Source organism: Leptosomus discolor, chromosome 3 (assembly GCF_034619465.1).
Source record: "Leptosomus discolor isolate bLepDis1 chromosome 3, bLepDis1.hap2, whole genome shotgun sequence".
Taxonomy (NCBI): Eukaryota; Metazoa; Chordata; class Aves; order Leptosomiformes; family Leptosomidae; genus Leptosomus; species Leptosomus discolor.
Genome location: NC_141393.1, coordinates 8331005 through 8619362, shown reverse-complemented (window position 1 = coordinate 8619362; position 288358 = coordinate 8331005). Strand labels below are relative to the sequence as shown.

At 42.4% G+C, this 288358-nt stretch overlaps 2 protein-coding genes across 2 annotated transcripts; one reads left to right on the top strand and one right to left on the bottom strand.

The window, feature by feature from the left end:
• Window positions 1–22776: 22776 nt before the first annotated feature.
• Window positions 22777–54248, top strand: ESR2 (estrogen receptor 2). The gene is made up of 8 exons (XM_086463173.1): window positions 22777–23210; window positions 29708–29883; window positions 32679–32795; window positions 42250–42549; window positions 47546–47684; window positions 50025–50158; window positions 51813–51987; window positions 54059–54248. Exons 1-8 carry the CDS (start codon window positions 22777–22779, stop codon window positions 54246–54248), a joined length of 1665 nt encoding a protein of 554 aa, XP_086319299.1.
• A 10723-nt stretch (window positions 54249–64971) lies between these two features.
• SYNE2 (spectrin repeat containing nuclear envelope protein 2) lies at window positions 64972–274054 on the bottom strand. Its single transcript, XM_086462965.1, has 117 exons — window positions 273949–274054; window positions 242325–242386; window positions 241282–241377; window positions 240931–241008; window positions 240747–240839; window positions 239335–239516; window positions 237481–237677; window positions 236904–237004; window positions 236039–236140; window positions 235123–235260; window positions 234079–234243; window positions 232727–232839; window positions 231872–232028; window positions 230490–230586; window positions 230142–230329; window positions 229813–229977; window positions 227704–227877; window positions 225765–225923; window positions 225321–225494; window positions 224253–224387; window positions 223941–224096; window positions 222544–222755; window positions 222190–222265; window positions 220981–221099; window positions 220272–220395; window positions 219235–219392; window positions 218647–218794; window positions 216835–217433; window positions 215771–215950; window positions 214621–214771; window positions 211998–212156; window positions 211137–211298; window positions 208661–208762; window positions 205797–205997; window positions 204615–204780; window positions 203756–203868; window positions 202313–202515; window positions 201818–201937; window positions 201441–201720; window positions 200501–200670; window positions 198167–198479; window positions 197259–197423; window positions 196048–196404; window positions 195403–195537; window positions 194406–194567; window positions 192912–193058; window positions 187769–187924; window positions 187109–187374; window positions 183840–185946; window positions 181963–182282; window positions 180817–180961; window positions 179863–180075; window positions 179214–179479; window positions 178263–178419; window positions 175392–175547; window positions 172446–172586; window positions 171935–172117; window positions 171246–171383; window positions 169706–169891; window positions 168114–168236; window positions 165954–166136; window positions 161921–162046; window positions 159390–159584; window positions 158712–158786; window positions 157201–157320; window positions 156263–156370; window positions 149499–149732; window positions 147494–147661; window positions 146334–146459; window positions 145422–145534; window positions 144645–144786; window positions 143570–143701; window positions 142834–142986; window positions 142371–142580; window positions 141117–141218; window positions 139894–140013; window positions 139524–139724; window positions 138366–138539; window positions 137641–137772; window positions 135494–135690; window positions 134276–134408; window positions 133169–133351; window positions 132570–132716; window positions 130764–130940; window positions 128806–128961; window positions 127016–127165; window positions 124487–124657; window positions 122469–122602; window positions 121951–122155; window positions 119823–120002; window positions 118280–118408; window positions 117563–117717; window positions 117085–117232; window positions 115793–115887; window positions 114232–114466; window positions 112716–112910; window positions 111823–111948; window positions 109657–109812; window positions 105877–106035; window positions 104703–104869; window positions 82746–82908; window positions 79510–79697; window positions 79200–79350; window positions 78550–78732; window positions 77070–77207; window positions 75983–76177; window positions 74849–75131; window positions 74430–74498; window positions 73492–73628; window positions 72477–72606; window positions 71089–71300; window positions 68207–68407; window positions 67710–67838; window positions 67028–67216; window positions 66248–66337; window positions 65981–66027; window positions 64972–65197 (listed from the first exon to the last, which is right to left on the bottom strand). Exons 1-117 carry the CDS (start codon window positions 274052–274054, stop codon window positions 64972–64974), a joined length of 21060 nt encoding a protein of 7019 aa, XP_086319091.1.
• Window positions 274055–288358: the final 14304 nt, after the last annotated feature.

The following is a 288358-nucleotide window of genomic DNA, read 5'->3' as shown; positions in this document are numbered from 1 at the left end:
CATATGTTCTCATTGTTTAAAGCTGGTGAAGAACATGCATAAGCCCTAAAGAGAGGAATTAACATCAGGAACTCTGAATTCTGATTACATTCCAATTAACTTTCTGACACTGTCCTTCACTGACCAGTTGTCTGCAATTCTGCTGCACTCCCATCTTAGAGATATATTTTAGGTAGATTCCATGCTACTTTCAGTTCTGTGGTCTCTGGCTGAAATATTTGGACCAAGTTAGGCATTTCTGAGGCCTCAGGAATATATGCCTTTGATATCTGCAATGGTGGTTAACATAAACCATAGTATAGGAACTATTTGTTAGTTCCACTTGTGTAGTTTTGTGATCGGATTATTTTGATCCAGTACAAGCAACTGAATGTCAGATTTCATGAGACATCGTATGCTTGGTAAGCTTTCCATTGTATTACTGGTGAAGAACTATGTGTATTTTTCTCGTGCTTTAAATTTAATGAACGAATAGCCTTTGGACTTATAGCAGTTCCTGGTAGACTTTAGTCTATCCAATAGCTCAGCTTAATGTATTACCTTCATTAATAATTCCTTCCATGTATGACAAATTAAAAAGTATCCAAAAAAAAAAAAAAAAAAGCATATGACAAAACCAGAATATTTTTTTTCCTTAAGCCATTTAAAGTACAAAATGTGAGAGGGATGGTTGTTTGCTTGATAGTACTTCTAGAATTGCAATGCTAATCTCATCTAGATGTAGATTCAGGATTTATTTTGAAGTGCACTCCTTTTGCTTCCTTATTGCATTTAGTCCCCTAATTGAGTTCTTAACACTGTCATCCTTCCTTTGGGAGGCTGGATGTCAAAAAAGCAAGCAGTATTCAGAAAGAAGCCCTCTTCCTCTTACCTATTTATCTGCACATTTTTATGACTCCCACTCCATTGTGTCTGAACAGGAGGTAGAAGAAGAAGAAATTATCACAAGTGGTCAGCTGCTGATCAAAAAACTCAGAGAAACACCTCGGTGGATGTCTTTTGTTTTGTTCTTGCAGAACTGTATGTGGAATTATATATTGAACTCTACGTAGAAGCAAGTAAAAATTACATCTATATGTGTCTATATATACATGTATATGTATATATGTTAAATTTTATGCTTCAAGAAGCCTTATTGTTAAGTTGGGTGCATCTTCAGGTGCAGCTGGACAATGATGATTGTAAGAGATGCAAAATTGTTCCAAGCGTTCAGGAGCAAAACTTTCTTTCTCATTGTAAGAAATAAAATGTTCGGTATCTTTCTTATCTCTGCCTCACTGCTTTTCTGGGAACATGACCTTTAGGTGAAAAGCATCCAGTTACTGTAATTGTAAATGTACCAAAGAACTTCAAATTTATTACTAGAAGAAAGAAAAACCAGGAAGTATTAGACTATGGGCAGGTTCTCATTGTTGACAGCTATTACCTTCTTATCCACTGGAAATGCATTTGCGTTAAAGAACAAAGGAACATGCCTTAGGCTTTTAATGAGAGAGACCTAGGGATTACAAACTATGTGGTATATTTTAGGATCACTTATAAAGCAGCAGGCAAACACTCATAGTTTAGAAAGTCATTTAAACAAACTTGTATCTAGATTAAACATCTCATATTCCAGAACATGGGAAGTATTTTCAGTGTGCTTTTCCAATTAAGATTGTATAAATTGTCCTAATAGCCTAATCCACTTTTCACAGCATGGGAAATTGGAAGGAACTAAGATGAAGTAAAAACTGAAATAAGTGCAAGTTGGAGTCAGGAGATAATTAGCTCCATTACATGTAGGTCTAATAAATGTATTTTTTCTTCCCAAAAATGCAACTCAGGAAATAGTAGGCAAGTCCAGTCTTACTGCATGCTACGTCATAATAAAACAGCCTGTTTCCCCAAAGCTATGAATTGTGACTCCTGGTGAAAAATATTTTTGCTGCCTTTGGATCACCTTCAAACTGACGTGTTTCTGATTATATACATTAGTAGTGTATTCCAGCTCTGGGAGACATGGTTAATCAAGGTGGTTTCACTAATGAGAGTGGAGTTTGGCATAACAGTGCTCCACTCTTGAGGTACTCACCTTGTGACACAAGTGGGTCTTGGCAAGTGGGTGCAGTCATGGGAAAGAAGATGGTTGGCCCTCTTCGCAGCCCTCTGGCATCCCAGGGGTGGTTTTAATTTCCCTAAGGTACAGAAGTAGTCTACAAGCAGCCTTCAAATCAAAACTTATGGTGATATAAAATCTCATTTGTTTCAGTGAGCTCAGCTAGCTGGCTTCAGGACATATAGACGCTGGGAACCTGAATATGCTGCTTGTGCTTGCTCTCCTTTGGTTATTTTTGGCAAAGAATGCAAATAAAGCCTAGTCAATGAAGTCTTGGGATTATTCTGGATTTTGAGTGCTAATTTTTCTGCTGTTTAATCTCGTGAGGAAGTAGAGATACTAGCCCTGGCAAATTTAATGGCAAGACTTCCACTGACTTCAGCAAGGATAGAACTTCTCAGTGAGAACATACCCTTCCACCAAAGATGGTTTCATGCAGCTAAGAGCTTGGAGACAGGTCATAAAAATATCTAGAAAGGAGGTTCCTTTCCCAGAAAAAAATCAGTTTTGAAATAGTTCTGAAAATGATTTTCTAACACTAATAAAGAAAATGTAATAGACCATTTTATGCTCCTGTGCTTAGGCTGTGCCTTATACCATGATCAATATAAAAGAAAATTATATTTCCTTGATTACTCATTCAAGCAGAAAATGAGTTCTGTTACCTGAAAATTTAGAAGTTTCCTGAGTAATTTGATAGCCTTTGTACATCTTCAATTTTTGATGTTATTGGGTAGTTACTAAGATGTATTTACTAAGATGTTTTAGCCTAATCATTTTTTGACAGGATAAAATATCACTATTACAGTGGGAACATTCTCTTGACAGAGGAAACCATTTAACAAATTAGATGCTGGTCAGTGATGCAGCATATACAATGCATGTGCAAGAAATAGTTTAAATATCCACCAGAAACTATGTAAATTACACAAAAGCATCCTTCATTGTGCTGCCTTTCTCTTTCTTCCAAGACTGCAAAAGGCATTGGCAGAAATAATTTGAACATCTCAAATACGTTGTATAGAAATCTATCCACTTCAGAATTACAGGCTCTTCTTCCAGTGCTGAGCACACTTACAAAAATCTAGTTTAACATTTGGAGGAGAGCAGATTAACCAGCAGTATTCACTCAGTTCCTCCTGGTACTTCTACAATAGTCGTCAGCCTTGAAGGGTGGCTTCCAAAGACAGGCTCCTATCTTTCAAAGCACTCATAGGAAAGGTCTGCTGCCTTGGCCTGCAAGAGCCTCCTTGAGGCACACTAGCCCTGTGGGTTCTTGTTTGGATTTATGAGGAGTTCATTACCCAGCAACAACAGCAATTCATCAAGTGACAAAGAAAGATCTCCTGGTTCTTGCACCTGCTGAAGTTTTGATAGTGAGCACAGAGACAAAATAAAGATGGGATAAAGCGCTCTTGTATTTGTATCTCAGCAACAAGCTAAAGGTCATGATCTTCAAACACATACAGTGTTTAGCTGAAGTAGAAATCAGCACGGTAAAGATGCAACAGGACACAGACTACTGTTATTTTTAGATTTTACTTGCTGTCCCAGGAGATGGGTGACTGTCACTTAGAGATATACAGGTAGCTGCAGCTGCTCTTCAGTTCTATAACATCAGCTGCAGAGTATAAGAAAGATTAGTTTCCCCCCAGCCTCTTCTCTACAAATCTACTTCAGTTGTCCTACATGCTGTCACTGTTAAAGCCTTACAGCTCCTAGGATTCTCTGCTTCGCCATTTTGAGAACATGTGCTTCCAATAGTTAGATTACCTAGTGTGTTCAAGTTAACTTCTCAAAAGAACTAACAAGTGCTTGTAAATATTGATCCTAGTTCAGCTTTGCTAGATGGTACCCCTCTAATGTCATCCTATGACAGATGGGAAACTGAGGTGAAAGTTCATGAAATGCGGATTCTTATATGCCTTTTGCCTCTTGCTGTGAAGATAAAATTTTTCCTTTGCTCTCATCTCACATGGACCACCCTTATGAGACTGGTTGAAACTTTCTTCTACTTGGTAGTGGGCTCTGCAATTGCGTGGAATGACTCTTTGCCACTGAAGTAAGGAAGTGGGGTGGGCCATGCAGAAGCCCAAAGGCATTTTCTGATACAAAACAAGCTGGGACAATATGGTTGTCTACATTTAACCGGTACCCAGGGCTAAACTTAACCATCATCTATCACCTGACAACTCCTCACCAGCCAGGGAGAGAAATCAGGAAAAAGGAGAGCAGATCTGTTAGCAGAAGCGAGAACAGATTTTTAATGAGATAACACCAATACCAACAGATATACAGAGTTATACTCAGCCCAATAACAATCTAGTCCTCAGGAGCAGTGAGAAGCCAGAAGAGGAGCAGAAGGAACCTCAGCAGGAACCTTTCCCCTTTTATAATGCCCATGACATTATGAGATGGGCTACACCTGTAGCTAACTCAGGTCAGCTGCCCTGGCTGGCTTGACCCTGCCTAGCACAGCCTGCCTGTCATTCTATCCCAGCCAAACGAGGACAATGGTAAATTCTAAATATGTTTGGACAACTAATGGCTGTGGGGCTCTTTTAAGTATGTCCAGTGTCCACTAGATTGAAATGTTGCTAGAAACAATTTAAAATCCATATATATAACTAGAATAAATTTGATGATGCAGGTAGGGGCAGGGGAGACAGGAGAAGGAAAGACAGTTTTATTCTCTAGTTCCTTCACAGAATGACAAAAAAAAAAGCAACCTAGTGAATATCTATGCCTTTTATCCCTATATTTCCCCCCTTAATCCATTTCTGACGTTTTACTTCCTTCAGGCAGTTGAGACTGATGTTGTCTTTTTGGCACTTTCCTTGTTAGCCCTAGACTGGATACTTTTTTATATCTTGTTTCTTTTGACTGTGTCTTCATATATACACACTTCTGACTTTTCACTCTAAATCTCTCAAAAGAGATGAACTAGCCAGATGTCTTTAGTTTGCATGTTACAAAGGTTTCATCTGTATGGAATAATTGAATAGAGTCATTATTTTATGGGCCTTTATCGACAGGTCTGTTCTATTCCTTCCTAATACCTACTGTCATTACTTCTACATCTCTTCATAAGCAGCACAGGCAGAGATTGACAAAACAGGAAATTAATTGGTGGAATGTCTCTAATGTTCATTAATTTTCTGGTTATTCGGGATAAAATAGCTTTGAGAGCTAAGTAGGAATTCTGTTTGCACTCAGCTGCAGCCACTGTTGCTAGTCTCTAACACCCTCTTTATTACATCCGTAACTGGTGCAGCAGAAGTAAATGACTGCTGTCTCTGCTGTTTTCAGTGTTCACAATCCTGTGGATTTTGTGAATGTCCTTTCCTATCTTTCTTCCTCCCTCCTGGTTTCATGTGAGGATCTCTCAGAGCTCTGTCCTTCATCTTGTAGATGAGGAATCTGACAGAAAGAGATTAAGGTTAAAATGTCAGGTTTTTCTCAATTTTGGATGCTGATTTTGTGACCAGGCCATGATCCTTTCAAGTGCACTCTGCATTATTGGACTTTTAGATGGAAGCTGCCCTTTGAAAACTAACCATTGTTACTTCTTGCTTTTCACATCCTTCAAGGCTGGGTAAAAATCTCCTTGAAGCTGATGGGTGTGCTAGTTGCTTTCCATTCTGGCTGAAAGTGGGAACAATGTTGTGCCCCTTTGTTTAACAATAACTGGAACATGAGAAGCTAATTCTGAGACCACTCTGAATGCAAGCACAGGCTGGGAAGTTTTGATCTGCTTGTGGGTCTGTGTATTTAAAAGTAAGCAAGAAAAGAGGAAACGAAAGAGAAGTGCTTCTACTATGAGCTTGAGAGAAAAATAAAGATTGCTTGGAGGGTAAGAACTCTTGATTAATTTCTACGCTGATCGGAGAAGCAGTGTTTTCTATGTACTCTGCAAACAAACAGTCAAAAAGAAATGACTCCAGACCCCACATATCATAGAAGCATGGGCTTAGAGCAGAGGTTGACCATAAACACAACAAAACTGTTTAATGAGCACTTAGATTAAAAACATTAGGTGTGCGGTAGTTTGGAAGTCCTGCAGCTGAGCTCACCAGGACAGTCTTCACTTAGGTGCTGTGTATCTGCTGTACTGAGCCACATAGTCCTCTCCCTAAACTGTGCTCCAGGAATGACTACAGGAGGAGTGCTGAAAGATGCAGTTCCCTTGACTGTCTGGCCTCATACCTTGGTGAGTTAACATGCTAAAACACCTGGGAAAAAAAAAAAAAAGAAGGATGAAACAGTTAAGACAAATGACACTGAAGACTGGATTTTATACTGCCAAGGTATTATGTAGTGCTAGGGAATTTCTTAAAATGGAGTGGTCCGGTTGCTTATCTGCTGCTACTCTCTTTCCCAATTGCTATCCCCGCCTCTAGTAGGGAATCTAAGTCTGGTCTTTCCAGCTTTGAGAAAGAAATCAGGCAACAGGCAAGAGTTCAATAGAGGAAGTGTGAAACTGCAGCGAGTCAGGGAGCTGATTATCCTTGTCGGTCCTCTCAACCGGATAGCGAGGCTTCTTTGAGAGTATAGCTTTTTTTTTCTCTTGAATGTTTATTTTTTCAACAGTTCAAGCGAATCAGACTCTGCTACTTCCTTTTCCCTCGTTACATTTGCTTTATCAAGGTAATAGGTGAAAAGAACATGTTCTGTGCTAAAACATTGGCAGCAAATTTTCTCTAAACTTCTATTACATTTAAAGTCTGTTTGCATTTAAGACCTTGCGTAAATTCCTGGTGATTCTGGATGAAGAACAAACCTGATCAGTCTTGGAATATACTAAGACCTCTATCCTTCAAGGGTTATCCTGGTTGAAAATCTGGACCTGCTTTCCTGGGAAAATGCAGAATTCATATCCCCACTATGGGAATTTAACCCCTTCCAAAATGTTCTGTCTCTGCATTAAAGCACCTCAGCTCTAAAGCTTCTCAATGTACATAAGACGCTGTTGTTTCGTGACTCCACTGGATATGATGTTTACATTTCATTACTGAATTATGGAGAACTGTTTTAGGTTAGAATAATTCTATTTGTTGGTTTCCTTGAGAAAATGATGCCTTTTATTTTTGTTTATTAGTTTTGATTTTTTCCCACCATGTAAATTTTAATCTGGATCCCTTCTCTGTGCTATGAGGCAATGGGAATAGAAGGAGGAAGGAAATTCTTTCGGGAGTGTGGATGTTGGTCATGGATCAGCTGGCTAGAAAGGTAGGAAAGGGATGTGGTTTGAGAAGTGGGAGAAGGCTGGTGTAGAGTGAAACTGAAGTGAGTGCACGTGTGTGCTGTGGGAGAACAACACACCAGCACAGTGTGGCAACAGGACCTTCCAACCTCCAGAGAATAGAGTCATAGAATAATTTGGGTTGGAAGGGGCCTTTAAAGGTCATCTAGTCCAGCCACCTGCAATGAACACCCTAATCTTTTTGTGACACCTTATGCTGGCTCCTGCTACCTATCATCCTGCTCTCTTGCTGGATCTTATTTGTAGCTTTACTTCCCTGGGTGGCAAAGGAGGGTTTGCTTGGGGAACAAAGGGAAGAGGGATACATGGTGGTTCTTAATGAGTTTGAGCAGGGGGCTGACTTCTGCACAGTTTGGGATGATGGGGGAAGAGGGGTGCGTACAGGACATGTGACCTGATTTGAATCTAATTTTATCCCCTAATTTTATCCAGTTGGTGTCTCAGCCATAGCTGGAAGTCCTTGTTGCAGGAAGAAAGGAACTGATCTGGTCTAACAGTTTGCAGTCAGGCAAAGGAGCAGTCTTTCCTCCCCAACTCCTGCCTGCACAGCCCTGCCTTTCTCTTGGCTTACTGTTTGTCTGACCTCTTGAGGAGTAGATTCATCTTAATAGCCCAGCAGTAGGATGATAAAAGAAAAAAACCCTCCCTTTCAGCCTCCCTGTCCTTTTGCTGGGATAGCTCTCTGTGAAGTTCCCAGGCTGAAGTGACTTCTCCTGGATCAGGTGAGCTCCAGAGCCAGCACAAGGGAAAGGGAGGGACCACATGGTCCTGAGAAGGCAAGGGAGAGACACTGCTGCTGGTGATGGCAGTGAGCTGTCAGACAAGAGGAGATGACCAAATCTGACCTCAGCCAGTAGCTGCTGCCATTGAAGAGTGATTATTTTTGAAGGGGACGTTGAACTAAACTTGCTGCAAAATGAGGTCTAATTCAGAAAACTGAATTTAAAAGGTATGTGGGAAGAGTCACTGGGTTTTTTTGTATGTACTTCTTTGTAGTGACATTGAAAAGAGAAACAGGAGTTTTCACCACTGTGGTGTTTGTAGTGGTTTGATTTCTTTTTAAACAGACTCCTTAAAGGGCAAGTTGTTTTGAAGTGTCTGCATTGATCAAAGAATAAAGCTCAGTTCCTTCAATTGTTGTAAATACTTTGGGAATCTTTCAGCCACTTCAGGTGTCTTTGTAACTCTCTCTCTTCTCTTGTTCTTCCGCTGGCATTATTTTCTGCATCTTGAACTTTGCTTGCTAGTTAGATTCAGGTTGTCTGCTGAGGAAAGAAAATATATTTCAGGTTGCTTGAGTATATTAGTTGTATTGTAAGAGAGACTCTGAATTAAGGACAGCTCTTCTTGATGTCTGTTGAAAAACTATTGAAGAGCAATGGGTGTGACCAATTACATTTCATCCTCATACCAGAGCCACTTCATTAGTGATTGGTTTGAGCTAGCAGGCTTTCTCTGTCTTGTCCAACTGTTCGTCCACCTCCCATTGCCTACTTTGTTGTAAAATCACAGCAAAAAAACAGGTAGCAATCATTTGCGAGCTTAGGTTGGGTAGATCTAATAAAGAGATATATGACATCAGTCACATCCTTCATAACAGTTGTTATCTTCTGTAATGGCATGGTTCACATTTTATATCACCTGTGCAGTGTATGTAAGGTAGTTAACTCTCTGCTGATTTGTTGTGGCTTTATGGAAAACAGCCTTCTCCAAGGGCTCCTACACTATAATGATTTTATGTCTTTTTGTTTGTTTCTTTCTGAGCTTGTCTAGCAGACTAGATGTAACTGGATTAAGTGAAGAGGTATTGCTAAGACCCTTCTTAAAAGAGAGTTTTGGCTAGTGTAGCTGTAGGGTAGATGGGAAATTAATCCATTGCCTTTAGTCCTGCAGTGCATAGGGAGGAATTCCTTTAGGGAAAAAGTAGCAAGTTGGGGCCCTGGAGAGCATAGGAGGGAGGTGAAGAGGAGGAGAAGGAAATGGCCATTTATCTCCAGGACAGCAAGAAACAAAATCCTCCTCTGTGACCCGACCATGGTCACAATTGGCACGGTGAATCCTATAGTCCCAGGAGCTGCTCAGCCTTGAATAATTTTAAGTGATTATGATGTAAGTAACTCTCTGTGTCTGGGACAAGGCAAAATTTATCCATTCATCAGTGATGGACCTGAGTTGTCAAGCAGGTAAATCTACCCATTTTATTCATTAAAACACCTTTGTCTAAAGGAACTGCTTTTTGCATCTGTTGGCACTAATATATTCTCCTTCATACACTTGTACACACAGGGGAGCATATAATCCTGAGCTACATCTTAAGTGGATTATTTTTGTCTTGTGTATTGTCTCAAGGCTCCTCATAGCTGCCTCACATGTCTGCTGGGCAGGTGCTGCTCCAGTTACAAACTGCTGTGGCTCAGAGTCTAATCATCCCTTTCTGTGCATGGAAGCTCCTGTCTTGATATTCACCCCAAAAAAAAACCTGTGAGGAAAATACATTAATTAAAGGCCTTCTCATTTTGTATTGTTTTAGGAAACATTAATATACTTTGTATATATATATATATATATATATATAAAAAAAAAAGAGAGAGAAGAGAACTTATTTGTCTTTGTCTACTGCCAACCTGTTCCTGATTGTTTATCTAGTTACTTTTTGTTCCATCTGGTTATCTAACACATAAAATCCTTAATACAATCTCAATTTGTCTTGATTAAAGGTTTTTGTTTATATAACCCAAAATAGCTGTGGCTCTTAACTGAGGGAAGATCTGAACAGAGAGGGAAGATACAATTCACAGGTAACTACTTAATGCTGCTCCTAATGCTTATTTGGTATCCATAGTCCTTGTTCCCCTCTAGGTCTGCATTTTGTGGACCCTTCTGCAAAGGTGCACTTGTATTACTCTAATCTTAGTCAGGGCTGTCTGCCGTGCAGAACATGTACATTAGCTCTTAGATATGCCTGTGGCAACACATCTTAAGGCTATTGAAGGTAGTCCAATAGAGAACAGTTTTCCTCTGCAGAAACCTGCTGTGCTGTAATGTGACTGATGCCAGGGACTGCTGTAGTTTCTAGTAGATTCACCCAAAAAAAGGCATGTGTCTGTTTTACTAGTTGACTTCCCCTGGATTTCATGGGGAGAAGAAAGTCATAAGGATTTTGTGACCCCCACCGATGTCCTCACAAGTCTAACTCCTGCTGACAGCTATGCATCGCGTCCCCTCTGTCCTTCTCATTTGAAAGTTTTTGCCATCCATTTGTGGAAAATAAAGGGCCCTTTAGCAGGAGGGTCTCGCTGTCTTGAGAAAGGGGCGGGAGGACCGTCACTAAAAATGGAGGGGAGTTTTGGCAAGGGTCAGGTGTTTAGAGTAAAGGGACTTGCAGGATCAGGGCCTGGTACAGGTGGTATAGGGGCTATGCCAGGATGGGAGGGGAGAGCAGCCCTTACATGTGCGAATAACTGGGGTGCACTTCTGTAGTGTTTAGCAGTAAACCTGTACATTCCTATCCCATTAGTGTTGAGGATGGTAGGGAACACGACCTTGCCCTTAACCAGTGTTTAAGGGTTACCACAGGCATAAAAAGGATTGGGTAGACACAGGTCCAATTCCGTGTAAGAACTAATCACCAAAAAGTGCTGGCAGCAGGGATTTAAATCCTCTGTAGCTTGCAAAAGTCTTTATTTGTTGAAACAAAAGGAATTTTGGATTAAAAGCAGCTGTGTTTGGACCTGCAAAATAGTAATGAGAGGAGATGGGGAGGCTCGAGGAAAAGAATATAGAAACAAGGTAGAAAGGCAAATCTGATGCTGAGAAAAATCGCATTGGCATACAGTAATTATGGGAATGACTGACTGACTGGATAGTGATACTACCTTGGTTTGGTCCTGGCTGTGCTTACAGAGAAGCTGTGGATAGCAAAGGGGGCAGGACTATCTCAGCTACATGTGTTGACAACAGTCAAATCTCCTAAATTAGACAAGAGATTGCAGAAAGTTGTGTGGACTTGGGAGATATTTTGGGGTTTAAAATGCAAGAATGAATAACATGAGGCTTTATCCAAGCAAATTTACAAGCATGTCAGCTTCCCTACAGTAAATAAGGTTAATGCTGTGCAAGTAATCAAGCATTTTGAAAGCAATCCCAATGTATAATTCAGAATTGGGCCTTGTTACATGTCTTTGATTTTTTTTTTTTAAATAAATGTTAACTCAGTAAAATAAGTATATTACCTTAAATCGTTTCCAGTTAATTTGCTTTGTTTGAAAAAGAATGTAGTTACATTTAAAAAAAAAAATTCCTCCTCATCTGTGTTTATGCATCTGATGTTTAAAAACAATCCCACAGTATTTATTAATTATATTGCCAAAAATGTCTAAGATTAGTACATTGATTGTTCAGAGCAAATGTTAATTATGTTTCAGGTTTTCCTGCGACAAAGATGTGAGAAGTTTGATTTAGCTTCTTAAAATCTCAGTATTTGCTTCCAGAATTGCTGGTTAGTTAATCATTCATATTTCTGTGCTAAATATGAGAATGCTTGGCTTATAAAACGATTCAGTCATGTAAGAGCTTTAACTGCAGTGAACGACAAATTCAGAAGCTTGTTATGTCAGAAAGGAGGAGGAGGAACTTCTGTTTAGGTCTTGCCTTCACAGGGAAAGGAAACACTGATAGTATCTGTGTAATCTTGCACTGATGAGCATCATGTTGCTTTGAAAAGATTCATATTTGAGATCTGATGACTAAGTGGTGGTGGGCACAGCTGCTTTAGAATCAGAGATAAAGGAAAGAAGGAAAACAAATCCAGAATTGCTATGTGAAAACCTCGCTGACATGTAATGCTGTCAGAACATTTATAAAGAGCAGAAACCCTATTCAGTGTCAATCAGGTACGTGCTATATTGAATGAAATATTTATTATTTTAAATGTTGCCAAAGCTCTGCAATTGATAGCCTCTGGATTTATGAACAATAATTTCTATAAGTGAAATGGGATAGTTAATTTATTGAGAGTTTTTGTTTTGATTCCAGTGCACATTTGTTCTTAAAGTCTAACAGTGTATGCAGATTAAATGATCTTTCAACAGGTTTGTGTTTTAAAAATTCTTTGAGCATTCAGAGAAAATTGTGGAAGTTTTTGCTATATTTTAGGACTTTGGCTTAAGAATCTAATTAGTATAGGCTTGCTGGACTAAAAGCAGAAGGAGTATTTTTGAACATACATTAGGGGTTTGGGTTTTTTAAGGTTTTTGGAAAACAGCATAAATTAATGTGTTAATAAAAGGTAAAAGCCACTTCTTAGCATCATAATATTTTTTAGCACCTGATCCAAAGCAAATTGGAGTTATTGGAAGTTTCCTCGTTGACTTGACGGGACTTTGGGTCAGGCTTTTCAGATTCCAGGTCTCATACTGATAAACGTCTTGGGTTTTGTTCTTACAGTTGCTGTGTCTACCTAAGTAGTCTTCCCATATTAAAGACAGTGATATAGCGTTACGTTCTTTTAATGAGAACTTCAGTTTTGAAAAGGATCTTCCTAATTAGACAAGAGGATACAAGCCTATTTCTTGAGTTTGCTTTTGGCAATGCTGAAGGTATATTTAACAATAACTAAACATTAGGCAGCACATGCGTAAATCTTCATCAAACCCATCAGAACCTCTGTCTGAATGCTAGTAAAGACTTTTGGCTAGCAGTGACAAGAATATCTGGTCTTTTTATCTTGGAGGTTTTATAAGGGAGCTTTTATTAGAGGAAGTAAATTTCAGTCTGGAGAGTGGATGGGATAAACTGCAAATGATGCACTTTAGACCTTGGAAAGGCTGGTTAATATGCTATTTCTTTTTGGGAAAGGGTTCAGCCTTGTCATATGGAGAATGATGCACAATTACCTTTTATGAGCAGAGAAAGTTTTGATATGGTTATGAGTTGCATGAGAAACCGCTTTTGAACATAAAGTCATTTAGCATTTGATTCTGATGTGCTGAGTATTACTGGCAATCTGTTTCCTCATCTGTATCCTTGAAATTCCTTGCTCATCTGTTTTCCCCCCAAGAGGAGGAGAAATCGAAGACCTAAGTATGGTGCCTTACTGAAGCAAAAAATGCATTTTGTATTTCTAATTTAAAGCTTTAGAACTTTTATTTGCTATTTCAGAACTTTATCAAAATTCCTCTTTATGTTTGTGAACAAAGTTTAAACATAGAATCACCCCTCTGTTGTTATCATTCTTTTTGCTTTCCTTTCTTAACTTTTCTATATCTTTCTGAAGAAAATGTAACTTACATTTTGCAGACACAGTGACTGTAATGTAGTGTTAGAGGAAGACAGCTGTAGCGTCTCCGTTCTCAGACTGGTAGCTGTGTGTGTGTGAGTGAACAGTTCAGCTTCCTCAGACTTTCAAAGGAGAAACAATAAAAATCTTAGACCTGAAAACATGGACTAAATCTGAGACTTCTTTACAGTTGATGTCTTAAGTTCTGTAAATTATGAGAATCAGTTAACGGAGCTTCAAATATTGCTGGAGAAAGTGGAATCACAAAAAATTATTTTATATCCTAGTGAATTTGTCTGTTGATAACCTGATAAACTTAAAATGTCACAGGAAGAAAATACCCATAGTTTCAGAGGTGATCTTAAAATGTGGCAATTGCAGGGTTACCTTCAATAAGAGTCAGTCACTGTGAGCGTCTATGATGATATTCTGATAAAGAATGGATTAAAATGTATTAATTAAAACCACTATGAAGCCATATTAGTATATGATCTCTTTAAATACACTTAGTTTTAGTTCTGGTTCTTGAATATTGACTTAAAGGTGCAAGCAGCAAAGAACTTAACAGTGAGAAGGGATGGTGATCCAGGGGGCTGAATGGATTTTATATCCACTATGTTACTGTGCTCTTCTTCAGTTACTGCAACATGCTTTTGCTAGCAGCAAGCAATATTCACATAGAAGAATTTGCTGGTCCATTCCTCCAGAGATGGGAAATACGAAGCTCAGAGAACAGAAATCCCAGAATAATTTCTCAGATTTCATTTTAATGATACTAGGAGAACATTCAAGTTTTGTCTTAATTAACGTATGAGACAAATGTCCACCTATGTGAATCGACAACAAAATTCTGACTAACTCGGCTGAGACAGGATTTTACTCACAGTAAAAGGTAGGTTTTCATGTCCAGGTTAATGATGAGACAAATCTAGAGCAGCTTTTTTTGTTTAAGGGACTAAAATATATACACAAACTTTTGTTGCCTGTGGATAATGTTAAACATCTGACCTGGCATTTCATGCAGCATTATAACAGTATATCATAGCTTGAAAGGTAAGAATAAGCAATACCTTGGTTTCTGTATTATTTCAGAGAATTAGTGATGATGAGGGTAAAGTTACAGCATAATTACTAATTTGTCAGACAGTTGTAAGTCTTTTAAGTCATCAAAATTTGGTATCAAATAACTACGTTGCAAAATCCTTTTTAAAAAAAAGTTAGAATAAAATTGCGGGGGCAAAAAGATTTAGTCTTGAATTTTCTGTTAATGTGAAGATGCATAGCAAAATGAATCCAAGTAATACAAGAAGTAGTATTTTACATTAATTCCAGTATGGAAACAAATTCACCTGTATCTAAAACCAGAAAAGCAGCTAAAACAGTACTGCATTTCATACATAGATTTCATTTTTATCCAGTTATAGAAAAGGTTGTTTATTCAAATTTTATGACTAAAAAGACAAAAGTTTGCTCTGTGCAGTAAAAGATAGGCAACCATGTATTAGGTAAGGCAGCCACGCATTTATGAAGCATGCTGTTTGGATACTGAGCAGAGAAATACACAAACTGGACACTCCTCGCTGTCGTAGCCACACAAACGAAGCACGTCTCTCAGAGTCTCCCAAAGCACAGCTCAACTCCACAGCTTTAGTGGCTGCCTGAGTGGCAGTGATGGAAAAGGCAGATTGCATGTGGCATGGTTTTCTTGGACAGACACAATAGGCTGTCTTGAAAACAATGCTGACAAGTGCTGTTAGTTGAAGAAGCTTTGGGCTCGTTGTTTAATAAGACCACTAGTGAAATAGACTTTTTCACTATGTAAATTAATCCTACAGCATAAATAATATACATTGTAAAGAGGCTGGCTGGAAAAAACCACAGTAAATAAGATCATTTAGTTTGGGGGAGGAGAGAGTGGCATGAGGGGTATTGCACATTGGTCTGACAGGAAAAAGTCTGCTGCTTTTTCTCCACTCTTAAGTCACTTAGATCTGAAAAAAAATGATTCCCTGACAGCATGTTTGCAAGGAAGGTTTTCTTATACCAAAGACAACTATGGTTATCACCATTGCTTCTCAACCTCATAAAGCAAGAGGTCATTTGAGGAGCCTGAGGCATGGTGTGCTCAAGGAAACAGCATCATGTCTGCTTAGCCAGGAGAAATTAAATCCTGCGTTCACTGACATACACGCTGAACAGAAACTCCCACCCCATGCTTTGGAGCTACGGCAGGTCAGATCCTCAGGTGGCATAGCAAGTGCTGCAGAAATAAATCAGTTCGTGTCATCTGGGGTTATGTCCTGTTTGTCTGCCCACTGTCTAACCTTGTTGCCTATAGATTGCCAGGGGCTCTAGGTTTTAGGGGCAGTTATGACCTTACTCTGTTGTCTGTTGGCCAAAGGGCTCTTAACCTCATCACAGATTTTTATTCCTAGTGATGGACAGCTGCTGCCAGGGAAACTCTCTCCTCTTTGCTTTCCTCAGAAAGCAAGACAGGCAGTCTCTCTCCCTGAGAGAACAGGAAGTTTCAATTCCCGCTCTATTCTTATTGCCTGATTTACTTGTTTTTCTTCACATACTGACTTTTTTTCCTCCTCCGTTTCTCACAAAATATCTGTCTGGCATGAGTGCATTGCTGCTGGCACTGCTCTGTGTGCGCCTGCTGTGTATCCTCACAGATTTGCGTGGAGGAACTGCTGTGGGAACAGGGAATAAATGCAGTCAGTCCTTAATTTATTTATTTCTCATACAGGAGATGCTGAATTGTTATAAGAGTAAACAGAAAGAACTCGACTTGAGTCAAAGAATCTCAGCTCCTGTGCCAGCTCATGTCTACACCATGCCACTAAGAGACAGTTATTCAGTAACCCTCGAAGCTGTATAAAAGTCCTACCAGGCAAAATGAGGGTATTTATCCATTTATGTTTGCCCTTTTTAATGCCAGATGATTAAGCGTGGCATTCTGTTTCTCGGCAGAGTCATACAAATTAAAGATGTCCCTCAATACAGGCTTTTCTAATGCCTTGAAAGTAATAGGGTGGAGGAAGGCTTCTATATGCTTGTTCTAGGACACTGAAGGGAGAAATGGTGGTTGAGGGAATTAATTCCTCCTGGATCCAAGGAACTGCTGTGTCCCCTGCTGTGGGCACAGAGCTGTGTTCTGATCATCAAACCAAGAATTAACTTCTTAAGAGTTAGCTTAGTTAATTAGCATGTGCTGAGAGACCCAAGTGTGCTTCAGAGACACTGGATACAGACACACATCCCAGCTCCATGAAAATCTGGGTCCCAGGTGTAGGCAGCCTGTACCACTCTTCCCTGCCCTTCCTTGCACCAGAGGGAGATGCTTTCTTTTAATAATACAGTTCTTACTGGACAAGGGTGATATTCTGTGTCCTGGCTTCTGCCATGATACTGCTGTGGGTTGAAGTGTGATTACAAAATCATCTGATAGATCCTTGTAATTGCTACTTGTATAATAGTTTTAACAGATGTTTCTTTTCTAATGGAGCATGCTAAAATTTTCATGATGAAATTCAAATATTCTTTTTGATGGAGTATGTGTTGAGTGTCCACACTGTACTTTGAAGTGATGACATGGAGAGTAAAGGAGCTGAAGTCTCTCAGTTTGCATTGGTATTCTTGAGCAGAACAGTGGCTTTGCATTTCTGGTCTCTGGATCCTTAAGTCCATGATATCTATGTAAGAAATGCAAATCATTCTGAGGTCCAATAACATTTTAAGGGTCTACAAATTGAAAGGCTTAAAACTACTACAGTCAGTCTTAACTCTGGGTTGAACTGAAAATCTTTTCCAATTGTCTGCATACCTTCTAGTGAGTTAATCCCATTGCAGTGTATGCAAGACAGCTGTTTTCATGTACCATGATGTGTTAAATGCCGGTTGTCTTTGGACAAAACCCACTGCTCTTACCTTCTTCAATGAAGTTGACAAGGTGACCAGTGTCCGAGGTGATTAATGATCCTTTGATATGCTTCACTCTTTCCAGCGCAGCTAAAATGGAATTTCCTCTGCTATGAATGCTTCCCTGTAGTGGGTGAACATAGTTATGAAAAAATTCCGATGGGAAGGGACATCTGGAGAACAATTAATCCAGCATCCTGCTTAAAGTGAGGTCAGGTTGCTCAGAGCCTTTTTCAATCAAGTTTTTTTTTGTATCTCAAAGATGGAGATTTTACAGCCTTTCTGGGTATCCTGTTCCTGTGCTTAGTTCTCACTGCGGAGATTTTTTTCCTATGTCCATCTGGAATTTCCCTTGCACTGACTTCTGACTATAATCTCTTGTCCTGGCTTGTGGACTTTTTCCGAAGAGACTTTGACTTTGTTGTCTTTGTAACTCCACTTCAGGGAGTAGAAGACTGCAGTGAGACCCTCCGGTAGTCTTGTGTTCCATTGGTGGAACAAACCCAGTTCTCTTGGTGCTTCCGTGTATGTCATGCGCGTTGAGCCCTGAAATACGTTTATGAATGTATAACCTAGAGGTTGTCAGTGTCCTCAGTAACACAAAGGCTAAGACAGGCCAAAGAGCGTGCTCATTTCGCTTAAGCATTTACAAGTATTCTTGCCTGTGTGCTTTCAATCTGCAATATTTTCTTCAGAGGAGGTTTTGATCTCACTGAGAACAGGCTATTAATTTTGCAGGAATGAGTACAACATCTGAGGTCTGGGCAGATAGCTTTATTTTCGTTTAGCTTCCCTATCTGTCCCCTGCTTCTTGTGTCTAGTCCTTTTCAGGTAATAATAAACTTGTTTACTTATATGCCTTCTGTTGGCAGTATCTGGCACTGCTGTGTTTAATGAGTAATAAGTTCTTCACAAAACTTGAAGCACAAGTGCCATTTTATGCATCAGGAATGACTTTGCTTTAATGATCAGTTTTTGAGAAAGTGATTCAGTTCATTGTTGCTGTGAGTTGTGTAAAGTTTAACTTAGCAGAATATTAATAGAAAGCTTTGCAAGATGACTGAGGGGCTTAGACTGTGGGGTAGTAGAATGCATGCTTGCTGAATAACCTCTATTAAAACGAAACGAAGAATGATTGCACTTTAATTTAAGCCTAGCAGAGGAAAAGGTCATCTTAATTCTCTATTGCAAAAAAGTCTTTGCTCAAAATATATGACTTACCTATAAAATTCCAAGCATGTTGTAGTGTATGTTGATGGAATGGTGCCTGAGAACATCCATCACACTATTGCTTTTTGCAGACGGTTGTGTTTTTCTGGGAAAAGCTATTGTATTTTGTTTCCAAGCAGGCTCTAAAACATGGCAGCCTACCCTCTCTACCTCTCTACCTATTCTTTCACCTTTCCAAAACTATAAAAACCCCCTATTTATTTCATACAAGGCTCTTAAAAAGATACTTGGTATAGGTAGTGTAACTGGCTTTTGAGTTTGTTCAAATAGGTCAGATGGCTTAATTATTTACCCATGTATCTGTTTGACTATGACATCTAAACCAGTTCTTGTGCCTGATCTGGTGTGTCTTGCATGGTGACTCTCAAGATACAGTAAGCTCGATATGTAGAGCTGTTTAAAGACCAGAAACATATTTTTTTTTGTGAAGAACACTGATAACATCACATGTTTGTTCCTACATCCTCAATGGATAGCAGTGTCATCCTCTGTGTACTGGAGCCAATGGGACTATTTTCTCTTATGCCAGATGTGAACCCTGCCCTTAGTGACTTAGATTTGTGAATGGTAAGTGTTACTCAAGGAATCGGACAAAATGGCTATTTACTTAATAATGGCATTTCAGTTGTTGAGTATCTTGCTAAGTTGTGCTGATTTAAGTGGACTGAAACATTTGCAGTCTCCCAGAAGACTGTAGTATAAAAATAACGGAGACCTGGTTTGTTTCTGTGTCTAATACAGACCTAGTGCAGTGCTGGTAAATTAGATCTAAATAATGTACTTTAAATTTGAATCTGGCTTTTAAAATCATTCTTCAGAGGAGAAGGAGATGTTGGAATGGGAGTTCACTTTATGTAGGAGTTAATTTCTGTTTAATGAATGGTGCTTAAGATATGAGGACATTATACCAGGACGGAACAAATTTATTACCCTGTTGCACTACTTACCAAAGTCCTCGGCTTAAATGTGGTCGTGCTTCCTTCTCAGGTATTGGTGTTAGTGGAGTTTTTCTCTAGCCTTAGATCTTATGATCTCGTTCCCTGAATCTGCAGTCCTTGTTTAACTTCGCAGTCCTTAGAACTTCACAGTCCAGCAGTCAGTTTTTAGGACCTTCTGAGCAGTACTGGGTAATTTCGGCAGCTTTACTTTATTTGTGAGGCTCTGGGCTTCCTGCTCTAAATTCTCTAGGCATAAGGAAATGTGAACAATGTGATCTCCTGTAGATCCATGGTCTACTGTGAGTAAACTATTTCTATGACCCAGGTTAATTATCTTAAGCCAATGCTGTTATTTTTTCACTGTATTGCGGTCTGCTTGAGACCATGAGTTTTCTCTAACCTGGAACCCAGAGTCCTTTCTCTTGTCAATAAGTCATGAGCAGTCTGGTTTTGAGGAAGGCTGTACTGACTCTTCATCCTTGCGTGGGCTCATCCTTCTACAACAAACTTCACTCTTGCTTCTTGTAACTTCTGTCTATGTTTCTAAATATTGTGTGTTGCCCTTCGGAGAGAATATGTCTTTCTGCTAAACAGGCAGTTATCCTTCATACCACTCTACTGGGTTACCTCTCCAGAAAAACACGACTTAAAGCTCAGTTGATTTCAGTTCATGAAATTGTGTGGTACCAGCTCTGTGTTGTCTCTGCTTCTACAGCATACATGCATGTATTTTTCCAAAGGTCTGAGGGAAACTATGCAATCAGTTGCAAAAAGCATCAAAGTATCATACCAGACTGTCTCTAGCTGACTGGAACAGAGATGTTGTTGTAATGCCTTTCAGGCCCTTCTCTCAGGAGGGTTTGGGATTAGCCTGCACTCTGTGCCCTTTGCAGGGAAGCAGAGGGATGCAGTTCGTGCAGTCAGCTGTTGCTGGACAATTCCAGATGCTCCTGCAGGGTGTCCATGCACACCTTGAATACATGCAGCCTCTGAGATTGCTAGCAGTATACAGCTTTACCTACACAGAAGCTTTAAACATGTTTTGATTTCAGTGTGCTCACTGGGCCCGTTGTGAGTAACCACTGAAAACAGTCTTTAAGATAATTTCTTAGTTCCATCATTTGCTGCTTAATTATTTGGGGTATTCACCCCATAATCTGGGTGTGAAAGTGCCTTTGAGATTTTTAGTGCCTTTTGCAGGGAGAGTTGAATGATGTTTGGTTTCTTTTAGAGGAGACCATGAAGCATCTGGTTGGGGCAAATGGAGCGTGTAGATTGTGCGAGGAGTGAGGTCAGATTCTCCCACTTTGGCTGGATCAGAGTTCCAGTGCAACAACTGCTGGACATAAACAGCTGCTGAGATATCTCGTTTTCCTGTTTCCCACAAAGGAAAAAACAGCAGCTGGGTTTGAAGTGCCTGAGATGATTTAAGTGAGTTCCTGGTTATTTCTACAGATATCTTCAGTTTCATCAACAGAGTGCAAAGTGAGAAGGAAGGACGGACCCTAAACTATCCATTTTATTCAAAAAGACTATTTCTTACCTTTTTTTTGTTAATGCTTCTACCCTTGGCCCTGGCCCTAGAGGAGAAAAATGTTTCAGTGCCCCAAGATGGCATACTAGAAATACCATCTGGCTGAGAATTTTTGGGACAGGGACATTGCTGGTACTTCAGCAAACCTGCCTTTGAATCTTCCTCATCTTGCTTTATGGTCGCATGAGGTGAAAAAAGGTAAGAATATTTAGCATCAATACTTCAGCCACTTCTGTAATAGCAAAACTTTGGGTGACTTCTTAATTATCACGTGATTTTTCATGGTAAGATCTTATTACCATCTGTAAAAGTACACTAGAATATCAGTTCTGGGGGCTGGGACTTGCTATTTGGGAAACAGAGTTTTTTTGGATTGCAAGCTGTAAAAGGGCTGCATGTCTGTCTTCAAAGCTGAAAAGAATTGCAGATGAAATCCATAATGAAGAATAAAATTATTTTTAAACGCTACTGTAAAAGTAATGCTTCCAGGACAGGGGTTATGTCTTAGGAGGATGGTTTTGGTGATTTGGGGTTTTTGGGTTTTTTTTCTAATTTTTTTCTCCTTTAAATAGTTTGGATATACCTTAATCTGGCAAAAAGTATTTAGTGTGGACAGATTAAGGTCTCTGTTTTGACAGTTGATTCAGATGGGAGGAAGGATGGAGAGTGGTTGGGATGGGCGTGGAGTGTGGCAGGGCATTATAAAACTTCCAGACCTTATGAAGTCACTCGAGTTCTGTGTTGTCAGCTTTGGACGTATCTGCATTTTGTGACTTCTGCTTTTATAATGGCTCTGTTCAGAGGTACCATATCCAGGGACCTCTCAGTGATGAAGTTGCGTTGCTCACTGACATCCACTACACATCTTCCTCCTCTGTGGAGAGGGATGCACAGTGGAGTTCTGGTTTTGGAAGGTAAAAGAGATGCGTCTGTGCGTTTGTGTGTTCTCAGAAATATCTGCTGTTACATGTTTGTGTGGATGAAGGGTAAGCTGAGGCAGTTCACTTACAGCAGGAGCAGGAGGTGGTGAGTTTTTATAAAGAGAATTGATTTTTCAGGGCACTCACTCCATAGCTGGGGACTGTAGGCTAATTTTACTTCTGACATTAGAGTAGTTTTACCCTGGCTGTAATGAGTGACTTTTGTTAAGATCCAAGTTGCTACTGGCATCTTTGTTTCAGACTTCAAGTGTTTTGTTTTGGTTTAGGGGTTTTTTTATTATTATTTTTTAAGGGAGTCTGAACTCAGTGTGTGTCTTAGTCTTTATTTTTAAGGAAGTTCTAGAAAGCTTTCTTTTTCTTAAAGGTAGTAAATTTGCACATTGACTGACTAGTGCATTTGGTACGTAAGCTGTTTTCATAGGATATTTTTATATTTTCTGTTTTACTGATTCCTTTTCCCTTTTATAGAAAAGAGTTAATACAGAACTTTCTTACTTTTTAATTCAACTTTTTTTATACCTTACCACCTTAGGATGAATATTTAAAGAACAATCTTCAGTCTTGCTTCAAAATGTCTCTGTGTGCACCTTCTCACAAGGACTTTTCTCAGTTGCTGCCACTTCAGGATATTGGATGCAATAAAACAGAAATTAAAAACTCACCCGCTGGTATCGTCTCTCCAGTTCCCTACAGCTGTAATCAGTCCACGTTGACAACAGAACACAGTCCAGTCTATATTCCCTCATCTTACATGGAAAACAGACATGAATATTCTGCAATGGCATTCTGCAGTCCTGCTATGATGAATTACAACATTACCAGCAATTTTGGTGATTCAGAGAGTGCATCTGTGAGGCAAACAACCAGCCCCAATGCGTTATGGTCTGCTCCTGGCCATCTCTCCCCTCTGACGTTGCACTGTCAGTCATCGCTTCTGTATGCAGAGCAGCCAAAGAGTCCGTGGTGCGAAGCAAGACCGATGGAGCCGGTGCTGCCTGTGACCAGGTCAGTACTGTTTCTTTAAAACTTTGCTGAAAATTCTTTACACTTTCTTTAGTTCTTTTAAATCTTTTCTTTTTACATTTGACTTCTTTGTGTTGGTGTCTCTGAAAAACAAAACAAAACCAAAAATTGTCCACCAAACACCAAATCAGTCTTGGGTTTTGTGGGGTTTTTTAATGTAACTTCTGAAATAGGATTTCTTTTTCATTAGCTTGTTGAGGAACTATATACACTGACACAAAGCACTACAAATGCCTTCAGTGTGGGAACTGTTTGCTGTATAAACAAAAGTTCAAGACTGCTAGGTACTACTTTGTGTAATGAAAATTAATTTTGCACTAGAAAATCAAGTCCTTTGAGTGAAAGAAGTAAAGGTTCATTCATTTTTCTTTTTCATACAACTTTGTTTGAATTCCATTTTATCTGGAGATTTTGGGGTTTTTGTTGGGGTTTTTTTTTGGTTACTGCATCTAACAGATGTGAAGGCTTTTCATGAACTTAGAATTCAAGTGAAATGTTATCTTTGATTTTTGGTTGATTTTTGGTTTTAGTATTGTCGTATAGCAGCATGCATCATGTTCATAAGGGTGCCACTACTGAAAAGTCTGACATTGTTTCTCCTTGCTGCTCTCCACTGACTTTATGAAGGTGTTGTGAACAGCAGATTGATGGGCTAATTTTTCAGTTGTAAAGAAACTGTATTTGCAAAAACATGTTCCCATTCTGCACATTTACTGATACTACAAAGGATAAGCCGTGTGTAGATCATCAGCTGATGAAATTACTCCATTCATGGGCACAACAGCTGTTGGATGGATGAAAGCTCAGAGTGTTGCAGGTGCTGTTCCTGTTTTAGCAGCTGTATGTTTATTCATAGGACTCCTTAAATTTAACCTCAGCAGTCATTGTCAGTATGAGAAATAGTGTGTCCTGGCAACAGTTTTAGTCCAATTGTTAATAAAGGATTTGTGCTATTTTTGAGACTACCCACATTCCTTCTGCAATGGCTGGGCCTTATGTTGACTGCAGAGGGTTAAGGCATGAGATCTACATCTACTTCAGACTTGTAGGCTGCACAGATCTTCAGCCCGGCCCCCTGGCTACTTTCTCTTTGGAGTCAGCAGAGAGTAGCCGGTAGTTCTGGAGTGCAAATCTACTCTAAGTGTAGGTGTGTGGGAGAGGCCGTTTGGGTAGCACTCATATACAGAAGGATTGCCCAAGCAGGTCTAATGTGAATAGGGCTAACATCCAAACTCTTCCTGCTTTGGTCAATGTTTCAAAACTTCAACAGCCCTGGGAAGGCTGCTGTAGATGATGGGACAGCGGCTGGAAGAACCCAAAACCAAGAGCGCCCCATCTGATGCTCTGCAGTGTGCTCTCTACATAGGCAGAAGGGAAGCCAAACCTGCCACAGTGGAGTTTAAGAAAATAAGTTTTCTGCCATTTGAATAGATTCGTACAGACTATTGCTTTTACGGCTGATGATGCCCTAACTTGAAGAGGAGAAATCAATGAAATCTGGAGTCTAAATTTGTGGATGATATTTATAGTTCAGGAGCAAGTAACTACTGTGTTGCTTGGTAGCTGGACCTTCTCACTGGTTCATTTGTCTCAGTATTGAGAGCATTGTAACCCCCCTTTGTGTACAGAAGTTGTAAAACAGAAAAAAAAAATCTTACATGAAAACACAAAAAGCAAGACCTGTAATTCCCTTATCGAGGATATTTGTCCTGAAATAAGGCTGTAAAGAAAAAAAGCCCCATGTTGCCTTTTGCTTTATCCTTTGGTGAGGTCTTAAATTTTTGTCATGAACGTTATATGTATTGCCATGGGAACAATGACTGTGACACTACAGATTCACAGCTTATACCTTGAAGGAAGAGTTCATGGGATTGAAACTTAAAGGAATAGCTCTGGGGGAAGGGAGAGACTAATGCTGTAAAGTGTAAGTAATTTTAAACAGTGTTGTAGTTCGAGAAAAGGGATTTTGTTTGAAAGATGAGTAACAAAGCATTGCTACATATTTAGGGCTGTTACACATTTTATTTTACCTTTCAAAATAAAGCAAGAGTCTCACCTTGAGAGTAGTTTATTTTCCCTGGGTGTAAATTTCTGTTAACATTAGCTAAACTAATGTAGTCCACTTTGCTAAAGTTGGTCACTGTGTCACTTGGATCTCCTTGTATATCAGCTTAAAATAAGGAACCTGAATTCTCAGCATTCCCTTTTCTCACAAATAGATTCATTATATGAATACAGAAAAAAATTATTTATAGAATTATAGAATCATAGAACAGTTTCAGTTGGAAGAGACCTTCAAGATCATCGAGTCCAACCTTTGTCCTGTCATGCAGTGTAGTGTTCCTTTGCACCACTAGTGCAACAGAAATGAACTGTACTCCTTGTAAAAATATATGAGAATTTTTAGAGTTCCATTTTTTGTGCAAAATGGCAATAATTTGTTGATAAAGTCTACTATATTTATTTGCATTATAGATCCTGTACCTAGTGAAGACAATAGAAATATTCTCATAAATTTTGTTGGTGCAGGATTGCTCAATTTATGTTAAAATAACATGAAGAGAAAAGGAATGTGACAGTGTAATTATATCATATTTAAAAGTAGTCTGAAATTGATTTCTGTCTTCATCCCCTAAATAAAAGGATTTTAATTAAAGAAACAAAAGCTTTATTTTCAAGATGAACAGATATATTACTTTCTAAAAAGTATTAGGAAACTTTAATGAAGATGCCAGAGTGATCTTTCTGGAACTTAATTTGTTCTTCTTTTCTGTTATTTTCCTTGTGCTTCTGACAGGTTTGCAGATAGACTGTGTAAGTAAAGGGGTTTGGGTACACAGGCTAGCAATGCTTGCTTAATTAGAAACTACTTAGTAACTTTGTCCTATTCACTGTGAACTAATATCGTATTTATACATTGCTTAAACTCTACTCTGAAGCCATAATTATTTGCATTGTTCTTCTATGCTTTTTTTATTGTGCTCATTCTGTAGAGCATTTAAATGTATCTTGAAGTCTCTCTGAGGATGAGTTGGCATCTCCATTTAGTGACTGAATAGTTACAGAGATTAAGCAAAAATATGTCTCTTATTTTTGAGGTATCTGTGACATGTTTTTCAGCATATTCATCAATGTTTGGAGCATAGCAGAACCTGTGCTTTGGAGATACAAATATTGACAGTTGTGTGGTATTAACAATTCTAGAAGTTATGATGGAGGGAGTGTCTAGAAAATGAGGAAGATTAAAAGTATTCTTCAGCTGATTTTTGCCCATCATCTTGCACACAGTTTGGGAGAGAACGGAAGAGCCTTCTTCATTCTACATCTTAGCCTCATATGGGATTGAATTTTCTCCAGGCACTGAATGAGTCAGTGGCCTGTGGAAGGGAGAGAAGATTTATAAGAAATTATAAATCTGGACTATTAATTTTTGACTTAATGGATTATTTTTTTTTAATTTCTTAGTTGTTTTTTCTCTATTTCTTTTTATAGTATACACTAGTTTAGGTTTTTAAAAAACCTTACAGACAACAAGTGCCATGAGCAAATCTTGCTACTTTCTAGGTCAAATCCTTGCCACCCTTCTTCATTTTTAATAAAAAGTCCGATTTACGTTCGAGTTTTCTGGGTGTGGCCTATGCATCAAACGCTGTGGAAAAGCTAAAGATAACTAGGAAACATGATAGATACTGAATAACCTCAATAGTCCTGCTCATTCCTTCTCCTTCAGGGTAATCATCTTGTCACTGTTGAGGACTAGTAGGAAATCACTGACTTGTTACTTTCAAAAAAATCTTAATTCTTTTTATGGACACATAGTATCTCTATATAGCAACCATGATCATAAAACAGAGAGGAGTGTTGGGAGACGTAAAGCAGTACAACTCTGTCCACGTGTTTCCTCGGTAGCGGCCAGGGAACATCCCCCATTTTCCTGCATCCTTTGGTGCAGGAGCTTTGTGGGCATCCAGCCAGCTACTGCCAGTTCTTCTGGGGCACCTGGCAGCTCATTCATCTGCTGAGCGTGCCAGAGTGCGCCAGTCCCAGGAGCACTGGGAGGTGGTCTCTAACCATGGGTGGTGCTACCCGCTCCAGTTTGCTGTTGGTATGGGTACGTCGTCTGATTGCAGGTTCTCAGGGTAAGGAACGTCTGCCTTAAAGCTTTCAACTTTTTCCTAGTTGTGTAAAGACATCAGTAACAAAATCTTTGGGTTTGAACCTCCTGCTGCACTGCTGCAGCTATGGCAGATGAGAGGATTTGATGCCCCTTCAGTCTGCAGGAGGAATTCGTTCCAGATTGTGGCTCTGTGTGCAAGCTGTTTGCCACAGTCTGCGGAAGCCGCGCAGCTTGCGTGTGTGCAGGGTGACTGTTGTTAAACTTTCAAGCAAGGAAAGAAAAAGTGTTTTTTAAAACACTTGTCATGACTGGAAGGTAAAAAACAACACTCCTCAGTGAGTTGTTACGGTGTGTACTTTTCCTTTATTTTCATCCATAACATCTCAGTGCTTTAACGAGGGCAATAAACATCGCTCTACAGCATGTCAATCAGTCACTGAGATGCTCTCTAGCTGATTTTGATTCTCTTCTGACTCTCACAATTGGATCGTGATTCCCAAGTAGAGCTTATAAATGTACCTCTTCTACTAATGTGAAACACCACATTGCTTTTCCTTCCGAATATAGGGAAAACGGAAGGACTAGCAATGCTTTTTCCTGCTTGTTTTAGCAGCATATTAGGCATGTGTGATGCAGTCCCTTTATTCTAAGGGAGAGTTTCCCCACACTGGTCTTCCCAGCATGGCAGAAGGGGAAATAACTTAGTGATTCAGAAATCCATTAACGGGGTTGTGTATATGTGTGATCAAAGACCGGGCTCGTCAAACGTCCAAACACCCCTATGCCCTGCGGTATCTGAACAAATTAACGTTTTTTCAAAGCTTGTGGTAACTTAGTTGCACAACAAATACCTTATTTTTTCTGTTTTGGCATTTACTGAAAGAACCACCTTTTTTCCTTTCTAAATGTTCTACTAGGAAATCAGAACACGTTCTCCTCAAATACTTGATGATTTTTAGTTGGCATGTGGGTGTGTTTGTCCTTACCTCCTGTCATGACACCAGCAAAAAGTCTACTTTTAATATGTTAGTTAAAATTTCTTTGACAGCACTTTCAGCATGTTTCTGCTGTTCTGTTTAAACTTGCTCTTGTTGGTGAACAGCTTTCTTCTGCCCTGGCAATGTACCATTGTTCTTTAGAAGTTGTAAACTGTGCTACCTGCTGTCTTACCCCAACTGATATTTCTTCTCCTCCCTAATCCTGCTGGAAGGTGGGATGACGAAAATTCTACAGTTTCTAACTCCTGCCTCTGTGTTTAGGTTTACACCTATGAGTTGACTATATAGCTTTCCTTTTGTCAAACTGCTGCTGAGAGTTTGCACATGACAGTATTTTCTCTCTGTCTAGAAGCTGTGTTGACCATGAAGATAAGACATGGTAAAATCACCAGGAAAATGAGGTCCAGGGAAAAAGTACACAATGGATGTGCTTCCTATAACTAAAATCCACTTTACTGATAATCTAAGTTCCTTTCCTCTTGGTGTTTGTTTACAGGATCTTGGTATCACGAATTGGCTGTTATTTCATGTTTTTATCCTGTTCTAATATTAATCCAGCTGCTAAGAATAGTTCCAGTAAGATGGAACTACTTACAACACTTCAGGAATGCCTATGTCATACTAATTTATATGGAGCAATAATTATTTTTATGTATGAAAGTATTCCATTAATTGTGTTTCTCCATTCTACTTGTACTCAGACTTCCTTTTATTTAGCATTAGCATGATCAACATGGGTCGACACCTTGAACAGAAAACTTTGGCTAACATTGTCGGTTGATCTTGTAGGCTGAGATTCACATCTCAAGGTATTTGTCTCCAGCATCCCATTGAATGAACAAAGCCTCATTTAAAGGATTAAATCCTTGAGACTAGATGTGTATTGTTCCAGCTAGAATTTTGCCTTGCTAACAGTGCAAAGCAACTGCAGCTCTGTTCCTGGCAGTGTTTAGCATGTTAGTCCAAGCTGTCTCAATCTGCACTTTCCATGTGAAGCTTCCCAAAGGGAAAGTCCACTTGGTTCACAAATTCCTGGACTTGTACATTTCCAGCAATTCTTCAAGATCTGTCAGCATTCCATATGATTTTCCCAGAGTTCATGTGAATGATGCATCAGCAGTCCAGTTTTTTGCCTTTGAGTGTTTTAAAACTTTATAGTCTGTCAACACTGAAAGCTTTAGCATCAGACTGTGTGCATTAAGTAACCTTATCAGAGAAAGGCTTAACAGTGTTTCACACTATCCTGTGTTCAGTGATAAGAAGACTTTATAGAAAGAATAGAAGACTGTGGAAAATAATGAAACCCTTTGCAATGCAGATTAATTTTTTCCTCTTTTATAACAGATGTTTTTCTTTTCTATCAGAGAAACATTAAAAAGGAAAAGTAATGGCAATGACTGTACAAGCCCAATTGCAAATAATCCTGGCTCAAAAAGGGATGCCCACTTTTGTGCAGTCTGCAGTGACTATGCTTCGGGATACCACTATGGGGTCTGGTCATGTGAAGGCTGCAAAGCATTCTTTAAAAGAAGTATTCAAGGTAGGAGAATCAGCTTTTGATAACTTTACTTAAGTAAGTTGTTTCATATGATCAGGGGCTGCAGAGGCTGACCTAGCAATGAGTTGACCTAAAATCCTCGTGTATGGTGCTGCATGCTGAAAATAGAGCAACACATTATTTGGCTACTTTTGGCTCTTATGTTATCAAGATCTGGAAACATTACAAAGTGAGCAATTGGTTTCTTTAAAGAGGTGGAATACATAGCATGGGAAGGCCCTGCAGCAAAGGCATCGATGGGATGGCACTGCAGACCTGTGAATCTGATTGCAGTTTGTATCCCAGAGTAGACATAGTAATTGTGGCGGATTTGTTATAATACACACAGATAGAGTAGGTAATTGCCTGGAGACTTTGCTTGCCAGGAACTATTCTTGACAAGAGTATATGGCCTGGAGTTGTTGAGTCATAGCATATAGTATCTACACAGTATGTAGGATATAAAAATATGTGTAGCAAGTATTAGGTACAAACCGGATTATTGTTATTTCTCAGCCCTCCACCCCCAAGAGCCTCCATTGCAGTATTTCTTACTCTGCCAGATCTCTCCATCCAAGATTTCCACTTCAGTGTTCAAATTCTTAAATATTTGGTATTTAGTTCAAATTTGCTGAGTGGCTGCAGTACGAAGTAAATGTACGTCTCCAAGCTTGTTACCACAGCCTAGGGGCAGTGACTTACGCACCGTATTGCAGCTTTGGACCACTTCATTGCTATCACATTGGCACATTATCACATTCTTTAGCCTCATCTGGGGCCTCTTGGTGGAAACTTGTTTGGATGGACATTGGATATGACATGCTCATTGGATACTACATGCACGTTGGATACAGCATGCGGTTACTAACACAGAAAACCCCATTGGTTTTCTGTCTGTAATTTCCCTTCCTCTTCTGCACACAAAGCCTTTAGCAATCTTGAGATATTTTCTTTTGGCTCAGTATAGCAGAGTTGGTGTCACCATTAGAATCAAATTTAATTCAAAACTTGTTTGCCTTTTCAATTATTGTGCAAGTTCTGCATGGGTGAATAACAATTTCTACAAACTGGTGCAAGTACTTTTCATTTCTAAAATAATTGAAGAGAACTTTGTCTCCAGTTTGTCACAAATGCAGACTGATTTTGATCTCAAAGTGTTTTCTGTCAGGAAAATTACTTGCCTGCTCCATATTGCTCATGTGTGCTTTGGCCATGAACAAGTTACCGATTGTGGCCTTTTGTACACCTTAATGTACCCTGTCAGGTAACGTTTGTTTGTAATTCAAATAAATGAAAGTAAGTTCTTGGCATAAAACACTACCAAGCACTCAGTTGCAACTGTTGTTATGAAGGATATTGCTTATAAAAATAAAAAACTTCTGGGCCTACCATAGACCAGAATGTTGGGCTAATGTCTAATTAAAATCAGATGGTACGACTGAGCAACTGTGTGTGGTCTCCTCTGCTTGTCCAAGTTTGTAGTGTAGTGTATTCATCCCACAACTCTGAACATCTGCCTGCAAGCTAAATTTTCCCAAGGCCACAGGAGTTTTAAGTCACTTTATACTCCTGTGTGCTTGGGTTATAGCGCAACGGAGAGCTTCCTCCTTTCCCCCCATGTTGTGTGAAGTGATAAACAGTAATTTGTTTTTCAGCCATATCTGCCAGTAGGAAATGGGACAAACTGTAACCTGATCTCTTCCTTTTAAAATTGTCGGTTCAAAAATTCAAGGTTGAAATTATTTTAATTTTGCAAGGAAATAGTCACAATGGTTCAGTTAAATAATTACTTTTGGGGACATGAACTCTTGGACTTGCATCAAGCAAAAAAAAAAATCCAGTAGCTGTATCTTTGCCTGGTCTATTCTTAAAGTTTTAAAAAAATAACTTAAGAAACAACCTGAGAGAAAAAACATTAAGAAATGCAAATAAGTGAATGTTTTTTGCATCCTTTGGTAACTACTGCAAGAGAGATTTCCAGTATTTGGCAGGAGATGGTTCGACTGTGTTTACACCAACAGCTTACTCGAGTCTAGTTTACAGTAATAAACCTTTGGACCAGATTATTGATTAGTGAAATACAATAATGTAAAGGGGTTTGGGTGGAGGTGAGGTGGGGTGAGGTGGGAGAGTAGAAGAAGAGAAAAGAAGAGGCTGTAGCGGACACTGATGAAAATAAGAGAAATACTTGTCCATAATATCTAAAAGTTGTGCTTGTGCTTTTCTGTGTACTATATAGTATGCATTATTTGATGCTAGTCTTCTTTCCCTCTTGGGCTGCTTTTTTGTATTAACTTTGGTACAGGGTCAATCCTCCAAAGGCTTCTTCATTCCTGGAAGTCACCATGTCAGAGTGTTCAGTAAATAGAGCGGTAGCTTACTGAAATCTTTGCAGGACTGAAGCTGTATGTGTGGCTGTTTTCCACTCTGCTGAGGAAAAAACCCCTACTATCTGCCATCTGTAGAGTCCCAATAGACAGTAAGAAGTTGGAGGTTGGGAGCAAATTTCCACAACAGCATATGTCCTGTTTTCAAACATGAGTTGGTGTTAGAAGAGGCTTGGTTATCTAACAGCCATGGCTAAAAGCTGGTCTATGTTGTCTGGTTAGTGTTTGAGGCCACAGGTTGATGTTTTCAATATAGAATAAATATGCATTTTCCCATCAGTTAAATTAATGGGGATTAGATATATGCATATGAAAAAGTTGAGGTGTTTAAAATCAAGAAGGTCCTGATTTGGTAAATGACTAAGGGAGACTGTTGGAGACGTTAAATTTCCTCTTGTTACTTTGCTGCAGGACATAACGATTACATCTGCCCAGCTACCAATCAATGCACGATAGACAAAAACAGGCGCAAGAGCTGCCAGGCATGCCGGCTGCGGAAATGTTATGAAGTGGGAATGATGAAATGTGGTGAGTTATGCATGTTTGCTTGCGTTTTGCTGGCTTTTTTTTTTTTTTTCCCCTTCAGTCAATTCCCTATAGTTTTTTTTTCCTTTTTTTTTTTTTTAAATCCTACCAAGGCACAACAGGCAATTAGAGCAAGGTTTAAGCTGGTTTTATAGGAAGGAATGTACCAGTTCTTAAAGCAGAAGAAGACTTTTCATTTTCAGAAGAAAACCTGTGGGAAGGAATAAGGTGTAGGTTAAGCACATGGAAACCATAGTACCTCTGCAGAGCTCTGTGAAGGCAGTTTACTTGCATGCTGTGTTCTGCAGAATGGGAACCCAAGACCTGCTGCTGCCTGAGCCTCAAACCAAACTGCAATCCCTTCTAATATGGGGTAAGTGAGCCTGTACCGTGCTCTGCTGGTTGGATGTAGTGCAAGAAGAGCAGTGCCACGTCAAAGCAGTGGTTATTTCACCCAGCACCCTGCATCCAACAGTGGCAAGAGTGAATGCCTCTGGAGAATGAGACTAGCATCTAAGTGAAACTACTGCTGACAACCCTCAGCTTGCAAAAAGTAGCACTTGAGGACTTCTGGTCTAGAAGAGTTGTCTTGTGTTTAATAGGTCTTACTGTATTAATAGAATGGCAACTTTTCCGTTGTCCCTCTTTTTAATCCTGTAAAGTCTTAGCATCTACAACATCCCATAGCAGCTTGACCGCCTGTCATGTGAAGAGCCAGCTCTCTGATTGCCAGGCTTTTTTGTGGGGCTTCGGTGGGGCAGCGAGGAGAATCATAGAATCATTTTGGTTGGAAAAGACCTTTAAGATCATCAGGTCCAACCATTGTGGATGGGCTGTTCTTTTTTTGAACAGGCTGTTGTCATATGGTGTCCTGCAGCTCTTCCGTCAAAAGAAGCAGTGAACAACCACTGTCACTGCACCACTCAGAATTATCCAGCCTTTTCTCTTATTCCTACAGTGATGTGACTTCAAGTGTAGTTGTACATTTATAGATGATATTTTAAAGGTTACTTTTAAGATGAAAATAACTTGAAAGATACTTCAACTTCTAAGGTACTTTCACAGTCAAGGTTTGTTGTTATTTCTTACAGATTCCCCAATGTACATGATAGAAATAGGCTGGGAAAACATCACATAGGAATACTGGAGTGGAAAAGAGAAGGTTACTGCGCTTGGTCCTCTGTGATTTGCAGGCATGCGTCTCATTTCATTTCTCATCCCAGGATCCTATTTGCCTTTTTCGTGGTTGCATCACACTGGCAGTTCATAATCATTGTATGAGCTGTTATGATTGCAGCCTCCCTGCTCAATTCTAGCTGATAACTCCCAGCTTAGAGCTACAATTTCAATTATTCCTTGTATTACTTTTGTACTCCTGAAGTAAAATTAGTTTCTGTCGCTCAAGACAACTGGTTCTTTCCATATGAAGCTCCTGTCATCTTCTGCACTGACGATGCATCTCAACTTTATTGGTGTTTTTCATTAGTACGGTCTTAGCTACCTTTGCTGTCTGGCCTCCAGAAAGGAAAGCCTTACACTTAGAATTGAGGCTCCTTTCAAAACCTTACTTTCTGGATGGTGTGACTGGCTCTTGTTCATCTTTATGACTAAGAATTCTATGACTCAACATTTTTCCAAGAGGGGTTTCTATCAAGCCCCAGTTCTGGAGTTGGAGAGTTTTTGTAAAGATTGATTCCAGTGTGATATTATAAGGTGGTCCTCCACAATGCTTTCCTTAAATTAATCCTTTTATTCTAATTGTTCAGGAAGTCCTGGTTTGTGATTAGACCTCATAGGCGCTATGGTATTACAAGTAATAAATAATAATATGTACTTATGTCTTAGCCTGTGTTCTTTTTAATCTTGTCACATATTCATAAACATATTTTTCTACAATAATGAATGTTTATAGGAAATTAATGACTGTGCCAGAGCAAAACTAACACTTTGAAACTATGACAGGAAAATAGCAAGAATGGTATTTTTAAAAAATTAGGTTTTTAAATAGTAGCATTGAAATTTGAGACTCTTGAGAATTTAATTTGAGAGTCTTAACAATTTAAGTTCAGAAAAAGGAATATAAAAATTACTCAGAATTCTCTGAGTTGCCTGATCAGTTAACTGGCACCTGTGAGTAATGCTGATGCGTTGACACATGGTGACAGACATTTAGACCAGACAGATTTTAAGACTATTTCTTGCATGAGATGTAAATGCCATTTCCTGCAGACAAGAGTGATTATCTTTCAAATTCTTTCTTGTTAGACCCATGCTTTAATACCAGTTTTTTATTGTAGAAAGCCATAAAGGAGTACATTTTGTTTTTAATGAAGGTTTTTCCCCATCTCTGCTCCTTTCGTAGGTCACTTAGTGAATGCATTGGTTCACATCTGCTAAAACCCTGGATAGGATAGAATGGTTTAAGTGCATTTTTGCTCGGTGGAGACTTGTCCAGCAGAAGTGATAAAAGAACCTTAATTACCACTTTGTAGTTTATGAAAGCTCTGCACTGTTTGTATCAAATCTTTAAATCCTCGTTCTGTATCTTATCAATAGACACCTTGAGAAAAAATACACGTCTATGTCTGTGTGTGTATATATAGCACACATTTCTATGAGTAAATGCGATTAGGCAGTACATGCTGTCTTTGAGACAGCAGGAGGCAGTAGGAAAGTGTTACTTTGGAGTTTCCTGGTCTGAAATTCTCTTGGATGTCATCGCATTCATGAACGTCGAGAAGTCAACCCAACAAGCTGCAAGTATTTCAGTGGAGGCTAGCTTGGTGGTGCTTTGTATTAAGGTGATAATGGATTTTCTTACAAAATATACCATCATTGCCAAAAGCACAATGAGGGTCTTACACACTGCATCTACAAAGTTATCTGTAGGAAGTCTGTGTTGCCTACTGTTTTGATCAAGGAAGCTACTGCTAAATTTTGGCACTAAGACTAGTAGCAATGGTAGAAGAATAATTGCAAAGCACTGTCACCAGCAGCAAAGAAAAACAGAAATACTGCAGTAAACTCTGCCCAGCAAACTCGAATAAAACAAATTGGGATAAAACTGATCTTCTTTTGAAGCTTTCTGGTGTTTACCTGGGGAGCTGGAATGGACTGGGCTGTTTGCCAAAGGCAGTAGAGAAGAGCGAAGTTGCTTCATCAGTTGGCTACAGCCACTCTGGGGGCAGCTATGCTCATGCTTTTCTTTTTCGCTTCCTGAGGCTCAGATAGACCTTATTCCATAAGGGGTTTTCAGTTTCCCTGTTGGACCAAACTTACCGCTTTATTTGCCCTCCCAGCCTGCTTTTTCCCCATGTGCCAGTTCTGAATGTGTTGAAAATCTTCCAAATAATAAAGCTCCTTTCTGCCCCCTCCCTGCCCCAAATGAGGAGGCTGAGAAGTCGCACTAAAAACTGATGGGGAGATACTGCCCTTGAATACTGGCATCATTCGACAAGTTTGCAGAAAGAAAACCAGACTTCTCTGTGGGCTGATAGGGTTCAGGATTTGGCTCTTTTTTCCTCCTGTGCATGGCTGCTGTCTGCAGGTTCTGGATTGCACTTTGAAATACTGTAATTTACACAGAAAGTAAGTAGGGAACAAATGTTTCATGGCATTCTCTGGACATCAGGTGTATTAATTGTTTTTTACCCGTTACAGAAATTGCTGTAATTTCAGCTAGTGTTCTCATGTGTGTATGGCAGATGACAGCTTCTTTGTCAATAGGTCTGCTCTGTGAATAAGGGCGTACTCACCAGAACATTTGCATTTGCTTTCAAAGGTGACTGGAGAGATAATGATTTACTAATGTATACTTGAGTGAGTTTTAAGCTCAAACACTTACAAAAACTGATTATAATACATTCAGTGGTAGAAATGGCAGTTGCTGCTGAACTGGTTAGTCACATAAGCAGTTGCCAGGGACCAAAATCAACATGAAGAGCCACATGCCATGCAACTGCTCACCATACCAGACAGCAGAGGCACTTTTCAAAGAATTTGTAAAGCAGGAATTGCTTTAAAAATGGTATATTTCATTGCCAATAATACCTGTTGTGGCTTGTTCGTGGAAGAGTGAACAACAGGCTCATTTTAATGACTTTTTTATTCAATGCAGGTTATTTCTTATATTCTTGTGTTCATTTACCCATGTGGTCCGTGCTGCTGTAGCTCAAGGTCTTGCCCTTAGTCCAGGATTCTCAGCTGAATACGGCTATTTTCTGGTGCAAAGAATAGCTCTAAATAAGAGGAGTGCTGTAGGAAGAATGAGGGATTTGATCATCTTGTGCACTTCTCCAATTGCCTGAATTACCTTTATATGAATGGCTATTAGCTATTAGTTAGAAAGTTTGTGGTAAAGCTGGAAATAGTCCCTAATCCGGGGAGCTGTGAGTATTTTATTGCTGTGCCTTCACACAGACTGATCAACAACTCTGTGTCTAGTTAAGCCAAACATTAAGCTGGCCTATAATTATTTCTAATATATAGTTTTATAAGCACTTATACATGCCCGTTGGACGCTAATGGATGTACAGGTAAAATTTCTCAGACCAGCCTAAACTTTGAATTTGAATATAAAGCACAGAAGTTCCTTTACGATGTTGAAATGTTGTTTTAATTGGAAAGGCTGCCACTTTCTGATGTGTCAATTGGCTAGCAAGCTTAAATTTGTTTTCTTAGTTGTGTAATCTTACATTGCACTATTTTTTTATTTTTCTATACAAGTAGAATAAACTTTTATGTGGAAATAAATGGTATCTCTTTTAATTACTGACGAGCTGTGTTTTACGCACACTGCTCAGTGAATCAGCCTTCATCTGCTTTGGCAATACATGATGATTAAAAGACACAAACAATAATTCAGAATCTAGTCTGCTTGGTGGGTTTTTTTTTCCCACTTTTCCTTCATCACCAACTTTTTTTTTTTTTTTTTTTTAGTAAAAGGTCTTTTTTTATGCAGAAATGTCATAACACTCCTAGTTTGTCTTTCTGCACTAGAGCTGTGATTATAGAAACTGTTTTTATGGTTTTAATAAGTACTGGTTATATATGAAACTTGATTTAGTTAAATAACCTAAAGTAACTTAAAGCAGCTTACTATTTCCCAGTAACAAGCCTCCACAAGTATTGAGACCTTTAATACTGTCAATAAGTATCACAACCTGACTGAATTATTTTAAGATGGAGCCTGGAGTGCAGCTAGGCGGGAGAAAATTGTAGAAGATTGTATCAATTAGAAGAGGATGTTGGACTTCATTAAAGTACCTGGTCGCTTACCTGTGTGTTTATATTTTGGATAGGCTACAAAATGTTGTTTAAAAATCTTTACAACAGTGGATTGGAAAGGATAACTCGGGTCTCTGCACCAAAGGCCTGATATTTTCTGTGCCACAGAGGAGTCTGGATGACAGTATGACAGAGCTGAGGGCATCTGATCAGAGGATGTGGAGTCCCACAAGAGCACACTTGGTTCACTTCAGTGCCAGGAACTGAACTAGCGCCAATGAGCTGGTTGCAAGTGCTTGCTTGATCACATGTTTCTTCTGGCAGGTGTGTCCAAACTGCTGGAATTTCTTCCTCCGTGTCATCAGGCATCTCCTCCTCTCCCCAGCTCCCTCTTAAACCGGTAGTTTTTCTGAATTTATCATTTTAGATATGGTCCCTAACTGAACAACTTTTCCATGTGTTTAATTAAAAAACTCCTGTTCATCTGTCTTCTTTTGGGGGGCCTCACAGCTCCACCAGGTACCGGAGACATCTCTGTGTGTCTGGAACAGTTGGTATTTTTTGATAGCCTGAGAAAATTTCTCCTCTGCTGTGCATCTCCCTATGGCTTTTAGTCCCTCTGTGCTGTTTTTCTTGTTCTGTCCTTCAACATGCCAACTTTCAATGTGCTTCAGCTTTCTAAATAGTGGAAACAGTGTGCGGTGTTGCTTCTTGCTTTAGTTCAGGTCTCTCCTGGTGGTTACTATCTCTACCGTGGACATTCATACGGAAATCAGAGCCATGGATCTCTCAGTAGATAGAGCACCCTGATACCTAGGCATTTCCTCATCTGTCTCGAGTTGTACTTTTGTTCCAGTTGCTTAGCTCACTGTCGACCTTTCCTCTTTGTCTTCCCTGATGGAAAAATATTTACATACTTTCTGTGCATGACATGACTTCAGAGCAGTCTACAGCCTACTGTGCCATTCTAATGGTTTTTGAAGCTGACAAAGCACTTTAGGATTTTCCTCTTGACCTTTGTGCATTAGTCCAAAATGAGGCTTAGCACAGAGTTCACTACATCATCCAAGTGTCTTGTAGAATTTAGTCTATGCCTTGCTGTCCTTTGACTCTCTCAGGAAGAAAAGGATTTGCCCAGACAGATGGTTGACGAAATTGCTCTGTGACTTGTGTAGTTCTGCAGGTTACCTTTTTTGGGGGTATCATCATCAAGTCTGATTTCACGAATCTACTGTAAGATAATGTCTCAAGCTCTCATTGTCTCTGATGGTACGTTATCTTTCCCTAACTGCTGTCCAGCTGCTCTGGCAACTTCTAGCTAGATGTCCTTTGGTTAAGCATTTGGTTGTGCAAATCATTGATTGTCTTCCTTCAATCTAAATCCTTTCTGCAAACGTCCTGTCACTACCCAACTTATTTCAACCTACCCATATTCCTTTTAAGGATACAAAACCATCCTTGCCCCAAATGGTGCAGACTTTAAGGCAGACTTCCAGCTGACAATGCTTCTAGTTCCAAATGCCTTGTTCCACTTGGATTCCTCCATGCCTGAGGACTGTTCGTTGAACCAGCTTTGCCTATTTGTCTTCTCCAGTCTCTCGGGTTTTCCAGGTAGAGGGTGTTCTCCAATATTGAGAACTTCTTTAATGGTTATCCTGTTCACTTTTACATCTGAGGTGGTTTACTGAACAGGCAGCAAGTGAGGATGATAGCAATGTGCAGTTGAAAGTTCCACATGCTTGAAGTCCTGGCGGACTTTGTTAGTCTTTATTCAGTCTTTTCAGTGCCTTCGGGTTGTACCCGACTGGCCTTTGCATCTCAGCCTTCTCACAGTTTGACTTGAGTGGTTTTTAATAGCTGCTGAAGACAAGACAGGACTATTATCTGAAAAGCCACCTCCTGAGGAACCTCCACCACTGAGAGTCTGCATTCACCCAACATCTTATTTAGCAAGACAAAGCCTTGTCAACAGCATCTGAAATTATTTTTTTTGTGCCCCCACTGCCTTTATTTTTAATTTGGCTTATGTTTGGACCTCTTTGGCAACTGAAACACAGGACCAGAATTGCATTGCCTGGTTGGAATTTAGACAATTCATAGTGTATATAACTCTGATCTGGATAAGAATGGTAGGAATTGCTGAATCCAGTAGCCTGACAAGGAAAACTGCCACATTGTCATGTCTCCAGGTCCAGAAGGAAGTCTGAGCATGTATTGTTATTAGGCATATACACACCTGTATCCACAGTCAGCCACACAGATCAGCATAGACAGAAAATGCAGCACTCAAGTGAATGCAAGTAGTGGAAAATATAAGCAGTTACGCAATATGGATCCTTCCAGTAGCTGGGTTTAGACAGCCTGTCAAATAGTTGGCCTGCGGATCCCCCTGTCTCCCCAGCTGGTGGCCTCTTGTCTGCAGCCTCAGCTCAGTTGCTGGTACTCAGCCCTTTTCCCCCACAGATGGTCACAGAAACACACTTGTGCTGCAGATCCCTCCAGTAATTTGCTTTAGAAAGTCAATGTTATGCAGTAGCTGGCCCCTGGATCCTCTGTTCTTCCAGGTACCCTGTGCACATACTCTCTTGTGCGCTCGGGCACGCACACACCCTCACACCCCCCCAACAGGTCTCTGACAGCTGGTCCAAACCTTCACCCTACTTGTAGCTGACACCTAGATCCTCTAGTCTTTCTAGCAGGTGGCTTGGAATGCCTCGTCCCTCCAGGGGAACTGAAAAGCCTTTCCTGTTGACTTATCTGCTGGGTGTCATGCCCAGACCACAGGCTGATCATTCTCCTCCGATAGCCCTGAGAGTAGCCTAGTCAGTGTACTTGTCACTGATTTGGTTCTTGGGATTCCTCCATCTTCATCACTCCTTTGCTTCTTTGTCTTCATGAACTTTATGAAGCATTTAATCACATGCCATGATGAAGAAGAACCAGAGTCTGTGACCAGGGCAAGAAGTCTTTAGGCAACATCCAAAAAAGTCTTCATAAACACAGTAATGTCAAGGTAGTAGCAGAAAGGATGATTTTGTCAAATTTGTTGTGGGATTGAGACTAAATGTGACAACTTATGCTTTAAGACTCCATGGTCTCTATGTATGCAATAAAAGTTGGTCTGGTATAGATTTATGTTAGCACAGACATTTTCATATCTGTGAAAATTCGACCTTTGAGTATCGTATGTCCGTAAAAGCGTTGCTGATCGGCACAAAAAATTAACTTTTGAAAGATTTAGAGGACAATTTACCTGTGATATTAGAAATGTTAAGTACTGGAGGATTCCACTCTAAGGGTCTCTTCAGTAACTTAATATTTTTAGAAATCCTGATTTTTAATATGGTACAATCTTGCGCATTAGATACTGCCAAGGATTATTTGTAAATCAGTAAACATAGCCTTTGTTATAGAATATGCTGAAGGGTTGAGGGAAGTAGAAGCCATGGCTGATTAGCAAATCCCCATGCTATGCTTTTGGAGATGCTTTTAGAGTCTTTCCATGGCAACTGTGCAAGAATAGATAACAGTGATCCCACCAGCTGCATTGACTGAGAACTGGAGAATGTTTGGTGTTGTCAAAATGAACAACAAATTAAGTCCAGGAATTTAAAGGACTTGTCTGCCACAGAAATAGCATTCTGCGTGCAGAACTCCAAGCAGGGGACCTGCGCCTTCTAGTTGTCGATACCTGAATTTGCTTTGGGGAAACTCCTGCTGGCTTGACAGGATGTAGGGAGAAAATGAGCTGAACCTCAGTAAGTCCCTAGCTGAACACCCAGCCAGCAGTGAGGCCAGCTGTGCTTCTGCCTGAGGTATTTACTCTGTGTCATGGCCCAGACTTCCAGAAGTATTTTCTTGCTCTAGTTTACATCTAAAACAGAATTTAAAAACAGAATTTACAAACAACTATCTTTATTTGCATTTAAAAAGATGCTTTATCTCTTTTTGATGTCAATGGGAATTTTCCCATGGTCTTCTAAAGCGAGTTAACTGAGGTTCAAAAATAAACATTTTTTAACATTTTTTGCTTAGTAGAATAAACGAACGTCTCAGCTGAATTAAGTGGAAAAAAAGTTAAGCCAATGTTCTAGAAATTCTGAAACTTGATGTTCAATATTAAAACATCCAGTATTAAACGGTTTTCCCCTTTCTCCCCAAACATTTGGATTTACATAATGCAACACTGAGAGAAAAATGCTTCAGTGCAATCCTGTGCCTCTCGTGTCAGGCTCAAGAAGAGAACGTTGCGGCTACCGGATCCTGCGTCGTCACCGTAATTCAGAAGATCAGGTGCACTGCATTGGCAAAGCTAGGAAATACAATGAGACAGCAACCCGTGTAAAAGAGATCCTGCTCAGCACAGTCAGTCCGGAACAGTTTGTTTTAACGCTACTTGAAGCGGAGCCTCCCAATGTGTTGGTGAGTCGTCCCAGCAAACCCTTCACGGAGGCCTCCATGATGATGTCCCTGACAAAACTGGCAGACAAAGAGCTGGTTCACATGATTGGTTGGGCCAAGAAAATTCCTGGTAAGAATTTCAAGCTTGTTTTTGTTTATTTTGGTCAATGCTTTTGCCTTCGCTGTATCATTCTCTACAGTAAATGTGTGCTATGAAAGCCTTAAGCTTTTTATCCTATAAAGTAATGGACAATTTATGGCGCTCAGTAATTCACCTGGATGTATTTTGATTTAGACAACGACCTAGACCATAATTTGCTATCTGTTGTTAGTCAAATACTTGTTCATTTTCCTAAAAGGTATAGTTGGTGTTGCATGTCATTTCTACCTCATCAACTCTAAATACCTGATTAATCTGATTTAGAAGGTTCATTACAAGTAGTATTAACTAGATTGCTATAAAAAAGAATTTAAAACCAAATTCTTTCCTTGAATCCCGATAGAAGGTTTTTAATATGGTTGATGAAACTTGAAGTGTGTCCAAGCACTGAGTGTCTGCGATTGCTCTATTTGACATAGCTGCTACACAAGAGCATCAGTGGCGCATAGTATCGATCTCAGAATTATCGTGCTCTCTCCTTCAAAACAAAAATCAATAAGGATGCTTTTGGTTGCTGGCAACACAAAGGACATGCACTGAAGTACAACTACATGCGTTACTGCCTTGAATGTCTCGAACGCGACCGCAGCATCGTGGCAGTGTACCGTTTCATTTCCTACAATCTAGAAGCGGTGAGCATTTGCAATTCCTACTCCGTGAAGCGCCCACAATTCAAACAGTCACAATAAAGAATAAAAACCAGAATAAAAGCAGCCAGCACACAGAGATGATAGTTGGCAAAGTTGCGCAGAGAAACTTGCTGGCTAGCGTAGACTAAACCGCAGACTGTGTCCCTTTAGTGAGAGCTAAGGTGGCCAACCAGTAATAGCGAGCTGAAAGAAGCACTGAACAGTTGATAGGCGTGTAGCAGCACGGGGCTAATCTTTACCTTCAGACGTAGCGCTCTGCTAGAAGTGATCCCTACGGCTGTGTTTGTGTTGCATGGCTAGGATATTTTTCAGTGCGTCTGGCGGTCCTAACCCCAAGTCCATCTGGACTGAGGAGCCAGCTCACACTCTTGGCTCCTCTCTTGGCTTTTGTGCTGAAGACAACCAGAGCGTGCTGGTGCGTGCCCTGCTCTGGTCACGCTTGTGCACTGTGAACACCACTTGCTGCTGCTTGAATGCGCACGCAGGAAGGCATGACAGTAACCCTCACGCCTAGGAATAAACTGAGGGTGTGTGCAGTACAGGAAACAAGCTTGGTGGAGAATATTTTATGTAATCCTTAAACTAAGAATTTAGAATAAGGGGAGCGTATCCTGTTTCAGACCTAGGTGGAGTAGCTGAAGGTGCTGCCAGCTCCAGCTGCAGGACCACATCTCCTAGCTGCAGAGTACAGTCTCCACGGCTCAGCCACTGTGTTGGAGGGTTGAGGTGTGATGGTTTTAGGGCGTGCAAATTCCAGGTCGGCTGCTGAGCTGCTGGAGAGGAGATGCCTCCACAGCATGAGCATCTTAAACCACTCTTAACCATTTGCAAAGTGATAGTGGTTTTGCTGTTAATGTGGAATGTTTTAAACTGAAAGCCCGAAGCCTTTATCCTTATTTTTCCTGATTTAAGAAATTCTGAAAATAACTGTAAAGTAAGTAACTGTAAAGGGTTAAGTGGTACCTATTGCTGTAATTTCTTGTCTGATGAGAAAAACTTGATTAAAAGATACCATTTCAGAGGATTCTATAGAATGTTAATCTGGTAGGAAATTAATTGTGAAGGAAAATCAGAGAAAGTCCTAGAAAATTACTTCATTTTAAGCAATATTTGAATGAGAACCACCCCACCACCCCCCCCTGCAACAGCCTTTTCCATTTTCTGATTGTTCTTAATTTCTGTTTCAACTATGTCAGCTTTTTTTTTAAAAAAAAAACCACACGACAAACCCAAAACCTCAGCCAGTTGAGATTAATTTTTTGATTTTTTTTAAAGATTGGTTTCCAAACCGATTTTCAACAGCTGTCAGAAATAAAAACTTTTTCTTGGCAATAAGAGAACTGTATGAAGAAAACCCGTTGAAGCAGTCAAACCCCTTCAAAACAGTTCCTGGGAATGTTGACAGTTTATTGTGTATGTTTGGTCTTTTCTGATCACTCCTGTTACGTAGAACAGAAGTAAATGTCATTTTAACAATACCAAAAATAGATGTGATGTTTAACACGTACCTAATTGTAAGTAATCTTGCCATATTACATGGTAGTTAGAGCATTTACTTGAATGTGGATTTGTTTATTTTTCCCCATTAAAATACCTGTGACGACTAAAGCTTAGGACAAAGAATTTCAGTTTGCAAAAATTCTTGCCTGAAGTTAATCGTCTAGATCCATACTCTGCTTCCTGGAGGTAAGGTCTAAGAAAAAAAAAAAAGCAGATTTCTTGACTAGTGTCCCGATGAATAGTAATTTTACTTTCTGTAAAGCTGAGTATTTGCTGTTGTGTAGCTGGATAACAAGGCCACTTATTGGATATTATTTTGTCATTCACTGAAAGTAAAAGAAAATATTTTTATTTTTCCTTACAAATGCTGATATTAACAGCAACTTTTTGCCTAAATGGGAAAGGTAATTTAAAAAAAAAAATTAATATTTAATGACCTTCTTTTGTTATGAGTTTTACTCTGCGGCTGTATTTTTGGCTGTACTTCCAGCTTAATGGACTGTGTTTTTGTTGTTGCTCAGTAAAATAGAAGCTGACATCTGGAATTTTTCCTTCTGAATTCCAAGTATTTTAATTCTAAGTTGTCAGACAGCAGAACATAGCTTCTATAATTGCCTTTTACTTTGCTGACCTAGTCTAAGAGAGTTGAACGTGGTTCATAGCTGAACCTGTATTGCTAATCGATAGGATGTTGTCATAATATTGATATTTGGATTCATTATGCAACCTAGTGTGTTGCCAGCCAGAGCAGTGTGTCTTTTGCTTGTTAGTACACATCCAGCACAAGGTTCTTCTTGTCTGTCTTAATAATTTATATTAAATGATTTGGTATAGAGCACATGATTTAAAGGACATGTACTACATCCAAAGAAAGGTAAGTAGTTTAATGTCCTGTGCAGCAAATGGAGTGGGACTTCGGACACTGCAATAGAAGCTGTGCTGGAGGAAGCCATGTGGTCCTCTATCTTTAAAGCATAAGATTGTTAGGAAAAGGAAAGGTGCAGTTGTTCTAACAGCTGTGCTCAATGATCATAGCTCATACTGCTGGTGCTGACAATGTGAGTGTGGCAGGTGACATCCAGGATAAATCTGGATCTTTAAGTATCTGTAGGTTGAACACTGGGACTTGGTCTGACATTTCTCTCAGCTGAGATAGTTTTTGAACCCAAGAACTTGTTTATGTTAGAGAAATCAGCACACGCCTGTGTAAATGTTTATTTAAATAAACTTCTGAAATATCTTTGGGCTGTTGTTTCCTGGGGAACTGCCACTGTCAGTTTATACTGTTCACATATCCATGATTATTTTCCTAAAAGCACTTTTAAAATTATGAGTATGTGTCTGGCAGATAATCTGTTGTTGGCTGTGCATTCTGTAGTAAATTCTGTGACAGCAAAATCCAGGAGGGAAGGTGCCACTCAATAGGCTCCTGTTTACCCTCTTACAAAATAAGGAGCAAGGCTATGGATTTTGAAAGGCGGCACTTTTAGCAATGATAAGAGTGTGCATTACCTGGTTTGTGTCAACCCGGGGCTGTCACCGACTGTCTTCCAGTCTGCCTAGTAGTTTAATAAGATTAAATTACATGGAGCATTTGTATAAATTACTGACAGCAGATTGTTTGACAGCGCAAACGTACTGTGTGTATTTTAAGACCTCAGATAACTGGCAAGAACTACGGGAAGCCTGTCCCCCATGGCCAGGCTGATTTTTCTCTATGCAGAGTCATAGATACCAGCTTGTCTGAAAATGAAGCACCTTTGCTAAGAGACCTATCTAAAGCAGCTCTGCCTTGAAAATTGTGGCCTGATCTTGGTTTTAACCACTGAGCTGGCCGTCGTTGTATCTGTGGTTTACCCCTTGACAAAGCAGTCTGCTTTCCCACTTGCATTTTTATAATTTACACCTCTGGTCCTTAGGTTTGGGGTGTAAATTCTGTTTCTCTTTATTTGGGTTCTATGTGTCTTTTTTTCTGCAGTCTTTTTTGCAGGGGAAGGGAAAAGGAGGGCAATGGCTGTCTCGCCCTTCTGGCTGTGAGTGCCATCTGACGCCTCGCTAGAAGTTCTGAAGAGAACTAAATGCTGGAATGGGTTTATGCACAATTGCACTAATTCTGTTCTTGCTTCTGGGATGCTGTGTATGTAGGAGCTGGAGACACTACTACCTTCACCAAATACCCTGTCTTTTTTTTTTTTTTAATCTGGTTTATTGCATTTTTGGTGAAGGAAGGAGCAAGAAAGGAATGGGATGGGGTCCACACTTGTTGTTTACAAAAGGGATGATAACACAGAGGCACCAAGATGTGGGTGCTTTCACAGTTACCCAACAAACCCAGAAACATGCTTGTTTTATGAGATTAAAAAAAAGCCTGCAAGCAACAACCATATGTGTTCTGGGGAAAGAACAGATTATTTTCTTAGGAGTCCTCTGCAGTGCAATGCAGTGATGTCTGACAAATGTGAGTTTCCCGAGTGGTTCCCTGGTGCCTCTCAGGAGGCTGTGGGACCGTCATCTAAAGAGGTGGCCAAGCATAAGTCAGATCCCCTGCAGTCACTTGAGTTTCACCAGCTGTATGCGAATAATTGCACTTGAACATCACTCTGCTTTATTTCAAATGTTTTGTGGAAGATTTGACAATGATAATAACAGAAGTTTATGTTCCTATTTGAGATGGCTGCGTGGTCCTTCTGATGTCAGTGCTCCCTTTTCTGGCTTTCTTCACAACCCGTAATTCCTTCTGTTTCTTTTTGTTTCTTGTATACTCAGTCTTCTCAACCAAAACAGCACAATAAGCAGATTGATTTATTTTATGCTAGGCTTCATTGATCTCAGCCTCTATGACCAAGTAAGACTCTTGGAGAGCTGCTGGATGGAAGTTTTAATGGTTGGTTTGATGTGGAGATCAATCGACCATCCTGGGAAACTAATTTTTGCACCAGACCTTGTACTAGACAGGTAAGAGAAATAAACTTCTTGAGAACATTTCGTATTTGCATGTTTGGAGGTGGGATGAACGGTAAGAGGAAGAGAATTAAGTATGGGAGATAGTAATCTAACCATAGCCTTTACTTGTATTTGTAACAATAATTTCTTGAGGTTCCACATCCTTACAGGGGCTTAAGGAATGCTACGCATAAACAGTATTGTTGAACTTGCCAGTTCCTTAATTCCTGTAGTACATGACAATGTGAAGTTTCTCTGTATTTTTCACATCTTCTGTTGGTTTTGTTCCTTTTGGTCCAGGTCTCTAGATACTGAAACTGTGAACACATCAACACCCTGCACTACACTGTCAATCAATTTTTTTCAGCTGATAGATTTTGTCCCCCTACCCCTCAAAAAAAGCAGACATCGTGCCAGGCCATATTTTAATTTAAGAAGTAGCTCGTCTACCTGTTTTTCTTCCTGCTTCTAGTGCAGACTTCATAAACAGGTATAATAGCAAAGATCACAGCACTAGTCAAAAGGGATTTAAAAAAAAAAAAACAACCTAACTTGCTTTTTAATACTGAAAGTATTTTTTCAAGCTAAAGCAGAGTGTTTGCAAGATTAAAAAATGATTTCTCCATAACATCGTGTACCAGCAGGGAAAAATACAGATTAATAAGGGTATTTTTCTACAGGACCTTGGAAGGATTTCACCTGGCCCTCACATTGGTAAAAAGGCATGGGAAAAAAAAATCTATGCTCTTGGATAGGTTTGAAATGTCTCTTCACCTTTTCAACCTGGGGAAATTCAGTTCTGTACCGGTTCTGTGGCTTGAGCTCAATAATAATCATCATCGTAGATACAGAAAGCAAAATGGGTTAGCAAGAGAAATAAATTTAATTTAGAAAAGTTATGAAATAAATTTTTATTTGCTCATATAAAATTCAATGCAAGGGCACACTGTGTTGTTCAATGCAATGATAAGAAATTGCTGAAAATGTATGACACATTTAGTTCCTCGGGAGCTAATATGTGCTGAATAGAGTGAGCTTATTTGATGCATTCTTTCATCTCCACAAGACACAGCAGAGTGGGAGCTAGCAAGCATCTGGGCATGCTGTAATTTTTTTTTTTTTAAGACAAGTGTATATGAAACTGGTCTGTAAGTTGATTGTTTTTATCTTAGCTGAACTTCAGCTACATTTCTTACATTTCTTTGTAGACAAGTACTTCTCTGACGCTCGTGTCTTTGTTGTGAAACTGGCAGCTGCCTGTCCTTCTCCAAAGCTTAAAATTCTCCTTTGCTATGAGGAACAGGGAGAAACTGGACAACATTCAGGCAGCTGCCTTTCTGCAGGCACTCCTTGCTGCACCTGGTTAGTGTTATTTGCCTGTGCCTGCCTCGCAGCCTGAAGGCTCAGCACCTTCCTCTTGGGATCTAGTAAAGTTCTTTAATTCTTCTGCACTGCTGTGCCTAAGTCTGCCTTGTCTTAAGACAATATAGAGAAAAAAAAAACCCTCATATTACAGATAGTACAAGAAGCATCCCTTTGAATCCTGTCTTGTAGAGCTTAATTGCTTTTTTAGTCCAGTACATGTAAAAAAAAAAAACAACCTAACCAAAAAACTGGAGCAGTCACTTCAGTGGTTTGAAATTTGCTGTTGCTTAGTTTTAAACCCATTAGAATGGCTTAGGGTTGTTTGAGTTTTTTTCAGATGAGAACATGGGACCATTTCTAATAGCCAAAATGGAGAAAGTTGGATTCAGTAAACACTTGCAAACATAAAAATAACCAAATCACAAAACCACCAAAAAACCCCAAAATCTATTTACATTTAAACACCTTCAAAGAAAAAAAAGGTGCTGGGGGATGGGAGGAGATGTTTTATTTTTAAAAAATGTCCTATTATTCCAATAAACTTATTTTAGGGGGTCTTTCTTATTCACCAGGTCCTGAGGCTTTTGTCAGGTACAAATAGTAATGTCACCACTTGTGGTATTAACACCTTATGAAACAAATCTGGAAAATGATTCAAGGTGGTACAGTGCCCTGCACTGCAGAGTTTCAAACTGATTATCCAGAATTACACTGGCTGTGAGGTTAAAGCCTCCTACAGAAATATGGTCATACTTACCTGCGGTCAATCCTGCATGCACTTTAAAGAGAAAATCAGCTTCTTAGCGGTGCTGACCTTTCACACCAGCGTAATTTTCAATTTAGATTTCATGACAGAACCTTTTGAATTCTCCCAAAGATGAGATGGACAGGCCTTTTGCAGCTTCCTTTGTGCTTTGATTTTTATCTGGCTGAGTCAGAGTTCCTTAATTCTACTTTTTCGATAACTTTTAAAATGTGTTTCCATAGGGACGAAGGGAAATGCGTAGAGGGAATTTTGGAGATCTTTGATATGCTCCTGGCCATGACCTCGAGGTTCCGAGAGCTGAAACTGCAGCACAAGGAGTATCTGTGTGTCAAGGCAATGATCCTCCTCAATTCCAGTGAGTATGCGGTTGACTCTGACACTCGCCAAATCGTACTTTTTATTTTGAGGGTGGCTGGGAAATCAGCCTCTCAAAAAGACAGAAATATCAAATGTGATAAAGCCATTGAAAGAGAAGGAAAGACTTCTAACTTTCAGATTGCAAGGATTTTTGCTCAAGAAACATCTGAGCTGTATCATTTCCTGGATTTAGGGTCTGTACCCTGTTGTAAGAACTGCAGGAAAGACCCAAAGGCTGAAAGCTTCTCACAAGGTGGGGCTTATGGCCCACGCTGTGGGTATGTCCTTCTCAAAAAGTTCCTATCTCTGTGGAGCCTGGTCATGTGTAAAGTCGCTCTACAGCTCTACAAACCTGTCTTTAATTCTTAATTCTAGTAAAACTAGTTACTCGACTGAGTGATGATTAATTTGGCTTAAATGTTCCTATTACTTAATGGCAAATAATTGGTAGAAATGATTGAAAGTACTCAACAGTTCTGCAAGATGAATTTCAGGATAGGAGCTTTGCTTTGCAGCCTTTTACACAAGGCAAATAGAGCCGTATGTTTGCTAGTTTAGGATAGTCTGCAGTAAAATAATTTTATTCCCCAGAACATTTTGTAATTAATGTTGCCAAAAAAATCCATCTTCAAAATAACAGCTAACTACTTACATCTACTGTTTTCAGGAAGGAGCTGCTGCATAATTCTCAGCCCAGTTCTGAAGGGAAATAGTCCAGCTGTTGTCCCACTTGTTGAGAGATGGATACCCTTATTTCAACAGACAACAAAAGCTGTTCTTCTTTTCTTTAAAAAACCCCGTAACAGCCAAACAACCAAAAAACCCAACAAAAACCCATGTCCATCAGCCATATTTTCTTCAAAGCCTTACCTCTCAAAAAAAATCTCTCCATTCGTTTCTCCCTGCTCTCCTTTCTTGTCAAAGTTAATCTTTTACTCCTAATTTTCAAGGTGTTCTGGAGCTCTGTCCGTCCATTAAATATTTGTGGGAGGATTTTTTTTTTTTTGCCCAGGTCTCTTCTGCTCTATCAATAATGTTATTATGTGTTTCCAGACCTTCCTAATGGTGATTTCTTCTTTTCTCTCTCCATACCCCCAACCTCCTTTTTTTTGCTTTTGCTGACTTCTAAGGTTTCTTACTGTAGGCAAGTGCTGTATTATGGCACCCTCAGTGAGCTGTAGGGAGACCGAGACAGGCTGAGTCTTTGAGCAGCGTCTCTTACCATGTTCTCCTCCCTCCCTAGGATACACTCAGACCAAAAAATTTTTTTTCAGCAAGAAGGAATTAGAGCAAGTATCATTCATAATGGTTACTAAACTACAAGGTACAGAATGATTCAAAGGGAAAAAAAAAGAACAACTGGAGAACAGAGAGCACGTGCATTCTCTGGACTGAAGGGTCTAGGTTCAACATGTTGTCCTGGGAGGATTTGGGAGAATTATGGAGTTTGTGAATGATGTGGCCAACAAATTTTGACACAGGAATGTAAGTCGAAGCCTGGTGTGGCACATGGAGCATCGTTTGTACAGTCTTGAGGCAGGGAAATGTATCTTCTCTAATCCTGTTGAAATATGACATCAGAAAAACCCCTGCAGTCATAGCTTTTTTTCTTCCTCATAAGCAGGGAGTATTTCTTTCTCTTCTCTGGTTAGGCATGTTTCCCCTGTCAGCAGAAGAACCTGAAAGCAACAGGAAACTGCATCACCTGCTTAATGTAGTCACAGATGCTTTGGTGTGGGTTATTGCAAAGAGTGGAATCCCCTCGCAGCAGCAGACAACTCGTCTGGCCAATTTGTTGATGCTCCTCTCTCACGTCAGACACGCAAGGTAAATTTTACAGAATGTGTGTAATGTGTAAGGTGTTAGGGTTTGTTTATTACAGCAACAAAGCAAGGCTTGAACTCTGGAGTGCTCCTGAGGGAATCCTGGTACTGCTTTTCATCTCTGTTCATTGTAAGGCTTTCCTTCCTAGCACAACTAAATAGGCAATATACTCAAGTGCTTGCTGGCACTCAAAAATGTTGTGTTGCTATTAAAAAGCTGTCTTAATTGTACTACATTGAATTGTGCGTTTATTATCTGCCTGAAATGTTTAACAATAATAACACAAATTCAGCCTTTCAAAAAAAACCCCACCAAGCTACCAAAACTCCTCTGTCCAAAATAAGTCTCTTTCAAAACGGATCTGCAATGTGGGCTTTGGTGGAGCAAAGTGTACTTTGGGTGCCATGTTTGCCCCAGGCCAAATTTGTTGTGTGTCCTGGGAGCAACTATTAGATCTTTTATTCAAAACCACAGCATTTTTGCCGAGTGACTCGTGCTACAGCAACGCCACACTCCTGCCTCCTCCATGGGAAGCAGCTCCTCTGCTCCCTGCCAGTTCTTGGCCTCCTGGAGCTGCTCGTCTTTGCTTGCAGCACAGCAGACTCAAACCCAGAGCCCTACAAACAGATGCTTTAATTTTCAGGCTGTTGGTCATTTTAAAGTATGACCCAGAGGGCAGCTATTCACAAAGCTGTCTTATGTCCTGGCTTGGGACTGTGTGTCCAGGGAAAATGGTCCTGGGTCCAGGCTGGAGTATGCAAAAGAGAGATGGGCATATTCGCCTGTGTGTAGGGGCGCTGGAGGAGAGCAGCAACCTTTGCAACAAGCTTCCTGGGAGAGCGGGTGGCAGCAGCAGGGACCTGACTGTGCCGAAAGGCAGCTTTTCACAGCCAGTTTGTGAACTGGGGGTGACTTCGAGAGCTGGCCCTGCAGAAGCTACAGCAGCAGCCAGAGCTGAACCCGACTGACCACTTGGCGCGATGCTGCATCACGGCATCCCAGGAGCTCTCGGTCTGGCGTGGCGTGAATAAATATTGTGAATCTTTGTGAAATGTTTGTATTTTCTTATTAAAACAAGAGTTTTTATGCTGTGCCTGCGTCAGCTGAAGTCTGGAGGCTACTTCTTGTGACCTGTCTCCTTTATGTTGCTTAGCACTGGTCAGTCAATTATACTTTGTTCTGGAAATAATTGATGCTCTCAGCCTTGATTACTGAATGATGCAGGACTCTCAAGGGCTGGGTGTAGGAGGGGGGGCTAAAATTTCTTCTTTGCCATTAACATATTTATAGCTCTTGAATTGTAGCAGAACCTCATTTTTCTGGAAGCATTGTCCCCCTCACAATCCACTCCACCAGGTCAGCTATGTGCTGGCTGGCTGCTGCTGTTTCCACTGTGATAAATTTGGTGTTGAGCAGGAGCACTTAGATTTCAACCCCAAAACCTGGAGTGCACCTCAAGTATGCATACGTGCAACTGCAATGGCAATAACCGTCTCCTGTTAGTCCAAATCGTGATGCAGCCACAGAGCGTTCAAGCTAACAAGGTGTCAGCGTATTTTACTCATAACATAAAAATTAAAGCCTGTAGCCATCTGCCAGATCTGACCCTGGACATGCAGAGAGGAAACAAACTGCTTGAAGTTAGCCAGGGTGGTTTGGTCTTCTTACTGAACCAAGCAGGAGAGGCGGATAGTCTAGCGATAACGACTATCTACCTAGGTAGATAGTGACACATATTCCCCTTTTGTATAAAGTTGCAGCGTGTGTGTCTCTCACATTTAGAGCATCAGAGAGGTTTTCTCTTTGATTTCAATAGGGTCGGTACATCTGCATTATTTTCTGAAGTCAGTTTGTGTGGTGTGAAATAAATCCCGGTTCTCTAAATAGTAAACCACTCAGATTTAAAGCATTGGGATGTTGTTACTGTTGATAGTGGTAAGTGATCTCAGGGACTGCAGCAGTTAAATCCTCTTAACTCCTAATAAAAAAGGACTCTCTTGAAGCCATGAGCGTGTTTTCCTTCTCTGCATTGTCGGACCCAGATGGCTGACTTATTTTCTGCTCTCCTTCACAGTAACAAGGGAATGGAGCATCTCCTCAGCATGAAGTGTAAAAACGTGGTCCCCGTGTATGACTTGCTGCTGGAGATGTTGAACGCGCACACGCTCCGAGGGCAAAGGAAGTCCCCGGTCACACATCCCGAATTTGGCCCGTTAGAACAAATGGAGACTGGAGACAGTCTGCGAAACGGGGCAGCCCAGTAATTCTGTCAAACCTGGAAATGTGAAGTTTGTTCAAAGCTACAGGAGAAAACTGTGATGGGACTGCTGACACGTGACCTGGTGCGAGTCCTCATCGCTTCTAGATTTGCACACGCGTTATCTCGGGAAAGGCTTGTGGGACACACACCTCTGTGTTTCTGACATGATAATAGCTGCACTTTTATAGTGCCTTTTCTGAGACTCTTCAAAAGCACCTTATGAAATGAAGCCTCAGAACAGTACTGCGAGACAGGGAATTACTGCCTCTCCTTTTTTAGAGGCGGGTGAACCGAGACAGGGGGATAAAGGGCCTGGTTTGAGATGACAGAAGAAATCTGTGTCAGGGCTAGGAGTGAGCACCTAGGTCTCCATCTCCCAGACCAAGGCTTTTAAGCTCTGACTAGACAATCTCCTCTTTCAGTGTGAGATTGTGTGAGATGTAGAGCAGCACCATTTGGGCCAGATCCACTTACCTGTGTGTGCTGGTCCCTGGGGAATACCTGCTTTGCAGCTGATCTAGGTAAAGTGCCGAGATATGTATAGGGTAAAGGAGTTTCTTCTATTCTTAAATATGCAATGGCTGCAAGGGCCTTCATTTGAAGGTCATTCAGAACAGCTTCTAGGGCCAGTTCCGACCCTCTTCAGAAATGTTAAACCAAGCTTAAGTTTATATTTTGTGAGCCTGTTCCTAACACATTATTATCTGTGTATAATTCTTCAGTGCTTTAAACAATGACCAGACTGCCTGGATATTTCAGTCAATGCTGACCTTTGAAATGTGTTTTGTCTGTGAGATTAACATGTTGTTTTATATATTTATTAATGATGTTAGATCTATTATAATATTTAGGTACAAGAGGTTGCTCTGTGGATATTAGCTGTTTGCATTTCTATATGATCTGCTAATCAGGACTTGTGAAATCAGCTAGAAACAAACCATCTTCCCTCTCCTTTTGACTCGCGTGTGGAATTATGCCCTGCCTACCCCAAAGCTCTTGCCGGGGAGAGGCGGTGGACGGGCACCTAAGCTGGGACCTGCTTTTGCCTGCTGCCCTCAGGCTTGCTGCTTGCTTGCTTGCGAAGCGCATGGCACCTCACGCTGTGGTTTCCTATCTTGTGTTGGGTCCCACGAAGCGCCAAGGGTGGGTGTGACGGTTCTGGCGCTTCCTTTGCTTGGCAAGTGTGATGACTCGTTCGGGTTTCACTGAAGATGCAGGCTTAAACCCACCCTGTTGTCCTGATTTCTGCATGCGTTTAAGCTGTGCTGTGAGCGAAAAAACCCAGAGGAAATAGCCCGGCCGATGACCTCAGCGAAGAGCAGGATGGCATCATTCACTCTGGCAACTGCCAATAACGCATGTTGATGTGAGCTAGGGTTGCAATCGCTCTAAATGGGTGTTTAAGTAAAATACAGGCATGTTACAGTGAAACTAGATTGGGACCACACCAAAAGTCTATTCTGAGCCAGTGAGTCTTTTGGATTAGGGACTTTGATTAGTATGCCATTTGCATACTTTGAATATTAGTCAAAACTTTGATCTTGGTGGGTTTTTTTAAAGCCAAGGAAAATATTTTTTATAGGAGGAGCATAGTTTTCAGTGAGCTACACGAACCTATTGTCTTGTTTTGATCTTGTACTATACCAGATGCTGCTGATGGTCTAAATTTTTACTAGCTAACTTTTTATTGTTTTTAAGAAACTGTAACATAGCAGTGCCCTTCTAAATACGTGTAATATTTACTACAAAAAGGGGAAAAATATGAGTACAGTCTGGAATTCATTGGTACTTTCATTTTGAGGGAAGTTTGCTGTGAAACAGACGTGTTTCAGTGTTTTTTGCAGTTGATCATGTTCTGGCCTCAGTGCCTGTTGTCTTGTCCTTTCTCTGATTTTCTTTGTCCTGTGTAATCTTTTTGTTTAATACAGGTTTTCAAAGAAGTGTTTAAGTGATTTTTTTTGTTTGTTTTGCTTTAGAAGTGCTGAATTTATGTGCAATCTTGAACAAACCTCTTAAAAGGAAAGTGAGAAAGAGTGGGTATAAATCGTAAAATTGCCTTCTAAATGGAAATTTGCTCTGGATTGACTCTGTAAAAGGGAAATGCTGCCGATTTGTGCCACGTGTTGTGATTCATATATGCTGTTACTAGCACAGTGCAAATAGGAAAATGATGTGATTTTAACAGATACTTTTTGTCTTGTTGAATATAATTTTATTAAAAGTTACTACTAGTGTTTTAAAATGGGCAAATGCCAATAGCTGTCGACTCTTTGGATTAATATTTGCATAAGCAGAAGGTGCACATCTCTAAACAGTTTTTAGACGGAGCTTTGTGACAAAATGACCGAAGAAGAGTGCCTCCATCTCTTGAGTTGGGTTTATCGTGGGTCTGTGTCCCACAGACTCTCGCAGATGCTCCATTCCTGGTGCGGAGCATGTCCATGGCCCTGCCAGGCCTGAGCAGAGCTGCCACCCTGTGTTTCAATTTAGATATTGGGGCGGGGGGTGGGGGGGGGGTGGGGGAGGGGGTGTGTTCCGGTTTCAACATGAGTGAATGAAGTGCTGAGGAATGGTGAGGGCTGGGAGGAGAGCGGGGCTGGTTTATTGCTTCCCTTCACTGCTCCGCTGTACATCAGCTTCTGCTGCTGAGCTGGGACATGGCCAGAGGTGGCTGTTTCTACTTGAAGAAATTATGCTGCAGTTCTGGGATGTTTGCAGAGGTGAGCAAACTTGGTTCATGTAGGAGTGCCAGTTGCCATGGATCTGAGGAAGAAAGGAAGAAAGGAAGAAGCACAAATGTTTCCTTATGTGTGTTGTTAAAAACATGCTGAGGTTCCTCTGCAATCTGGAACTAGAACCAAATGGTAAAACAACCTTGATTTTTTTTTTAAAATAAGTATGTGGTAAGTCTTGGAGCATATCAGGCGGGTGAAATTCTTTGTCTCCAGGAACATGAGACCTTTTCCACACCTCCATCTTCTTGCAAATTGCCCATTTTTAGTGCTGTCACAGTGCCAGTCAGAGAATACAGGGAAAAGATATGTTGGAACCCTGTCCATTGAGGCTGGGTCCTCCTATAAAATGTGTAGCTACCTAAGACAGGTAGCACTTAAAGATTTTTTTTTTTCAATAAGTATACATATTTCCATGATGATGATGATGATGATGATGATGATAATAATAATAATAATAAGAAGAAGAAGAAGAAGAAGAAGAAGAAGAAGAAGTTAATTCCTTATTGAATGAATGATAGATATATACAGGGATCATTGTGATGAAAGGAGAGCATCCTCTTAAGTGCTGGGACTTTTTCTTTTCCTTCTGTATAGTATGGAAGACACTTGCTGTATTTGCATCATTAGAGTGGTTTAACAGAGCCTAAAAATGCAGTGAGCCCCCCAAAGCTGCCTCTTGGTCCTACTCGAGCTGTCACCAGCGATCAGCCTCTTCTGAGGTACGAAATTCTGTCTTGTTTGGACTTTATCATAGAACCATAGAATCACAGAATGGTTTGGGTTGGAAGGGATCTTAAAGATCATCCAGTTCCAACCCCCCTGCCATGGGCAGGGACACCTCCTGGTTGCTCCAAGCCCCATCCAGCCTGGCCTTGAACACTGCCAGGGAGGGGGCAGCCACAGCTTCTGTGGGCAACCTGTGCCAGTGCCTCACCACCCTTACAGTGAAGAATTTCTTCCTGATATCTAATCTAAACCTACCTCCTTTCACTTTGAAACCGTTACCCCTTGTCCTACCACTACACTTCCTGATCAAGAGTCCCTCCCCACCTTTCCTGTAGCCCCCTTGAAGCACTGGAAGGCTGCTATAAGGTGTCACCAGAGCCTTTTCTTCTCCAGGCTAAACAACCCCAACTCTCTCAGCTTGTCCTCACAGGGGAGGTGCTCCAGCCCCCTGATTACCTTCGTGGCCTCCTCTGGACCTGCTCCAACAGGTTCATGTCTTTCCTATGCTGAGGGCCCCAGAGCTGAACAGAGTATTGCAGGTGGGGTCTCACCAGAGCAGAGTAGAGGGGCAGAATCACCTCCCTCGACCTGCTGGCCATGTTGTTTTTGATGCAGCCCAGGATGCCATTGGCTTTCTGGGCCACGAGTGCACATTGCCAGCTCATACTCAGTTTTTCATCCACCTACAGCCCCAAGTCCTTCTCCACACAGTTGCTCTCGATCCACCCATCACCCAGCCCGTGTCTGTGCTTGGGATTGCCCTGACCCATGTCCAGGACCTTGCAATTGGCCTCGTTGAACTTTGTGAGGTTTGCACAGGCCCACCTCTCCAGCCTGTCAAGGACCCTCTGGATGGCCTCCCTTCTCTCTGGAGTATCAACACACTACACAGCCCTGTGTCTTCTGCAAACTTGCTGAGGGTGCACTCAATCCCACCGTCCATGTCACTGCCAAAGATGTTAAACAGCGCTGGGCCCAGTATCAACCCCTGAGGAATGCCACTTATCACTGGTCTCCACTTGGACATTGAGCCATTGACCACGACTTTTTGAGTGCAACCATCCAGCTGATTCCTTATCCCCGGAGTGGTCCATCCCTCAAATTCATGTCTCTCCATTCTAGAGACAGGGATGAGGACAGTGTCAAATGCTTTGCACAAGTCCAGGTAGATGACATCAGTCACTCTTCCCTTATCCACCAATGCTATAACCCCATCGTAGAAGGCCACCAAATTTGTCAGGCACAAATTGCCCTTAGTGAAGCCATGCTGGCTGTCACCAATCACTTCCTTATTTTCCGTGTGCCCTAGAATAGTTTCCAGGAGGATCTGCTCCATGATCTTGTCAGGCACAGAGGCGAGACTGTCTGGCCTGTAGTTCCCCAGGTCTTCCTTTTTTCCCTTCTTAAAAATGAGGGTTATCTTTCCCCTTTTCCAGTCAGTGGGAACTTCACCGGACTGCTATGGCTTTTCAAATATGATGGTTAGTGGCTTAGCCACTTCATCACCAGTTCACTCAGGACAGTTGGCTGCATCTCATCATGGGCTTGTGCACATTCAGGTTCCTTAGCTGGCCTTGAACCTGATCTTCTCCTGGGGTGTGTGCGTGTGTGTGTGTGTGTGTGTGTGTCTTCATTCTGCCAGTCCCTGCGTTTGGGTTCTGTGAATCGGGCGGTGTGGCTGGCACACTTATGGGTGAAAACTGAGGCAAAAAAGCTGTTGTGTACCAGCCTTCTCCATGTTGGCTGTAGCCTGGTCTCTTCTTTCACTTCCTGGGGGAGTGAGATACAGTTTCTTTCATCTGCCTTTGTTGTCCTATGTACCTGAGGAAACCCTTCTTGTTATTTTTCATGTCCCTAGCAAAGTTCTTCTCCAGTTGTGCCTTGGCTTTTCCAATCCCCTCTCTGCACTCATGGGCTGTATCCCTATAATCTCCCCAGGATGTATAGCCCTCCTCTCACTGCCTATGCATGTTGGTTTTGTGTTTTAGTTTGGCTAAGAGGTCTTGACTTAGCCAAGCCGGCCTCCTGCCTCCCCTGCCTGACCTCTTGCACATCAGGATTGAGAGCTCTTTCACCCTAAGAAAAATACCTTTAAATATCTCCCAGCTTTTGTTCACTCCTTTGCCTCTGAGGGCAGTTTCTCAAGAGATCTCATGCACTAGCGCCTAAACAGCTGAAACTTTGCCTTTCTGAGGTTTAGGGTCCTGACTCTAATTTTTACCCATCTTGTACCCCTCAAGACTGAGAATTCCACCAGTATATGATCACTGCAGCCCAGGCTACCCCCAGTCATGAGCTCTCTGATAAGTTCTTCTGCATTAGTGAGCAACAGGTCCAGCAGTGCCTCTCCTCTGGTCAGGCTCTCCATCACCTGTACTAGGAAGTTGTCCTCAGCACACTCCCGTAGTTGCCTGGGCTGCTTGCAGTTCACCGTGCCACTTTTCCAACGGATGTCCGGGTGGTAGAAGTCCCCTATCAGGATCAGGGCCTGCAGATGTAACTTAGAATTGCTTGCAGATGATTCAAAATACCTATGTATAAACTGGTACAAAAGGTTCAGGCAGAAGCCCAGCCTGAGCACGCTGAGCATCGCTAACAGTCATGGCCATGGCTGAGGCCTTGAGTGACACAATGTGGCTCCTGCCGCCAGGTGCTCCGGTGGCTTTGGAGCCCAACTATGCAGAAAGCAAGCCTGAGCTTTTCCCATTAAGCTGGACCCAAATGGTTTTTAAAAGCTGGCCCAGAGAGCCTGCTTTTGTGCATCCAAGGTTGCTCCTTTGTCAGGATAATAGAAAATAGTTGTGTGCTGATGAAATAGCTGCTCTTTCCTAGGATGTGCTTTAGCCCACAGACATTAAAAATGAGGTTGTGATTATGGGTCTATTTCGATCTCAGCACAACGAGCATACGGCAAAGATAGCAGGCCCTCGCTCCCTTCCCTGCCCTTCCCCACCAAAAGTGCCCGTGGGAGACGGGTTGCTCTCACTTTTGAGAAGTGAGAAATGAAGTATGGATTCGCATGGCTTCATTGGAGGTGCCTTAAAGTGAGCACAGTTGAAGGGCCTGTCACAGAAACTACTGTTTCACAGGGTTGAATACTGATCATATGTATATACAATATATCTGGCCAGTTCTTTGGATGGCAGAGCAGCTTATAACCCCTGTTCCTGGCTGCTGTAAGCGAGCACAGCAAAGGGAAGTCACCACCATTACAGCTACTTTTAGTCTCAGCCCAGCTGAGATGGTGCACAGTCCTGTGATCCTTCCATACACTCAGAGCTTGAAGTCATGGAAACGCCTTTGCTGTCGTCACCATTTGCCTCAGAAGAAATCGTTTGACATTTTTTTAATATCCTGCAACATAATGATTCAGCCAAGCACTTAAGGACGGGGTCGTCTGTTGCGCTGACCCAGTGCCTAACCCAATGCTAAAGAGAGCGTTATGAATGGGAATATGAAAAGCAACTGGATCGCTAAAATATGGAAAAGAATTATTATTTTCATTCAGTTTTCACAGTCTTTTACTACTGAACTGAAGTGCGGTGAGTTAAATGGCGCACTGTTTCAGAGCTAAGACTTAATTTTATTTATGATCTGGATATTTTTTAACTCTTTCCATCTTACACATAGGAGTCACCCACACTCCTCATCTATTGTTGAGTGTCAGCAATCTCAATTTAAGTGCATGAAGAAAACAAGATTGTGATGCTATAAAAATGCCAACTTCTGCTGCTACTGCCTCAACAAAGCCTTCTTCACTCATCATAATGTCGTGTACTAAGGGGCCAGCACAGCCACTCAGTGCTTACTCCACATTTCCTACGTCCATTTCCCCCAGAATTTTCTGTTCTGAGCCCTGTTTTGTATGTGGTTTTAGTTTCAAAATTTCACCCTCACTGCAAGTCTGTATGGAAATGGATTTATGACTGAAGTCAGTGGCTTTTGAAGTGCTTAATGTATGTTATATGCGAAAAAACCCCTCAAACTCCCTCCCTTTCTCTCTGCTGCTCTTTAGTTCTATGAACTTACTGTCTAGTGGTGGGTGTTTCATTCAGTTGTAGATGGTTGCGGCTGAATTAAGCAGGTACCATGAAACCTAAATATATGGCTTTTTGTTCATTTCTTTCCTGTAGCTGAGCTCAGCCTGGTTTCATGAGCACAAAAATGTGCACGACCAGGGTGCCTGTGAGTGCCTCGTCCTTACCCTGCAGCCCCAAGGCTGAAGGTTGATTTACTTTGGCAGGTACCAGAGTTCTTTGGACCCTTCTCAGCATCAAGTGACTCCAGAAGATGCAGGTTGTGCCCCAGGGGTTCAGGGACCTGCAAATATAACTGGGGGGGGGGGCAAGTCACACTGAACGAACAGTTCTCTGCTGCCCATGCTAGCAGGATTGCTGCTGACTATTTGGGGGTGGGGGATGTAGGTATAGCTGAAAACAGCTTGGGGCCTCATCTTCCTGACAAAGAAATAAGACTTCAGCTCCAAACTGGTTTTGGCCTGGTTTCACTCCTACATACAAAGCATGGGGAACAGCATGCACAAGCATGCTGGCTCTGGCTATTGCTCTTACCCTCTTTTTTAAAAATCTTTTTTTTTTTTTTTTTTTCCTTCACTGAACACTAACCACCCAGTTCTGAGCAAGAAGACGACACTAAGAAATTGGTGGGTATGTATAATGACTTGTTTGAAGCAGACTTCAGTGTCAGCCTGTGGTGCAGTGGTTATAATCAACTGGAAAGAAAACGATTTAAAATAGATTCTGAGGGAAAAAAAAAATTAAGTTATTTTCCCAGACTTTTTTGGTGACATTTTGAGATAATTTCATGAAAGCTTCTCATTTTATATATTACATCAGCTCAACAATTTGATATAACTGTATATAATGAAAGGAAATTGCAGGCTATGAAATTTTCTTTAGACCTTTTAACATTGTTCAATTTTTTTCCCCTGCATAGGTTCTTTAATGGCAGAAGAACTGAATATCATGTCAGCAACTGACTATTAGATCTTGGCAGAAAGGTTTGCATGGGCATTTGTGACAACCTGGCAATGAAATAATGGTTAGAGTTGGCTGACTTCTACAGAGACAGAAACTTAAATGAGCTCCATTTGAAATTAATTGCTTTCAAAATACAGAATAAGGATGGCAGAAGGAGAGAGGAGAGTGTGTGTGGCGAGGGGCGGGGAGGATCCATCACGCACCTCTGGATACAGCACTACCGTGAGAGCTGTAGCTGTGAGACCAGCAGCTGGAGCACAAGCCTGGCTCCGCAGACAGCGATGCCGAGCGGCGTGCTGGCTCCAGGCCGCGGCCACGGCCAGGTCCGGAAGCGCTGCCAGACCCGGGGGTCTTTAGCAGGCTGGACCCCGCGCACTGCTGCTCGGGACTGAGGCCGAGACACGTCAGCAGGGACCTGGCACATCTTGACCCCTATCTGAGCGCACGGGGTGGATGCAAATTGCTGTGCGGTACCGCTACTAAAAGTGCCAGATTGTAAACTTTGACTTTCCTAAACCACGTTGCTAACTTTGCAAGCTTAACTGCATCACAGTTGAGTATTAGTTTAGTTTAATATCCTAGAAATAAACTGTGCTTTTTTTACCACCATGGTCGGAAGAAGCTGTTGGTTTTGCTACAGGGACTGTCATTCTCTGAACATGAGAGTGCAAAGCCACTTGCTTCACAAATCCCCCTGCCAGAAGATGGGGAACAGGCAACCACCAGTGGTGACAGGTGTTGAAAAGGTGGGAGAATTCTCACCGGCTGATCATAAAACCTATTTTCTAGAGGTTAAGCATTAGGGTTTTTCTTCAATTTCTGTTGGCCAACTCCTGGATTTTTACTGCAAACAAACAGAAAAAGTCCTAGTGTCCAGCCACACCCCTTACTATCGCACTGAGCTCTCCTCGATGTGCGCTTCCCCTCTCCAGCGCTGCCCTAACTCCCAGTTTAGAAAATCAGTTCCAAGCTGGGGAAACAGTTCAGCATTTCACACTAATAATAAGCATTAGTTGGTTTAACTTCGTATTCGTCCTCCAGGAAAGGACAGGCAGGTGCAAAGGAAAGGATCTGTGCCACCGAACGCAGGCTCCGCTTCTGAATTTTTAATCTCCTGCTCCGACAAGCGAGAGCGGGGTTACGCTGCTTCTGGCACCGCATGTAAACAGGCTGACTTACCCGGGAGAGGAAGGGTCAGCACTGCTGGAACACAGGGCTGGGCCCCACGCACTAGACACACCGATAGTCCCTGCAGACATTGGCAAAATTTTAATGACAGTACTCGAACTGTACAACCGAGACGCAATGGCAACGCTGACTGTACACAGTGTTTCCCTAAGCCACTGCCCAAGGGTCAGTTACATTTTAAAGATGAAGCTTATAAAAATGCACAATTCTCTCCCAAGATACTGTACACTATTCAGCAGGTTAAAAACTGAAAAAAATCTTTCATTAAAAAAGTCATTACATTATTTGTATACATCAGGGATAGTCTACATAATCGTGTTCCTCTAGAAAATATGTGCATTATAAATCATTTCCATGCAACACAACAATTTCTTAATTCAAAAGTGGTATAAAAAGACAACACAGCAGTCCTAACCACTACAACACCGTATGTAAAACAAAACAAATGTGTTAGGTGAGTAAAATACAGTAACAAAGATTCAAAAAGATGTAGATTTCTTTGTTTCCACCAAGTGACTACAGTACCAAAAGATACAGGTAACGTGAAGTGTGTGCAGTAATCATTTTAGGCAAAGTGCCTCTTCAACTACTTGTTTGTCATGCCAACCCGAGACAGACTGCTGTGTTTAGGATTACTGTGATGTAGCTTCTGCATCTAGTAACTCAGTATTCAATCACCTTGCAAGCTTAAGAGCACTGCACCTATAAAATAGTGTATCTATTGCATCAAAGTATAAAGTGTGTTGCTTACAGTTTAAAAATCTATAGAAAAAGTTTGGTTTCCGTACAAAAATGCTGAAATTCTGTCAAGATATACATTTTGAGATGTGAAATTTAACACATCCCCCGCGACAGGGAAAGGGGGCTACGACCGCGAGGCATTATTGAGCTGCAGCAGCGACCTACGCAGCGGCGTGCAGGACACGAGGGCGCTGTGGTGGCTGGTTTGGGGAACGAACACAGTCCGAAAGTTTCTGTACTTTACTACGCGACGTCACTGCTTGATTGATGCCAGCAGCATGAAAAAAGCACCGCAAAGAGTGTGTTTTGGTAGAACTGAAGATTCACGGGCTGCTTTCTAAGTTGGCGGAGGCCCGTTGGTGTATCGCAGCATGGGATAGAAAGAACGGGCGAAGTTGTTTGCCTGGGTGCAGCTGTAGTCTTCCTCAGAAGATGGAATCATGCAAGCCAAAAGTAAAAGCAGTAGAAAGAACAACTGAAGAGGTAAAGCTGCTCGTAATACACGGTAGAAGAAGGAGGGAGACCGAGGAATTGCTTGAATAGGTTGTGGATGGCTTTCACCTCTGAAAAGGAGAAAAAAAAAAAAGAGGAGAAAAAAGAGGAAAAGAGAAAAAGAAAAAAAAAAGGCACTTTAGAATTTGAATTAAACAAGCTGTTTTAGCTCCCTCTCCAGGGTTCACACCACCCTTCCAAGATGCAGGGCTGTGTACAGGAAAATGCACTGCACATAGACTTTAACTACGGCTTGAAAGCGTGCAAGACTGCTCCGCGGGAAGCCAGCTGCTGGTTTGGGTTTACTGTCCTTACTCCTGAAGAAGAAACATTTATTTGTGATAACTTAGACCAGTGCGTTTTTACCCTGTTTTTACTTAACATTTCCCAGGAGACAAACCAACCACTCTAAATACGTGTCGAAGTATAAAGGAAAGGCACCATTCGGAGCGATGAGGCTCTTGGCGCTACTGAGATCTATCCTTTGAACAGACCCTAACGTACTGGGGGTGAAGTTCTCCCTTTGCCCTTCATGGCTGCAGTGGCTTTAAGTCACAGGTTGCTTTTTCCAGCTACGCTGGTGGAATTAAACGAAGATTTAAAACTAAAATATTCCCCCATTTGGTACAAAAAGTATTTTCTCAACAGTAAAGACAACATTGGTGCAGGAGGGCTAAAGGAAATCATTCACCAAGGTGCAGCCCAGAGCTGGCAGGTAGAGGTGACACCACAGGTAGGCAGAAGTCACCTCCACCTGCATGTCAGCCCATGAGGAAACAGCTGCCCAGGTTTCTGGTGGCACTCAGCTTGCCTCTGCTGCTCCTTCAAGAGATCAGGCGAATATAAAATAATACCTTGTGCCGCTGCTGTTTCTGCCATCTGCAGTTCTCCTTACGGCGATCTGTTGAGAGAAAGAGCTTTTACAATCCAAGTGTCAGAAATCACAAAGAATTTCTCCTTCTCAAAAAAAAGGCAGTTGTAGACTTTAAAGTTCTGCTGTAAATTCTGTAATAAGGTACATGCATCTTAAAGGTAAAACGATTACATTTGAGGAATTTTCAGGCTAGATATGTCAAAACATGCTGTATGCTGATAGCAAGATATAGAAAAAAACCACTTGCCTTCTTCACAGCAGGGCTGGATTCTGCTGCAACTGGATTATAAACTCCTGAGTCCAAGTCATCCGGAACTAGCAGGAATGTTCTGGTATCCTAAAAGGTAACCACACCTTCCTCTTTAAAATGCATGTCCAAAGCCCAGAACCGAGGAAGTGCAAAGAGCCATCTCTCACTGCCTCTCTGTAGGCACACAGCCCATTGCCTCTTTAGATGTGCATAACCAGTGGTAAACAGATGCTCCAGTTCTCCAGCACAAAGAAATGTTTTACTATGCACAGCCCGAGGGAATTACGATGGAACAAGTGCCTACAGGTATTAACCTGAAAATATCTCTGACAGCTGTCGGGACAAGCAATGTCCTGCTACGAACTACAGCTCCTATGTGTTCGTTGCACGCTCCTAGCCTAATATTTGGTATGGATCATAGGATATTTCAGGTTGGAAGGGATCTCAGGAAGTTCAGCTAGTCCAACCTCCTGCTCAAAGCAAGGGCAGCTACGAGACCCCACCAAAAGCCTTACTCAAAGCTTTATCCTGCCCGCTTTTCAAACTCCTCAAGGATGGAGACTGCACAACCTCCCTGGGCAATTCGTTTCAATACTGTACACTAGCCTCATGGTGCTGAAGTTTTTCCTATAGCCAGACTTAATTGTCCTTTTTTCAGCTTATAAAGATGGAAGCACTTAAGTTTTGAGTCAGTCTTTCATAAATACCTTTACTCTTAGTATGTCAGTACTTTTCAGTAAGAAAGATCCATGAACAAGTATTTAAAGTCTGACTCACCAGATTTCCTTGTATTGTTTTTAAGTCATGTGAAACTTGTTCAATAAGCTGTTTCAGTTTCCTTCCAATCACATGGACCTTCTCATCAGCTTCAATATAATCACCGTCCGATTTAAGCAGCAGGTAAGCAGTGAGTTCTTGAAGTGAGTTTACTTTAAGCTGTTGTTCCAGCAGTTCTTTCTCCAGTTGCTTAGAAAAAAACAAACAAAAAACAGTGCAATAGATTGTTACTCTCAACTTTAAGGATGTTCTCATAAAAGGAGGAACTCTGAAGGCTTTGAAGAACAACTCAACCTGCCTGAGAATCCGCAATACATAGGAATGGCTATTACAGCTACATATGAAACAAAGTTCTCTTCAAGAGACAGGTCATACCTGCTTGAAATAACATTTAGAAATAGTTCTAGCAGTAATTAATCCATATGGAAGAGACATTAAATCTTGGAAACTGGCAGTCTTACTCCAGCACAAAGACTGTTCATAAGGAACTTAATTATGATGTGTAATTGTGGAAAATATGCCTCATATAGGCAATCTCTTAGTCCATTTCAGAAACTAGCCACAGCAGGTTCGAGGACAGGCTGCAGACATCTTGAGAAATAAACACACTGCTCTTCATTTTGTGGTGAGAGCTACTGACTCACAGGAAGAGCTGAGGTGCTGTAGTTAAGACTACACTTACCATTAGCTCCTTTTGGCATTCCAGTATTGTATTGGGGTCAGCATTTGGATCTGTGATTTGTGCTTCATTCCTTCGGCTATCAGCACTGGCTAACCACAGGATCAGTTTCTGGCTCTGATCATGGAAGTCCTAGAGAAGCAACAGATTTGCACGTAAGAGAAGAAACACTTTTGCAGTGCTTTCACCCGGCTCTGCCTACAAACACAACCAGACCAGATTAAACGGAGCCAACAACAAATTCATGATTAGTGATCCTACAACAACCTAATTAAACTATTCCACCTATGTAATAAAAGTGTATTATCCAGTCGAAAGACTATTTTTATTGAACCCCTCAAACCCAATAGAGTCCATTTTATAAGAAAATGAAGCGTCTTGGATTCTGAGCAACCATTCCACTGATGTACAGGAATTACTCCTCTGCCCTCCCCCCTTATCCACCCCTCAGTAGCACCCTAAAGAGGAGTCTTCCCTTAGAAGCTGGCAAGTGTATGCACCTGGCAATGCAGGAGGGCTTGTTGTAAACCTTTCCTCCAGCTGTCCAATGCATGAGTTGCTTTCTCCCAATGCAGGTTCACCTTCCGAAGCCTGTTCTGAAGCTCTTTGAACTCTGTGCTATCTCCTTTCTGGAATTCTTTGCTGCTCAGGTTAACAGAAAGCACCACTGCCTTGTAGTTATCAAATGCTTTAAGCATGTCCTGGTAGAAAAAAGAGGATTAGGAGCTTCTATGAATGATGAAAAACATGTGGTTTATTTACAATAAAACTAAGCCCTCAAAAGAAGCATAGGTGTTGGGAGGAAAGCTGTTTGAGTCTGGTGGCTTTTCAGATACCGCTAAGGAACATATTAAGGTACGTGGCCTTTTTTATGCAATTTTCTTTTTTTTTTAAAGCCAAAACCTTCACTTTGAAGAAACCAAATCTGGCTGGACTCGTGCTTCTCCCGAAGTCACAGGCATTATGGTTTAATCCACATCTGGATTCCTCTGAGCTGTCCCCTTCCCTGACATTTGGACAAATATTCCCATAGGTCATCACATGGTATTTCCTCTTGATTTATAAAAGTTTTGCCACCTTGGAATCCTAAAATAAAGCTGAAAGGGACATCTGCAGGTCTGTACTCCATCCTTCTGCTCCAAGTAGGGCCACCTTCAAACTCAGAGCAGGTTGCTCAGGGCCTCATCCAGTCAAATTTTGAGTATCTTGCAGAATGGAGATTCCCAAGCCCCTCTGGGCCCTTGGCCCCACACCAGGGCACCCTGTTGTAAGAAATGCTTTTTCTTCTCTCCAGTCAAGAGTTTCTGGCAGCCCATTTCTCTGACTTTTCAAGGTCCCCCCGAACAGCAGTGCCGCCTGCTTTCCACCTCTCCTTTAAAACTGCACGGGGAAATAAATAATACGGAATTTGCAAAGTCATGGCTGTATCATCTAACCATCTTATGTTAAGGTAGAGCCCTTATTTTTGAAAGTTTTTTAAAAAAATGAATGCCAAACAACACTTCATACCCTCAAGAAGTTTACAGTTTGAATCAAAGGTACTCAGTCATCTTCAAGTCGTGGGCTTTTGCAGTAGAAAAGTAAGAGCTGCAGGATGAGTCCTGCCATCAACACAGCTCAGATTGCTTTTCTTAGCAGCCTTTGTAACTGAGAGTGTCAATCTATATATTCTCAAGATCTGTGTCCCACTTGTTGAAAACCACTGGTCTAAATTACATTTTGCCCAACAAAAAAAAAAATCCTTCAAGCAACAAAGTTTCTTTCAATATCAGACAATACAAATGGTCCATCACAGACTTCTAAACACCAGTAAGCCAGTCTGCAGCCAAACTGGCTTTATCCTTATTCAGGGCAATTGGGATGTCTTGACATCTCATGAAATTCACGTCCTAAGAGTGTGTTGGCTCTTTTGGACACCCAGAGAAAGCCAAGCTGTCTGAAAAGAGGATTTACAGCCAGCTGGACTCTTAAGAAAATGCAGAAGAGAGAAGGAGAAGCTCTGCCGCTTGAAGAGGTCAGACACCCAACTCCAGCCTGAAGGGAAGCACCCCCATCCACTCGCAAGGCATCAGGAAACCTTTCCTAGCACTGGGTGCCTAAGGCAGACTGGCTGGTGGAATCAGAGTTGTTCTTACTGGAGTGCAGAGTCATTCTCCCTGGCCTAATGACTACTCAAGGACCTGTAGGCTCAACAGGCCTAAGAAATCCCTCATCTGTCCTACAGAGCATCATCCCAAGTGTGACGCCAAACTGACCAGCAGCCTCAGGATTTGGGTGACTCCGTATGAGGGTGCTGGCAGAAGGGTGAGCACACAGGGATTTCGCAATCCTACAAGCGTTAGGAACGCTTGCTCTCTCAGAGTTCAACCTGAGGCATTTTGTTACCCAAACCCTAGGGACCCAGCACTTACATGTACCCTGGTAACCTGCTGGTTCAACTTGCAGACCTGACTTAAGCGCTAATTTATGGTAGTCATAGCAGGCAACGTAACATGACCACACATGCTGACAAATGTTCACATTATTGTCTCTCTAACCGTTCTATTACTTGGCCAAAGATTAGCAGAGACTGAATTTATCTATTTCTTGTTTTGAACTAATACCTTCTATTTGATAAGAAACCTGCATTTGCTAAGCGAAAAAACGCAACTGTGCATTTTGAAAAGATGGACAAACCACTGGACAGAGGTGCTATTCAGAGGTAAGATTTTTTGCAAATAGAATCTTATTGCTAAAACCCACAGCTTTAGAGCAGATCTTTCCCAGTCTCCCTGCTGGAGCTATACCTTCCCCCCACATTAATTCGATTAAAAAAAAAAAAAAATAAAAAAAATCAGCCTAGACCTTGCAGCCTGTAGACCTGATGAACTTTCAATCTGTTTCTGGTTTGCATAGAGGGGAACGGCACAGGACAAGGAAAAAAAGCTGGTATCACTCCTCAGAATACCCAACTCCCCAAGATAAGGCCTGACCTCTGGCACCTGGGGAGCCTAAGCCCTCCTTATTTAGCTTCTTTTGATGTTTGTTTTCTAAAACAAAATGCCTAAAAAGAGAAGTTTGGGGCTGAATGTTTTGTTTGAGAGAGAATAAAGTCTCTCTGCAAGAAAACAGAAAGGGCAAGAAAACAGAAAGGGAGAGGTTTTTATTTCAGCCTGGCTGCCTGTTATACCCAGACATACTGCTTGCAAATGTCTGCAAATGAAGACAGAAGCACCTTGCTTAACTGTCCTCTTTAACCCTCTTAGCTGAGAGCAGCTTAGCTCCTCTGTGGCATATGCACATTGTTATTAGCATTCATGCTGCCACAGATCCTAGGAGCACAAAAACAATGATAAAGAGCATCAGCATCCCGAAATCCCCTTCTCAGTATGCCATAACCTACCTTCAATTTCTTGACCCTTTGTTCCAACGCCTGCATGCTGGTTGGAGGTTTCACTTTTTGCAGCTCTTCCAGCTCTTCCTCAGTTTTATCAAGCCAAGCAGAGACGTCGCTGAGATCTGAGTTCAGCTGCTGCCACTGCTGCAATTTCTGTTTCATCCTAAGTTTATTTCTGAGGTCTTGTGCTTGGATGAGCTCCCACCTATCAATAATGCCTACAAATGATAGAATGACAAACGTTTAAATCTCGTGTAAGGTGAAGAGTGTGTAACACAGATGCAAGAAGTTTTAAGAGTAAATTACTCTCCCATCTACTCAAGGCCAAATAATTGCTACCATATACCGCTGTTATCCACCCGTTCTTTCCTGAGATTCTGCAGTCTGTAAGTTTCATGTTACTGGTCAAGGTATCCACATGGTAATGCTACACAGGATTTTAATCACATCAACTGAAGATGTTTTAACTCACTTGGAAGAATAGAGCAAATCTAAGGAGAAAGAATCCAAATGAGCCCAGTCGTGTTTTGGTAGCCAAAAAAAAAGAAGTACGATCCAGCAGTTAGGACCTGGCTTTATATTTCACTAACTCAGTACTAAAGCAGACGGAGATGCCACTGGTGCAATCACTAACATTACCTCTGGAAGTGCATCTAAGATTTTCTCAGAGGTTTTCCTGTTCACCCCACGTATGGAACTCAATCCTGGTCCATTTGTGAGACCAGAGACATAAACTAAGTAAACTGGTGCATATAGTTGTCTTTTTATCACTTGATTTGCTTCTGTGATTGCAGTACAGATGTGTTATTACAATCTCGAGCACGTGAAACCAGGAATGAGGTCCTAAAAGGTTAAGAGAACCAGCTCGTTGGCCTATTTGGAAGAAAGGACCACAGCAAAGACAATGAAAACCAGAATACATTACCAGCTTTGACAAAACATTTCTGTAAATGGGAGCTGTAGTATCTTGTCATACAGAGTACCAATAACTGAGAAACTACAGCAACCTTACTTTAGACAGAGACACACTTCTTTGGTTTGAAATCTGATTAAAAGTCTCTGAAGTATTCAGTATCACACAAAAGTGAAAATGTTCCCATTCATGCCACCCAGCAAAGAGATAAAAGTATATCATGAGTGATAAAAATCCCAATTCTGGCAGGAAATACAGAAGCTTAGAACAGCAACGAGTTGGACAGTACCAGGCGAGAAGGCAGCTCAGCAAATCTTAGCAAAATACAGTAATTTAGAGGATAGCAAAATACAGTAATTTAGAGGATAGCAATTTACTTCTATTTTGCTCCCAAGGCAAGCGTGCTGCCTTTGTGCCATCTCTGTTTTGTCTCCCCTAGAGTCACAGCGCAAACACCACACCCACTCCTAATGCTCTGTACCTGACTGCTTCTCTGCAGCTGCTATATTCACAAGCTCTTGGTCATCTTGGGGTTCTTCATCGCTCATGTTAGCAGATGTAATTTTCTCCTTGTTGATGCTGCTGCTGCTTGCAGAGCTGAGCTGCTTCACCTGGAATGACATTTTGGTGGCTGAGCCCTGCAGGTTAACAAGTCATCAACGGTCAAACTTCATTTGTGTTACTTTGGGGTGGCTGGGCTGCCACCGAGCTCTTGCATGTTGGATTTAGCACTGGGCTTCTGTATCTTTGCTAACAGTTTATGCTGGCTCTCTGTGCCTTCTCAGTAAACAAACACAGTGATACTAATTATTACAAGACCGGACATGGCAAATCAACTGCTTTTGCGCTACATGTACCAGACAATGTACATTTGCTAATGGTCTTCGTTGGATTCTGGGTCTTGGCAATATCGACTCTAAGACTGGGTTAAAGATGACAAAAGCAGCCAGATACCAGTACCATCTTGTGCCTGGCAGCTGTCGGTGAAGTTGTGGCTGGCAACCAGCCACCAAGGCCAAGGTATCAATGAACAACAGCCATTTTGGCACATTTTTTAGTGCCCAGAAGCAGATTAAATGGTGGGTTGCATGCTAGAAAAGGACCCTTCAGATCAGTCAGGTTAGGAAAGGGAGATACGTTGGTAAACATCAAGGGAGGGTATTCACACCCTCTCCTTGTGGTGGGTTGAATTCTCCTAGACTTGTCCTATGACCACAGAGGAAGTAAGTTCCTCCAGACACTGACTGATCAGGAGCCTAACACGATTGTTTTTAATTGCTTTAAAGAAGCTTTTCGAGCGAGTGAATAGGAACTCTCACTGGTTACCTGAGCCACCAGAAATAATGTCTAAGTTTGCATAAAGTGAACATTCCCTCCCACGACTATCTTTTCCTTGATGCTGGAGGAGGGAAGAGGATGAAGTTGGATGAATTTACACAGGAACAACAAACAGACGGTGCAGTATAGGTTCAGTGTCCACAGAGCCTCCAACTCACATAGTCTGGCTTATAAGGTGTACTTGTCTCTGGACCAGACAACACGTTTCCAACCATCCCTGCCTGGTTGTATCGGTGTTTCCTGCAGACTGGGCTATCTGGAGAATGCCAAGGATGAGCTTCTGAAACAGACTTTCCTGAAACAAATAAAACCAAAACCATATGCCATGAGTGCAAAATCCCAGCTCCACAAGGAAGCTGTTGCTTTGTATTAAGTTAGAAAGCGCTCTGAATAAAATGGCATCAAGTTATGGCATAAAAATGACAGTTTTGCAGCTTTCCTTGCAAAGCATGCACATTTGCAAAACATCAACAGTGTTTCAAAGGTAATGAGATGAGAGCCATGCAGTTATGGGACATTCTGTTTTCTTCTGGAAAATGCTTGAATACAGGAATGAGTATTCAAAAAATAAAAGGCTGCACTGTGGTTTTGGAAAGTTTACATCCCAACAATACCATCACATATCTGCAACGCATTTCAATAGGGACAAGTATAGACATGTCCTGATTTGGAGAATGTTTGTTCTGGATTTAAGAGACAGGACACACATGGTTCTGTCATGTACAAAACACAAAAAGTACTTGCAGAGTTGGAACTATTACCTTCAGTAATTATGCAATCAAAATTAGAAACGACCAAAAAAAAAAGTGATACTACCCAGAGCAAACCACCAAGTAAGTACCAAAAGACTTTGGACCAATACAATGAAATGCACATTAACCACCTTGGCATTTACCAGGCAAAATCTAAATGGTATGTTCTTGACTGCTTTGTAATGTACACGTGAATACTGCAGCGTAAGAACACCATGACAGGATGAGACATGGTGTCCACACAAGGCAGGAAGTCAGACATTACATATGAGAGAGGTTGAGGAATATAGCGTGCAGCACAGGGAGATTGCCATGTTCAGACACATGCATTAGCAGGTGCCTACCAGAAGATGCTTTCAAAGTTTTTGTGGTCATTTTAAGATATGCCTCAGGATTTTCAGTGATTTCTACATCTGAAAAAAGAATAATGTCATTTTCCTCACTATTCAATACTTTCCAACTATTAAAAACAACTGAAACAATGAGGGACAGCAAAGACAGTAAGTTGTTGGTACTATTTTCATCAAACATTCTTAAAAAGTAAGGTTTCTAAAACCCTTATGTTTCTGAAAATATAAGCTTGGTTTAGACAGTACCATTCCTTTCATCGAGACATCTAAGAGCTGAGACTGCTCACATCTATTAACAGTACTTGAAAACCAACCAACAACGTGGGAGCAAGACCTCAATCCCCCTCCCTTCCCACACAGGGACATCCTGCAGTTGTCCATGTCAAAACAAACAGCTGGCAATCGACTCTCACCTGACAGAGCACTGTAGTATGTTGCCTCTTCTTCATCTTCGTGAGAGGAAGAACCTCCCACATCACCTGTGTGATCCCACTCGAGTGGGATGGAGTCAACACTGACAGGGGTTTCACAGCCTGATCTTTCATGACCTTGAGTAGGGGGCATAAGGTGGCAAAGGGACTGCGTTGAAGAGGGCCCCTCGCTGATGGCCTTCTTATGCCAGGGATCATTCTGGATTTCTCTGGAGTCTTCTGGATCTGTCTCATTTTCAGACGTCTCTTTTTCATCGTCCAATCCCTAAAAATAAGTAACAATTATTGCATATTAATAAGATTTACAATAGATCTATGCTGCTTAATGAGCTAATGATTGAGCCACACAGTACTATTGGGGATTGTTTCGCAGTCGGCTGCAATCATCAAAGACCACGTGCCTAAAATTAAAGGGAAGCATCATTTCTGCCTCATTCCTCTTTTGCCAAAACAATCCTCAGATCAGCAGCTACCTCTGCTCTTTCAAGACACTCAACCACCACTGTAACATCTCCCTCTAGTTTGCTGGGAGGGGTACCCACTTCCAAATGGGCTGCACAGGTCAGCAACAAAATGGTGCTCAGGCAGGGGTGAACAGTTACTCATAGATGTTCATGTTACTTCCTCTACCTGGGTTTCTAATAGATGTTCTTTCTTTTTGAGACAAAGCAAACTGAGAATCATCTAAATGTTCCCAGCGAAAAGTAAAGACCATGCTGCTACCCATTCAGGGTTGTCACAAGAAAGTAGACAGATGGAGCCTCACAAACAAATCCATAAAGAGATATTCTAAGCACGTTATTGGAATGAAAAAAAACAAAAGTGGTATTAAAAACATAAAAAAAGTTCTCGAAGCCCTCGAACCACTACTGTCTAAATATTAACCCTGTGAACTACCTCCATGCTATTACAGATTCTGCAGATGGAGCCCCAACAGAAGAGGCGTGAGGAGACAAGACTGGAAACAAAGATTCAGCGAAGCTGGCACAACTACCGAGGAGCTCCTGACTCCTTTGAGCTCAAACCGCTCAGTCAAGCTGCTTGGGATAAGCAATGAGCATTGCAGTTCAAACACCAAAATCTTGCCAAAGCATCAAAATAACTGTTGCTTCTTACAGGATGCCTTGAAGTCAGTCTTTGATGGAACCGGGCAACTCGCCCAAACACTTCCTGACAGTATCGATGAAGTTCTTCCAATTCGTCTTCAATCAGGGTGGCATCCAAAGGCTCACTCTTCTGAATCAACTGCTCCCCAAAAACGATTAGCTGATCAATCTTATTGGTGTTTAGTGTTATTTCCTGCTGGAAACCCTATTTGGAACATACAAGAAAAATAATTACTTCTGCAACGCCTCTTTCTAGCCTAAGGTTTGTCCTTTTCTCACTCATTGCAGTGAAAGAAAAGCAGCAATTGACATTGTCCAATTCCATTTGGCAAATATCTCTTTACTCAGGAGGTCCAGAGGTTTGTTTTATTAGCAGGATTAGGGTTCCAAATGAAGTGGCATTTTTGACCCACGTGTACATCAATGTGATTGCAGTGTCCTGAGCCTGCAGGGGATCACGATATGAGAGTTCACCTAATCAGAGTTTATTTTTCTTTGGGTACACACAATCTTCTTCTCAGCAGCAAAGAAGTTTGTTTGGCTGGTTGGGTCTCCAGCCTACACAACAGTAAATCTACATCCCAAAACAATTAACAGTGCAGGAAGAAAGGAGAAAGGAGCACATGAGCAGGTAGCAATATACTAGTGTGTTCTTTCAAATCATCGCACACGCCTGCTGTCTTATTTCTGTTTGAAAGTCCCAGCTACAAAGAATGTACTCAGAGGAAAGATCCCACCTTACTGACAATTCACAAAAACTCTCACCAGAAAAAGAAGACTGAATTTAGGAATGTAGCTTTTACTGTTAACCTGCATGTGCTCCTTTCCAGGCCAGATACACTGCCACTCCGTGTTAGGAGAAAATGGCAGGAAAGAACTGAGCTTGAACACTGAATCTGAATTTAAATACCGTAGAGTTTAATCTCGATTCAGAGGATAAGTCTTAGCAATTTAATGGTGTCTTAAAACAAATATAGCCCTACAGAGATCTGTTGGCTATTGTGAAGTTCCAGAAAAGCAGATCGTTCTGACAAGAGAGGGCAGCCCAATAAGATCAGATGGATTATATTAAAGAACTGCTTTATAAGGATACGTACATTTAACTGGCGCATTTTGTCATCAAAGTTACTTTTTGAGAAGTGCTCCACATTTGTCAGCTGGAGGTCCATTTCTGTGAGCCAAACAAGGATGCTTTCCCTTGTTCCCTCGAACTCATCTCTCTGATTGGTGAAGTGCTGAATAGGAAGAAGGGAGCCAGCGTTATAAGACTTCAGCTACTAAAAAGAGATGGTCACAGAAGCCCTCTGAAAACAGCATTTTGTTTCAAAACCGCTGTTTGCCTTAAAGGCCTTCAGGACACAAATGGCAGCATGACATGTATAAAAACTGCCCCCTTCCTGTAGTGATGCTGGAACAAAGTGTCCTATCTTAGTACACTGTTCATATAGCAGAGGGAATAAAACTTTAGCAGTGCAAGACGCTTCTATAAAACCATATTCTTGCTTCTACACTGCATACCTTCTCCCACATCATTGTATCAGTGTTAACAGTTATTTGGACTCAGGTTTAGTATCTGATTTGTTCTAAATTTAGAAGACAGACAAACAAAGCAAGCCCCACCTCTAATTAAAATAATTAAAACTATGACTTTAAAAACCAGTAAAACAACAGAGAAGCTGGATCGTGGATGACCACACCAGTGTAATTAATGTATCATTTGGTGTGGAAGCCAGGAGGAGCTCTGTCTGCTGCCATCTCCCACAGAAGCTGCTAACAGACATGCAGCTTGCGCTGCCCCAGTTCTCCTCAGTGGATTTACTGTTCAGGAAGGGGATCACGTAACATCCCAAACACACCTCCTAACTGCGCAGATCAAACCCCATCTGCGCTCTCACAGCCTCCTCCACTGACTTTTGGGATGTAACAGTGTTGCCTGTCAACTGCTTGGAGCACTTCTGTATTTAAAAATCAGGCAGCGACAAGTTTCCCCCAAAGCACAGCACAAAATATCTGCCCAGAGATCAGTTTAACTTGACAAGCAGGACACTTTGAAGCATCACAAATACACTCTTTGACAACATTCTTCCATCAGGCAGAAAGCACAGCAGGAGCTGGTGACAGCAGCGTGCCTCTCCATCACAACTCCATGTTGAAAGCCTTGTAGGTGAATCATAACTTGCCATAAAGTAGAGCTGCATTGTAAACTCCAAACCACATCTGCACTGGGGCCCTTTTGTCTCTCTGCCTCTTACTTATGGAAAGGTGCAAGTTTATGAACACATCCACCTGTGACAAGACTGGATAAGAGGAGAGTGGGATAGGATCACTAAGGCCTGCAACACGCCTTCCAAAATTTGCACCCGTTCTTCCCTTATGCTTCTTCAACTACCAAGAACTGATCTACCAAGGACATGTTTATGCCACGTACTTAGTGACCCTTCCAGAGCTGCTTTCCTACACTGACACTCAAGACACAAACCAACCCAAGACAGTCGCTCCAGCATGTGTTTTGCCCTCGAGTAATTCCTACAGAAACTTGCAAGTGCTCCTCACTCTCCCACCCCACTGTGCAATTACCTTCAGTCTCCTGAGAATGGCAGCGACCCGTTTCTGGAGATTATCCCAGCGCTGGTTGCCTTCGTGTACCATCTGCTTCAACTTGCTGGCCGAGTCGGTGCGGTTCTCGCGGGCCAGGCGCCTGTACTGCTTATTGATCAGCTCCAACTGAGTGAGTCGTTCATGAATTTGCCGTTGGAATGCCTGCAAGGCAAATCAAGGATCTCAGTTCCCTTGCAATAAGAAAGGATCTGGATGATACTATCTATCCATCAAGAGAGATGATGATCTCCCCTGAAAAACAGACCTTCCAACTGCAAAATTAAATCCAGAGAAGGACCCACATTTCTATCATTTCCTCAGACTTAGCTCATTAGGAAAAGGAAGAAACAAAATAATCAACCCACAAAGGTGTCCTGCCTATAAAAACCAAATCTTTAACTTATAAGCAGGATCTTGTCAGTTCAGAGCACTGGATTCTCCACACTAAAAAAAATAAATCAGACAGATACCTAGCAGCCACACACTGGCCGAATGATTTATGTCCTCTATACCACCACTGCCAAACTGGTGTTTCTCAGTGATCCAAGCATTTCACATCCACAAGTATTTAGCAGTCTGACCATTCAGCCTGCTGCTGAGCATAAAAAAAACGAAGCTAAAAAATTCACCTCAAATTTCTTCAGCTCCTCCTTTGCATGTGTATACAAAACCTCTGAAGAATTAGGCTTAGCTGCTGCCCTTTCAGATGTTTTCAGCCAGCTTTCAAAGCGAGAATAGTCTTCCAAAAACCTCTGCCACAGGCGCCAGGTTTCCTCAATTCTGAGAGGGAGATGCAAAAATGGAAAGGTTTTATTATGAGCTAACTATTAATTTTGGATTTTTTTTTCTTTTTCAAAATTCAGCTTGTGAAAAAGCTACAGCATTTCTTCAAAATGCTGCCATGGGCTTCTTTAGGAGGGGTAAGAAAAAGAGACTTACTTCATTCGCCTTTCCATAGACATGGCGCAAATGTTTCTCCACCGTCTGTCCAAACTCCTGGTAGTCTGCTGGATGGAGTCACACTCTGTCTCATTAGCACATGCATCTGAATCGTGTAGCAGGACTTCACAAATATTAAACACGGATTCCACTCCTGCGGTGTGTTGCTCTATGTCTCGTTGCAGATCCTGCCATTGGCAAAAGAATAGCTTGAGCAGAAGGAAAACATGCGCAGCTAGACTTCAGACATACCCTTTCAAAATGCTGCAGAGGATGGGAAGAGCAATCTGTGTGTCAGGAAAACCTTATTTAGCTTTAGAAAAGAGACCTGCAGGATGAGCTGTGCACATGACAGGCTGTCAGGTCAGGACAGAACTGCCACGCAAAAAAGGGATTGCCCAGCTTTGGTTTCTCAGTGAAAGCTAAATGTTCTCATTAACAGTGCGGACAATTTTAATGTGCCTTCAAAATCCAAACCTTAAATATACTGTAAACACATACTTGCTAATTTTCACAGTACAAGATGACAGTGTCTCATATCAGCTTACTACACTCTAAGACTTGATAGAGAACTCGTAGTACAGTTCGTGTACTTTACTGACTGTATGATCACAGGCTGGTATCACAAAACGTAAGCAGCTGTTACACTACTTTTCTTATTCTCTCTTGTACAGCTCCTGTTTTGACAGACTATTTTAAAGGGTCTGGCAAAGACCCTTTGTGTAATCTACACTACAGGTTTCTTCTCCAGAGCTTGCATCTCCCTCGTAGTCTGGTCTCTCATTCTGTACCTATAACTACTCATAAATTCAATGTAACTGAGTAACAGAAAAAGAAAGCCTTATCTAAATATTTCTTATCAAAAAGGCAGCTCTCTACAATGCTACCAACTGTAAATACTAATGAAATTACAGTGTCTACTCAATTTCCATTTTTTCAACCCATTTCTGGCTTTCCTAATGAAGGATCAGGAAATCCAGTTACACTGGATTTACAGCTGTATTAGTGAAAATGAGAATTTGGACCACAGATTACAAAGCCACCCTACTTGCACTATGTTGTTGACATGATTTCATCACTTTTGGTCATGCCTGGGTTCATGGAATAACCCTAGTCAGAATCCTTGCTCTTTTCCAAGCTGTCATTCCGACTGACTTGACCGTATTATTGTGAAACAAAGACAACTAAGTAACTAGGCCAGGAACATACGCCGAGTCCAAAAAGGTACTTTTCCTTCAACTCTGCACAGCATTGCCCAGAGACCTTAAACTAACTACATGCTACTAGACTTCCGCATCACTGAAACAGCTTTGAAATATTAAAATTAGTATTATTCATGTTCTAATCTTCATCCTTTAGTTGAACAAACATGCCATAAAACATCTCTGTGAATGCACAATGCTTTTAAATGTCATTATTCAAGACCGAACAGGTAAAGCTTTTCCAGTCACGGATGTCAAACAAAAGAAGCCTGTAGGGCTTATTTCTCACCATCACTCTGCTCTTGCTGAAATAATTGTTCTGATAAAACCAGGAAAGATCTTTTCACTTGTTGCGTTCAGATAAAGGTTCCTCTAATGTGGAGTGAAAGAGTTTGTGTTTCTTTCACTGTGGTCTTTTTAGTCAGCACAGTCTTCTCACACTCAGCCTGCTAAAAGGTTACAGTACAAGAAGTCTAGAGGTGCCGAGGTCTGTGTTTGAAACAATCCAAACAACAAAGCAGTAAGTAGCTCTGAGCAGCAAATGATGGCTCTTACAGTGCGCTGAGGCTTGATAATAATAATGAAAAAAAAGAGTTTGGACACGATTCCTTTGTGCCCCACATTCTTCTCTGACTGGCAATTTATCACAGCCTTTGAGAATGCAAAGGTTTGGATGGGGAGGAAATACTTCCTTGTTGTTTACAAGAACACTCACAACGCAGATGAAACCATTAGAGGCACTAGGCCAAGGCTTCTAGTGTTTGACCATGTCCTGCAGTGGAGCTGGTGGGAGCCACCTCTACCCTTGTTGCAGAGGAGCTGGCCCTTCCCATGATGTCTGGGACGTGAGTGGATGGAGAGCCATACCAACCAGCAGAGAACGCAGCCCTCAGGTCTGGGTTGCTCAGGGATCTTTCCTTAGACACAAAAGCAGCCACCAGAGAGAGAGAAGATGGAAAGGATGGGAAGAACATCCATAGGTGTTCTTAAAGGCAGACGTCATAAAGCTTCCATGCTTGACGGCTTTATTCTTGATCCTCAGTTTTAGGGGAAATATTCTTGTTTAACACAAAGGCCAGACGACAACCAAGGTCATTCTCAGCCTTCCCAGGGAGGCACTTTGAATGTGGGCAGACTTACAGCACAGCCCTGAGCAAAGGCTGACTCCACCAACAAATCTGGGCTCTGGAGAAGTGCCTTTTCCTTCCCTGGCTGCTGGAGAGAGACATCTACTCCAGGACTGTCCAACTCATCTCACACTGCCACTTGGCTGGGATAGCTGGCATGTTCACCTGTGCCCAGTCCTTGCCATCTCCAGCACTTAAAGCTAGCACAGATCCTTAAGATCCCCCTAGTAAGCCACTGTCTTGGATAAATGCCTACATGCACTCAACCAACACCCAGCGGTGCTAGGCTAGTTCCCACTCATGCCTCAGCAGGATTCACGCACCATCTCACCCAACCCTGAGGGGATCTTCAGAGCCTGCCTACTGGATCAGGCCTCAGTCAAAGGTGTGTTTGCACAAGTTCACCCTCCAAACCTTAAAACACCCTTCTCTGCCAAGCTTGCTCTGCTGTCTGCAAGGAGGGGAAGAGAACTGAGCTAGTGAGGGCAATACATCCAGTCACAGCACTTGAATCTGTCACAGCCAGTTTGCAGGAGACCCAGCATTCATGCCTTGTCAGCCTAAGTCATCCTCATGGATTTTGCCCACTGTCTGCGCCCTGCCCGGCCCGTATGAAGTCTGCTGTACTTAACTGAGCAAACTATCACATGTAAGAATGCTTTTGTTTGTATTTGCACGTTTTTCTTGGGTGGAGGGGGAAGAGAGAAGCAGGGGTAAGTCAACACAATACTGAAATTACAGCAAGCGAATAAAAATTTTCTATGTAACGCATCTTGGCAGGAACATGCCGTGAAAAGCAAACAGTTAGAAGGCCTTGCTAAAGAAAAGAAAAGGTGATTTTTAAACCAGGACCAATTGTAATCAGCAGCATTTTAGCTCATTTACTCTGGCTGCTGCAATTTCCCACCTGCTGTTCTGCCAGTCTCTTCTGGATTTCTTGGTCATCACAGATGTCATAAACAACAGGCTTGGAAAGCTCAGACTCAATCCGGGCCAACCAGGTACGAAGGTTACTCATGTTTTTGTCCAATAGTTGTATAAAAGCAAATGTTTCCTTCAGTTTCTTCACCCTGAGCAAACCAGGAAGAACATTGTGTTATAAAGATCTGCAATCGGTGGAAACGATGTTAGCAGAAGGTGATGACAGGCATGGCTGTATGAAGCACTTACTGTCACACCAAACTGTTGCCTGTAAATCAGAGCCATGTTTTAGTCAAAACCTACCTAAAGTGGCTCAGCAGGCCTCTGTTCTACAGCTGCAGGAGTGAATTTTTGTAGCCTCACTCATCTGCTAGTAAGCTCTTCAGTCAGTTCTTGGACATTTGTCCAAGCGGAAGTCGGTACTGTAACATGCCACAGTTAAACTAAAATGGGTATCCATGGTCTGATTTTCCTGCTGTGAATTACGTTTGGTGTCTTCTTCGGCAACCAACAGGCCCACCCTCATCAGCAAGGTACTGCTCCACCAACAGAGGCAAACCACAGGTCCAACACCCCGAGCAAACGGATGCTGACAAGAAAGAAGGCCTGAACAATGGCCACTGTAGAACTTACAGTGCCACAACATTAAAAGCTCCTCTAAACAACACACTGAAACGTGCAGAGATGTGCCAGACTCTCTTGGTGGGTGAAAATAAAAAACTAATCCTGAAGAGGGAGAACATCCAACGGCTGGAGAGAGCTGTGCAGCAGACAAGCAAATGAACCATCGAGACCATTTACTTTTCTTACAGCTGTTTGTAGCTCAGCTCTCAAACTGCAGACAAACTTTTCTTTATTTCCAGCCTTTACAGTGTATTCCCATGTCAAAACCCCTTATCAGCCCCTCAAATTATCCAAGTAGCATGTTTGTACATTTTGGCAAATTTGTCCCCATGTGTTGGAGGAATATCTGTTAAACTACCTCAATGCTCTCAGATCTTTCCTTCACACTCTCATTTATTGCAATTCCCAACAAAAATTACTAAAAAGCCCAACACTGGGGTGACACTTATCTCTTCTGACTTCAGATTGATACTGGAGCTTGCCATCTCAACGTGGGTAGTTAATGGAGAAAAAACCCAAATAATCTAGATCGTGATTTTCCATCAGATCTGTCTTAAACATCCAGATCACACGATGAGATGAGCTGTATCAAAAAGTACTTATTCTCCCCATGAACTGCAGTGATGTACCCTGCAGTGCTATAAACATCAACACTGCAGATGCTAAAGTCAGGTGAAATAATTCCATCCCTATCCTGGGGAGAACCCACTTAAACAGCACTGCTTCCCAGTGCTGTCCTCCTGGCTGTCTGCATCCCTCTGATGTCTAGTTCTGTCCCTGTGCCTTGGGATGGATTTTTGGACCTCGCATGTGATTTTAAAAAGTTGCTGCCTGGTCTAGCAACTACCCAGATAAGCCTCATTATCTAAGTCGAGTGCAGTGCAAAAAGCTAAAGTATGCATTCGTGAAAAGGCCAATCGTTTCCCATTCATTAGCCACCATGACTGGGAACTGTCACCAGCTAAGCAAAACCAGCAGCTGGGACTGGCAGGGCAGCTTGTACAGGGGATCACTGCATGTCCCAAAACACAGGGGGTTGTTGAGGGGTCTGAGACGAACCCTAACGTACCCAGCAACACCAGCCTTGTGCAAGCTAGGGCTCGGGCAGGGCTGGGGGGATGTAATCTCATCTAGTGCAGGCAGGGACAAATTACACCAGGACAGAAGTGCTCTGACAGGGTACCTGGATGCTGGATTCATGCAAAGGACCTGTCCCTCCCTGCAAGAAACACGAGGCATTTCCTGGGCCACTGTCCTGCCTGCTGCCAAACTATCCCAGCAAGTTTTAGAGGAAAGGGGTCCAAACTGCCTGTAACCCAGTGGCTTTTGCAGTTGCCTGTTGCAGCATACGATACAATGACAGACGATATGCAGGACACCTAATCCATAATGAATATGCTGCTCTGTAAGCAACCTTAAGGTAATGAAAGAGGATACATATGTCAGCTAGACACCTGATTTAAGGTAAAGCACTTCCGGCGGAAATGTGGGAATGATCCTGCTGCATTTGTTCAGTCCCATCGGTTACTGTGAAGGTACAGGGTAAGGCCAGCAAACGTGGAGTCTCATACAGATCAGCAGCATGGGAAGCACCTTCCCCTACATTTTGTCCCAAAAGGACCAGGCAGTACTTTCAGTTGTTTTACAAGGAGGGCGAAAAGAGCACAGTCCTACACTAGGACTCCTGGCAGGTACTGAGCAACTCTGCACTCTCCAAAACATAAAATTAAGTCTTGTCTGGTTGATGCAACTCTGCAAGCCAGCCTGAAGGATGTGGCCCAACTCCATGGTCCCCCTTGTTCCTGCCTTGCACCCACAAAGCCACTGACAGTGGTGTAAAGTGCAAAGCAGCTGTCTCTGCCCCTTTACACTGACGGCGCATTCCACTGCTGCAGCTGATTGAGAGGCAGCCAGTGGATGACAAAAGCATTTAGCTGCTCTCGATTTCCTTAACAAGCTCTTTTCAGAGCTCTGCTCCCAAGTTCAACCTGGTATACAGAAGGCATCTGGCTCCCAAGCTGCTACATAAATCTTCCTGCTCCTGGTTCTGCTTCTATTAAGTGGCACTCAATGAACACGTCATACTCTGGTAACTGTACAGCATTTTCTTCTGCTATCATGGGCTGGCAATAATTTACCCAGGAGACCTCGTTCTTCCTCCATTATCCCCTGCTTCTGTCCCACCAGTCAATTTGGATCCAGTCGGTTATGATGCTCAGCAGGGCCTGTGACGCCTCACGGCATGGGGCCCAGCAAAGACAGATGACTTGGGAACGCTTCTCCCTGGAGAGATGTGACGATATAGGCTCTGTGTTGAGCACCGAGGTAAGAACCGCTAGAAGAACCAGGCCTGAGGAAGAGCCTGAGCCAAACATCTATGCTGTTGCACTGTTAACTCTGCATGACTTCAAGCCAGTTGAGAGGAAAGCAAGGCTTGATTGTTGTAATGTCCCCGACTGTATCCAGCGGCAATTTGTTCTCTGCATATTCTCTGATGTTCCCCTCTAGTGCTTTGGAAATGTCTCTCTGGCGCCTTGCAAGACATGCACATGTTGGGACCATCTGATGCCTCAAGTGACCTGCTGAGACCGCAGCTTATTGTGCTGCACAGTATCATCTCTGCTTCTTTGTATGAGGACAGGCTGAGAGAGTTGGGGTTGTTCAGCCTAGAGAAGAGAAGGCTCCGGTGACACCTTAGAGTGGCCTTCCAGTGCTTAAAGGGGGCTACAGGAAAGATGGGGAGGGACTCTTTATCAGAGAGTGTGGTGATAGATGAGGGGTAATGGTTTCAAAGCAAAAGGAGGTAGGTTTAGATTAGATATCAGGAAGAAACTCTTCACTGTGAAGGTGGTGGTGAGGCACTGGCACAGGCTGCCCAGAGAAGCTGTGGCTGTCCCCTCCTTGGCAGTGTTCAAGGCCAGGCTGGATGGGGCTTGGAGCAACCAGGAGGTGTCCCTGCCCATGGCAGGGGGGTTGGAACTGGATGATCTTTAAGGTCCCTTCCAACTCAAACCATTCTATGCTTCTCTGTCTGTATCCACCTGTTTCCCGTCCTGAACTTGTATTACAGAAAAATTCATGAGTTGCAAGACATCTTTCTTCAGTCTGCGTATTGGATAACAGATAGGTGAACAGAGCCAAGGAAGGCCAAAGCAAAACCAAGGGACATTAGATTACAAATAAATGTCTCTATGACTGACAGTGTAATAAGTAACATGTTGTGCTTTGTTCATTAAACCTGTATGGGAGGGTATAGATGAAAGATTTATGTGCTCACAAGAAGGCTTGATAGCTCAACTGAAGGACATTCGGCAAAGTAAACAAGACCCGTGGCTGAAGGGGTTGAATAATCACATTCTTGCATAAGTTCACCCACAGGGCAACGAGGAAGACCCTCAGCCTTCATCCTTACGACCACCAGGAGGTAGAAAAAGACCCCCTAGCAACAGAAGGAGTATGCGCAGAGTATCGCCCTGATTGCGACATCACCCTGATTGTGACGTTGCGAATACAGAAAATGAGACTGTATATAATGTGCTTACACGAGGCGGGAAGTTGCGAGCCGTTGGCGGAGTGCAGACTCCCCGGCCGCCCAGCGCTGCCTTTGCTCTTGTTCGCTTGCTAATATAATAAAATTCACATTGGATTTTGACACTTTAAATTGTCTGTGTCTCTACCTATCACAATTTGGTGCCGTGACTCGGATCGCGACTAGATTGTGGCCTGCAGCTGCACTGGGGAGGCGCCCCGCCATCTGGCGGCCCCTGCAGCCCTCAGGTCGCTTCTGTCTCGACCGACGAACCTAAATTGAACACTGAGCAAAGGAGAACCGGTAACCCTGTAATCTTTGTGCACGAAGCCCCGAACGAAGACGCAGGACGCGTGAGTATAGGCCGGGAATCCGTTCGGTTTGGGTTGGGTATCCTGGGGCACGGTGTATGAGACGTCCTGCCAGGGCGAAGTGAGTGCGGACCCTCTAGTAGTGCGTTTCTCGTAGCCCGCGAGGGAGCGAGCCACAAACGAGGGGAGCAGTTGGTGTGTGTGTGTGAGTGCCTCAGAAGATGGGACAAAGGAAAAGCAAGCCCTTTGAGCCCATGGGAGAGGGGCCCCATGTGAAATTGCCCCAAATACCGCCCGATAGTCCCCTAGGGCTGATGTTGAAACACTGGGATAACTTTCCCTCTAGGCAGGGAAAAGATAAGGTGAAAATGATCCATTATTGCATGGAAGTCTGGGGCGGACAACAGATTCGAGGAGACCATCTGTATTGGCCTGTTTTTGGATCATTTGAGGACTGGATATGTCAGGCGCTAAACATTTATGTTAACTCAAAGGAACCATTTAATTTGGAGGAAAGTGAATATGCCAGTCTGTGGATGGTAGCTGACACTAGGGTAAATTTATACCCTTTAAAAGAAAAGGGGGGTGGCTACCGAGGGAGGAAGAATAGAGAGGAAGACGCGGTCCCTGTAATACCACCACCATACATTCCCCCTCCACCGCCTCCCCCTCCCATTTCACCACCACCCGCACCGCTTCAACCCTTGCCCTCGGCCCTTCACCGCTCGAACCCTGATTCGCCCCCCTGTTCCCCTGAAACTTACAGACGTAGAACCAGGAGCCAAACACGACGTACACATGAGGGTGGCGGTTTGTACCCCTTGAGGGAAGTGCCAATGGGGGGTCCACAGCCAGGAATAGGGTTCGTATCCGTCCCTATTAACTCAGGGGACGTAAGACACTTTAAAGATAAAATGGGGGATCTCCTGGAAGATCCGCTGGGGGTAGCGGAAAGAGTGGATCAATTTTTAGGACCCAATACTTATACATGGGATGAGATTCAGGCTATTTTAGGGATTTTATTCACCACAGAGGAGAAAAACATGATCAGGAGGGCAGGGATGCGAATTTGGGACGCACAGCATGCCCAGGGGCCAGCGGCAGATGTGAAATGGCCCCTACAGAGGCCCAATTGGGATCACCAGGACCTGGTACATAGGGGCCACATGCAAGATCTTAGAAATATCATCATCCAGGGTATCAGGGAGGCAGTCCCTAGAGGACAGAACATTAATAAAGCTTTCAAAGAACATCAAGAAGCAGATGAGTCGCCCACTAAATGGTTAGAGAGACTACGAAAGAGTCTCCAAATGTATTCCAGTCTGAATGTAGACACTCAGGAGGGGCAGGCTCTGCTGAAAATGCAATTTGTAGCAAATGCATGGGAAGATATTAGAAGAAAAATTGAGAAGATAGATGACTGGCAAAACAGAGGCTTGGATGAGTTATTGAGGGAGGCACAGAAGGTGTTTGTCAGAAGGGAGGACGAGAGGTTTAAGAAGCAGGCAAGATTGATGGTGGCAGTGGCTCGGGAAGGACAGCGTGGGGGTGGGATTAGATCGACTCACAAGACAGACCCAAGGCCTGGGGTGGAAGGAACAAGGAGAAAGGACGTGGAGTGTTATTATTGTGGGAGGAAGGGTCATATGAGAAGGGAATGCAGAAAACGGCTGCAGGATGAGAAAATATTCAAGGAGGATTAGGGGTGTCAGGGGCTCTATTTGCTGGGGGCTAGACATAAAACCGAGCCCTTGATAAAAATTAAAATAGGTCCCCAGCAACAGGAAATCGAGTTCCTTGTGGACTCCGGGGCCGAGAGGTCCACAGTACAAGAGTTACCCCGGGGATGTCACTTGTCCCCGGAGACAATGCAAGTAATTGGAGCAAAAGGAGAGCCTTTCGGGGTTCCAGTAATAAAAGACGTTCTTTTTGAAACGGAATCTAAGTTTGGGGTGGGATCCCTATTGTTGGTCCCAGAAGCAGATTATAACCTACTGGGACGAGATATGATCATCACACTAGGCATTAATTTGGAAGTTAAAAATAATGAGTTACAAGTAAAATTATGTCCCCTTAGGAGTGAGGATGAAGTAAAAATTAACCCCGAGGTTTGGTACACTCCGGAGACAGTGGGCAAACTGAATATCCCACCCTTCACTGTAACTATCAGGGATCCGGAAATTCCAGTAAAAATAAAACAATACCAAATCTCACGAGAAGGCAGGATGGGGTTGAAACCAGAGATTGAAAGATTAATTAAACAAGGGCTACTGGAACCATGCATGTCTCCCTTCAATACACCCATCTTACCCGTAAAGAAAACTGATGGGTCTTATAGATTGGTCCATGACCTACGGGAAATTAATAAAAGAACACTTGCAAGATTCCCAGTTGTGGCAAATCCGTATACTTTACTGAGCCAGCTGGGACCTGAAAGTCGATGGTACAGTGTGATTGATCTCAAAGACGCATTTTGGGCTTGCCCACTAGATAAGGACAATAGGGATTATTTTGCCTTTGAATGGGAGGATCCTGAAACCCACAGAAAACAGCAGTTAAGATGGACAGTGTTGCCCCAAGGGTTCACGGAATCTCCCAATCTATTCGGACAGGCCCTGGAGCACATTCTCCAAGAGTACGAGCAGGGAGAAGGAGTACAGCTGATTCAGTATGTAGATGACCTCCTGATAGCTGGACAAGAAGAGGAAAAAGTCCGCGTGGAGAGTATCAAATTGTTAAATTTCCTAAGCCTAAAGGGATTGAAGGTTTCCCGATCAAAATTACAGTTTGTAGAACCAGAGGTCAAATATTTGGGACATTGGCTGAGCGAAGGGAAAAAAAAGGTAGATCCCGAGCGAGTAAATGGGATACTATCAATGCCCCCTCCGGCAAACAAAAGACAGGTTCGTCAGCTGTTGGGATTAATGGGGTACTGCAGACAATGGATTGAAGATTATAGTAACAAAGTCAAGTTTCTATATGCCAAATTAAGCCAAGAGGGACTGTTAAAGTGGTCTAAGGAGGATGAAAAGCAATTAGAAAGCTTAAAAGAGGATTTAATTAATGCACCAGTATTAAGCTTACCAGACTTAAAAAGACCATTTTACTTGTTTGTGAATATCGATGGGGGTACGGCATTCGGAGTATTGGCACAGGAGTGGGCTGGGAAAAAGAAACCTATAGGATACCTGTCCAAACTTTTGGATCCAGTGAGCCGTGGGTGGCCAACCTGCCTGCAAGCGATAGTGGCAGCAGCTCTGCTTGTGGAAGAGGCACACAAAATAACATTCGGGAGCGAATTGAAAGTTCTATCACCTCACAACATCCGGGGAATTTTACAACAAAAAGCCGAAAAATGGATCACCGATTCTAGGTTGTTAAAATACGAAGGGATTTTAATCTCCTCACCAAAACTAACTTTAGAAAGCACTACTTTACAAAATCCGGCCCAGTTTTTGTACGGGGAACCTGAAGGGGAAAGGTTGACACATAATTGTCTACATACCATTGAGGAACAAACAAAGATAAGGCCAGACTTGGAGGAGGAGGAACTGGAAGGTGGAGAAAAGCTGTTTGTGGACGGGTCCTCTCGAGTGGTAGGAGGGAAGAGAAGATCAGGGTATGCAGTAATCGGGGGAAGAAATCTTAATGTAATAGAATCAGGACCCTTGAACGCAGCATGGTCAGCTCAAGCATGCGAACTTTATGCAGTACTCCGAGCATTATGTTTACTAAAGGGAAAGGCAGGAACAATATATACAGATTCAAAGTATGCATATGGGGTAGTCCATACCTTTGGAAAAATTTGGGAAGAGCGGGGCCTCATAAATTCCCAGGGAAGGGATTTAATACACCAGGGCCTAATAACCCAAGTCCTTCACGCCCTAAGAGGTCCTAACCGAATTGCAGTGGTACACGTGAGAGGCCACCAGAAAGGCCTAGATTTCCGACAGCGGGGTAATAATGCTGCGGATCAGGAGGCTAGAAAAGCTGCTCTAATGGTTCTAAGGGCTCAGGATCCCTTCAAACAGAGAGAAGAATGTATCAACTGTGGAGGTAATCTCTATAAGGAACCTTGTTATGCTTGCTGGGAGGATTGGGGCATGGATGGGATAGCATGTGCCTGTGAGAATCCGAGAGCAAAGCATTGTTTGCATCATGGAAAGGTGGTCCACCTCCTCAGTTTCACCACTCAAGAAGAGGAGAAATTACATAAAATAGGGGTAAAAAAGGATGAAATGGGAAAATGGGTGTTACCTGATGGGAGACAGGTACTTCCAAAATCCTTGGCTATGGGGGTATTACAAAGAATCCACGATACCACACATTGGGGAACCCAAGCTTTGATAGACCAATTCGCTAATAAATACATGTGTATGGGTATTTATAGTCTGGCCAAGCAAATAACAAACAGTTGCTTAGTGTGTCAAAAGGTCAACAGGAGTCAAGTAAGAGAAAGACCTTTAGGGGGAAGAGAGCTGGCACATAGGCCTTTTGCGAGGGTTCAAATAGATTTTACTGAACTCCCAAAGGTGGGTAGGTACAAATATTTACTGGTAATCGTGGATCACCTTACGCACTTTGTGGAAGCATACCCGACTGCACGAACAACGGCCCAAACTGTAGTAAAGGTGCTGTTAGAAGAAGTTATCCCAAGATATGGGGTAATAGAAGCCATTGATTCCGACAGGGGACCTCATTTTGTGTCTAAAATAGTTAAGGATACCTTGGGGGCCTTGGGAATAAATTGGGAATATCATACCCCTTGGCATCCCCAAAGTTCAGGAAGAGTAGAAAGAATGAACGGGGAGATAAAGAAACAGCTCACCAAATTGATGATTGAGACCAAACTATCATGGGTCAAGTGTCTGCCCCTCGCACTTTTAAATATAAGGACCCAACCCCGTACAGATGTAGGGATTTCCCCATTCGAGATGTTATATGGGATGCCCTATGACCTAGAAGTTCCACATAATCACCCTCAATTAAAAGAATCACATGTACTGTGGTACATCACTCAAATAATGAGTCGTAGGGAACAGTTGAAGAAAAAAGGATTGCTTGTCCAACGACCCCCATTAAACATGGCAATCCATAAAGTGAAACCCGGGGACTGGGTGTTGGTTAAATCATGGAAAGAGACCTCATTAACTCCACAGTGGGAAGGGCCTTATCTTGTTTTACTTACTACAGAAACCTCCATACGAACAGCTGAAAGAGGGTGGACTCACGCCAGCCGAATCAAAGGACCCATAAAGAATCAACAGTGGCAAGTGACCAGTGTACCTGGGGACCTAAAAATAAAATTTCAAAAGACCTGAATGAATACTTTTGAAATTGAATATATTGAAAATCCAATTCTGACTAAAGATGGGCATGTAAGATTGCAGATATTAAGTTGTAACTGTTACTCATTCATGTGCTTTGTGTGTAAGGTGTGTCGGGAACGGTGGTGGGCCCATTGCCGAGACTGAAGATCCCAAGGGGCGTCTGCTGAATCTGCTGGGAGTGGGAAAGAGAACTTACAAAATTGGCACTAAAAATTAAAAGAATCACAGGGAGAGACTATTCCCGAATCAAGGGAATGGTGGGGGATATTTGCTAAGGGAATCCGGCCCGAAAATTATTGTTACCATTCGAAAGAACCGATTCCTTTTGTCGCTGAAATAGTAAGAGGGCAGTGCCGGAAGTTCCTGAAAGGGGTGAAGTGCAACACACCTCAAGTTAAAGATACCAACTGGAATTCGTACATCCTGAGGCAAGCTGCTAAAGTAAGCACTAGCCCTCCTGAAGAATACCCCTGCTGCCGAGAAGATGGTACCCCTCGTGGCTCGAAGCAACCGAGTCGACGAGCGAGGCAGAGGAGTAAAAAACTGTGGAGGAACGAACCCAATGATTGGGACTGCAAAGCAGTGCTTGAGATCCTGCCTCAAGGATGGTAGCAAAAAGGCGAAGCCCTGGAGTGCAAATGACAAAAATCGGGTACGGGTATCAAATTGGGGTAGGAATAAGCAATTGGTATATTACAAAACCCACCATTTTTCCCGATACATATTTATAGGGGCAATCTGGGTAGTCTTCTGCGTCCCTATCTGTGAGCCATACGCACACCAACCTTTTAATTGGACCCTATCTAGATGGGAAGACCAAGCATTAATTAAGAATATCACTAAGTCAGGAGCACCCACCTTCCAGTTGACGGTGGGATCCCTCAGTCCCTATTGGCACCCAGACCGGGTAGCACCATTCTATATGTGCCCAGCCTCAAACCCAGGCAAAGGATACTGTAACTCACCGGGGCACTATTATTGTGCATATTGGGGGTGCGAAACCATAGCATTGGATTGGACCCCTGGGGGAGGAGTTGACAAGTTCATTACAGTAAAGTGGAGGCCCTCAGGCTGCACGAAACCAACACGGCATAATTATATAGACACTGGAAACGGGCCACCATCGGGAAACGTATGTCAGGGAATAAACATAACCGTCCTAAACCCAGAGGACTCAGCATGGATAATCGGAAAAACCTGGGGTGTCCGGCTTTATGTGGCCGGTGCCGACCCTGGTAGCCTATTCTTTATAAAAAAGGAGGCCATTCCAAATGATCCTGAACCAATTGGACCAAATCCTGTGCTCACACATGAACAAATTCTGGGACCCGCAAATGATACTGAAATTAGCGATAATATCCAGCTTACTAGTAAAAACCCTCACTCTGGTATAACTATCCCGGAAGAAGATTTAGGAGGGAATACCTTATGGAAAGTGATGCAAGCGAGCTACCAAATATTGAATAAAACTAACCCACAAATGACCAGCTCCTGTTGGCTGTGTTACGGCATTAGACCACCCTTTTACGAGGCTGTGGGAATTACATCTAAGGCCAAGCGTGTAAATGGGACGAACCCTGCACAATGTTTATGGAGAAAAGGAAAAGATCAGGTCCAAGGTCTCACCTTGGAACAAGTAACAGGAAAAGGACGGTGCGTTGGGACAATTCCACCCATAAAACAGCATCTGTGTAATGTAAGTATTTCACTCACCAAGGAAGCCCCCGCGGATTGGTTAATACCAGCGCCAAACACAAAATGGGTGTGCTCAAGTATCGGAGTAACACCCTGCTTGAGCCTACAAAATTTTAATAAAAACAAAGATTATTGCATACAAGTAGCAATAATTCCAAAAATTGTATATCACTCAAATGAGTTTGTCTACAATTATCAAACCACCCCCGAGCACCATCTTGCTAGGAGAGAACCGTTTACAGCTCTGACCATAGCCGCCCTCCTTACAATTGGAGGAACCGGAGCGGCCACAGGGATAACCTCTCTGATTAATCAACAAGCTGAATTTAAGTCACTTAGAGTAGCAGTGGATGAGGATTTGAGCAGAATAGAAAAATCAATAGACGCATTGGAAAAATCACTAAGATCACTATCAGAAGTGGTGCTTCAGAATAGACGTGGCTTGGATTTATTATTCTTGCAGCAAGGGGGATTGTGTGCAGCTTTAAAGGAAGAGTGCTGTGTGTATGCAGATCATACCGGAATAGTACGGGACACAATGGCAGAGCTAAGAAAGGGGTTGGAACAACGAAGGAAAGAACGAGAATCCCAACAAAGTTGGTACGAATCATGGTTTAATCATTCTCCTTGGCTTACTACTTTATTGTCAACATTGGCGGGACCATTAATACTGCTCACTTTAACGCTTGCGTTCGGACCTTGTATTTTTAATAAAGTTATTGCGATAGTTAAGAACCGTTTAGAAGCCGCTCACCTGATGCTTGTTCGAGCGAAATACGAATTGGTACCCGATGAGCCTGATTTAGCAGAAACCCTTGTCTTGAGTGCTCAAGAGCTACAAAGGTTCAATGAACAAAATAATGGACAAAAGAAAAAGGGGGGATTGTAATAAGTAACATGTTGTGCTTTGTTCATTAAACCTGTATGGGAGGGTATAGATGAAAGATTTATGTGCTCACAAGAAGGCTTGATAGCTCAACTGAAGGACATTCGGCAAAGTAAACAAGACCCGTGGCTGAAGGGGTTGAATAATCACATTCTTGCATAAGTTCACCCACAGGGCAACGAGGAAGACCCTCAGCCTTCATCCTTACGACCACCAGGAGGTAGAAAAAGACCCCCTAGCAACAGAAGGAGTATGCGCAGAGTATCGCCCTGATTGCGACATCACCCTGATTGTGACGTTGCGAATACAGAAAATGAGACTGTATATAATGTGCTTACACGAGGCGGGAAGTTGCGAGCCGTTGGCGGAGTGCAGACTCCCCGGCCGCCCAGCGCTGCCTTTGCTCTTGTTCGCTTGCTAATATAATAAAATTCACATTGGATTTTGACACTTTAAATTGTCTGTGTCTCTACCTATCACAACAGCACATTCAATAAATTTAAAAAGCAACAGTTTTAGAATCCAAGTGGGGTTTTTTGCACACCACTCCACCCCCCCCACCCTCCCCCAATATTATTTCGGCTTAGAAATCACTCTAAAATTCAAGTTATGGATATTACCATAAATATGTGGGTCTTTACCTACTAGTGTTAATAGAAGCTACAGTCTCAAAGACAGCATCACTGTGGTATTGCAAGCTTGTATTTATTTTCTAGCAACTGCCACTACAGACACACCATTGTAACGATATAATTTAATCAGTTACATATTCTGGACAGAATATGGCATTTGTCAGTCATTTAACCACCCTTAATGCTCTAAGTCATTAATCCCAAACTTGAGCTAAGCAGCCAGAGAAGAATAAAAACCTAACAGAAGTTCACATTAATGCAGTGTGTAAATAGGAAGCCAGCCTTGTCCAGATGTTCACATTGGCTGATTTGCTCTTGTTGCTGTCAGCAGACAGAGCCCACGGTAAAGCACAGGGTTCTACACTTAAGCAACAGGTGAAATGATGAAAAACTTGAGCATCCTCCTTGAGCACCCTCAGCTTGCACAGAAGTCACAGGGAACTGCCATTTCTCTGGCTACAGCTCAAAGAAAACCTATTCCTAACAACCATTCTCAGATGCATTTCTGCACACTGCAAGTATTCTTGCAAATTACCTGCTCTTTGCATGAAAGAAAACCTCGTGAACTCTTTTGAGATGCATCCCGAAGACTATTTGTCTGGAAAGACAGGCCTTCTGGGAGCCGGGTGGGGGAGCACAGTGCAAGTCACCGAGCCTGGGGGCAGAAGTTCCAAGTCCAAATGACCAATCACCCAACACACAGCAAATCAACAGCAATGGAAGTTCAAATGCAGCAGAGGAAACGAGCTCCTTCCAGTCACCCAGAAGGTGGAAGAGGCTGCCACCACTGACTGTTGATTGAATTCTTCCTCTACAAAGTGTAATTCTCAAGTTATTTGGTCAAACAGGCAAAACTGTTTACTGAATAAAGGCCTACCTACCCATAGTTCACTTCCCAGTGAGAACTCACCTGCCACCATTCAACATGTCTCCAGAAGCAAAATAAATAGTAATAATTAAAAAAATCCAACAAATATCACCACTAATATAAAACCCCCCAACAAATTCAAACATCTCTTGTACTTTTCAAAAGGCCCAGCTTAAAAGATATCCTGATTCAAAACAGCACTTAATGCATGAGATGCCTGGGATAAGCCAAACAAAGCCAGTTTCTAACTGTCTTAATCTTTACACTAAAATAGAAGTGGCAGAAAAAGAACAAAACTAGTAGATTATAACTAAAAGCTGGCTGCAGAAGTGAACAGAAGGACTAACTGACCTGACTCGAGATTGGATTTAGGTCTTAATACCCTTGATGAAGTTGCCAGCAGTGGGTTACAAGAGACATGCATTAAGCTGTTTCACGCTGAATCATTATTACACAGAATATTTTGTAGTAACTAGCAGTAGAAGGGAATTCCAGGTTGACTGAAATGTATTCCCACAAACACAAAGAGTTGCAAAATGCCTGCCAATTGCATTGCACTAGCTGTCAAAATCCTGCAAGAAAAGGCACAGGGAAGCTCAAGTAAGGTAATAAGTCACATTCAAATTTTCCTGTCTGAAGGAACGAAAAACATCCTGACGTATATTCCAAACTCTCCTTGAAAAGCACAAATGTCATCAGATAAAAATACTACTACGTACATTTCTTTTTAACCGAAGAGGAGCTGCAATTGCCCTGCCAGCTGACAGGATTGTTTACAACCCGGTAAGGCAAATGAGATGCACAACCCAGGGAACCTTTGTTCAGTAAGTTGCAGGGTGAGCTTAACCATGAGGGACAAAAGACCCGATTTAGAGAGGTGTTGTCAAAGGCAAATTCGAGGCCTTCCTAGAAAATACAAGGACGTCTCCCTGCACAGTACCACGACAAGGAGCCCCCGCGCCTGTGGGCACAGCGAGCAGAGCAAAGGCGGCTGTGCCGGAGGCGGCTTTCCTCGCGTTACCAAAAGGTCCTCGCCGCAGATCTCCGCCTTTTTGGGTACAAAACCCCCGAACACAGGTGACATTAAGCGAGGGGCCCCTGAGCACTATTCCTCCTGCTAACGTGCCGCGTCTCCCGCTCACCCACTTGTCCAGGGCGAATTGGGGGGAGCCGCTGGCGACCTGCGGGGAGCCATCGGCGCTGCGGTGCCCCTCGCCCCCCCCTCCCCGCCGCCCAAGGCCGGCCAAGCGCTGCGCCAGCGATGCCTGCTCCAACAAAACCCACCCCGAGCAAACCCGCAGCCGCTTACCAACATGGCACTTACGGTTCGCCAGAAAAAACCACCATTCCTCAGCTTGCAAATCCCAAGCTGCAAAGGGGGACCGGCTGTGCGACCACGGCAGGCATGGAAGAGGAAACCCCTCCTCCACAGATGCCCTATTTATTCGCCGCTTTAGCATCCCGCGTTGGGGGGGAAAGCTCGCCCATCCTCCTCCCCGACCCCCGAGCTGGGGAGACACTGTAGCTCTCCCCAGTTTTAACCCCTATGTTTTGGGCTGGTATTTTACCTGGCAAATGGCCGCATCCCTCCTCAGAACAAAACCACGAGAGCTTTATTCTGACACAAGAGATTTAGCACGCCAAGAAGCGCACGCCGAGCGGCTGCCTGCGGCTGGTGACAAAAAGGTTGCAAGCTGGAGGCTTCAGCACGGAAAAAGGTAGATGCGGTGCTCATTTCTTGTGCGAAAGAGGGATTGGAGCCTCAGACCCAGATGATTCGCAGCAGAGTCAATTTGAAGCGAGCCCAAAAAAACCAAGAAAATGTACATCCACGCACAGGCACCACGCACACAGATATATCCTTACTTCCCCTGCTTGCTTCTTTCTCGCCTTTACCATTATATCCCAGGTATTTAAGTACGAATTAAATCTCCCACACACTAACCTGTCCTCTCTTTAACCTTCCAGTGCAGGCAGAAGGCCTCCAGTGCAAGCAGCCTGTTACGCTGGAGCACAAAATAACCCCTAATCTTCATTTATGATACCATTCATTTCTGAAAAAACATGCTGTCATGATTTCTGTGTTATGACTGCCACAGATCACGAGGTGGGAAAAAAAAAGGCGGAAGTCAGAGAACCCTGGATTAAAAGTCACTCCCCACCCAGCCAGTATCAGGAAAAAAAATAAAGATGATACGATAATCCCACCAAAAATGCAAGGACTTATTTTGAAATCAAAGGTTTTTCAGTATTCAGGTAATCTTCTGCAGACCTGTATCGGCTTGCCAATCACTCCCATTCAATGCATGACAGGATAAAAAGTGCCTGGTTAGACACCACACACCGTGAGAGGGCTTCAGACATTTGCACGGGTTAATCATGCCCAGTCACCTCGACAGTTTAACCTGATTATGGTCCGGGGAGGTCCAAAAATGTATTTCAAGTGGTACATCTTAGGAAATAACAGGGAAATAACTGTCCCAGCTTGACAAGCAGACACTAGGAATGGCGACAGAAGACAAACAAGGACTCCCCTTGCACTGCCAGCTCCCCCCTGCTCCCGGCACACCTCGGTACACATTGCATAACCAAAATAAGCCCAACCATCCTGCCTTATACGATAATGAATTCTGTCACAGGTTTTGCACTGAAGAGAAGTGTAATCCGTGTAGGACAGGGAGCCCAGAGAACATGGAAAGGAAGCAGGCACTTTGTGAGATTTCAACTGTCCAGATTTTTTTTTGCACCAAAATAAATACAAGAATGCGATTTTACAGTGGTACTGCCACAAACCAGTATAATTCTGCATCATTTACCCAGCGGTCTCCCAGCAACACACTTTGCTTCCCTCACCATGCAATACTGATCTGCAGCAATTTAAGAAGACCTTTGAACACCGACTGTGGGCTGCCCAGCCACAGCTGCAACAGGGTAGGACAGACACCAACACGTGGTGCCTGACGGTCTGCCCTGCCAAAGGGTAAGCCATGTGGTGGAAAATAAATAAAGAGACCAGCTGAGAGGCAGTATGAACTTGCCTGCTACCCATACCTACCTTCCAAGCTGGGGCTCGCTGCCACCGGCGTGGCTATTGGGGCAGCCCAGTTGCAGTGAGGAGGCAGGGAGGAAGGGGAAGCACAGAGTGGCAGCTCACTGGAGCTCCCCAATAAAACCTTCTGTGGAGGCCCTGGACAGCACAAAGTGGTATCACTGGAGAGCTTCAACTCCCTCCTGTTTTACTGCAGTCTGAGCAGCTTCAGGCTCAGGTTTTGGGAATTTCACCACGGGTATGCACAAAAACAGCTGAAAACAACTTGAATCTCCAAGTTTGATATGGGAAAGAAGTGGCTGATTTTGGTTCTGGCAGTTTAAGATTCCTCGACCCTGCACTGAGAGCTGGCAGCTTGCAAACACAGGGAAAAGACCTAGTTGCCAAAGATTCTTATTTAAAAGAAGGAGAAAGCACATTTGGCCTTGCTAGTTTCCCAGTATTGTCATGCTCACATTAAAGGTCACAGTCATTTGAATCCATTCCTGCCACATACACAAAAAATGTGCCTTTCTCCACAAGGCTGAAAACACGAACCAAACCCACCAAGAAAGAAAATACATCACAGCGTGTGCACAGCCAGAGCAGCTGAGAAATGGCATCCCCCTTCCACAGCTTAGCGGCAGTGGGAAGAGCTGCAGGATGCCCAGAGGTACAGAAATGCAATGTTCATTTCTGTAGAGACCGGTCTCCAGACCCAAAACTGGTGCAGGCAGCCCCTGATGAAGCTGGTGGCTTTAAAGAAGGCTCAAGCACCGTCCAAACGTTTTGCACAAGCCCAGGCAGCACAGACACCCTCCGGTGACATGCAGGTGCTCCTCCAGTCTGCCAGCAGGCACCATGCAAACAGCAGCGCTGAAGGCAAACACTTTCCCCTTGGGCTGGGAAGCAAAGCGTGGAGTGAGCATCAGTCGTGGATGGGCCAGGGAAGGACACCGAGGAATACAGCTGTGCACTACAGCTTCTTGGCAATTCCTGCCAGGTAATGCACAGCCGGGGAGTGCTGCTCCAGAGCACGCCCGGGGTGTAAATCCCACTCATGTTGGGGTTTTGGGCACCTACCACCCGTGTGCAGCCTGCGCACTCCTTCACCTGCCGTTTCAGGCCTTCACTTGGGTGCGTGTGCAAGCACGCTGTCGTTCCTTCTGGCACAGTGCTGCTATGAGGCTGGCGACCAGAGAACAAAAGCAAGAGATTTTCTGTGTCCATTTTCACAGTCAGCACAACGCTCCCTTTCTGCCTGTTAGTGTGTTTGCATTCCCCCTCTATCAACAGAGACTTCAGCACAAGAACCTCCCCTGGCCAAGTGTATCTTCCGAGCTGAATAGAAATTCATTTGTTCTCCTTTCCCGGCATGCTAATATCTCGATTTTTTTTGAGACTTTTCCAAGTTTGCACCAAGCCACCCTCCAGCCTTTGTCACCACACAAGCTGAGCACAGGCATATAATGAAAGTGTTAAATCCTGCAAGTGCAGCCATATGGCAAATCTGAGCTTGTCACTATGAACTAAGAGAATCACTTCAAGGACTAAATGGAGAGCTCACCTAATTTGCCCATCTGTCTCAGGACATTTATTGGTTTAAAAAGGTGAAATAAGCTGTCAGTAGGAATGCTTTGTATTGATATATTGGCTCAAGACTGGTTTGGTTTCTTGTTGGTATCGCACATCCATAGACTGTGTTACAGAAAAGACAAAACATTACCCACATTGCAGGGTCAGCTGCGGAGACATTGTAAACCACAGAACAGAAATTGGCTACAAATCTCAGTTATACTCCTTTGTGGATACAGGGTGTTTTATACTCTTTAACCACAGGATCATAAAGTGCTTGTTTACTAGAAAGATTCAGCACCTAGAATGGCTTTGAACGCACAGCTATTCAACGTACATTTTCTCCTCCTACTCAGTGCATGGCTCTGTAGTTTACTTACTGCCCAAGTCTTGGCCTGCCACGAAGACATTGTGAGATTTGGTCCTTGCTTCTGTGATGGGTGGCCACTGGCGGCCAGGGAAATGGGACAGTGGGTTGTGGTGCACTCGCAAGCGTGAATAAAGGCAGAAGCTGGTTACATGTTTAACAGAAAGTGCTGGACTCGTAATACCTGCCAAAAAAAAGCTTCAAGCGGCCATGGATTTGGCACCTAAAACCTCAGAAAATTTTCACTTCAATTTACTTGCCGCAGCTATGGAGCTGAAAAGCCAGGAGCAAAACCACCTCCTCGTTTCACCGAGGTGCCATGAAAATAAGTTCCTACAAGTAGTTTTTTCAGGAGCAAGACAAGATAGGGTCGAAATTAATCATTTCCCTCCAGGCAGCATTCTCCCGCCTCAGTCCCTCCAAGGCCCTCTGACAGTCCTGACCTGAAGTGTCAACTCCGCCCCTTTGATCTTCCCCAAGAAATGAAGCAGTGTCCAATGAAAAGGGCTTCGTTCGGGTATGCTGCCACGCAGCAGTCGTGCAGCGCTGCAGTCTCTCTTCCGCTGGGCAGCACTGGGTGCGCAGCTCCTGTACCATGCCCCACGGGCTCCAACCTCCCTGGAGCCAACCCATCCTATCCATTGAATGAAACTGGTGATGCAGATGTTTGAGATCGTGTGAGGATGTCTGGATTGTGATGGCTTCATGCAACAGAATCAACACGAATTTTGCTACTACTCTATTTTCACATGCTCTTTCAACACAGAAGTTTTTGCAAAAGCAAACTGAAAAGGAAGGAAAAGGTCTATCCACATGGGGCATCACAACCCATGCTCACAGGACATCTCGCCTCCAGCCCAAGGCTCCTTGCTCTGCTCCTCTCTTCCATGAAGAGGCCCAACTTGTGGCACATCTGTGATCGGCAGAACTGCTGCCTCCTCCCCATCGCCTAAGATGCTAAAGAGAGCTCTTAAGAGCTTGAGAGAGCCTACTCAAAAGCATAGGAGGAGCCTCTTCTTGAATGCCCCAAAGCATACCTGTGAGTGAGGTGGAAATTTCAGTCAACTGAAGGCTAATTTCATTCCTTCAGAATTCAAATCTCAGTGGCGAGCCAGCACTACAGCAGCAATCTTGAAATGGAAAGTTGAAAGGTTGTAAACAGAGCAAAATAAACTCTTAGGACCACACTTGGATTCTACTGTGAGCGTCTAGCCTGTTGGTTATCTATGACTGAGCAGCCAAGAACAGCTGAGCTGCAGACAAGCCTGAAAAAGGTAGATTACATGAAGGAGGAGATGTGCTTCACCCATGCTGCAAAGCGCTGCAATATGCTGAACCTTCATTACTATTAAGTCCAAGAGGACCAGCAGAACCCACTGGGCTGCCTGATAACCTTGAACCACTGAGGGAGCTGTTTAAAACCACATTTTGTCAGGTCCTTCCAGTTCATTACCCTGGTCTTGAGCATAAAGTTGCTGGAAATCACAAGTAGAAGTTGGCATGTTCAGGCGTTTTGGGTAAGAACACAGTGACAATCATAAAGCATCACACCACCCCCCCAGTAGCTGCAATATCCACTTAGACACCCAATACTGGGAGCTACACTGGTGCTCTAGGCAAATCCACATTAACGTACCTCAACACATGCCTGAAGGTACAGATTTCAGACATCCCAGGTAGACAAACAAGTGGTCTATTGCCACAGACTACTTGAGTAAGACTGCCGGATCTCTCTCTAAATATCCCATCAATTCTTTAGCATATTTTCCTAAAGATTACTAGAAATGTGCCATGTTTACCTCAGTTTTAAACTAGTGCATTTTAATCTGCATTTAAAAATTGCTACAGTTCAAACTAACACACAGCAGAACACGAATGATCATAAAAGTGCTTTAAAAGTGGCATGTTACTGTAAGATGAGAAGAGGAAAAGTGCTGTTATTAAAGCGAAGCTTTCTTCCCTACAGCAGATGAAATACAAAGACACCTTGAGACCACCATTGCAAGACTAACTGCCAAGTGTTAGATCTTAAGAAAGCAGCTTCTGCTTAATCATTCACAGTCATTTGTCACCATTAATTCACGTCTCATTCCTGATTAAGATCCAGCACACTTAGCACACATTGTCACAGCACAACCACCCCCCTTATCTGTCCCAAATGTTAACTGAGCAAGAGAGCTTCTGAGGGCCCAGAGAGCGGGGTTACAGGCCAAACAAAACTTGGGGAGAGAAGTTTAGACCAATGCTAATTTGGTATTAGCCTTATTATTTCTGGATTACTAATAAACTCGGGCAGGCGGTGAGACCAGCCCAGCATCCTCCTCCCAAGCTGTGGCAGAAACTCAGAGCTAATAGTGAAATGGGATCGTCTCAAGTAAGGCTAAGACTAAAATGATCATGATGTTCTTAACTCTGTCAAGTATAATAAAGATGTTTAATCCTTTAAGAAGAGGTAATTGCCTAGACTATGCAGGTTTCTGCTTTAATTTCACCAGATAGTATTTTCCATTTCACCATCATGCAGAACATCCTGAATTTAAAAAATAAACTTGTGATAAGGTCTTCCAGTTGTTTTTAGGAAAGAGACCTAGCAAAGAAATAGCACTAATATTAAACGAAATTTCATACACTCTTGGACGTAAATCATTACATAAATCTGACTGTCTACAGAGACAGATCAGGAATTTATTCCCAAATTCTATGCACTCAGACACAGGATGAAATAGAGGCTTGTCTTAAAACAGAAGTCTCTCTTAGAAAGCCCAAATGAACTCTTACCATACTGCCTTAAAATTAAGTAGCAATTCAAGACATGCAACAGAGAAATCACTTTGACTCTTCCTTTTACATAGCTCCATGATTAAACTTATATTTCATATGAATTCTTATACCCTGCCCTCTACCATTAGATAAATTAAGACATTTGGTGTCATAATACAGCAACAAGTCCTAACAAAAAAGCATTAACTTCAGTTTAATTTGACTCTCAATCATGTATTTCGACAGAACTGAAAAGTCGTGTCAGTCTGTTTCTGATGGTCAAGGACACTAGCCTCTGACTTTTACCTCATATAAAACACTGAAATTCATTTTCTTACCGTGCTCCAATGACATCGAAGAGATGCTGCCAGCGATCATTGATTTTGTTGAGTTTGTCATCTATTTCTGCAACTCGGCTCTTGTTGCTAGCCTTGATTAGCTGATCGCCCATTTGTTTCAAGTGAAGCTTATTTTCACTGAACAGGTTTATTTCTTCCATGCAATCCTGATAAATATACACAAACATTGCTTAATTCCGGGCCAAAACAAAACAAAACAACAAACCCAAAACAAAACTATCTGTTTCTTTTCCCAGGTGTGGGAAGTCAGGTTTGGCTTGCGATGGCCAAGGCTTCTACCTTAGCATCTAGAACTCTCTCGCTTAAAACACAAAAAAAAACCCTCAATGGAAAAGCACTCTCACAATGAAGCTACTATGAAAAAATAAGCAGCTTAAAGACTTGCAAGTGCCAGGAGTAAGAACTCCTAAAAATAGCAGTTTAATGTTCTAATTTTGTCTGTACTTTCCTGATTTAATGTAATTTTTCAACCAAGCTACCTCAAAAGAACACGAATTCAAGTCTAGGATGTGTTTATTTTGCTGGTATTCTTACCCAGAGGAGATCTGGGATTAGATACTGAGACCTTTAAGCCATGGGAGGAACACTGCAGCAAAAGAACGGTCCTGTTTAAAATCAAGCTAATACGGAAGTATTAGAAAGCACTAACTGCACTGACTAGCAAGGAGAAGAAGCAGAATTCGGTTTTATTTTTCATTGTGCTAACTTCGTGTTCACCTGGCATAAGACCTACTCCATCCTTCAATCTTTCCTTTGCCCTCTGACTACCAGTTTTATAACCACCGACACGGGTGAGGGTGGTGAGAGCAGTGAGATGCTCCCAGGCACCACTGAGCCCCAGCAGGGAAAGCTGTGAGAGGTGCTGCAGGTGCATGTGTGCCCAACAACCCAGACACCCCCCGGAAACTCACATACATCACAGTCCATGCCTAAATGCCGTCAGGTGGCATTTCTGTTTTGCATTATGCTCCAAGTCTGAACAGCAAGAAGAGGATAAAAAGCTGAGGCTAGAAAAGCTTATCTTCTCACAAAAGCCTGTGCATGCTCGTTTTATATCACATATCGCTTCCGAGAGGCACGGAAGACATGAGGAGTGGCGTCTCTGTAACGAGCTATCAGACTGCAATTGAAGAAAAGTGGCGTTACTACTTACCTTCTGCAATTTGTCTATCATGTCTTCAATGCTAACGTCTGCAGTCTGCAACACTTTGCTTTCCATTTGTACCAGCCAGGAGCACAACTCCTTATTCTTCTCATTGAACACAATCCAGGCATTGAGCCTGTCCTCGATCTCCTGCTTACGCAGAGACACCTATGGATAAGCACACACATTAACTGCTGGCAACATCTTTTTCAGGAAGGAAACCAGCAATTAGGAGCCTTTTCATTTCTGGTCTGTATTTGATCATATTTCATTTTGCAGGAAGAGTTATCAAATACCTCTAGCTTTCTTTTCAAAGCCAGCAAGCAGATTGTTATTATATCTTATTTTGGATAGCAGGGCCAAAAGCTGACTAGCAAATACCAGATTCTCTCCCTCAGAAGAATTAAACTGAGTGACAGCTTTATAAATAATGAGCTTATATAACAATTTAAATATTACTAAGTGAAAACCTGAAAATGCCGAACAAAGAAGGAATATAAAATATATAATTACTACCTACTGTTTAGTATGGCATCATATATAACACAAGAGAAATAACACCTAGGGAACTTATTTTTCTGCAACTCTAAGAGAAACTTCACATCTACTGATTGCAATCATTTTATCTCTATAACAACCTCCCTCTCTTCTTTCCATCTGCTCACCAGTTCTTGGAGAACTTGCAAAAAAGTCAGCATCAATAATCTATCCTTTTTATTGAAAACCATGGAATTTTTTTCCTCAAAATTACATTTTCCAGGACCGATAAACAAACTGTCTGGACAAAGAAATTAAGGTCCGATGCTGCCTGAACTAGCAAAGCTAATATCACTGCACAAACACATCAGAAAGAAGCAGGCCACTCTTCTACTAGCTAATAGTAATTACTTCTAGTCTAAGCATCTTAAACATATATTTGAATTAATTTATCTACTTTGATGGATTCCTGGAGTAAGATATATGGGACAAAGGAAGTGAAAAATGGCACAAGTCCTACTAAAACAAGACAAACAACTAAACCCTCACCAATAAACTCTGTGTAAAGACTGAGCGTAACATTTTGCCTGCCTTGGCTGTGAATGACCACTCTGAGCACCACCCCATGGCAAGAAACTTTCCCTCTTCACATCCCTCAAGCACCTTATACAGCACTCCTCAAAATTCCATTACCAATTCTCCTAGACTAATCTCTGTTTTGTATCTCAGTTTAACTGTGTAGTGTGGAAGCAAGACCAGCTCCAGGTAACACCAGGATCAAAACAGAAGGCACCAAGTGATCTCCCACTCTATTGCTTTTGTCCTTTAAATTCTGACTTTTTTAAGGAGTGGATGGAGAGGTGAAAGTGATTTCCAAATCTTTGATGCTGATCTAAGCAAAAACATGAGGCCGAAAGCACTGTCTTGGGACACAGAGAAACAATCTCTGAAGTTCTCCATGGGAAGAAGTCTCCTGGAGACCCCAGGGACCTCAGAAGATCTCCCTAAGAGGCCCTCTGCTCTGGGTTGCTCCTTCATACTCTCAGCCTCAGAGGCCAGAAGGGTAAATCCCTCATCCTTCCTCTACCACTTGCAGCATTTCCTGTGTGTAGAGACAAGTTAATTTGGCCAGTGGAAGAAGAGACTACGCATGTCAGCAAAACCACTGTTAGATCCTGACTCCATTTTCGCTGGCTAAGCAAGGTGCAAGGCAGGATTTTAAGACCACGAAGCACCTTTTAGTTGGCTAAGCAATACAGATCAGGGGTAAAACAGGAATGAGCCAAAAAAACCCAGACAAGCTTCTAGGAACATGAGCCCTTCAAGTCATTGCTTTGAGCACTTCCTCCTTGGACCAGCTGCCCCAGCACCAGCTCCATTTTGCTGGTACCACAGCATGCTGCAGGAGCAATCCGAGCATTCCCAAGGGAAGCCAAAAGAATATCAAGGCCCAGGCTCAACACGTACGCTAGCGTTCATTAGGACAGGATACTCGCTGGTAGGAATAGCTAAATCTTTGACCTACATGTACCTCGCAAGGGCAGCTATGTCAACGCTAATCCCTCGAGTGCATCTGCTCCCTCAGTGTGTCTGTGTCCCTGCCCAGTCCGGCACAGGCATCTGGCTGCCCCGCTCCCGTGGCCATGACAGCTGCGGCCGCGTCTCGCTTTTAAAGGCTTTCATCTCTCTGCATTTATACTGCAGATTTTTCTTCACACAATACATCTTGACTCCTCTGATTTGTTAGCCAAAACAAAGCAGTCGTGCTAGTGGCAGAACCGATGAAGTCTGCTTTCCTACCCTCGGGTCCAGAGCTGAGCATCAGTGCAGGCTCTCCGGAGGCTCATTAGGGCTGTGTAAACATTTCAGTATGTCCCTCCACTGCAGCACTGAACAGATTCCTCCTAGTACAGATTTTTGTGTGCCTAACACAGTCACATTAATGTCACCCCTTTCTTCCCTCCAAGACAGGCTGAACGAAACGTTGTTCCCTCAGGAAATTAACATGGGAATTTTGAATAAAATCAGAACTTAAATTACTACAAGAAACTTACTACTTGGATAGACTGTAGGGGGATACATACAAAAAGATAGCTTAATTTTCAGGGCTGTACACCACAGTTAAAACAGCAGGCACCAGCAGCTCACCAAAAAATGAAAAACAACAAATTTCGCTCATTTATAGGCTTAACTACAGATTTCCATTAGGAAAACAGTTCAGGTATTTTGATTTAAAAGTAATGGTCTATATTTCTCAGGAGGGGGGAGGGTGTCTCTGGAATTATTTTCAGAGTTCAGAAACAATAACAGAAAAAACACTGGTTGTAGATTAACCATCTGGTTTAAGGCAAAGATACTAAAATCCTCCTTTCCCATTGCCATGCAATAAACAAACCCAAATAACTATTTCATCACACCAAAGTTTGTGAAATAAGCATAGCTGGTCATTACTCTGGCAATATTCCCACCAACATTGCTTTACCTCTGCCTGACTAAGGGTTAGATACAAAGTACTAACTTGCTTCAGTACTGTACTGTAAAATAAAAGCTATTGACTTGTGAGTAAGGAGTTTGGCTTGCTGGCATGTAGAGCCATCCAGAGTAACTCAAGACCCCAAATTATTTTACTTCTTCCAATCCTGTTAACAGGGCAAAGCAAACACACATTCAAACTGCATAATAACCTAATGAATCAAGTTCATGTGACTTTGCTGGTCAATGTTCCCCAGCAATTTTACATGCAGCACTAGATTAAGTGTAATATAGCAACAAGCCACAAAGAATGCAAATGTTTCACAGTTAAAAGACTGCTCCAGAAAAGACAAGCCAGCTCTTAATGCAGCTCTTCATGTGTTTAAACCTAAGGAGTCAGTATTTAAACACATTTAAGTTTTCTTCACCAACTCTCCTGGCATTTTTTGTAACATCAGATTGCAAAGACCTCCCCCTTCCTTTCCCTGCTCCATGCCCTTAGGCAATTCCTGTGTTTATCCCTCTCTCCGCACCCCCCCGCCCTCCCTTTGGCGGAACAAAGCCACCCATTTCAGTCAACAGCTGCATTTGAGCCCCGTGCCATTCCGGCGCTCACCAGTTACAAAGGGGCTGCAACAACAACAACAACAACAACAACATCTCAGCAGCCTGTGCCCAGGAAACGAAGGGCAAACTTCAGCCCTGGCCAGCTGCCCCAGGAGAAGCCCCGTCCCCACCCGAGCTGCGGCGGTGAGCCCAGCCCAGGGACAGCCCCAGCGCTACCCCGCTCCCCCTCTCTGCCCGGCCCTGTGAACACCCCGGAGGAGGCGGAGGACTCACCCGCAAGCAGAGCTCTTCCCACTGCCTGTGCAAGTGTTCCACTTGCTCCTGGAGCACCATCATGTCCTCGGTGAGGACGCAGTGAGCCAGCTCCACCTTCATGGCCCGCAGCTCCTTCATGTCGTGGGCCCAGTCCGCCAGCGACTGCTCCAGCTCCTGCATGGGAACGCACCCACAACAAGCCTTGGCACTAAGCTCCTCCGGTTTCCAAACCTGCTCGTTAATCCCCTGCCCGGCCTGTGGGGGAGGAGAGGAGGGGAATGTGCAGCCGCTTGTGCGGCCCTCCGGCGGGGCCGGCCTGGCCGGGGTCCCCGGGCGCTGGGCCCCGGCCGCAGCGGGAGCCCCCGGGCGGCCCGGGCAGCGCGGCTGCGGCTGAGCCAGCGGTGCGGCAGCGGCCTCCGCTGCAGCCCCGAGAGCAGCCGAAACGCTGCCTGACCCCCTGCCGCTCCCGGTGGCTCCAGGGCAGCGTTTGGGGAGTCACGTCCAGGAAGGGCCTTGCCCACTTCTTTGGGTTTTCTTTTTTTGAAATTATTATTGGTTTGGCCAAGGTGCTTTCCACCTGCGTTTGTTCCAACTTCGGGTTATTTATTTAAATGCTAAAAAAAATTAGCATTGGTTCCCTTCTCTGATGAATGATTTCACAGGCCTCGTCAGATTTGTCAGAGATGTGGACGGAGCTTTTAAACTGCTCATTCACAGAAACACGCTCCTTTTTCTGCTTTGTTCCTCCGGCTCCCCCTTTACAACAAGGTGGGCATTTCCTCACCAGTGGTCAAATCGTCACCTACAAACCAAAGACACCACTGCGTGCAGCGGGGAAACAGGGCACTCTACACACAAGGTACTAGGTCCCATTTTGCAAGGTGGGTGCTGGGAAGTGTCCCTGGCTCCTCTAACAAATAAAGCTCTTAGAGAGGATCCAATTTGTCTCATTTTAAAGAGAAAAAAAAATAGAGTGTTTATATCAGGAGAAGTGTGCTGGATCCAAGTCCTGGGAGCATTTTCACAGGTCTTTTGATCCAAACACTTATCTAAAATCATTAAAAAATTAAATCTGATCTGCTTCAACGCTGGAGGAAAAAAAAAAAAAACAACCAAACAAACCTGAGACTAAAATTTACCTGAGCTCACAACAAATGAATGCCTACAGATGTGCACATGTGCATTTATATCTTAACAAGGGTTGAATCCCTGCATTAATGGAGCTAACAACAGAATTTCATGGGACTTTGCTAGCCTTGTGTAAGGTCCAGGCCTGAGAGACAACAGCTTTATTCCACAGAAGAGTGAAATGCAGGGAGAGGAAAGGAGGTCCTTTCTCCCCCATGCCATTTTGGTCCTTTATTTTATTATACTGTGACACCCAAGAGCAGCAACTGCACTGGCACTGTCTGACCCTGACACCTCTGCGGCTGAATTTCTTTTACTGGAATAAGAGCCCGGAACTGTGTTCTGCAATCTCACAAATAATTCAGGGCTACAGCACGACGGCTGCCGTGGGAAAGGCAGCCAGCACTCACAAAGAAGATTTCAGACAGCTGATAATGAGTTCAAAGCCTTGGCTTGTTAATAAGCTTATTTGTTCCCACTACACAGGTCAACAATTCACTTCATAAAAGGATGATGAAAGACTGACCAGTCCAGACAAAATGTCTCCTATTCCTTGGAAATGCTTTCCTTGCCATTTAATTTTTGTGGTGCACTATGGGCTGCGAGGGCTGTTGCCACTCCCTTACTCTTAATTTTCCTTCTCTTTAATTATTCTCAGATCCCACAGGTGTGCATGGTGCTTTGTAGACTTACAAGGTCTCTGCCTGAGGAGCTCCTTGTCCAAAATGGATTCGAAAACAAAAAGGAAGATTCAGCCACTAGGATAGCAGCCAATCGAGCTGGGACTAGGGAGTTTTTTCCCTTTTGTTTGAGGAACTGCTTATTTTATAAATTCAGACTGTGGAAATAGAGCAGAAGCAGGGAAAAAAAATCCAAGCACTACTACTCTTGTGATCTTGGTCAGCTGGACTTTGCAGATTGGCAGGAATCAGGACGGTATAAAGGAGAGAACTCCAGTGTTACTGAAGAGCAGGTTAAGAGGGAAAACTGATTTTACAGTGATTAGGTGTTGTGCAAAGACTACATCTATTTAAATACAAAATGGCTGTTCAATACCTTAACGTGTTCCTTGGCTTTGTACAGCTCTTCGTGTTCAACTGGAAGTGGATCTTTTACTTTCTCCTTCAGCTCTCGCAGCCTGCTTTCTAATGCCTTGGTTTGCTTTTCACAGCAGTCCCAACTCTGCTCAAGGAGACCCAAGGAAGTTATAAAGGTTAAGATCCTTCATCATGACATATGGTACCATATGGATATATTTCAAAATAGCCTCTTCAACCCACTGAAATTAATAATCATGTGCTCTGGTTATTTGGATTTTCTTTTTGATATACTGTACCATCCACAAGAATTTGGTGCATGGATTTACAAGATAACTTGCACCCTCTCTTGTATTTAAGGTTTGTCTTACAGAACGTTTCTGCTAATTTTGTTTTGTCCAACCTGAGAGGCTTTTAGCATAGTTTTTGGGCTGGGGATCATATTGATGACAGTGTTCAATTTTAAGACATACCTATGTGCTGTCTAGCCATGAAAGCAAATTTATTGCTTTAAGCAAATAAATATGACCTACCCTTCTGGTTAGAGGAGCAACAAGTCATGCTAACTCTCTCTAACCTGAATTTTAGCCCAGGTTTCACAGCCTGAAGCAGGAGAGAGCTCCAGGCCACGGGGAACATAAGAACAATCGGAGTGGGAACATCCACTGTAGTAACAAATGGATACCAAACCCATTTTCCTTTGAAGAATCAGGGGACCACATTTTTAGCTTCCCACAAGCCCTGGTGGCACATGATGGGCACAACCCTCAGAGCCCCCCTGCAGCGAGCAGCAGCTCAGCGTTTGCCTTGTTGGTACAGGGCGCAGCCCTGGAGACGGTGCGGCAGGGAAGCTCACCAGACCCAATGCCAGAGAAGCAGGTGCTTCTGCTCCCTGGGGAGGGCATCACCTACCTGTAGGGTGCTGCTGAGCTGCATCTTCTTCTTCTCCAGCTGGACCTGGGTGTCCCCCCAACTCTGCTGCAACTGGCTGAGCTCCTCCTGGAGAACACTGTTGGTCTCAGGATCACAGACAGTGCGCAACTTCTCCCCGACATCAATGATTAAGGAGTACATGGCTTGCCACCTCTGAAGAATGACTGCCTTACTCTTTAAAAGAAAAAAAAAAAATTACATTTCCAAGCTTTAGAAGTGCACTCGTGGCATTTCACTTGGGAAGAAGTGAAGACTCACAAAAGGAGTTACAAGGCACTAGTCTGTTCACATCCATGAAAGAGTGATGAATAGATTTTCTCCTATCTGCTTCTGCTTTTTTAATTTCAGAAAAATTAGATTCTTTCTGGTCTTCTGATCTATAAAAATCTACAATAGCTTTTCACAGACTGAATCTATAGAGTGAAAGTGCAGCAGTTACAAAAAGATGGGAAATCAGTTGTCTAAGTTCTTCTGAATAAAAAATCAGTTTAAGTTCAGTTAGCATCAACAACTAAGACAATATTTTCAGAGATAACAGATCTGTTAATCACGGCATACTCCAAATGAAGTAAGCCATCAATAATAGTTTGCCTACAACACAAACTGGTCTATAACACAAGCAGATATGATCAATGTTTCTCTCTGTAAAACAACAGCAGGAGGAAAGGTCAATTTGGAGTAGGAGGGAGAAGACTTTCTGGCTTTTCTCACTAAAGAAAAGCATGAGCACTAACTTGTAAAATCTACTGAAAATCATCTTTACACAGCAGGTAAAAATAAAGATGAAATAAATAGGGCAAGTGCCAACTGGAATACTAGTAATGTGTTAATTCATCAACATTAGGTGTGTGGGAATGCAACAAATCTTGGACCATGCAAACAGCATTCAATAGTGTATTTTTGAAAGGTTTAAATTGCCTTAAGCAACCATCAAGTTCACTGCTTGCTTCTACTTTCTTATGAAACAAAGAGATGCATAATTAAAAGGAAAACCAAGGTACCCAAAATTAACAAAGTAAGATTATTTTTTTTCCACTGCACATAAAGTGCAGAACTTACTGCCCTGAAGAACTGCTGCCCAGGTCTGAGCATTCTGGAGTGGTGGCTCCAAGGACAGACCCCGTTGCAAGTGCTTTATCCTCTGCTCCTGGCACCTCCTGTCCATCCCTGTGCACATGGCCCACACACCTACAGGGTACCTGCTGACCAGGGTTTCTACCTTATCTCCCTAGCACCCTGCATTTCCATCTTGATATCAGTAATATTTTTAAACATACAAGGCTACTAAATTACAATGTTGACCAGGAAGTTTCCTAGTGTAACGAGCCTTTCACATGTTTTCTCATCTGTGCTCAGCTTTAAGAAAAAGTGTCAGTAGTTGTTTTTCTCCAAAAATCACGTGATTTTAAAGCTTTTTACCTTACTGGACAGAAGTTGTTTCAGTCTGAGGAAAAAAAAACCCAGATTTTAGATTTATGAGAAATAAATACAGTACCTTGAAATCATTAATTAGATTTCTAAGCTGGTAAAGACTATAGCAGTCCTGGTTCTTCACAGCTATAATGAAGCTGTTTGTATCAGCAAGAAATCTGCTGAGACTCAGCAGGGAACTCCTGAAAAGCTGCCACTGGCTCACGAGTCCATCGATATCTTTCTTCCTCTGCTGAACCATCCGGATAACATTCTGCCACTGTTCTTTCACCAAAGTAAGCTTGGAAATAAACTCTGTTCTGAAAATGACAAGTATTGAGTGTTAATATATTTTGACCTCAAGGCTGCATTTTACAATAATTGTGATGGATTTCCATTTGCAACCTTGTATTCTAATTACAATGCCCAACTATGCAAAAAGCTCTATGCAACCCTAAGCTCAGCCCTGCTCTCTGTATTTTATCTTTTAAGCAATCCAAAAAACCTTTTACATGATACAAGAATGGATAATGCAAGTCATTCTTGCTATTGTGGTATAGTGCATCTATAGTACAGCAATCACAGAAACAATGTGCACTAAACACTTCTCTGAAGAACAAGAAGGTCAATGCAAGTGAGACAAGGTGTCTGATTATGCTGCAAAATTGATCTGTGCTTTTACCAGGCTATAAGTGGGAGTTCAACTATCATTTGTATCCTACAGCAGTGGGACCGAACTGCAAAGTGAACAGGCTCTGTGTTGTTATTGAACCCATTCAAGCAGGTTTTTGGCCTCTCCTACAACATGGTTAGATGATCCAGCAGATCTAGCTGGAGTGATTAAGATCCGTCTATCAATTCTGGTCCTCTGCAGGAGGCCATGGCCCCTGATTATCTCTTATACAAACTCCTGTGTTTGTGGGGTCAGCTTCCACACCAAAAAAATCCATCGGCTTTGCTTAGTTTAGCCCTACCTTCCCTGGCAGCTTTAAGCCAAGCTACGGACTTCATACTGAAGTGGCTGAGGGGAGCACGCACACTGTCCTGCCAGCGCTCAGGAAGCAGCAAGTTCTGGCAGAGGGGTAATATGCCTGAGGCAGTTGAACCTCTGCTCACAAATATTACTCGCTGTTTCTCACTCTAAACTGATTAAGAGAAAAGTATAGGACCATACCGATAAAAAATAGGTTTAGCTACCATATGGTTTGGGTAGTGTGGCCGATGACTCAATTCCCTGTCACGTGTGTCAGGGGCAACATGGATAGGCTCACACCTCAGTACTTTAAAAAGTAGGCCTAGGAAGAGAGGAAGGATCCTTCACATGCAGCACTCTCATTACCCTCTGTAAGAAGGTAGCTGCTCAACCACAGTTACAGTTCAACAACTGCAGGGTAGCGTAGCCAAGGAAGCCGGCTGGTCAGGAGCAATTATTTTTGTTAGACAGAACATCCAGTTACTGTCCAAAATGCAGCCTGGCCAGGGCACCTGTGTTTCCTCCTCATTGCACCTCCTCACGCTCTTGCAAAATATGCTAGGAGGTTATTTAAAGGGTGAACCCAGTCAAGAATGACAGCAAAGATTCAATACCAACTCCAAGGAAGACAGCATATTCACTGAGATCTTAGAGAAAAAGACAAATAGATTACCTTTTCTCTGCTTCTCCGGATTCCAGGAAGAGTAGAACTTTTGCTATGATAGAATTAAATGTCTGCTGATTTATGGAAATTTCAGTTTGCAGCATCTGAAATACCATGAGAACAACAGTTATTACTATTCACCGAACAACCTTTGTTCAGCATTTATTTAATTGTAAATGCTGAAAGCTCCATTATTTTCAAGTGCTACTGTCAAATGCATCCTAAAAGATTCCACACTTTTTGGATACCAGGAGGAATTTGCACATATGTGATAGCAGAACCTACCAGGAGCTGTATGTTACAGGTAATCTGAAGCCTAAAGTTTGCTGGACTCATTCATGAGAAATGCAATCTAGGCAGAAACCCATAGAAAAGGTATAAAAAAGCTTCATATAATGGTGAATTTACTCTTTATCACAACAAGCAAAAGTTTATTCTATAGATAATTTCATTGCAATGAAAGAATTGTTTTAGAGGTCTAAGTAAAAGACTAAAAATAAGTTTCTGTGGACCCTAGTGAATATCACTAACATGCAGAGACTTAATGCCCCGTGGAATTAGCCACAGTACTTTGTGGTCCACTGCAGCAGCACCAAGCTCAGCCTAACAGTTCATGATGTTTAGCATTTACCACGCGATTATTTTTTTTTTTCCTGTATTTTGGTTGGTTTTCCATCTGCCCACCACTAGGACAAAGTCTATATGTAGAGACTTTGCTTAGAATTGCATCCATACGCTACAGCTAGAATGCAAGGTACCTTCTCTGAATGGATACTGTCATAGACGTGTGAAGCACTATCTCTCTATAACAAATAGCAAGTGTTTGAAAAAATGCCAGCAAAACAGATTTCTACCAAACTCTAACAACTGGTCAAAACGGAAACATGCTGTGAAAACTTTTTTTTTTTGTTTTCCAAAATGCAGTTCTTTCAGAAACTGGTATGGTTTCTGCCAGATCGCCAGCAAACTGCCTAGCTAGTTGCCACAGGCTTCAGTGCTCTGGGACAGATAGACAGGCAGGCAAGTGACCTCAGGGCTGGAGAAATCTGGGATTTCCGTGATGCAGCACTTGAGGATGCACTCCCAAAGGTCTGATCCCTGCAAAAAGGGATCCATCCCTTTTGGAAAAGGATTTTCACATTTCAAAGTTCTCTTCTGAATAAGTACAAGGCCACACTTCAAGAATGAAATGCTCTGTAAAACTGTCCAGGCGTAATTTTAAAAGGCATAGCATTTTCTAGTGATTTTCCCCCCACCTTCACCATTCAAGAAGATGCTTCCATTTTTAGAGTTAGCTTTACCTCATATACTCTCTGTTGCTCTTGAAGTTCTTCAAACCGTCCTGGAATATTTGTTTTTAAGGCCTCTTTCATTTTTTCTAGGAATTTCATCCAGTTTTCACATTTCTGAAGGAATTTCTTTTCATCATTTTGATTTCCCTCAAGCATACTGTAAAACAGAAGAAATAATCCGAAATTATTGTGTTGGTGGTTGCTTTTCTGTTTGCACACAGCCTATCGTGGTGGTTAGTACTACTAACATAGCAGGGGTTCACTTGGCACTCTGCTGCCTTCTTCACCTGTGATTTTTGCTTCAAGTGACTTGGAATACAAAGAGACATTGAATAATCGAGTAAATTGAAAGGGCAGGAATTCAACCTGGAAAGCCACTGAGAAAGCTGAGAACAGATTGCAAGACTCCCCATGCTTTAATTTGGTTTTGATTTTCCTCACAGAAAAAGAAATGGTTAGTAGTGATTTTTTTATTTGCATTTCAGACCTGCAGCATTCCAGAGCAGCTGCTGTTTTCTGACTCCACTGCCAAGTCAGGCTCTGCATTTTCTTCAGGGTAAAGTCACTGAGTGGCAGCTTAATGCTTGCTTCATTCAAACTCTCTATGCTTGGAGAAAGTGCAGCAAGCTCCAGTGTCCGATTCTGAAAGTAAAATATAAATTAATTGCAAAAAATACTGCCTTTCTTTCATTTCAAAGAAATATAGGAGCCCCTTCTGTAGGAAGCATCTGAACATTATACATCCAAAATGCTCACCCAAAAACCCCCAATCTTTCTGTGTTAACTTCAAAGAATATAGGAAACAAAAAAGTCAAAATTCCCTTACACAGGGCCTGCTTTTCCAACAGTACTGAACAGATACTCAAGAGCTGGTTCTTGCAGCTTTATTTTGTACCCTACATTGAGGGTAACAGGGTAACTCCAGAGCAAAGCTGAAGAAAAAGATCTTCTTATCAACCCCAAATCTATGTGATATTCTTCCCCTCCATGTAAGCATTTGGCCTGCAATGCATTATCGAGAGTTTTTATGAACTTAAATAATGTTTTTTTTGTATTTTGGATGAGATTATAGTTACTCTGATGCAAGTGCTATAACTATGATACTTAGGACACAAAAGAGTTTCTTGAAATAGGCAAGAGCTGGTATCCTACAGACACTTAAACCCTGAGTAGTATCTTTTTGTACTTGGGAATCCAAACATACCATGAGCAATTCTGAGTTGTCTTTTTCTCCTTCTAGACAGAGACTATCGAAGGCATCTGTGCAATTCTTGACTTGACCCTCCAGCGTGTCAAGACAATTCTTGAAATCCTCCAGTTGTAAAAGATTGAACTAGAGTGAATATTGCATATTCATGTCAATTATGATTTAATGCACATATTCAGTATACAAAAAGGAGCAATAAGCAGTATCATCAGGAAAGCAACAGATGTTAAATCCACATTTCAATGTATTTATAACTCACGTAATGAACTTTTTCCATTTTTGCATTGGATAAGGGGAAAATTTAAGCCAAAGCAGAGAGCAAGATACTGAATCTCTAAATCCACAGAGATTCATATCTGTCTGTAAGGAACAGGGGCATCTGCAATGCCTTTTTGTACCTTTGGGCTGTTTGATTTATTGTGTAATTGGAAAGCCAAAACTTAGCTTATCAGAGGGAAGAAACTCGTGACAATAAGATCCCTTGGAGCTACACACTGGGCCCGCTCCCATGCACCCAAGGCTGTGCAGCTTACATGAGCTCTGTGGAGAGAAATAACTAGGGCTGCAGTTCAACTTCTTTATTCACTAGGTTGGTTTCTTTGGGTCAGGGAGAAAAGCACTGGGAAAGCTTTTTCCTTCCTGCAGGAACTAAGCTCCACATCTCTAAGAACACGGCAACAGCAACATTTTTACGAGGCAAAAATTGGCGCGGGGAGAGAGGCAGTTCTGTGGTAATACTGCAGAGGTTACGCCAAAGAAAATGACTTCCAGAAATGAAATTTTTCATGGAGGGAGAAGTTCACAGAGAATATGAGAAATCTGTTATCTTCACAAAGATAGCTGGCTTACAGCCATTGAACCGTGCTGGTAGATGGAGTCATAAATAGAGCTGGCTGAAAATTTCTTGATGAATTTGGGTTTACTTTAGAACAGAACAATTCATTGAAACCAGACTTTTTCACAGGAACAGACTAGTTTTACATCAGTACATGTACAGCAGTACATTTGCTTGGAAGTTTCCTCAGGAATACCTGCACAGAGGGGAAGTCAATCCCACAGCATTCCTCTGAGCAAGGCATCATGTGGGGAAACCTGGATCCAGGTCCCTCCCAACTCTGCCAGAACAGGGATGTGAATCTGGTCTTCAAAATTATGTCAAATGATCACAGTTTTCTGTTTGGTTTTAGGTACTTTTGTGCACTCTTATCAAAGCAATCTGAAGCCCTTAGGTTTTTTCCAAGGCAAAGCTGAGAAAGTTTACAACTTACTTTAAAGTTCATAGAATAAAAAATACATTTCCTAACCTTTAATCATCTGATTGTAGTAAGTCCACTTACAAAGGCTTGTTAGAGCAACACAAACAGGTAAGAAGGGTGAAACCTTTCCTTTAACTGTCCCTCTGGCTTCATGTATTATTTCTTTACATAATTGATTATACTGTCAAGTTTTATTTTATGGAAATTTCAATTCAAGAACTACAGGGCTCTAGTGAAGAAGTTACCTCACACTGACACCTAATTTAATAGTAAAAAAAAAATACCTCAAATTCATCTAACTTCCTCTGCAACATCTTTTCTAAATAGGATGCTGCCTGGAGTGGCTGCAGCTTCTCCAACAGAATGGCTTGTGCAGCTGTCCCAGCCTGCTGTTTTATCCGATCAGCCAGCAAAGAAATCTGGGTACGGGATCCTGCTATGTTTTGAAGGCCATGCTGTAAATTCTGACGAGAGAAGGGGAAAGAAATAAAAAGTCAGCAAATGAATCAGATCGTCATTCATGTGCCACTTTCATTTAGTATCTTTTGTTACTGTAACTAAGCTCTTTTTGTTGATCTCCTCTGGGAGCCAAATGCAGCTATGGTGAAAGCTTCAGTCTTTTACTCAGAGGATAATGGGAATTGCATCTATTGACTCTAGTGCTGGGAAAGGCACAGTTCAAAGTTCAGTGGAACACCAGTGACTTCAGGCAGTGGCATACTACTGCTACAGAGGAGGTGAGGGAGAGAACTCAGAATATCCCTCCCTACAGAATGAATTTACACTAGCAGATGGAGAAACTGGCCCATGCTGCAGATTAAAAAATGCTGTTATGTTACAAACATACCAGCACTTTGGATCCCTTAGTAACTGAGGACTATGGTTTTATTTGTTCCCCTTTGCTACAGAAATGATGCTATAAAATCAAATTCTAAAGGCAGTACAAGAACAAAAGGAATCATTTTATACTCATTCAATGTACTTGATTATTTTTTTTTGACCTGGACAACTGTCATTTATTTTTAGCCATGAAATTCCCTGGATTTTGCCACTGCATATTGTCTTTTCTGTGAGTAATGAACATAGACTTCTGATTGATAGCAAAGAGCAGACGTGTTTCCCTAAAAAGCAAAATGGCTTTTAGTTCTTGACTCCTGTCTTTGGAATGGATCATATTGTAAACTGCCACTTCAGCCATTTAGTAAATAACCCATTTTGATTTCTTTGATAAATAGGACATTATTTTTATTTATTGTGCTGACAGAGTTCCATAAAACCATAATCTTTCCTAATATATACTAGAGGAAAAGATTAGAGAGATTAAAATACAGCTTTGTAATGCACATGTATTTTCAAATACATGTTAATTCCTATGCCATATCACTGATCCCCATTCTTCTAACTCACCACTTTCAAAAAACACAATAAAATCCATGTGTCCTACCCACACATACCAGGACAGGATCTACAATGCTAATGATCATGCCTCACTTAGGTGCAAAACTTTTCCCAAGAATTTCCAGAAAACATGATGCCTTTTTGCTGACATATTAATGAATTTATGTCACAGCCATTAATCGATCAGAAGAAAGTGAAAATGTTCTGCTCTAAGCTTTGCTGCTGTGAGTTGTTTCTGACACAGGAAGAAATATATGAGTTCTCTTTCCCATAATGTAAAGTTTCTTAATTGGCCACATGCAAAATTAAGTACTTTGGACTTCTTCCAGTATGTGGCTAGAGGTTCATAAAGCATGATGAATCACTGCTCAATCCTGAAATTATATTTCTTTATTGCAGTCTGAAGAAACCAAAAATGTCAGAACCTAATGACAGCTTTGCTGCCTGAGAGAGTCAAATGTACCCTGTGGTCTCAGCATGAGATCTCATTTGCCTAAAGTCAGAAGCATTTAGAATAATCTAATGAGCTCAGTCTGTGAACTTATCAGACCAGGCCAAAAAAAGTACCAAACCCAAATAAAACCAATTTGAAGAAAGATCTCAAGATGGTCCTGTGTTCTAAAAAACTGGTCTTTTTCTTCCCAGCTATTGTTCTAGTAGATATTATCTCTCCTCCCAAGCAGTTCCCCATAAAGTAAGTAATTTTTGGTTCAATGATTCCTTCCAACACAGGCCTTATTCTTTGTATAGAGAGAAACGGGTAGAGATGGAATATGATTGCTCCCTTCTGCTCTCTTCTTGTCCTACGCTAACTGTAGTTTGGTTTGGCCTCAGGATCTGGTCAAAGTATTTAAAGGAAATACAAAGGTGCCTGTTAATGGAAAAAAACCCCACAGATTTTATGTTTTCCACTGACTGGATTTGGGGGAGGACAGGGGAAGAAGATGTTCTTTCGATTTGTTTCTCAAAAATAAATCCTGGTTTGTACCAGGCAGCAGAAACATATTCATGTACCTTTATATCCTGTATCCTCTGCTTCAGGGTTTCTATCATGTTATCCTCGGGCAAGTGAGCATCCAAGAGCTGAGTGCACTGCTCTTTGTGCTGTTGTAACTTGGCTGCTGCCTCGCTGCATAAAGTATCAAAGGGCTCCCAAAGCTGCAGGGTCGCTTGCGCTGCCTGCAATTGATCTGTGATGTCTTCATTTACTGAGTTCCACCTGCCAACATATCAAAGGGTAAGAGCATTCTCCTATTAGATTCTTCTCCAGAATATGATTTGGTGTAGGATTCCTGTGGGAGTTTCCTTGCATGCATACCCATGTAACTGAAAGCCCACTGACACAGCACCATTTTGTGCTCTGTGATCCATCACAAAAACGGTAGCATCAGCTACTGCTCACACAGGTACCCTTAGACAGGTGAGTCATATTAACACAGATTTAAAAATCTGACAGACGTTCAAGTCCTGCCTCAGCAACTTTTTTTTTTTTTTTAAATACTAGTAACCGGGAGTCTTTTTTGCCAGCTTACCTAGTCTGTGCCTCGGTGCACTTCTGTTCAATAATCTCTGCAAAGGAGGGGGAGCAGCTCTTCTTCAGGTTACTGGCAGCAGCCTGGAGCTTGGCCCAACTCTCTTCACTGTTCTCTGATTCATCTTGCAGAGACTGCAAAACGGATCATTGCAATTAGTTGTGGAGGTGAATGACGTAAGTGTAGCTTCCCCTATATACTGGTAGGGATACGGTAGCAATAATGTCACACATTTGCAGCGCAGATTAAAATGTTTGTGAAAAATATATCACCTGATCCTAAAAATTAGGAAGCTAAAAGAGAGGTTGAAATGGTTCAAGTTAAAAAATCATTCAGGAGGCCTATTTTGAACTGAGGTCATTTATTTGCTATTAAAGAAACAGCTCATTTAACAAACCCACGGCCTTGAACTGATTAAATTAATTCACTAGAAACCAAAAATGTTTTTATTTTAAGACACTGTTTCAGGGAAATTTCTACTGGCAGTAAAGCTGCCTTGACAACTCCTGTCCCTGGCTGTGCATTCTTCCTCCTGATACAGGCAATTGCAGAACCCTGCCATGGGTCTGTGAACTGATCCAGATTAAAAATAAAGAGGGTGATGGAAAGAAGGAAGGAAGAAGGTCCCCAGTTCCTTCCACTTATTACATGTCCCCAGCAGAGGGTGGAAAGCACTTATGCAGGCTTTACTGCCGAGACACATAGCCGGGATTCACAGCCTCAGTCTGTGCTACACCACTTCTGATACAACTTGAAAATAAACCAAAACAGGTCTTATTTAGACCAAACCAGGGAGTGTTTATACAGCCTTTCAACACTCGTTTAAAGCCAGGTAAGGGGATTTTAGCCACATCTGTAAAACGCTTGGACCCGGGGCCAGCCTGACTGCCTACTCTAGATGCCCCACTTAGAGTCTGTAATAGCCAAGCAGAGCAGCAGGGTGATCCAGAGCATTTATGCCCGCCATTTACGCCCAGCCTCATTCAGAGCCTGCGCAGAAAACTCCAGCTCTCTGGAGGGCGACTGAACCCCTAGAGGGGACTTTGCACTGGAGCAATCAGAAATGCCAGGTTTGGGGGTCCCCCTGCTCTGCCCCAGGGCTGCTGCACGCACCCAACCCAAGCCACAGCTTTTGGGAAAGGGAATCCTGTATGCTGGACCTTGACCCCAGGTCAGGTTTATATGAGGAAAGATGCTTTAATGCAAAAAACGCTTTAGTGCCAAATGTGTCAGAGGTCACTGGCACAGTGGCTGGGACATAGTACCCCAAGGGGAGCGTTCAAATCACAGATCTAGAGACATGGTCCCTTCACCAATTTTCTCCCAGGTCCCCTTCATTTCTGCATTGAGTCCCAGCATTGATGCACAAGCATCTCCTTCCAGGTTATGCTACAGCCCTACGGCACGGCATTTCCCTGGGAAGCGTGAGTGAAGAGGCAAATTTCCCTTCGACCAGTGAGCCGAGAACCAGCAGCAATGGCGTTAGGTTTTCCTTTGCCAGCTGTATTTTCAGCCAAACTTCCTGCTGTCCACGTGGATCAAACAGGGACTGCGTAGACATTAGCATGAGGGATGGTGGTGGAGCGCACATGTCCATCTGGACTCTGTGGTGCAAGGGAGCATGAGGACCTGGTGCTTCATATGGGGGTGCCTTCCAGCATGTGCCGAAGACTGAAACACCAAAAGATCTTTGCCATCCAAAACGGAGGCTCTGCTAGCCTGCAGTAAGGCAGACATGGTAGCAGCTGACCTGTACTTCTCTCTTGAACCTTGGTATCTAAATTGCATCAAAGTTGAACTTAGTGCTAAATAAAGTACAAAGTCTAAAAATACCTCAGTGCCTCTGGAGGTTAAAAAAAAAAAAAAAAAAAAAAATTCCACTGACTTCACTGGCACTATAATAAAGAGGAAGTTGCTTACATAAATTTTTCTGTCTTTTTTTTCAGTGGAGTTTGTTTGTTTGTTTGTTTAAAGGCACAGAAGGAAGTACAGAAACAAGACAACTTCACTAGATTTACCTGGAGAGTTTTGACCTGTTTTTTCAAAGCTTCCAATGACACCACAGAAGGTTTGCATTGGTCTATACAGTACAAATATCTTGTTGTCATCAGGCTGACTTCTGCATAAACTTCATCATATACTTTCCACTGTTCCAGTATTGACTGCATTGAGGTCTTTAACTGTGCAACCTGCAAACAAACCACTTTTGTTACTATTTATTGTGTAGTCCTGACATATAACCTTTATACCTTTAAAGTGACTTAAAAATCCACGCTTAATGCTTAGTCCGTGACAATCTGCGAGAATTTTACAAGTTAGAGTGTCTTTCTACTTGGTGAGGAATTGTGCAGGCTTCAAACCAAGCAGTAAACAGTATTCAGAGTGAAGTATAAGAATTTGCTGAAAATAAAAATGTAACCTGAGTTCAAGGTAGCATTATTTTGTCAGCCACAACTCCAGAACCCCCCAAAAAGTAAAAGAGTACTGAAATAATGAACTGCTTATTCCTTCCTGCCAAAATCAACCTAAAGTGGGAGGAAGTTGAGAGCCTTAATCTTCTTAGGAAGCAAACAATTTGATCCAGAGATCAAGTTTCCTTTTAACGAGAATTTGAACAGAAATTGTTTTGTAAAGAAGAAGATGCTACTACAATACTCTGGAGAGCTATCATCCCTCTTATGCCATTGTGCTCTAATAATGCAGACCCACCTGAATCACAGTCTAGGAACTTCAGGTTCTCATATAAAATTAAATGATAACCTCTTTGTTTTCTGTCTCTTTCATTATTACAGTTGTTTAATCTATATTGGGGCAAACATGGATTCCATTTGCCACTACTCCTAGACACTGCAAACACAAACCTACACTACTCCTTCTTTTTTATCCTTCTGTAGCAGGTAAGTACATAAGGCATGTCCTGGGTTAGACAAAACATTCAACTATTTCAATATGTATTTTCAGTCATGCCAGTACCAAACGCTTTGAGAAGACATGAAAACCAGGCAAGCAAATAAGCACGTCTCTCTAGGACGTGGCAAAGCCAGATGCCAGATTTCAGTTCTGACTATGCATCCACACAATGGAAGATGAAGACTTTTCTACACCATAGTGCATGCTAAATAGACTGCATGGATCATTGTATCCTAGTATCCTAGTTCCAGGCATGCAGGAATAGATGGATTAATCATCCCCGTTCTCATTTGAATCACGGATAGGTGGGAGGAATCTCTAATTGCTTTTTGTAGCCTGCAACTAATTACTGCCCACACAAGGAAGATGGAAAGACATCGTGCTCATGAAATGTCTCTGGGCCACAGACTCACAGTCTTGAGATCAACCTATGGACAATACAGTCACGGTATCACATCTCCTTAGACCTATATCTGAAATTACAGCCAGGCTCTGCTGAGAGCAGTCACCCGTGGGAAGAAAGCTGCACTTGCTGTTTCATTGCACATGCAGACAACTAGGCTGTAAGAACGTTCTATGGTTTGTAAGTTCAAGACTTAAGTCATAAAAGTACTAAAATTAATGTGACCCGTGGTGACTGTAAGAAGAAAAAAGCACTAGGCTGTCAATCCTGCCAGTTTCAATCCCCAGCTCTACAGCAGAAGGAAAAATTTCCATCATGTACAGACACAAAAATTTCTCCGCTTTCTTAGTAACAGTCACATCATTTATGTTGAAACCTAAACCAAGAAGCAGCAGACCCATCCTGGACCAACAACTCATGCGGAAGAGTTCAAGCAAAAGGGTTTCTGTTTCACAAAGTTTTGAGGAACAAAAGCAAGGCGTTTATAATAGAAAGTGTAATGGAACCTTAACTATAAGCACAATCACTGTGTAACATATAATCCTCTGCAGTATATGGTTATTTATTATCACAAATTTAAATCCATAAATGTACTCATTGTTGTATCTTCTGTGCCTATCAATTACATCTAGATAAAAAAGATCAGTTCCAAGTATAAAGATAATATAACTATAAATGCAAACTGCTGGCAAGTCAATTTGCACGGGAAACCAATCTGCCAGACTCTCCTTGAAGCAACTGGAAACTACATCGGATTTGAAGGTATCAAAAGCTGTCCAGGTGTGTGGGTGAAAGAGTAATTGGGAGATGGAAAAGCTGCAGTGAGAGTAGGGCAGGAGCAGGCAGCTTCCAGCAGCATACTACAAGGGAGAAAGACCAGGGTATGAAAGAGAAGCAGACTGAGTAAGAGTTTAAGGTTTCCATTTGCAACTTGACAGAAAAATAGCAGTGCTATGTCTTTATTTTCTTAAACTGCAGATGGGAGTCTTTCCTTCCTCCCCCTGTATTGAAACTACTTTGAGATCAGACTTTTTTTTCTCTTTCAACCTTGGAAATACATTAATTTACGTTATGGTAAAGACTTAAAAGGAAGTTCTTAGGAAGATTAAGATTAAAAGTAAAAAATACTTTGCATCTTTTTTGTACCAGCTCCTGCCATTCTATGAAGAAGATTAATAACACTGGTGGTAAGAATATGTACCGGAGGAAATTTGAATGCAAACAGAGCTTTTACCTGGCTTACAATGCTGTCTGCCATTTCACACAGCTCAGCTGTCCTGAGAGATATTGTTTCTGGGGTTTGTTCTGCACTACCATTCAAAGCCAGACTCTGTTTGAGCTCATCAAGAGTTTTGCATTTAGTTGTGAGTTGATTTTCTAGCTCCTAAAGGAAAAAAGAAAAAAAAAAAAAGGAAGATAATAAAGATCTTCTAATGAGAACATAGAAAAAACCTTCTGTGTGAGTAGCTTAGATAAATATTCCTTCTTTAAAACCAATTCTGTGTAATTCTTCAGCCATGCAACACCACCCCCATTTCAACTCTGATACAGAACAACTGCTTTACAGGAATTCAAAATGACAGCGGCTGCTTTAGACAGTCTCCTGCAGGTAGAGCCAGAATCAGTGCTTTTACTGTCAGCATGAACACTGGAAAGAAATCATCAGGAGCTAAATCCTCAGTCACCACGTGGGCCTCTTCGTACCTCTCTCCAGATGCAAAAAGTTTTTCTAGTAATGCAGCTAAACTTTTCCTTGCGCAGGGTAGCATTTGGGTCCTCCTCTGCTCCAGCAGACTGATTTAGGGTTTAGACTAGGAATTGATTTTGCAATATGAGGGTCCCTGACATCCTAACAACTTCTAGAAAGTTATTTTCAGTTTGTCCTCTTAGTCAGAGGCTTTCTCCCATGGGAGAAACCCCACTGAAATCAATGGAGATGCCTGGGAGAATAAATTCCCCCCTAACACAATCAGCAAGACGATAAACTAGATTTGACATGCTGGGGAAAGCTCAGCAAGAAATTGTTCACAACATGGGTAAATATCCATACACACAATGGGCCATAACATCTTCCTATAATACTACGCTTAAAGCCATGACCTTTTTTCCCCCCACTTATTGTCCTCAAAACATTTTCAAATTTGCACCTCATTTTTATTGAGCAAATTAATTTTAATGAAACATTTTAGCCACCTGCATCCTAGCACTGTACCTTGCTGTAAGCAGGTCAGTGTTTCAGTCAAAGATACCCTGTGTCTTTCTTCCATTCTGGCCCCTCAATACATTTCAGAGTGCTTCAGAAAGACAAGTAACTCGGGGTGTAACAGAGCACTCTAGGCAATAACAGCAGCCTACTACGAGAGAAGGAGACGTAACCATGGTAATGAAAGAACAAATATTCCATGTTAAAAAATAGAGAGGGAACACTGTACTGACTGAAAACAGCAAACTGTCGGAGTAATAGGAGCCAATCATTAGCTGGCTGCACCTGTACGAATTTTGAAGGCGCTGATGCCCAGGAAAACACAACAAAACCAAAGGACACCCAGATGCTTCAGGCTGGTGCAGAAAGACTGTGTTCTAGGGCAGGAGTAGAGAGAGTTGCTATTTTTTCCAAATGGGACTGTGTAGTTTCCACAACACTTCTACCACAGAGCTCTTCAAACTAATGGAACCGATAGCTTTTGCCATGGCTGTGCTGAACTGAGAACTACTTCTTCTGGAGGCATCTCAGAATAAGATCTACAATATTGCTGCACAACACTCCAATTTCCATGGAACAACAGCAGATGCATCTTCAATTGGAGGAAAAACCCCATAAAATAGCAATTCATGTTAAAAGTGGATCTGGCTCTTTATCACCTGAATCTAACATGCTTTAATTAAAATTACATTGTAGTATTCTAGGAAATGGCAACTTCCCTCACACTTTTTCTGTTAAAATCTGTGCGGTTCGTTAGTCTGGATTCAGCAAAGTGCTAAATATATTTTTTTTACAATCATATCACACATATAATGCTTTACCTTGCAATCGTCTAATGTGTTCTGTGCAGAAATCAGACTTGCTGGGGTTTGTAAAGATCTCAGTCGATCACTCTGAGCTTCCAGCCAGTTGCGTAGAGTCTGTTCTTTGTTCTCATTTTCAGTAACATCCTCCAAAATGTGTTCCAGATCTTGTATCTAAATATTAAAGAAATATTTTAACTTAGTTAAACCTAGAGGTGGGCAGAAACAGGGCTCCCCTTTCCATGACAAAATCCGAGATGACAATATTTACATTGAAAATACTATTTAGAGAAAATACTTTGAAAAGAAAAGCTAAAAAATTTTACTGGCTCCTTAGGACCTGACCTTTTTCCTGGGAAGAAAAGAAGGCAGTGTGGGTTCTGGAGCTGGCAGCCTGTGGACCTCACAAGTTGTGGGACCCTGAGCTATATGGACAGGAGTCTGAAAACCTCATTCTCCCTAAAACCCACCAACAAAGTTACTAAGAAGCAAGGGACCTCAAGTCTCCTATCTTCAGTCTTGGCCCTGAGGATCCATTAAATCCCAGAATGCAGTTTCTTGAAAATTATTAGAGAAGATAATTCCCGCCCCCTCCCCATCCCCCCTTAAAATTGAAGTGTCATCATGGAAATTTTCAATTGGGCAGGAACTGAATTTTCCACTTGAAAATGTTTCTCGAAGACTTTCTGAGTCAGAAAAATTGGGAATTTTCTGTTTGATCAGTGGTCTTTATATCTGGATTCAGGGAGGGCAGCTTCTCCCAAAGCCCTGTAAATGTGGGAGAGAAACAGAGATGAAGGAGGAGTGTGCTGGTAGAGGGATTCATTCCAGCAGCCTCATGTTTGCATTTTTGGGTGGTAACCTTCCCCTGGTCTTTTCCATATCACAGGAGTCACGCTAGCTTTTCTGGGCACTGGTGCACACAAGCAGCGACACCTAACTCTGGACGCATGGGTTATTTCTAACCTCAGTAGAATAAAGTAATTCTGAGGCACTGCCTGAAACAGATTTTCTACAGAGAAACACGAAAGATGTGCTGGTATAGTTAGTCTACATGTAGAATTTGCCTATCGGCTGCTGATCTTCAAAGCACTCCATTGGGAAAGCATATTTAATTACTGCAGAAGGAGGACATCGACACAGAATAACCCATTTCCAGTAACCCAGGAGGGCTGGAGCAGGGCTGGGAACCAATCCCTGCTGTGCCTTTTCCAGCAGATTTGTATGTCCCACCTGAATATGTCTGTCAACACTACTTACTTAATAATTACTTTTCTGGCAAACCCAACTGCTACAACAGGAAAATGGGTGGTAGCTTAATATATCCCTATTTCTCATTCCCAACACATGGCATGTGGAGGGTTGTTTGCTTTTTTGGTGCTGTGTTTGCTGAGCAGGGCCTGGCTGTTTGTACCAAGCAATGTAGCACCTCTCCCTGCCACAAACCATCCAGTGTTTTCTTCCACTAAGTTTTAAATGCCCCAACTTTCACAGTACCCCAACGCTCCAACAGTTTTCACTAACAGGTTTCCTCTGCAGAAACTACCCTGAATTATTCCTTTTTCATAGTTTTCTCAATATAGGTCATCTTTCTTGACATGTCACCGACTGTATTTTCTTCACGTGAGGAATCTTATTTTTTCCACCTAATACAGTCAACTAGGATAAATCCCAGGCTGTCATGAAGAGCAGATTTTGTCTATTTTCCCTCCCTGCAAGTTACAGGAGACTTTACCCTCCTGGACTTTGCTGAGGTTTGGGTGCCTGCCCACCACGTGATAGCCGGTGTGCTAGGAGACCACTCCATGGGCTGTCCATGAGGCAGCAGGATGGGCAGCCAGCAGAGAGCACAGGGAGTCTCACTGTGTTCAGCAGTGTTTTCAGACTCAGGGAGAAAGGCTGCTTGCAAAATACAGAGCACTGGCACAGGCAAGATCAGAGTAGTGAGCGAGAAAGCAACGAGAACTCAGTCAAACCTTTCTGTTCAGAGACGCCTGCAGCCTGTGCCATCGCAGGTTCATCTCTCCAAGACACTCAGCAAATTCTGTCCTTTCATACCGCTTGCTTTCCACATCACAAGTGCTCATCTGCAAGAGTGACTGGTTAACAAAATCTACCATCCACTGTTTAAAGTTCATTTCCATCATGTATTCCTGGAGGCAAAGGAAAAAAAAAAAAAAAAGAAAAACGTAAACCAGTTAGTTTGGCAGTTTTAACTGAACAGTTCCAATGATGCTCCAAGGCATCGTTATGGGACATTCATGGCTTATTCTGAACCATGGCCTAACGTATTTTTCTGAAAAAGACTTGGCTGTAGGAATAATTATCCATTCTATATTTGTGTAGCTATTTCCATCCACCAAAACTTTTGCAGAAAATCACTATCATTATGTGGGTAGCTCAAGGTAAGAACAGGCTACTGCTGGAGCAGGGAATAAAACCTACGGGTACCAGATGCAGTACTTCGTCCATTGGACAATACCATCTCACCGCCATGGGCCCAGATTAGGCTAAGACCAAGGCCTTCCCACACTCCTGAGACTCACAGACAAGTGCAGACAAGAGCTTGTGCCACTTTATCAAAATATCTGGTATCAGAATAGAATATCGGAATACTTGGGAGGAAAAAGTGTCATCCAGCAGCAGCGTCCTTGCCCACAGAGAGGAGTGAGAAACTACACGCAAAGTGAGAACAGCTTAAGGGAATGCTTTTTTATTTCAGAATGTCTTAGAAGAAGAGGGGAGGAAAGGGCTCCTCATTGTATCTAGTAATACCCAGAAAAAAGCCACCAGGGAATACCACAGTAGAGGTATTGAAGCCACAGCTGCTTCCCTGTAGGAATTCGTGACCTTCATCCCAGCTTTCTTCTCAGCATACACACCCCCACATTGCTGACAAGTGCAGAAGACACATCTACAAACTGATCTCTAACCAAAGGGTTAAAAACAGCACCTCACGTACATGTTCCAACTGCCAAATCCAACTTATATAGACCAAAATGTTATATATCTGCTATACTAAGGCACTTTGAAAGAAATGCTTACGTTGGCACTTGCCTTATGTGTGGTACCAAAATGCCCGAGAACTCAGCCGAAGACTGAGAACTGCTGTCCTGTCTGAGCCCAGAGCACTGCCCGGTAGCTCTGCAAGGGCGGTGCAAAATGGGGCTCTGCAGGGATTCATGCCCTGAGGTTGGGCTCCCTGGCTTCTACGGAGGTACAAGGATGGCTTGAAACCTTCCTGTGGCTGGGGCAATCAGCCTCTGCCGTTGGTGCTTTAGCATCTGAACAGAGCCAAGAATCTGCTGCAGCCTCCCTCTCTGCAGAGACTTTCATCTTGTCCCTCTTTTCTAGCAGGTTACCTCTTTTGATGAAACATAATATTCAAAACCCCTGTTCTCTGGTTAAAGGAATCCTGATTAGGGAGCTCCATGATGAGGTATTCCTTGTTGAAAAGGCAGAATAAAACACAGCACAAACAGAGAGTCTATCTTCCTAAGGAAGCAAAGCTTTCCTGCTCAACACATTTTAAGATCTAAATGTAAGAGAGAACAAGCGAGACAGATGGGAGAGCATGAGGAAAAGGAGATTATAGCACAGCAGGCAGGGCAGGCAGTGTATTGTGTGGCATGAAAGCAAAAGGTTTTTATAAAGGAAGGCACCTTTGAGACTGTTTGAGGAACACTCCCAAGAGCAAGGGAAGGACATGACAGTGCCTGTAGGCTGTTTCCACCCTTTTTACAGCCGAAGAAGAAGGCCTCGACTTACAGCTTCCCATTTACCTTGTATTTCTGAAGGAGGCTTCTGACTTGGGCAGCACTACATTGTGAATTTATTGGCTCCTCGTGTCCCTGCTGTTGTTCCACATGGTCCAGCCAGCTCATGAGTTCAGCAATAGCTTCCCGCGATGAAAGTTTTTCCATCTGAAGCTGGGGGTAAAGCATATAACGAATCCTCTACACTCTGCTTGTTAGAAATATCAAGTAAGATGACATCTGTATTTTTAGAAAGGCTCAGGCACTATAATTGCAATTATCGGGGTATGAACTGGAAAGTGAGCTCCGTGCTCCAGAGGGGCATACGACTTAAATTAAGAAAAGTTTGAGAATTCAGAAATTTGAAATAAAATTCTTTCTAATTGTAACAGACTTTCATATGAAACTGTAAAGGTGATAGATACGTGCAAACAGCCCAGGAAGGACACTGCAATAATTAAACTGCAGTACAATATTGGGGATATTCCGAAAGTAAGACAGACAGACAGCTAATTAGGAAAGAGGTGCTTTGGGGCCTTATGGAGCAGCCAACTTAATCCCAGCAGCAACATTTAAAAGTAATTATTTAGCTCAAACTGAGAGATGGCAGCAGAACTTCTCCTCACCTGGTGAAGCTTTTCTTGGACAGCTGGGAGCTGTGTAATCAGTTCTCCCCATTTTTGCTCAAACTTTGCCAAAGATGACCTAAGTCCTGCAGTATCAGCTTGCTTCACGTGGAAGAGCTGGTTGGCAGTGCTCACCACAGATGACTTCAGGGAAGATTTTTCATCAACTTCCTTAGAGAATGTCTGAGGTACACAGGAGAAATTTAAGAGAGGGTAAATACTTACATATCTATTTAAATAAAGACAAAATAGGTTTTCAGGCACAGGGTAAACTGGTTCAACAAATAGATTTTAGCAAGTTCGTAAAGTTCAGAAAACCTAAACTCAACATGTTCTGGCAGCAGGCAAGGCCTTTTTTTTTGCCCAATTCGATACAATGCTGAATGCCACCATTTGCTCCACAGGGATTGGGAATATCCTGATCCCTACTTCACACACAAGTCCAGGGAGCAACCCCAGTCCTTGAGTCTGGCCAGCTCACACCTACCAGTCCAACCTTCATAATGCTTTGCTTTCCCACTGTCTGAGACTCCCTCAATCAGGCCTCACATTGAGGCTGAACACCCTGGCTGGTAATGCAAGGGGTCACAGCACCAGGGGCGGGGAGGGGCAGGCAAAGACATGAAATGCAATTCAGCCTGTTTCTCTTCCCTGACTTTGGCCCACTATCTTCACAGCCCCGCTGTCTCCAACCCTGTTCCCTGATCCCACTCTCCAGATTCAGCTCATAAGTGGCCCATCAGCTTGGCTGAACTGCTGTATCTGGTATTTGGCATCAGGAGCAAGACAGAAACCATGCTGTTATGTTGTAGGTGCATAAGAGATCCCGGCTGGGCTGTGATGTGCAGTTGGGAGCTCATGATGAGAGGATTCCATTCTTATTTATGCGCTCTGGCTGGCCTCGCAATCTGAAGGAAGGTCTTTGGTGGCCTGCCATCCTCATGGTTCCCCACACAGAAAATGGGGTGGCTTTGGTGGACACAGCCATTCAATGCTATATTATGTGGGCAGGTTCTCGATAATGGCAAATACAAAAACCACTCAAAAGGGTCATTTTCACTGGAAGTCACAACGTCTTATCTAAATCTGGCAGGAGAAATGACTTACAAACAAGCTGTTGATGTTATCCCTGATGGTGGGAAGGTCTTGTGACACATTGAGAGACTGCTCCTTCCAAAAATTTATTCTCTGCTGAGCAGAATCCAGCCATTTCATTAATTCCTCTGAATCTCTGTTGTAGCTAGAAGGAGGAAACAAAACACACAAAACATACATCTCCTTGCTGAGTCTAGGCTACATTTCTCACACTCCAAGTTGTCTTTCGCTTTGTGAGGAGGCATGTGCTATTTGGCACCTATGCTGCTACATAACCCTGCAGAAGCACGGCTACAGCATGGATTGATGTGCAACACAGCAGTTCTGCTGGAAGCACACACGACTGTTCCTATCAGCTCTTTTCAGCTGCTCTGCTCTCCCTGCAAACATCCTCTTACTGTATTCACCCAGCAGTTGCCAGGACAAGCTCACATGGGTGAAAAGAGCTTTGCTGGAGGTCAAAACCACCAGAGGAGATTGTGCACACTGCTACATACAGTGCAGAATACACAGCAGGGGTAAACACCAACGAAACACCGGCATGCTCTGTCCACGCTATGGCTCCAGCCAGCCGGAGCTCAGAGCGCACAGACCAGGTGCAGGAAGAGCTGAGCTTGGTACATCAGCTGGTGGACTGGGCTGCAGAGCCCCCAACGGTCTCTACCTGACTGCCAGGACTGCACTGACAGTTGCCTTGGGCCACGTGAAAGCTTTGAGCATGCTTGGGTCCTCCCCCTTTGGAGAGCTTCAAAACACAATTTGAGACAGCATGTCAGCCAGGTCTTGAATATTTGTAAGGTGGGTAGTGTACGAGCACAGACAGGAGCATTACGCCTTTGCATGGGAATCAAGGCTAGCTTGCATTCATAGCAGGCCAAAATGCTTAGGGCAGCATGATCAGAGCTTCTGTTAACACTTCCAACATAAAAACTGCAGCACGATGCGGCTAATTCTCACCCAGATGCACTGACTTTGCAATGGCAGCAATCAAAACATTGTTCCTACAAAAGTAAGCAGGAAGTGAAGCACTTGTCTACACAGTGAAAGAAGATCAGCTGTGTAATAAAGGGCCACTTTTCTGATCATCCTCCTTTTTTTGTTTTGTTTTTACATTTTTAAGTTAAAGGAGTTATTTATTAATTCCCTGTCCTATTTCAGAAAATACATCTATAGAAGATCAGAAACTAATTTCTAACTGATATCTCTAACTGCTTTCCGAGTTACACGCACCTGACCAAGAGTTTGAGTAACGTTTGAAGTCGGTGTAGTTCATGTCCAACTTTTTTGGTTAAAGACAACCATTGCTCTTCCAGCTTCCCAATCTGGCTTCTTATTTCCGGACAGCTCACAGCAGTCAGCAATTTCTTCCCTTCCTTCACCATCTGGTACAGCCTGGCATGCTTTTCATCAACACTGCTTTTGATTTGCTATCAGAATATGGGAAGTTTGCAAAACAATAATATTTTAAAAACTGAAAACACAGCTAGCAAAACACATATCATTTGTTCTAAATTCTTAATCTCACATTTCCTCTGTCATGTATTTTATTTTCCAAATGGAAGGAATCATAGAACCGTAGAATCTGTATTTCGTAACATGCAAAAGGGACACAGGTTGGTTTTTTTTGTTTCCTTTGGATAGATCAAGACAGATCTCAACATAATTTCATACATTAACAGAATGACTGTGTTATGATTTGATAGGGTTTTTTGACACATGTAAACCTCAAGTAATGGACAAACACTCTCTACCAGATCTGGCTGCACCGTCCAAACATATGACTGTCCCCAGCAGAAAGTTACTGTTTTGAAGGAAGCTGTTGGGATAATTATTGAATAATGGTGGCAGGGAATAATGAAGAGTGAACAGTGAAGACATTAAATAAAAGACATAGAGGTGGTCTGGTTTGCTTAGACAGCTGAATAAAAACAAAGCACCATTTTACCATTACTACACTTCACTGAAATGTCAAAATGAGAAAAGGGGAAAAAAAAACCCAAACAACTCAGGAAGCAGATCAGTCCCAGGGAGAAGGCAGAAAGTAGCGTTGTGTGATGTGCAAGTATCTCACTTCTCTCCAGGCATAAGGGGCTTGTACAATATTATTAATAGGGATAGTTATCTCACGGGAATTAAGACCCAGAGAATTTTATTCTGCTCTAGCCTTGAAACTGTGAAGCTTCAGTGCTGGGACTCCTCCCAAAAGCATCTTCTAAAGCTTTATTACTTTGTTTCTGATATTTAAAGGCAAATTAAGACTTAAAAGTGAAGAGCTGGTTAAGAACTTAAAAAACTCAAAGAAAACCAGGCAACTTCACACTCAATGGCTATGCAAATATCACGTCTCCTGTCTCGGTGGGACAGGCATCAAAAGCACCAGTGGGCCACTATGATTGTAAATATCTGTTGATTTATTTCAAAAGCTTTATTGTACCTCAGGATTTTCTGGGAATGTCCAATGACCTTTTTCATGCAGTCAACTAGATTAAATCACAGTAGTTCTTTTTGCTTTATAGTCTATGAATCTAAATATGAAACTGGACTCAATATAGACTCAAAGACTCACTCATTCAAAAATTTCTAATAGAGTGAGTCCTCTGAAGACTGAGAAAGGTCAAACCTGTAAGGAAGGCAGAGCACCTTCTGAAGATACATCACTGATTTTATTAAACACTATTTCTTCTTAATTTTATAAAACAACCATAAAGGCTGCTTTCATATCCTTATCTTTAAATGTGTTTAAAACATGGATAAAATGTTTCCAACTGGAGTTGAGCTTCTAAATAAAGGCATAGCTCTGCCATCAGAGATGCATCTGGGAACAGATCAGGAGCCTATTTGCCATTCTATACAAAAGGAATTTTTTTCTCCTTGGTCAGACAGAAATCAGGACAGCTCATTTTGAATTCTCAGGATCTTAAAAGGAGCTGGTAAACCTGTAAACCTTCTATTGCAGTCCGGAGTTCAGATATTTGAAGGCACCAGGTTGTTTCCCCTCTTCTACAGGTTTTACATCATGGCATGAAAACTGTTCCTGAATTACAGAGAAGTGGCTCTGTGTCCACTCCAAGGCTCCTTGTTGTCCTTGGGATCCGTGTAGCCTGCACACCCTCTTCTCCCAAATACTTGCATTTGAAGACCAAGCTCTAAAGAAGCTACAGTCATTATTCCCACTTAAACGAACTTGTAGCCCCTGGCTGAAATTAGCAGCCTGATCCCCTGCTACTGTCAAAGGTAAGTTTTCAGCTTGCATAAACACACACACAAGGACACAAAGGAAACAGTGCCCTGCAAACTGTCTTCACTTCAAATTTTAACTAATCTTTTTGCCAGCTCTACAGATCCATGAAGAAAAACAGAGAGAGACACACAAATACCTCTAGAAGTGCAATCCTTTCCATTAATCTTTCTTCTGTTTCTTCAACCAAATTCACAGAAGGCAACGTAGAGGCAAGTGCCTCTAACTCCTTATTGAATACTAGGCATTCATCATCAAATTCCGTCCATTCCTAAAAATACATTGCATCATTAACACAGCACACATCTATCTGCATTGTTGCTACACCAGACTGAGGCCTTAATGCTTATCCTAGTATCAGCAGCTCTTCCTCTAACGAAACAGAACACAAAAATTGGTGAATAATAGGTAAATATTAAAGTGAGACATCATTTCACCACAGATGAATTAATTATTTCACTCTCCAGTATCTTAAAGGTTTCTTATTTTAAAGTGGTATCATTTTTTTTATTCTCTAGGGGTGTTTTAAGATGAGTTTTTAAGTTTTATTTTAAAGTGGTGCTGGTAATTTTGTGCCTTAAAGGGCTCTTCTGTCAGTCCAGGCACTCAAAAATTACTGCAAGAAGTCATAAAGTCCCACCCATGTCAGAGTAATGGGTTGAAATGTCCACTTTCAGAGGGTTTCAAGGAAAAAAGCCAGTTTACTGACATACACAGAACAAGTAATAGGCTGTTGCTGTCCAGTGGAGACAGGAAAGGACAACTACTAGCCAAGGAATCACTGGTGCAGAAAGGGTTCCCCAAGACAGAACTCCTTTCCTTATTCCCTCCAGCTTTTACTCTGGGTTTCTTTTGACTTATTACCTTTAACAGGCTCTCTAAGTGTATGCCATACTGGCAGGCCTTCTGCTCCAGCAACTTGACTTCATTCACCAGCTCGTTCCAGAATTCCTCACTCTTTTGTAGGATGGAGGGAGTCACTTTCTTGGAAAACGCTTGCATGAAAGCCATGCGGGTCATGAGGTTGTGGAAGAAGTCCTGAAAAAAACAAAGTTAAAAGTTTGCTCTTTAAGAGAGATCACACACTCACAGCAGGAGTATGAAGAAGACAAAAGAAGACTCCCTGAGAAGCTGGATCTCTCATAGCTAGAGTCAGGAGCCTTCTACCCAAATTGTGTGCGATAAGTCTTGATAACTGCTTTCGCAGTTTTCTTTTGCTTTTGTAGATGAATGTATGTATATTTGGACTGCAGATACATTATTTGCACTCCTTTGTAAATAAATTCCTAACATTTTCCTTTGCTAAGGGCAATTTGCAAATGACAAACACAATCCCTATGACTCTGGAGTAGTAGTTTGCAGTGCTTGGCATCCTGAAGCAATTCTTATGGGAGTCTGAGCTATGTGGAGCAGTTAAATCATGACAGAGACATCTTCGAGTGACTAGTGTTGGCCAGGGCTTCTTGCCAAGTGGCAGGACCGTAAGGATGCTGGTGCATTTTCAGCCATCTCCCATCAAGCACGTAGCAGCTGGGTACAGTGGACACTGGGATGCCAAGAGGAGGACTTAAACTATCCTCCCTTTGGAAAAAAAGAGCTGTTTTGGGTAAGTTTCCTCCATCAGATCATGACAGCAGAGAATGCTGAAAGCAAAGGCTCAGCTCCCAGTTGCTAGACAGCAACTTCAGGAACCTCACTATTGATTTATTACCAGCAATTGGAAGGACATGTGTTCTCCTCACATAACAATATGTTCTGAGGTAAGCTGAAGTAGTATTATTGAAATTCTGATCTTAATTTATCACCAAAACTGCAGTTGTAATTACAACCTCTCTTTCATATTTTAGTGGGTCCTATTTTGATCCACTGAAAAAGCTTTGCTTTGTTTTCTGCATGTACTCCAGTCCCTCCCCTAAGCTATGAGCCAGCTATTCTTCTCCATAACGCTGGAGAGAAACCAGTCACAGAAAACAGGGCTCCTGCTATGCTGATCCGAGCAGTGCTGTGATCAGCATCTTATACCTTGTGATTTTCCAAGTGAGAGTGTAGAGCTGCTCTGCTTTTTGTTAGCTGCTTTGGATCTTGTGCAATCTTCTCTCGTCCAATAGCTACCAGCTCTGCAAATCCATGAAGTAAGTCCTCATACTGGCTCTCACTGATGGAAGGAGAGTTCAGTTCCACATACTTTGCTTTCAGAATCCCCCACATGTCATCCAAAACATCCTACAATGTAAACACAGTTTAGTGATTCATAAAGGACAGAAATGAATCCTACAAACCCGCACACACATTCCCAGAATGCAAAATAACCACCAGCCTTTTGATGCTAAAAATACATTGCTTAGAAGAATCAAACCTTGCTGAGTAAGTGGAAACCGTACTGCGCTCTTACCTCTAATTTATAAGCTTCCTGGATTAAGGTCATAGGTAACTGAAATCTTTCCCCATGGCCTCTCAGTTTGGCTACTTGGTTTTCAAAGTTTTGCAGCTCCAAAGCACAGGCATCAGTTTTCTGAATTAAGGACAAAATAAGCTATTAGGAAGAGTTCTGTTCCATTAAACTTTCTGTTATCACTAGTAGGGCAGTGGATCCCGGGGCTGGATCTCTGCTGTGCTAGCACTTCATAGGTTCACAATCAGACCCCAAGATCCAACGAGCTTATAAGCTAAACAGACAAGACTATTCATGACACAGCTTACTGGATTCACACAGCACAGCCAGGAAGGAAATTCAGGTCTTGTGTCTCAGTCCAACATTCAACATGCATTTCAGTTTACTAATTCAAGAGCAGCAATTAAAAGGAATCATGGACTCAGAAAATACCATTTTTTTCCTATGAATTAGAAAGACTCCTTCAGGGATGGATTGAGACAGGTTCTCTCTGAAGGAAGGGAAGTTACATACGTCTGGCATTCCTTTTCCAAGAGGTGTTACTTGACAGAATATATCTAAGGCAGCAATCCCTGCACAGAACAGCAGCTCTGAACGTAGCTTTCAGCCTGGCAGAAAGTTATGCCTGTAAACAAGGCTATGAGCCTGCAACAAAAAAGTTTCAGGACACCCTGTTTGCTTCACCAGCAAGTAGATAGATGGCTGATGACTACTCTGGGGAGGATATGCCGCCTATTCATTTTCACTTCTCTGCTAATCCCTGTGAAGGTCGAAGAAAATAGCTTAACTGGTCAAATGCCATATGATGAAGTGCTCATAAATGCTGAATGAGTAGATATAAATATTGAAGGTGTAGTCCCACAAAGAAAAGCTAGTTTTGCATATAAAAAGGCGTAACGTGTGAAGTGCTGTACTTTATGTAGCTCTTTTTCTTCCCTGCCCATAGTGTGGGGTGCATTTGCTCTGAGAGGTTGTGGATTGACTGGTTCCTCCACTCCAACTACTTAAAGGACTGGAATTAGATCTGACTATATATTGAGGTGTAAAAAAAAAAAAAAAAAGGGGGTGGCAAATAGTGAACACTGTCCTTCCCCTATTCTTAAAACCTAAGTGAGACTCAAACTCAAACTTCAGAAAATACACAACTTAATAGATTGCAGAACACTGGAAATGATAGCTAATGGTGACAGGTTTTCCTCTCCTTTTCCTTCGAATGAAATTACCTGTAGCTGTTCAGAAATATTATGTCCACGTATTGCATTCAAGCATTGCTGCAGAGTAGCTTTTTTCTCAGTTAACTGATCATAGAGCAGCCTGGTTTCATTCTGCAAAAGAAACAAACATCAGAAGTATAGCACATATTAGGAATATGGTAATGACAAGACAAAATTACACAGCAAACAAAACTGTTACCTCTTACAACAAAAGCACTTTCTTCCTCTTTAAAAAAACCCAAAGTAAAGCACGTGCATTATGGGCTTAAAGCAGTAATTTAGAGAGAAATTCTGTAGTCTGTTAGTGTAAGAAAGCAGATTATTCTGTCACAATGATCCTCTATCACCGTAGAAATCTATGAAACTTACAGAGAAACGAATTCTTCCCTTCCGAAAATGAGAAAATGAGCCCATTAGTGGTGACTGATGAAGCTCCATGGATTCTGCATAAGTAAACACTGCAAGACTAGTCCTGCTACTGTTTGGAGACAACATCCCAGTGTTCTTCAAAGGAACTGTTTTATTATTCGGCAGGAAAGAGCTAGGCTGACTTGCAGATGATGAGCACACTGGAGTTTTGTGGGACATTCGAAACTGTATTTCAAAGACCAAGCTTTTCTTTCCTTACTTCAGCCTAAATATCTGATCTGAACATTTTCCAGCAACAGCTAGATTTAGCCCATCATGAAGTTTCTCACTACCTGCTTATGGAGCCCTATGGAAATTTCTCACTACCTGCTTTTCCAAAAATAGAACAATAAAAAAATATGCAAATTTGCAAAACTATGGCTTCTGCTACCATGGCACAAAATCTAAAGGAACAGCAAATACAAAGCGTCAAATCAAACCTTCAATACATAGCTAAAAATAGGCCAGTGCCAGTCGTGGCACCAAAAGGGGAGACACTTGCCTCTCCTGAGTCCACACAGCAGCCGAAAGAATATACAAAACCTTCCTTGACCTAATCCCTGCACACAGAAACTTGCTTTAGCCTGTAGCTCAGCGTGCATGGGATCCCAGGTTACTTCCAACTTTTCTGCATGCAAATTTTCTACTGTGATCAGGGCCTCTAAGGTAGTCAGCATTGCAAACAGCACTAGAAACAGCAAAATTAATTTGTTTCTTGAGAGGCCAAGACAAGTTTGTTTAGTACCAAAAAAACAGAAAGCCCATTACAGATTGCTCATCTGTAACCCAAATGCATTAACACTGACAGGTCTAACAGATGCTGTGAAACAAGATGTGCATTTGGCAGTGGAGTACCTGATAATTGCTATTATGATCCAGCCCAGCTTTCATTGAGTTGCTCCTTGAAGCAGTGGCAGCTTGAGTTTGTTCCAGCCGTGCCTGCAAGTTGTTAAAGCACTCGCAGAACACATCTGTGCTCCCACCAGCACAGCTAATAGACTTTAAAAGATCATCCTTTTTATCACTCAGGTCAGCGTGAAGCTTTTGCAGCTCAACAGAAAGAGTCTAAAGGGTTGAAAGAAAGATAACGTGAGTGAAAATGGTCTCTGTCCAAGGACTCTTGCCTGTAAAAGGCGGCAGGACTCAAACTGATAATTGTTAAAAGCAACAGGCCCAAATTTGTGCAACACCAAATGGCTTGGCTGTATTACTCCCGAATAATACCAGCAAAGCAGAGAGGAAATATCAGGCCATATATATTCTGTATAACATAAATCCACTGGGGTGTCTCCTTCCCTGGATGCTTTAGGACAGTTACCTCATAAAGAGCCTGCTGCACAGCTGCCTCTTCAGTGGAGAGGACTGAGGTGTTCAACATCTCCTCCATGTTATTCAAACATCGGCTGATTGCCAGAAGCAGCTCAAACAACTTTCTGTCCAAATTGGAAGAGACTTCCTCTGCCACATTATCCTGGGTAAAGGGAAGTCAAAAGATTTCAGTACTTTCACCCAAGGCACGGCTAAGATTTATTCACTCGTGTAAGGTTAAAGGTTCAGTCAGCTAATCATAAAATGGAATTAATGAAATACCGAGAGACAGATTTGGTTGAGACAGTTATATGCGTGTAATATCCAGAGCTGTCAAGGCCAAAGCTGAGACAATGACCCTTTATGTACTGGGAGTGGCTGTGGTCTTACATGTCTCTCATCTCAGGGATGGGCACAATGCAATTTGTCTTGCCAGCTCCAACACTGCACATTTACTGAAATCATTCACAGGTTCCTTGCTTTATACAGTTCGTGGAGTTTTACCCACACTAGCAAATCTTCAGATTCAGGTAGCAGAAGTATCATAGCTGAAACTTGAAATGTTTCCTCTCAAAATCCTAAACTGATTTCTACATTATAGTCCATACCTGGTGACGCAAAAGCTACACTACAGTGAATGCCACCTGCAGTAATGTGATTATTGGCTCTTTTTCCCAATGCCCATACAGTGTCTTGTGTCTAGATTCCCTGGTATTTTTTGCAATGCTAGGACATGCCATTTTTACCTGTGCATGCACCACATTTGCTTCTTGGCTTAGGTCTCCCAGCTGGACAGTGTAAGTTTTCAGTTCTTCCACAGTTGGGGTTCCAGGACTAGTGAATGTGCCTCGGGGCAGCATGTTCATCTTTGTTGTAATCTAACATTTGGAAAAAGAATATTGCATTTATGTGACCAGCTCAAATGAAGACAGGGCTATGTGCAACTAGATAATGCTCCTCTCAAAAAGCATTAAAATGAAAGTTTCAAGGCATTAATATAAAGCATCTGGATATCAGGGTTCCCTTTTTACTGGCAAAAATTAGTTGGGTAGGCTAGGCCCTGATGGGAGATTGACTGAAAAAGGAGCCTCTGATTCCCAGATTTAAGGGCTACCAGTTGTAGTTTGTGTCAAGGCAGCCTTGCTGCCCACTGCAGTGTAAGTCTTGCCTGAAAGAGAGCTGACGTTTGTCCTTTTACACGACTAATATTCTATGTAACGCAGTAATTTCAGAGAACAGGGAATCTAGTCGTTCTAATTGAATGTAAACAAAACTGTTAATAATGGAAATGAGTTTTGTCCAAGCAATACAATTCTGCAGTCTGTTCAGAATAAATACATAGTGTGCTCTTGCTGCAGTCCAAACTCTGCTTTTGATGTGCGAGAAAGAGAACACAATGGTGAATGGCAGAATAAAACTTAAGCCAGAGATTTGTTTTGACCAAAATGTTCTCACTTGCAAGAACTGAGATTTAACCCACATCCACAAAAATCAGCTGGGAGCTTGCTGGCTAACTCTTAGTTCTCATGAAAGAATTAAGGAGGTAACATCTGGTCTGAATGTTACCTACAAGGATCCACCCATGTGCTCCCACACTATGCTTAGTAGTCACTACTTCAGAGACATTCTTTACCCCAAAGTAAAATTAAAAGACAATCATGAAAACAGTATGCAGTAACAATTTCCTCTGGAGAGCGCTTGCACAGATTTCAGTTATCTGATGAAGAGACACGATACGATGATGCAGAAAGACACACTAATTGCTATCTTTACCACAACCAACTTCCTGCAGAAAGAGTGTTTTATTGAACTTAAACAGACCTGAGGTTCCACAAGCTGTCCGAGAGGAGACTTCATCTTTGACGACAGCTCGTGTTGTAAATATTGCCATTTATTGCCCGTTTGGTCCTTTGGAGCTAAGGTGGGATCAGCCTGCTTGCTCTTTGGATCAGACTCTCCATTGCTGTATTAAGAAAACATTGTTAGAATGGCAAATACTGAAGCATAGTAAGCAAAATTAGACTTGTAAGTCTTCTTGTATAAGATTAGTTTCTATTGCTCCTGCCCCAAAACCAGAGTGAAACCAAGTGCATGGATGATCTTTAATCCAAGCTTTGATACATTTCTTTGGGCTCTTCCCTTCCCATGAAAGACCCTGAGGCCTGCTGGCAGCCTCCATCTCTGAAATGACAATATGGGGAGCACAGTCCTGTAGCATGTCTTGGTTACATGCTGGAAGGTGCATCATCCCAATGCCTCCTTTTCAAAGATGCTGCTTTAAAGCTGGCTGGGTGATTCTGTGCATTTGTACAGCAAAGGCTGTGAACAGAGATACCCAACGTGCCTCCAGATGAGCCTGCTTTAGTTTATGGCAGGTGTGAATCCTGCCTATCAAGACTGATTCTAAACACTGGAGTCAGCCCAATATCAAAGAGGCTGTCACATAAATGAGACCCTATTTCTCCAGACTGTTGATGGCAGAAATCTTCTCAGCTTCTGCAGAAATCTCCCAGCTTCTCCTAAAGGCACAGCAAAGTTTCAGCAGGTTTAGGCAGTTTTACACCACTGAATCTGGTAACTGGTTTTGTTATTTTGTACCTTGATTCTAATTTCTGAGTCACGCTGTCCTCAAACTGTGGCTGCATTTTTTCCACACACGACTCAATGAAGTCAATGAGGCTTTTCTGCTCAGCTGGTTTTACTTTCAGATCCTGTGCAGAGAGCATAGCATGAACAATAAAATCAGTTGTGTGCACTGTATTAATCTGAAATGATGACTGTGCTTTTCCAATCATATTTTACATGAATTCATTTAGCAAAGAAAATAAGAATACACCTACCAGAATAAAATGCAGTGTGTGTGTAAACATGAGTTTACCAAGCAAACCATTTTCTGAAAACATCTGTTCTTACAGAATATATTTCTCCCTTAGCTAAAGTTTTAAAAGCAAAAACCATCAGTCAGAAACAAATGATGCACATATGGAAATTTAAAGGCCATTGACTGTCATCCTTATACAGAGAAAAAGGCAAGGGAGAACGGGGATTTGTTCTTATACAAGGTTGAGTTCCATTAGTTAAAAAGAGTGTTGAATGAAAAGTGAGCAATTTTAGCAGCTTAGGCTGGATCATTTTCTCCAACTCTTTTCTAATAGCGTGAAAAGGGCAAAAACTATTTTTCAGTTAGCAAAACAGAAGTAGTCTACAGAGCACAGAACATCACAGGATTTTTTTGACCAGAGGGATGGGCGATGCCATCTGAATCATTATGATACAAGGCAAGTGTCAGGGTACCATCCAGCTTCATAGTATTACTAAACCTTTTGGACATGGGATTTTAGGGATGAAGTCTTTCTCCATCCTGACAAACTCCTCTAACCCTGGAGGAGAGGGGTGGCTGAAACCTGTCCTTGATCCCACAGTGAAAACTGCAGCAGGTATAGATGTAGCTGTCCCCGACACTCACAGGGCATGTGGAGCAGCCTGGCTCCTGGATGGCAAGAGAATTACCTGTGGGTGCTGGAAACCGTTGTGCCAAATGAGTGGCTGTTCAGCAAGGGCAAGATGGGACGTGCTGGAGCCATTTGAGTGTAGAATCTCAAGGGGCTCTGGGTCAATCCCCTTCCTGTTGTGAATCTGTAAGGAGAGACCCATTGTGGGAAGGCTTCCAGACTTGAGAAGAAGACAGAACCCACAGGTGCGGTTTGGGGAAATGGCGAAAGCGGAGCTGTCTCAGCCTTACCACACATAGTACCAGCAGTGCACGAAACACGGTTGCTACTCTTGCAAAGACTTCTGTCCAGTTCCATTTACTGACAGCTTGATTCATTCTAACCTGCTGCTCTAATATTTCTCTCCCTGACAGTTACAAGGCTTGGTTTGCTTTTCCTGTTAGCAGATTAATTGATGCTAACCCTCCATTCTTATCATTTGACAAAATTACAGGGACATGTAATTAATGCTTATAAATTTGCTTATGCACCTGGATTTTCTATGTGTTTGTGCTCACAGAGATATTTCAACAGGAGCCTTTACAAACACTAATTCTCTCCTGGGCCATGCAAGCTCCCTGTCTGACTGTGCTCCTTCAGCACTGGAGAGACTGTGGCTGCTCTTACACAAACACATCAGGTGGGCTTCTCTGCCCCCCTGCACAACAGAGTGGGAATTAGCTCTGAAGCCAGGAGTTCCTGTCTCACCCACTGGGAAACTGAGCAAAGAGTGTGCTGCTGTGGTGCAGGAGAGCTGGCAGAGTCACTGCGCTTGCCATTTACACATTCTTCAAAGAGAAGTTACTGCTTAAAGGCTTATTTGCTGTGATACTGTCACAGACAAACATCACAGCATTTTAAAGGCATTTAAAAAACAAAACAAAACAAACCCCCCTTTGTATCCTTTTCCTGCACTCCTCGAAAAATCTTGACCTGTCACTGAGCACTTAAAGCAGAAAAGATGTTGTTCAGAGACTCATTAACAATCCACTGCTTGCTGCAAACTACAAATAATTATACAGCACTGTAAAGTAGAATAACAGCAAGTCTGACATTTCTGATTGACTTTTTTCCCTTCCTTGCTTCACATGGTGAGCTCTAACTGTTCTTCTGCAACTAGGGCAATTAAAGCACCATGACTCTATCACTCTTGCTCTGCATAGCATTCATATGCTTTACCTGCTCTTCATTGTATTTGTCTTGAAGCATCATCTGGACTTTTTCCAAATTGCACTTCACTTCCTTCAGCTTCAAGGAAAGAGCCTCTGTCTCTTGCTGGTAGTCTGCACTATCTCCACAATCTTCCAGTAAAGAAAGGACCTTTTGTTCAATCTCTGATAACCTCACCTGGAAGGGACAGCAGTCAATTATGCATTCTTAGAAGTACAACACTCCATTCCTGATAACATTCTGAAAGTCAATGCTCACACTTCCCCTGTCTGAAAAGAATAGAAATGTACAGGCAAAAAGAGAAATAGCTGCAAGAGCCCTAGATTTGCTCCAATATAGTCTCTTTTTATTCTGAACAATTAAATAAATTTTATAGAGAGTTAGTCTTCAAACTGTTTCAAGCCACAGCCTCTGCAGGAAGTTATATTAACTCAGATATGGAGCAATAAAAGAGAAGAGCAGAAATAATAGACTCCATTCGGATGCAACCAGGAAGACAACACATGCCAACGAGGGGAGAAGGAGGCAGTGCACAGACTGATCACATCAGCCTTGGGGAGGAATGGTGCTCAATTACCAAAACACAGTAGTTACCATGTGTCAGCCAGACCATTGTAAACTGTTGGGATCTGCTTTTTGATTCAAGCTGCTGTGAATCAAAGTCATCTCTGCATTACTTTAAACTCACATTTTAAGGCCAGCATGGAGACAGGTACCACGGCCTAACTGCAAAGTAATCAACTGCAATAAAATACCTGCTTTACATAATACGTCCATATCTAGAGACTGTTACTGCTTCGTGCTATGTGTATTTTTCTGTGTAGATCTTGATTAGGTTAGAAACCCACCCCACCCTGCGAAGTTCACGTCTTAACATTGAGCCAAACTGTTAAAAAGCCGATAGGAATTCAACACCACTTACAGCTGCCCGAAGCCTGGTTGTTTTTACCAGTTGGAACGGCCCACTTGAAGCCTACGGTGACACAAACCCTGAATGGGATCCAGACACAGCCAGCTACTTGGGTGCATTCAGGATCCTAATTCCCACAGAGTTCAGCACCCGAGCACTTGGCTGAATCACAGCCTAAACCCAGAGGCACTCCTTGGCATGGACTCAGTTCCTATTAAAAAAAACTCCACCCATCACCACCACCAAAACAGCTGGAAATGTCTGCTAGTAATTTCAAGTGGGGACATTTTGTTACTGGCTCCTTTATGGTGACTCAAGTTGTTGCTTTAGGTAGACTCAGTGCTTGAAGCAAACTGGTACACCAGACCAGCACCGCAGGGAACTTCAAAGTGGCATGCTCGCACGTTTTCTTTTAATTTGCGTGCCAACGAAAAAAAGCTGCATGCCAGGACTCCCAGCTTTCCCAGCCCCTCGTGCCAGTCCTGTCTTCCTCCACCTGTTTTCACCAAAGGGTACCACCCACTTCTTTCCTTCCACTGCCATCCAGGGCAAGAGGCTGACCTAGCATATGGCAGTAGGTCCTGCTTAGAGAGGGCAGGTGAAAAGCCCCTGTCTTTCTGCCTATGCTGGCATTTTTTTGCAAAAAGTGCAAAAGAAGGATATACCAGCTTGGAAGCTATCTTATACCAGTCTTTTAAACCACTCCAAAAAAAACAGACAGTGAAAATGTCAAAAGAAGAAAAACACTCCTTTTTTTCTAGCTGATTTATCATGATTAAGACCAATGAAAAATTGTCTTTTAATAGAGGATTCAAACTATACTGAAGCCTTGTTTCTGAAAAATATCCAAAGAAAAACAAAGCTTTAAAAATACTCAAGAATTCTACCTAAATCCCCTGGATGCATAAAGATCCCAAATCTAAAAATAAATACTTTAACTTGGAAAGCTGCACCTGAAACCAAAGCCAAGTGGTTACCTGTTTTCTGCACAGTGGAATGAAGCTGATTAAGCGGGGAGAGAAGCAGCAGTAAGCATAACTTTTCTGCAGACAAACACCCCAGACTTGTTTGGATGGCAGCAGCAAACTGGCTGCTCCGTCTTACCTGGTAATCAGCAAGCTCCAGTTCCACCATCTGCTGCATTTTGGGGGTGTGGGGGTCTGACCTCAGGGACACTTTAGTTTTGTCTAGCCATTGTTCCAGCTCGGCAACCTGGGCCTGGCACACCTGGAGTATCGTTTCTAGCTCTGGCTTCCCGCCATCCACCGCTTCCTCCGAATCTCCCGCTTTCCCTCGAGAGCCCCGCGTCACGTTGGGGACAGGAGGCGGCTTCTCGCTCTGAAGCAAAGCACATGAAAGAAACGTGGTTATCTATCTGGTTTTTTCCTTCTTTCCCCTCCCCCTACCAGTGGGAAATGTTTAACTTTCACACTCACAGAGCTTCGAAACCACTTTGCCACCGTGCTCCCAGATTAAAACAAAAAAAAAAAAAAAAAAAAAAAGGGAAAAAAGAAAAAGAAAGGGAAACTCGCCAGCCAGGCGATCCGGGATCTGGTGTAACAGGTTTCCAGATTTGCATTTGCACAGGTATACCAGAGCGCAGGAAGTGGGATGACTCACCATTAACCAGTTCTCCCCTGGGGAGAGATGTTTTTCTGTGGGAGTTAGATGTAAAAGCTATGGAGTTTAAAGCTGCAAAGCAAGCTGTTGGGCAACGCTTATGAGCTACTTGCATGCGTTCGGTTCCAACAGTCAAATATGCTTTATTCAGGCTCTAAGTCACACAGGGAAAAAAGGTGTATTTTAAAGTATGTCTTGTGTAATTCTTTCTTCTTATTTGCCTGCCTTTAAGAAGCAACCCTGCACACTTCTGTAATAAGAAGTCTAAAGTGCTTGGAGATATCAGCAGTTGCTTGGAAGGCTGTCCAGGTCTGTATACACCTCCACACATGTAAATACTGGTACTTAGCAAGTAAATCAAGCACAACACCACAAGAACAAAACCACCTGTACACTCCCGCGGCTCTAGAGCACACGTTCAGGCAACTATGATGATGTAGTGCACAAGCTCCGTGTTAAAATGAGATTTGGCAGAAAATCAGAGAACAAAAATGCATTGTTTCAGCTATCAGTCTTAGCTTTAATCACTACTATTCTTTTTGCCTCTGAGATAGTACGGGACAGCGCCATTAAAGATATAAAGTAAATCCAAATATACAGATCCCAGAATAGTCTGTCTATTGAGGTATATGTTACTGAAGAAATAAAAAAGTACCAGTTTGCTTCAACCTCCACCTGTAATGTCCAGCTCTAGTTCTAAGCCTGTTTGGTTTAGTTCATTTATTTAAATAACAAAACATTACACATGCCTAACACTGTGCCTGACACCCTTTCATTACACATGTAAGTGTACATAGGCATTTAGCTTACACTTACAGCATGCTCTGCCCCTCCCCAGCTAGACTGTTACTGCAGTAAACTTTATCCTCTTCCTCTACAGAAACAGAAACTCAGATATATAGTAAAATTATCTGAATAAAATAAACTGGTATCGTTTGTGCAGGTGTTCATGCACACGTCATGCATTCATGTGCCAAGATCAAGACCATGGAGCGGATGGTCAATTAACAAACAGTAGAATCACAGCATGGTTTGCGTTGGAAGGGACCTCTAATGATCATCTAGTCTAGCAGGGGCATCTTCAAGCAGATAAGGTTGGGCACCTGTTCCAGTGTTTCACCACCCTCATCACAAAAAATTTGTTCCTTATATCTAGCCTGAATTTATCCTCTTTTAGTTTAAAACCACTACCCCTTGTCCTATCGCAACAGGCTCTACTAAAAAGTCTGTCCTTATCTTTCTTATAAGCCCCCTTTAAACATCGAAAGGCTGTAATAAGGTCTCCCTGGAGCTTTCCCTTCTGCAGGCTGAACAACCCCAACTCTCTCAGCCTTTCCTCATAAGGGAGGTGCTCCATCATTTTTGTGGCCCTCCTCTGGACTCACTCCAACAGGTCCATGTCTTTCTCTGCTGAGGATCCAGAGGTGGACACAGAACTGCACGTGGGGTCTCACCAGAGCTGAGTACAGTGGCAGAATCACCTCTGTCGGCCTGCTGGGCATGCTTCTCTTGACGCAGCCCAGCATACGGTTGGTCTTCTGTGTGCAAGTGCTCACTGCCAGCTCATGTCCAGCTCAAGTACCCAGGGCTGCTCTCTTCGACATCATCGCCCAGTCTGTATTGATATCAGGGGTTGCCCTGACCCATGTGCAGGACTTTGAACTTAGCCTTGTTGAACCTCATGAGGTTCACATGGGCCCACTTCTTGAGCATGTCCATGTCCCTCTGGATGGCATCCTGTCCTTCAGGTGTGTCAACTGCGTCACTCAGCTTGGTGTCATATGTGAACTTGCTGAGGGTGCACTTGATCCCAGTCTATGTCATTGATGAAGATCTTAAACAGTACTGGTCCCAATATGGACCCCTGAGGGACGCCACTTGCCATCAACCTTCATCTAGACACGGAGTGATTGACCACTACCTCTGGCTGAGACCATGTAAAAAATCCTCATGCACCAAACAGTCTACCTATCAAATCCATATCTCTCCAATTTAGAGAGAAGGATGTTGTGGGGGACCATGTAAAAGGCCTTACAGAAGTCCAGACAGACGACATCCATAGCTCTTCCCTTGTCCACTGATGTAATCATGCCGTTACAGGAGGCCACTAGGTTGATCAGGCAAGACTTGCCCTTGGTGAAGCCATGCTGGATGACTCAAATCACCTCTGTGTCCTCCATGTGCCTTAGCACGGCTTCTAGGAGGATCTGTTTCATGATCTTCCCAGGTACAGAGGTGAGGCTGAGAGGTTGGTAGTTCCCAGGGTCCTCCTTTCTACCCTTTTCAAAAATGGGTGCAATGTTTCCCTTTTTCCAGTCACTGGGAACCTCACCCGACTGCCATGACTTTTCAAGTATCACGGAGAGTGGCTTCGCAACTACATCAGCCAATTCCCTCAGGACTCTGGGACTCTGGATCTTGACAGGTCCCATAGTCTTATGTATGTTCAGGTTCCTCAGGTGGTCACGAACCTGATCTTCTCTTACAGTGGGAGGGACTTTGCTTCCCAAGTCCCTGCCTTGAGGTCCATTCACTCAAGAGCTGTGGGAAGAGAGGGTGCCAGTGAAGACTGAGACAAAAAATTGTTGAGTACCTCAGCTTTCTTGTCCATTGTTACCAGTTTGCCAGTTGTGTTCATCAGGGAGGGTATACTTTCTTTGACCTTCCATTTCTGGCTGACATACCTGTAGTAGTCATTCTTTGCGTCCCTTGCCAAGTTCAGCTTCAGCTGTGCCTTGGCCTTCCTGACCCCATCCCTACACAATCGGGCAGCATCCCTATACTCTTCCCAGGATATCTGTCCCTGCTTCCACTGCCTGTGCATTTTCTTCTTACCCTTTAGTTTCACCAGCAGGTCTTGACTCATCCATGCCCATCTCTTGCCTTCCTTTCCTGATTTCTTACACCTGGGGATGGAGAGCTCTTGCGCTCTCTGGAAAGTGTCCTTACCTACCAGTGACCTACCAGCTCTGTTCTGCTCCCTTGTCCCCAAGAGCAGGTTCCCAGGGGGTCCTATTGATTAACTCCTTGTTAGACTTCCTCCTGAACACCTGCAAGTTTGCTTTCCTAAAATTCAGGGTCCTGACTTTACTCTTTGCCTGACCCATATCCCTCCGGACTATGAACTCCACCAGTGCATGATCACTGCAGCCCAGACTGCCTCCAATCTTGATGTCACTGATCAGCTCACTTGTGTCGGTGACCAACAGGTCCAGTATCACATCTCCTCCGGTAGGGCTGTCTATTACCTGGCTTAAGAAGTTATGCTCAATGCACTCCAGGAGTCTCCTGGATTGCCTACAGCTCACCATGCTACTTTTCCAGCAGTGTTGGGGCGGTTGAAGTCCCCCAGCAGGACAAGAGCCTGTGAGTGCAAAGCCTCCTGTAGCTGGAGTAAGAAACTTCAATCAATAGGCTCCCCTTGACTGGGCAGCCTGTAGTAAACACCAACCAAGTTCCCTTTGTTGCCTCAGTCCCTAATTCTTACACATAAGCTTTCAACCTGCTCATGGCTATTCCTTAAGAGACAGCTCTTCACTCTATCCATTTCTTGATGTAGAAGGCAACGCCTCCATCCCTCCTTCCTTGCCTGTCACTTCTGAACAGCCTGTAGCCATTGATAGCCATGCTCCAGTCATGGGATTCATCCCACTAAGTTTCAGTAATGGCAACTAGATCATAGCTTTCTAGCAGCACGGTGGCTTCCAACTGTTCCTGTTTGTTGCCCATGCTGTGTGCATTGGTGTAGAGGCACTCCAGCTGGGCTGTCAGCCATATCACCTTCTTAGAGGAACACCCCTTAGTTCCTTTGAGGTACTTCTCTGGTGTTTCCTTGTTGGTTCCTATTATCGCAGGAGTCCCTGGCTCATCTCCATAAAACTTCAAATGTGCTCCAGTGTACCCAGCACACCTCAGAGCAACAGGCTGAGCACCCTTGATAGCACCTTGTTCCTCTGACCTCGGCGTGTCGTCCCACAGGTTGTCATGGGCAAGCATGATATTATCCCTCTCCCTCTTCAAGTCTAGTTTAAAGCTCTATCAATGAGTCCTGCTAGCGCACGAGCAGGCCCTCTTCCGCCTTTGAGAAAGGTGAATCTTATCTGATGCCAGCAAGCCTGGTGCTCCGTAGGCCGTCCCATTATCAAAAAACCCAAAACTGTGGCGGTGCCACCAGCCATGGAGCCATATATTAATAGACTGGACCAGTCTGTTTCTTCCAGTGTTACTGCCTGCAACTGGAAGGATAGAGGAAAAAATTACCAGTGCTCCAGATTCCCTTAGGAAACTATCCCAAGGCCCTGAAGTCTCTTTTGATCGCCCTTTGACTGCATGTTGCGGCTTCATTGCTGCCCACATGGAAGAGCAATAGTGGGCAATAGTCCGAGGGCTCTAGCAGGCTAGGAAGTTTCGAGTTGTTCTTAACCTGGCCCCAGAGAGGCAGCAGACTTCCCAAAGAGTAGGATCTGTCCAGCATATGGACCCTCTGTTGCCTTCAGAAGGGAGTCACCTACAACTATAACCTCTCTTTTCTTCTTTGTCTAGCAATTCAAATATTTTTCTGAATAATAAACTGTGTTTTAGGTTGCTCTAACTGAATTGGGAAGCAGGTACGTTTGCATGAGAGGGACAACATGCCAGAGGAAGGAAATGGTATTTTGCAATCACTAAGAGTAGGAATGATTTAATTTTAGCATTCAGTTAAGCTCTAAACAGAAAACATAAATATAATCGACTTCATAATTCTCCACACATACACACATCTCTAGGGAAAACAAATATATTTTACCATTTATAAAAATAAATGTCTTTCTGTCTCCAAATAGTAAATGATCTTGTAAATAAATCCTTTAACAACAACAATAACAACAACAAAAATAATAAAAAATCACTCACTACAGGGAGTTGTGTAGCATATGGAAATGTTCCAGTGTAGCAAAACACTGAAGTGAAAAAGTTGTTGCAAGCAAAAGAGCTGTCTGGTATGGTTTGAGGAAAGATGACCTTCTCTAAGAAACCTGTCTACTGGAGCAGAGAAGGATGCTGGCTCACAGCCTGACAGCACCCTCTCCACAGACTACAGAGCTGCCATGTCCAGCTTAAGAAACTGTTCCACTGAACTCCTGTATTGCTGAGTCCAACAGACTGTGGGTGCCTCTGAAGGCAAGACACTGACAAAACACAGTGGTGGCACACAGAGGCGCCAGGAGGGCCTATATTGTCTTGTAAGGCTCCTGGAAACCCAAAACATTCAGCTGGAGGTTATGTCTCTTGAATACAGCTGTCTAAATTCCCATTATCCTCAATGGAGATTTACTCAGAGCAGCCAGGGGTTCATCCCAGCCTAACAGGCAAGTAGTGTGAGCTCAGCTGAACCACTCGCTGTGCTTGGACACTGCAGCGACTACATTGCCTGCATCTGCCAAGGGAGCTTAGACATGTCCTGCACATGCAGAGATCAACAGCATCACAGTGTAGCAGAGAGAAAAACCACAGAGATCCCACATACAATTATGTCATATGTAATACACTCACACAAGGCTATTTCTTATAGTACCAATAAAGAATATATTGTGCTGCTGGCTGGGTTTTAATAGTTTACTATGTTTTTTTTTAACTATAAATTAAAGGTTAAGCATGATGGAAGAAGTTGGGGGGAATGGGAGACAAAGTGACCTGGGGGACTGCTCCTGCCCTAGGCAATGACAGATTCTGTCTTCTTCCATGCTCTAAACCCAGGAAGAGCTGAGGCTGCTCTGCTACAGGTCTGCTGCTCCAGACCTTCCTGGAGCATTCACGTCTGTCTCCATACACTCTTTTGCCCGTAACCTATGGGCTGCTGCCCACTCCTCCCTTAGCCTGTGCATGCCTTCCACAAAGCAGCAACATATAGGAGTGTCAATCTCCTTAATTTCTCCTTTAACTGCTACTTAAAATTCCTATAGTTGATGTATGTTTACATCACTTGAACCCCTCCATTCATGCCTCTATGAATGCCAGCATCTTACTTGCTGAAAATACTTCGTTTTGTTCCCTAGTAAATTGTCATTTTCACGGAGCAAATCAAAATGTATTTATTATCACCCAAAGCAGCATTATGAAGAGGCCCACAAAGGGTTGTAAGTTTTCTACCATGTCATAAATACTGCAACAAACTCCAGTAGCATAACCATAAGGAAACAGTGCCTCTGGTAGGTTATACGAGCTCAGCAGGTCACCTTGTTCAGCCTGCTTCAGGCCTTCACACTCACCATAGCCCGACTGCCATCACCTGTGCCAGGGCCTTCAGCACTCTGCAAAGTTTGCCTAGATGTTTCCTCACCATGTTTACTGTGTGATTCCATTATCTCATCAGCATCCTGTAGAGAAAGAGGCAACAGTGGAAGTATTTGTATCATTATTGGTGTAGACGTGTAGTGGTGTAGATGTGTAGTGGCGTAGATGTGGCACTTAGGAGCATGGTTTAGTGGTGGACTTGGTAGTGTTAGGTTTACAGTTGGACTCGATGATCTTAAAGGTCTTTTCCAAACTAAATGATTCTATGATTATTGCTTTGCTGTGCTAGAGAAGCCTCAAAGGGCAGCAGCCACTCAGCCTATAGTGGTCCTGGCCCAACAGTACTCACAGAGAGAAGTTCTCTTATGCCTGTAACACCGATATACAGAAACAAACAACTGCAGCTATCAGAACATCATGAAGACACCATGAAGAACAGAGCGGAATGCCACCAAGATTGTAGCCGATTGGGTGTCTAAGATGCTGATCTTCTCATGTGCAAAGAGAATCTCTCCCACAAATCATCCTCCAACAAAATGCACATTTTACAGCCTTTCCAGGGATTACTGAAACAAATTGGTGCTACCAAATGTGCATTTCTACCTTTGTTTTTTTTGTTGTGGGGTTTTTTTTTTTTGTCAAGCTAGAAGAAATTAATATAGAAACATAGAATCATTAAGTTGGAAGAGACCCTTAAGGTCATGGAGTCCAACCAATACATGCAACAGGAAAAGAGATTTTAAATGGCAAGATTTAGTGTGATATGGAAGATGAAGTATCTGAATAAGGCCATCATGGCCTGCTTTTCTACAGTTCTCTTGCTTTGCAGACTTCAGCAATACCTAGGACTTGTCCAGATCTTTTCCACAAAGATGAGTTCCCATCCCCGTGGAGATAAACCTCAGTGCATTACCTGAATGATGCCATCTGACAAAGTACCAGAAGACCAGGAGGTTGCACTGTCTTCCTTGTGCCTTTCATCATCTCTTTCTGAAGGCCAAAAACTTGCATCTTTCTCTTTGGCTGTACTTCCCTTTGAAAGCAGCAACAGCTCAGCATTAGCTTACGAACAGAAAGCTCAGATACTCCTTCAGGCAATGTCAATTACTGCAAACCTTTAGTAACACTTTGCTCTATTAGTGCCTTGGGTTTTTATCTCTATTGTGTTTCCTAAATCCCACCTCCTCCCTCGCTCTATAGCTCTGCTGCAAGATGAATGGCAGCTGGATGACACTGATAGTTTTCTCTAGAGACCTCAGAGTATCCTCATTTTTCCACACTATTTAAAAAAAAAACAACAAAAAAACCCAACAAGAAACAACCTTTCTTCTCCCCGTCCACTAAAAAGTCCCGTATGTAAAGAAAACTGGACCAATGAAGGCACAGAATCAGAAACCTTGAAACTGAAGGGCTTGGATCTAGGTAGTAAGACACCACCTCTATCCAAGCTGTTTGGACCTCTTCGCGCTATCTAGACATGGAGTTTCATCCTTGCCTAGCTTAAAGCAACCTCTCCAATACTCTGTCACTTCTTTGTCACATTTCCTTTTGATCCTTGTTGCAAGGATGTAGTAAAAAGGCTAATTAATATTCAGTGAGGACTGCAAAGCCATGGAGATTCTTCAAAACTTGGTTGAGGCCACAGTCCCTCCCAGGAGATGCAGACAACAGTAGCTGGTCACTACCAGCCTAGGCAGCCTGTGAACTGCTGTGCAAGTGGGTAGCTTGGCTACAAGCTCACCAGCACTTCTGCACATTCCTGATTTCATTCGAATACATCTTGTTGAGTCCCTAGGGTGCAGGAAAGTGTGCAGAAAGTTTCATGGATTATTTTTTTTTTCCTTTTTCAAAAAGCTATTAACTTTATCATGAAACTTTATTCACAGCTTTGCTCCTCTGCAGCGCACCTGGATGTTCGGACTCCCCAGATTCAGAGCAATCTGTTGGACAGTGTCTCCCAGTTTCTCCCACTCTCCCAGAAATCTCCTCTATCTTAACTTCATTCCCAGTAGTCTGATCATGTCCTTTTTTCTTAAGCTGAAACATACAAATCATTTTGTGTGTTTGTTTTAAGTTTTGAGCACTTCAGGGGCTGTCTAATTCTGTCTGAACTCCATCTCCACATATTAACATTGGTATTCAGGCCTGTATTTGCCACTAACACTTCCATAAAGGGGGTATTACTGTATAAGCAATCCCACCAAAAGCAGGATCACACATCACAGAATGAGGTGCTGTGTAATATTGGAATTGTAATATTGGTAGACTGGCTTGAGTGCAAATTCTCAGTATCCTGGAGTGACAAGAGATATTTCAATTCGTTCTGAAGTATTTCGGATTTACACATTTCTCATAATTTCTCCCATAGCAAAATCCTGTATCTTATATATACAGCTGTATATGTAAGATATATACTGAATTCACCTTGCTATGGAAAGAACAGTCTTCTGATTCTTCATCTAAGGAAGGCAGAAGAGACATCATTCCTCTTTTTTTCAACTACAAAAATACACAAAAGAGACAGCCCAATTATTCATGAGAAGAACAGTAAAAGCATCTTCTCTTCTGCCTGTAAACCAAAAGACAGTTACCATTTGGAGTCCACTTTTGGAGAAGCACTGAACATCTGCCACCCCACATTAAGGTAATTGAAAGCTGCAGGTACTAAGCACCTCTGAAAATTGGGACTTTTCTCTATACTGTAATTGTAATGTTTCAACAGCACAGCTATAATTGGAACAAAATTCATTTTGCTCCATGAAAACAATTTACTGAAAACCCCAGAACAACTGATTAATCAACAAATCTATACATTGAGCATTTTTCTGTTGATTGCTTGATGCAAACTTCATGTTGGATCTGCTCATGCTAAAAAATAACCAGAGGCACACCTCTCTCCCGCCTTCTCCTAGACATGCATCGTACTCGGTCTTTCTGGGACGGTTTGGAAGCACAAGGGGAGGAGAAGTAGTACTGATTCACAGCTGCAGGGGTGCTAGGGGTGCTCCTCTCCTACATGCCACTTCTCCTGGAGGAAGAAGGGTTATTTACCTTCCCTCTTTGGCTCTGAGTTAAGGGATCACAGTGTGGTGCTCCACTTACCTTCTGACCAGGAACATCAGTCCCAATCAAGTCACTTCGCGCTAATACAGAGGCTATGGGTTCATCTCCTGATTCAGGCACTTCTTGCTGTAAGCACTGATGAAGCTCAGACATTGAATTCTTCATCCCAGTAAGAATATCTTCCTTTCTTTGGCACAGCTTTATGATTTCTTCTTTTACAGCTTCCATTTCTCCCTAAGGAGCAACAACACCTGTAAGCATCCATTCTTCTTACTTAACGAAACAGTAATGTAACAGATGGTACCAGTGATGCATCTTACTGGGACTGGGGCTATTTCCCCTTTTTCCTTTTTCAGGGCCTTGGGACAGTTCCCCATTGTCACTGCAGGAGATGTCCAGATAGACGCAAAACAGTAGCAACAGATTCAGCTCAGGACAGCACTTGCCACCTGTAATGCAGAAGCTGGTAGTCTGGAAGGAAATGTGAAAGGCTGGATAACTAATTCTAACTAGGTCCTGTATAGCCATGGGAATACCAGTTCCTTCAGGACAGAGGGAATGCAGCTGGGTTACATTACTCTGTGTGTCAGAGCAGTTGATGCTACTTCCAACTACCTTCTTTGGAAAGGTGACACAAAACACTTGGGATAGCCTTGATGAGGGCAAAGACAGCAATAAGGCTAGCTCAGGGCTGAGTCATCTTTGCTGAAGCTGGCCTAAAAGAAGGAAACACAAACCACCATTTGGTGGGTTTAGTGACAAAACTATCCCATGTCTTTGAATGTGATATTGGGAGCAATGGTCCCTAACAAAGTACAAGGAAAATATTTAATGTTCTGCAGGGATTAAACAATAATGCAAGTAACTCTGCACTAACAAAGGGGGAAATAAATCTGTCTTGGTCTCCTCCCTGGCCATGACTATTGCTCTAGCTGATATTCTCCCCTTAAGAGCTTTCTGCCAGCGCCTTTCCTTACCACCCAGTCTCCAGGCGAGCACAGAAAGCACAACAAACAGACTAAGGGCAAGGAACAAAATGCCTCACTCCATTATTGAAAGTGCTAAAGCTCTTTGAAGCATCGTTGCTTGCTCAGAAAACTGAAAAGGGGCTAAATATCCTTTTGCACTCTGGGCTCAGTCCATCAGAGCAAGATTTGATGCTAGGCTTCAAATGATTCCACACCATGCTCTATCGTAGTGTGAATAATGCTATGCAAGTAATAATCTGTGACAGATGAAACCAGTAAGATGGCTAGTTCTGTCTTGACTACAGCTTCTTTGATAATAATGCTAGTGTGGCTGCATGATGGGGAAGGTGGAGGCAGGAACTCCAGCAAATTTTCAAAGGATGTAGGAACTCTGCTCAGAGAAGAATGTTTTTCCTTTTGTACACTCAAAAACACAAGGTAAAATCTTCCAAAGGTAGCGGAAAGAAAAAGTCATTGAAATGAAGAAACAGCTATACATGATAATTTGGTGTATTTTTATCAATGTCCACTAAAACCAGTATTTCTATTTGTTTCATTGCAGGAGGAGACTTTACAGCATACATTTACCAGCTACTGCTTTGCAAACTTAACTAGCCAAAAACCTCCCCAAACCCCAAATCTTTACTAACATCACTTCTTCCTCTGAAGCCCCTCAATAAGATGGGCAATTCCATTGCCTACTTCTATTCATGAAATGTTACAATTGTGAAACAGATTTTCTTCTAAAACAAGAGCTATTAAACATAAAGTCCTACACTCAAAGACAAAAACAAGTAAGAATTAGGAAATGAGTCATGCTTAGTACTAGCATCAAGCCTCCAACCACCTGAAAGCAGAGCAGCTATGTACTTAGGAGCCTACCAAGTGATTATAGTTATTAGGCAAGTACAATGTATGTGTAGTAACTTTACTGTGACTGACTGCAAAAAGCTGAGCATTTCAGAGTTGCTTTAGAAATAGTTATTACTCTTAATTAGTCACTTCCTGACTTCTGCAGTGCTGTCCTTAAAACACATCTTATTTTTGCATTAAGTAATCAATTCATCCATTAAAGAAAGCATCTGACTGCAGGGAGAAAAGCAACACATCTTTATCAGTTGATGACAACAGTCTGGTGGTGAGGATGAGGAAAGCAGTCTAAAGAATCTAACCCTAACCAGAATCACCAAAAGTACCATTGCATGGTCAATGATCAGAAAAGGGCTCGGTTCCCTCCTTATGCACTATCCCAAGGTGCTACCTCAGCAACCTTAGCAGGATGCTGAGCACAGGGAAGCTATCAGTGCTGCATATTGTTTCCTGAAAACAACACTCTAAATTTTTCTTAGAAGTTGATATAGATACAAATGACACATCAAAATCAGTAAGGAGTATCTTATGAAAGGTATATCCAACTTGCAAACTAATATTAATACCTCTTGGTGTACGTCAACTTACGTATGCGTAGTCACACTATGGCATTCAGTTGCCTGCCTGACTGCAGCGCAGAGGGGAAGCACACTGCTATTTCTCAGTGCTCTGCATCATCATTAATGTTAGTCAGGACAAGTAGCAGACATGAGAGAAATCAATGAAACCCACCTCTGGACAATGCGTCTTCTGAGCCAGTGGTTGATCTTCATGTGATATTTCAACCAAGTGGTTCTTTAAGAGTTGTTTCAACTTTTCAATTTCTTGCTCACATTCTTCTGTTTTCTTTACAGCTTCCTGTGAAATAGTAATCCTCACCAATAATTTTGAATTAAGTAGTACAGAAATAACCTAGTCAGTACTGGAACAAACTTGTACTGAAGCCTCCTTTGCATCTGTAGCTACATGTAAAAGAAACTCTGTTCTGCTAACTTTGCATAACCCTATCCTCACTAAGTTTTTTTGTTCACTTGCTAAAGACAAATAGAGAGCTCTGTCCATAAGACGAAGTGTGGTAGGGTATTCTGCCTAGCAGCACATCTTTGCTTACTCCAGAGTAGAGCTATGAATTTGGCTATAAAATGCAAATGGAGCATATTTAATCACATTCACAACAACTTAGAACAGGTTGGGAAAAAAAAAAAGAAATTACAGGGTTTCATATCGAGTTAGAAAGCCTACCTGGTTTTTATTGGTGCTCAGGTCTTTATTGGCTGTTCAAAACTGATCAGCCTTACACTCATCAAAAATGAACTGTGCTGTACTCCTGGCAGACACTGCGGCTCAGAGGATAAACCAACCACAGTATCTGACAATTTGAATACTTCCTATAAAAACAAATATTCCCACTTTGTGCAAGCTTCCTCTTCTTACATCGCTTATAGAAAAACATATTATATGTTATAAACAGCCAATTTCACTTTTACTCATTTGACAGTGACAGCAAAATCTCATCAACCCCCATGCTTCACTGTTCATGCAGAAATCGGCAATGTCCCCCCACACATTGCTCATGTTTGTGAGCCACAGCCTGTCACGACATCTCAGGTAATTAAGAAAATGTCACATCTACAAATCAGAATATTTTATGAAAACATTTAATTTGCAAAACATTTGGTGGCTCTGTGTTTTCCGATTCATGGGCTGAGAACCAAAGAGCATCTAAGGACCATTCCTCAGGTGTCTGCAAAAGGCAACGAAGAAGGTGCAGCCTATTGTCAACAGGCTTGAACTTTGCTGGCAGCAGCACCTGAACAGCCTGACAGGTTGAAAAGACTCTCTGCAAAGCGCACACAGACTCTGCCTTTCGGAGCAAAGACACTCTCCTGCTATAACAGTAACAGTGCCACTTCTTCAGTCACTTCTTCACAGTAGCACTCCCTCTCAATAAAACATGAACTAATAAGGTTCTAAATGATTTCTTTTAACTACTTACAGGAAGTAAAAATTAAAAAAAAAAAAAAAGTAAAAAGGAAGAAAAAAGTATTTTCCCTACTCGAAAAAAAAAAGCCAAATTGGAGAGGAAGATATTTAATTATGACCTATAATCTTAATGCCATAGCTAAAGAATCAGAGAAGGAAAAAAAAAGAATAGGTCTTCTGCTCAGATTTAATAAGACACTAAAAATCCTTCTAAAAGAAAGATTCTCTTACCTATACCTTCACTTCCACATAAATCGGACTGTTCAGTAATAGCTAAAATGCATACTATCTCAAATTTCCTTGACTAACTAAAGAGTATGAATATTTTGTACACAAACTCCAATGTCTTCTGTCACAGACCAATATGTGAATATAGCCACTTGCCTGAAGAGAACTCATCTGTTCCCTGCCTTCCACTGAGGGGAAAAAAAATCTTATTTTATCCTTTTCCTAATATAAATAAATGTTACTATATATGTGGGACTGATTATCTTCCTAGAAGTGTTGTTTCTCTTTTGAGTTATTTCCTGCTTAACATTTGCTCTTTACTTTTCCTATTGTGGTAACACTAGAAGACCTACCCATGGAAAAGGCCCACCGGCCTGTAGTGTACATGCAGGCAGGCGTTGTATTCATTACGGAAGAGCTTACTGAAAATGAGCACAGTAAATCATCAAATATGCAAATACTGCCACTGTCTTCCACAGAAAACCAGTAGAAGCAGCTTTGGCTTCCAGCTCCCCTTCCTGATGACGTTACTTAGGTAGTGATGGGTGTGGTACTCGATAGGCCACAACAAAAAACAGAGGGCAACATTCAACACCTAAGTCACCTAAAATCCTGCCCCAAAGCATTTACACTACCTATTATAGGTTTTGTTTCTGTTACACGTTTTCAGGTGTTAGACTGCAACTTAATTACACAAAAGTTACTAGTGCAATATCCTAGTGCATCACAGACAGCAAGATGAGCAAACACATCCAAACACTACAATTTCAGAACTAATCCTCAGGGAAAAAAAATAACTATGTATATATTTGTACAGGAAGCTTGCCTCCTATTTGCTTTCCTCTCTATCAGGATACTTACTGCCTTTCTAACGCAGCACTCAAAATGCCATCCTTTAACAGATTTATCCTTTGTTATGTCTTAGCTGGTGCTAGACTTGTATTGTAGTACTGCTGCTTTCAACCTATTCAACAGGACTGGAAAATCTTTTTTTTTTTTGCACAGTTTGATATCCTAGCTGCCAAGAATTGCAATTTTTCCAATCTGTTTTCTCACAAAGAAACTTCACTCAGCTACAGATTGTTGGATGCCTATAAGATAAAGGTAAATGCTGAGTAAAAATGGTTACAGCTGTTTCAAAAAGGAGAAAAAGCTAAACCTTGACCTAATGCTCCACATAAACCAGTTAGAAGTCTCATGCTAACACTTTATAATGGCAAAGCACCCTATTTCTGATGGTTTTAAAACGTTTTGAAAATTCTCAAGTATTTAATCTGAAAAAGCTAAATTTTACCACATCTATTTTTCAGACATAAGAAATTGGATGGACTAAAAAAAAAATTGTAGGGATCATACGGATCTCACATAGTCATTCCTTTACTCATGTAGCATGCTTGAGATTTTCTTTTGGTGGGGTGCTCTTAATTTCACAAACTGAAAATCAAAGACTGAGATTAACATTTTACCTTCAACTTGTGTCAGCCTGGCCTCCAAAATACCCAGTAAGAAGTTACATGTTCTACAGCACTCTGCTTTACTCTAATAGCTTTGGAAAACGAAAGCACCAAAGATATTGTATAATTTTTCTAGGTGCTGCTATCATCCTGCCAAGAAATGGATGGGTCACATGAGAATTTTCATACCTCAGCTGATGCGAGAACATGCGTAACTGAACTCCAGATTGCCTCCAAGTGTTTCTACCCTAGGCAATGGAGCATGACACAGATATTCCTGAATTAAAACCTTCCTGAGCTGGTACAACCACATTGCTCAGTGAAGTGCTGCAGAGATACTACTTCAGGTTTGAAGCCAGCATAGCTATTTCATAACTCATACCGCCCATGAGTTAACGCTTACTGACCCCACCGGCACTGCCTTCCCCTACAGCCATGTGTCACAACGATCCTGCTGTATCACTTCTGTTTCCAAACCTGGTCTGGCCAACAGCATCTCCAAGCCCCTGTCACACGTTCACTTATGCAGACACATCCTTGCATGGGACCTTCTGAGGGCAGGAGATGGCCTGCCTCAAAACAATGAATTAACCAAGCAACAGCGGTAGAAAATGGTCACTTTCATGGCTCACTGATTTGGGAAGATCACCTTTAGTAAAAGACTTTCTGCTATTAATCATTAGCAATTTCTGTCCTTAGATAGATTGATAGACAGATTAGGTTGCCAACAAAGAACTTCCATGTTCAAGGTAAGTTTAAGGACTTGAACGTTGCATATCACACTGGACTTCACTCATCAGTTGTGCAAACCTGGGTCATAAGACACTTCAGTCTTCATTTCTTCTACAATATGCTAAAACGCGTGGTGTCAGCTGTGACTGAATTGGAAAACTGAAATTAATTTCAGGACTATCCAGTGTGACTAGTATCAAATTGCCCAGGAAAAAAGCAGTACAAAAAAAATCCCCGAACCATTACATAGAAGACATAGTGTGTGTATATGCCTGTGAAAACAATATTGTCTAGTGAACAAAATTATTACAAAATAAAGTTGGTTTAGGTGACAGTAAAAAAAAAAAAAAAAAAAAAAAATCAATTACCTCCAGTAGGTCATTTTGTTCCTTAGTAATTTTTTCTAATTTCTTCAATTCTCTCAACAGTTGTCTTGCTCTTTGGAAGGCTGAGAAAGGTTGTATTTTCACCCCTGGTAGCTGAAGTGCTTCTTCATAGGACTGTATACGAACAATGGTCTTCCGCATGGGACCAATATGGCCAAGTATAACCTATTAGGATACAGAATATATGATGGATGTGATACTGAGTTGGAAAAATCAACACTGAAAATTTATCCTGCTGTCATGATCTGTAAGGGTTCTCTTTGGCAAGTTTCCCATTTAAGATGGAAGAATATGTTTCTCGGAACAAATAAGTGAAAATCCATGGTGAGGCTGTCTAAACCAAGAGGAAGATATAACTTACATTTACAATTCTGCTTTTTCTGCATATACATACATAAAGTTTCCACAGTGACAAAAAAAGGGTCACATTCAGATTAGTTACTATTTACTAAGCATATCATTTCAAAGTAGCACATCTTTGGCAGTGAAGACAGTTAAAAAACTGGTGCAAACCCTTTGGTGTCACTCTAGCCGAATGTTTTTTCTGTTTTGTGATGCAAACCAGCCATGAAATGTCCTATGTTAAGGCTAGCCATTTTATGACGGTCCTATAAACAGTCTTATCAACATCGCTGAAATGATTAACCAGGATGGAAGCCTCTGAAGATGGCTTTCCTGTCAAAGACAACACCCCAAGCGGATGCACCATTCACAATCACCTTTATCAGTTTTGGATGAACAGAAATGTGCAGGTTTATACCACAATACACGTTTTATGGAAGACTCAGTGATCAACTTAGGAAAGACAGAATGATAATACGAACTCACAACTTCTTGGTTCTCCTAAAGAAATACGAAATCCTACTGAGACCTCATTCAGCTGGGAACTTCGGAAGAAAAAAAATACAAATACAAACCACCTCTGAGCCTTTTAATTACTATTTTTTTTGTTAAATTCCCTCTCAAGAAGATTTCATTTTAACAGGCCTCAACTGGAATAGAGATGCTTATTCTTTCATTCGTAAGCAGCCTGTATCAGGATTTTTTTGTTATTAGCGTACTAACCAGGCTTCAATATAAAGTAAGGAAGTCGGGTCAGCATTTTTTTCCAGAAGAAATATTACTTTAGTTTTTCCATATAATGCAGCCATTGCAAAATAGTTCTCTGGATAACAAAGCTATGAGAGGTATGGTGACATTTTAATCCCCTGAAGCTGAACCCATGCTTTTTTTGCATTTCAGCCAGCTAACAATGTGGACTGCATGTGGTATAAAAGATACCATAATGCTTTTCTTTACTTAGCTCAAGCAGAGAAAGGAAAACCATCTGGCCAAGGTATCTTTGCAGTGAAGTCCCTGCATGATGAAATAGTTTTATGGTAAGTCACTCCAGCCTAGGTGTCCAGAAACATCTGCTCAATTTTGCCTCCATTTTTTGAAAAATAGGGCCTGATTTTCAGACTTTCAGATTACCTACTGTTTGATGCTAAGTACAGTGATAGGTATCAAGTGTCTCTGAAAGTCAGGCCATAAACTTTCCAAAAACAAAGACACTCAAATGTGGCAGGTATGTCTGACAACGTGTGCTTAAGTTACATACTCGAGTTCTCTATGGGCATATTCTCAATAGTGCTTTAATTGCACACATTTTGTTCAAACCATGACTGTGCTTCTCAAAGGGATCTCCCAACTGTTTCACCTTAGGGTTTACATTGAGCAATTGTCTTGGACCATGCAAACTGGATTCCTTTCAAATGAAACTAAAGCAGAAGATACTCCCCAGAAGAGCTTCTGGAGACACCCAGCCACTAATGGATGTCCATTTTATTGGATCAGTCCAAAGCCCCCAAGACACATACAACACAGATTATCAGGTCCTTTGCACCAACTGTTGTGTTCCTCTTGGATTGCATTACTTGATACTGAAGAATCATGCAGCTGAAACCATGACTGAAATAATACTTTCAATGTTTGACCCAAGAGTTAGAATTTGTGTGATACTCACATTTCAAAGTCATATACTAAAAACTTGTTCGTGGTAGTTTGCAGTCACAAAACAGCCTTATGCTTGTGAAAGCATATTTATGCTAACTTATGCATAAATATATAGGGGAAAAAGCCTATATAGGAGTTTTCACAGACCTGTCCATGTTTAAGCTGGTCTTTAGGAGACAATTCTAATAGCTCTTCTGATGACAGGATTGTCTTCATTTCGGCAATGTCCTTCTCAAACACTTTCACATGAGATTCAATGGCATCCAGTTCCTGGATTTTGGGAACAAAGAGAATATTTGTTGATAGTACAAATACCAAAGCCAGCTTGCATTGCTGCCTTTCATTTAAATTTAAATAGAAATACTGAAAAACAAGTGTAGCATATGCAGAGTATGTTAACGGACGCTACCAATCAAAAGGCTAGTTATTATAAATTATGTATCATCATAGCTTCTGGAGAAATTAAGTATCTAGGGTCACCTGGTCCATCTTAAACTTTGAATACAGAATTGAAATATCCTTGGAAAGTCAGATTATAAATTACCAGTAGTGATAAGACACTTTTCCAGTGGTGATTGTTATCAGCATAGGAAACTGGTCTAATTACACTGTTGCAGCTTCCTGTGTGAAGTCTTATGGCAGATGGAAAATGGATCCACATACCGTATAGCTGCTTGTGAACTCTCATGGAGACAGAGTCAGAGAATAAATTCGTTTGGAAAGGACCTTGGGAAGTCTCTGGTGCCTGTCAGAGCAGGTTGTTTGGAGCCTGATCCTGCTGAGATTTGGGTATCTCCTGGGATGAGGATTTTAACTGCCCTTTGAGCCCTCCCTTCAAGCAATCTCACTGCAAAAAAAAAATCCTTCCTAATACGTAGATGGAATTTCCTTTGTTATAATTTGGGTCTGTTACTGTTCATCTTTTCTCTGCACACCCCAAGAAGAGTCTGGCTCTGTCTTGTCTGTAGGCTCCCATTATACAGCAGTAGACGGCAGCAATACCTGCCTCCTTCACTCCCGAGCTGTCTCTTCTCCAGGCGGAACTGACCCAGGTTTCCCAGCCTTTCCTCCAACATCCTGTGCTACAGGCCCCTGACCGCCTTGGTGGCCTTCCAGGACTCGCTCCAGGTATGTCTATGTCTTACACTGGGAAACCTAAGTACAGCACCCACGTATGATCTCACGGGTGCCAAAAAGAAAGATTGCTCCTATGCACCTCCTGGCTACACTCTTCCTCATGCAGCCCAGGATGCTGTTGGCATTCTTGCGGCAAGACTTGTGTCCACCAGGACCACCAGCCCTTTTGGTGAAGCTGCTTTCCAGCTGTTTGGCCCCCAGTCTATATTGCTATTTGCCTGTATTGTTCCCTCCTGGGTGCAGGACTTTGCATTTGCCTCTGTTGAACTTCAGGAGGTTTCTCTGTCAGCCCATTTTTCCAGCCTGTCCAGGTGCCTCTGAATAGGAGCCCTACCCTCCAGCAAGATAAGCCCTTTTCATTTGCCAGTCAACAAGCCCTGAATTTCTCCTCCTAAACAAGGAGTTTCATCAATACTCCTGAAGGTAACAGCTTAATTAGATACCAAACACCTTCTAATGGTTTGCTTCCAAACAATTTGTTTCCTCACTTGGCACATCTACTAAAACCAGCACACGTTTTGTCTATGCAGGCAATAGCAGCTGTATTTCACAACATATGATGAAGCTCCAATAAAAGGCACTTAAGGATCACCCAAACTTACATCAGCCACATGCTGGATCTGTGGAAGAATCTCTGCTATCTCATGATGTAAAGTTGCTACTTGATCATCTATTTCATTTAGTTGTTGCATTACACTGTCTGTTTCAAAGACTGGTGTTAGCTCCTCCAGCTCCAAGTAAACACTGTGTAGAAGATTTTGCTTTTGCTCCAAGTCTTCCAAAGCCATCTGGAGACAAAATAAGAGCTTAGTTTGATCTACCAATGGTGAACGTAAACTTTTCACAGAGGTTAAGACCAGAAGGAATCAGTTTGAATTTCCTGTATGTCATTGACCATTGCATATATTCCCAAAAGCTTAGTTCAGACTAAAATATTTCACCCCTAAAGGAACCAAACTGCAGGCAGAAAACTGAGAGACTGATGCCATGATTTTAAGGGAATCAATTAGATAAAATAAGTCTACATGAGTATGACAAAAGGCATGAAGAGGAAGACTTCAAACTTAGAGAGAGGTCCCACCCCCCCAAAAAAAAGAGAAGTATGAGATCCTGGAGAAGATTCCTCTCCAGTTCCTGTGCCATGGTCAGGCTGACCCCAAGTGCATGAACAAGACATGTCAGCCAGACACCTGAAAAGAGTTTTCTGCCCAACACCCTGCAGACAGCAGATGTAACAAAATGCTCCAGAAAATATCTGTCCAGTTGTGCATGATGGAAAGATTCTTCCCATCTCCTGCAGCTAACTGGATGAGCTTTTGCATTAATTACAGTGAATGTCTTAACGAAGAACAGTGAGGATAGCAAGAAATGCATGTGATCCTCTGAAGGAAAGGACTGAACGCATGTCTCTAATGCAAGCCTTGGGTGCATTTCCAAACGCACTAGTTTCCCAACACAGGAGACAATACGCTTTTGTCACAAAAACATTCACAGATTTTAGAAATCACAGTCTCCTCATTGTGGCTACAAGCTCTGTAACAAATCAGTCCAGAACAGCCAGCTACTTCTTGTAAGAAATTCTTATTAGTTTTAATACGAGGAGCAGGCATATAGAAAACTCAAATTTCAAATATGAAATTGCCAGAAATCCTCTTGGCACTTGCCTGGCCCTAATCTTTCTGGTAATATTACAAACATTTGATTCTTAAAATTACCAGTCAGAATTACCTTCAAGATACAGTGAGAACTGCCTTCCAAATCACAATTCACTTCAAAGCTTCCATCTAACACAGACACCAAAATACCACTTTACCCTTTTTGGATCACATACACACAATACAGAAAGAACCATACATGTTCAGGCAGTATAAACTGATTATAGCCACACAATAGGGTAACAGAAGACAATCGCACATTTTTGGAAGATAGATGTACTCCTGTTCAGCACTATCATGCGCTAGGTATGTCCAATACTGAAAAGTATCTATCTATATTTTATGAGTGTCAACTGTACCTATTTTTCACTTAAAGGACTTATTGAAAACAGTAAATTATTTATGTCAATAAGATTTAAGAATGCAAAATTGTGTCCATACAGAGCAACCAGTTCTAACAAGACCATATATCTGCATTAACACTTACTTGAAGGTCATCAGTATGTTTGCGTAAGCTTTTTGCAGAGTCATTTTGAGCATCTGCTCTTAGCAAGGAGTTGGTGTTTTCTATCCAAACTTTCACATTCTTCAAGAGTTCATCATATTCTTCCATCTTGTTGGCAGCCTAGGAAACGACAGGATTTTACAAAAAAGAACAAATGCATTTCAATTCACTGTATAGAATAAACACATCCACAGACAAGAATAAAAGAAACCGGATGCATTTTCATCAAGGTCAGTTCGATTAGTACGCTGAAATACAGATCACAATTTTTCTGAAACAGTTTCATGACTTCAGACTGCCTCCTCTAACCAAAGGTAATTTTGGGGCTTATGTGTTCACATTTCACAGGAGCATTGTTGCAATCTATATGGCAATGTTACTTTAATAGGTAGCCCATTAGCAGAGTCACAGAGAATCACCTCATCACCCATCCAGGGGCATGAATTCCCCACACTAACCCCCATCAACCATGGTGCAGAGCCGGTCCTTTGGGGTAGCAGCTGGAGGTGACATTTGCCACTCCAGAAACTCTTAGCTACACTAAACCAACACAACTACAGCAGGTTTTGACTCTTTATTCATTCAAGAGCCTTTGAGGATGTTTTATGCAAAGCCTTCATTTTGCTTTTTGTAAGATGTGATTTTTTTTAAACTTTTACATTTGCTTCTACCTTGTTTAAAATGGCAGTTCTGCGCTCGGCGAGTTGCGAGACCTGTTGGTACTGCTGAAGGGGGGTCACTAAGATATCCATCAACTCCTGTGCGTGGCAGGAGTCCTGCTCTACTATATCATGTACTTCTGCATCCAGTTCATTGAGTTTGTAATGCCAAAGGTCCAGCAGATCCCAGATTTGCTGCATGTGGAGAGAGGGGAAATGAAATATAAGGTCAGGCTCAAAGGTAGCAGCAGTGTTATTTGTTCTTCATGTGGGGCACGTGGAATTGCAAAGATTTCAGAACTGATATGACAAGAACAGAACACTCTGCCTCTACTGGTTGAAAAAAAACACGTATTCTCCTGTGAGAAAGAATTGGTAATATTCACCAGGTAAATGCTTGCTTGTACTTCTCCTTTTACAGACTTAAAATGAATGGAGGCCACTTTTCACTCCTGCTACACCAACCTCTGTAGAAACAACCAAAAATCTTTTAGCACCCACGAATTTTTTTTGGCAAGATTACCTTCTGAACTTCTTTGGCTTTTGCAATGTTTTCACTCTTCTGCTGTAACATCTTTTCAATAGCTTGAAGGCCATTATTAATAGTTTCTGCTTTTCTCTTCAGCACATACTGAGGAGAGCTCTGCAAGATTTCAAAGCTAACCTGTCAGAGTAAAAGGAAAACGATACGAGAGATTACAAAGATCTGCTTGTTTCTGTGCACCACCTCACCAAAAATACTCAAGTTCTTTTTATGTTTCTCTTGACAAGTCACTTAAAGACACAGGAATGGAATCACACTTGCAGGGAGAAGCATTACCGTGAGCAGGTTCAATGTTTACATGTTGTTCAATAATTTCCTCTCACTTAAAAATGACTGGTCAAGAAAGGCAATCCCTGAAGAAACAAACAATAAGACGCTTCAGCTCCCTGGGCGCTTCACTGCAGCTGCCCCTGTTCTAAGCTGTAACAGAGGCTAATCATACTGCACTGTGGAAAGCGTGACATTTAGATTCATGCTGCAAGAAACCTAGCGTGTCACCTTTATGTCTCAGCGGACAGCTACTACTTCCATGTAAGAAATAAGGGAATATGAAAGTGCATCAATACATAGTGAATTTCTAAATATAGATTTAGAGACTTATTACTAAAATAAAAGGCTTTGAGCCCCATAAAGTATGTGGAACTTAATTATACACTACAGAACTCCATAGAAATGAAAAATCGGTACACTGGAGGGCCTGGTTTTCTATGTAAACACAAAAACTCTCAAGTAAACTGAAGTTGAGTAATTGCCTGAGCACAGAACCGCGTGACACAGTAAGGTACCAGGTTACTACAGACTAGATGAAGTGCAGGGACTGAGAAAGTGCTTGCACTTAGCCCAAAGTGACATCTTGTCTTACTAAACCCTGCTAGCTATTAGGGTCAGCCAAACACCAGGAAATCGTTAAATCATGTTAAATTCTTTGTGTCCTGCAGCCCTAGGATTTATGGGGCATATGCATATTGCACAGCTTTATGCTGCATTGATGCAAAAGATTTCTAATTTGGTAGTTATTCTGGTTTGAAGCTCCTTATACTGAAACACTTTATCCTTTTGGTGGGAAGAGGAATTAAGATCATTACTTAGTTAATAAATTATTTATCCATTTTTATTAACATTATTTATTATTTATAGATTCCAACATGTAGTGTCAGACCAATATAATAACACCCATAGTAAGGTCTTGTATTGATAAAACTGCATTAATCAAAATAAATATTTAGCAAAAAGTACTACAGTGCTCCTCTCAAATACTCATGCTTATACAAAAAAAGGTATGAAGTCCAGCCTGTACTTAGTGCCTAAGACTCCTTGTAAAAAAGAACTCAGACTGTAATCACTAAACTCTACCATTACTATTATCCTGGAGTATACGAAACATGAAAAATTATTGGTGTTTGTAAAGCTGGTTTCCAAAATAGAAGAGAATCATGTATGAACGATGTGACACAGTTGGAAATGAGAAAGCAGCCCAAGCACAGACTTCACATCTTTACTCAGAAAAAACGCTGCATCAGAAAAAACGCTGCATCTCTCAATGCTCTGGTCACTGGTAGGGTAAGACATCTTACTGGGATAAATTTATAATATTTTTCACATGAAGTGCATGGCATCAGAAGTACAATTTGTTCGCATTTTTAGGTTAGCAGATTTAGAAGAAAGCAGAATGCCATTAAAATATGACAAGCTAATTCAGCACATGGTGGGATCTCCTAGTATGCAACTAAACTGATCTCCAGTTCCACTAGGATTTATTGTGTTTCCTAAATGCACCTAAAAAAAATCCAAGACAGTTTACATTGTTTTCCACTACCTAAACCTGAAAAGCAAACATTATCTAGTTTCCAGGATCAGTTCTTTTGCTCCAACATGTAATGTGTGCATTGGGATAATCTTTTATCTCAGTAAATGAAACAGTGAAGTACAAAAAAAACCCCAAAGGATAAATACTGTTTTAATTCCCTTCTCTCTCCTGCCCCGTTGTTGGTTCTAAAAAATACGGGTTCCATTCTGAAACAGAAACTACAAAGTTAACCAAATTAAAACTAACAAGCTGTAATGAGTATGTCTCTAAATGCAACACAAAATGAATGAATAATATGATAGATACTAACAAGTAACTGGATTTCAAAATTGTTTTATTAAACTTTCAGGTTTTATCAAATTAACTGAGATTTAGCCTTTAAAATTAGCATTAAATATTATTATTTCTGAAATAAGAGAACTGAAAGATTTTTTCTTTTTAAAAGTAACATGAATAAATAACAATGATAATAATTATACCAGGCTAAAATCTGACCCCAAACTTACAGTATTACTCTATTTTCCTTTAATTTTGCTTTCAGTTAACTGTTTATACCCGCTGTAGATAGAAAACATTGCAAAAAGCCAAGGCAGTGTTATTCACTTAGTTAAATTCCCTGCCTGCTTTTAAAGGAATGCAACCATGCCCCAAGGGGTGGTATAATGAACCGTGCTGTGATACCCCACCATGTGTGCAAATTAGATAAAAAAACTCCAACTGGTTTCAAAGTCCTCTTTTAACTCACTTTTGAAAGTATGTTCTCAGCTACGCTATACAAACCTCCCATCAACTTTGAATAGTAGTTCAGTTTAACAATCAGACTGGATAGAAGACAAGATGCATATCACACCCAAGACTATTGCTAGTGGTTCTGCCATGTCCTCTTTCAACAGAAAAGAAAAATATTATATTCATAGTGCTTACTGTAAGGTTATTCTAAAAGGAGACAGTTAACATGAGGAATCTTTCCTCACACATACATTTTCATGGAGAGGAAAATGCAAATGAAAATAATCAACGTTTCAAGTTGAAATTTATAGTTACAACATTCTTCAAATATTGCTGTACTTATCTATACATTACGAAAATGTAAATATGAAAACTACATCAACAGTTACCTTGTCCTCTAGGTCTTGCAATACTTTCTTGCAGTTCTCCAGCTGTGTTTCGATCTCTGCAGGAACTATCGTATACATTTCAGAATACTTGATCCGGAGTTTCTCCATGATATCCTTTAGAGTTTGACTTTCTTTACCAATCACATTCTGAACCTCCTACAAAATTAAGAATAACTTCAGCAGTTTCATCCAGTTTTTACTGAGTGCATGTGCACGTATATACATACATACATGTAGTGGTTTATATTTCCTACCACTATTATGATGTGGAAAAGTAGTTTTTGTGATATCAAACCTAATTGACTACCGCTGCAAGCAGATTAACTTTGAGAAATACTCACTCATTTAATCAAATGATGCTTTTCAACCTGTAAGAATTAATTAAACTTGATACTACTCCATGTCAGGCAGCTGACGCACTGATGTTTATTGACAGGTATAGAGACATAAGCATTTGAAGTGCTCCTACGATTAAATGTTAACCTCTGTGCTCTCCCTTTTGTCAAAAGTGCATTTTCTCTTTGAAAGACGTTTAATAGCCACGTTCATTCCTTCATTATTGTAAACAACACAAAGGCCACAAAAAGCAACAGGTTTCAAGCTGAAGTGTCTGCTTTCAGGCAATTATGCAGAACAGCACAGCAGGCTCCTTTTGAAACAGTAGTTTTCAGTTCTGCATGAAGAATGTAGGTTTTATGAGATAAAAGAAACTTGAACAACTGTCTACAGCCTGTGGCCTAGAAATAGAATCTGATCTAAGTCCTCTTGTAGAAAGAATGAAGAAACTCATTTGTTTTGAAGGTTTTCTAGAATTTCAAGTTGGAAAGTTATGTTCCTTTGCTTTATGGTTCCTTTTCCTAATGCTCAGCTGTTTGAGAAACTCAAATGTTAACTCAAGTTATTGGGGAAAATGATCTAAAGCTCCTACCAGGCAAAGAAAGACATTAAAATTAACATATTTTTCTTTTTCGATCAGGGGTAATTATAATCCATTAACTCCTAGTCTTCACTTGGGAATCTTTTCCTCGCACAAATGCAGTGCACAGAAGAAATATGTAAGAGTCTGAGATTGATTCATTTCCTGTCATCCCATGACAACTGGGTCTGATAGTAAAAAACTTAAACCACTGAAACTGCTGTGTGCCCCACTCTACCACAGAGAAGGCTGTTGCTGTCACATGGCCCAAATAAGATTGTGCGGACATTTACAGAGTTTATAGATTCCCTGACTTGAAAGAATCAGTTGCAACATCAGTCTCCAAAGCAAAGCATGCCTCTGCAAACTGGTTTCTGTATATGCATGCATGTTCACATTTCACAGATTATTTAGCTGGAAAGCAAGATGCCTGTCAAGACTGTCCCAATTTTTTTCCTAGGGGACTAGATGATATCACTTCTCATTTGCATATTCATCTATGTTGGTGAGTTAAAACTTTGCCACCTGACTAACCTAGATTTGTCCTCTGAAAGTAAAATACACATTTCCAGTCAATAAATGCAATGGAGCCCCAAATAATGCTGTAGATTTTATAGAAACTAGGTCTTCTTTGGAAGTAGGGATGAAACTGCCCTACAGATTTTGGCTTACTGGTGTTTGCATTAGGTAAAATTAAGGAACCCTTTCAATCCTTTCAGCTGAATCTTCTGAGGAGCAACAGGCCTGCTGAGACATACTGCTACAAAGAAATCATTTGACGTGTTGCTGCTAACATTTCTTGTGCTGATTGCTCCGATTTGAAGAAGGAACAGGAGCAAGGTCTAAACTCACCTTTGCATACTCAGAGTAGCACAGTTTGGATGCGAGGGAAAAGAGCAGGCATCAAGCACCTACAGTGGTAACATTTCCTCCTGGATACAAAGAACTCGGTAAAAGAGCACACCCAACTCTAAATTCTAATTCTAAATAATTTTCAATAAAACACAAGCCCTTTCAAACAAATCCACAAGGTTTCACCACAGCAATGCTGCCACATGAGTTTTCAGAACTTCCACAAGATGTACTTAACATTTCTCTCTCATGCTTGTATCTGCCACCATGGCCTTTGGCTTCTGTACTTTTTTCTGTAGTTTTCCTAGCCCTTTCCCAGCTCCAAGCATCCACCTTCTAAATAAAATACATGGTGGGGACCCCCAACTAGTTTTTACACTCAGCAGAGAGCCCAAATTTGTAATAGACCTTAGTAGGCTAGAATAAATAAAGTTCCATACTTAAAAGATGACTCAATTAAATATAATTAAAAATAAATATTTGATCAAGATTTAAAAATTAAGATAGTAATATAAACAACAATAAGACTAAATTGAAACAAATATAATTAAAATAATAAATAAATAAACCCACATTCAGGAGGTGCTAGGAATAATACCATTTCATAAAGTCAAGAAGAAGGATAACAAGAATATATGGAAACGATAGAAATGGAGACTGGGTTGCTGCAGAGTGCTGGTTTCTGCTGGTGGAGACTGTGGTCTTGATCACTATTCAATTTCTAAAAAGCATTTACCAGCTTAATCACCTGATGTGTGACATCAAATCCAGAGCATCTGAGGCAGCCCTGGCTGGGTACACACGGGGGAAGAGGCACAGGATGTACACTAAGCAGTCCTTCCTAAAAGGCATGCCACTGGCTGCAAAACTCTGCAACCTGGAAAGACTTCTATGACTGCTCACTGGACAACGTAGAGGGAGAGGAATGCAAACCAAGAACATGGCAGGGCCAGTCGTATTCTGCAGAGCCAGATTCATTCTCTTAAAGTCAATGTGCGTATGCATATACTTTGTCACTAATTTCATCTGGAGCAAGTTTAAGCCCCAGTGTAAAAGAGACCATATTCCAAACGTCCCCACACAATAACAGAGCTGTTACCAACCTCCAGCTGTCCTGCCCTTCCAGTAGCATCTTGTAATAACACAGATGAAGCATTCTGTAACGCATTAGTCACAGCACTTATTTCTTCAGTGATCTTGTTCCTCTCTTGAATCTCAGCTTGTACAGAATCCTTATGGTCTTGAGTCTTTTCATACAACCTATGAAAGATTTCCAGCAAGAACATATTAAGTGTTAGACTCCTACACTAAGTAGGAGTAATCAAAGAGCATGCTTAATACAAATGTTTTTGTTATATATATAGAACCACATTTGTCTCTATTATCACATTTTCTGTAACTAATTCACTGAGTTTCTGTCCTTTATTGTCTCAATTTCTTCAAAAATGAGTCTTCAGATATTGCTAAACGAATTATGTTTGGTAGACCAAATCAGATAGCATGCATACTTAAACAGCAAACAGAGCTGAGGTTCTCAGAATCTGAAAATGCTGGCAGAGCAGAAGATGTTCACAAAGATTTCCAGGTCAAAAAGCAGGCATGGGGAAGGGCAAGTACAATCACAGATTTGCAAAAAGTATTTGAGACAAATTTTAAACAGTAGCACTCAGTAAAACAAAAGTTTCATTGTTGCAAAAAGCACAAGGTCTGATTTTCATAAGAGTGGAAGATCCAAACATCTCCTTAAAGTTCACAAGAGCTTGGATCCTCCAAAATCAACCATCATCCCTTCTGATTGCTTCTAAATTTGAACAAAAATTGCAGCCTACACACGATATGGCCAGGCTTGGGTTTTCTCCCTAACTACTTACTATCTCCCATTGCCCATGCTGGAGACAGCAAATGGGTTAAATGGAGCGTTGGTCTGACACAGTAGGGCATTCACTATCATTTTAAGTGCACTACAGCTTTCATATATTCTTTAATACACAATAAAACACTGTGCTTATAAGTAGTCCTGTGTCATATCTTCAACAGAAATCTAAACCACTTACTTTTTACAGCGATCCTGCATTGCCTTTATCTCACATAAGGTGGGAAGGGCAGCTTCTGCCTCAGTATTTTCAGATGTATTCAGGATGTTTCTTATTCGGTGAAGAAGCAAGAGTAAGAGGAGCTGTTGCTGGTTGATGTTTTCCTCAAATGAGTTCACGGAATCTAGTAATTCTACCAGTTCCTCTCTGGTGGCCTTTTCTTTCTCTTTAAGACTTTCTGGCTGTTCTTCCTGGAGCTTATCAAGAATTATTGTTTCTCGTTCCAGCTAAGTAAACAGCACGTCAAAGCATGAGATAAAGTGCTTTTTTATTCTGTCACCTTAAGTTACATTATTCATTTACTCATATGCATGACTACATACTGGGAATTACATAGCCAGAGAACTTGAACCTCTGACGTGTGCCAGAACATTTGAGTTTGCTTTAACAAAGCACATAACCACACACAGAGTTGTTCTGGGTTCAGAGAATTTGTACTATAAATATCCCCATTATTTTTGACTCTGTGTTCAAGAAGGGCTGGGGATAACTGGCCATTCTGTGGGTGGGAAATGATGTTCTGCACAGATCTCAGCCCTTTACATGCCATTTTACTGAGGGCCTCATCCCTACCACATTCCCCAAAACTTAAGTTTGTTGAGCAACTCACCTCTTCATTGATGAATTTCCATTCCTGCTTTAGTTCTTCACAGTTAATTTCCAGCCCTTTAGCAGCCTCAAGCAAATCCAGCCAATTTTCCCACAGCACTGTTACAATCCTGCCCAGTGCCCTGTCACTTCTGCATAATCTCATCAGCTCTCCAGAGATCTTCCTCAGCTTCACAAGATCATCTTCAGCCGAGTCAATGTTGGAGACTAAAATCTTATAGGAAAAATAAACAAGTAAATAAACAAAACAATACAGTCAGAAGCGCTAACGAAGCATTCAGTAACATGATTTAGAGGATCTTCTAACAAAATGGCAATCACTCCGCTGAGTTGGTTAAATACGGTTGTAATTATAGAATTCTGTTGGCTAAGACTGCAGAGAAAGATGGGGTAAATAAAACAAATAAATAAAACAAACAAAACAAACAGAAGAACAGGGTGCCCAGGCAATTAGATTGTTCTTACTTCTTTCTGGTTATTTGGAAGAGAAGAAAAATGAGAAGGAGTTACAGATATATAAAATGACATGCCTGTAATATGATGAGTACTAAAAGAAAATACAGCAAAGAGGTTGTTTATAGCAGAGGTCTGGTGGGGAGGCAGCAAGAGAGTCCTGGGTGAGGAAACTGGAAATTCTCTGATTTTCACTTCCGAGGCAAAACAACAACAATGTTAGAAATCTGATCAGTCCTGGTCCTGCAAGGCAGCAATGAGGGATCTGAACAGAAATGCAATAGTATTTTAAGCACACATTATGTTTGATTTCTACAGCAATAAGATGTACTCATTTTACAGGGCCTATTATAATCTGGTCTTTTTATAGGTATATAAATACATTCTGTGGTTTTATACATACATAAATAGAATTTAACTTCTTTCTACTACGGTATCATACAGCGTGCATAGCTGCACCACAGTTTTGCATGAGATTGTCAAGTTCTTCTGAGCCTCTTACCTTGCTTTCTTCTAAGTGCTCCAAAGCTTCTTTATAAGACATTGGTATTTGAGACAAAGACTGTCTAAGCACCTTTTCCAGTTTGTTAAGATTATCACACACCTGATCTTTGGTTTTCATGTAGTTTTCGTATTTTTCAAAATACCTGTAGGAAACAATTAATAGACCAATTAAAATTTGTTGTGGTTGCTCCTCTCTCCAACCATAATGCCCACTAGAATAAAATAAAAAAAATTTCTTCTGAACTAGTAGTCCTCACTATTTTGCAAGTTATCTTCAGTTAGCATTTGTTAAACACTTCAGGTCCAATATCTGAGAGACTTTAGAGATGCAGGTACAAATGCCCCAGAAGTAAAGAAATATAGGTATGTATATCCACATATGAGCCATGGAGCTGCTCCAAAGAATTGTATGTTTTGATCTAAGTCTCTATCTTCCTCAGACATTCCCAAAAATTAGTTCCCGATTTGTAACACACATTCTATTCATCCCTACAATGTGTGGTCTGTACAATTCCAATTTCTTATTTCTATCTTACTGTCTCTTCCCTATTATCAAAGCCTTTAAAGTCATCCTATTCTTTGATTATCAAACCAGATTTTAAGGTTATGCTCGATAGAACCAGAAGCACTGAATCATGAGCAAGTGATCTAAAAATCCCTTTCTCTCTCTCCCAAACTTTTTCTGTATATGTATCTGAAGGCCCTTCAGATCTCTTCCATACCTATATTTAAAGGAAGGAAACTATGGCCTGCGTCTTTGCTCTTTGCTTTCTCTAGCCATCAGAATAGACTACGGAAGACGTGTGTCAGGGTCGCTCTGAAAACTATTCTAAACTGCAGCAGCGCTGAACTACAGACTGTGGAAATGTGCTTTCTTCTGATTCTGGCACCCTATGACCCTCAGCTGAGCCCCATACATACTTTTTGGAATATAACAAAAATCATTGCATTGTAAATTAGTAGCAATATGCTTATTGTCTGGTAATGTTCCTTCCATCACAATCACATCTGGGAACAGTAGAAATGCCTACAGTTCCTTCTGCTGAATTATCTGGTTCTATCAGAGCAGAAACAACACTGCATTTATTATCAGTCAAATTTCTCATAATAAGGAGCATGATCTAGGAAGATATCTTAAACCTACCTCTGTTTATCAGCTTCCTTTCTTTGAGCCTTCTCCCTTAATGCCAAACTCTTATTGACTAGTTCTGTTAAAGCATTTTCCAGACATGTTTTGTCTTCTGGTTTCACTAGGTTTTTCAGCTTGGAGCACAGGTTTTCTATGTTAGCCTTTGCCGAGTTGAACTCCTCTTGTTTCCACTGTGGGGTCTGACAGACCTCTGAGCCACCGAGCTCTGCTGCGGCAGACTGGACTTGAGCTTCATAGTCCTCAAGGAACCTGGCAGCCGTCTGAACAGCGTTGGTGTAAAGCTCAACAGTCTTACATGCCTCCTCCAGAGCACTCTGAAAATGTTAAAAAGCAAGGAAAAATCAAGAAAGACTGCTGTGCTCCTCTGGATCACCCAATGGTCTTCTCAGAATTTCATACCTGGCTGTCTTTGAGAGCAATGCTCCTAGAATTGCCCTGAAGAGGTGAGGGAGGACACATGGCAAATGCACTTTGCTGCCTAGGTAGTCACAGAGCAGTGCTGTAACCCATGGATTGATTGCCCTCAACCATAGGAACAGGGGTTATGAGGGTACTGCTAACACTGGAAAAGTACAGAGATCAGGATGGCAGGACACAAGAGCCATAACATGCCTTATAGACATGGCAGTATATGTCCTGTTCAGACAAGAAAAGCTCACATGTTGATGATGTATTCTGCTTCAGGGATTACTTCCACTATGCCTTGCCAAACCACTTCCCGCAAAACCTTCTTCTGGTATGTATTTATACACTGAATGATGCTTGACTTTGCCAGCTCTTGGATTCCCCCAGGGCAGAGAAACTTTGGCATTGTGCTTCCCACACAATACCCAAGCAGTGAAGATGAAGCACAGCAAACCAGGAACTCTGGTAGCAGGACCATAAAAGTCCATCAGGGATGCTGAGCCTATTAGCTACTACCTCCTATTTCCTCATTTGTATCCCTTGATCTCTTGGGCAGTCAGGGCACAGGTCTTCTTGACCAGCACACAGCTCCAGAACTTCTCTGCTATGAAGGTTACCACTCTTCTGGTTTCCAACACAAATTTATTCACTAACTTTTTTTATTAATATTTGTTACATTATTCCTTCTATTAACACTGCCCTTTAGCTTAAGCAGTCCTTTTCCATCCATTAAGTCTACCTCCAGCCTAATTACATTTCTCAGCCAGATTTCCCGCTTGCCCTCAGCTTACCAAGTTGAGCAAATTCTGTTTTATTAACTGCCTTCAACATTCCTCATCCCTCTAACACATCTGTTTCAGTTTGAGTGGACCTTTCCTGACAAAGGCATCAAAAATCAGGTCAATTCTCCAGCAAAGCCTTAGCAATGCCTTACATACTTGTGTTAAAGCATTGGATCTTGGTTGCCTTTCCTTTGCTCACCCTTCCTGAGGCCTGATCACATTGGTTTGATCTGTGCTTTACTGCCCTTGATCATTCCCAACTAGTAAGCCTTTTCTCTATAGTTGAAACAAGGAACTTCCGTTTTTTTCATCATTGTCACAACTGCTCTAGGACAATTGCACCAAGCCTCTCTTCAGCTCAATACTTCATCACAAACTTTTCTTTCCTCCCCTTTACCTTTCTTTTATTGTTTTAATCCCCAGTCCTTGATTATATCAAGCTTGATATAATCCTTACTGCTTGATTATAATAAAATTGAAAATGACTAATTTCTTTGTATTCTTAGGTTCTTATCATGATTGCCATCATATCCACCAATGCAGAGATGATGATGGGCCAATTCAATTATTACAATAAAAGGAGGATGTAAGTCATGAAAATATAAATGCCACAGTCACAGACAACTAATCTAATTATTGGGAAAAGACATATGGCCATGCCTTACTTTTATTAAATATACTTACAACACGGGCAGCAATGTCTATCTTCAGCTGTATTTCATGATCTTGAAGTGTCTGTAATTTTGTTTCTATATCAGCAGCAAGAGATTTTTCTTCTTGGTTTTCCCTCTCTTTTTCCATTTTACATTTAATAGCAGAAAACTTTGCTTGCATCATATTCTGAATTGCTTCCCATCGTATCTTTTCATACTGCATTATTTTTATGTCTAACAGAAGCGGCTGCTGGAGCTCTAATTGAATATGCTTTATGATGTGGAATGTATGTTCTACTTCCTTCTGGAAATCTTCCTTGTTTACACACTCGAGATCAGAGACCAAGTTTTGAAGAAACTGATTCAATTCCTCAACATCTTTCTCCAAGCTCTTTATTTCTTTCCTCTTAGAGTCTTTGAACAGTGTACCAAAGACCTCATTTTTGTTTATTTGATTTGCTACCTCCTGGATTAAGTGCAAGATTTGTTGAACTGTCTGAAACAGAATCTGTGCAGATAGAAGACTCTGAGAAGGAGAACTAGAGCTATCATTTAGGAAGTTAGCTTCTTTTCTTACTGTGGAAGTCACAGCCTGGATTTCATTTAGCAATGCTAGAACCTTATCGCATTCCCTAACAACATTATCAAAGCGTATTATCTTCCCTTTAATTTTATTTTTAATTTTAAAGAAATTGGTTTGCAATTCATCCAGCTGCAGTGAGTCCCACTTTAGACCTACACATTCAAAGATTTCTTTGTATTTCATTATTTGTGACAAATTGGACTGAAAAGCTAACACTTTTTCTTTAAGTGCTTTGCATTTATCCTTCACTTCCTGCTTGGCACCTAATAATTCATCGTCTTCCAGATGCATTTCACTATACTGTAGATCATGAAGATCTTGCTGCAATGAAGTTATTCCTCCAGCAAACTCTCTGCAGACAGCTATCTTTTTTTCTACTTCATGAAGTTTACTCTGAATTTGCCTCTGTGTCTTCCTTGCTCTGTTCTTCAGACTTCTTAATTGATCAGTCAAAAACAGTTGTTCAGACAGGCTGAGTTCCCCAGCTGTGATCTGACTCTCTTTACAGTGGGATGAGATAAGCCCTTCTATTTCCTGTACGTCCTTTAAAATCTCCTTTAAAATGGCTTGTTGATTGATTAATTCTGCCCATGTGCTGGTTTGGTTCATGTCGGGCCTGGCAAGCATCTCAGCATTTCGAAGCTGACAGTGAACTTTCTCTATTTCTGCAATAAGTCTTTGCCTCTCCTCCAGCTGGAGCTCTAGCTGCTGTAATCTTTGAGCTGATTTTAAAACAAGAGCCTTGTATGAATTCTGCAATGTTTGTAAAAGGAAGGTCATATCAGAGATCTCCTCTGGCTTCAAGTTGGAAATGATGTGCTGGAGCCCATAATCCAGTGACACAATCACAGGCTCTCTGCTTAGAATGTCTGTGTTCATAAGCTGACAACTTCTGATCTGTGATTTAACATCACTGGGGAAAAGTGCTGCTTTCTGATCAAGAGAGGACAGTGAATCGTTGACCCATGAAATATTTTCTTTCAGCCTCTTCACCATTTCGTGTTTCATGAGAGCAGGACCAGTGATCTGAACATCCTCTCGAGGAGTTTGCTGTGCTGATAACGCTTCCAATTTGCTCTGCAAATCATGTATAGAGTTCTCCAAAGCTACCTTCTCTTGATCACTCCAAATTCTTTTCATCTGCAGTTCAATCCTTCTTTTTAATAGAGAAAGACCATGTTTAATGTCCTGTAGCTCTGTGGTCCAAAGTACAGGGTATTTGGCTTCTCCTGCAGCTGAGGAATATAACTCTGCTTGTAAACACTGTTCTTCTATCAGTCTCTGAATGTCCTGTGCTTTATTCATAAGCAGGTTAAATTCATCGATTTCTGCCACCACTTGATCGTATTTCTTTTGCACTGTTTGTTCCATGTGTTGCCACCATTGCTCCAGTTGCCTCATTTGGCTTTCAGTTAACACTTTATCCATGCATGTTAAATGCTCAGATAAACTTTCTTGCTGAGTTTTCAACTGGTTTAAGACATCTTTTTCTTTTTGTAAGGACTCTATGCATGCCTTAATTTTCTCCAGAAGAACTGTGTTGTTCATAGGACCCCTGCCAAAAATATGAGTAGCATTAAAAAAAAATTCCTCCCAAAACATAAACTAGATATGTTTTTTTTAAAAAAAGAATTTCACTGTTTAGAAAATGATTCACTCACTTTATTCACTTAATCACATGTATCTCAATGTTTTCTCACAAATTTCCTAACCACTGTTGCAGTACCATTATTTTTTGCTTCTCTGTACAGCATTAGTTATTTCTAGGTATCACTGCAGTAAAGGTATATTCTAATGTATAGTCTCTAAAATTCCAGTATATACTAGTATAGAATGTGTAACTTCCTACAGGAATATAGCCTCATTTTAAAGTTACAATAAATAAAATTTTAAAAATTGAGTGTTAAGTCATCTCTAAGTAGATTAACAACATTTTATGGTAATACCTGATCTATAAGGAAGATAGAACTTAGTTATACTAAGGAAAGCTTCAAAAATTCCCATTCATTCAACATTAATCTGGAGGAGTTTATCTATTCATCTTTTATTTCCAGGGGTATTTTGAAATTCCCACCTAAAATACATTTAGCAGTTAGTTTTTTGTTCAATTTTTTTCCATCTCTTCGCAGTCAATTAACAATTTTATGAATTATTTTAAAGATATTCAAATTATTGTGATACATTATTGCGACTGATAGGCTTAGTTCCATGTTCTGAAGGCTAATTCATAAAAGATACTAAATATTTTGTGTACATTGGCTACTCTGAATTGGTACCGTAGACTTATTTATTGCCACAGAATTCTTCCTGTCAAATAAGGTGAATTTTCAGAGTAATGAGATATTTCACTCAGACAAAGATAAGAACTGATGAGTCCTTCAAGAAAAATTAATATTTCAAATATGCCATATTTTTTCAAAAATATTTTAATATGGCTTTTATGCAGGTTTTTAGCACAGCAACCATTTCTTTGCCTACAAAATAAAAAGAGTAGGTGTTGCTTAAGGGATAGCAGAGTACCACCAGCAATGCTTCTGTTTAAGGCTGTTTAAACTTATAAACCCATTTGTTTGTAAGACTTTTCTTGCTACCTAATGGTAACGAGATGGATAAAACACCATATTCTTGTCTGAGCATTATCGAAGTATGGTACGAAATTCAGTCTAGGACCATATTTGCTCTGCAACCCATTAACAGGAACCCTCAACTATACTTACATTCTTATATTATCTTTTTCTGTTGACAAATTTTTCATTGAGGACTGCACAGCAGAAAGATTTTTCTGGTACTCATTAATTAAACAGTACTGTTGTTGCTTCACTGCCTTAACAGCATCTAGTTCTTGAAGCAGCCTGTCCCAGCAGGGCACTGCAGGCTCTGTGGTGTGCAGCTCTGCTCTGTTTGATCCTGTTGCTTTGGGAAACGCTTCTTGACTACGGCACAAAGATTTTGCTTTCCATGTTTCCAGTTCAGTTTGTAAATTCTACAATCAAGCCCACCACAGAGAGAGGATTAAAAGAAGATCTTAAACACTTTCAGCACAAAATACAGATAAATACTGATACATCTACAGACATACACTTGCCCATTCACATGCAGATGACCACGCATGCCTGTGCACATCATGGAAGCACACGTGCAATCGTAGGTGTATCTACTACTGCACTCTAGAAGAGCAGTACAAAATATGGTATTTACGTGGACATACTTGCATTAATGCACAGTGTTTGTAGATTACCTGGTAGACAAACCGCCTAATCATGCAGTCAAACTTCAGATAAGACTATACGCAACAATTTTGTTTTGCCCAAGTATTTCATAATTCCGTAACTGTAACACTACATTAACAATGAGGAATGGCTTTGCAATTTCCATACCGCCAGCTCTTTCAGTTGTTCATTTATAAGCACAATATCCAGTTCAGCCACTTCATTTTTCAGCTCATTGACCTTTTGTTCCTCTTCAAAATATGCTGTGTTTACTTGCACTCCAGGAAATATTTCCTTCTGGACAACCACTTCTGCACCTGTGTCCTACAACACAAAACAGGATTCTTATTTCTGAAGGTCCTAAATCAAGAAGTTTTCTGACTGCAACACTTTGATTCACATGTTTAAGCCACGCCTAAATCCTGCTGTGGTTTCTTCCACAGCCTCTGCGGGTCAACCAGGACCCAGAGGCTGGAACCTTTACAACCACCCCCCACCTCTGCAGTCACCCTAGCTTGCCAGCACTGCTCAGATAGCTATGAAATCTCCACCCATCATTTTCCATTTGAAACTCTGATATCCCCACCTTCAAATAACACCCTCCCTGCACCCACCTCTGCTACTGATAAATTCAAAGGTCTATCCTGTCTTCTCCCCCTACTCCTTACACATTCATGGATGTTTAACCTCTCCTCACCCACATTCCTTCTGCTCAGTGCCTGCCTTGATATAGTGCTGTGTGCTTCACCAGGACCATGTCTTGCAACTGTTCTTCATAGGGTGACTCATGCATGAAGCAGCTTGGCTGTGACACAAAGCCAAGGCTACTACTGCCACAAGTGCTATCCAAAATCAGGGGTAAGATGAGAGCGTTAGGGACCCATGCCTCAATTGGAAGGGAATGGGAGGCCCCAGACCCAGTCCCTGGCACTGCCATTGATTCCCATGACAGAAGGACAAGCCACTTGGAGTGTGATCAGGTTCAACAGCCCATCAGCTGAGCTCAGGTCATTGCCCACGTAGATACTCTTAGCCAGCCCCAGTTGAGATGTAAAACATAATCCTGTAAATCACCTTCAGCTATTGCAGACAACAACATAAATGAAATGCCACAGGCTTATTGGGTCACATGGTGATACCTTAAAAAATCTTTCTGCATTTCTCTTCCCCCAGTACCTGTCTGTATCTGGTGTAAACTGTGATCTGTTCCACGTATAGACTACATGTAAGTGAATGCACACAAATATACAAATATGACTACAGTGCGAGCTTCCCCATGGTACCAACCTACAAAACGAGCAACAATAAAAAAATCTTGTTTGATAAACTTACTGTATTGCTACTTTAAATACTATTTTGCTAGGAAGCAGCCAGCTAGCCCTGCAGCCATATCACTTGTAAGCTGTCACTGTTGTCTGTCTGTCTGCGGGTCATGAGCTATTCAATATATACCTGCTTCCAAGTGTGGGAAACATGTAGCACATTGTAAACACTATCGGAAAAGAATCGTTCTATTTATTTGAACTCTTTTGGTTATTTTCAGTCAAAACTGAAGGGGACCACTCATGAAATAGTCAATCAGAGAACTTTTCCATTTCTCTGTGTACACATCCATAACAGTTGCATCAATTCAGACAGAAGATTTCATCTTAAGAGACTTTGGAGTGCCATAGAACTGAAGTAAGCAGAAAAGCTCAGCTAAGCTATCACAAAGTGAGGAGGAAATCCACTTTACCAGATTGAAATATAAACACATCAAAACACGCAGAGAAATAAGCGTCCTGACACTAAGAAAAACCTCTGGATTGCTGTTTACATGTTTTGCTTCTTTGTATGACATTCTCAACACACACCGTGGCACTCCCTCCCCAGATACACAGACACTTAGATAGTGTCAATCTCCCCGCACAATAGTTTTAGTGTTTCCCATAGTTTTTCAGTCCATCAGATAGTTGGAGAGGGAGAAAAATACGAGAAGTGAAGACAAGGGGGATTGCTAACCAGTTACTGTCCTTCAGGTAGAAAGCCAGGGCTCCCTGGCTGACTCTTCACAGTGCAGGCCAGTGGGAAACTGCCAACCATCACTCTGGCTTCAGGCTAGGGTATAGCCCACAGTTTACATCCTTTCTTACCCAACACCTTCCTCAGGAAATCAGCAGAACCTAATTCCCTTTCCCTGTACAAGCTTCAAATTGACTGAATACAAACACTTAAAGATCACATTTAGATGTGAAAATCTGTCACTTCAGAGTAGAATAGAATAGAACAGAGTATTTTCAGGTGGAAGGGACCTACAACAATCACCTAGTCCAACTGCTTGACCAATTCAGGGCTGACCAAAAGTTAAAGCATTGTCCAAATGCCTCTTAAACACTGCCAGGCTTGGGTCATTGACCACCTCTCTAGCAAGCCTGTTCCAGTGTTTGACCATCCTCTCAGTAAAGAAATGCTTCCTAATGTCCAGTCTAAACCTGCCCTGGCACAGCTTTGAACCTTTCCCACACATCCTATCACTGGATACCAGGGAGAAGAGATCAGCACCTCCCTCTCCACATGCCCTCCTCTGTAAGCTGCAGAGAGCAATGAGGTTGCTCCTCAGCCTCCTTTCCTCCAAACTAGACAAGCCCAAATTCCTTAGCCGCTCCTCATAGGACATGCCTTCCAGCCCTTTCAGCAGCTTTGCTGCCCTCCTCTGGACACATTCAAGGACCTTCACATCCTTAAAACTGTGTGGCCCAGAACTGCACACAGTATTCAAGGCGAGGTCACATTAACATTAAATACAGTGGGGTAATCACCTCTTTTGACTGACTCTGTTTAACGCACCCCAGGATGCAGTTTGCCCTCTTAGCTGCCAGGGCACACTGCCGACTCCTATTGAGCCTGCTGTCAACCAGCATTCCCAGATCCCTTTCTGCAGGGTTGCTCTCCAGCCACTCCTCTCCCAATTTATACATGTGCCTGGCATTACTCCATCCCAGGTGCAGCATCTGGCATTTGGACTTGTTAAATTTCATCCTGTTAATCATTGCTCAATGCTTCAATCTAACTAGATCACTCTGCAAGGCATCTTGTCCCTCAAGAGGGTTAACAGCATCTCCCACTTCGGTATCATCAGCAAACTTGCTAATGGTGCACTCAACTCCTGTATCTAGATCATTGACAAGTATATTGAACAGAACTGGCCCTAGAATTGAACGCTGAGGAACCCCACTGGTGACTGGTCACCAGCCAGATGTACTCCCATTCACTACAACCCTTTCAGCTCTGCCCTTCAGCCAGTTCTTCACCCAGCGCACTGTGAACCTACTCATCCGACAGTTGGACAGCTTGTCCAGAAGGATGCTGTGAGGGACATATCAAAAGCCTTACTAAAATCCAGAAAAACTACATCCACCACCTTCCCTTCATCCTCTGGGCAGATGACCTTATCCTAGAAGGATATCAAATCAGTTAAACGGGACTTTCCCTTTGTGAACCCGTGTTGACTGTGCCAGTTCTGTTTAATATCTTTATCAATGATCTGGACAAAGGGATCAAGTGCTCCCTCAGCAAGTTTGCAGACAACACCAAATTGGGCAGGAGTGTTGAACTGCTTGAGGGTAGAAAGGCTCTACAGAGGGATCTAGACAGGCTGGAGAAATTGGCCAAGGCCAACTGTATGAGGTTCAACAAGGCCAAGTACTGCGTCCTGCACTTGGGTGACAACAACCCCCTGAAACACCACAGGCTTGGGGAAGAGTGGCTGGAAAGCTGCCCGGCGGAAAAGGACCCAGGGGTGCTGGTTGACAGCCGGCTGAACATGAGCTGTCAGTGTGCCCAGGTGGCCAAGAAGGCAAACAGCATCCTGGCCTGTATCAGAAATGGTGTGGCCAGCAGGAGCAGGGAGGTGACCATGCCCCTGTACTCAGCACTGGTGAGGCCGCACCTCGAATGCTGTGTGCAGTGTTGGGCCCCTCACTACAGGAAAGACACTGAGGTGCTGGAGAGAGTGCAGAGAAGGGCGATGAAGCTGGTGAAGGGTCTGGAGAGCAAGTCGTATGAGGAGCAGCTGAGGGAACTGGGGCTGTTTAGCCTGGAGAAGAGGAGGCTGAGGGGAGACCTTATCGCTCTCTACAACTGCCTGAAAGGAGGTTGTAGTGAGGTGGGGGTTGGTCTCTTCTCCCAAGTAACAAGCGAAATAGACAAGAGGAAATGGCCTCAAGTTGTGCCAGGGGAGGTTTAGATTGGATATTGGGAAAAATTTCTTCACCGAAAGGGTTATCAAGCACTGGAACAGGCTGCCCAGGGAAGTGTTGCAGTCACCATCCCTGGAGGTATTTAAAAAATGTGTAGATGTGGTGCTTAGGGACATGGTTTAGTGGTGTTCTTGGCAGTGTTAGGGTAACAGTTGGACTTGGGGATCTTAAAGGTCTTTTCCAAACTAAATGATTCTATGATTATTGTGTTGTTCTTTATGTGCTTTTCCATAGTACCCAGTATGACCTTTGCCATAATTTTTCCAGGAACTGAGTTTAGCCTAACAGGTCTGTAGTTTCCTGGGTGTTCCCTCACCCCCTTCTTGTAAATTGGAATAATTGGCTAGCTTCCAGTCAGCTAGGGCCTCCCCAAACTCCCATGAACTTTGGGAGATTTTGTTGGGGTTTCCAGTTACAGCAGATGTGCAAGTCCCAGGTAAGACCTGCGAATGGACAGGCCAGCTCTGGACCTGTCTATAGATTTAACTGTGAAGATGGGATCTGGCCCCACCTTCAATTTAAGAATGTGGTGACCAAGAATCATCAGTCATAGGGCACTTGTGATGTAACACCCTTACTCTTAAAGAATAGACTTAGTAATGTCGTTTAGTAATGTACCTTGTTATTCATTCAGCTTGAATTCATTCTCCTTTCTCTATTTTATTTCATGTATTTTCTTATGCTGGATCACCCTTGGATTTCAGTTTTCTGATCTGCCTTCCTTACGATGGCAAAGACTATCACAGCTAACTATAATAACACGGAAAGAAGTTGTATTGATTAACAATTTAAAGAGAAACTCAAAATATCACAAAATAAAGACTAGTTACGATGGCTCTGAAAACCAAAACTGTTCTTTTGAACAGATCCACTGAAAAATACGGTGTGGCTAGCGCTTTGGATAAGATTCAAAACTACCATGGACATAAAACAGAACTATACACAATAGTCTTGATTTTGATGCGACAGTAATTGCCTCTCTTTTGTAACAGAACTTCAGCTGAAGCCCATGTGGAAACAAAAATTCAACGACTCTTGAGAAATGCAGCTTGAAATAACAGAATGTGGGTTACCTCATGTGCAGAAACTGGGGGAATTGATTCCAGACCATCTTTCTCAGCTGCTGCAGACTTCAGGACTTGACCCTTCTGGCACACCCTTTGTTGAACCTGCTCCACATCCTCTGTATATGACTGATTCTTGACAGCACTAGGTTTCTCCTTTCGGTTTAAGAAAAATAAAAGAAACAAGTAACCAAAAAGCTCTAATCAAACCTGCTGAGTAGAAAGCACAGTGCTTGAGATGACAAAGTTACAAAGTCCATAATTATAGGTAGACGAGGAAAACCACAATTACATCTCCTAATTTATTGTGGGCAAGGTCATGGCAAAGGAAACCATTCAGAAGAAGCAGTGCTGTGATTTTGTTATAAATTTTTAGAATAATTGCAGACTTCAAGTGTTCTTCCTTTGACCTACGCTGTTCATGTTTCATTATTCTAAGCACGGACCTTGAACTGTGTACCCCTGGATGCAGTCTTGAATGCATTTTTTAAAAGGTTTAGCTTTTTCCTGAGGGTCCAGTCTTGTACTGTAGACAGAGAGTCTGTGATTAGACACCCAGCTGAATATCAGGCAGGCTATTCCCATGGGCAGCCCGGGGATTTGGTCTAAGTACATGCTGAGCTGACTGTAAGTTCTGCTTGAGTTTGTTTATCGTCTGAGGACAGATAAAATAAACAGCGACCTACACAAAATAAAGAACGGCAAATCCTTACAGCATGACCGTGGTGGAGAGCACAGAACTGGGGACCTATCTGTGCTCCATGGATATCTGAGCTAGTGGCTGCAAGTCAGATAGGACGGATACTGGAAGCAGCTTACCCACAACCCAGAATCAACAAATTTACCCCACTTCTCAGCAAGCTCATCAGTGCACATTGTGCCCCAACTTGTCACTACTACACTGCTTTCAGCATCTCACACAGTTTGCTAAAACTGAAAGTCTGAGAAGAGCCTGGCTCTCTCTTCTCTCTAACATCCCTTCAGGGAGGGGATGACAGCAACAAGACCCCTGTTAGCCTGTTCATCCCCACCAAGAACTTAGGCTCTTCCCACTCAGTATGGCTCCAGCTCCTAAACACTCCTCTAGTTTGTTGAAATTCCCCTTGTACCCGGACACACTGAACAGGACACAGCATTTCAAATGTAGCCTCATACATGCAAAGTAGATATGTAAATAAGAAAACTAACTAAATAAAAGAGACTCAAGCAAAATAAAAGATTTCAAGCAAAATGGTAAGAAGTCTTCAGAATACATCCATGTGACTTGGAATGCAATATCCTCAGCAAACGACTAATGAAAAAAAATTACCTCCATACTAATTTTAAATGTATAGGATTGAGAGAGTTAATGCATACTAAGTATACAGCACATCAGATAAAGCCAGCTCAGTGTAACTTGCTTTTTTGTTATTTATTTAGTAGTAGTATCATCCCCACTGCAACTAAACTGTATATACATACCCTCAAATTCAATGACTCTTGTGTAATCTCATGTCGAGTTACCTCCGCCGGACAGGCTTCTTTTCTTGTTTCATCACCTTCAATACCAACACCATCCTGAAGCCTTTCCAGTTCTGCTTCACCACACTGAACCACACTGTCCAGAAAGCCCTCTTGGACCCTGTCATGTTTGTCCATACCTGGGCTCTCTTTATCAGGCTCCCCCTGATTTGAAAAATACAAGATGTTTACAACCAGTGAAAGTCACAGTCCAAAACCTAAGTTTTCCAAGGAACTTCACACTCCACAAGCTGTCTACTCGATCTTCAGTTTAGCTTAATGAATGAAGGAAAAGGCTGAGATAATCCAAACCCAGAGTCTCTTGGAAACGCCTGCTCAGATCAGTTTGCCAATTCGGGACTTTAATCACTATGAAAAAGTTTCAGGACAAACCAAACAGGAGTACGTGCTCACATGATTTTTAATACTGCCATAGAATTTTCTGCTTAGACACATTTGGCAACTCTAACTAGTGATCTTGCTCCTTCTCCAGAAATCCCAGTACAGGTTACTCTGATATTTTGATGGTCACTTCTCCCAGCCTCTGTTACCACTCAATGGTCAAGTCAAAGAGGGAGTTCTCCAACTCATTCCCTCAGCTTTGCACACATCAAGTCATTTACAGCGTGAATGTCCTGAGGTCCCTAAAGATCAGCAGTTCCAGGTTAGCGCCTCTCATCACCTACCTTGTGCGTGTGGGTAACAAAACCTGTTGAAATCACAGGTATGTTGCAAGTTTTGCATCATGGAGAAAGAGGGTCCAAGCCCTGGGGGCTTGTAGAGACCATCACATTCATATCATGCACCTTCACCTGTGCAAGGCTGAGGGTATGATTTAGAGAAGATCATTTATCATTCCTTTCATCAGATAAGGAAAATATGTCTCTGTAAGACTACAAATTTTAATGGTTTACATATGCATTTCTAATGAACAGATAGGCATACACACACACACACACATATATGTACTGACACATATTAGAACATATTTGTCAGGCACCTGAACAGTCCGCCCCGATCTATCCTTGCTTTGATGGAAATCCTGTAATGGGCTGTCTGACAAGATGCTGCTTTCCTCCAGAAGTGGATCGTTTTGCTTCTTTTTCTCGGACATGTTTCCATTTACATATTGACCCTAAGAGAAATGAGATTAAAAAAAACCTGCTTGTGTGACCACAAAAAATTGTATTTTAACATTAAGTCTCTGAATGGCAAAAATTGTTATTTATGAAAACAAACAGGACAGATACTGTGCTGCAGTTCTAAACAAGTTTTAATGGTTTAAGAGAAGCTCTCAAAGTTCTTTAGCAGTGGCGTATCTGCAATTTTCTCATCTATACACCTTCTCCCCTTGTGTCCTGACCAAGGATACTTGCTGTACTTATATGCAAAAGAAAGCCACATGCAGGTTGTGTTTAAATTGAAAACTGCAGTTTTCAATGGACAACATTGACTTGTTACAGACTTGTTATAAAAAGTTAAGGGAGTTCTCCACATCTTTGATTTATACGCATACATTTACACAAGGCTTAATTTGAATGAAATTTAGGATGCAATATAGGAAGCAATATACAAAAGGCATTTGAGAGACAGACGCCTCTTTAACCAGTCTTCCACTGTCATTACTGTCAACAAATATGCTCACATCATGCATTTCCAAAGGCTCCTTTAACTCCACTGCTGTGGGGCTCTCTTCTGCAGCGACAGGAGTATCACAAGTGATCTGTATCTCTCTCTTCAGCATTGTACCTGCCTTATCTTCCATTTGTATTTCATTACCAATCTCATCTTTTAACTCAAGGGCTTCACAGAAAATATTTTTCTCCTTTTGCTTGACATTTTCAAGTCTTTCTTCCAGACTCCTGTGTTCACTTTGAAGTGTTTCAATCTCATCCTTAATAAACTTCTGTCCTGGTGAAGAGGTGTTTTGTTTAACAGTTTCTGCTAAAACCAGAATCTTCTTTAACGAGTCTTCACATTGACTAAGAGGTCCTTGTTGTTTCTTTAAACACGAAGAAAACATTTTATTGAAAAGTATCTTCACTCAATATACTTAATGCTAAGATCTAAAGTCAATCACTAAAATCATAAATATTTGTTGTGAACAACAAACTGTGCTGAAAAGTGCATGCAGACCTATTTGCTGCAGAAAGTCAAATACTGAACCAGTAATTTTAGTCAGCCATTTTTATGAACACCTGAAGCTATAAGCATTACAACAACGATAAAATAATCAGACAGTATGCTGTGAGGCCACCTTTCCAAGTTGCGAACAGATAATCCCCTCCCTCTCCTATTCCTTTTTACTTGTTAGAGGTATAGCAAATTCTGGAGGAAGGGGAATTGCAATGATCCATATCTGAGCTACAGTTTCAGCTTTCAGTAGTTTTCTATGCTCAGAGCTACAAGACTGTTATCTGCCAAAGCGCAAAAGAACATCTACTTATGCATGAAGGACACTTCTTAAAACTGAACTTGGCTCACTGACATTTTCCTAAGCTTTCTGCTCTGGCTAATTTAAAGACACTTACTAGCACCAAATTTATGATCTCTTTCCTCATCATACCCACACAGGAAAAAAAAAAAACAAACTCAACCAACCAAATTGGTCTATGAGCTTCAGTTAGGACAATTCTACCTTCAGTGCAGTGGACAGTAAAGGCCCACTCAGTTCATTAAGAGTGACTTTAGGCCTACAATTATCTTGATAGAAGGAACATACAATTTATATTTTAGAAAGGTTTCTCAGTTTTTCCATTTGACGCCATTAGCAGTTCTCTCTTATAAATGTGATGGCGGCTACAAGTCCCTAGGGCATGGACCCACTTTCCCCATGATGGAAAACCTGCCACGTACCTGTGATTTCAACTTGTTTTGCTCAGCTGATGGCTGTTCCGTTGCTGCCCCTTCACAATCAGCAAGCTTCTCAGAGACAGTTTTCAGCTCCGTGCTCAGGCCTGCTACCATATCCTGAAACTGCTGATGCTCTTGAACACGACTTTCCAACGTCTGCACTATGGTCTAGAAACCAAGGAGTTTCTAGGATTAGTCCATCATTAACTCAAACAAATATAACTCATCCATAGACTGTCACAGCTTTTCCAGGACCCCAGCAACACAAAAAACTTGCTTGTTTCCCATAAAATATCCAGCTAATGACAGGTGCACAGAAAATACCTTGCCCTCTTCCCAGCACATCATGGACTCCACCATGAACAAAATCTTCATTAGTAGCAGGAAGCAGAAGAGTTTTCATTCCATAAGAATATACTTCTAAAAGGGATGTTTTCTATCCAAAATGCATGAAAGATTGTGCAGAATGCCACACAGGGGGCAAATGCAATTTGCGCTAAACTGGGTGCAACCAACAACAAACAAGATGGAGGAAAAACCATTCATCCTTCCAAAAGGGAAAAGAAATATCGTGGCTTGGAGATTAGAGGAACAAACACTTCATATTATAGCTACCTGAATCTGTTCATACAGGTATAAAATGTTATTCTTCACGCTTACCTTGGTCTCATTTGTTTAAACATTTATCCCTCTGCAAAGCAGAAGGCATTGAAAAACATGAGCTTGTGGTGGTCTTTTTCTTACAGTAAGTGAGAGAGAGAGAGGAATTTCCTGCCCTTCTACAGAGGAACTTCCACCACTCCCAGTTTTACCCATAAACTTTCCAGCTGAAAACACTACAGGCCAACAGTGAGAACTGCAATCAACAAGCATATCAATAATCTCATAAGGAAAGAGAGTGAGGTTCCAACCTTTAGCTGGCTGAGCAGATTTTCATGTTGGTGCTTTAATTCTGACCATTCCACCTCTGTGAAGCAGGGGTCCCCAGTGTGACCCTGTAGGTGATCTTCCTGGCTTTTCAACTCATTAAATCGGGAAGTTAAATCTTCTGCTTTCTGCAGGAGGTCAGCATAGTTTGTCAGCTGAGCTTGCTTCTCCTGCAAACCAGGCTGAAGGGCAAAACCTATCTCCTGTTGCTGTTTCTCCAGTTCAGTTAGAGCCAGTCTCAGATCTTCTTTGCTTTGCTCATATTGCTCCCTGTTGAACTGAAGTTGCTCTTGAGGGCTAGGAAAAAATACTGTGTTTAATAGTAGTAAAAAAAATTTTTATTCATTACCTAGAAAATATCAAATTGTCAACAAATCAACCATTAGAATGAACTCGACCATACAGCATACTTTTCTTCAGATTTTAAATTCCAGCTTTAGACTGGAATTTTCAAGGTGATAAAAAAGAAAAACACTGAAGTTATTGCTGCTGAACTGGACCTAATTGCAGGTCAAGTGACCGACCCTCTTAAACCTTAACCCACAAACCTATAATTTCTAGCATCTGAGATTTGATGCTCATGCTCTGCATTTTTCCGCTTTTCATTACAGCAGAAGCTCTGTTTAAAAACTACAATATGGCTATAAATCTATTTTTCTTGACAATTTCTTATGACAGTCTTCTAAAGGGAATGTTCTGTAGAGATACACACTGCTTTGGTTGAGATGGGGGTAGGGGAGTGTTTTAGAGATACAGACAACAAAACAAGCATATGCAATATAGGTCATGTTAGCACGATCCAGTGCCTGCTTTCCTGACCTTGACATTGGATTTTGATCTGTGTGCTTTATAAGCATTCATGCTGATCTGCTGCAGGTGAACACAACGCATTTGTCCACAGGAAACATGCAACTACAATCAGCGAAAGAAAAGTTAACATTTACATGTTCCCATTTAGTGATGAAGCTCTGATATTTTCCAGATGGAACTTAAATGCCAACATTCAAAAATACGATCCCACACAAACAAATCCAAATAAATAAAGTCTGGTTATAGTTCTGTAAAGTACAGCAGAATAAATGAGGACAAAAGCAAAGCTTAAGTGTTTTGGGTTTTGCCCCTCAAGATTAATATTTTTTGGCAAGTGACAAATAAAGCAGAGCCCCACATACGTTAAGTACTCTTGCCTCAAGTTCTCTATTCCAGCTGCACACTGCTGCCTTTACCATGGTGCATCTGTTATTCCCAGGCCTGATCCTGCAAGGTCCTGAGCGTCTCTTCAGATGTGCTGAGCACCTCATCTCCTGTCTTCAACATACTGTGAAGAGGGTGCTCTGCATTCTGCTGTGTTGCATCCAATATAGCCAAGGCTCTATCTTTCTGAACGCCACTTGTATTTCTTGTACTGAGCACTCAGTAATAAGAGAAGGCAACTGAATATTCTCAGAAATACTTATTTTTATTAATTCATTCCCTGGACATTTTTTAAAAAGTACACAGCAGGCCTACTCTAGCTTCCATTGATCTCAACAGCAAAGTTCCCAGTGATTTTACTGAAAGTCAGTTTATGAACGTTACAGCAGACAAATATCTTAAGTGTCTGCATGTGCAAAATCAGAACTTCAGTTTATGTTTACACAACACACATGGAACCATCTGACATGTCTTAAAGAATCGATCTGGCTCTCAGATACAGTTGCTACGGTGCCAGCAACACTAAAGTGCCTTTGCTGACTTAACAATACCAGCTGCCTCAGCCAAGAAAGCCGCTCACAAAGCCAGACTAAACCAGGCATAAAAACTCTTACTTTAAAAATCTCAGCCTCCTGGATTTAGCCCAAAATCTCTTCTGAAGCAGTATGAATCTGTGCAAAGGTAGATCCCACCTCTGCTGGGGGACCATGCCTGGGGCACAGAGCCCAGATCCCATTGCAGGGAAGGGCCACTGCAGTGGTTAAATCAGCACACCCTCACTGCACAGTCTAATGAAACAAGGAGCATTGCGTGCACATTTTTTAATTTTTTTTTATTTTACAAAAGTGGCTGAGCTACTTCAGTATCACAAGGGGATCTGAGGCAAGCTGGGCAGACCCTACCAGCTGCCCTGCCACCCCCTTACACCTCTTGGCTACACCCCCGATGTGACTGTTCAATTCAAACTGTGACCTGCACCTCCACGATACTGCAGAAATACAAGTATTTTTGTAGCTATCTTGTTCTGACCCCAAAGAACACAAATTCAACGGTGCAGGAAGAAGAGAAGAAAGTCAATACAGCATCAAGTGATCTGTACTGCCTCTTGCCAAATTCCACGTTACCTTCTATAATCAGTGGCTAACCGACAGGTGCTTTCCCACTTGTTCTGGAGCTCAGAAATAGTCTGCTGAACCACTGGCTTCTTATTTTTCTCATTTCTCATTAAAGTTTCACCTAGAGCTACCATGCTCTGTATTTTGGCCTCTCCTGCATCTTTGAGAGCTGCAATTTCCTGTATTGAACAAGAAGCAGAAGAGTACATATACAGCAATTTGTGTTTACAAAATAAAAGGTGTTACCAATGATTTTTTTCATATTTCATACCCTGCTGTTCAAACCAAAAGAATTCTCCTTCCAATATATCACATAAATGGATAAATCATCTAGTTTTAGAAAGTCTGTGATAATCAAGCTGATTATTAATCATTCTTTACGTAACAAAACAAATATTGAGCCGACAAATAAAAAAAAATGCTCCAAATCTTAGGGAGAGATATTTGTCACAATACTAGACCTTACATAGAACAAAACATGTAAATCCCAGCATCCTCATCCTAAGTAGTCAGAGAGAGGAGACACTAAAAAGGACATTGGGGCCTGAAAGACCCACCCATGCAGTGGAGCAGCCCAGCACCACGGCACTGCAGGACACTCCAGAAGCCACACACTTTGCAGACGCTCTCCAGATGCCCCAGCCGCGTTACCGACCTCCCTCTCCACTGACCTCCCTCTCCACCTCTGCAGTAGGCTATGACGGGAAGGCACACGGCCACCAGCACGTTACCGGTTCAGTGCTGCTCCACCCAGAGATGCAGCAGAGAAGCTCATCTTATGTGTGCAATAAACTACGCAAAAAGACCAAACAAAAACCACAAACACACCCCCTCTCCCCAAATAAGCCACAAAACCACAGGCATCTTTTACGCGGTACTGACTCATCAAGCATTCCTCTGCTATTAGCATGAGCTGTGCAGTAGAAAAGGAATACATTTAACACAATACCTTTATCCTTTCATCTGATGACAACTCACTTTCCTGTGAACTCAGGTTATTAACAGCCTCCTCGAGCTTTTTGATGCAGCAAGAAACATCCTGGGCAAGTTCTTCAAAATTTTGTCCTTCCACTGGAAGACTCTCAGTATTCCCTGCCATTTCATTTACATGTGTTATCAGTGTCTGGTATCTAGTAATAAGATCACTGGCTTCTGAAATAGTTTTGTCTTCTGTCAGCCCAGCCTCCTGCAAGGAATTTGCTAGCTGAGCCATGGAGTCAAATGGTTTGCTGAAAAATACAAAAAATTAATAAACGTCTCTTTGCTGCAATAACTTGGAGCAATCTTCTGTAGAAGATAGTTCTTAGAAACCAAAGAAAAGAATACCTCTGCATTAACAGTGTTTTATAGAAGTTTTCAAGTTTTGTCTCATCTTTTTCGACCTCTTTTAGTTTTTCTTCCTGAGCAGCAAGCCATTCTTCCAAGACCGTGCTGCTTTCTTCAAGGCTAAAGAGAGTACAAATATAGACACAGGTCAAAACGAGAGGCATTATGTGACTAAAATCTGCTGAGTAGTGTTTTGCCTTAAAAGTAACATAAATATCATGTGCCTGATCAAGCAAAGTTTTAAGCACAAGCCTAATTTTAACTATCTCGCTTCACGTCACTGAAACTATCCATAAGCACATACTCACATACACCACTGAGTCTGCTATGAAGCAAAAAACCACATGAAGCATACAACAAAACACTCACTCCCCTTTATTAAAATATCACTGTTAATAAAAAGCAGGGTTGTTTGCTATTCACTATGGCTGTTTAATAATTAATCATTTTATATCACTTGTGAGTAAAATGTCAGAAACTACAGTAGTTGCCTACCTGCTGAGCTGCTGGAGAGAAGCACCAAGTTCCTTTTCCCGTTTCTGACATTTGGAGATCAGCCTTTGTAGCTCTGCTTCTTGATCCCTCACACGGCTGTTAAGGTGATTGATGCTTGCTTTGGGCAGGTAATGGTTCACTTTATTCAGTAAAGTTTTAACCTCTTGGATATCTCTGTCTTTGCCTTCAGATGTTAGGAAGTGCTGGATAAGAGCACAAATACAAGATGCATTTGTCAAATTTGCTGTTGTATCACAGATATTTATGTTACAAGAGTTTTTCAACTCCTGTTATCTCCACCAGTATTTTCTACAGCAATTCCAGTTCCTGAAATGGAATATATGTTACATCACAGTTTGCTGACTATTCCCTTTGTAAATGGAAAAGTTGATGTTTGTAAAATAAGGAGAAACTGAAGTAGATGACTTGGATTTTCTTCTCTACAGCACAAATACACACAGAAGAAATAGTCAAGCAGCATTCAAATTAGCACTGACATCACTATGTCTTGCGTTGCTGCTCAACTGTGATTGCTTCTTGCATATGTTGCGGCTTTTCCTTCTATTTTCTGTTGATTTTGTCTGATTTAGAGCAAAAATCTGGTTACAATAATGTGAATGCAAATTTTTCACAATTTAATCCAATGGGGGTCAGAACTTCAATTTACTCTCTATATATTCGATCTGCATCTCTGGACGCTGAAGTACTTGGTCAAGGTCCATTGACTTTCACTAACTACTGTCCTAGCTCTCACTTGCCCAACTATGTCTGAACTTGAACACTGATGCTCCATTTTAACAAAGTTTTATTTTCATTCCACTTACTGTCCTAATGCTTTATGTGTTGCTGGAGCGTGTCCAGAGAAGGGCAACGAAGCTGGTGAAGGGTCTGAAGAACAGGTCTTGTGAGGAGCAGCTGAGGGACCTGGGGTTGTTTAGCTTGGAGAAGTGGAGGCTGAGGGGAGACCTTATCGCTCTCTACAACTGCCTGGGAGTAAGTGGTAGTGAAGTGGGGGTCGTTCTCTTCTCCCAAGTAACAAGTGACAGGATGAGAGGACATGGCCTCAAGTTGCACCAGGGCAGGTTTAGATTGGACATTAGGAAAAATTTTTTTACTGAAAGAGTGGTCAAGCATTGGCACAGGCTGCCCAGGGAAATGGTGGAGTCACCATCCCTGGAGGTGTTCAAAAAATGTGTAGATGTGGCACTTTGGGACATGGTTTAACGGGCATGGTGGTGTTAGATCAGCGGTTGGACTTGATCAACTTAGAGGTCTTTTCCAACTTAATGATTCTGTGATTCTATAAGTTACATGAAATGCGCTTTCAGCTTCAAGTTACAACACTACAGTAGGTGAATTCACTCCCAAGAATAGTCTCCTGTGTAAAAAAGTAAAACCTCAAGAACAACGAGCTTCAGAAATTAGAACACTTTAATACTTTACCTTTATCTTCTGCAGTCTTTCTTCTAGTATTGGTTTTGTTTCTGAGGAGTCAAAGCAGTCCTTCAAAGACAGCTGGGTGCTGCTGAACCAGTCATTAAAATTCTTGCACTGACCTGAAAGATACATTCCAATTTTCTTCATTAATTGTATTCTGTAAAAGAAAATCCTACTGAAGATTTCAGACAATTTGTAATTACATTTATCAGCCCTACTGTCAAAGGTTGCTTTTCACTACAGACCACATGACAGGAAATGCTGCAGTTCATACTTTTTTTTTACCCATTATTAATTGACAATAAATATAGCTGTTCACTTGGGAGGGACAGTCTGCTATACACAGCAGTTTCAGTAAACAAGACCTGGATTAGCCTATTGGGAACTTTTCTCATTTCTACACAAACAAATGTTACCCAAAAACTACTTGAAGTTGTTTGGGCCTAATTCTACAGCTGCACAATCCTGTGCCTGCATAAAACAAAAAGTAACGAATAACACTATTCATTCTCATAGCTAAGATTAAATTAAAAAATGACTGCAAAAAAAAAGAAAACATTTTATTTCTGTCTTTTTTAATTAAATGTTCTGACATTTGTTCCTGAATTATGCTTTATACTTCTTTCATCTATTTTTTTAAATGTAAAAATAAGAAACAAAATACTTTGATTCAGATCGAGTGGTTTGTTGGAATCAAAAGCCATTTTTATCCAAATCTATCTTGCTCAGAATCCTGAAGCAGTCTGAGATATCGAAGCAATTTCAGACACCGAACTAAAAAGAAACTAATTGCATAAACTTTAAATGATTATGATGGCCAATACAAACCTATAAAGCTACATAAACATGAAATGCGTTTGCTTACGGTTCAAAACACCGATAAAGTGATCTTGAAACACATGTTTCTTCTTATTAAATAAATCAGTGACACATTTAAGCTGCTTATTTAATTCATCCACATCAGGACAATCCGTTTCTTCTTGGAGTAATGTCACATGGTGTTCTTGTTGCAGAATTTTCTGGTGTATCTCCTAAAGTTAAAATAAAAGGACAACTGTTAAAAAGAAAATTTTGAAGTGCAAGCAGAAGTTCACTGTAGAGAACTGCTTTAGTACAACCTAGAGTTTTGCAAAAGAGTTTAGTGTTGACTATGTGTTAAAATCATTTCTTAAAGTATATTGACATTAACAAGGCAATAAATAGGTAGGATATAAGCACTAAATTCTCCTCAGGCAGTGTGTATACATCTGTATGCATACATAATCATACATACATTCACTCATGCACATTTTGGCATCACAAGGAATAAGCAAAATAGATATTTCAAGTACACAGTAATAAAGTATGTTCCAGAGTATATAATACCTAGAAACTATACTGCCTTAGCTGTCATAGGCACTATTCCACCCCTAAATGCCTTACTCTGTATGTCAAGTCCCTGTAGGTTGAAAGAAACTTAGAAGGAGCTCAATTAATTAAAAGCTATATCTTTCTTTCAATGCCTGTGATTTCACTGCCCCAAACACTAGTAGTCTGACACCCAGAACATGCATAATCCCCTCACTGCTCAACAGGAGGTTTAAACCTCACCAGCCTTGAACCTCCAAGCAGGAAGCAGGTTTGTCTTCACCTCTCTCCCTGGTGCAAAGAGGATGGAGACTTGGCTGAAATTGCCCACTGGGAGCTTCCCTTGCAGGCAGGCTCAGGTGGCACAAAGACAACCTCTGTGTATTACCCAGTCTTGGAAAAGACACAGCCCAGTACCCCCACTACTGCTTCAATATATGTTGGGTGATATACTTTTGTTGTCCCTACTACTAACCATTTCCAATAGCTGCAAGAGTTTACTAACTACATCTGATAACACCAGGTGAAAGCAGGCTTTTCTTTCATGTTTCTGGCAGCTTAAGGAAATATTCAAGCCAGGCTCTTCATTTGAGTTATTCTAGCAGTTTGGAACATATACGGGAGAAACACTTATGAAGACTTGCCCAGGAGAGAAATAACAAATGAAATTATAAAAGATGCACAATTTGTGGCACGCTACCTCTAATTTAGTGAAGATTTCTAAGGTGTCAGAAGGAGATAAAGCTTTTAAAAGTGATTCAGTCATTCCAATTTGTGTCTTGGCCAGATCAAGATCTCCTTTTAGTTCTGCTGTATTCACGCTGAGTTCACTGGTCCTCTGCTTCGTTGACAAGAGCTCTTTTATTAGCTCCATTTTTTGCACAACAGATGATCTGATAACCTTAAAATTGGAAATAAACATACATAAGAAATTATACAGGGTTGATTTCCCAGAATATTACAGCACTCCATGACAGACATAAGAAGCAATGAAATGATCTGAACTCCAGGCATTTCCATCACAGTTTGTTCCAGTTTCTTTCCCTCCCACTACACAAATTGAAAAATAATAGTATTGAAGCCCTGCTTTTCTGAGGAGGAATGATCTCAGTTTGTCTTTACTACTGGTGCTGTTTTACTAACAAATTTATCTGTCAGTCTACTCCAGCGTCTACTCTCAGCTGGATAAAGGCCTTACATGCGATTTGGCTACCATGAAATACAGGGTGTCAGCTCTCTCTGTAACACACCTCCCTGCAGTGATCTCACCAGGGCAAGTTCCCCACACCGACCCAAAAAAAAAGGCAAGGACAGCAGAGAGGTGGGGAGCTTCAACTTAAGACTAGTCACTAAGAAGCAACAGGTCCTTAACCTTATCCTTAAAGCTTCCACACAGTTGCATGAGACAGCAACTCAATGGGATCATGGCCACACGCTGAAACACCATCCCAGGGGCTCACGGCATCTGGTGCTCCCAAGGAGCACAGCGTGTACAGTACAAGGTTGCAGAGTCCTTTCCTAAGCTCCTTAGATCACTTCACCCAGTGAAACTCCTCTGAGTTCACTGCCTGCTGAGGATAAACACAAATAGCCAAACCAGGTCAAGCTCAAGGTGCATCTGACAGACACTGAGAGCGGATGCTTAGGGAACTGGTATAGGATCGAGGTAGGCTTATGGAGAAGGATTTATTCTTCACTGTGTGAAGTAAACACAAAAAGATGAAGATTCCTTTGTGGTATCCCAAAGGAAAACACCACAGTAGACACCACTCTATGCAAATAGCTACATACTACCAAGCTACATTAAGCCCTGTCCAGGTAAAGGTACAGTTTAAAATAGACAGTTGGCATAATGAGTTGCTGAGATCCCCAAAGGGATGACGAGGTCCATCGTGCCTTGGTCTTGGCCAATAGCTAAAAGCCAGACATCACTGATACTGACCTCTTTCAGCAGGCCTGCAAAACAGTTGTGTTAGGTCGAAGTCCCTAGAAGGCACAGGCCTTCGTGTTTAAAATGACAGAATCATAGAAGACCAGGGGGGAAGGGACCTCAAGGATCATCTGGTCCAACCAGTCTAGATAAAATGGCCCGGCACCTTGTCCAGCTGAATCTTAAAAGTGTCCAGTGTTGGGGAATCCACCACTTCCCCGCGGATATCATTCCAACGGCTGACTGTTCTCATTGTGAAAAATTCTCCTCTTGTGTCCAATTGGAATCTCCCCAGAAGTAACTTGTACCCATTACCTCTCATCTTTTCCATGTGACTCCTTGTAAAAAAGGAGTCTCCTTCTTCATAGTCACCCTTTAAATAGTGGAACATAGTGATAAGGTGTCCCCTAAGCCTTCTTAAAGCCTAACAAATTCAATTCTCTCAGCCTTTCCTCATACAGCAGGCTTCACAGTCCTCTGATCATCTTTGTGGTCCTTCTCTGGACCCTCTCCAGCCTGCCTACAGTTTTTTTGTATAGCAGGGACCAAAACTGAACACGGTATTCCAGGTGTGGCCTGACAAGTGCTGAGTAGAGTGGGATAATGACTTCATCTCTGCTGGTGATGCCCTTGCTAATGCAATCCAGCATCCTGTGGGCTTTGTTTGCCGCTGCAGCATGCTGCTCACTCATATTGACCTTGTTGTCCAGCACAACACCCAGGTACCTTTCCACAATGCTGCTCTCCAGCCAGGTAGATCCCAGCCTGTGCTGCACTCCTGGATTATGTTTTCCAAAGTGCAAGACCTTACACTTGTTATTGTTGAACTTCATAAGATCTTGTTACCCCACTTCCAGCCTATCCAGGTCTTCCTGCAGGGTGGCTCTCCCTTTCAAGTCCACTTCCCCACTCAGTTTGGTATCATCAGCAAACTTCATCAGGGTACACCTGATCCCATCATCCAGATCACTTATGAAGATACTAAACAGTGTTGGGCCCAATATCGATCCCTGTGTGACCCCACTTGTGACAGGCTGCTAGTTCGAAAAGGAGTTATTTACCACCACCCTCTGGGTGCAGCCTGTCAGCCAGTTCCCCACCCACCCCACGGACCACTTGTCTAGACCCTAACACATCAGTTTCTCTAGGAGGAGGCTGTGGGGAACCATATTGAAAGCCTTGGAGAAATCCAAGTAGACAATGTCCACCACTTGCCCCATATCAAACGAGCAGGTTATTTTGTCATAGAAGGTAATCAGGTTTGTCAAGCACCATTTGCCCCTGGTGAATCTGTGCTGGCTTTTCCCAATCACACGCTTCATTTGACTTGTGATAGCCCCCAGGAGGATTCATTCCCTAACTTTCCCAGGGACTGAAGTAAGACTGATGTGCCTATAATTTCCTGGATCTTCCTTTAAGCCCTTCTTGTAGATGGGGGTGACATTAGACAGGTTTGGTTCTAACAGCTTGAGAAAGACAACAAATGAAAGTTACTGCTAATAGCCAACAAAATGCCTCCAATTCTCTTTGGGTAGATTTAAGTTAAAACAAAAAATGACTGTGGCAAAGATGATACTAGAAGCAGTGCTGTAGTAACAAGCACTCATGTATCAGCTGTAAAAGCTTCTTTGTACCTGTAGTTCCAGTGGAGGTTCATGACTATTCAGAAGTTCTTCTATCTCAGCCACTGTGTTGTCAAATTTCTGGAGTTTCTGCTCTTGGACTCGCAAGCATGCCTAAAGGTGGAAAAAACACATTGATAACTTTGTTTTCCCCAAAATTAAATTTCCATGTTTCTATTAGAAGATTCTATTACTAATACTCTGATTCTGCATGCTGGCATACAGAGTTCCCATAACTGGTCCATTTCCTGATTCTCATTTTAGCGATTTAGACATTTTTTGTATTAGAGTCAGAAACACTCTATGTTTCCCAAGCAAAGCAGTTGTTAATGGAAATCTAGCATAAATTTAACAATCTTAACTATTTTACTTCTATAGCAATCGAAGTAAATTTGCAGGAAAATAATCTTAATTTTATATTTATGTCTTGCTGCTTCTATTAAAAAGGGATATTTTCAGATGTTATAGACTCAAAGTCAAGAATTTGCATCCTGATGTGCTGTAAGCACTTTTTTAATGTAAATCCTTTGTATATGAGAAGATCCCTAGTCATTTGAATGGACTTTGGAACAAACCGGTAATTAGAAAGTAAAATACCAGCTTCAACTTATGAAACAGGTTATATCTAAAATTGTCACATTGTCTCATATTCCCAAATAAATATTCCAAACTCCCTCAGGACAAAGTATTCCTTTGCAGTCTCTATACAAGCAATCATCAAAATCCATTCATGTGCTGCAGCCCTTAAAAGAGTTCCCATTTCCATACTGGCTACAGGGGAAAGAAGAACTTCTTTCACATTATTTATATGGAAATTATCTTTATACAGTCAAATAATTCATTACTCCGCTGTTTTGCAACAGGCTTCTTCAAAGCACATGCACCAGTGGTCTGCTAGGTTTCAACTCTATGTAACATGATATACATTGCAATAGTTGGGGTGGGGTTTTTTGTAATTAATATTAATGTAGAGATGTTTCAGGATCAGCAAGAGAAGAAATAATAATAAATTAATAAAAGAACCTGACGTCCTCTGCACCTTAAATCACTTTACAAAAATAATGATGCACTGAGTTCAGTCTTCTTTCCTATTCTGCTTTTATAGTAACTCACGGGAAACATCGTTTCTCCCTCCCTTGCCCTCTCCTCCCCTCTTTTTTGAGAAGCAGCCTCTCACACAGGAGCAGCAGAGTAACCTTAGTGCAGCCACCTCCAGCACAGCCCTTCCCAAGCACCAGTAGAGGCACGTCGGCGGCATGGTCACATCATGCCGGCCTTGAGCAGTTTGCACGTAACAAAATGGCTCTTAAGACGCAGCTGCCAGCTGGTGTATTTTTAATGGAGCCCTCAGGGACCTGAACTACCCCAGGTAAATTCTAACAATACAATGGCAAAGGCAATAGTAATACGACAAAATATCCACCTCTGCACAGCGTGTATACCACTGTTTCACTGGGAAGATCTATATACAGAGAATACCTTGGCTTTTTACTGCTCTGCAAATTAAAACAAATGAGCAGCACTAACAGTAGCAGTAATGCTGCAAATAAGGATAATAAAAAACAGGGCATTTGTAGCATGTAAACACAGAGAAAAAAACTGCCTGCTTATTTGCAAACAATCAGATATGGGATATATTTATGTCCTGACTTCACTCAAATTATTTTTGTTTAGTACATACTGGCTATAACCACAACAGAGCAGTGCAGCTGGTCTATCACGGCCCTAAAGTCAAAATTAAAATATTTACCCCTGTATGTGAGGCTCTTCAATGGCACAGAGCTAGTGCATGTGTTTTTACACCCAACCGCGCCCTGATACCAAGAGTTAATGCTAGAATCGGTGCGAAAGGGGCACGGGCAGCCCAGGCTCTGCCGCTGCCTGCCCGCACGCAGCCCCCGCAGCCCCTTAGCAGCCGGCCACTATTAACGCTGCGTTAAGTGACACTGGGGAGCACACCGGGACAAGGATCGCAGGAGCAAATAAGCCACCTCTGCAACCTCTTCTTGAACTGTGCATTGCCCAGCCATTTCTGAGGCTCCCATATCTTCACTAATAGGCAATTTCTAACTAGAAAACTAATCAATAGCCTATACACACTCTCTTCCCTTTCTTCTCTAGGCACAAGGAAGTATGCGTATCACTGTACTCTAAAGCACAAGCTTCCCAGGCCTTCTCTTTGCTGTATGTTTGTACAGCACAAAGGAATGAGGGGGCTTTTGTAGTCTAAAGCAGCATTTGCAGTGTTGCATTAATTTAAAACAATTTCATATACATATATGCTATTTATTTATTAGTTTCCAAGACCCGTATCCCCAATACATTATGCAATACCTTCAGTGAAACTATCCATGCAGACACAATTGCAAATGGTACAACTTCCTCTGCTTTCGCAGTGCTGATATTTCTACGCGATGTGCATGTTTACAGTCTGAAGTCCATATCACTACAGTATAAGCTAAACGTAAAAAATTTCCATTCAAATTACCTTCAACTGCGTAAGGTCCTCTTCGGTCAGACAATGGTCTTCCGCGTTCTTAAGTTCTGCATTTGCCCAAGCATCGATTGTGCCAGATAAACTAAGAAGTTTGTCCCATAAAGCCTGAGCTCTTCCCAAATTATCACAGTAGTTTTCAGTCTTTTCATTGATCTACCATGAGATTTATATACAGAAAACACACACAGATTTTAAAAATGTTGAGTTATACTCTAAAAGCAAACGCAGCATAGTAAAATCTGAGCGAGATGAAACCACCCACAAAAACAACAAGTGCAGCAAGGGAAAAAAAAAATCTCGTATCTTCGCAGTGAACTGGTCATGGAGAAGATATTTAAATCCCTGCCACACATGTCGCCAAACATACCAATCACAACGGCAGCTTGCCAGTTTTAAGGCAGGTTTAGGAAGGAGCCTTGCTCATTAATGTTTATCTACTCTCAGTAAATACCATCTAATCTCAGTATTGATCCACTGCTTAGATCGACAACGGCAAAGATTTCTCACCAAAAGCACCAGCATTGTAATTCTCCGGACTGTCTCCAAAGTCTAAATCCACAGAAGTTTTTATGGAAGCTTACAGATCCACGCAGAAAGCACAAATATCGCCTTTCTGCATTTCCTAGAATTATTTACATTCAAGGGGCACCCATGATATAAACTACCTGAGAGATCAGAAACATTATGCCAATAGACGCTCTGCAAGCCTTAGTCTGATAAACACTTGGATTTATCTCTTAAGAATCTTTGCCATATTGCATTTAATTTATTCCAAATATTACACACGCGTCAGAATCAATTACTATAATGCATAACAGATAAGACCACCCTGATAATTTACTTTTTACATACATCCAGCCATCTGTCCACAATAATGTTAGCCTCATTCTCGAACGGAGGCTCCTCAAAGCTCCTCATTTTATTGAGCTGGAATTGAAGGTTTTTGCAGATCTGATTTATTTTGTCTACATCTTCAGAGTGATCATTAAATTCCTCTTTTGCCTCTTCAATCTGTGAAAAAGACCAAATGGATATTTACAAGCATGTTTACTTATGACTGTTTATTCAGCAAAACATTTTTAACTGATGTGCTGTTCTTTTTAGTTTAGAGAAACAACAGCGTTACACAAAATAATCTGTTTTATATAATATGAGACTGGGAATGTATCCTGCATTGTTATATCCCTGTCATGATGATAGGAACACTTCCCTGTTAGAAATCCGTATCATTCTTTTATTGGCTGCAAAACAGCTGAGTGGGAACTACAGATAATATATTTCTGACTAAGAGAGCCAAAACCACAGATTGCTTTAAAAGTTGTAATCGCAAGATCCAAGGGGACTCTACACAGAACCTCGGTTACAGAAATAAACAATGCTCAATGTAATAATCACCTGAGATACTACGACAACTCTAAAAAATAAAACCTGGCATTCTGATCCCCAGGTTTTGAACTATGTTTAAAAAAAAAAAAGCTTAAATCCTACTTAAACATAGCCATTGTCAAATATGGCATTGCCAGAAACTGAAATGTCCCTTTTTCCTACTTTCTATTTAAACAGTAGACTGCTTCTTTGTGCTTAATTGTAATGTCAGTGTTTACAAACAACATGGAAGCTCGCTGGAAAAGAAACACTGACCTCTAGTGTTAGGCAATTTGATATTAAAAGCTCTCCTTATTTTGCAGAGACAAGCATTACATCTTCTCATATAGATACTGCCAGCCACTGAGATAAGAGGAGGGATGGCAGAGCAGTGCTCACAAACCAGAACAAGGCAGAGGACTTCTCTGCTACTATTTTATATAATTACAAATAACAAATCTTCAGCACTCAACGACATGCCTGCGCTGTGCCGCAGCTATTGCAGACCACAGTTCTGAGAGTGGGAACTGCAAAACTCAGGGTGAGGAGGAAGGGTGGTTACCAGCGAGAGGGGCTACCATACAAGCAGGGGCTGGGGTGTACAGACAACCTCCGCTGCAGCAGGAGCCCGAGTGATACGCGGTGCCACAGGTCTCACTGGTGAAACCAAGACCCGGTCTCAGCTGAAGCGGGGGTGGCACACACAGGCACCATCCCATTGCCCGAGGGAAGAAACCACTTACATTGCTTCTTAAATTTAACCATCCCCGGCACTGCCTAAGAGCAAATGTTCCTGAATGACATGGGCGATGACTCATCAGAAAGCCTAAAAATGGGATCTGAACAACCAGTTATATAACCCAGCCAGGAAATGTGAAACCTGTACAGTAAAATGGTCACAATGGACATGCTGCTGTCTGCTAATCCATTAGCCATGGATGACTATGTCCAGCGGCTGTAGTCATTTAGCCAAGAAGAATGCAGCTGGCTGTCAAAAAAAGTGATAAACTTTAAATTAAATGAGGGGGCGTCCAGCAATACCTGCTCATTCAGTCACATCAGCTAATGTAAAAGCTACTGCAAATGCTTAACTGCTATCAAAGACAGCACGGAGTGAATGTTGGTTACAGAGGCCAAGGCTCTTATACAGAAGATCTAAGTAGGTTTGTGACATAGAAGAAGTGAGAGAAGAAATACCAAACTATGTTGTTATGGCTTCTAACTGCAACATAGTATGGTCAGCAAAGTCAGTGCAAGGGCAGAGATTTATGCTGCAAACGTAACCAGCTCAAGGAAACACTCTATCGTCCAGTCAAAACCATTTTGGCCTCCAGAAGTCCACACCCCAAGGCAGCACCATGCTGGCAATCCAAAGGCTGTCTCTGAGTGAGGTACACATGCTCCAGCCTGAGAAGCAGGATAGATCTGTCATGGCCCAGTCCCTGAGCAGATGTGCCACTCTGACACAGCCTTAGGACTCCTGTTCCTGATCCTGCTTGCTTGGGGCTAGCTGAAGATCCCTGCACAGCACTGCACAGTGCAGATAAATCTCGCAGCCCTGCCTGGGACCCAGTGACACGACCAAGGAGAGGATACAGATCTAAATTCTTGGTTATAAGCTACAGCAACAACAGAAGAACAAGCAGCCCAAAGCAGTTGCATTACCTATTATTTTTGCTTTAAGTGGTAGAACTTCAAAGTATGCTCTTAGTAACAAATGAATTTGCTATTTTTCTATACTTACAAACTGCCCATTATCAGGTTTTTACCTTGATAGAAAATACAGAAACATTCTAAAGGGTATGAGTGAATATGGCTGATTTCAGCATGTGTTTTTGGTAGGACAGGATTTCAACTTATTTTCATAGGAGATCATAGTTTTTCTATGTTTGTTTTTTTTTAATCCTTCCCCATTAAGAACACCTTGAGTCACTAAGCAAAGCTAGACATCAACTTAAAACAAAACCAGGGTATGGTCCCTAAACGTATTTTGGAAGCCAAAGTGAAAGCAAGGGCTTAACATTTGCCCTGAAGGTTGAGCGAACAAGGGCAACCCAAATGCTCCCAAGAAAGGCTTTTCTTTCCTTTTCAGTAAGTGCTTGTTACTCACCTTTGTTATTAGTCTGTTCAAATTCTCCTTCCCCATGTAAGAAGTCTGCTGTGAAAGAATTATCTCCTGTTTCTGGATGATGCTGGTCAGACTAGTCTTGCAGCTTTGATATTGCTTCAAGAGATCCAGAGCCCTTGCACACTGTTCCTGACTGTTAAAAAGAGACATATTATTTATGGCTTAAGCACAAAACAGCAGCCTCAACCTCTTATCTGCGTCCTTCTCCTGTATTCAAACATGTGAGGAGTTTGACTACTGTCTTTGGAAGAGAGAAAAGGTGGGATAAACTGTATCAGTCATAAACCCTGCAATACTGTGCGGTACCTGGTGTGGTATTTGGACAGTTTTTGGAATCAGAAATGCCCTTCACCACCACATGCCTCTGATTCACATTTAACTGTGATGTGGCCTGAGCAGTTCTGTTTATATGATACTCTCCACCTGAAAGGTGAGCTCAGTCACCAGTGAACTGAAATACAATGTGCAGCAGATACCAGAACAGTTTGGGTGGTGGACAGTGGGAAATACCACCTCAGCCCAGCCTTCAGTGGGATATGAAAACAGATCAATCCCATTGACACCTGCACAAGCCATGAGGATTAATCAGAACTGTGCCAGTCCATGCAAAGCCTCTAGGCATCTTTAAAAAATGTAAGAGAAGGACAGATGCCCTGGCTGATCAATCATAGCCTTTCCTAGTCCTCACTCTCACAGCCTTATCAAACCAAGCTCCTTTAATCTTTTCCTGCATAAAAGACTGTTTTCCCAGGTGTCATCTTCCATTTGTTTCAGTTTGGCTTTTGGTTTTGAATGTGCTGGCATGAAATTCACTGCAAATATAGAAGACGCATCATTCCCAGCAGCAGACAGGTTTTTCTTCTGGATACCAGTTAAGTCCAACACATCACTGCATACCTGCTAAGTGATGAGACTGTGATGTCTTTAAAATACATAAAATTCACGAGCTGTGGCTGCAAACTTCTATATGCAATTCTTGGCTCTATGATAGTTTACAGCATCATAACAGTAACATTTGCTACTCTATCAGTATTTCATTTAAAGCATGGTCTAAGGCTTTTTTGCTGCTTCATTTTACAAGCCAACTTCTTACTTGTACAATACCACTTTAAAATGTAGCTTTCCTCCTTACCATTCAGCAAGCAAGAGTTTTGTATCCTCCCATAACCTCTCTGTAGCTCTGCACTGTTCATCTGCTTCCTCTGCTTTTTCCTCTTTCATCTGTTGGAGCTTATTAGCAATTTCTCGCACAGGTTTCATTTCAACAGCAGCAGAATCCAATTCCTTTTCCAATTCTGTTAATGACTTTATCCTTTATTAGAAAAAAATGAAATACAGCCTTATATTAAAGTAAGCCTTTGATTTTTTTCCACCTATGTAATTACTAAGTTCCCTAGAAATTCATCCTGAGCTGCACATACTGACTATATTAAATGACATCATAAAAAGTCTAATTTGATCTTCAGTTCATGTAATTTGACACAGTCCTTCAGTTGAGTTATGCTGACCTAAGCCCCTTGAGAAAGTAATCCAAAATCCTAAAGGCCAACAATGTCTGTATGAACAAAGTATTATTTTGTATTAACTTTTAAGTGCATTCTGGCTATCTTAAAATACAGTCTAAGAAAGGAAGCTATGCCATAGCGTGGGATTTCACAACTTAGAAAACGGTCATAGCTTATAAGCTCCTCTCCCCTCCCTTTTTCCTTCCGCATAAACAGTAGGGAATTATTCATTCATCCTTTGCCAGGCTGCAGAGAGTTCCTCTGAAACAGTATCAGAGACATACAAATCATTTCACTGACTTTCTCGGGGTGTAGTAAAGTAACATAAGGCTTCTACACTGCAGAGTTTCAGATCACGTGCATCAGTGCTCAGCAAGAAGACCCGTCTCCCTGTTTTGAAAGTTTCCTTACTGAAAATTAACATCATAACAATCAACCTCCTCCTATTTTTCCTTCATCAATGCTGCTTCAAACAAACATATGAACAGCAGTTTAAAAGAAAAGAAAAAACGGAGAAGGCTCCCTTATTCAGGTTGCGACGGAACAAATAAAACCTAAGGTCACAGCTTCTTTCAGTGCTCCACAGACCCTTCAAGACACATTCAGGTTTCAGCGCTCTACTGCGAAGGGGCCTCAGGCCCTCTGAGTTCACTGAAATTATGAAATAAAAGAGCTTCAAAAAAGAATTCACCTTTGTTGAATAGCTGGAATTGTTGGATCCTTCAAGCCTACTTTGTTAATTCTGTCACGTAGATCCTGAATGGTTTTAAGGAGTTCACCATTTTTTGTTGAAAAAATCATGTAGAAGTCCTTTTCCTCTGTAAGCATCTGTTCACTTGAGGTATCATAAGCTGCATTTAACTCTTCAGATAAAGTCAGAACAAGGTTTTCACAGCAAATCTTTCTCCCACATTCAGCATCTTCCAAACAGATATCAACTGTTTCCAAGCGTTCATCCAAACATTTAGCCTCTTCTACCATATGAGAAACATCTTGTGCAGCCTCTCTCAATGCTTTTCCCAGTATTTCAGGTTGACCTGGGGGATCTGTGAGACATCTGATGGAAGACTGAACCTTCCTCAATGAGGCCATAAAAGCCTCCAGATCTTTAAGGACAGTCTCACGGATCTGCATTTTATGGCTCATTTCTTCAAGCTGGTTTTGATAGTAAACCATAATTTTACTTGCAGCTTGCAGATCTATTGGATTAAACTCATCTCTTGCTGAACTGTCTAGGTGTTCCAATTGTTTGCACACTTCAATCTGATTTAATATGGATCTCTGTAGCTCCTGAAATTGAGAGAACAACCAACAGTGTGAGCAAGTGAAAGAAAACCTGTATCCTGCATTCAAGCTGAACCTACGACTGAAAAACAAAGTGTACTAGCAATAAAATAAGTATGCGAAACAGGGCGGTTAAGAAAGAAAACCTCTTTTTTCCTACTCTGGACTCTGGTGGAGGGAAGGAAAAAGAAGAAAAATCAAATAAAATGGTATTCCACACACAGGGAATTTGGTCAGCACTACAGAAAGCCCAAGCCTCTTTCCAGCAATCAGACAAAAAGGAGAGAGAGATGATTAGAGTCCCGGGACTGAAACCAGCAGGCTCTCGCAGTAGGAGATCACTCAGAGCACAGGAGGGCACACAGATGTTTGCTACTCTGTCATCTTGTAAGTTCTTTATGCTATACTTTTGGAGGAGACTTTTAAGACATTTGAAAATCTCTTGATGAAATCTGCATGCTGTACGGTTAACAGCCCTCAGACAAACAGGAGTGTGTCAGTGTTGTGAAACTCCAAATGTGCAGAGAGCTGGGAAAAAATTCAGGGTCCTTCCAGCCAAGAAGAGTCATCTCACATAGAGAGTGCACATATGCTCCCTGCCCTACAGCTTGAGAGACCTAAACCCTACCTCACTCGAGAGCCAAGGGCAGACAAATGCAAACTTTCCGTTCTGCGTAGCTGTCAGTGTGTTCAGCTCAGAGGGCACGTCAAGGACAAAACAATCCTCACTCTGCCTAACAGACAGACCAGAGCCTAGGCATAAGATACTGATAGCAGGTGAACAAGTTCTTGCATACATGCAGAGCTTCCAAAACCATCCCAAGGTGTGCTGAGACACCTCAGCAGATGTGACACAGGCAGCTTAGCTTAGCTCACGAATTAATACCACATTATAGATATGACTTCACAAAGCGCTATAAAGGCAGGTGGGAACACTGTAAATCTGGATCAAAGGAAAGTCCAAACCTAAGACGAAATGTTCATGACCATGTTTTTTACAGCAGAGCCTATTCCCTGGCTGGCTCTATGGGAATAATGACATTTAAACCAAAAGGAGTAAAATGCTGTTTAGAAGGCTTGGGAAGTCCAAAACTCCTAAATGAAAATCCCACAAAGTTCTCCAGTTCCTAGTCACATTAAAAAATATTCTGGCTAGGGTGTGGTCTCTGCATTTTAAAAAATATTCTGGCTAGGGTGTGGTCTCTGCATTTTCCCTTACCTTTAGTTCCCTATAAGCAAGGTCACTATTCATCAGATTAAACTGCTGAATGTCCTTTTTCTTCAGTCGCTGATCCAATTCACACAGAAGAATGGATTCATTTTCTATTGGCAAAACAATTTCCAAAGCAGTCCTTAAAGAATTTGTTCTACAAGAAAGGTAACAAAAAATGAACTGGGAAAGCAAGCATGAAAAGACACTCAACATTTTACAGCACAGAAGGCCACAAAGATAATGTAATTGACTGTCTAACAGATCTAATCCTCCTTCTCTTGGGGTCAAAGCAGTTTTTCCATTGATTAATAAGAAAAGCAGTGTGAATCCCAGTGAATTTAACCAAAAGGTTGAAGGAAGTAACAGTAAACTTGGGAATACTGCACAGCGATCTTACAAAGATCTAGCTCTGCGCTTCTTGGAGAGATTCACACTATCTGCAACATGTATACAAACCAAGTATAATTAAGAAAATCTCAATGTTATTCAATTTTAATTAGGTATTTTCTCTAATGCACACTATTCCCTTCACAATACACACATTAGTAACAACGAACTATTCCTTAGCTAATATCATGAAGTGTAACTTTATACCTGGTGCTTATAATATCCTGAAGCTCTTTCCATTCTCCTTTTAGTTTGCTTCTCATCTCAGAGATAGCAGCCTGCTGCACTTCATCCACAAGATTTTCTAAGGTAGATGAGATGTTTTCCAGTTGTGTCCAACCAGAACTGGTTTCACTCTCTATCACCTAAAAGATATGCCGTGCTAATTGCATTAATACGATACTGTATTTCTCAACGGACTGGACAGTTCATAAAGTTACAGTCGTAAGAGTCTCTACAGAAAAAGTGAAAACATCACCTGAAAGTAAGAGTATCTATTGCTTTCTTTTTCAATAAGTCACCATTTTTAGCTGTATGCAAATCTCCAGCAACTTTTTATGATGAAAATTTCCATGTCAAATATATGCCCTGGCTACATTTTATAAAAGGTTCAATAAATACGGTTCAGTCATTTTTACTACAAGAATGAATGGAAAATATCTCAACTTAGTTATGTTCAAAAGAACAAAAAACAAACACGGAACTAAACCAAGTTCTGAGATGCTACATAAGCTTTGTACTGCTTTCAAGCAAGGACTTGAAAAATTGCAATAATAAATTCTCCAACATCAATTATGTGACTTTTATCATCCCCTTAGGTTCTCACAAACCTAATCAAGTTATAAGTTCTGAAACAGTTTCATTCTGCCCATACACCACTGCCATTTGATGGTTCAACTCTGACAACTCCTCCAGCCCTGACCATGCTCCATCACTTACTCGTCCTGCCAACAAAAAAGCTGCTTTCTGTAGTTATTTTTTCCGTTAGACCTATTTCAGCTTGCAGATCACAAACTGAGAGCCACCAATTTCTTCTTTCAGCAACACGTGCAAAACTCCACTGCTAAGTAGGAATGCAGTTCTGCTGAATCCTAAACCCTTGATTTTCCTTCTACTTCTACTAAACCTGGTTGGAAGGATGCTCCTTTTCCCTTGGCGATACTCATAACACGGAGAGGTGAGGGCTCTACATGAGAAAACAACAATTCAGCACCAAGGATGTTTTTAAACAGATGAATGCTTACCTGTAGTTCAAGCAGCTTATTCTGAAAGCATGAAGTGCCTTCTATCTCATCAGTAAAGCCAGATGCTACTTTATCTCTGCTGATTTGTAGAAGTTCCTCCAGGTTACTTCTTTGCATGTTATAGCTAAAGAAAGATGCAATCACTTTCAGAGAGAATATTACTCCTAATTTAATGGAATATGGCAAGGTATGGGACTTGCTGACCAACAGATTACCGGATAAAATAAGTACAGTCTCTTGCAAATGTGTATTTTGACCTAAGTCCCGAAGGAATGGGCACCAATGAGCAACATAAAAAGGAGCTGAGAAATTGCTCACATGGCTAATTTTCAAGTATGAATGCCTGCCTGCATTCTCTAAATTCAGTTTTATGAATGTAAAAATGTCAGTTCTTTAAAAACCTGACACATTTTTTTATTCTGCAGTATTTGAAGTTATTAGTAAGGCAGATACAGATTTTTCTGGCCCAAGAAAAGAGCAGATTAAAAGGTTTTATAGCTCAAAGTGTTCTTGCTAGAAAATCCTAACATCTGAAGCATTTAGCTACTACAGTGCTTCCTTATCAATTACAGAGCAATATTAAGTAAACCGTAGTAGAACAAGAACAGTCCTGCATAGCAAAAGTGCGCCCTATGTTCAAGACATTCAATTAATTTACGCCTAGCATAGTATCTCTTAATATACATGCATTTTATCCTTTAAAAATTACCTCTCTAATAAAGCTCGTATGGTCAAATCACTGTCTTCCTCAAATTTCTTTGCACAGCTTTCTCCGTTGTGACGTTTCACATCTGGTTCCAAAACTGTATCTGCAGCAGGTCTTGAGGTCTGAGTAAAAATACAAACGGTAAGTGACCTCTGCATCACGCTGCGTCAATACACAGTGAAGACTAACAGACATCTGTGAACTCCTGAAAGAAGCAACTGTTTCATGTGTCCCAAAGGAGATGAGGGATACCATTCATGAACACAAGATGTGTTTAAACTCAATGATGAACCACAAGAGCAAATTTTTGAACACTTGCAGCCAGATCATTCATTCCTTCCACAGATACTGGGTCTTTGGCAAGCACAATCCACTCATGAAAATTTTTCCTGCAGCTCCACGGGCATCCTTGGGCAACCACAGGGCACTGTCTTCTGCAGCTTTTGTCAGGCTGCTTATACCAGGTGCCTTTGCATGTCTCTCGCCCTACATTCCAGGCTACACTCTACTCCTCAGTTTGAGGATGGCTGATGTTATACAATTCATACTTGGATTATCCATGAGAGAACAGATTCCATCATTTTATCAGGGACAATATCAGTAGCCTTATAAGAGATCTCCCTCGATAATAGCCAATTCCTACGTATCTTCCAACTTTATGTAAATGCAGTGGGTCCCTTCCTATCCTGATGAGCTGTCTGCAGCCTCAATTGCATGAATGTTTAACCTAAACGAAACATCTTCTGTGGCATCCAAACGATGAAGTGCAGTATCTTCTCTCTCTGAAATTATTTCTGAGAAGATGCATGTGTCTGGTTTTCACTATATTTTTCTAAAGCAAATGCCTCCAACTCTTCACTATTTTTTCTCTCTCTGTCCCCTAAAACTTGTTCAAATTGCTGGGACACTATGGGGGGTTTGCACTTGAACACAGCTTCACTCATGACTCTTCCAGCTGAAAACCACTCTTCAGCAAAATATAATGCAAGGCTGGAGACCCACATCTCCTCGGGATGCCCAGTGCTGTTGCTTGCATGTTACTTTTTAATATTTACTCAGTCTACGTTCCCAAGTGCAATGGGTTTTTGATGTCTGACCAGACTGAGGTCCTACCACAATAAGAATAGTAACAGAAATAATCCCTTTTTCCCTTTGGCAATGATCTCCCCTAGACAGAGCACTGTTTTCTAACAGTAGGTATGGCCTTCTTACCTCCTGTACCAAACGGTTATCAATTTGTTGTGAAGAACTGGGATTTTCTCCATTCTCAGAAGAAACAACGGAGCTCCTATGGTTCAAAAGAGATTTCAGCTTAAGAACAAAATATGAAATACAAAGGGAGAAAAACCCCTAAATCCTGGCTAATGATTAAAAACAGTGCAGCTGTGATGAAGGGTAATCAAACATTGCACTTGCTAGTTTATGAAACTTAATACTGTTTAAAAGCACAGTTGCCCCCAGTAATGTACATAGTAAATACTTGGTAGTACGTTCTCAATATCACAAAATCTATCTGTATTTCTGATTTCTATGAAGCTACAACACATCATGTATTCAGTCACCCACTCTTTCTTAGATGATTGTCCTTTTCCAGCACAAGACAGCAGGGCCGTGTAAGTATCTGTCACAATTTGTTGAAGCTTTTCTAGCTTTTGTTCACAGTCTGCAGTCAGTGTCTGTATCCCTGGGACAGTTTCTTCTGATAGTCTTCCCAGTATTTTAAGGTCTTCTAATGACTTGCTAAGTTCCCTCAGGCTGCCTTCATGTGAAAAAAAGGCCTAAACAAAGAAAAACAATATAATAAACTCGTGTTAAGTCATGAGGATATGCAATTATTCTCACACATATTTTTCTATTTCCATTGTCTTCTCGGATGAGTGCACTTAAAGCATAAGCTGTCAAACCAGGACAGAAACATTTATTTTCCCTTGATTCGTTTTCAAATAGAGCCAGGAAAAAAAAATTAGTATTTCTGGCAGCATGTTCCCCAGTTGCACTCACAAGACTATACTGACTCTTGCTTGATTTTGAAATTCATTATGTTACTACAATTTTAGCTATTTTGGTCCCAAGTCCTCTTCACACTGACATCAGATATACATGTCCCATCGACTACAGAAAAAGGAGAATTGGAAAATTTATTTAAAACATTCACCATCAATCATCATACTTCCTAGGTGAAATCTAGATATATTAAAAACCTAACAAAAACATGAGCAGAAGGAATGCACCTGAGAATGCTTCTTTCTCTTTACTCTTGCATATGTAATATTTGCTGAAAACGAACCCACGAGAAGCAAAGACTAAAACTCCACTGAATTCAGTGAAGACCAGAATTTCATCAGGGGAGCAACTTCTTACCCGTATAAAACTGGCCACAGCAATGCGTCTCAAAGAGGAGGATGAGGGAAAATAATAGAAGCAATGGTGTGTAAAACGCATTGCTTATGGATATGTAAGATTCACCATGACTCACTCTGGCAAGTGAAACCTGACATCTTATGTCTAACTCTACGGTTAATTTATATACAGCACATACACAGAGGTCAAGTGCAGCTATGGCACTGTGAGAAGACACTCTCATCTGAAGGCACCTAACACCATCTATGTAACTGTAACAAATAACAGGAGACACAGATCACGTAATCATTTCTTATTTTTACACTCTGCACAGCTAAATCTGTTCTAATGCTTCAAGGCTGTCTTAAAAAAAATGGAAAAAAGACACCATCCACATAACAAGGAGGTAATTCTAAAAGTCTGCAAGGAGGTTAATAGCTGCATTCAAAGAAGGTAAAGAAATACTTTGGGTGGCCTCTTTGTTCTGTGTTTACATAATATAGAGCACAAGGGCCCCGTTCCACAAACACAGGCTGCAATAATGTACCTAAAAAGGAGCAAGAAGGACACACAGAGCATTCACACAGAGAGGTAGGTGTGCAGAAAAGGAGTGTGGCAGGTACCTCATGTTCCTTGAGGAGCCCTTTGGTTTTATCCATACTTAGGAGTTTCTTCTCTTTACCTAATTGTTTATTGATTTTTTTTAAAGTCGCATTAAATTTCTTTTTTTCCCTTTCTACTATGAGATGGACACAGGATATAAATTCATGATGAACTGCCTGCAAAATTCAAAACACATTGTCCCTGTGAGATGGTGAGACAGTATTACAATGCAAATAAAAACCTCAGAACATATTGTGACAAAAAAATTGTTTTTCAAAGATGCCAGGCCTAATGGGAACAGTCGGTGGATTCTCCTTCCTGTATTATCTCACCTCCCATCTTTTACGAACACCTTTACTCTTCTCATCCACTACCAGCTTTTCATGATCAGATGAAATATTTTTCAGTTGTTCAGCTGCTTTCAAAAATTTGTCAAGAACTTTATTGTCCAGAGCATGAAAAGCTTCCTGCAAGAAAAGCATGATAATGAAAAATAAACACAACTGAACGTAGTTTATTTACCTAATAAAATGACAGCAGTAGCACACAAAAACCATGCACAAAGCATGTATACATTGCATGTGTGGGCTGTGGTAGCCCTTGCATGGGTGAGTATAAGGGTATTCTCCACCCTTGGCTATCTGCAAAAGGTTGCACACAATATCACTGTATGTTTTTCGGAGAAAAGCAGCTGTTGTTCTAGTAACTCCTCTTTTATGGGCAAATTTGGTACCGAAGAAGAAAGATTAATATCCGTGAATTCTGCCTCATTTCTAGGGAATATACATGGCCATGTCCCATGCCTGTCAGAGAACGGGTGACAGGTCTGCATCAGTGCGACGGGCCCCTATGAGATGGCCTGGAGTGAGGCTCTGCACCACTCCCGGCACATCGCCGCCCACGTCTCACTGTGCAAGATGAGGCAACATGGACTTTGGGCGCTTCCATTTTTGATACCTCACTGAGGACCCCTTTAAGAGATTCAGATTATGAGATTGGACACTTTCTTTATGAGTTAGCCACTGGGGAAAGAGAGGAGATTGATGCTTTAAAAACTTATCCAGGAATTCAAGCACCTGATTCTTGATGGGAATCTTAATTATTAATCAGGAAAAAAAAATTACTGTAGTCCAGAACATGGTGAGTTCTGATGGGATGATGCAGTATTTTAAGTTAAGACAGGGCACTGAATAAACTGCCATGCAGATTTACATTTCTTCATTCAAGCTGTCTGCCAAGTTAATATATGCTAACAGTGCTAAATCAAAAAGCTGAGAAAAGCATTAATAGCTACCAAAAAAAATAATCTGATCTTTTTCGCCCTGTGGTACTTCAGCCTTTTAGAAACTAAATAGCTGTAAGAAATACTCAAATTCAGCTGGCTTAGAAAACAAACCCACCTCATATCTTGAAATACATTCTTCAGGACTTAATTTTTGACTGACAAGTTGCACGGCCTTTGAAATGGAGGCCTCGAGTTCTTTCTGGGATTCTTCAAAATTGAGCAAGGCCTCCTTCTCTGCAGGTTTCTTCTCAGATTTGGACAAGATGTTGTTCATGTCACCCATGATAGCCTTGGAAGAGAGAAACTCTTTTCAGAACATTCCTGAGCATCAGTAAATACACAAAGCTATTGCTTATTAACATCACTCAAGTTTTTCGAGTTGAGATACTGATCTTTGAACTGCTCTAGTTTTCACTCCAGCGAGAGTCTGGGAGACTGACTCCAATAGTGCAAAACATCTTCTTTTTTACATGAATGACAAGGAGTCTTCCTAATCCCATAATGCTAAAATTAGAGATGTCTGTGTGTATAAAGTACAATGACAACAAAAAAGGAGTACCTCTATCCTGTCTCTGGCTTCTTTAATTCGTGCCTGCAGCCCAGTGGTGTGAGAATGCTCTTGAGACAACTGACTCGAAACATTTTGCGTCAGGGATTGCAATACCTCTTCTGCTGCCACAGCTTGTTCTTGGCATGAGGTTCCCCTTGCAGCCAAGCTCTGGTTGAATGAAAAGCATTAGAAGTCTCTACAGTATTTATGTCTTTTTGTTTAAAAGGAACTGAATAAAACAGCCAGAATTGATCATGGATGGTCAGTATTCGGTCAAGGAAAAATCTTACATTCCAATTATGGTCAGTGTATTGCACTACAAAATCTCTTGTGTAGAGAGAAAGAAATTTGCTGCCATCCACAGGGGATTCTGTTTTCTGAAACGGTCTTTCTGTCAATGTGATACCTCCCATGTCTTTGCCTCAGAGCCAATTAGAACTATGTTTTAAACACGCTCTCCCATCCAAACAGCTTTCCAAATGAATGCACAAACGACACATTTGGATACACATTTTCTGATCATGAAGTCATCCAAAAGTAAGCACATATCTAGGCTCAGATTTTCTTGTGTTATTCACTACCAAAAGGCAAGAAGCAGCTGGGAATTTTGCATGCAAAAGTAGTGTGCCTTATTTGAATATTTATGATGAAATGTCGTTATTAGAGCTGTTTTGATCTATGAATATTCAACACATTTTCCTGTTTGAAGTTGTCAATTAGCATTCTCCTAATGATAACCAGTGCTTTATTCTGGATCTCAACCTATTGCACCACAGGTAATAAGCGCTCTGATCTCTTCTGCTCATAGACATGGAGATACAATACCAGTCACATTTTTGGAGGCTGCATTTCAGGGTGTCTTTTGTTACTTTGTTGTTTTTAACAAACTAGTGTCACACTGCAAAATACGCCTTATTTTAGAAACATATGCCCACAATTACAAGATGGTGAATAGATTCTTTTCATAGGCTCACACTCTTAATTCTGTTAACTAAACACAGTGCCAGACGGCACAAACCAAAAGCAAATGAACACGAATTCTGGTTCACACTTATTGTAGGTGGATTTAATGTACCAAAGAAGATCTCTGTTTAATTTTAGCACTTAGACAGAGGAGCTCCAACAAAACCTCCTTCTGGTGGTCACTTTCCTACCATGAGATTACGCTGGCCTTGTGGCAGAAATAGCAAAAGGCAATGAAAGACAGTGCTTCAGCTTCTCCAGTGCAAAGCTTGGCATCTTTGTTCAGTCTCATCTTCACCAGCAGGTGAAGAAAATAAATCAGACCTTGTACTGAAGCTGCTGAGTTACACATACATATTTCCACCTGACACCTTCTGGCGGAGGAAACAGTAGTCCCAGGCAAAGGGACATAGGAAACAATACAGACTAGTAGAAGTCACAAGAAATTCATCACTGCTCATCATGGATTTTTAAAGCAACTGCCTACAAACCGAGATGTACAGACTTCCCAGCATGCTGCTGAAAATACTTCGAGTATTCCAGTTTTTGACAGGTAAGCCTTGAATACAGCCAAGTTGTCCCAAACCTCCTCCCTGCACTAGAGGGTAGATGACAGCAAGCACTGTATGACCAGGAGAACTTCTCAACTCAGCGCCCTGCTGCAGATGCTGTGCTGGTCAGGGGGTAATTAATATCACTCAAGAGGAAGCTGCTGATCAGTGGCTCCAACAGCACTTCATTGGCACCTGCTTGTCATCTGGACACACTGCTGTTGGAAGACTCATTTATAGCTCACCTGGGAGCAATCCTGGGGAATGACATCAAATCACTAGCACTGCCTTGACTTTTTACCAGTGTTACAGCACAAAAACTGCATCCATTTCTGTTTCACTGGTGATGGCTCATTTTACCCCAGCAACAAATCCATACTGAAAGATGAGAATCTGATGAACAAGTATTTTAAGCAGTGTATTTCCATTTTCACCTGCAAATGTTCCTCCATCTCAGGTTCCACAGGCCCCTCGTGACCAGTCTTGCCAAGCAGGCATCCAACCTCTGCTGCCCAGCTGTCCACCACTCCAAGGAGCTCTTCGATTTTCTCCAGGCTCCGTGGGAGCTCCCTGGTCTTTTCAGCAGCATCTGTGGTCTCTTCAGCAAGCTATAAACAAAGAGCAGGGTAAGATGTTCATGGGTCTCTCCACCTACTGCAACACAGGGTCACCACCTAGGTTACTTTCCAGCTTTTGTATCCCACAGGGATCGAAGGAGTAATAAATCCCAAACATACTGGTAAATAAACCATGTGAGGCTCAGTTCTTCAACTCTGACAGCAAGTGGGAAGGCACAACCTGTGCCCATATGGCTTGCTCCCTTCCCTATAAGCAAGCAGCCACAGTCACACTATTATGGAGAATAACACCTGGGCTGCAGCATTCCCCAGGCTATGCCAGGGAATTGTCCAAGAGAACAATAGCTGCTGTTAGTCAAGACCAGAGAGTCTGCTGAAAGTTTAATGGTACTGGCAGTCACAGAGCTCAAGCATTTGCCGTTGCCTTTTACATACAAAAATAAATATAATATATATTATAGCCATAATGTCCAATGCAATGCTAGAAAAATAACTCCTGAAGTCCTTAAGCACTTGCAAGGGTGCAAGAGGCCTCTTTGTCTCTGCTTTCTGAATGTATTTCCTAAAAGCACCTCTTATTGAGGGTTTTTCTAGGAAACTCTGGATTTCCCTCACCTTTGGGAACACGTTTCCTGTGATCTTCTTGCATTCTCACTGTCCTAGGTTACAGTGTAAGATGTGCCAAAAAAAGTATTCTACTACCATCTTCAGGAGCTGTTGAGACCAGGTGGGGCGCTGCTCCCTGCCTGCCCCCTCTGGACTATCTCCTGTTAATGGCCCATCAAGGAACTGCCTCACGACTCCCCATCCCATTGTGAGATGCTCCGCCCGGGGGGAAGGAGCCAAGCAGTCCATGCCAAATAAAAACTGAGATCTTGAACACCCTAGCAGCCTTTCTTCCACTGGATTCCCAGAGGAGTTTTTCCCCCCCACTAGAGTTCCAGAGGACAAGAGCTACTTACCTACCACTGGACCTTCGGAGGAAGACCAGACCCTTTTACCTGATTGCTGCTTCCACAGAACTACACCCATCACTTCAGGAGGACTGCAGCCACCATCTTATCGGACTGCTACTGCCACCCTAACAGGGTGTCAGGTTGTATTTCTGACTCTGTCAGTGTAAACCAGTAGTTTGGGGTTTTTTCTGCCTTGTGTTATATATATATCAGTAAAGAACTGTTATCCCTATCCCCCATATCTTTGCCTGAAGGCCCCTTAATTTCAAAATTATAATAATTTTGGAGGGAAGGGGGTTGCATTTTCCATTTCAAGGGAGGGTCCTGCCTTCCTCAGCAGGCACCTGTCTTTCAAACCAAGACACTCACTAAGCTCATCTCCTACAAAAATACTGTAATTTTTTGCCACCATTTATTGTCACAGCAGTACCTTTAATAAATGTCAATGAAACACTCAAACTTAGAAAATTAAGAGCTCTAATATTCCCAGGCAAAGTGCAAATGTTGTGAAAGCATTCTAGGAAATGTAATACACGTAACATTAAGCAGGTTGTATAGGAATTTAAAGCAGCCTAAAAACCTGTCAAGTGATCTAGTGTAAAGTTGCACAACCCTAGAAATATCCATGCAGCAATAATTACTTTGTACTAGCTGAGGCAGAGATTACAAAATTTAGCAAAGGCTCACAAGCTCTTAACAAAATGATTCCTTCCATTTCTAAAACTGAATAAAGAGCTTTATTCTGGAATAAGATTTCCTTTTATAAGTGGTTTTAAAATTTCCATTTAAAAAATTGAGCATTTTCCACCATGTCATAAAGAGCAGTTAACTGAGTGACAAAGACTTAAGAATGGATGCCTCTGTGTATTCTTTGTTCCTCCTGTTTTAAAACTGGCAATATTGAGTTGACTGAAAGATTTATTAATCTCTGATTAGCAGGCTGATAAGTCTAGAAAATACAGCTTTGAAGGCTGCATGGCAAAAATATCATATGAAATTAGTAACTTACAAACTGTGTCCTCTTGATGAACTTAGCCCATCTCCTGTTCAGTTTCTTCAGCTCCTTGGCAATATTTGATCCAACTTGCTCTTTGCTGACCTCAATGAGATAGTTTCCAGCTTCATTTAAAGAACCATGAACCGAACTCCACTTTGCCAGGATCTCAGCAGGGATCTAGACAGAGATTGAAATCATTTAAAGCAGAACCCTGCCAAAAGTTTATTTCCAAAATGAGGAACAGAAAAGCAACAACAATCACCACCATGTATAATGCTTTCCTTCCAGGAGGCTTCCAAGTATCTCTGTCTGTCATTACAAAGAGAAATCCAACCACATACCTCTTTCGGATGCTCATTTCGTTTTTCTTCGAGCCACGTCTTTAGTAAGCGGATGTTTTCTGTGTAATTACTCCAGGAAGACAGGACTTTCTTTAGGGTGGTATTTACATTGGAAATGTAGTCTCTGCACATAGAAATCTTTGACTCCACTGTCTTTAAAAGTCTGTTAATTTCTTGAGGATCTCCAGCTAGGACATCAAACAGGGAATACCATTATACATTTGGAAACAGAGAAGTTAATTACACAGAAGCAGTATTTTACATAAAACTTAAGTAGGAATTAAAACTGGTGACAGCACGTCAGTTTAAAAGAGAGGTCTTTGTATCAGTTTATCTGCACGAACTTACCTAAGTCAGGATTGGTTATGTTTTTGTTTTTCAAATCTTCACAGATGTGAGTAGCAGTTTCTAGTTGCGTTTCAAGTCTCATCTCTTCAACGAAATTCTGCCCAAATTGAAAAGTAATTGGCATGGGTAACACTACTCCACATGAAACTAGGCACAAAATGCATACTTTTTTTTCAATATGAGCCTATAACCTCAGGTTGAACGTAAACTCAGCAAAGCCCATCCAGCAACTCATCTGTACCCCTTAGTCTGAACTAGACCTGTTCTTTTTTCTGCTTATGCAGAGAGCAACTTAAACGGGAACTAACTCCTTAATGCCATCGCCTGAGTCACAGCCCTGCGTGAGTCAGGACTGTTTATTCCAAAAAGTTAAGGCCCTAGGGCAATATTGGGAAATGCCATCTAGAACAAGTTGGGCAGAATTTAGTCACATTAAGTCAAAAACATGATGAAAGTGAAAGGTGGGTTTCCCTACATGTACAGGAGTTTCAATGTGCCTAGTTCCTGTCACACATCAAGTAAGATCCAAACTGGGGACAGAAAGGGTGAGAGATGAAAAAATGGGAACAGAGGAGGAGACTTGTGCTTTGAACATTCACACAGGGAATGGGCGGGTTGATCCTCAGCATCCCCTCTGTCTGAGCTGCACCCCACCCCAGCTCCCAGCTCCTACAAACGTCCTACCTAGCAGGCTACAAAACCACCTCTCCTGCAGCCATGACAAACCTGGGCCACCACGCCACCACTCAGCCAGAACTGCACATCATGGGACCAGAAGGAGAGCCAGAAACAAGCCTTAAACACCTGGGGAAAGCTCTAAATTCTGTCAGCTTGAGAAAGACCATGAACCACAACTGCACAAATTACATGATAGTAATTATTCATGAAACCAACTGAATCAAGAAATTCAGCACGGATTGACTCCGTACTCCCATCTTACCACAGGGTAAGGTTAATACTGCTCAGGAAAACTGGTATTTTATACAGCCTCCTGTTGCCTCCTTCCACAGCTCTGATACTGGTAAGGGCATGGTGAGTTAAGGAAGGCTGCTACTGCCGGCCCTATAAATAGTCTAGAAAGAATGAAATCTTCCCAATAAAGAACAGAAAAGGGCAGAGAGAAAATTACAAACAGTCACAGCTCACTCTATTTCTTCAAACTGAAGAAAGAACTCTCATTCAGAGGAAAACGAGAAGACATTGAGAGAGCTTCTATGGAAGTCTACCTGTCCTTCCTTGCATAAGTCACAGATCTCACAAGTCTACCATGCTTCTACCAGCTATGGTAGTATCTTCAGATGAGGACAGACACAAGCTTCAATCAAAGAGAGGTGGGGAAGAAGAATTATTGTCAGGTTGGGATATATATATTTTAAACTTACATTCCAATTTTCCATCAGTGATTCCACGGACTCTTTTGTCCCATATTTCATGTCCCAGATATTTAGCTTTAACATCACTTCATTGGCAATAGCTGAGCACAGTCCATAGTGGTATTCAAGAAAGGTGATGGAGCTTGTGAAACAAATATTGCTGAATCTGCAAACAGTGAAATGTTCCAAAAGTTGACTCAAAATCATTGGATATAGAAGGCATTAATGTATAGGGCTTTTATCCTAAAAACTCAGAATTACATATATGTAAACATTATTTTGTTATGACAAGAGCAAAATTCTAAGATAATGACAGTTCGGTTTTTTAAGTTGCAACAATTTTGAGTCAATATTGACTGCTCAATTTATGAAAAACCTTAAATGCCCACAAAAGGGGCATCTACCATCTGTATGTCAAAGGGTCTCAGATTACAGACACAATTCACTGGTCATTTTTGAAAATATTCTCCAACAGATATATGGGATTGTACAACCTGTACATCTCAGTGATTTTAAAAGGTGGAAATTAAAAATTAGAGAACCCACACCCCCAGAAAAAATTTTTTTACATTAAAAATATTCATGTTTCCTATGGCTAGTGGGTGTTTCCTATCCATACTAGCAAAGGACATCTGAAAAGTTCCTGTTAATGAGCTCCACTTTCTACACATAATTAGACATTCATTGGACCAATAAGTGAACCTGCTCGCTCTGCATGACTGTCAATCTGTGCTTAGGTAGAAAACGCTCTTTTTCTGCCAAGGCATGGATAAAATTATGTGCTTTGTTCAGAATGGCAGACCAAGTCAATAGCAGAGCTAGAATACAACATAGCCAAAGTAGAGGGAGTTTGAGTATCACAACCTTCTTTTCATTTCCTCTAACTTTTCAGGCAAGACTAGTGGCGTACTCTTCTCATCTTCATTCTTAAATGATTGAAGGGTGTCCAAGTGAGAATCAAAACAATCCATCAAGCCCTGAGGAGAAAAAGACATAGTAAGCCATCCATTTTAACCCTAGAGTATTTCACCTGGGAATCTGCAAGTCACCTGCCACTAGGGTGAGAGCTATTAAGAACTAGTCAGCACAAGACAATCTTCAAGTGTCTTTACTCACTAAAGTGCAATGAGTAAAGTGCATATTTAGTGCAGTACTACCTGATTTCTCTTACCACGGTGCATCTAGTTAAATATAAGGGAACATGAATTCTGCACTTTCACTATCATCTTTAGGACAAAAAAGTGCCATTGTAACAGTTCCAGAATATTAAGTTGTTCTTTGCTATGTGTTAGCAAAGGCTGACAGCAAAACCTGTTGAATAAACCTAATAATAATGGGAAAAATGAAACCTCTAAACCAATGACATCTCTCTGTCTCCTTCCTAGAAATGCTTTAACTACTTAGGCTGAACAACAAAAATCATAGATCAAATGCTAAAGTCTGGCAAATCTTTTATCAGTTAAAAAGCCATCTCTCATATCAGGAACTGACTAGCAACAGTACAAAAAAAGTGGTGTTATCAAGCCGCTCACAAGAACCTTTATTTCCCATTCTTTCAAATTCTCTTTAAGGACATGTCACAAAAACATCCAACTTGCCCCTTGTTCATAAAAAAATACAAGCACAGCATTATAGTGATCAGCCAGGCATCAACACATGCACTCTTTTCAAAGTTTTCAAACTCAAAAGGACGTTACAACTATTATCAGTGTAAAGATTTCAAGACCAGAACAAATAACTTGCATGGTACCGAGCTATCAAAAGACCTCCCATTGCTTTGAATGGAATTACAGAGTGATTCAGCAAATACTTAACTTTAAACATACAAACTTCGTGAACTCACTGGAATGTAACCCTGAGCCCAAGTGCTTTTCTGAATAGGTATGCATTAAGCATAGATTTAAAGATAAGGATGCAATTACCTTGTGTTATTACTTAACAAACAAACAAGTTGCAGGAACCACATAAAAGAATACCATAATTTACTCATTCAGATAGTACTCAAATTTAACCTCACCCCAGTGAAGTCAGAAACCTTCCTTATAGACCCATGCAGTTAATTAAACTCATCATTGCTCAAAGGTATGTTCAGAAGAGCTTTTCATCTTCAGAAGATAAACATATTCACACCACTTCCCAAATGTCAAATAGCAATTCCATTACAAGTGCTTTGCTAGGTCAGACTGAAGCAGAACGTTCCTTTGCCATCAACATACCTTAAATATTACAATTATTTCTCTGAAGACAAGCATCGCTTTAAACGGGTCCTGCAAATCAGGCAGATCTTCTGCCTGCAGATGTTCCACCTCCTGAAGCCAAGCCTCAATGCTATCCAGAGGGGAGGGCAACATCTGGTCCAGCTTCGCTTTCCATTCGTTAATCTTAAAAGGAAAACAAGTGATTAAATTTCTCACTATTATTTTCTTCCCCATCCCTAAGATACTGATATAAGCTCCATAAGCTGATGCTCTAGACATCCCAGAAAAAAAACCCCACCCTGTCACCATTCAGAAAAGGAGTTTTCAGTGAAGTCAGCTGCAAATCAGCTATGTTTACCTGGTCCAGGTTTGCTCCCCAGCCTGCAATTTCTGTAACACTACAGAGAATTTAGCAGTTACTGTCCTTGGCTGGTGACCACCTCAAGACCCAGCAACAGGGAAATTTGTAGTAAACTAGTTGCAGAATAGAGGGGAAACAGGGATGCTCCAGACAGCTTTCCATCATGGGGCTGACAAGGGAACATCCCTTCCATAAAGAGCAATTACCAGCAAAGCCCAATATATCCCCATTTGCAGCAGAGGGAGACTACACAGACAACCCCACTGCAAAGCACTGACCAACAAGATCTCCCTTTATCACTATCCTTGCCATGGGAAAGAACATATTGACACGATTTTCCCAGCTGCATCATTATCTGAACCATAATTTTCCCAAAAGAACCTTTTAAGCACAAACAGGCAAAAAACTTTGACCAGAAGAGTGCTCAAAGATCATTAGATGCAGGCCATTTTTCACAGATGTCTCAAAGTCCTGAGGCTCAGGAGGCAGAAGGGTAACGCATAGCCACCTTCTGCCTCCTCTTGGGCACTGTACACCACTCAGTTTGTCTGGAATTCAGATTCAGGGTCAATACATCCTCTATCAATCCAAATAAAGTATCACTTCCCCACTTTTCCCTGTGCGAGTTCCTGGGGTAGACTTAGGCTTCTTCATCAAACACACCCATGCTGGTAACGAGGTGAGCTAGAAATGCCTCTGACCTGAGAGATCAGTTTATCCCACTCTTCTCTCATCTGCTGCTGGCCTTCACTCTGCTCAGCTCCACTTGTTTTTGATGACAACACAGGCAGAAAGGGTTTTTTTTCCTGGTTAAATGCTTCCATAAATGACATCATTTCCTAGGCAATGAGGAAGAGTAATTCACAGAAGAGTAATTCATAGAAGACTTCAGATGGAAGCTCATGGAGCCAAGTACTGCCTTTGAACATATTGGTATGATTTCCATTAACTTCAAAGGGTGTGATGAATGGAAAGGCAAGATAGCACGAAAGAGGCATACTAGTCTCCAGGCAGTATTTGGGTCTGAAATTATAGGTGCCATTCACTGGCAAAATCTGTATTTAATATAGCGTCAGTGCAGTCAGGACATGGTTCTCCCCTCCCACCCAGAGAAAGGGAAAACTCCTCCCTCACAGTCCCCCATAGGCCATTTTATTACAAACTCTGGCTCCAATATAAACCAAAGGAAATTTTTATTTCAGCACAATCTATAGCCAACATTTCAACTACACCTCTACAACATTAGTTGGGTAAAACCTACTGTTACTCCTGTCACAGAAATGGCAAAGGTAACCCTGTAAAGGGCCTATATGTCCTTGAATCTTGACCAATTATTCAACTATGTCAATTAATTAAAAGACACTACTCTCTCCAAAAAAAAACTTACTCTGCTCAGAAACCAAGCAGCATATACCTTTTTCCTAAAAGAAAGAATTTCATCCTATCCTTCCCTCAATCATATAAGGGCATTTACCAAATTCATTGTCAAATTTCCAACACTTGTTTAAAAGTTTATTTAATGCTTCAGTTTAGGCAATGAAGATGAAAAATGTTAAAAATATTCCCAGAAACATAGCTTCTTTTTGCAGAAGCAGTTAAATATGAAATACAACTTACTTTGCACTTCTGGTAATATGTTTCATTCTCTGTGTCGATCAGCAGCTTTGCTAACTTCTTCTCCTGTGCAGCCAACCAGCTCATGGCCTCTCTTACTTTTTCCTGGTAATTGGAGCAGAAAATCTCATTTTTCCATTTTGCAAGCCTTGTTTTTAATTTACATCGTGCCATAAAACAACACACATTGAGCATATGATAAACCCTGTTCAAAGCTATTGAAAAACAAATAATAATTCCTGGGGACTCTAATGAATTTGGGGTCAGGCGCTATTCTAGAGGAAGGCCAAAGTTTTAAAGCTGGCACCCGGGTATATGAAGGCATCTCAAAAGAAGAGCCTGATTGCAGTCCTACAGAAAGGAGATTATCAGTGTGGAGATGTGCGACTATGCAATTAATACATAGACCCTCACAGGAGAATACAGAGAACAGAAAACTTGGTTTTCCAACCAGTGCGATCTGTGAGTGACAACTTCTGTCCACTTTACATGTCAGCTATTAAATTTAAAGCTGGTTGTTCTGCACATTTGCAAATCTGTCTGCCTCTACCCCAATATTTACATAGAGACTTCAGAGCACACACGAAGGCAATCAGGCTTGAAAATGTCCTCTGTAATAGTTAAATGAAAAAACAAGACAACCAGCACAGCGATTCCACCTGTATCATGAAAATCTATCACATTGAGTCTTGACTACCACACAGGAAGGTTCAAGCCAATTCAGCCCTGTCAGCAGCTGAATCAGAGGTTCTACATTATAACTGTTACTGAGTCATGTTATAAACTGGGCAAAGAAGGTACCGATATTCTTGGCATCTGTGATGCACATTCATTTAAAAATGCCTCAGTGATAAACTACATCACATACCTGCATGTCTTCTTCACACTCAGGTAAATTCCTGGAGTATTGCAAAAACTGAGCCACATAAGTCATGATTGATTTTTCATCCGGATTCATAATGTCAACATCTACAAGAGCCAATACACCATTTACATAATTATGCAGCCTTCTAGGCCTGATCACATAATTACACGCTATACTGCAGTTATTAAAACGCATAACCATAAACATGTTTATTCTGCAGCAGCTCAGTTAACATATGTTGAAAAAAATTAATATGTAATGAACACTTTTTTTCCTTGGGAATATTCTAATATAATATGATCAACTAACGAAAAAGTTTATCCCATGAACAGCAAAGTTTCATATCCTTTTTTCTGCATATTGTTCCTGCATTTGCTGCCAATTCAAAAATCCTACAAAGCCTAAGTACGGTCAGTGTTATAAAACAAAGAACATCAGGTTTGAGCATTACAGTAAAGATCAATGTTCCATTTGAAACTTAAGCACATTCTTATTTTTCCTGTATTACAAGTCAACACATACAGGATTACATTAATCTCATTCCTGATAACAAAGATTTAAAAAAAAGCAGATCATTTACCTTCAGGTTCAAGAAGCCGTGGAATATTCAGCTCCTGTTCTGCAATTCTGAAAGCCTCTTTCAGGTTTTCTTTATTGCTTCTAGCTTTTGCCTTCTCCAAATCAACTAGACCTGGTCGCAGGGTTTGGATGATGGCTAAAAAAGGCAGTCCGCTTCGCCAGCTGGACTTGAAATCAGTCACATTGATAGAGCCATGCCTATCCCAAAAATTATTAGAAACAAAATGTTACAGCCTGTTTCCTCAGACATCCTAAGCAGAAATTTAGAAATAGAATATAAATTCAGTAAAATGGAATATGAACCAAATCCAAGAAGTTATAGAGAACCTTGCCACAGAACTTCTGGAGAAGCTGGGTCACACAATACAGTCAGTACTACCAAATGCTACAATTATATATTTTTATACTATTTTTGCAAAATGCTTTTAACTTATGTTGCATTCTGAAGATAAAGCCTTGCTGATCCAGTATAATTTCTGAACATCGCCTTTGTGCTTAATACCTCTGCATTCCATGGGATGGAAAAATAACAAGCAAAGCACTGAAGAACATGTAGGTATTTGACTGTAAGTGCACCAAGTATTGGAATCACCTCTGGCATTTCAGAAAATCCAGACCTTAAAAGTGATTTATTACTGCAGGAAAAAAATATTCCTTTTTCTCTTATTTAGCTTAGTGTTTTTACACCATCTTCTATTAAGCTGTGCCTGGACAATGCTGTGAGGTGCCCAGCTCTGCAAGCCACAATGAATTCTGGGACAACTTTCCAGAAACAGCCCGTATATCAGGAGCACGTCACGGCATGGAAAAGATATGGAGTTTCAGGTGATCAAATTTAGTCACAAAACAATGGGCCAGGACTTATAAGATTTGTTCTTTTACCAAAAACCGTAAGATTCGCTGATTACAAAATCGTTCAACTCAATCACAGTTCAGAAAGGATGCTACGAAACAGCAATACCGCTGAAAAAGAAAAACAAGCAAAAGCAAGAGGAAGACTAAATGGACGGAGAGCTGGTTTTTACATGCCAATCAATCTTGTCCTGATAAAACACAGCTAAAAGGGAAACTTCAGTGCCTGAAAACATTCTCCCAGCAGAAAGTGTCTGATGTGCTGATGAAGGCCTTTATCTCCCACTAAGAACACAGAATATTAGTAGGATGCTCCTAGAACATAAAGCAACCAAAGAGCTGGAGAGAAAGGGATGACATTATTGTAAAACATATTTGAAACATCCTGGAGCGAAGCAGTAGCCTTTGAAGAAAATGTGAAGCTTGTCCCTTGCAAGAAATACCTGTATCTGCTCCAGATTGTACCTCATGAATATCTCACTGAAATCAACAGAGCTATCTGTACGTCAAGCATAATTGATAGAATTGGGGACTAGGACCTCTAGGGCTAGGGTCCTTCTTGGGGATCATGCAGTGTTTTGACCAAAAAACACAAGATGTGGGAATCCTAGAAACCCTGCATTTCCCACTTAAAAAAGAAATTATTGAAACTTTGTTAACCAGTGCCAACCATGAGGATTAAAACTAGCAAACAATGTATAGATTCCACTAGACTTATCACACAGAAGCCCCTTAAAGAGAAAAGCCAAACAACTCAATTTACATTGTGGTATTTTATTAGTAGGATTAGCTTCATATTATTATATTTAAAGCGCTCATGTCAAAACATTTAGGGCCTGTTTGACGCTAAAAGTACTGGTAACAACTTCTGAAATCTAAAGGATTTTCTGCTATGCTGTCACTAAGTAATGTTAAAAAAAGAGGGCAAAATATCACTACATTTAGAAGAAAGCTGTAAATACAAGATGTAACACACTATTTATAAGTCTTGGATGGAACTTACAGTGAACACTGTTCTTTTGCCCACAACAAAAGAGCCTTTGTAGCAGAGATCTTCCACCGTTCCTTAATTTTAGCACTTTTTTTAGCTGATCGGCTTGCCTTTGGAGAGGAGTCAACAGCACTTGAACAATCAAGTGAAGGCTGATTGTAAGCACAAGCAAGTGTCCTGGCAAGTTCTTCAATCTGTCAGAGATGATGGGAGAGTTAATCAGGCTTCAGTGAAAAACTACCAAGACATCAATGGCAGAAAACAGAGAATTAGAAAGGACTCAATGACAGTTGTAATAGTAGTTCCCTGCACCCAAAGATCAGATCAGGTTCTCTTGTCTGTTCAACCTATTTCATGCTGAATTCCCAACTTCAGGTGATTTTTTGACAGCGAACATTCACCCAAAGATTTCCATGTTATACTGTGGCTACCAGCAATGGCTTCAAGGGACCTTCTCACTCAATGTGCATTTCTACTCCTCCCACCAGTGAAAGCAGCCTGTGGCAGCTGTGTTTTCTGCTGTCAACAGTGCCACATGTTAGGCATGCTCAGAGCTTCCCTGCTCACTCAGGGTGCAGGAACACCTACTTGATAGACTTCAGAGATCTACATTTGGTTAAAGAAGCTTGGTTTAGGTAAAAAGATAATGCATAGGCTATCTGCAGCACAGGAATCTTCAGCACCAAAGTACTTTTACCGAAGGAAAATGTGGGCTACAATACTGTTAAATAACTTTGCTTCTTAGTGCCCTCCTGAGCCCCAGTCACCAGTTCACCCCCAGTCCACCGATATTAATTCACTGCTGGGCTCTGGCTAGAAGACCGTTTGGCTCCATCATCCTCTACAGTCCTACAACATGATTAAAGCGAGGCCCTGTGCTTTCAAACCTCCCCATAACCTCACGCCACGCAAGATGCATGCTCAGTATCTTGTATAAGAAAGATCACTACGACAGCCTTCATGTTATTTCAGGCACCTGGTGCTGAAAACAATAGTAGCAAGAATTACACATTGTGAGCACAGCCAACACTGACGAAGGGGGCTGCCTCTGAGGGAGATGGAAGTGAGCCACTTTGCACTATTTGCTCTACTTGGTGCTTAATCATTACAGGCCTTAGACAGATAGGCAAAGTTTAATCTATCTTTTAACTGGTTACTTTAAAAACATCTCAATATCTTTCCTTCCAACCATTTGGAGCTAGATACTGTTCATCAGGCTGTAATGCCATCATTGCATTGGTGGAGCTGCTCAGAGACGCCAGAAAGGTGCACTGGTGCGTCTCCTCCCTGAGCTGTCACTTCCAGATGTCAGAAGATAATCTTCTGCTTTGTACTAACCCATCTTGTCTGGCAACCATGCAAGTCAACACATTTTTGTGCTTTTCCCCTCTGCTAAAACTCTCTTACATAGCTGAAATACTTACATGAAAATGAAATATAATTGTCCAAATTAGGCCAAGTACAATGGAAGGTTTTCCTTCAATAATGTCAGCAACATGAATATTTATGAGCTTGAGCTAGAGGAAAAAAAATAGGATCATTGTTAACAAAGAAAATGTTCCACCAGCTCCACTGGCTTTCGTTGTGAATTTCAAAGTTAATACTCACTGATCTGCTCTTTAAAAATGTCAAAGCATTTTCTATGTTACTTCTGCACTGGAAGGTATTAAATCCTTTTTCCCGTGGCTGTGAAGCAAAAAGAACAGGTTACACTCTCAGCTGTAAAAATTAATTTTATTTTGTATTTTGATAAGGGAAGTTCTGCAAAGATTCACAAATTACTTTGGATCAACTTATTTCACTATGTTTCAGTGTCAGTGCTGTAAGAATAAGTTATTTGCAAACACCTATAGCTCTATGACTCCAGAAGGACCATTTATATGGTTACAATTAAGCATATCCAGAAATCTGCTGGATTTGATGAAGGGTTGAGGTAGTATTTTTATCACTCTGTCTTACCAGATGTTGACCTGAAAGCACTTCCAACAGATCCAAAAGCAAATGTCCTTGCTGTATGTCTGTATACAGGTCTGAGATAACAGAAGGAGGTGTATGCTGTAAAACAAATATCAATGCTTGTCACACCATCTTTTATCATTTTGAATTCAACACACTACAGAACATCAGAGATAACTCTGTTGTTAAAAAAAAAGTTTAGCATCCTTTATTTTTTCAATAATATGAAATATAAATCCTGCATCTACTCCATATCCTGCTTCTTCTGACCCATTATTGTGTTTGTCTCTTATTCCCCCTTCCCCTGCCTCTGTGTTTTATAAGGGTTATTTTAGGCCTCATTTTCAAGTATTTATACTTTTCAAGGAGGTATGTGGTAAAAGACCCCAAAACTTTGACAAAGGGAAAGACAAGCAGTTAATTCATATTTTGACTTCTTGATCAAGGTACCCCAAATACAAATTTGACTATAGAGCTAAATAACTAAACCCTCACTCTTTTCACCCACTTGTGGACAACACAAACCTACCATGAGCTCAGCAGCTTCTGCTCAAGAAGGGACCAAAACAGTAAGTCAGACCTCCAGCACATGGTGCATGAGCTGCTTTGTGAAAGCTTAGAGCACCTACACTACTATGTGGTTTTTCTTAATACTTAGCAGTCACTCAGGTCATCCCATTAAACTCGTGTTCTTGGATTACATAATGGAATAATACTTCCCCAAACACAGTAAAACTAATCATAAACAGAGAACCTCATAAATCGCTGAGACTTGTGCCATAATCCAGCACAATTAAGTTTTAACACATCAGCCAGAAAGATACCGTCATCTACTTACAAACCGTCTCTTACAAATGTCCTTGGACAATCATCAACACAATGCTGTTGCACCTATTAAACAAACGATTTCCACGAGCTACTTTTTCCAGCCAGTGCCTAAAAATCTTATGTTAATTTTGTTTATTCCTAAAAATTTTTATCTCCATACAGCACATCCAAACCAAAAAGGCAAAAAGCATGTATTTCCTAAAGAATCCCCTTCTTACCTTTGCCAATATTGAATTTATCCAGCTAGTGAATGTTTTCTTCTGTGTAAACTCTCGCTGCACTAGGAAAAAAAAAAAAGAAAAAAAAAGTTAATGGAAAAAATGGTCTGGCTTTATTTCTCTTTCTCAAAAAGATACGTGGCATCTATCTCAAACCTGAAGTCCATTCTTCCAGATATTAAGTTACTATTTAACATTAGTTTTTCTCAACTCTTATTTAGAGTTGATATTTTCTTGCTTGCAGAGATGATATTGCAAGGACCTCTACAACTATCAAGCATACTTCTACAGGATGCAGCAAAGAGTGACTAATGAAGTTTTTCTCAAAAGCTCAGCAAATGCAAACAGCGGTGTGAACACATCATCCTACAGAGCAGTATGTCTAGAATAACTCCATCCATTCCTAAATGTTCCTTGAAAGATTCAGCACCACCATCAGTACAAGACCCACCTTGAAATTTGTGAAAAGTCATGTATGAAATTGAGCGATGAGAGCAGGGCAGAGGCTAGGGTCAGGTGATAAACGCAGACCTGTAGGTGAAGCCACACAACGGGATGTCTTGGCTAACTGAAGGGCTGGGGAGAGTTATTAGGCTGTCATCGGGCAATATACCCTCTAACAGTATCCTTCTCAGTGCTGGGCCCATCCTGGGGTATGCAGACCATTAATATGGCCAAAAAGGGGCACACTGGGTCTTAAAATAGGAGGGAGGAAGAAGGAATTGCTTGAACTCAGGCCCCAGTAAAAAACAGTGAAATGGGACTCAAAGCGTGACCCGGTCACGCAGAGATCCAGCTCTTCGTCCAGGTCCTTCAGCCTGGTACGCAGTGATAAACTACCAGCAGTTGTGATGGCAGACAGGAGTTGGTTAAGCCCATGTCTCAAGTGTCAGAATATTTAAACTGTTTCTCACACCAGAGTAGAGATCGAGAGAGAAGAAAGCCTTTCTCCATGGCTTGCAGGTAGCAGAGATGAAGAAAGGTCTAGTTCCCCCAAAAGGTGAAGCAGAGCATGAGCAGCAGAGGCCGACAGACCAGCTCCCCAGCCCTGTCCCTGGTCACGGCCAGTGGATCATGTAACTCCCCAGGCCACGCTCCCTCCTAAAACCCTCCTAAAAATTCATCCCATTCCCAAGCACACCAGCACCAAAACCATGCTGGATGTCTGTACACAGGTCCGAGGTAACAGCAGAAGGTGTTGGCCCCTGGGATTACAGCCCTTCAGGCTCACCACTCCACCAGCAACCATCCCAAGGGCTCGTGGGAGCAGGCATGACAGAAACTCCTTTTTTTCTCCCTTTCCACATCAGCGCTGACTGCAAGCGTTGGGGTTGGCTTCCCAAAAAACAGGCCAAAAAGCAGTACTACCCACTCCAAGGGCCCTGCCTGGAGCTGCAGAAGGCAGTCACCCCCTTCTTCTTCTCCATTTGGATAAAGATCCAAAAGGCTGCACTGGTTTTTAATAGCCCAGACATTACAAAGCATGTCAAACTGACTACTAACTGAGGGAGGGTGAGACTTTAAGGTGGGGACAGTTGATGTTCTGGTCTCCCAAACCACCATCTTTGGCCTGTGCCAGCTACATGGCTCTCCCAGCCCTTCCTTCTGAGGGCTGAGGTGGATCTCCTGCACCATGGCCCCAGTGCGGCTCCCTGAGGAGCGGCAGGTGGTAGGGCAGCGTGCATGGCCCAGGCCTGGAGGGAGATGGTGGGCAAGGCAACTGCGAGAGTACTTGCTGCCCACTTCCCAGCTGGGGTAAGTCCTCCCACTGCACGGGACAGGCAGCGGGAGGCTCCGACCAGGCCATCAGCTTGCAAGAAGAAACAAATCTGGGAGAGAGGGAGGGAGTGGACGATCTCTTTTGCCTCTGAAAGCATGCTCTTGCACAAAAGATTAATGTGAAGGCAAGACTGACATCATAAGACAAGTGCAAGACTACTCAGGAATAGATATGCATGGTTTTGTAGGCTGGCCAGGATGGAAGATACCAAAAACATCAAGCCCTTGGGAGAAAAAAAAAAAATCTGGACTGCTCTGCCCATGAAAATGAAAATACTACTCAGAGGAAAATGTGTGACACTTTATTACTCTCTGGGAATTTGGCAAACACAAACCCCAGTCCTGGGTGGCTTTTCATCATCCAAGACATCCTGAAGGGCTTGCCACGTAGAGCTGCAACAGCTCGCGGAGCAGAGCAAGCTGCTTCGGGATAATGCAGCCTCCAGCTCCTAACCCCACCATCCAACCCACAGACCTCCTGCTTCACCAGGCGGGTGAGCAGCGAGAAAAACATTCACCCATTACGTGCATCGAGGGCTGTTTTACGTCCTGTAGCTAAGACGTCTTTCAACAGTCCTCTTCCAATCTGCAATACTACGATCCTGTCGGAGCATGAAACAGTCGATTTCCCCTGCTTGCTGGATTGTTTTATGCTTTTTTTAAAATATCACCAAGATCATGATGAACAGTAAGAATAGGGCCGTTTAAAGACACAGACAAAAATGCGATCTCAAAATTCGGTTTTGTTTGGAAAATAGAAAATAAATGCAAACATGCCACACAGACCACTCAACATTGCAATGTTCACATGGAGGACATAAATAGCATGGTGATACTGGTTTCATGTTAGCACAGGACCAACCACACCCTTAGCCTGAATATCCTTGCGGGAGCCATTCCAATTACCTAACGAGCAATTATTGAGTAGCTGCGCTGTTTTATCAGGCAGACAAGGCTGGTATTACTGGCACTGGAAAAGGGACAGAAAGCAAATATTAAATACTCTGTCCGATGCCAGTGACTCTTCCAGCTGTAGCTCTTGCCAAACACACACTACTGCTACTGATTTGGAGAACTTGCTTTTGGGGTTGGTTACAGAAAGATGTAACAAAGATGAGGACATTTGGTCTTGTTTTGGTTTAGTCTCTCCATGTGAATGTGCAGAAGCATTATGCAATGCAGGCCAGATACTGCAAGTGTTGATTCACATCAGGCAAATGTCTCACCTGGCAAAAGTACAAGGCGGTTATTGCACTGCACACACCTAAGCACACCTTACACCCTCCCCAAGCTACTGCCGCTGCCTAGTGCAACCCACCAGGCTGCCTTCCAAGCAGCCGCAGCCTCAGCTGCAATGTGGCTTATTTTCCTACCCACAGAAATTAATAATAATAATAATAATAATAATAATAATAATCTCATTGTGAATCAGTAAGAAAACTCCATGCCTGCCAATATTTCCCCAGACTGCAGTGCAGCAGTCACTCTGCTTCCATCCAGCCCAGACAACACACAGCTCAGTACAGATATGCTTCTGGCACCGCAGCAGGCAGTTGTATTTCAATTTTCAGGCTGAATGTGTTTTCCCTCCCAGCTCCCTCCCTACACTACTGCTCAGAGGCGCTAATGATTTAATCAAGCTCTCAAATTCTTATCTCTATCACGTGGTTAATTAATACGGATTTTTATTTTTATGAGGATGAATGGATTCTTTGTTAGGCCTTTTTATAGAACTCGAAGTGACCTTGGTTTTCTCTTGCCCTAGTTTTCAAAATGTCACTGACCCAGAATGAAAAAAGCCATCAGAAAAAACTGATAATTTTCTTTACTTTGGGCCAAAACTCACCAAGCGAAAAAGAGGATCCAAGAGAACAAAGTAAGAACCTGCTAATCTGAAAACACCCAAAACCTATCACATTTCTCTCTGTGTTTTAAAGCTCATCTTCAGAACAACTCTTTAGGGAGCAATACCACATAGAAATAGTGTGTCACGTAGGCTAGCTGAAAATCAATACACGCTGCTGGACAATGACTGTTTCATCCAGTAATGAGCTATCAACAAGTGCTACAAACCAGACTAATCATTAAGGGCTGGAGCACGGGGACATGGCAGGCACCACAGTGGTGCTGAACTCTCCCAGGAGGAAGCGGAGGGGAGGGCAGGAGCGCTGCCAGCCATGGTTTTACTCTCAGCCTTCCTTTAAGAGGGATGCAGAAAAGCCAGACTTAAAGTTAATCTCCTCTCTTCTGTTGTCTTTCGTGTCTCCTTTCCCAAGGTCGGAGATGGCAGCTCACAGGAAAGCACAGTCTCCTCCCTCGGCAGGGAGTCGGGGGAAGCAAACCACAGCATGGCAGATGTACCCTGTCCATCCACACTTGTCAAACAACGTCACCAAACAGCAAACACTTTTCTTCTATCGTGAGGACCAGCGCATCACTGCCAGTGAACCATTTACAGCTGTGTGGCTTTTTTCTTTTTTTTAAAAAAAAAAATTTAAACAATTATTTTAAATTAATGAGTGCAAGCCTGTCTGTCATCTTCCCATCTCTGTTTCGCCAGAAGGAACTACCTCTTGTGTATGATATTTTTATATCTTCCTTTCACCATTCAGGTCATCTGAGGCTACGTCTACAGTAGCAAGCAGTAGAGCTCAATAGGAACAGACCTGCAGATCAGAAGAGCTGGTGTTGAGGATGTAGCATACCCACCTCGTGTGTACGGAAGAAATGTTGTGCTGGACTAGCTCTAGCCTGACTGCCCACAGACAGCTCTGGTGCCTTCTTGGGGAGTTTATTTCAGCTCCATTCAAAACAACCATTTCCACACTCTCTCACAGCTCAGCAAAATGAACCAAAGCATGGTCAGCAGGGATAACTTCAAGACAGCACTGCTGGTGTGAACTAAAACACCAAGCAGGCACATGCTGCGTAAATCACAGGAACTATCAGAAGAACCAGTAGGGACTGGCCAACCCAGGCAGGCGGTGAGCAATTCACCCCTGAGCCCCTTTATACAGTCCCTTCCCTTCCACCCAGTAACAGTTTCATTTTCTGCAGACAGGAAAGCAGGGAAAAGAGTTATTTCCAGCATTTATATTCAGTAACATGGGGTTAGGCAATTAAAAACAAACACAGTATTTTTTGTCAAGATTAAGAAGTTTATCCAAAGCCCAACGAAGGTGATGAAAACATTTCTACTGGAATGGGTCTTTTGAAATCCAAATATTGTATAAATATGAACTAATTAACTACTACTCTGTCTGTGCAGCAAGCAGGAACTTTCCTTTCTACACTATTCCTGTCAACCTCCTTTTCCTTTGAAAGCAAATTATCCAATTTACCAGAAGTGCTGCTAACTCAGGAAGCCTGTTGACGCTGAGTTTTGCCCTCTTGGTTTTCTTAAACACCTTTAAAGGCTCTTCTCATTGCCAGGAACCTGGAGCAACTCTGCTCTGAATCACCACTGCCTTTACAGCCACAACAGCCCATGAAGTAAGGCTCTACAGTACTTGGGGGCACAGAGGTTGCAGGCTAAATACTTCACAGTACTAAGTCACACCATTTAGATATCAACATACTTTTAAAGATAAGGGCTTAAGTGGCTTTTCTAACATTTTAAAGAAAATCCACAGTGAAGCAGAGATTTGAACACAGGTGGCCTTCAGTGCCCTACACAGGTGCTTCAGAAGCCACCCATTCCTTAGGCATTGTAAGGACAGTTTTTAACCAGTTCTGCATCTGATAGTGCCTTTAACAAATTAGAATTTATCTAGCAAGGAACACATTTATACAACTATACAACCTATTTTTTTTTCATTAGGCATGTGAAATAGACAAAAATACCCATGACTGATTTTTTTTTTTAGGCAGTCTCATGTGTCGGTTGCTTCTCCAATGCCCTCAGCCCCGTCACATGACACGAAGCCACAGTTAGGGGATCTGCAGACCAGCTCCTCACCCAGGCAGCAGGCAGCACATACAGGGCATAAATTTCAGTGCAGGTCCTATGGGAGCTTTTTGATTTGTAAAAGTCACCCCTGGAAGATCATAATAAACATTTAGTAGACTTTTTGATTATTCTGTTTAAAGAAAAAAAAGCGTAGCTGTAACAACATACTGGCCCAAACAGATGAGGCGTACAGCTAGAACAAAAAAAAAAAGCTGGGTAAGAATTCGTAGTCTACCTGACCTCTGGATGAATTACGCAGGTCTCTCAGAGATATCCTCCTTTACTCTGAGATGAGTGCAATCTACTACAAGCTGAACAACAAAACCTATCCATATATATCACCGTATTTTCAACTTCAGTCAAGAGAAATCATTCATAAAGGATTAGACATAACTGCATGAAAATAGCATGATTTATTTATACCATTAAACACTCTTCAAAAACAGTTTTAGCAGCCACATTCTTATAGGATTATCCTTTGGGTTACAGTAATAAACAGTAGCATGCACACAGATTAATAAGCAGAGCCAAAAATTAGGACCCCTGCAGTTAATTGAACAGTGAAAGAGTAAGTAAATGCCCCAAACTCCAAAAGCTAAACCACACTTTCTTGTGTCTGAATTAGCTCAGCAAGCATGGAAAGAAAAGGGAAAACAGAGTTCTGCACAGTGGGAAATGCCACACATAGGGTCTGTTTGCTGTCCTAGGGAAGAAAGTGGAAGGATTTGTGCCTGAGAGGGAAAATGGAGGTTGGATCCTCCCAGGTAAACAGATTTACATCTTGAAAGCAAAAAATATTCCCGCTCCAGAGCATCACAAACCCTGTTCAGTTTCTGCTGTAACCAAAACATTTGCAGCCTGCCTGGCAAGAGAAACCCTTCCCTTAAATATTTCCCCACAGGATATATCTGTAATAGGTCTGGTTCCAGGCTTTGCACCTGCACTTCTAGGTGGCTGTGTGACAGCACAAAACAGCTTTGCAGCTGCCTTAAGTTATGCTGCATCAAAAAACTGGAAGAAAGAAGAGATGTGTTGGAGGATACGGCACAGACAACGTTGATCTTATTGTGATTTAATTTTCTTACAACATCTAGGATAGATGTAAGAAAAAAAGAAAGAGCCCAAGTCCTGACATCACACAATTTCATAGCAATTTCAATTTTCTTGGCCGGGGAGGAAAGAGATAACTATTACTCTTTGCTTTGTGGAGATCAGCTCGAAAACTGAAAAAGGTTAAAGAGCAATCTGAAAAGAGACATATGTAAGGGTTTGTATTCTTGCAGCTTTTACTTCAGCTTCATGATTTTGTGACTAGCTTCATCATTTGAAAATGCCTGGAGATGGGAACATTGCTTTCATTTCTTTACCAGTTACCTTCAAGTTCTTCAAGCTTCATTAAACCTCTTTAAAATATTTAGCTGAAAACAAAGCTGTACCGGGAACAAAGTTACACCTTTACCTATTTTCCAGTGACTTTCTTTACTTCACTTTCCAGGCCGAACACGATTAAGGTGTCTCCATTAAGTCAGTTGTTCTATCACTCAGTGACCCCCACCCCCAGCCCACTACCCAAGGAGGGGAATCAGGAAAAGGAAAGGAGACCCACAGGTTGAAATGGAAACAGATTTAATTAAAAAAATTATAAAAACCTAATAGGTTTCCAAGTAGACCTCAGGAGCAGAATGACGGGCGAGATCCTCCAGGGATTGCAACCATTGAGGAAGAGGGCCTGTCCACAGAAAACTTCCCAGTTTATAGTGAGCATGACGTTCATGGTATGGAACATTTCTGTTGGCCAGCTTGGGTCAGCTGCCTTGGCTTTCGCTCCTCCTATTTAGCACCTGCCTAACTTGAAACTGCTACAGACCTTGATCGCTATGGAGACCCGCATACCAGGCTGGCCTCGAACTAAAACAAAGTCTCTTATCAGCTTTGTTCTCACCAAATTGGGTGCTGCAGTCTTCTCAAAAATGCAGCTTTCCTGAATAGAAAAATCGATTCTATGATTCTATCCCAGCAAAACGAGGACATAAGGAAATTGAATGTTCATCCTTGAACACTCTTCTACCTAAAACCTCACTAACAGAAATTCCACTAAAGCAGGTTTTTACAATATTAAGCCACTGGCATTACTTTAATAGGATTTTTATAATAATTAGAGCTACTAAGTAGTAACCTCTTCTAATTATTTTAAGGAGGTTCTTCTTCCCCTCTTCCATTTTTTTTCTTCCCAGAAGTGCTGTCCTCCTCACAGAAGACTGAGACTTAAATTACAGTCAAACATACCCAAAATCAGTGTTTGGTTTTACACGTGGTGGGGAACAACAACAACAACAACAAAAAACAAACAAACAAACAAAAAAAGCTAACCATTTAGTTATATCGTTTAGGCATATAACTTTACAGTTCTATGACCAAACCAATTGGCACAGTAAGTTGATCTTGTCCTAGTTAACCAGGAAATAAGGAAATTTCAGGAAAATAGAAGATTGGATCACAAAGTATTTAAATGTAGAATAAAATATGAGCAATCCAGACTAGATCTTACTCCTACTTTTTTATTCTGTGCCAACTATTTATGCATTTCTCCTGTTACGCTGTGTATTACACAACGCTGGACATACTCTTTGAAGCTAAACCTTAACAATTTGAAAAGCAGAGCACAACCAGTTTTACATCCACCTTTAGTCACCCAAAAAGTAGGCTGCTTTTCTAATAGTTATAAGCAGCCGTTCCTTGTATCTGAGATTTCTCTAAAACTTCTCCAGGTGAACCTGATTATTTAAAGGAATCAATGTCTCCGGCTGCTTTGCAAATCTCATCCCAAGATTCTATTATTCAAAAAACCCTTTTCCTTAAGTGATCCTATTATTCTTATTTCACCTTTGCTACCGCAGATCCGCAGGCAGAGTTACTAATGGTTTCTATATGACATGTCAGAGAATGTGTCTTCAGTGCTTCATCACAGCTGTGTCACCATTTGCTTGTCTGACCCAGAGGAGATGTGGCAGTGTCACAGCTCCATATATATCTGCACCATTTGTTGCATCTTTAATCATTACAAAAATTGCCTATGGCACTTCTAAGGGACGTCTCCGGCTGTTTTACAAGTCAGGCACATACAGCTTGGCCCCAGGTTTGCAGTGTGGTCATTTCAGCATAATCTAGGAGTTCAAATTATTACAGCACAGAAATCTAATTTCGTCATTTCAATTTTAATAAGCAGGGCTCTTTCACCGAGATACTGACCAAAAAACCCTACTGTTATTCCACACAAACACTGACCTGACTTTTCAGAAAATAGCATGAATATTATTTCAAAATAAAACTCTATTCTGAAATCGCATGTAACTTTAATTCAGTGCCCGCCGCCTGAAAGCTAGATAGTGTTTCCAAACCCGTTTCATGACAACAGCCACCTCACTCTTTCTACCGAAGGCTGAGTTTGACTGACACAACAAATGCGTGTCTGACAAGCTGTGCATGGTGCAACAGTCAGGCTAGCTCCTGTCTGCTAGGGGTTTTTTGCTTGCTCTCCTGAAAATGTAATACCGAAGCAAAACGGAGGAAAGTTCACCATTAAAGACGTTTAGCTTTAGACCACTGTTAACACTCACTCATCAAAACACATGGCTTCAATGACAATATTAGGGCAAAAACGGATCGTAAAAGTGACTTGGCAGAATATTCTTTTGCACCATCTGTTTTTAACATATTTTCTCTCAACTAAGCACCATAGTAATTTCATTGCAAGTGAGCTAAAGGGAAATAGTTCTGTGGAAACATGACTTAGCCCCCGCGTCCTAGAATAATCGGGCTCTACACACATCATAGACAGGCTTTCCAGCAGTGCTAGTCCTGCTGCCTGGGCTAGCCTCCTTCATAGCCTCCATGAATGTTTTCATTAATATGTTCAAAGGAGAATCAGCCTTCCCAGGAAATTCTTACAGAAGGAAAACTCACAAAGCCTATCTGAGAGGCCAGCTCTGATGCACTCATTATCACTTAACTGTCTAGGTAGCTGCCATTAAATCAAAACAATTAAAAATCAGTCAGTGAGTGCTTCCTTAACAAGTTATAACTCATTGCAAGTAAGGATGAAAGACTCTGACCTGTAAGAAATTTGTTTAGAAGCCACAAAAATTTTCTACTTGTTTTGGCCACAAGCTATCTTTCTACACTTGCAGGAGATACAGCAGTAAGAACAGAAAAACAAAATAAAATAAAATAGTACTGTAGTTAATAGCCTCATTAAGACAGCTTAATGTAACCACCTAATTGTCAGCAAATTGAAAACACGGAAACTAATGAAATGGCATGACTGTTTTCATGCTGGCGCCTCCCTTGAAAAGAGTTTACAGTAACATGTATTCTGAGTAACAAAACATAAGAACCAGTGAGCACATCTGTACCAAAAAAGGCAGCAGATCTGAAAATACGAGAAAGTACTACGAGAGCCGTTATCTCTCATTTCACTGCTGAAGCGTCTCTCACGAAACACAGAAATATCTGCACAGAAGCACAGACACGAACTAACTACTCTGACCATAATGCCAGTTTTAACAGGTTTCATCAGAATTCCCTTCAACTTGTACACATCTACAGTCACAAATTTTTGCCAAAAATCTACATTACAAAGGCACAGAAAACTACGGTAACTTACCTTGCAGTGATAGTTGGAGTTCGTCTATTTCGGAGGAAGCCTGCTCCTCTGTTGAAGGAGATGACTGCTTTGATGCCATATTAAATTCGATGGAGATTCTTTAGTCAATTTCCAAACTGAAATTATAACCAAAAAAAAAAGGGAAAAAGAAGAAAATCAGTACAGTTTTACATAAAAATTGATGATGCTCAAGTGTGTGGTGCTGAGACATGCGTTTTGTTTTGGATTTTCTTTTTTTAGAAAAAAAGAAAACTCATTTCTTTCCCTTGGTAGGCTATTTCCTTAGCTCATACAGACTAAAACAACTGTTCCTACTGCATGGATCCAAGATTTGGTCCCTTGATCCTTTTCTGACGGTGGCCAGCAGCACTCCACAATGCAAACCATGGATCCCAGTGTGTCTTGCCATGAAAACAAAAGCACTAGGATTAGGAAAATTAAAACACAATTGCTTTCTTTGAGAAAGCCAGGGTGACAAAGACTTACAGTGAGTGCCTTCTGCAGATTTGTTGCTGCCAAACCTCATTTTTTTAAAATCTTTGTAGTTTTCAAATCTCTCTTCCTGCCCAGATAATTGTTGCAGAATAGAAACAACTTAGTCAGAATCTTCAAAGATTAAGGTAAAATGAAAAAGCAGTGGTTATCCTATGAGAATAATCACAACTTCTGTCTCTGTCTGGTACCTTTGTTACTCCTCAGCCCTCATAAAGGACCTTCTTTTTCCAACTCCTCCGTTTTCCTCTCCCTGGATACCTCCTATATCTCTAATGCAACTTTAGTAAATCATATGTTGTGTCTTTCTGTTACTGCAGTAGCTATTTTCCACTGTAGGAAAAAACAGATAGCGAGATGCTGACTCAATTTTATCAAGAACTTAAAAATTAAACACATTCAAAAAGAATTAAAGCTGAAAATTATATAAGGGCTCACCTTAGACAAGCTTTGTTACCTAAATAACTATAACCTTTCCATCAGAAATACTAGGATTTACACAACATATATTAATAACTCATCCACCAAGTATATGTCAACATAAAAGGCGTGAATAGACGGAGTAAGGAAATGTAATATTGAAGAATGCCAGAGAAATTCTTACATTCTGTCTCTTGTTCATATGAATCATGAGGCAGCCTTTGTTTACTCTACTATATACTGTTTTTCCTCACTCTGTCTCACTCACTGCGCAGAAAGGACAACACACATTTAATGAGGACTATTCAATATTTTGTTTTCCTCACCCTGAACAATGCATGTCCTTGTGCTTCATGCAGGAGCTGCTCTGATGACAGCATTATTAAGTTCCTCACAAGATTTTCTATGGCACTCATCACCCTGGCATCTGAACACTTCACAAACATCAATCAATTCACAACTACAGCATCTACGTGAGATCAGGGGTTATCACTGGACATTTAGAATCACAAAATGGGTTGGGTTGGGGGGGGGAGGGGGGGGGGGGCGACACATGATACATTTAAAAATCATCTAGTCCAACCCCCGCTGCCCTGCCATGGGACATCATTTTACTGATGACAAGCAAAGGCACGGAGAGAATAAAGAGGTAAAAAAAGTTGCTAATTTGACTCTGGTTTTCCAGAGAAATAGATATTAGTTCATCTGGCCAAAGCACCGATTCCATCTGCTGCAGTGAGTATGCAGCATTTCTGCAAGTCATCAACTTAGAACTAAAACTCAAGGCACCAGATTCAAGAAAGGGGAGTTCTAGCTGGGGCAGATAAAGATGAGACCTATCTAGATAATCAGAGGAAAGGAATAAATATTTCACAAGAGTTTGGCTTGCTTAGCCCAGCAAAAAGAAGAGGAAAAGGAGTATTTGATCTTTGGCAGGCACAAGAACAAGATGATATAAACAAGCCATGCCTTGAGGTTAGGATGGAAATGAGAAGATTTCTAAATACTGGGTTCTAATAAAGCCTCCCAACACAGGCAACTAGCACAAAGGCTGTATGTGATTTTAAGATTGGATTTGTTTAGAAATAGACAACATAAAGTGGTTGCCTTTAAAGGACGCTTGGACTTCCAACCCTGGAGAGCTCTCAGTAGTCCTCTGTTCTTAAGCTAAGAGTATGAGCCTCAAGTCAGACAACCAAAAAATAACCACACAGTTAGCTACCACTGATAAAAACTTTCCTGGGACTCTCCTTCCTTTTTCTCTGCAGACCAAGGACTGCAAAACCAAAGTCTAAAAATGCACAATGTCAGGTGGCCTTAATATCTTTTAGGTATCACTGTATGTCTTCAATTTGATTTTGTGATTGCCACCTTGAAGGCTACTAACTAAGCAGCAAGACCCAAATGAGGGGGGTATGTAAGCAAATTCCGCACCACATCATCAGATCTGTTGCTTTTTGCTGCCAAGACAGAGGGAAAGTTAGCTGCCTTCCCTCCACCCTGAATTTTCCAGTGGCCAAATGAAGACCTTCAGAGATATTTAAGAGATAGTAAATAATGGGCAACAATGAATCCACCTGTGAAATCAATGAGTTTGCCTGAATTTGGACCTAAGGTTATAATTTAAATTGGGTGTCTGGTAAAGGTAGAGGGACAGGACTAGAAGCATACACATAGACAGCCACCATTGCCACAACAGCATAAGCTACAAGCAAGACATCCCCAAAACTACATACATACATACGTTCCTGTGGTTCTGGGACACGCACTCAACATCAGTGGCAATGCATGCACTTTTTAACACAAGTTTATTCTCACTTTGTTAATTTTATTTTAAACTAAAGACTGTTTAAGGATTTTCTTTTAAAGGCACAAAAGCAGCACGAAATCCCCAAACAGTGAAAACATACATATATGCTCGACTTTAATGCACCCAGATTTGAGATGGTGACACAGGCGGAGCCAAGTCACATTCACCTAATTTTCATGATGCTAAAGTCATTGGGAAGAGAAAGGGAACAGGATTTAGTATTAAAATTCTTCTATAATAACAGGGAAATATGCAAGAGCCACAAACAGCAGTAAAGGAAGTTTCATAAATGAAACAAAATGCATTTTCAAACTTTCAGTGACTGTTGCTCCTCTGTCCCCATCTCTTGCCAGCTACAACAACCACACAGTACATAGTGTGTCCTTCTACGTGCTTGTATTGCACTTCATGTGATGGGACTCCAGCCTCAGTTCAGATCTCTAAGCATGAAAGTAGCTGAAGTTAATAAAATCTTCAGGATTTTAAAGCAGAAAGTACGTTAGGTTTTAAAGCACTAATTAAGTTTAATTAAGTTACTTTATTAATTAACTTAAATTATGGCATATGATCATAGAACATGTATAAATGAAAAAAAAAGCATATGTTCCTATATCCTATTAAGGCCTCCTTCCCAAAAGGATGGGATTTTTTTTTAACTTTTTTTTTTTTTTTTAATGCAGAAATCCACTCAAGAAATCCACAGTGAAGGTTATAAAAATGTGCAGGTAATACAAGGTAAGTTTATGCTAAAGCTTTCACGTCCCTGAAACCCTCTGTTCACCATCCGACAAAGCACATACATTTTGCCCTGCCTCTGATTCCTGCCCTGCCCCAACAGAAGACTCCACAGCTGCTTTGGAAGAGACACGCGCACACACTCTTGGAGGACATACCTGCAAGGATTAGTATTCTTTAAAAGGTACAAGGTACAGATTGTCTGAGAAGGGATTATACAGGGACAATACGCTAGTCCTTTTGCCCTCCACCCCCGAACTTCATTCAAACAAAGCATATTAAGTGTAACTATATTATATCAACATCTGAAGAGTGTAGAACCATCAAGCTATTGGTAACATTACTTAGCAATACCTTACATAGAGGTTGAGAACAATCATCTTTTCTGCTTCATATTTAAGTTGATTATTTTGTTTCATAACAACTCAACAAACCTGCAGAGCTAAAGCAAATCCTTCATTTCCGTGAAATGCTGGACAACTATGAAATATATACCCATATTGTTGGAAATAAATCAAATGCTTTCAAACGACATCATGCTGTTTCAGTGCAGACAAAACCAAAGGTGAAGAAAATGACCTTGTCTTTCCCTCTTTCTGGAGAGTCAGTCATTAACAAAGGAAAGCATTTAACTGCTTGGGATAACCTATGAAACAACCTCTAAGTATCACAGAGCCAAAGAGAGTCCCAGGAACACTGGGACCTTGTTTCCAACGGATTTGTTTCCTGTTGATTAACTTACATGAATTGCATCAGAGCTGTTGTGCGAGCTCATCTTTCCTTCAGGATAGGAGAAGGCACACCAAAAAGGTGCATTACGAATGCCCTCAAGAGAAAAGCTTTCCATTGGTGCTCTCCAAAGGAGTAAATTCCTGACCACCTGGCCTCAACCTGCAGCTCAAACGGTTCAACCATCAACAAAAGCTTTTCCCATTATAAGGGCACTCACAAGACTCAAACCCAGGCTTTCCTCTAGTGGGTACTGGCAGAGTACTTCTCCCCTTCCCTCTCCAGCTGTTCTCACAATAGGCACCTAAAAACATAGGTGGAAATTACATCAGTACAGTCATATCACATAATTTGAACTTAACTTCCTTGGAATCTCTCTTCCGTTGCTGAAATCAGCCAGCAGATTAAAAAAATGTACTGGGTATTAGCACACAGACATAGGCACGATGACAGAGAGAAACATAAGAGCAGATAGTGGACCAGAAACCTCAAGGAACTAACCTGAAAATAACATTCCAGAGATTTTATCATAACAATAGACAACATTGATTTAAACACCATGTCTCCAGTGAGGCTTAAGTCCCAATAAGACCTAAGAGATGCTCTTCTTCAGCAGGGTCTTTACAAGGATATTCTTGTCTCAGAAAAAAAAGAGGAAAAAAAGTTTCAGATGGATTTGGAAGATTCATTAGCAAGGATTTCATAGCCTTAACATTACAGTTTGCATCACGGTGGTTTGCAAACTTTGTCTTTCAGCTGCTACTACAAGTATGAAAAAAATTGCAGTTATACAGTATGTTCCTCTGCAGTGAAACCGCTGCCATTTTCAAAACAACGTATGTAACTACAGTTAAAATATAAAATGTGTATTTCATTAATTATTTAAGGTCCCTTCTACAAAATAGCTGTGCACACTAATTAGGAAGCAAGACAAACTAGCCGGCGTCATTTCCATACTGTCCCAGGTAAGGCCGTTTGCAGCCTCTGAGTTTACAGCTAACTCCTGGGTGTCCCCACACCATGCCGCAGCCTGCTGCACAGATGTACCCTCAGACCCGTCCCCACGAGCCGATCTTGAAAACTCATATGGCATGAAATTAGCTCAGATGTGCACTCGTTAAAGCTGAAAGCAGCAGGTACCTTGCAAACAAGCCCAGCCAGAGGTAGCTGAATATTATAATCCACAGTTAGTAAATCCCTGCTTCATTGGTTTTGCCTTCGTAGACACATGCCCCATATTTTCCCAATTATGTTGGCTACGTGCTTTCCACTGGTGTTGCAATAGGAATTACACACATCTTTGCATGGCATCTCCAACCGCTTGTTTTTACTTTTCCTGCTTTGAAGTGCCACTGATTATTTATGACCCGCTCAGGGACTCAAAAGACTTTCCCTCCATAGAGGCCTCTACATGTAAACTGAAGTCTGTTCCTAGCAACAGATTATTATTACTCATGCTTTCAGTCGAGCCAACGTCATGAACAGAAACGGCAGATTTTTATCTTTGGTGAACTAGTCCAAAGGAAGCAGAGCTGCACAATGCAGACTGACTGAAGACCCTTTTCCTTTTTGGTTATTACAATGATCTCAGTTTATTTGACATTCAGAAAGAAGCAGTAACATGCAGAAGTGCAAGTCTTGAGCCTTGCAAAGTGCTGCTGAGCTGACTTCTTGTGGTAAACTATCTTTCTGTGAGTCTGTCACTTACAGCCTCCCTAAAGGCAAACTGCTGGGATCCAAATCATGATAATATGATCTAAAGAATTATCACAGAAGAATCCCTTACATCAAGTTGGTTTGGGTTTTTGCTTCTTTACGTTTTCCTTTCCCTTCACTCCTGATGTGCTCACACCTCTGTTAAGTCAGAGAAGTTCACACAGCACTTAAGTTTGATGGCCATGCTTTCTCCTCAACGCTTCATTTACAAGGGTTTCACCCCTTTTTCTTACAGTGTGGGGACAGGGAGGAAGGTCTGTTTAAAGCATGCATTTTCCACGATCTTTGCACTAAAACACTCTCTTTTCTTAAGGTTCTACTCCGGACTGAAGCTTATCCCTTCCACATTTAAAATGCTTGCCAACACTGCTCTTGTGGGACATCTCAGATTGTACACATGTCCACAGTTGGAATGGGATCACACAGCAAACATACTGATCCCCTTCCCTTCAAAGCCAGATCACCAGGTAGCAAAAACCAGGACAGCACCATTGACATATCTACCTTCGCTTCCCCACTTGAGGAGCTGACAACTTCTCTCTGGCAGGAAAAAAAATATTTGTCATCATCCAGTAAGCAATAATGGCACATTCTCTGCGCTCTCCTGCGCTTCCATTAGGTTTCCACTTCGAAGGTGATAGGGAAAAGAGGCTATAGCCTTCTGATCCTGCATAATACCCTACAGCAGTCAGATGGGTATCAGCCAGTCTTTTAATAAGTGGTATTAGAGCATGTGGCATTAGAGAGACTCCACACTGCTTGGGATAATGCTGAAACAAGTCTGGCCTTGGGTCTTCCTAAGCTATCAGTAGCTGCAGATGAAGGAAAGGAAAAGGGAATAGCTTGGAAAAGGCTGAACAGCCCTGCTCAGAAGGAACCAAGCCCAGAGAGCACGAGATCTGCAAGAGATGGACACAACGCTACACCTCATTGCCACAGAAATAGTCTTGCCTCACGTGAACCAACACACTGGAACTATATGCACAACTAAGGACTCCTCCAAAGAATACAAGCTGCAAGACCAAGACATCTCTTATTAGTTTATTTATGACAACCAGCAGCAGTACATTTTTGTTATCCAGGGACTTCCCAGTGATCTATTTATAATTTTTGAAAACATGCCAGGACAAGCATGTGAGTTTACAAAAGCCACACCACTTTTTAAGGCCAACAAATGTTGCTGGTCTGTCTTTGATTTACACATCAGTAATACATCCTGTTACAGAAGCACAATGGATCGTCTCATTGCGTTAATCAATTTAAAAACGTCGCTAGGAAAGTGTCTTTCTTGAACTTTTCTTTTTTTGGGGGGGGGGCTGGTAATATATCAGTCACCCTGGTACAATTACACAGTTTGAAAACTGCACTAACTCCATGCTGTTGTTAACACACACAAAAAAATGCTTTTATTAACAGAGCTAAGCCTTGCTCGCACATTCACAGAAGTTGACCCATGGAGGCACAGGATGCATTTGCTTGCCCTCAGAATAAAAGTCTCTCTCACATTTATCTATTCCCAAGTGGAAATGCAGTGCTGAAGCATACTTAAAAGTTGGAGAAAACATTCCGTTTTCAACTGTTTTTCCAAGTTTTCCCACATCGTTAATAAAAACAAGGACTGCTCAGAACGCAAAATCACAGTTGTTAATGTCAAAAGGGAGAGCGATGAATGCCTGGAGGCTCAGAAAGCTGATGCCATGCCCCTCGATCACTCCAGGGCACACTGCTATGCAGGCAGCCAAAAATACTATGGCAACTTCATTGCGCCATCGAAGGGTTTGGACGACAAATCAATCTCCAAAACACACAGCCCGTAAGCACATCCCAGCCCAAGTCTACCTGTGCAATGCCCAGAAGCCTCCAATTATGCTCAAAAAGCCAGGTTGTATATACAGAGTGCTGCCGCAAGGCCAGGATGGAAAAGCTTTTCCAACGCAGGGGTCATTCGCACGCAGGGCTGCAGCTCCAAGGCCGCTTCCCGCAGGTAACGTGGCTGCGGGGAAGAGTCACCATAAAAACAGCAGGAGAAACGCAAACCAGCTCAAGATCTGTGCTGCACGTGGGAAGTACATCCAGTGCATGAACACGACCTCCTCGTACCCACTCGGTTAACGAGGAAAGCACGCGACAAGATGGCAATTGCTGTCACTTCACTCCTACAAGGCCTTCTCCACTTTCACACGAAAGCTGCCCCTATCTGACCCCCTTGCCCTCGCTACCTGGGCTCCGGCAAGGCCGGTAGCCGGTCCCAGCGCTGAGTAGCCACACTCTGCCTGGCCTCCTTTCAGCACAGGGAGACGATCCAGCATGGCCACAGCAGTCCCGGCACCGCGTGGCGCAGACGGACCCCCGACCTTCAGGCGTGCAGTTCCCATCACAGAAGTGAAGGGCTGCGCACAGCTCATCCTGCCCCTTCCCACAGCTCATCCTGCCCCTTCCCACAGCTCATCCTGCCCCTTCCTCAGGGCTTCCTGGCCCAGAGTCCGTTATTACAATTGAGAAAGGAAGGGGGAGGGAATCGCCTGCAATCAGAGCAGCTCAACTCTCACGCCGGAGACTGCTTGATCGGAACAAACTGGACAACACTGCCTGCTTTAAGCAAGCAAGAAGTATTGCAAGAAGTTCTTTCTTTTTTTACAAATGTTTCTTCCTTTCTCCCAGATTGCAACTGAAATTCTCTGGTTAATGTTTTAATAAAGACTCACAGCCATTTACACTGCAGCCACTTTACATGGTGCAGAAGGTATTTAAAATAGCAGTATATAATAACTACACCTGGTTTGTATTAATGACATGATATTAATGAGAATCAGGCTCTTAGTAATATTCTGCCTTTGAAGGAATACAAATATTCTCTTTCCATTGCCTTCCTAATTCCCTTTTTCCCCAAATAAAGGAAACAGTCAGATGGTTAACAAACAGATTATTCTGTTGAGTGAAGCTTGCCTAAGCAATAAAAGGCCTGGAGTTTCTCAATTAAATAAGGCTGTTCGTGTTCAGAAAGATCTTCCTGAAGAGCAGTAATCTGCTCTTTTAGGAAATTAAGAAAAGGGAAAGGTAGGGATAGAAGCAATCTAAACACAGGGGTTTTCACTAAAGCAGGGACTTGTTCTTACTGAGCAAAATCACTGGAAGCAGCAGTGCACTGTTTGCACAACAGACCTCCGCAGACAGAGCCATTGATGGTGTCAGGAAAGGGGAGGAAAGTGAAATGCAACGTGTATTTGGGAGCCAAAAGAGAAAGGGCACATCTCATGATAAACCTATCTGCTTTGGCAGTATTCCTGTAAAGATCACGAACTTGTTTTGATCACTAAATATAGCAGAGAAAAGGAATCTACTGAAGAAGCTCTCTCCTGCACCACTCGCTGTTTTACGCAGGCAGAAGGAGGACACAAAAGAGAGATTTGTCAAGCAAATGGCAAACGAAGCTTCCCAAATTTGAAGGGCAAATTACAATTTAAATGATAGGTCCTAGCCTGGCAGCTGTAAATTCATCAGCTTCTTTCTCAAGCATGTTCAGCTGAGGCTACAGCAATGCACACTACCACTCTCCCCCTAGCATACCTCTGCTCTGACCTGGAGGGGCTGCCTCTCCAAAGAGCGAGTTTTTCATGTCTACATAATTCTTCTAGCTGAAGATTCCCCGCAGAGTGCTAGGCAGGGTCTTGTTTGATTGTTTTTACACCTTCTGTCCCATGTACTTCAAGTTCTGTAGGCAAAGAAGCCTTCCTACAAGTGCAGCCTGCACGTTCACATGTCTGTGCTGGTTTTGCACACATGAGAAGAGCCTTTTGACGCTGTCGTCTCTCACGCTGACTGTGCAGGACCCTCCACTGCGGGAGAAAACCGGTGCTTTGCTGGGGCAACTCAGCAGACCCTCTGTGCTGCTCCGCTAAGTAAAGCACTTTTGTTTACTGCTTAAGACAAATAAAATGTCTTTCTCTTTGCTTTCAAAGGATTAGCTGCTTTAAGGAAACCAAAACCCACACAAACTTGAATCTCTGATTTATAGCAGAGTTTCAAGCCTGTAGAATAACTTTTTGTGCACAGTGAAAACCAGGCCCAACACTGTTATTCTTACCAGTACTGTTGCCAGCAGGGACCAAACAGCCAAACTGCACATAGACAACCCAGGAGAAAGAACCTGGTGCTACGCAGTAACCTGCTAGAATAAACTGTTCTCACTATACAAAACTAAAAAGAAATACAGTTGCAATGGCAAAGCCAAGGGCTCCAAATCAGAAATAGCCCAGACTAAAGGATGCCTTACTTATTTCACTGCATTGCCCTTCTGCACGTGCAGGACGACAGAATCTCCTCATCGGTGTCTGAATCCCAGAGCTGTCCAGGTTGCTCGCTTTGAGAATGAGGATTTCTTACAACAGAGACCAAGCAGGACGAATGCCCGAGAGCCCCACGCATCTCCCTGGCTGAAAGGCAGCAATACTACTAACACAAAAGTGACTTATAGACAAGTTCAGTCAAGCAACAGAGAATGCGGATTGCATAAGCAGAGCTGCTGTACCATCCTCTCCTGGGCCAGGCAGCCGCAGCAAGGCCACGGCCAAGCAGGTGAGGTAAGCTGCAGCCACGTCTGGCCGCCCGAGCCAACCCCAGCCCTCTGAGGGGTGTTTCTGTACGGTTTGCAGAGGCGCGCCTCTCGGAGTCACCATCCAGAACGAAACTCCAGCAAGGAGGTGGCGTGTGACCGCCAGCGCAAGCCCTTGGAACAGGATATGCTTCAACTTCCTTACAATCCACGCACCGGCTCTCAGTACAGTAAACTCCTGGACTGGCTTTTCAGAGACTCTTTGCAAGAAGAAACACGCTCAGTCTCACCTCCAGGCTTTTCAAAGCTGAAGCTTTCACTCACAAACAGTATCTGTAAAGCCATTCCACGTCTACCTGCAGCACTAGTAAGGCACGACTGCTCTGCAGGAACAGTGTTGGCTCACACCTACATTGCACAGGTATCTGCTTCCTCCCGCTCAGGAACTGCCAAGGTGCCCTAGGCACGTAACTGGGAAGAAAATTCAGATTTTTCACTCCTCCGAAACAAATCTGGCTCTGCTCTTGCTTCCCTCTTACAATAACAAGCTCTGCTTTCTTCATCCCAGGGGTATTTCATCACCAAGATCCCACCCAGTTCTGCACAAAAACATTGCGAACAATCTATCAGACACTTTTTTCTCTTAAAAAAAAAAAAACACCAAACAATCTAAACCTGTCACTTTTTACTAATTGTGAAACTGCTTGCTGAGGTCCAAGTGGTTGATGAAGCAGGATGACAATACCAGGAAATACCTGGAATTGATCTTCAATGTTTATTTTTGGAGACTGGCTTTTCTCCCAGCTCTTATTTAATAGTTTGCTCTTTCCCTCCTCTCCCCAGTTGTTCTCTCTGGGATCAAATTGCAACTCGTTTCACCTCTTGGAGCTCACCCACAGACCCCCTAAGCAGAACTCTAGGAATTGAATCCCAGCTCAGACAACATGTCCTTTCTGTTTCACGGTTATCGTGCTCCTTCTCACCTATCAAGAAAGACAGGAGAATGCTCTGGTATTTGTCTGGAATCAGAAGTGGACAGGATCTAGTTAACACTCCGTACTTGCCCGTACTTCATATCTCTAGTACACAAGCAAATTCCTTCAACAGATTCTCCCCCCAGACACCCATCTCATTTCGCAAATGAGGTCCTTCTGCTGTAAACTAGTTCTCCACAGAAGAGAAATTTCATCCCTATCACACCTGGCTTACCTGTGCAGATAAGTCAGGCTTTTTCCAGAAGACCTAGTGATAATTTTTTTCCAGGACGCTAGATAACAGCAGCGGCATCAACATTTCAGAGCAGACCAGGTCACAGCTCCCAAGCTCCCAGAGCTTTGCATTCAGATACGCATTGCAAGTTTTAGACATCTCAGTTTAAAGTTTCTGGACGACATCTGAACACCACTGAATAATCACACATGCTGTCTCAAGCCACTACGAGCCTGAAGTGGAGCACATCGACTCCTTCAAGGCTTAGCCGTTTGCTGCAGATTGAGAGCACACATACAACAATCCACACCAGCCCAGTGGATACGCAATAATTCAGCTACGTGCCTGACCTAGGGATTTTTGGAAGAGAAAGGGCACGGAAAGGAGGATGAGTAACAGCCTATATACTTTTGCAGAAAGTTTTCACAAAAAGGAAGCGAGTACCTACCGGGTGCCGTCCACCACCAAGCGCCAGGCAGCTGGTCTCGCCCCCGGGAGAGCAGCAGATTGCAAGGCTGCTGCAAGGCGCACGGGCAGGGGAAGGAACACACCTCTGGGAACCTGCAGTCATCCTCATTGCTTCCACCTCTGCCACTAACCTGATGTGCGACCTTGAAAAAGCCACCCTGCAAATCCCCTTCGGCTCTTATTTATAACAGAAGATTGTCTGGCACTGTGGGTCCAGCCTGAAGCTTTTCCAAATCCAATGACCGACCAGGGGAGGAGGAAGGCTTTGAACTGAACATTGTTGTCTGCTCCGTGGTCTCAGGTAAAGCCTTCCAGACCCAGCACCTTACACCGCACAACCTACACGGACGCGGAGTCCGGTAGAAATGAGGACACTAGGGAGCCCTCCTAGAATCTCTGCTGGGAAATGAGACACTTTGGCCGAGATTCAGCTCTCCTGACATTAAACAGCTACAAGAGAGATGTCTCCATGCGCGCTCATTGTTTGAACTCTGCAGAAACACAGAGAGAAACAGGCACTTTTAGGGCAGTTTGTCCAATGTATTTTTAGATGTCCAATGCAGTGTGGATGAATCATGGCCCAAAAGCATTTGCTTCTCTCTAGTGACTATGAAAGGAGTCTGGACAACTGTCTGTCATGCAGATAGTCACGTTGTAGTTTGGCAAGATGGATCTCACCCTTTTAAGTTGGAGGAAAGGAAGTAAGCAAAGAAGCACCCCCCTCAGTTTACACTTAAGTGAGAAACGGTGTCTCCACCAGAGACACGTGGTGCAGGCACTCTGTGCTTCCCTCCTTCACAAACACCTTCCAACTACACAATATCCAACCACCTTCAACGAGAAGGCTTGGCATTGCTGGAAGAGCTTCATTTAGTCATTGCACTTGAAGCTTTCATCAAATATTCCTACCACCAAAGCTCCACAGTGCTCACTACATGAGAGACTCCAAGAAGCATTACATGCTGCTTGTGGGGCAGCTTTCATTTCTCTCCCTGCATCATTTAGGCGGTTATTAACAACAAAAAACAATTCAATACAAAACAGCGGTCTCACTAATGCAAACTGAACCAAACCCATTTCTGAGGCGCCTTTACAACCACTTTGTGGCCAGGTGTACACGGGGTTTTTGCTGCAGACCAACAAGGCATGTTCAGCAGCATATTCGTTCCCCTCACTCCATCATTCACCAACTTCTTGACTTTCTCCTGGCAACCAACAGGCCAAAAGATTCAGCAAGCAAAACTTTTTCCTGTAAAACCCACATTTCTGCCTCCTCCCTATGCTTCCACGAAAGCAATTACAAGTGCTTTGTTTTCAGTGTTAATTGTAATTTCCTTTGATAGAACTTGCAGCCCCAGTCTTAACGCTCAAATAACTAATACCATTCTTTTCTCTTCTTCCCCATCCCTGGCCACAAATAGTACTGCTTGTATCAGGGTCAGAGCAATTCCTCAAAAACCTCTCGAGCCAATCTGTGTGGCTGCATTGTGTCGGGAGTTATCAGCAGGCTGCAGGAAGGTTAGAAAGCAAACAAGCCTCCCTACGAGAGACCAGAGACTGAAGTTAAGCCCAAAGCTCTACCCCATTTCCCCTCCTGTGGGAGATAACAGCCTATTCTGCACCAGCCCTTTTCCCCAGCACAGCTTTCTGCTCCCTTCCTGTGTGTGTAGCTGAGCTAAACAGAAGCTTTTTTCCCCCCACTCCCTCTTCTGTCCCTGTCCTGGCCCTTAAGCATCTCCACAGAAGAAGCTTCATCTCCTGCTGTGAACACTGTGATTTAGGGGATCTATAGGCACTGTCTTCGTCGTATCCTCACTAACACCCGGGCTTGTGTGTGATCCATGAAGGTCGCAGGAAGCTGGCCAGTATTCAGAGACACTGTTCAGCCTTCTCATCTCCACTGGGCAACCCCTTCGCAGACAAAATGTTCCAGACATTGGGGGTCTTTCCTCTCTCAACATTATCCCAAAATACATTCATACTTAACAGTGACCACGCGCTGCCAACACCCTTCAATGTTGCACGGGACACAAGTCAGTCCAGGAAGTGTAGGCAGTCAAATCCATGCCTCATGGTGTAATGTGGACTGTATTTTTTGATTCACACTCCAGTAGGAATAATCTCCTGCTCCTCCTGGAGAGGCTGCATGTCTGCACAGGAGGGAGCAGGGTGAATAGAGCCTGGCCCTTGGCATGGACATACCAGTTGTACTCCCATATATTTACGCTCCAGACCAATTCAGCCACATCAGCTCAAGTAAAAAACTCTCCCAGACCCAAGCCAGGTCTCAGTCCCCACCACTGAACTCAGTCAACAAATATCGGATCAACCTGATCTCCCAGTAGCTATGTGGCCGCCTCTGTCTCGGTTACAAGAGTCTTCCACCCACACCAGCCAGGGACGAAATTCAGGCAAAGGAAGATTAGGCGAGAGGTGTATGAAATGTCACCTTCTCTTTAATCGCAGCTTACGGATCCAGCCCCAAGGTGTTACTCATACAGCGCTCCACACTCCACACGTATAATCCCACCGCCTGATCCGACTACTTGTTCAAACAGGCATGTTGCTGGGAGTGGGTCCCTGCCATCACTGTCTACATTTCCAGCGTTCCTCCGAGACCACATCCTCTCCCACATCTAAAAGTCCCGTGACAGTTCAAAATAAACCGCGGGAAAGCTAAGGCAAGCATGGCGGCACACACGGCTCATTCCTTCAACACTGAGAAACAGCACAACCCATTGCAACCTGATAGGTGCTCTCCCACGCTGCCACATCATGTTGGGGAAACACTTCAGTTGTGGCAAGCAACAGATAAGCATCTCTCTGCACATACACGGAAAAAGCATCTCAGCTGGTAGACTTTTAAAACCGGAATTTATTGTGCCCCAGGGAAGAAAAGACATTGGGTAAATAGGCTGAAAGGCACAGCTTCACTAGGAAGAGCCTGGATCGTCTCTTCGCATCTCTCCGTACAAACCCAGGCATTGAGAGTCCAGATCTAAAACAGAGCTGCAGTTGCTAAGAAAACAGCGCTGCAAACAGATGTCAGGAGATGATTCATGGAGTAAGGGCATATCCCTGTACTACAGATAAACCAAAATGAATGAGGCTCTTTATACCTGATCTTCCAAGCTGTGCTTCTTCATGCCCTCTTTGGGACTTTTTCTTTAATTCATTTCTATATCCAGACGGCAAGGAAACCAAGCAGAGCTAAATTAACTGTTTATGGAATTAATTACTGGTAAAGGGGTTTAACAATACGTACAATGAATTCAGTAAAAACTGTGGCCCTTTTTTCCCCCAAAACAAAGCATTTTTCTCCTGAAACAAGAAGCAACTTCGCCCAAAAACCTATCAGAAATAACATAAACCTCAGTTAAAAACAGGAAAGGAATGAATAGCAACAATTTTTCTTTTTGTTACTTTCCCTTACACCATAAAACTTGAAATTAACAACTAGGGAGATAAAGCATTTTCAACCTATTAGATCATTAGCCAGTAATGCATGCCGCTTCTTGAATTACTTCATTGTGTCTACGCTTAAAATCTTTGCCTGACAAATAAATAAAAAGTAGCTAGCACGCTACGGGACTGGCCGAGTGCTAGCTACACCAACAAAGTTTGCATGTATTTTAATGAACTTTCCATCAGATTTTACTGGAGAAAAAAAAAGTTCCTTTGCCCCTCTTAAACCATCATGGTCAATTCTTAATACGGTATGATATCAACGGCACCTAAAATACAGTTTCCTGAGGTTATTTGTAAAAAACTGTTTAAATAAAGGAACTTTGATATGTGTTTTTATGACTAACTAGAGTAAAAAGGCAATTATAATTCATTACCCTTCATTATGGAGAAGAACGAACATCATTCATATGTGTTTGTACAACATCTCACACAACAGGGGCCCAAACATTCCCACGGCACTCATCAGCGCAGGGCGATACACTTATTGCGGTCACCGCTGATTTTGCATCACCCCTCCAAACTCCCGTGTGTCACCGCCCATCCCGCTCCGCTGCCACTCGTCCCTGCTGCCATCGCTTGCAGATGCCAGGGCTTCCGCTCCTCTGCCACCGCACGCTCGCTCCACACCGCCCCGTCCCCTCCCACTACGACGTGCCTTCTTCTGCCTTGGAAATCAATTATTTAGGCTGCCCTGATTTCAACGCAAGGTGGCTATGCTTGTGCCTGTGGGGTGGCGGATGTTGTTATCGTGGGCAGCATTAACAGCCGCCACCGAGCTCCTCCTCGGAGCTACAAAACCACCCCAGAAGTGGCCCAAGCCTGTGACTCAGCTAACCAGGCGCCAGAGGCCACATGTGTCCCTTCTGCAGGTATTGCATTTCAAACAGAGGTATAAACAGACGCGCCCGCCAAGCTGCAGTGTCGTTAGCTTGGCCGACAGTCGCAATAACTAGCCAGGATCTTGCACGTGGCCCTTACGTCTTTGTCTGTCTTGTGACGAGAGATTGCCCTGAAAGCTGAGGGGGAGGAAAACATGGGAACGATGGAGAGAGGGGGAGAGGACAGACGGGACACGAGGCACCCTGAAAGAGGGAAGCAGAGGTGTGAGGAACAGTCACGGACCTGACAAAGGTTGTGAGAAACTCTCAAACTTGCTCAAAACTTTTTTCTCTGTGCATTTTGAGTAACTCGAGGAGCGCGCACCTGCTCTGCCTCCCAACTCCTCCAGCAGCTCTCAGGCAGAATAGAGTAGAAGAATGACCCCGTTTTGAGGGGATGGGGAGAAGACTGAGCCCAGCTTTAGCCGTGGAGGTAAAAGGAGGACAGAGAGCCTTCCCTTCATTCCACGCACACGCCGCACCTGACACCACCTCAGCAGCAAGTTACAGACCGAGAGCCCCAGATGCCGCATCCCACGGGCCGCAGTAACACAGATCCCTAGTAACTGCTCCGAGAGGGAAGAGGAGGCTGCCAGGAGTCCTTGAAAGATGGGAGGGAGGGAAGGCGGAAGGGAGGACAGCATGCAGGGACGGGGGGGGGGGGGGACGGGGGGGGGACAGAAAGGAGCCCATGTGCAGTGGGAAGCACCAAACAGGCAACGTTTTACCCAGGGCAGCAGCAGCGACCTGATAACAGAGAGGCGGAGGAGACGCCTGTACCTCCCGTGGCCCTCGTAGTTACTCCTTTTCCCTCTGCTGAGAACTTTGCCTGCACAAGTACCCACCATCAGTTTCCAAACGCGCAACCCAAGCGGCAGCGGCTTCCCGAGTGACAACCCACGCACCCGCGCAAGACGCGAGGTCGCAGGGAAGCGCCGTTCACCTGCCCGCACCCCCCTGCCCGCTCCCCCGTCCCCGGGCTCTCTTCCTCCCGCCCCAAAACGGGCTGACTCCGGCTTTCAGCCGGGGAAACTCTCCCGGCCGAGCCGCCGGCCGGACACCGGGCAGGGCCAGGGGAGGCGGGAGTTCCCACAAGACCCAGCTCCCGCCGCCGGCCGTGCCCCGCCGCGCTCCCCCCGCTCCGCCGGGAGAACTCCCGCCGCTGCCCCGCACTTGCGTTTTCCCCCTTTCCCCGGCAAAAGGGCTGGGAGAGGGGGGGAACCCGCTCCGGGAGCGGGCTCTCTCCGCACCCCCCCGCAGCGGCGTCCCGCGGGGGGCGCGGGCGGTGCCGAAGGTGAAGCCGGCACCGAGGGAACAAAGGCGGCGGCGACGGCGGGGAACAAAGAGCGGCAGGTACCGCCGCGGCGGAGCAGCGGAGGGGAGCAGGGCCGGGCGGGGCCGGGGCCGCGGCGGGCCGCAACTTCCCGCGGGCGGGTCCCGGCGGGGCAGACTCACCGCGGGCGCAGTCCCGGCATCGGCGGCGGCGGGCGCGGGTGGTGGCGGCGAGGGCGGGCGGGAGAAGGAGGAGGAGAAGGAGGAGGAGGAGGAGGAGGGACCGGCCGCTCCCCGCCCCGGCCGCTGCCAGCGAGCGAGCCCGCGGGCGGGAAGGCGGCGCGGCTGCGGCCCCCTCAGCCCGGCCCGGCCCGGCCGGCGCTCCGCCTCCCCCCGCCGCGGCGGGAGGGTCCGGCGTGCCCGGGGGGGGCCCTCCTCGGGGCGGCCTCGGTCCCCCGCAGCTGCGGGAGCGGAGCTGCCGTCGCTTTGCAGCCTCCTGCAGCTGGAGACGGCGGGTCCCTGCCGGAACGGCCCAGGCTGTGTCGTGGGATGCCCCGGCGGGAGCAAGGGGACGGTCCCCTGCTCCCCACGCACCCCTGGCCGCACCAGGCTGGGGCTTCGTGCTCGGGGGTTTCCCGGTGTTTTCCCTGCCAGTGCTGCTCGTCCCAGCCCTTGGAGCCAGGCGAGGCCACGCTGTGTGTGTCCGTGGGGTTTGAGTAAAGGGTTGTGCTGGGGGTAAGTAAGAAAACCAGTGTGTTGGTAAGAACAGATTTCTGGTCCGGGGAGATTTGGGGTCACAGGTGACACAGAGAAATAAAATACTTTTGTGTTGTCACAAATCCGCAGCATCCCCAAATCATTTAGAAGATCAGGAATTGAAGTAGGCAAAAATTGAAGACCTCTCCAGTTCCTGCATGGCCTCCATAGCCCTCCCCGAGCTCAGGTCCCTTCACCTCACACGCAGATCCCAGGCACATGTCGCCTTCCCCTTTCTTTCGGATCCAGGCTCTTCCCTCAACTGCAGGGAGAGCATCACCTGGACTCACCCAGCCAGAACTCTGCAAGGGTAAATGGGGGCCAGTTGTGTGAACATGGAACAAGTTGGGGTTTTCTTAGAGCTTCAGAGGAGGGTTTTTGGAGGAGGGAGAGGAAGAAATTCCTTAGATTTGTTCCATTTGATACTGGACAGCTTTTGGCTGTAGACTTCACAAAGTGAGAAGATATAAATATTGGGATTGAGATTTGCTTTATGCACCCAGAGGTCAGCCAGCTGTCTAAAGAAAAATATAACTTTCCCAAAGCTACTTCCTGCCAGTGCCAGGACATCGGATTTCTCCTCAATCTGTGCTAATAAAACATCAACCAACTTAAAAAAGTGGAAGCAAGCAAGGTCCTGTATTTGAAGGCTACAAAGCCAAACCTACCTACTTGCTCAAGCTTCTCTTTATACCCACAGATGTGTCTAAAGAAACTCTGCCAGATCTGGAGACCTGATTTTCTGTAAAGAAATTTTTCTTTTCCAGGCAAAAGTGAACCCTTTTTGAGTGGTGCCCGAGCACACGATGCCTTGCAGAAGCATCAAAACCGGTTACAACTTGACTGCCCTGCCTCACCAAACACCTGCCCGATTCATGCTGTCCTTGCAACAAGTCAACACCTGAGTGCTCTTTTTGTACTTTTTTACTTGTTTTATTGAGGATTAATTAATAATACACTGTTTGTGTAGTGACACAGTTGTCTTTGATACTCCATGGACACAGTTGAAGGCAAAAGGGCTGCGTTCAGGCTGAGCTGTAGTTGCCTAATTTCTGTGTTATGGCTACTGTAACACGTATCCTCAAAGTGAAACAAGCATTTCTGACTGATTTACTACTTTTGATTGCCAGATTTCAGTCTTGTGTTTAAGGAGAGAAGAAGATTCAATATCAAAGCCAAGCTCTGTTACTTGAAGAATTATTTCACCCCCCTAGTTCATCTCTTGAGACTCTTCCACATGCCATCAAATTCAGCAGAAAATGTTTCCTGGAGTCGACCTTTTGTGCCTTGGAGAACACCACCGCACGCTATTGCTGCATGCTCTTCTCGCTGGCTTAACCCTGCCGCGAATCACACAGCGCCTTGGCCCAGGGTATGCAGCACTGGAGGCACGTGCCAGGCTTTGTCAAACACAAGCACAGGTCCCAGCCCAAGGTGCTTGTTTTCACTTAAACGATGCATTTCATAACTAGCTTGTAAAGCACTTTGAAGATACAACACTGTCTTACTAATGCTAAAGGGTATTATTGGACAGGCATAATGCGAGCAATTAAATAGTAATACCATAAAAAAAAGGTGTGGGACACAAAGGTAGAATTAAGTCATATATGTCTACTTTATATCCAAATCTTCCAGCTGTTGTTTACTCAGTACAGCCTGACATTCTGAAAATAAGCTTTCATCTCTCTTTTTATACACAGCCTTCTAGCTACGAAACCCTGTGCTGAGACTCATGCTTTGACGGGTATATGGGTGCTGCCAGCGAGGTTGGCAAGTGGCTGCCGTGGATCAGTCTTTGTGGACGGTGAACAGCTGGAGGCTGTGTGAGCAGGGCTCTCGCCTACTGCCCACGGGTGTCCAAAATGGGCTGCCTGGGTGGATGCACGGAGCACTGAGGAAAAGACCTGCAGAGCAGCCCTGCAGGCTACAACCAGCAATGGTGAAGGTAACTGTGCTGGGGATGAGAAGCCCTCGCAATTCCCACGTGCCTTCCAAACGTGTGTGTGACCAGCTCAGCGGCGTGTCTTGCCCCAACCTTCCCACGCCACCCTGAACAACAAACTCACAGAGCTGGATGCTGCAGGATGTCTCTTGTGCAAGGCACCCAGATATCTCACACTCGCAGGTCCCACGTGGATGAACGGCATGAGCTTCATGGTGGGACATCCCTTCTGTGATGCAGAATTTGCACAACTGGATGCCAGCAACAGGGGGAGATCAAATCCCCCGAGTCCGCTGGATAAAGTGTTAACTCCGAAGGATAGTGATGGCTGTGTAAACTAAGTTTGTTTGGATATCCTAAGTCATGTTTGCTCTGTAGTCTGCCAGAACAAACCTTTCACCTGGTGACCCTCCTCTTTCCCCTGCGTGCAACCCCCTGTGCCATGCTGGCATGGCGTGTGTGCTGGAGCGGGAGCTGGGCGCCAGATGAAAGTTAGCCCAGAAGAAGAATACTTTGTTTTCAGCTGGATTGCTCCCAGGATTTGACTGCGGTATGGACACACAAAGAGGTATGTCAGCACGACTGAGGGGGCAGCAGGATCTAGCACAGATGGGAATGCACAGCACAAGCTGGAGCTGGGAGCAGGACAATACAGCAAGAAAACAAGGGACCAGCATCGTGCCAAAAACCTCAGCCTCCGTGCCCAGCTGCTCTCTGCTCACGCCATCTCTCGCAGGAGAGAGAAGGATTGGGAAAGCGGAGGGAGGGGCGAGAATAGAAGCTCACCTTTGGACTTTTCACCAGCAACGCTGCGGAAACAAGGCGGCAATTTTGCAGACATCATTTTTGGTGGCAGCGCTTTGATGGAGCGGTTGGGTTCCGCTCCCTCCATTGTGCTGGTGCAGCTCTTTGTGCTGTTGTGTCGTCAAACAGACCAGGAGACTGCTTTTAAAAAGCATCACCCTCCCCACCTCAGTTATTTTTACCTTGGCTCAGTTCTCAGGCACAATTCACCTCATCTCCACCAAGGTGTAACTGGAGGAAGAGCGTCGGAGTGCGAAAGTGTAGCCAGAAGCAAGCAAATGGGTCTGCCTAAATTCAAGTGCCCCTCAAAAAATGCCCATGGCCCTACGCCTCGGGGAGAGTTTCTCTTCAGCAATCAGGGGCGGCTGGTTTGTCAGAATTAGGGAGATCCAAAAAAGAGGAAAAGAAGGTTGAATCCATGTGGGCACGTGCAGCATTTGCATACTATTTTCCTCTGCAAAACATAAAAGGAAATCTGACTGTAATCATGTTAGAAATGCTCCCTTTCCCCCTCCCATTTAATCCAAACATTATGTATGACACTGTCCCTAGCGTGTAAAACGGCAATCCAGCAGACCGCTTAGGCGTGGATGCTGCTTTTAGCACCTGACTGTTCCTGCTGAAGTCAGTGGAAACACTTAGATAGTTAAGGTTGCACATGCTTAAATGTTTTGTCAGGTCACGAGCTAATTTAAGGACAGTAGCACGGCTCCAAAAGAGAAAAATAGGTTAATAACACTGAATTCACAGAAAATCTGTAGGAAATCTCCTGAAGTAGGTTCATAATTAGTAAATCTGTACTTCCCAGAGTAAATATCCTCACCTTTTCTTCAGTTCTCTTTTTCCCCTGGTTTTGCCTGTGGACTATGTTTCTTGGCTAAAGACAGGACAAACTGAAGACTTTTACCCTTACAAATTAGCGCCTAAACCTTACAGCAGCATCCAGGAGCCTGCACCATGCACTTACATCTTCCTATGTAGCATTGCATGGGTGAGGTGTTTCAAGGCGATAGCTGTCTTAAGGTAATCAATGCTGAACATGCAGTTTGGTGTGAAGTCTCAAATTGCTCAGAGCAGAGGCACTGGCCTCCTCTCATGCAGAGGCACAGCCCAGGTTAGTCCCCCGAGGACAGGCACCCGCAATCTGGACAAGGCACAGCTCATTTTGCTCCATTTGCAAGGCAGGTGCTGTGCACAAGTACAGGTATCCAGTCTGCATTTTCCCACCTCCTAAAGTGCATAGTTACAGGTGAGGTGGGTTTATTACACAAAAAGATGCAACTTCAGATTCCATCCTGAAAATTAAAATTCAAAGCTGAGCACCCCCAGCCCTCAATACCAGCTGAGCGGAGTCTCTTGGATCACAGGGTTGTACTGAGGTACCTCTGACCTGTACAGGTCCTGCTTCAGGTACTTAGAGCCTTTTTGGATCCCACTTGAAGCCTTGCATCCCTGATGGGCTTAGTGGGCTTAGCAGACTGTGTTTTGGGAGTCTGTTAGACTCTTAATAAGATCAGGTCAAGGTCTTAACAGACCTTTAGGAGTCCATCAGACCTTGAGCCGATCTTATCAGTAAACTCAGGCAAGGTTTTGAGTTCAGAATCCTCTTATCTTAAACCCAAAAGTTTATCCACATTTTTCCACTTACGTTAGTCCATCTAATAAAAAAATATTAACTCTTCTATCCTTAGATTGTCGCTGCTGCAGCACTTGTACCGCAGTGTATTTGTAAGAGCACTGTAACCAGCCTGCAATCAAGACCACACTGCTCCTATCAGCTTTACCCTCACGCTCCAAGGCTGGCTGGTGCCTCCCAAGCACACTGCGTCCCACCGGCAGTTTGGCATCTCAGTTTCGGCTCTTTTTTTCAGAAGTTGGGTGAGAGAAACCTGCCAAGAAACACTGCATCCAGCCAACCATTGCAGACGCTGGAGAAACACAGGTCAAATACCAGGTCTGGATTCAGGAACCTGCAGGATGTATGAGGAAATAACAGTGGCTGCGCAAGCAGCTTCTTTGCAAAATAGCTCCAACGAGCCATTTGTAAGCTCCATGTGCTTGTAAAGCAAAACTGGGCAGCAGAAGGCACCCAGGGGCTTATGCATTTTTCATTTGATGGCCTTCTCTCACCCCCGAAGCTCTTTCTCTGAGGCTCAGACAAGACCTGCAGTAGTTTCACTTTGAGCAGCGACTGTTTTAATCTCTTGGCAGCCTTTCCCTTCCTTGCCACCTCCAGGAAAAGGCCCTTTCTCCGTAGTTGGAGGTCTTGATAGTTCTAGGACACACCTGGGCTGAGGACTGCAGGAACGATGCGGGCGCTTGCCTCCCGCTCGTACCATCCCAGGCACCCTGCTGGCACTCTGTCTTCGGGGAACAGCAGCAGCTCTCAGCCAGCAGCGGTTTGATTTGCCTCTGCTTCCACTGCAACACCTACATGTCTTGGGTGGCTACAGCCCATTTGCAACCATGATTCAATGGAGAACAAAAAAGCTCTCAAGAGACGGAAGTGTGGCTAAGGCTTCTTTGGAAGCAGGATTTAGTAATCCAAATCGCCACCTTTAAAAATCAGTGCCCTTGGGCCCCAGCCAGCCCTCAGTTCTGTCAACATCTTTGCTGCCAACTTTACTAACAGTCACACAAATGTAAATCTAGTGTGAGAAGAGGATTAAGCCCATTCTGGTTTTATGGCCTATGAAATGTCTACTGCCCTGCTGTCACTGTGCAGCCATACGTAACACAGAAAAGGGGAATTCAGGCTGCTATTGCATCTTCAAAATTTTAAAGGAAAAAATATAATCCCAGAAACTTTACCAGCCAGTGATGTGTATATGCATATGAGGTTTCTTCTAAGTCAGAGGCTAAAAGCCTGTACCTTGCCAGATGCTGGTTGAAGTACATTAATTTTTTTCCTGCAAAATAAGATTAGCAACAGCAATTTTCCGTGCATTCAAGTTCAGGATTTGGTCTGCAAGAGGATTAAAGCTCAGGCAAACATGAGCCTGCCTGGATACAGCTGTACTCTGTGTACTGCTCTCACTTGGGATGAGACCTGTACAGAGAGCTATTTAGGAATCCCACTAAAATGATTATTTCTTCACTGATGACTCAGTTGGCTGAGATTTGCAAGAAGGGCTCAGGGAATTAGATTTATGGTTTCTAAAAATTTCGGTTTGATGTGGGTTCCTGACTCCCTTAGGCTGATATTTACATACATGCATAAAGCCTAGAAGGTGTGGGGTTTTTTTTTACTGTAGCATTTATGATTGCTTTTCAGCTCTGGGCTGGGAATACATTTCGGTTCCAGGTTTCTATGATCTCAGAGTATGGCTCGGATCTCTTAGCAGGATCACCATGTAAATACCACTAAATAATTGTTATGATTATTAACAGTGTAACTCCACTGAGCTGTCAGCAGAAAAACAGCCGGGCTGAATGCATATTTCAACTAAAGATGCAGAATTATGCATATTTATGCACAAGCCTGAAAAGCAGACGATATTTAAAATGGACTTCAGGGCAGGAGGTACAATTAACTTTTTATTGCCTTTATTATTTTCCAATTTATCCTGGTCTCTAGCTTGAAAGTCTCATTCTGTCCTTGCCTGTATAAAGTTGCTGTTGTCTTCAGTGTCGTTTTCTGAGTGACTGACTATTTCGGTCACAGGGGATAGGTAGGGACTATAATGAGATATTGCACTGACCCTCAAGGCACAACTGATAGCGTTTGCCAAAATGGGAATCCATCTCCCCAGCAGATACTTTACGTCTCTGCTTCATCTTTCAGGCCTCCCAGTGAAACTCTCTTGCGGATCAGAAAGAAACGTGGCGCAAGAAAGACAGACTGCAGTGACCCCTTGTTTTGGTATTTAGTGCTGTTTGTTTTGGCATTGTGGATATATATGGTAAACTGTCATCTGTTACATTTCATGTGGGGTCAGCTCCCGTATTTTGAGAAACGTTCACTGTCCTGCATTGCCCGGAGTCCTTAAATTGCTCTTTCATTTACACACTGGTCTATTTTAAAAGCAGCGTTAGGGGACACGTCCTCTCCCTTAAATCCACTGTGAGGATCCTGAGCTACCAAACACTTGTGCAGCAGCACGGCAGGTTTTTAGCCAAGTCCTCTTCTCCTGAGCAAACGATTTGGTATATATTTGTAAATAGCTTCCCTGAAACCAAGGAAAATGCATGCTAAATAAGATGTTGTGTTTTCTGTCTGTGTGACAGACTGTCCCTTGAAGCGTGGCCCCAGTCCCCCCACAGTATTGCCCTCCCTGCAACAGGCCCAGCTATTTTTGGCTGTCGAGACCCTGGTGCCAGGCACTGGGGGACCTTCTGCTCCACAGGAGTGTGAGTACCACCATCCCATCATGTGCAGGCAGCCACCCGCCACACGTTCATACCGGTCACGGGTTTGCTTGCTCATCCGCTGCCTGGGGCTGACCGCAGAGCAACGCCTTGCTTGCAATTTGCAGGGAAAAAAACCCAAACGTGTCATTTTGTGTGTAGCCCAAACATCACGCTGTTGGCAATCGGCAGCCACCCTCACATTTCAAAGAAAAGGAAGGAAAATGACAACAGAAAGAGCCCATACCAGCACAAAGCTGGGGTTAAATCATCGGGATCGGTGCAGCGCCAGCCCCTGCAGGGCCCCACAGGTGGGACCCACAGCCCCTGTTCTCCCCACACCTCTCCACGGCCTTGTTCCGGGGATGTTGCACCCCATGGCAAACCTGTCAGGGTGAGCTCGCCCACTGCGCTGGGTGCCAGCCCCAAAGAGGACCCCAGCTCAGAGGCAGCCGATCACACCTCTTACAGCCAGCTTTGGGCTTCCTCAGCCTTGGCGGGCAGCAATAACCCCTTGTCCCCTCTGTTGATCAGGGTTACTCCTCTCATTATCACTACTGGCATGGGCTTGTCCTGCAGCAAGTCCCAGATCTCTTACTCAGGTACATAGTACTAATACCAGGTCTTGGTGTGCAGCGGGGAGCTGAGCTGCCCCCTCCAGCTTTGGGCACCAGAGGAAGCTCCTGGACATCTCCTGGCTGCCACACAGTGAATTTCTGGCTCTTATTCTGCAGAAATAAAGTAAATGCTTTTTCCGAATTTTAATTTCAGGGCAATATCTACTGGTATGTAGGCCAGTGCAATATATCATCATTTATCATATACTGCTTGCCTTGGAAAAAGCAAGGTCACAGAAGTACACCTTGCAGGCACGGCAGAAATTTTGTGATGATTGCAGTTCTTCCGGGAGGTGTTATTATTAGGGTTTGCAGTGCATAAAATCCGGGAGACTCCTGTGGAAAGGGGCATATTGCTGCTACCAGAAAAAAAAAAAAAAAAAAGGGTAAGAGGAACCTGTGTGCAGCCCTGGGGGTGTCAGAGGGAATGGAGTCATTATGGGTAGGTACCCGTGCAGGAGCTCATTCCTGTTGAAGGCAGGTGGAGGCTGGACCTGTTCCAGCCTCAGTTGGTCAAATTGATGCTTGAGCTTCCTTGGGCTTTGGTGGGCAGAGAGCAAAATGGTCCCAGTGAGTGTCCAGAGGAAGACAGGAGCAGAGGCGTCCCCAGCAGAGCAGAAGCTCACACAGATGAGAGGGGGCAGGCCAAAGAGGGGGGGAATGAGGGTGTGATCAGCGATGAAGTCCCAGCAGGGCCAGGGCTCAGGTAGAGGGTGGCTGACGCAAGACCTCGCCGCTGCTCCAAGAGGCGTTTCTGTCCTTCCCCACCACCTCTAGCTGGATGGTCTTCACATCTCCTCTGCACCAGGACTGGCGCTTGTGGGAGCCATAAATCCCAGCTTAAATGAGCCGATGCGGCTGCAGAATGGTCCAGAAAAAGGCATGTAGTTGGTTTTCGGTTGGCTGGCTGGAGCCAGCTCAGGGGTCCATGGCTGACAGATCAGAGAAGGGGGAGCAGGCAGGGCGCAAGCTGCAGCTTCTGGCAGCTCTGCCCATGTGGGAGAGCGTGAGCCACCGTTTTGTTTAAGCTGATCTAAGCAGGGCGGTCACAGAAGGGTGATCCCATCCTGAGCCGCCCCAGCAGTGCCCTCTCCTTCTGTCCTACACCAGATTTAGTGATGAGGCCACCAGGATGAGTCAGCTCAACTAGCAGATCGAACAAAACACTACTAGGAAGCATTTTTTTACCAAGAGGATGATCAAACCCTGGAACAGGCTTCCTAGAGAGGTGGTGGATGCCCTAAGCCTGTCAGTGTTTAAGAGATGTTTGGACAATGTCCTTAATAACACGCTTTAACTTTTGGCCAGTCCTGAAGGCAGTTCGACTAGGTGATCGTTGTAGGTCCCTTCCAACTGAAATACTCTATTCTATTCTCTTTTTTTGTGGAGGCGCTTTCTGGGATGCATCTGATCAATCAGATCAACTTCCTGAACAAACTCATCCCACCAGATGCAATGCAAAGGGAATAATCTTAAGCGCGTGGTTTTGTGATGTGGCTGAGCCCATTTACCTGCCTGCAACCCCTGAGGCTCATGGTTGGGTCCCCGTTCCCCTCCCGATCGCGCCTGCGGCAGGGCAGGACTGCAGCACCGGCACTGGTACCCACTGACCATGCGGTGATCTCGCCCTTCAGGGAGCTGAAGCAACCCACAGCTCATTGCAAAAAATAAAAATAGCTCCTGGCTGGGCCAGTTGAGCGCCCTGATTCCCCGTAGCAGCGAGCACCCAAGCGAGGGATCAGGGGACCTGGATCTGCCGGCGGTTTGATGCGCTGAGCTGTACCCTAAAGCCACCCCTCCAGCGTGACCTTGCAGCAGAGTGGGACCGCAGCAAGACCTGCAGTGCCAGGCGGGCAGAAGCCGCTGCTCTCCAGCCGATGCGCGGTGCGCTGTCCTGCCGTGGGGCAGCAGGTGCTTCTGTGGCAAGACGCAGCGAGGGCTCCACGTGTTTCACCAACCAGGAGTGAAAAGCCAGGTCAGGGTCTCCAGGCAATACGAAGCAAGCTGCTGGCAGATGTGCATGAGCAGACTGTACTTCTACGAAAGAACACACCTTTTAGGACAAAACTCAAGTCCTGCTAGTGCAAGCAAAGGTCAGCTGGATGTGGGAGAGGACGTGCTTGTTGGAGCAATGAAACAACTCATCTGCGAGTGCCAGATGGGCCCCCGAGGAAGCCCTGTGTGACACAGAGATGCTGTTATTCCACTGCCACCGTGGACTAAAACAAAATGTAAATCTCTCTCAAGTTCAAAGTATTACTCCATGCTGTTTCAATCACAAAGTTCACTGCGTAATTTGGCTCCGTGCTCCTTATTCACTTCAGGCAAATCCAAAAGTGAAATGGGAATGGGGTAAGAGGCCAGAGCTGAAATGCAAAGAGAAGTTGCTCATCGCTGATGTTTAGTTCATGCCATTAAACTTTCATTTTCAGTGCTCCTAATCCTTCTTTTTCATGACAACTTCGAAAATCCATTATAATTATCATTTAATGAAACAGCTGAATCCAGAGATGTAGCTGCAAAAGGGTAATTGCCCGCTGTGCACTGTATTTAGAGGAGGCAATTACCTGTATATTCCAGGGATGGATTGAAAAGATGAATTTTAACAATGGCAGAGTTCAACAACCAGGAAGTTTTAATTTAAAAAATCTCTCTGCTATTTTTATTTTCTTTTCACATTGGGTCTCCAGAGTTATTTCAATTTTTAAAGAAAGAATTATTTCAGCAATGGTAGAATTGATTAGATGTGACTAACCAGGAGGGTACCTGTAGCTTTTACTTACTCAAGTGAGTCTGTATCTTATATGCATTTCTTCAGATTCCTAATTATCTTTAAAAGAAAACTATCAGAAATGGTGAATGATGCTTTTTTTAACAAGATTATTTTTCATTTGGGTCAGACTGGAAGTTGGCGTGCAATTAAAAACAAATAAACAAGTCCTTTAAAATTTATTTTTACTATACAAAGTATCTTAACTGTCCTGAATACATACAGAATTTACACTTTTTAAAAAAAATAAAACTAACTAATTTATTAAATAAAGGAGCATTTTCTGTAATTGGAGTTAGACTTTTTTTTCTGGATTTCAAGATTTCAGAAATGCTAGCTCTCATCTTAGCTGTCTTCCTTCCTTAGGAAAAGGAAGAAAACAAGTTTTGCTGCTTTTTCAGCTATCAGTTTCCTGAGCTATCCTTAATCGGGTAACTGAATAAATTGAAAATAAGAAAAATTCTTCCTGCTGCTGCAGAGCAGGCTTTTGCCGAAGCCAGGACCCTGCCTCGCGCCAGCGCTGGCTGCTGGACCCTCAGGCCAAGCACCTTGTCAGGAGATGGGCACTGCAGCCCTCAGTGACTTTACAGCTCCGTTAGACTGAGGCTGCTGCGGGTTGTATTTCATTACAAACAGCCTTATTTCCAACAGAGTAAGTACCGTTAAACGACTTTGGAGAGCAGCACCAGGCGCTGGGGCACTAGTTGGGCTCCTGGCGACGAGAATCGGCATGACCCATCCTCCGGATGAAGTCAAAAGCCTCTTGGAGCAAATCTCCTACAGAAAGGGTTTCGTCCAGGTGCCGGCTGGGAGGGGAGTCTCCCACCAGCGCAGTGAGGGCCTGTCTAAAGCAGTGACCTTCGTTAGATGCTTTTAATCAAAACCCATGTGATCTGCAGAAGCAACGATGACATCTAGCGGGGATGCGCATGAGTCACGCAGCGGGGAAATGGCAGTTAAGGCAGCGGGCCAGCAGGTCTTGAGTATTTGGGAGGGATTTTTCCAAGGAAGAATTACTACCACTGTTGCTAGCGGTTGGAAAGGCACCAACAACGAACATTTTGAAAGTCTATCCCAATGATTTGTAAATGTTACGTGACCCCAGGTTTCTGGGGGAGAGCTGATATGCAGCACTGAGACCAGCCCTGTTGTTTTTCACTCTGGTTTAAGCATCACAGAATGAAACTTTCTTGTTCCAGCCTTAAAACTGAATGCTTCAAGCAGCAGAAGGAAGGGAACTCGCTGTTGAGCTTAACTCTACGTTTTGTCCATTTTTTACTACAGAGATTAACGTTGCACGCTTGTGTAAAGGCCGAATGCTCCTCTGCAACCATATCTGATGTTAGCTGTGAAACTGTGCAAAATCAGAATTTTTATGCCTGTAGTCTCTGCCTCGGTGTGCCTTTAAAGGACAGTTTGCCAAGAACTTGGATCAGAAGAGAAGTTAAAAGAGAAGGTGTTTCCCTAGAAACCTGAAAAGGCAATAGCCACATTTATAGTCATGGTAAGAAGAAAAGTATCGAAGGGAATGATAAGCCTCCCATGGCTTAGAAACGAGCGTGAGACTAAGGTGGGAGAGCGCACAGCAGACTACCAGGAAAACCTGCTAACACCAGAGCCAGCAAGGAGAAGCTGAAAAACCAGGGAAGAGCTGTGTGTTTATGGTTTATTTTGGTTTTTCAACTGAAAGTACACGAGGACTACCCATAAGCATCCTGTTCGGAAAATAGCATTGCATGTCAGAGCAAAGCCTTCAGACTGTTCGGGTTAAATTTCCTCCAAGATCCAGCTTTCCTACAGTAAATGCAGCGACAGAAGCAGCTTCCAGGGGCTTCCCCAGGAGAGGGGCAGTGAGGCAGTATTGGCAGGGCTGCCCGGTCCCGCAAACTGTGCCAAGAGCATGGCCTGGGAACTCGTGGAAACTCTGCTTTTTCAGTCTTGCATTATAACAGACCTGTTATCAAATAGGGCATGTTCTCAGGCAATATGCAGGAAATAATGTCTACTTTTCACTGACTTAAGGAAATTCCTTAAAAAGAAGGGATTCCTATGGCTGCGAGAAAATTTACAAAACATGCCCTGTTTTTTGACAAAGAAAAAATTTAATCAAGACCTTAAACAATGAGTTCTGTTACACAGAGAGCTAAAGCATTCCTCAGTTTAGGTTTGTTCATTAAAACCTAACACTAATAGAGAGCTCTGGGATTGTTCAGGATTACCGTAGTGTTTAGCCTAAATCTCAAGGTAAATATTTGACTCCTGTTTTCTGCTCTGGGAGTGTATTAAATAGGCAATAAAGCTTCTCCCTGAATAAAGGCTCTTGTGTCTCACAACATCCCTTTCAGCCACTGCAGAAAGCTTGCAGACCCTGCAAGGCTCCCGGCCTGACTTGTCGAGAGCGGCAGGACTTAGACGCGGAGGGATGCTGAATCCTCCTCATCCACCCACCGCAGATGCCCACAGAAACACCGGGAAGCAGGGGTGCTTCTCTGACGTGATTTCCACTGCGACAGCTTCTTTTAAAGCAAATTGTCTTCACGAGCAGTTCCCAGCATCCCATGCTCTTGCGGTCATACAACGTGATTTTACTCATTACCTTTCGGTGTCTATTTTTCTCTCTTTTGTTTGCCTTTGCAGTTTGGTGCTTTGTTAAAGCTTTATTGAGAGTCTAACTCGAAACTCGGCAAAGCCACTCACAGACAAAGCCAAGATGCAGCTGCTGGAAGGGGACAAAAGTAATCCCTGCCAGCACCAAGGTGTGTTTGCTAGGAGCAGAGTAAAGTGGACAGCATGGAAATAGCGATGCATATCAAACTGGCAATCACATCTGCATTTGACTGCCTTGTAGTATTCTCTTCCAGTCTCAAATGCCAGATCTAGAGACTGAAAACCAGTTCCCAGCATCGCCTCTTTGGCCAGAACAGTATCAGTATTTCAGACTCACCATATATGCTTATACATTTATTTCCTCTTTCCAAACACCCAGACAAGGCACACCAGTACCCACCTTGGGGCTTACGGCAACAACAGATACATCACAGCAGCGCTGTGCTCTGCCTAGCGCCAGTACGGAGAGTGGTAAAGCTGCTGCCATTTATGTGCGCCAGCTCACGTCTTACAGCTCCCAGCAGCTTGCAGGCGACTTTGAATGTGACTGACCAAACACCTTCCAGTCCCACCCCTCTTTTCCATTCATATTATCACTCAGTGAGCAAACTCAAGGCTCCCTTTCCTCCAAATGAGCTGCCCACACAGATAACTGAACTCGTTGCTGAGACTCAGGAAATCTCCCGCACTCTTCACTCGAGGTGACTAAGCAGCAATGCTTCTTTTTTACTTATTCACCAGCGGCTTCTTTTCGTCCCCACCGTGTGCCCATAAAGCACAAGCCAGTGCAGAAGAAGTAGGGAAGCAATGAAAGCGGGAGGGTTGATCCCCCAGCTGTGTATTCAGGGCTGTATAGAAAAGGGCAGACGTGCAGCTCCCAAGACACAGGCTCCCTTTAATCCGTCCTTACTCAAGGCTCGCAATAGTTTATTACAGGTGAGTAACTTCCTACAGGTGATGCCTGTATTCTTGCTGTCCTTGTCAAGCAGCACTTTACTCCAGGATGAGTCCAATCGATTTGAACAGGCTTGTCTGTGACCTTTTAAAAGTCCCTGCAAAGCACGAGGACATGATGCAGAAGGACCATGTCAAATTCGCTGTCCTGTGTTACGCAGGTTGGCAGAACAGATAATCAGGAGAGGGCTCAAAAGCTGTGAGTCCTCATGTCAGTGAGGGGATTTGCGGATGAGACCTTAGTGTAAATGGTTGGAGAACTTGCCCCGTGGAAGGGCAGCATTCACTGGAAAACCAGACAGCGAGATGGTAACAGCTCGGTGTAAGAGGTTTTGGGTTATTTTGCCCTCCCGTCAAAGTAAATAGGAGGCTGTTAGATTTCTGCTGATGACATTTTTTGGTGATAGATGCAGGAAATGCATTTAAAGGAGGGATCTACACTGGGGGAGGTTTGGGAATCTGGGCGCATACCAGGAAAAGCTACTGCAGAAATTTCATTAGAGAGTGTTTGCTCGTGAGGTTTCCGTGTTTCTCTTTACCGTCACCGAAGTGAATGGAGTACAAACCACAGGGACTTCCCAAAGTCTTTCAAAAGTCTTTTTTCAAGCTTGGAAATGGGTGACAGATGAGGCCTGTGAACAGTCTTAAGGATACTAACGCTCACGTGGGTGAGACTTGCTCATAAATCCCATGGTTTTGGGGAACGTGCCCCCAGTGGCTGAGGTTTTCTAGACAGCGGAGGACCCGCTGCACATCCACGTGCAGCCCAGAGCACAGGTTCTACCGTCGTGCAGGATGTCTTGACCCGTCGGAAGTGCTCATGGAGACAGCCCACCGAGATTTTGACTGCCGCACCTCTGGAAATCTTTAGCAAACAGGACTTAACCAGCGAAAAGCGGCAGGTGCGTGGGAGCCGTGAGTCCATCTACAAATGCTAGCTCTTCCAGGCACCCTGACACCCCCCCGACACTCATCCCCCAATTAGCCTCCTATTCCAATTAGCTTTAATGAGCACGGAGAGCCAACTGCGAGTGTCCTGGGAGGCTTATATGTGCCTTCTCACACTTACACAGGTTTCTCTTTACCTTCATCTGGGAAGCTGACTAAGTCACTCCAAGCTATGTGTAATGTTTGTGCACACACCTGGGAACGGCTGCTCCCCACAACCCCACAAATGGGGCACATTTCCAGAATTTCCTTCCTAGGTCCCTTTCATTTTTTTGCCACAGATTTTCACCCCCCTAGTTCAGATTTCTCTTCACCCACGCTGTACCTGCCTCAAGGATGCCTAAAAGCCTTATGGTGGCCAAGTGCCGCAGAAAGAAGAAAGAAATTAGTGTCTTCAGAGCAGCACCTCATGACCTGGAGCAGGTCTCAGTGTGCACAAGCCAGTTGCTGGGTTAGTTGTCCTTGCTCCCGGCTCCCGCATCCTGTCACAGATGAAATGTTTTCACACAGTTATGATTTAGCAACAATTTGAAGTTTATTAATAGTTTCAGGTAGATCAAAAGGTTGAATTTTAGCAGTTCTTAATCATTAACCGATTTAAGGTTTAACAAGGTAATTTAGTAGAATATGTTGTGATTAAAACAATGACATAGTTTTACATATTTGAGAACGACACACTAACTTATGACAAGGTATCCTACATTAGACCATGTATAGGTATATAACACAAACACAGACAGACAGACAAACACATAGATAGGCAGAGAGGTGAAGAGGCCAGCCTAAAGTTAGAATTTCCCTTTTTGAGCTTTGGAGTAAATAAAACGCATCGGCATTCCTCAATGGGCGATGACCGAGTCTCGATTTCTCACCCCTGACCAGTCGTCAGCGGTACTGGAGAGGCGTCCCAGCTCAGGGGAGGTACTGATCACAGCCCACTGTGACCCAGGAGAGCTCGAAGGGTCTCACTTGGGGTCGCTATTTCTAAGGTCCAAGATAATGACTTTTGTCAGGTACTTTTCCATTTCGACTCGGATGATGTAATGTTCTGGTACTTTCCACCAGCTGCGCAGGCCCAGAACTCGCTGGATCTTGGAGTTCTGGTATCTCTCCCTTTAGACCACAACGCAGGTACAGCTGCACTAGCCCTGTCTGTCACTATTGTTGTTCAAACAATCGGGGACGCAGGAGCCAGGTACATGAAGGGGGAGCATTAACGCCCCGGAACGCTGTGCACGACCTGGGTACGGATGTACGGGGCCGTCAGGTGCCACCGCTTCCCAGACAATAGCAGGGCAGAGGAAACCTCAACTCTCCGGTTTGCTGCCTTTCGCAGTCCGTGCCTGACTTGTGCTCAGTTGGTACGTGGCCCAGGGAGGGGGGATCACACCAAGTGCCGAACGACCCAGGAGCGGGGGGGAGGATGGCACCACCACACATCCTGACCTCCCTGGCTACCAAGCTCCGTGCCGGCAGGGGCAACGCCAGTCCTGCTGATCCCTTCCTACACGTCTCCGCTCCTCCTTTAGCTCAGCAGATGCAGTTCTGTCGGTGCACGCTCACAAATGCCGTGATTTATTTGACGCACAGATTGGCACATTTATGCACTTACTACACGTAGTAAACCTCAGGCCTGGTGTGTACGTACAGACGCATTTATGTAATTAAACATTTAGGGGTAATTACTCTAATTGCCGAGCTTGACTTGTTAAGCCTCCCATTCTGAAGATGAAATTCATTTACCTAAAGAGGCTCCATCTTCACAGTCCCCTTCATTCATATCTGTCCCTCACACAGCTGAGGGCTTTGCCGTATCCCCTCTCCTCCATCGTGCCTCCTTACGTGAGTCGTGGGCAGTGACGAGGGCTGTTGAATCCTCAGAGCTGGATGCACAGGCAGTCTGCAGCAAGGTGTGTTTGCTCGCACAGTCCCATGACTTCTAGCAGATTTATAACCCAGCTGCAGCTTGGCATGGTGGTGCCTTCTCCCTCCCTCCGCCCTCACTCAACAGCCAGCACAGGCTGAAGGATCCTGTAAGGTCTGGCTATGCAATAGGGGTATCTGTGTACGTGTATGAGCTAATCCCTCTCTGTTTGCAAAACCCCCTGATCTACCTGTTCACAGATGAACCTGCAAATGAGAAAGCACT

Excerpts from the sequence above, each read along its gene's own strand:
- ESR2 (XM_086463173.1), top strand. The coding sequence starts at position 22,777 with ATGTCTCTGTGTGCACCTTCTCACAAGGACTTTTCTCAGTTGCTGCCA. Across the intron at positions 42,550-47,545 it reads TTGGGCCAAGAAAATTCCTG|GCTTCATTGATCTCAGCCTC; the intron begins GTAAGAATTTCA and ends ATTTTATGCTAG. Across the intron at positions 50,159-51,812 it reads AATGATCCTCCTCAATTCCA|GCATGTTTCCCCTGTCAGCA; the intron begins GTGAGTATGCGG and ends TTCTCTGGTTAG.
- SYNE2 (XM_086462965.1), bottom strand. The coding sequence starts at position 274,054 with ATGGAGGGAGCGGAACCCAACCGCTCCATCAAAGCGCTGCCACCAAAA. Across the intron at positions 180,962-181,962 it reads AAGGAAGCTGATAAACAGAG|GTATTTTGAAAAATACGAAA; the intron begins GTAGGTTTAAGA and ends TGTTTCCTACAG. Across the intron at positions 71,301-72,476 it reads AGCTGCAGAGAAGCAGTCAG|GCATTATTGATAGGTGGGAG; the intron begins GTACAGAGCATT and ends TATCATTTGTAG.